This window comes from Mirounga angustirostris, unplaced genomic scaffold, assembly GCF_029215605.1.
Source record: "Mirounga angustirostris isolate CCGP_5_RB_7025 unplaced genomic scaffold, mMirAng1.0.hap1 SCAF_17, whole genome shotgun sequence".
Classification (NCBI taxonomy): Eukaryota; Metazoa; Chordata; class Mammalia; order Carnivora; family Phocidae; genus Mirounga; species Mirounga angustirostris.
Window position 1 is genome coordinate 56,703,830 of NW_026991725.1, and position 284,891 is coordinate 56,988,720.

The 284,891-nt window shown below is 50.6% G+C and overlaps 4 protein-coding genes and 1 long non-coding RNA gene across 12 annotated transcripts; 3 read left to right on the forward strand and 2 right to left on the reverse strand.

Moving 5' to 3' along the window:
- Nucleotides 1–1,714: 1,714 nt before the first annotated feature.
- Nucleotides 1,715–101,993, forward strand: PEMT (phosphatidylethanolamine N-methyltransferase). Of its 4 annotated transcripts, XM_064583258.1 has the most exons (8): nucleotides 1,715–1,956; nucleotides 22,183–22,256; nucleotides 36,726–36,833; nucleotides 84,731–84,846; nucleotides 95,832–95,977; nucleotides 98,597–98,708; nucleotides 101,361–101,435; nucleotides 101,692–101,993. In XM_064583258.1, the coding sequence occupies exons 3-8, from the start codon at nucleotides 36,741–36,743 to the stop codon at nucleotides 101,747–101,749; spliced, it is 600 nt and encodes a 199-aa protein (XP_064439328.1). In that variant the 5' UTR covers nucleotides 1,715–1,956; nucleotides 22,183–22,256; nucleotides 36,726–36,740; the 3' UTR covers nucleotides 101,750–101,993. The 4 variants fall into 4 exon arrangements, with proteins under 4 accessions (XP_064439328.1, XP_064439329.1, XP_045745668.2 ...); XM_064583259.1 differs by lacking the exons at nucleotides 1,715–1,956; nucleotides 22,183–22,256 and adding an exon at nucleotides 22,462–22,556; XM_045889712.3 differs by lacking the exons at nucleotides 1,715–1,956; nucleotides 22,183–22,256 and adding an exon at nucleotides 22,786–22,959.
- Nucleotides 101,994–106,654: 4,661 nt separating this feature from the next.
- RASD1 (ras related dexamethasone induced 1) lies at nucleotides 106,655–108,482 on the forward strand. 2 transcript variants are annotated; one of them, XM_045889708.3, is made up of 2 exons: nucleotides 106,655–106,951; nucleotides 107,210–108,482. In XM_045889708.3, the coding sequence occupies exons 1-2, from the start codon at nucleotides 106,666–106,668 to the stop codon at nucleotides 107,761–107,763; spliced, it is 840 nt and encodes a 279-aa protein (XP_045745664.1). In that variant the 5' UTR covers nucleotides 106,655–106,665; the 3' UTR covers nucleotides 107,764–108,482. The 2 variants fall into 2 exon arrangements, with proteins under 2 accessions (XP_045745664.1, XP_064439327.1); XM_064583257.1 differs by having other exon boundaries at nucleotides 107,284–108,482.
- A 767-nt stretch (nucleotides 108,483–109,249) lies between these two features.
- MED9 (mediator complex subunit 9) lies at nucleotides 109,250–122,766 on the reverse strand. The gene is made up of 2 exons (XM_045889709.3): nucleotides 122,448–122,766; nucleotides 109,250–111,033 (listed from the first exon to the last, which is right to left on the reverse strand). The coding sequence occupies exons 1-2, from the start codon at nucleotides 122,672–122,674 to the stop codon at nucleotides 110,817–110,819; spliced, it is 444 nt and encodes a 147-aa protein (XP_045745665.1). The 5' UTR covers nucleotides 122,675–122,766; the 3' UTR covers nucleotides 109,250–110,816.
- Nucleotides 122,767–155,329: 32,563 nt separating this feature from the next.
- Nucleotides 155,330–164,040, forward strand: LOC135362935 (uncharacterized). 2 transcript variants are annotated; one of them, XR_010408398.1, is made up of 4 exons: nucleotides 155,330–156,316; nucleotides 156,485–156,587; nucleotides 161,618–161,724; nucleotides 163,719–164,040. It is a non-coding gene; the product is annotated as an uncharacterized LOC135362935 (long non-coding RNA). The 2 variants fall into 2 exon arrangements; XR_010408399.1 differs by having other exon boundaries at nucleotides 155,330–156,241.
- Nucleotides 164,041–230,256: 66,216 nt separating this feature from the next.
- NT5M (5',3'-nucleotidase, mitochondrial) lies at nucleotides 230,257–271,399 on the reverse strand. 3 transcript variants are annotated; one of them, XM_045888149.2, is made up of 5 exons: nucleotides 270,927–271,386; nucleotides 267,655–267,755; nucleotides 255,302–255,362; nucleotides 232,461–232,575; nucleotides 230,257–231,084 (listed from the first exon to the last, which is right to left on the reverse strand). In XM_045888149.2, exons 1-5 carry the CDS (start codon nucleotides 271,194–271,196, stop codon nucleotides 230,942–230,944), a joined length of 690 nt encoding a protein of 229 aa, XP_045744105.1. In that variant the 5' UTR covers nucleotides 271,197–271,386; the 3' UTR covers nucleotides 230,257–230,941. The 3 variants fall into 3 exon arrangements, with proteins under 3 accessions (XP_045744105.1, XP_064438143.1, XP_064438144.1); XM_064582073.1 differs by having other exon boundaries at nucleotides 232,443–232,575; XM_064582074.1 differs by lacking the exons at nucleotides 230,257–231,084; nucleotides 232,461–232,575 and adding an exon at nucleotides 233,214–233,716 and having other exon boundaries at nucleotides 270,927–271,399.
- Nucleotides 271,400–284,891: the final 13,492 nt, after the last annotated feature.

A 284,891-nucleotide genomic window follows, 5' to 3' on the forward strand; every position in this document is an offset into this window, starting at 1 on the left:
AAGCTAAAACTATAAAATTCTTAGAGGAAAATATAGGAATAAATCTTCATGACCTTGGACTTGGCCAAGGATTCTTAGATATGACACCAAAAGCATAAGTAACAAAAGGAAAAACAGATAAATTTAATTTCATCAAAATTAAAATTTTGTGCATTGAAGAACAGTATCAAGAAAGTGAAAAGACAAAAAAAGAAAAGAAAATGAAAAGACAGCCGACATAATGGGAGAAAATATCTTCAAAGTATATTTCTGATAAGGGCCTAGAATCTGGAATACATACAGAACTCCCACACCGCACGAACAAAAAGACAATCCAATTTAACAATGGGCAAATGACTCCAGAGCAGATATACACATAGACAACAAGCACGTGAAAAGATGCTCAACATCATTATTCACTAAGGAAACACAAATCAGGGGCGCCTGGGTGGCTCAGTTGTTGGGCGTCTGCCTTCAGCTCAGGTCATGATCTCAGGGTCTTAGGATCGAGCCCCGCATTGGGCTTCCTGCTCAGCTTCCTGCTCAGCTTCCCTCTCCCACTCCCCCCTGCTTGTGTTCCCTCTTTAGCTCTCTCTCTCTCTCAAATAAATAAAATCTTTAAAAAAAAAAAAAAGGAAGCACAAATCAAAACTGCAATGAAATATCACATCACACCTCCTGGGATGTCTGTAATTTTAAAACATGGGAAACTGTGGGAATGCCTAGGGTGGCTTAGTTGGTTAAGTATCTGCTTTCGGCTCAGGTCATGATCCCAGGGTCTTGGGATAGAGCCCCTCGTGGGCTGCCTGCTCCCTGCCCTGCTTTTCCCTCTCCCTCTGCCCCTCCCCCCACTTGTGCGTGTGCTCTCTCTCTCTCAAATAAATAAATAAAATCTTAAAAAAAATAAGACATGGGAAATAGTAAGTGTTGGTGAGGATGTGGAAAACCTGGAGCCCTCATACACGGCTGGTGGCATTGTTGTAAAATGCTGTAGCCACTGGGGAAAAGGTTGGCCAATTGGTGAGAAAGTTAAACACAGAATTACTATGTGAATCAGCAATTCCACACCGAGATGTACCCTCCGATGAACTGACAACAAGTACTCAAACAAATCCTTGTCTGTGAATATTCATGGAGCACTATTCACAATAACCAAAAGGTGAAGACAACCCATATGCCCATCAGTGGAATAATGGAGGCAGGAAATGTGGTGTGTATAGACGATGAATATTATTCAACCATATAAAGGAATGAGCACTGACTCATGCTACAACACGAATAAACCTCAAAAATGTTGTGCTAAGTGAAAGAAGCCAGGCATGAAAGACCACACTTTCTGTGGTTCTATTTACGGAAAATATCCAGAAGAGGAGAATCCAGAGGGACAGAAAGCTGGTGGGTGGTTGCCAGGGGTCGGGGGAAGAAGGGAATGAGGACTGAAGTGAATGGGGTTTTCTTTTGTGGTGATGAAAATATTTTGGAAGTAGATACAGGTCGTAGTCCCACAGCTCTGCGAAGGTACTAACTGCCACTGACTTTTACACTTTCAAGTGGTTAATTTCATTGTACGTAGATTTCACAGCAAACCCTTCCAAAAACGAATCTGTATCCAGCACTTGCAAAGAACGCCTGCAAGCCAACAAGAAAAAAAGCTGGAAACCCAACAGAAAAATGGGCAAGGTTCATAGAAGAGAACTCAAACTGACCCATGAGGCTATGAGAAGGTGCTGGAGCTCATTAATAACCAGAGAAGGGCCAGCTAAGACAACAGTGGGGCCCTCCTTTCTCCCGCCAGACTGGAGCGAGCAGAAGTGGATGACAGCCGTTCTTTGTGGGGGTGGGGGAAACGGAAGTCACCTTCCACGCCAGGCCCTGACTTGTCTCCCTCCAGGCACTCCGCCGCTGCTCCTTGCCCCAAACAGAGCGAGCGAGAGAGAGAGAAGCAACAATGAACAAATGTAGAAGTTGTCACTTCAGGTTTGCTTTTTTTTTCTTCCATTTTTCTGTATTTTAGAAATTTCTAGAAGGAAGGAAGGAAGGAATGGGAGAAGGAAAGGAGGGAGGGAGGAAGGACATTCTGCTCTCCGATTTCTTTGGCCACAGTGGGGATGGGAAGAGGCCCCGGGCACAGGAGGGCTCAGAGTTTCCCGGGAGGGGCCTGGGCCGGGGTCGGGGGAGAACGAGGCAGTGGGGAGCCCAAGGGCACCACCCCGTTGGCAAAGACTGAGGCAGAGGCAGGAAGGCAGGGAACGTGAGGCTTTCCAGAGAACAGCAACAGCCACACTGTCGCCGGCTTCTCGTGAACCGTCGTGGGACAGCCGTGGGGTGTCATTCGAGTGTGAGAGAGGAGGGAACAGACACAACCAGGGAGGCCCCGGGGGTCAGCAGGGTGAGGAGCGAGGTGGGGCGGGAGGGCGCTGCCTCTGGCCAAGCTCATTCCCACCGTCCACGGATGCCTGCCGGGCAGGACTTCGCTGCAGGAAAGCAAAGGGCTGCTTATTATTCTCTCCACTGTTCTGTATGTTAGAGCTCTTTCTTAAAAAAGGAAGAACAAAAGAGTCAGTAAGACTTCCTGGCTTAGGATGAGTATTTGGAGGATTCTGAAACCTGGCTAGGATTCTGTGTGTGAATGTGTGAGTGTGCAAGGGGGTGTATGTTAGTGTCTCCCCTTGTCTCCCCAAGAATGGGTATAGGGATCATGACAGGGTTATCAGAGCCCAGACCCTAGGATTGGCCGGGGACCCTCCACACACCCCTCTGTCCCTTCCAGGAGCCCCAACAGGTCCCCACTTTGCAGAAGAAAAAAACTGAGGCTCAGGGAAGTGAAGTGACTTGCCTAAGGTTGCACAGCCAGCCAGGGGCAGAGCTGGGATTTGAGCCCCGGCCTGGGGGCTCTCCTGACCTGCACCATAAAGCTGCCAGAGGGCAGGTCCCGTCTGCACGGCTTCCCCTACAGATCCCCAATATGCAGCGCGCAGCCCGCATGGCCCAGCATGGCAGCCCAGCCCTGGGAGGTTCTGTCTGTTCGTCCCAAGACTGAACAAAGCAGGGGTTCTCCCTGACCTGAGAGGAGGCAGGTCCTACGTGCGCGACTTGGGGAGCTTCCCACTGCCCCAGAGATCAAGGTGACATAGCACAGCTCATCAGTGGCAGGCCTGTGTAAGCCAGCTGGGTCTACCTCAGAGTTGACATTTCCCTGGCCAAGCTTTTCCTCTTAGAAAGAAAACACAGGATCTAGGGCAACTCCAGCAGCTATGTTTAAATGCCAGAGTTCATTTGACCTTCAGAAGCAGAGAAAACTGTCATGTTTCTCACAAACATTCTCATCTCTTCTCAAGGGAGCCCCGTTATTTACAAACCCAGCAATTCCACAGTGATCATGACTGCCAGGCAGCACTGTGCAGGTTGTGCACTAACTCTAGGGAGAATGCCAGTCTGTGTAAAAGTACCCTTTTGGTGTTGCACAGTGCTCAACCTGTGCAACAGTGCATGGTGACCCTAAGCCTCCAAAAACATTTCCTCTAAGTAGACAGGTGAGTGGGTGCCCTGAAGCTTTGAGACAGGTAAGTGGGTGCTTACCTTCTTGTTGATATACATCCTATTGAGCAGGAGAAACTGACCAGTTCCACACAAGGGACCTGGAGGTGGATGGCTCACTGTCATTGATGAGCATTGTGCATGTCCTCAGCACAATATCTCACTTAGCTCCTCCTCCTCCCACTGCACTCTGATGTTCACATTCCAGACTTGGCTTGTGTTAAAAGTTTCCGCAGCAACCCTTCCCCTGTACGTGACTCTAAAATTCTTGAAGTGACTTTTGATTTACTCGGCTCCCGTGTCTTCCCGTCCCAGTCTCCGCTATCCCACTCTGCCACCACCATGGTCCCAGCTGCTCAGGCCCCGAACCCTGAGTCCTCCCTGAGTCCTCAGTGTCCCTCCCTGCCATGGTCCAGGTGCAGGAAGTCCTGTTGGCTCTGCCTCCAAGATGCACCTGGGTCCCCTCCTTTCTCACCAGCCTACCTCCTACCTCTCCGGGCCACCAGCATCCCTCACCTGATGGGGCCTCCAGCCTCCTTCTGGCCTCCCTGCCTCAACCATGCCCCACTACAGACCCTCCTTCTCCTGTGGCAACCAGAGGGGCCTCTAAGAAATTAAATCAAGAGACACCAGACACCAAAGGCCACCTACTGTGTGATTCTGCATATGTGAAATGTCCAGCAGAGGCAAGTCTGCAGAGACAGAGCAGGTTGCTGGTTGCCAGGGGCTGGGGCAAGGGAGGATGCGGAGGGACCGCCCAGTGGCTTCAGGGTTTCCTTTTGGGGGTGGTGACAGCGTCGTGGAACCAGACAGAGGTAGCGATTGTATGACACCGGAAGTACCAAATGCCACTGCACCTGTATATCGAAAACGTAGCCACAGTAAATTTTATGGTATGTGGATTCTACCACAGTAAAACCAAAATTAAATCAGCCCACTGATTAAAACCCTCACCGGCTCCCAGATGCCCTCACAATAACCCCGAATTCCTGAATCCAGCATCCCCTGCCCCCCAGCGGGCTCCTCCTTTGCATATTCCCTGACTCCCCCTCTGACCTGGGCGCTTGGCAGTTCCCTCCCCTCCTCTCAGACCTCCTGGGGCTGCATCTTCCCCACCTCTGAGCCTGCACCCCTGTCTCCTCCTCACACTTGGACTTCCTGGTCCACAGTCTACACTTCCCTTCGCCCCACTTCCCAGTCCTGGGCCCTGTTTTATTCTGAGCTTTCAACGTCACTTTGAAAGGATCGTGTTATTTATAGCTTGACTTGCCAATTCTCTCTCTCCTGCTAAGAGACTCATCCACGAGGGGCAGGGGCTTTCTTTGCATCTCTGGTGCTGACTCCTGAGTGCCGGGGACCGAGTCGTGGCCTTTGTGGGCCAGCTGATGGGAACATGCTAGCTGCGTGCGTGGCTCCCTCCCAGGGGCCTCCGGCCGGCGGGTCAGCCCTTGTCCTCCTGGGCGCCTGCCAGAGCCCCGCGGCTTCCTCTCTGCCCTTCCGAATCCTTTCTTCTTCAAATGATTCAGCCCTTTGGGGTGAGCAGTGCTGGTTTCGGCCTCGCTGCGTTCTGCTTCTGAAAATCCTCTGGGCTTCCTCGCCCCTCCCTGCCTATACCTGCGCCCTTGAACTTGTGGCTTCCTCCGGCTTTGGGGTGGGGCTGTCCAGAGCACTGGAACCGCACCCCCACTCGGCACAGGCCGAGGGCTAGGTGGTGGGGAATGGAATGAGCCCCGGGACTTGTTCTGAAATGTCCCTGCCTGCGTACCCAGGATGGTTCCCAAGTTGAAGGTCAGGAATGTCTGTACCGTGTCAGCTGCTATGTCCGCCTCTAGATGCCCTCAAGACTGGGCCCAAAGTCACCTTCTCAGTGATGGGACCTCCTTTCTTAGCACTGCACCCCCACATCCCCCTCGTGCCTCATTTTTTTCCAGAGCCCTCCTCACCATCTGGTGCCCCGATGTTTTGGCCATTCATCTCTTTGGGGCGTGCCAGTCCCACGAAAGCAGGGACTCGGTGCCCCCACAGCCTGGAGCCTGGGGCAGCGCCAGCTCAATCCATCCGTGAAGGGGGTGGAGGATTTCCCAGTCCGTCACTGCCTTGTCTGAATTGTTGGGGTGATGCTCAGAAACGGTCAGAGAACAGCCAGCCCGCCATCCACCGGCTCGTCCAGGGCACAGTCCTGGCTGGGCCTCGACTGCCTTGCCCCTTGCCCAGGTACCTGCTCTGGCTTCCCGCTTCCAGACCTCCCTCGGGAGGGGCTGCCCAAATGCAGAAGCTGGGTGCTCCCACTCCTCAGCTTAGCGCTGACCGGAGGCTTCTCAACCTCTGCACCATAGACACTTGGGGTGGGTAATCCTTTATTGTGGGGGCTGTTCTGAGCCTTGTAGGGTGTTCGGCAGCATCCCTGACCGCAGCCAGCAGCAACCCCCACCCCCCTTGTGACCACTAAAAATGTCTCCAGATGTTGCCAAACATCCCCTAGGGGGCAGAACCGCCCTTGCTCGAGGCATCACCTTTTCTCTCATGGATAATTTCAAGCAGATACAAAGCAGGGAGAACAGTGTGAAGAACCCCCCTCCCCAACCCCCCGGAACCTGGCAGCTGTATAGTTATCAACCCCTGGTCAATCTTGTTTCCTCCCGGAACCTACCCAAAGCAAACCTCAGACATCATATTATTTCATTTGTAATTATTATTATTATTTTTAAGATTTTATTTTAGTATTTGACAGAGAGAGACACAGCGAGAGCAGGAACACAAGCAGGGGGAGTGGGAGAGGGAGAAGCAGGCTTCCCCGCTGAGCAGGGAGCCCCATGCGGGGCTCGATCCCAGAACCCTGGGATCGTGACCTGAGCCGAAGGCAGACGCTTAACGGCTGAGCCACCCAGGCGCCCCCGGGTGTGTCTCTTCTCATCTATGGGCTCCTCATCCATCTCTTTTTGATCCATTGCAATTTATTTGTTGGAGAAATTGATTAGTGTGGAGAATTGATCAGTGATAGTGTCTGTCTGTTCTTCTGTCTCTAGTCTTTCCTGAAATCCGATGCTTGGGTCTAGCGCTTGGGCAGATTCAGGTTGGATTGTTTTGGGTGAGAATGGTTCAGAGGTGATGCTGTGCTCTCCCATCAGGAGATGGGCAGTGTCTGGTTTTCCCGTCTGATGTTGCCTGCCTAATTCCTGGCTGCCCCGCGCCTGCCTCGGCCTGCCCCTGGCTTGTTGCAGGACCATGACGCTGAGTTTGAGTTTGTGCTCCCTGCGTTGGTGGGAGGCAACACAAACACAAGGGTGATCTGGGTGCCGTGAGATCAGAGAAGATGGGAGAGCTCGTCTGGGCTGGGTGTCATCAGGGGGCACCTCTCAGAGCCAGTGACATCTTCCAGGACAGCCCTCTTCGGACACGTGGTCCATGGGCATGGGGGCCCACAACAGAGGTGTGTTTAAATGCTTTTGTCTCCCCAAGGCGGTCAGCCTAGAGCTGCCACTTACCATATGGGAATGGTTTGGGAAGGTCCAAGGGAAGAGGAAGCCCCTGTGGGAGTCGGTAACACCCACAGAGGTGGGTGGGAACCAGCAAGTGAGGGCTCATAACATCGGCGACTGCGTGTTATGCTAAGCACTTTACATTGGTTATCTTATCACAACCACCCTGTGAGGATGGAAATGTTACTGACATTTAACAGATAAGCAAACTGAGGCTTAGAGCGATCAGTGATTTACTCTAGTCACGTAGGAGGTAGAGGCGTAATTCAAACCCAGTTCTGGGTGATTCTGAAGGTGATGCTCGTTAAGGTAGAAAATGAAATTGGCAGTTAGTAAGAGATAACTGACTGTAGTCCCATAAACAGATTAGGGATTAATTTTCACATTATAGATGACTGGAGGTAGGGTTGAGGGCTGGCTTGGCAGTGCCACGAAATCATCAGAGACCCAGGGTCCACCATCCTCAGTTTATGGCTTCCATCTCCAAAGTCATCTCACAATCCAGTATGGCTGCTGGAGCTCCAGCCATCTCATCTGTTTATAGGCAAGAAGAAGAAGAAAGGAAAAGGAGCAAAAAGACCTGGCTCCTAGTTTAATTGGCTCTTTAAAGAGGGTCTTTCTTAGTCCCACTCCAAGGCTTCCAGATCATTGGCCACCCAACCACAAAGGAAGCTGGGAAATACAGTCTTTTAGTTGGGCCACATTGCGGTGCAAAGACCAGAGCTCCATGAGTGAGGAAGAGGAAGATTATGTTACAGACCACCCCCCCAACTCATTGCCCCCCAGAGGAGCCATTTTCCATGCCTTCCAGTCTCTCCAGAGACGCGTGTATTCCAGGCCCTCTGATGGGAGTAACTCGAGGCTTTGAAAGTCAGTCAACCACTCTCTTCTGGACTGCTCTGCTGGGGGACCCAGGCACAGACAGGCACACCCTGGGCCGTGTGCTGCAGAATGAAGTGTTACCGTCTTATTGCTCACCCTTGGCTGTGACTGTGGTCTCCTAAGGGGACCTGATGTGTGTAGGACCTGCTGTCTTGTTAATCATGCCAGTAGCTCACGCTCTTTGGCATCAGGCTGACTGGTGGGTGGTTTAGAGTGTGTGTGCTGGTGTTGGAGAAACCTGGCTTTGACCCTTGGCTCCACTTTTTAGTGGTTGCGTGACCATGGGCAAACGCATAATTGTTCATGAATTTCCATCCCCTCACCTGTCAAATGGGCATCACAACACTTACACACATGCATCCAGGGTTTCCTTTGTGCCTGCCCTTCTGAATGTTCTGCACGCACTAATATATCGAGCTTTCCCAGTGAGCCTGTGAGATAGGTACTACTATTATTCCCATTGTATAGATGCAGGAACTGAGGCACGAGGCGTTTAAGTACAGCTAGGGAATGACGCAGCTGGGAAAGAGAGCTGATCTGGCCGGAACTCACATTCTGGACAGTACTGCGGGCAACTCTGTGAGCCTTAGTTTCCCTACGTGTAGAATAAAATGGGGGTGATAACAGTACTTCCTTGGGTTCACCCGAAGACCCAATAAGAGACCGATGTCTGTGATGTGCTCCATTTAGTACCCAGTGCATAGTAGGTGCTGGGCACATGTTGGCTGATGCCACCTTGTTCCCAGTCCCCTGGACTCCTCTCCTGGATTCCCACATTTGGCTAAACATTGTCTGCCTGGCCCTTCATGGTTCCATTCCCTCCTCTGGCTATTTTTATTTCTATTTCCTTGGAATTCTAGATTCAATACGTGAGCCTCAGTGGTTCTTTGCGGCTTGCATGGAAAGACCAGGGCTTTGGGGAGATGAGACAGCTTCCCCGGTGGGAGGACCTGGGAATGCTGTGTTTATTCTGCGGAAAGCACAGACCCAACTGCCTTTTCTGGGAGAGTGACCCGTGTGGCCTCTCCTTCCATCTCCTGGGGACAGAGTCGAGCTTTGCAAGAGTGACCCAGCTGGTCTCCCGCTGGGAGAGGCCATCTGGACGGGCTGTGGCGTTTCTGCTGAAGGCTTCCTGGGAGGAAGCACCGGGACAGAGCTGCAGGCAGGTATGGGGCAATAGGCAAAGGAGCCACGAACCCTCCTGCCATCTTATCTTCACAGAGCCTCAGGCCTGGAGAAGCCACAAAGCCCCGTCTTTTGTTCTACTGTGTCCCAGTGCCTTCCACGCAGTAGCTGCTCGGGCAATTGCACGAATGAAGGAGTTGACTCGGGAAGGGTGTCCCATACCAGCCCGAGAGGATGGGATTCTGGTCTGTGCAGGAAGGAGCCATTGCAGGGTTTTGAGCAGGGGAGTCACCTGCTGTTGGGGTGGAGGCTGCCCTACAAAGGGTGGAGGCAGGGAGGCCAGCTGTGGTGACTGTCCTGCTGGGAGCCGATGAGGCTGGAGCAGAGCTCTTTCAGAGGAACAATTATGGTTGTTGATGACTGATTCCTTGCGGCAGGGAGGGAGAGCGGAGGGAGGCGTCTGGGTGGTGCAGGGAGGGCGGCCTCGGGTCATGGACTAGGAGTGGAGGGGGCTGGGGGCGAGGGGTCTGGAAGACCACCCCTCCCCTCCCGCCGTGAGGTGGGGAGGAGTTCAACAGGTGGAAGGAATCTGGAGCCTGAAAGGGAAGTTTAACTGAGAAATAGAAAATTAGGAGTCATTCATGTGTAGTGCCTGGAAGAAAAAAATCACATAATTCTATTTTGCAGAAGCCGGCTGTAGCTATTTATGCATACACACGAGGCGGGGACCGCACTGGTGCTTAGAGAAAGAGCAGCTTTTGTCTGGAAAAACACTCTAAAAAGCTCTTGATTGGGTGAAAGGTCTTGGGCTTGCCTGGAAGCAAGCTCGCAGGGGAAGGAGTGCTCCATTTTCCCCAGAGATGGGGATTGGGGGTGCGTGAAAACGCTGGAGGGCTGGGGCAGGACCTTTGGACAGGGACAGGGGTTTCCTCGGGGGGCAGGGCTGACACCCTTGAGAAGCAGAGATGGCCATCATTCCATTTTAAATGAGTGTGTCATGACCCTTTATCTTAGAACTCAACAATAGAAAGGCAAATAACCCAAATAAAAATGGGCAAAGGATCTGAACAGACATTTCTCCAAAGGAGACAGATGGCCAATCGCACAGGGAAAGATGCTCAATATCACTAGCCATCAGGGAAATGCAAATCAAAACCACCATGAGACACCGCTTCACACCTATGAGGACGGCTAGTATGAAAAAGACAGGAAAGAACAAGTGTTGTTGAGGCTGTGGAGAAGTTGGAGCGCCCATGAGCTCCTGGTGGGAGTGTAAAATGGCGCAGCCATTGTGGAAAACAGTCTGGAAGTTTCTCAAAAGGCTAAGTATAGAGTTATCTTATGACTCAACAATTTCACTGCTAGAGAACATCCAAGAGAAATGAAAAGTGAATCCGTTAAAAAACAAAAACAACAGCGACCTGGCGGGCGATTGGCTGGCTCAGTCGGTAGACCTTGTGACCTTTGATCGCAAGGTAGTGAGTTCAAGCCCCACATTGGGTGGGGAGCCTACTTAAAAAATATAAGTTTAGGGGCACCTGGGTAGCTCAGTCGTTAAGTGTCTGCCTTCGGCTCAGGTCATGATCCCAGGGTCCTGGGATCGAGCCCCGCATCGGGCTCCCTGCTCAGCGGAGAGTCTGCTTCTCCCTCTCCCACTCCCCCTGCTTGTGTTCCCTCTCTCGCTGTGTCTCTCTCTGCCAAATAAATAAATAAAATCTTTAAAAAAAAAAAAAATATATATATATATATAAGTTTAAAAAGAAAAGCCCAACCATTATGCAGCCATCAAAAGGAATGAGATCTTGCCATTTGCAATGACATGGATGGAACTGGAGGGTATTATGTTGAGCGAAATAAGTCCAACAGAGAAAGACATGTATCATATGACCTCACTGATATGAGGAATTCTTAATCGCAGGAAACAAACTGAGGGTTGCTGGAGTGGGGGGGTGGGGTGGGAGGGATGGGGTGACTGGGTGATAGACACTGGGGAGGGTATGTGCTCTGGTAAGCACTGTGAATTGTGCAAAACTGTTGAATCTCAGATCTGTACCTCTGAAACAAATAATGCAATATATGTTAAGAAAAAAAAAAAAGGAAGAAGGTAGCAGGAGGGGAAGAATGAAGGGGGGGAAATCGGAGGGGTAGACGAAACATGAGAGACGATGGACTCTGAAAAACAAACTGAGGGTTCTAGAGGGGAGGGGGGTGGGAGGTTGGGTTAGCCTGGTGATGGGTATTGAGGAGGGCACATTCTTTTTTTTTTTTTTTTTTTTAAAGATTTTATTTATTTATTTGACAGAGACAGACACAGCGAGAGAGGGAACACAAGCAGGGGGAGTGGGAGAGGGAGAAGCAGGCCTCCTGCGGAGCAGGGAGCCCGATGTGGGGCTCGATCCCAGGACCCTGAGATCATGACCCGAGCTGAAGGCAGACGCTTAACGACTGAGCCACCCAGGCGCCCCGAGGAGGGCACATTCTGCATGGAGCACTGGGTGTTATGCACAAACAATGAATCATGGAACACTACATCTAAAACTAATGATGTAATATATGGGGATTAACATAAGAATTAAAAAAATGACAAAAAAAAAAAAGAAAGAAAAGCCCAACCTGTACACAAAATGTCCACAGCAGCATTATTCACAACAGCCAAAATATGCAAACAATCCAAGTATCCATCAACAGACGAATGGATGGACCAAATGGGCTACGACCAGACGATGAAATATTACTCAGTCATAGAAAGGCACGAGGTACTGATACGTGCTACAATGTGGATGGACCCTGAAAACATTATGCTAAGTGAAAGAAGCCAGACACAAAAGGTCACACTAACTGCATGATTCTTCCAGAAGATGCAAATCCATAGAGACAGAAAGTAGGTTAGCAGTGGCCAGGGGCTGGGGTGGCATGGTGCAGAGCGACACCTAATGGGTACAGGGGTTCTCTGTGGGGTGATGGAGATGTCCTGGAATTAGATCATGATGATGGTCACACGACATTGTGAATGTGACTAAAAACCACTGAGCGGTACACTTTAAAATGGTTAAAATAGCTCTGTGGGGAAGACTCGGTGGCAGCTGTAGGGGAGGTAGGGTTGTCTTCTCCTGCTGCCCTGTTGAGGAACGAGGAACCAGTCGGTCAGGAGGCCACACCACTGCCATCACTTCTTAAGATACCTGAAGGATAGTCGTGGGACCCGAGGTGGTGGGTCACTGAATTAGAATGACTCTAAGCAGCCGCAAAGGAAAATCTCTGGAGAAGGTACGTGCTGACTTGATCAGAGGCTCCAAGGCAAAGAATCGCAACGTGAAGAGACCAGTTCGGATGCCTACTGAGACTGTGAGAATCACTGCAAGAAAAACTCCCAGTGCTGAAGGTTCTAAGACTTGAGATCTTTGCCGGAAGAGGACCCACAAGGGACTCATGGATTGGCACCGTCCTTCTGCGGTTGCTCAGCAGATGACCCCCCTCCATAGTGAGCCAGCGGTCAAGGTTGACATCATCATCACAGATGCTTCAAGCGACCTTTCTCATACATTGATTACTGAATGTTAAAAAATAAAAGAAGATAAGATGGTTAGAATAATGCAATTTATCTCAATACAATTTTTTTTTTTAAGTAGGCTCCATGTCCAACGGGGCTTAAGCTCATGACCCTGAGATCAAGAGTTGCATGCTCTACCGATTGAGCCAGCCAGGCGCCCCCCCCCCCCAATTTTCTTAAGTATCTGGGAACTCTGTGTACTCTCTGCTCACTTTACCTAGAAAGCTAAAGTACTCTAAAGTGTATTAATTAGCAAAACAAAACACGAAAAACATGGAGCGGCCATGAGGAGATGAAATCCATGACCCTGGGTCCCCTGGCGCCAACTGCAAGCTCCTCGGCGTTGGGACCCCTTCCTGTGATTTCACCACTGTCGCTGCTGGCCTGCACCTCCCTGGCCCGTCCACAGTTCATCTCTTCCTCTTTCTGAATGACTGAGCTTCCCGTAGGTCAGCAGACACCGCCCACAGAGAGCCGGTCAAAGGGCTTGTTGCCTTTGACCCTCATGACAAGCCCATGAGGAACTGGGGACTCAAGGAGGTCAGGACATTTGCCCAGGTTGCATTCGTGGGTAAGTGGCAGAGCCGGGATGGGACCTCAGGTGTGTCTGGTCCCAGTGCGCACAGGAGAGTGGTGTCGCTGTGGGGTCCCAGGCAACCTCTGTCAGCAATGCTCTGAGTCTGGAGACAACACACCCACGGCCCTGGAAACGCAGACGCACGCTCACACATACTGCAACATGGACATATACATCCCCCTACACAGATCACACATACACACACCCACGGGCGCCCAAACACAGGCAAACACACAGAGACACACTCCCCACTACACACTGAAACAGTCACACCCATTCACACGCACACACTGTAAACTAGACACACACACTCAGAAACACAGACCCAGACACTAACACTCACACTCCCATGAGGGACTGGGCTCTGTAGCTAGCCTGTAATTTCAAAGTGCTGGTTATTGAAGTCCTGGGCTGAAGGAGGGGGAAACAGGCTGGCTCTGAGTTTTCCATGGCCCGTGGGTCACTTTGACCTGGCCGGGCCTCACCAGCAGGCACTTAGCCATCTGGTCCCCGAGCAGCCTGCTCCAGATGCTCACTGGGGGAGTACGGGTCAGGGAGGGGGCAACTCGGGGACCAGGGCAGAGTGCTCCTGGGGGCTACTCCCCTTCACCTAGGGCCAACTCTCCTTCCAATTCATTAACCTCAGACTGTCCGAGCCCTTGAGGGTGGAGGTTAGGGCTCCCTACTGGATCCCGATGGTCACTGCTAAGGGTAACAGTAGCCGCAGTGGTGAGAGTATAATAATAACGAACACTGACTAAATAGTTTCTATGCCCTAGGCACTGTGCAGAGAGCATTATCACCTCTGATCCTCACAACAAGCCTATAAGATCAGTACCAGTACGGTACAATTATACTGATGAGGAAGCAAAGGCCTGCAGATGCCTCTAGGACCTGCCCACCCTGGTCCTCGAACCCGGATTGTATCAGTCAGCTCTCGCTATGATAATGCTGCATAACAAACCACCCCAGACTCGGGGGCTTATAGCAGGTGTTTATGCTCACGTACAGGTCTGTGGGGTGAGGGTAGGTTGGCCGGTCTAGTCTGAACTTGGCTGGTGGCTCTGCTTCAGTCTGCCGTCAGCGGGGCCGAACTGAGTTCAGGTCTCCCCCATGTGTGTTGGTTCTGGGGCCCAGGCTAAAGGGGCAGCAGTTACCCAGGATGTGTCCTTCTCAAGGTAGGTCACCAGAGCACAAGAAGTCGAAGCAAACCACACCAGCACATTTGGACATGTTTTGGGGGTGTTTCGGGTTGGGGATGTATTTCAAGGTGAGGGTCAGGGACACCCACACCACAAAACATGGTCCCACTCAAATGCTGAGCGTCCTTACCAGGAAAGGTAACAGGTTCTAGCCCTGGCAATTCCCGTTGCAGATGGAGAGGCCGAGGCCCGAGGAGGGATGGAAGCTAGACCAGGAGGTGGCCGTGGGGTCCTCTATAAACAGCTGGGATGCCAGGACACAAGGACTCGAGGACTGGGCAGCAGGGCCCACTGGCCAGGGGCTGGGAGGACAGCTCACCCTGCTGTCCCCTTGGGCACCGCGGAAGCCGGCTGTGCCTGAGCTGCCCTCCCAAGCTGGGCTATAAAGCCCCAGGTTTATGAAAGCAAGAGCAACCTGTCAGAAGGCAATGACAGACCAGTAATTCAGAAGAAAGAACACAGCTGAACCCCGCATACCTCTGAGGAGGAGAGATCTGACGCTCGCAGGGATCAAAGCTCCCGCACCAGGACCCACAGCAGGACCTCACATCATACTCCGGAGGAGGATGCAGCATTTTGATGATGTTCCGGCCCATTGAGGCACAGCCTGCAGGGGGTGGGAGGTGATCGTGGGTGACAAAACCTACTTGAGGGCAGGCTGCAAAATCCCCTGTGCTCTCCGCAAATGTCAATGCTGTGAAAGAGAGTAAGGAAAAACTTCCTGATTTAGGTCATTGTTTGAGGTTTTGGAGGAAAACATCTTAGTTCTTAGGAAATATCCCCTGAAGTATTTAGGGGCAAAGAGTCTGCAACTTACTTTCACATAGTCGATAAAAAAAAAAATTACAGGGGCGCCTGGGTGGCTCAGTTGGTTAAGCATCTGCCTTCGGCTCAGGTCATGATCCCGGGGTCCTGGGATCGAGCCCCGCATCGGGCTCTTTGCTCCGCCCCCTGCCCCTGCTCTCTCGCTCTCTCGCTCTCTCTCAAATAAAGAAATAAAATCTTAAAAAAAAAAATTACCTATAAACAGATAAAGCAAACACTGGGAAATGGTCATCGGTAAACCTAAGTGGAGGATATATGGGTTTATTGTACAATGCGTGCAAGTTTTTGGTGGGTTGGAAAATTCTGCAGGTAAAAAGAGTTTTTAATCACATAAAACTGACAACAGCCTGATTCATTTCATTAAGTAAGTTCAAGAGACGGCTGAGTCAGGCTCATGAGTCTTCTTGAAAGAAGGCACAGGAAGTGCCTTGGTAAATAGGGCAAATAAAACACTATTCCTACCAAAAAGGAAAGCACACAGGAAAATGTCCAACATCACAAATAACAGGGTGGGGGGGATGTCAAATTAAATAAAGTATAATTATTCAACTATTAAATTAATGTTAACCCTGTTTGGAATAATCATACTCCAGGTTGACGAGTCAGGGAAATGGAGACTTCACCCTTCTGCGGAGGCAAGAACCCTGTTGATTTATTTTTTATTGACGTGTAGCTGACACACAGTGTCACATTAATTTCGGAGATACAACACGGCGATTGGACAAGTGTGTACATTGTTCTATGCTCACCCCAAGTGTAGCTACGGTCGGTCACCCCATAGCGCTATGATAATAACCTTGAGTACATGCCCCGTGCTGTGCCTTTCATCCCCGTGACTTATTCACTCCAGGCCTGGAAGCCTGGTCCTCCTTCTCCGCTTCACCCCTTTTGGCTCATCACCCCCCCTTCTCCTCCCCCACTCTGGCAACTATCAATTTGCTCTCTGTCTTTATGAATCTGTTTCTGTTTCCGGTTTTTGTTGGTTTGTTCCTCTGTTTTGTTTTTTAGATTCCACCTGTGAGTGAAATCATATGGTACTTGCCTTTCTTTGTCTCACTCAGTTCACTTAGCACGATGCCTTCTAGGTCCATCCATGTCATTCTCCATAGTGCAGAGGCAGAAACCTTCAGGGAGCAGTGTGGCTGGCTGTCTGGATCCTTTGCCTCTGGGCTCTATCCTAAGGAGATGATCCTACACGAGACTCCACACATTAAGGTGACCCATGTTCCACAAGAGGCAGTGTCTTTGCTGGGAACTTCAATCCTTAGTTCTGCGTGGGGAGAGGCAGAGGGAGAAGCAGACTCCCTGCTGAGCAGGGAGCCCGACGCAGGACTCCATGCCGGGAGCCTGGGATCATGACCTGAGCTGAAGGCAGACACTTAACCAACTGAGCCACCCAGGTGTCCCCAGTCCTTAGTTCTGATTGCTTCCAGCCCTTGCTTCCCTGCCTCCTTCCTGGGCACAGCCCTGCTGCGCAGTTTTCACGGTATGGTAAAGAGCTGCTGAGACTCTGGTCACCTCTGAGCATCTGGGGCAGGGACTGCTTGGTACTGCTTGGCTGGCATCCCTGTTAGCCCCTGCAGCACTCAGCGGGCTCAAGGTGCTGCCCCCACCCCACCAGTGTGGGAAATGGGAAATGCCATATTCTCCTGGAGTCCGGACACGCGCCACTCCCCGGCCACTGTGGCTTGACCAGGGTTGGTCACCTGACCTAGTCTAGCCAGGTGTAGTGCTCACACCCTCAGCTGCCCTTTCTGGTCCGTGGTTAGACACCTGGCCCATGGGGAGCCAACTGGATCTCATCTCTGGGAGTTATTTATTATTATTATTATTATTATTTTAAGATTTTATTTTTAAGCAATCTCTACACCCACCATGGGGCTTGAATTTACAACCCGGAGATCAAGTCACATGCTCCACCGACTGACCCAGCCAGGCGCCCCTCATCTCTGGGTTTTCAAAAACAAATGTATTGTCTCATTTCCAAACATTGGGAGACGTTTTAGCCATCTTCTTGCTGGCTAGCTTAATCCCAGTGTTTAGAAGGATAAACTATGTGATCTCAATCCCTTGAAATCTCCTGAGATTTGCTTTATGCCCCAGCATATGGTCGATTTTGGCAAATATCGTCTGTGACCTTGGAAAGAATGTATGTTCTGCACTTTCTGGGAGGAGAGTTCTGAGAAGATCGCGGTAGAGATTTGGTTCATCATGTTGTTCAAATCTGTGGCCCTAGAGGGTTTTTCATACCTTTTCCCTCAGTTACCAAGATAAACATTTTAACCCCCACGAGATATTTTTATTCTTATAAACATCTAATACTCATTGGGATCTAACTTTTCCAGCGCTTTTCATTCCTTCCTGTGTTCCTGGGCTTCTGACTGGGGTCATTTTCCTCTTACCTGCTGGTGATGAATTCTCTCAGCCTTTTGTTTGTCTGAAATATTGTTACTTTGTTTCCAGTTTTGAGGGATAACTTCCCTGGGCTAAAATTCAGTCTTGGCCTCCCTTCCCTCATCGATTCCTTTGGTAAATTCGATGAGTGCTTGGCAGAGGCTCTGGGTTTGTGCCAGGCGCCAGAGATGCAATGGTGGCCAAAAGGAAATGCCCTTGCTCTTCAAGAAGAGAAGGGAAGAGTGTGTCGGACAAGGAACCGGAGGTGCAAAGGCCCTGTGGCTGGAAGCAATTGAGACGAGGTCAGTGTGGCTGGAGAACAGAGGGTAAGAGCTGGAATGGCGGGCTGCACCTGGGCCATACAGGACCACGTGGGGCCATGGTGAGGAAGAATGCTTTGCCTTCGTCCTTACAGGAGTAGTCAGGCTTCTTAGAAAAGATGAAGCTTACCTGGACCTTGAAGGATGGATGTGATGAAAAGAAGCAGAGAATGGAGCAGAAACGTGATGTGTTTTGAACATTGAATATTTGAATAAGTGCTGAGCCTGCGCTGGGCCACTTTTATATCATTTTCCCCATCCTAGGGAAGCAGGATTGCATAGTGGTAAAAGGCCATGTGTGACTTTGGGCTGGCCGGCTTGAAGCGCATCACATACTCAGCTGTCTGACTACGGGCCGGTCCCTTCCACACAAGTCAGTTCCCTCACCCGGGAAACCAGAATAACACTTCCCACCTCACAGGGCACTTTGAGGACTTATAAAGGGAACCGGTGCCGAGAGCTGAGCCTACAGCTTTGCAAGAGCCCAAATAGCTTAGCGCTTTGTTTCTATGGGTAGAATTTTCTCTTCTGCTGAGCGACAGAGAGGGTAAGTCACTTGCTCCAGACCCCCAGCCAGGGAGTGGTGGGGTGGAGACTTCACGGCTCACGGGTTGCTTTGATTTCCTGTTCAAGGGTCCTGTCCCCCTTCCCTTTCCTTAGGCAGGGTCACTGAGGCCCAGAGAGGTGGTTTGCCCATGGATACCCCAAATTTGGGAGTGGTAGAACAATTCATTCATTCATTCATTCATTCATTCATTCATTCATTCATTCATTCCTTATCGAGTGCCTGCTTTATGTCAGGCGTGATCCAGGTACCACAGAAAGAGTTGTGTATAAAGGGATAAAAAAAGCCCCATCCTCAAGCTCACATTCTACCCCGGGGAGACTGACACCACACTGCATGAATAAATAAGCTAAATCAATTTGTTAGATAACTCTAAGGGCTGTGGAGGGGAATAAAGGGGTGAGGGGATGGAGAGTGGGGTTGGGGGAGGTTGACATGTTCCACAGGGCAGAAAGCTGATACTGGACCCAAAGGAGGTGAGGGAGGGAGCTGTGAGGACTTTGGAGGGAAGCACATTCCAGGCAGAAGGCACAGCGTGCGCAAAGGCCCTGAGGTGAGGGTGTTCCGGGGACAGCAAAGAGGCCAGCAGGAAGGCAGCGGTTGGCTGCTCTGTGCACTGCGGAGGGGTCAGGGAGGTTGGCCAGTCCCCACTCCTTGCTGGAGTTGCTGGGGCCTTAAATGGCTGGATTCAGGTGAGTCTACTGCTGAGCCCTCTTCCCACCAATGGCGGGGGTGGGTGGGGGGGCGTGGGGGAGGCTCCTTCCTGAGTCTGGGGAGCAAGAGAGGGTTTACTCATGATCCACAGCACTGCCCTGCCCCAGCTCCCTCCCCGGCTCCTGCTGAACCTGCTTCTCTCCCATTCCTGGACCCTCCTTGGGCCAAGTGGGGGCAGTGGGGCCTGAATATAGGAGGGAGGCACTGGGCATTGGGCTGCAACCCCTCCTTACCCTCCTGGTTTTAAAAAACTCCTGATAATGGGTGTGACCTGCAGTGCAGGCTGCCCAGCCTCCCCCTGCACACCGCCGCCCCCCAAGCCCAAGCTGTCTCCTCATGCTGGCTTCTCACTCCCTCTCTTCCCAGGAACTCAGTGGACCCCTGAGCTGGACTGGCCCTAGACCCCAGCGTACCCATGAGTGTTATGAGTGTGATCGTAACTGCTGAGTCTCAATTATATACAAGAGAGGGAGACAAACATTGATTGGGAACCCACTGGGTGCTGGGCACATTTTGCATATCGCTAACTCTAATCCTTATTTCAGCCTTGCTCAAGAGCTATTATTACACCTATTTTATGAACAGTAAATGGATTCAGAGTAGGGAAAGGTTTAGGTTTTACCCAAAGGTACCCAATATGCAGATGCTAATTTTTGTAATAAAAGCCCATTTTAGTGATTGCTGGGAGCCAGGTAGCCAGATCCAATATCTGTGGAGGCTGCGGGAGAGGAGGCGGAAGGCAATGAAGGAATGGCTTTTAGTTTTGATCCCTTCGTGTCAAACTCCTGGCCAGAGAGGTCATTGGGAAATGTTTGCCCTGGAGCCACCTGGGAGATAGTCTGTGATAATGGCTTCCCATTATCTGAAGAATAATCAAGGGGAAAAGAGAGATAACCCCGAGGGTAGAAAGGAGCTCTATTTGTTAAAAGTTCAGGAAGGGTGGCTTTGGGTCTGTTTCATGAATAAAACACCCTGTCCAAGACTGGAACAGGCTACCTCCAGAAGTGGTGAGCCTCCCATCACTTGAGGCATGTAAACAGAAGTGACTTGTCTACTTGCGAGGGATGCTGCAAAAGGAATATCCTGGTGTGAGAGGTTGGCCTGGATGATTTCTGCAAGCTCTCAGACCTGGGAGTTTTCAAAAGGCCCTGGCAGAGAATTCTGCCCCAAACTATCTTGGGCAGGAGGCTTTTGATCCGAACCAGTCCCACCACACTGAAGCTGCAGTCTGGCTTCCCCACGCCTGGGTGTTTTCACAGAAAGGGGCAGGGGGTGGATTCGGGCTGGAGGAGTGGATTCCTCTAGTTGCATCAGCTCTGGTGTGACCTCTGACGTTTACCTTTCTTTGTTCCCAGATACACCAAACACACACAAACTCATTTTTCTGGCTTAAAAAACAATGGGAGCAGCCAGGTAGGTCAGGAGAAAACTGGGGCTTCGGGAAGGTAGACAGGGGGTTGGGGTAGGGGGGAGGGCCCTTTGGACCACTCTGCCTTGGCGGGTTCCCCAGCATTGACCCCGGGGGTCCGGCAGGCCTTGCCTGGACACCCTGAGGAGGGGAGCACGCCTGCCTCTTGGCGACTGTAGGCAAATCAGCTTTGAGCACCTATTGTGTACTAAGCCCTGTTGTGGCCAGCGGTAATGAACTTCCTGTGGGTCAGATCATGTGTACTGAGTTTTACCGATGTGTATTTCCCTTTTACTTCTTTTTTTAAGGTTTTATTTATTTATTTTTATTTTTTTATTTTTTTATTTTTTTTAAAAAATTTTATTTATTTATTTGAGAGAGAGAGAATGAGAGAGAACACATGAGAGGGGATAGGGTCAGAGGGCAAAGCAGACTCCCTGCTGAGCAGGGAGCCCGATGCGGGACTCGATCCCGGGACTCCAGGATCATGACCTGAGCCGAAGGCAGTCGCTTAACCAACTGAGCCACCCAGGTGCCCTTATTTATTTATTTTTTAAAGATTTTTTTTAAAATTTATTTATTCGAGAGAGAATGAGATAGAGAGCATGAGAGGAGGGAGGTTCAGAGAGAGAAGCAGACTCCCTGCCGAGCAGGGAGCCCGATGCGGGACTCGATCCTGGGACTCTGGGATCATGACCTGAGCCGAAGGCAGTCGCTTAACCAACTGAGCCACCCAGGCACCCTAAGGTTTTATTTATTTGACAGAGAGAGAGAGAGAGAGCACAAGCAGGGAGAGCAGCAGGGGAGAGGGAGAAGCAGACTCCCCACTGAGCGGGGAGATCAATGTGGGGCTCTGTCTGATCCCGGGACCTGAGCTGAAGGCAGATACTTAACCAACTGAGCCACCCAGGCGCCCCTTCCCTTTTACATTTGAGGACGCTGAAATTTGCCCGTAGTTATAGACCTAGTGCATGCTCCAAAGCCAGTGTCCTTCCTGCCCTCCCTGTCTGGTTGGTGGGCCTGCCCCACGCTAGGGATGTTGTAAAGGTTGGGGCCATCTGTAAAGGGGACAACCCAGGGACAGGCACACAGTGGCTGCTCAGCAGATGCTCAAGACCGTAGGTGCTCAGGGCTAAGCGTGACAGAATCGAGAAGCAGGCCACCTGAATCAGGAAGCAGCTGGCTTGGCAAAAGTCCCGCTTGGGCTCACAGCTAGCTGGGAGACTGCGAAAATCTGGGACTCTGTTTCCCTATATATTAACACCTGGCTGCAAAAGGGGCTCCCTTAGACCTGACCATCTAAAATCCCACCTGCTTTCCTAAACTCCTTCCCTCCCACTCTGCCTCCTCCGCCACGACTCCACAGATCATCAGCCTTTTCTGGATTCCTGAAGTACCCCTAATTCTGCCCTGTCTCCTGGCCTTTGCACACATGGTCTCTCTTCGGAATTGTCCTGCCCCTACACTTCACCTGTCTTGCACCTTCTCCTGTGTTCCGGCCTCCAGCAAGGGATCCTAAGGCACCTTGGCTTATTAGCATCGGCCGTCGCCCCCAGTTGCTTTCTTTCCATCACAGTACTTCTCCAGGTTATAATCCTTTATTCATGTTTTGTCTCTTCTGTTAGGAGACAGTGAGGGCAGGGACCTGTGTTGTTCCCCACTGTAACCCCAGCACACAGACGAGTTCAGCAAGTACCCGGTGAGTGAACCAGAGAATGAATGAACAAAGGAGTGGAGGAGGTGTCTCCGGCCGAGCCAAAGAATAGGGAGGCCGTGGGGGCGGGGGCCCAGGGTCCCGAGGAGTAGCCTCTGCAGGAGGCTACAGGGTGTGCTCGGCCTGCACCGCCTCTGGGCAAAAGCAAATCTCGGAGGGGGGCGGGGGACCCCGAGCCTGGGCCAAAGTCCAAGTCCGCAGGGGGCTGCGCAGGAAGCTACTTATACCTAGGACCCGCAGCCGCCGGCTCGGAGCCCCACCGCCAGCCAAGGACAGGGAGGCCAGGTCAGTTGGCGGGCCGGGTGCGGGAGCCGGGGACCGAAGGGTCTAGGGGAGGGCCGCCCCGTAACTGGCGGTCACCGCGGCGTACGACCCCGGGGCTACTAGGTCTCGGCTCCTCGAGATGCCGTCGCGAGCTCCAGGGCAGTGGCGCCTCGCGGGGACGGGGAACTACATTTCCCAGAAGGCTGAGAGAACTTGGGGGTCACAGGGAAAGCGCCCCGGGCGGCACAGCTTCCCGGTACGACAGGGGACTTTGGGGGGTGAGTGGGCGGCCGTGAGGTCCCGGCGGAGGCCCCCTAGAGGTGGCCTGGCTGAGGGGATGTGACGGCGGGGAGCAGAGCCGATGCGCAGCTCTGTGGCGGGGCCCGACTGCTGCGGAGGCCTCGGCAATGTTGACTTTAGGCAGGTACGGACCGGGCGGCGCGGCTGGGGAAGCAGAGAGACGGCTCTCGGGGCCGGGTGGGTCCCGCGGCCCGCAGTCGGGCCGCCGCCGCCGCCGCCGCCGCCGCCAACGCCCAGTGGGCGGGGCCCCTGTTGCCAGGCAACGGGGGCGGGGCGGGGCGGGGGCGGGGCTGCGCGTTCGAGGGCGTGGCGAGCGCGTGTGCGCGGGTGAGAGAGGGATTGTGTGTGTCGGAGAAGGAGTTCCTGAGTGTGTGTGTGTGTATGTGTGTGCGCCTCTGGGATTGTGTGGTCAGAGTTGCTCCGAGAGTGTGTGTTCTGAGTGGGAGTGTGTCCTACTGGAACGGGGCGTGGAGGCGTGTGAAGCGGGCCGAGCAGGTGTGTTCGGGAGTGTGCGTGGTGGCAGCATGTGGATGCGTGGGAACTGGGAGGCCCCCCTGCCGCAGTTCCGTCCCCCTCCCCGGGCTTGAGGTCAGCTCTGCGGAGGAGGCGAGACAAAGGTTTGCGCCCTCCTCCTGGCCTGAGCTGGCCGCAGAACATCACCTCCTTGCCGGGTGGATGGCTGGAAAGAGTTGACAACCTGTAAGCATTGTGCCAGGACGGGGTGGGACGGGCCTGCTGGCTGGAGAACCCGGCTGCCTGGGGCGGCAGCCCCTTTACAAAGTCATAGGCCAGAGAGTTTTGTCTTTTCCTGGTGTCTCTCCCCAGGCTCCTCCTTCCAATGGCTGTTCCTCTCTTGCATTCTCCCTTCTGTCAGAGCTTCCTTTTTTCCCACCTTTCCACCTTTTTCATCAGTCAGCCACTCTTTGTGGAGCCTGGGAGCTCCATCTCTGCCTGGGACAGCCTTTCTTTAATCTAGAGCATTTTCCCCCTTTATGCATTTACTAATAACAGCCAGTCTTTGAGACAATAAGCCTGGGAGCATAGAACATTCTCTCAAGGGGATAAAACTGGCCAATGTTTTAGAGGGTAGTTGGTGGAGAGGTGGTATTGAAATCCCTGTATCTGTGAGGAGGTAACCCGCGATCTGAGACCCAGTGATAAGCTCTGGTCAGCAGGGACAGGGCAAAGGCCTTAAATGGGGGAGTATTTGTCCAAGGAACAAAGAGAAGGCTAGCATCTGACCCTGGAGAGTGCAGGATGAGTTGACATTGGTAAGTGGGAAGCAGAAGAGAGGAAGAACAGCCTCCCTCATGAGGATGATGGTATCCCATGGAATCCTTAGAATCTTAAACTGCAAATGACCATTAGAGAATCTCTGGGCCCATGTGGTCAGTGGGACTTTTCCTGTTTTCTACCAGAGCAAATCTCAGATGAAAGGGCACTTGCAATGACAAGGGTGCCCTCGGCATTGCCTGGCTTAGAGGGTGGATGCTTTCTGGAGGAATGACTCCGTGGGGAAGGGTAGGTCACCATTAACTTGAGGTGGGACGTCTTTGAGCCAGAGGCCACAATGCAAGGGGGGCAGTGGGCCCAGCACAGGCCCAGTGGAGTGTTAGGGTGCAGCCGGGTCATCTGAGCAAGGCCCATTTTTCTAGACCTGGCAGCAGGAGTAAGAATCAGCCATGGGGAGGGGAAGGTTAACTGGGTGTGTGTGGGATGGGCTTTTCTGCTCTGTCCCTTACTCCAGAGTTTGATGGGGCTATGGAGTTGGAGACAACTGGGAGCACTTCTGGGGACAGGTCAGGGTGACCCTAGTTGACTAAGATTACGTTTTTTCCACTGCTGTTTTTATTGGCACAGCTAAGCTTCCTGTTGCCAAAAAATTATTTCTTAACAACAACAACAACAACAACAACACAACATTATTGCGTATTTGTCTTGTGGTCGTTCTCCTCCTTCTTCAATCAAAATCTCTGCTTTTAAAAGAAGCCCGTCAGGGGCGCCTGGGTGGCTCAGTCATTAAGCGTCTGCCTTCGGCTCAGGTCATGATCTCAGGGTCCTGGGATGGAGCCTCACATCGGGCTGCCTGCTCTGCGGGAAGCCTGCTTCTCCCTCTCCCGCTCCCCCTGCTTGTGTTCCCTCTCTCGCTGTGCCTCTCTCTGTCAAATAAATAAAATCTTAAAAAAAAAAATAAATAAATAAAAGAAGCCCATCACTCCCTGGCCCAAGTGAGCACCAAGGTTTCTTTTTACCCCACGGGCATCTGAGCTGCAGGATCTCAGCCTGCGAGTCCAGCACCATCCGATAGGAATGCAATGTGTCCCATTTATCATTTAAACTTCTCTAGTAGCCGCATTTTAAAAAGTAAAAAGAGGGGCGCCTGGGTGGCTCAGTTAGTTAAGCGACTGCCTGCAGCTCAGGTCATGATCCTGGAGTCCCAGGATCGAGTCCCACATCGGGCTCCCCACTCAGTGGGGAGTCTGCTTCTCCCTCTGACCCTCTCCCCTCTCATGCTCTCTCTCACTCTCTCTCTCTCAAATAAATAAAATCTTAAAAAAAAAAAAAGTAAAAAATCGGTGACATTACTTTTTTTTTTAAGATTTATTTATTTGTTCCAGAGAGCGAGCAAGCACAGGAGCAGGGGACAGGGGTAGAGGGAGAGAGAATCTCCAGCAGACTCCCCGCTGAGCGTGGAGCCCCACTCGGGCCTCGATGCCATGACCTTGAGATCAGGACCTGAGCTGAAACCAAGAGTCAGATGCTCAACTGACTGCCACCCAGGTGCCCTGGCATTACTTTAAAGACTGTATTCCGAACAATGCAGCCCTTTGGTACAATGCCCTTAACAGGCTATTTTCTGTGTCTGTTCCAGCTGATAGGGAATTTTGGTTTTGTCTTTAATTAAAAAAATCACCCTTTGGGTTGAGGAGTGTACCTGCTATGGCCTCGCTGACAATGGCCCTTTGTAGCCCTTTGCCCTCCGCACTGTGGGATTCCAGAGCTTTGCTCCTCGGCCTCCTAGCGGCATGAAGCAAGCTGGCTGGTGTGTGGATGCCTCCAGGACTCAGAAGATGGCTCCAGTGGGGCCTAGGCGTGCTGGCTTCTTGGAGAACCCAGTCTGCCAGGGCATAGTCATGCGGGCCCCTTTCATGCCCTTTTCATATGGACTCACCTGCTGTCATGGGGTTATGGGTGGTTTCACTTAGTGTAGGTGTCAAGAGGCGCCCTTCGGTTTCTCCATCTGTAAATTGGTAAATCGGGGAGAGTAAATGGGGCTTATAAGGAAGACCAGGATGAGATAAGGGTGTAGAGGAGCTTTACAAGTTGTCAAGGGTAGCTCACCAAAGCCTCTGTGTTCAGGAAGCTTCGAGGCCATGATGGGGGACAGGCCTCTTGAGTTTTTGTGCTGTGGGAGCCTGACTAAACCCTTGGAGGCAGAATCCCGGTGGCAGATGCAGGAGGTCTTGACTGCCTTGTGGGGGAAGATGTTTGCCTGCTATACAAATTGTTTTGAAAAATCTTTGGATGCTATTACTTTGTTAGAATAAGTATCAGTCCATTTGATTGGACAACTAATTTTGGGAAGTTCTCAAGGACCTAATTTTTATCATCAGTATTTTGCGTCAGAGTCAAGGCAGCAGGGTAGGGGCTTTCCTCTGCCCCTCATTGTAACCTTGGGCAAGTCACTGAACCTCCTAGAACCTCAGTTTCTTCTGCTTCTGTTGAGACGATCACGTGGCTTTTCCTTATTTGGCTGTTAATGTGGTGAATTACATTGATGTTTTGATTATTGAACCAGCCTTACATTCCTGGGACGACGCAGGATCCTGAGGTGGTATCCTTTGTATATGTTGCTAGATTTGCTTTGCTTTTGTTGCTGTTGAGGATTTGGGTGGCTGTGCTCATGAGGAATAGGGTTTGTAGTTTTCTTGTCATGTCTTTTTCTGGTTTTGGTATTAAGGTAATGCTGGCCTCTTTGTGTGAATTACAAAGCCGTCTCTCCTATTCTGTATTCTAGGAGAGACTGTGTGGAATTGGAGTCATTTCTTCCTTAAATGTTGGTAGAGTTCATCCAGTGAAATCTTCAGGGCCTGGGGCTTTCCGTTCTGGAAGATTTTTAACTGTGAATTCATTTTTTAAAAATAGATATAGGACTATATGTTGAAGGAATTTTGTTAGCTTATGTCTTTCCATGATTGGACCATTTCATCTGAGTTGTTGGCTTGGGTCATAAGCCCCTTTATTACCCCTGTAATGTTTGTGAGGTCAGTGGGGAGATATTGGCGATTTGTGTCTTCTTTTTCCCTTGGTCAGTATGACTAGAGGTTTATCTATTTTATTTTTTTCCCAAAGAACATGTTTTGGATTTGATTTTTCTCCCCGCTCTGTTGTTCTGTTTTCAGTTTGATTGATTTTTGTTTTTATTTTTTCCTTCTGCTTGCTTTGGTTTTAATTTACTTCTCTTTCCCTAATTTCTTTCTTTCTTTTTTTTTTTTTAAGATTTTATTTATTTATTTGACAGAGAGAAACACAGCGAGAGAGGGAACACAAGCAGGGGGAATGGGAGAGGGAGAAGCAGGCTCTCCGCCGAGCAGGGAGCCCGATGTGGGGCTCGATCCCAGGACCCTGGGATCATGACCTGAGCCAAAGGCAGATGCTTAACGACTGAGCCACCCAGATGCCTCTCTTTCCCTAATTTCTTAAGGGCAAAGCTTATATTACTGTTTTGAGCCTTTTCTTCTTCATTAATATAGCTCTTACCTCTTAGTCCTGCATCCCACAATGTCTGATATGTTGTATTTTCATTTTCATTCTGTTCAAGATATGTTAAAATTTCCCTTCAGACTTCCCCTTTGACCCATGGATCATTTGGAAGTATGTTCTTTAACAGGTATCTTTCTGTTACTGATGTCTAGTTTAATTCTCTTATGATTTGAGAACATACTTTCATGCTTTCTGATTCTTTTAAATTTAAGATTTGTATGGGGCACCTGGGTAGCTCAGCCGGTTGAGCGTCTGACTTTTGATCTCAGCTCAGGTCTGGATCTCAGGTCTTGGTCTCAGGGTTGTCAGTTCAGGCCCCCATTGGGCTGCACGCTGGGTGTGGAGCCTACTTAAAAAAAAAAAAAAAAAGGTTTGTTTTATGGTCCGGATTGTGGTCTGTCTTGGTGGATATGTGCGCCTGGGAAGAATGTGTCATTTGCTGTTATCGTGGGATGTTCTATAAACGTCAGTTAGGCCAAGTGGTTGGTGGTGGTGTTCAGGTCATCTCGGTTCTTACTGATTTTCTGCCTACCTACTCTGTCAGTTCTGAGAGACGAGTGTGGAGGTCCCCAGCTGTCGTCGTGGATTTGTCTGTTTCACCTTTTAGTTCTGCCGGGTTTTTCTTCATGTGTTGGCCTCAGCTTTTTATTTTTATTTATTTATTTATTTATTTATTGACAGAGAGAGAGGGAACACAAGCAGGGGGAGTGGGAGAGGGAGAAGCAGGCTCCCCGCCGAGCAGGGAGCCCGATGTGGGGCTCGATCCCAGGGCCCTGGGATCATGACCTGAGCCGAAGGCAGACGCTTAACAGCTGAGCCACCCAGGCGCCCTGGCCTCAGTTTTTTAAAATTAAAAAAATTTTTTTTATTGTTATGTTAATCCCCATACATTACATCATTAGATTTAGATGTAGTGTTCCATGATTCATTGTTTGTACATAACACCCAGTGCTTCATGCAGAATGTGCCCTCCTCAATACCCACCACCAGGCTAACCCATCCTCCCACCCCCCTCCCCTCTAGAGCCCTCAGTTTGTTTTTCAGAGTCCATCGTCTCTCATGGTTCGTCTACCCCTCCGATTTCCCCTGCTTCATTCTTCCCCTCCCGCTACCTTCTTCTTCTTTTTTTTTCTTAACATATATTGCATTATTTGTTTCAGAGGTACAGATCTGAGATTCAACAGTCTTGCACAATTCACAGCGCTTACCAGAGCACATACCCTCCCCAGTGTCTATCACCCAGTCACCCCATCCCTCCCACCCCACCCCCCACTCCAGCAACCCTCAGTTTGTTTCCTGGGATTAAGAATTCCTCATATCAGTGAGGTCATATGATACCTGTCTTTCTCTGATTGACTTACTTCGCTCAGCATAATACCCTCCAGTTCCATCCACATCGTTGCAAATGGCAAGATCTCATTCCTTTTGATGGCTGCATAATATTCCATTGTATATATATACCACATCTTCTTTATCCATTCATCTGTCGATGGGCATCTTGGCTCTCTCCACAGTTTGGCTATTGTTGGCCTCAGTTTTTTAATCTGAAAGATGGGCATGCCGCACGGCGTTGTTGTGTGGACTGAATAACACAGTAGTCCTAGCTAACATTTATCGAACGTTGCTAGGTGCCAGACACTGTGCTAAGTGCTTTCCTTGCATGATGTCATTTAGTCCACCTGACAATCCCGTGAAGGAGATGCCACTATCATTCTAAGCCTTGGGAGACTTGCCCAAGCTTGTACAGGGTTTGTCAAGCCTGACCAGGCTGGGGTGTGCCGTGTCTCAGGACTGCGTTCTGCCCTGCCTCATCAAAGCCAGGGCTTGATGTCCAGTAACTTCCCAGGGAAGGTCAGCTGGCTTATTGTTATTGCTTTTAATATATAACATGTAATTAAATAAATGTACGCAGTAACATCACCCTAGTGGGGTGTTCTCGAGGGTGAGTGTAAAGAAAAGGGGTCTGCAGCTCACCATCACACAGAGGAGGTGAGAGAGGGGACCCAAGGCGGAAGAGGTGAGGGCCTTGAGAAGCACGGGACCTGCCCGTGGATGCCCCTCCCAGGAAAGGGGCTTACTCCGGCCCCGCTGATTAGGATGCACAGGCTGCCAGAGGCTTTTTGCACCTGGTCCAGGACGTGCTAGTTGAGTGAAGAGTGAATGCACGTCTTCCGCTTTCCTGAAAGGAGTTCTAGATTTGGGGAATTAGAGCAGCTACTGGCCATTTCTTTTTATTGTGAGACGTAGGAATGCTTCAAAGCAATGTTTTTCCAGATTTGTCTGTGGCTGACCACCGTCGCGCTGTGACATTCCCACAACCCTCCCGTCTTGAGATGGTTTCAATGGCTTGCATGCCCTCAGGTTCCAGCATGGGGGCTACAGTCCTTGGATTAGTGTCCTCTGCCTTTCCCTTAGGATGCATGTATTCCCAGAGCCCCCCTCTAGAAAGAGGTGAGATGCCTGTTGGCTTTAAGCAAACAGAGGGAGGGGGCAGAAGAGCCTCAGGCCTGGAAGCAACCTGTGCACTTGTACCTTTATGCCTGTTCTCCCCTCAGTCCAGAATGTCACCTGGGGGGCGGGGGGGGCGGGCGGTGGTGGTGCAGTCTCATCAGCCCTGCTTCATCAAAAGGAAACCCTGGGCTGAGACTGGTCACGGAAGGCCTGCCTGTGGTCCTCCCGGGAAGGTGGGAATGATCCGACCCCAGCTCAGATTTTGAGCTGCCCAGAGACCTTCTTCTGAGCCAGATGCCCCCCCACCCCCACTCCCATGCAGAGTAGAAAAAATGAGGTTGGGGACCTGCCTTAGCCTAAAACTCTGAGGAAAAAGACTCTGGCACGTTCATTCTTGTGTCCATGTCCTGTGTCAGACAGCGAGTTCTACCTCAAAGTTGCTCAATCAATATTGCCTGAATCAGCTGAGAATGCCAAGGGCACTTGGGGATCCCCTGGGAAAGGCAGAAGAGGCTGTGGGTCCAAAGACATATTTTGCAGTGATAGAGGGTGGTGCCGGAGGACCCCAGCCCCTCTGGCCCCCACCTGGTTCCTCCTGCCCTTTGCCATATGTGATGTGTGGATCCCATTTGGCGATCGATGTGACTTTGACTCTCTGGGCCCCTACTGTTTGTTTGGATGTCACAATGTGACCCTGGGTGCTGTTGACCCGCAGCAAATCATCCCCTGAAGTGTCCTCAAAGCCTGCAGTAAAGTAAATTGCTATGAGCTGCTTCCTTACCAACCCATAGCGTTTCTGTAGCCGAGTCCATTCATCGGTGACCTGAGTGGAATTATTCCTGGTTTCGGTAGGTAGCGCCTGTCCTCTTTTTAAACACAGAACTCTGCCATCTGTGACCTTGGAGCGGGATTCCATTCTCAGAATGACCTGGGAGAGAAAGCCAGGACTTTTGCTGCTTTAATAAGGTTGAGGGTGGTTGGGGGTGGGGGAGGGGAGGCGGGGGAGGACGCTCCCCTTAGTCAAGGCAGCCCACTGGTGTGCAGGGGTGACCGAGGGACTCGGGATCCAGGACCCTCCTGATCTGCTCAAGGGGGACCCGGGTCTTTTGTTCTTTTCGGCTGATCCACTTTCAGAAGGGAGGTCCGCCCTTTCAGGTGAGTTTTGGGAGGTGACAACAATCAGGAAAGGACGGTCAGGTCTCTGGAGGAATACCACCGTGGACCATTAGTCATTCTTTCCTGCCAAGCAGGCCCTTCTCCAGGCAACGCAGATCCCCCACTCTCAAGGTGACCCGGGTACTCTCCTCCCACCTAGACAGTTTGACCCGAGGACACTGGGACCTGGTGGGGGCTGAGGTTCCACTTTTAACCAGCTCAGTCCTAATTGGGAGACTCTGCTGGATGAGCCTTGGCTGCGCGCTTTGGCAGCCCCAGTTTCTGGCAGGAATCGGGAAGGGCTGGGCTGGCTGTGGCCTGCCTCTGCCCCCCAGCCCTGCCTGTGATCTGGGGGCCTCTCTGAGCCTTTGGCTTTCTTACCTGCAGAGTAGGCATAGCCGTAGTGCTTGCCAAGATGGGGTATGTGAACCTGAAATAAAGGCTCTTTGATCTTGTGATCTGCACTGGGAAGTTTCCTGCAGGCGGGTCTTAGTCCTCAGACCCACCCCACTCCCCTAGAGTGTCACCTCCCTAGTGGATTGCTCAGAATGACATTGAGTTGAATCCTTAACAACACCTGCAGCATTTCCAGAAGATATTGCTTCCCCCCAAGGCCGGTGGGGAAATAGGGGACACAGTTCCCAGTTCCCAGCGCTGAGGCTCTGGGGAGGTGTCATTTACATACGGTGAAACTCATAGACCTTTGTGTCCAGTTGGAAGGTCTAACATGCAAGCTCCTGGCTAGCCAGGCTCCAGCTGAGATGGGGAATACTTTCATCGCCCCCGAAAATTCCCTGTGCTCCTCCCGGCCAGTGCCCCACCTTCCCATCCAGGTGCCTCTGCCTTCTTAGGCATGCCCTGAACCGTCCCCAGGCCTGGGTTTCCAGCCGCGACTCTCTGGCCATCACCTGCACCCTCTCTCACACTTTACCCTCTTTCCTCTGGTTTGGTCCCACCAGTGTAGGGTCAGCCTGTGAGATAGGAGGCATAAAATTGAGGGCATGCCAGTTTCGCCTGGGATTTGGGATTTCCTATCCTCGGGAAGGTGTGCATCCCCTCAGGCAAAAATGATGGAGAGCTGGGGATCCCGAGACAGGCAGGCTATGTGGGCACGGAGGGGGCCTTGAGAATCAGGCCCACAGATAACTCCGTTTGCCTATCGGTAAAATGAGGATGCCAATGACCATGGGAGGATAGGGTTGGTGGGAGGCTCTTGAGGGGTGAAGGGGGGAATATTCCATGTTCCAGGTGTACTGGCCCTATGCTCCACTATCTGATGATCCAGAGGGCAAGGCTGGGTCTCAGAGGGCCTTTTGTGGGCAGCTTCTGGTGGACGGTTGGTGAGGATGCCTGGTTTATGGAGTTGCTGAAGGGGGCAAGGAGGATCTGGAGGTGACAATGGGTAGTGGAATTTGGGGGGGGCAGGGTTTCAGGACTGCTAGTACCCCCCTGTTGCTCCACCTCCACTCCTTCCACCCAGCTGTACACCCTAGGGACTGACCTGCCTTGAAGAGATCCCAGCCCCGGGGTTTCTAAGAACCTGCGAGAGCCCTATCCCGTCCCTGGTCTGGCCATCCCGCCTCCCGCCAACGCTTGTGAACACTACTTGATTTCTCAGCCTAAAAGGTGCCATAAAAATATTGATGAAATACAGCGCCTGGACAGCTGGTGAATCTGTTGCCTCAGAAGCGGAGGGATCTGCTGGCCACACACTGCTGGCTGCCCACCTGCAGAATCTCCACGGCAGCCGCTTGGGCAATTTCCTGCCTCCAATGTGAAGCCAGAAGGGAGGGGATCAGAGTCCCAGGAGCACAGCCAGCTGAGCTGGAGGGCCCTTCAGAGGTGTACTTTTAGCCTCTGCTTTTTACTGATGATGAAACAGGGCCACCGTTCACTCAGCAAACATTTACTCTTTGTGCCAGGTGGAAGACACAAAGATGGAGGAAAAAATGGCCCCTAGCCCAGAGGGATGAGTATGAGATAGGGACAGAGAACCAAATAATTGTAATAGGGTGTGCACTAAGGACACAAAAGAGAGTGCAGTGGGTGATGGTAGAGGAGATGCTCCCATTGGGTCTTGAGGGGAAAGAGGAGTTCGTCTGGAGGTGTCAGAGGGATAGAGAGTATTTCAGACATGTGCAGAGCCATCGTAGAAGGGTCTAGAGTGTGATGTTTGGTGTGAGTGGTAGGGTGGGGCAGGAAGGATGGCAGGTAAGGTGGATGCAGGTGAATTCATCACCTGTCAGTGCTGGGATGGGTGAGCCCAGTGCAGGTGAGGAGGCCTGGGGTCCAGAGTGTGGCAGGAAGAGAGGCATGGGAAGCTGGCTGGGGCTAGAGTGCCCCATCCTGAGGGCAGTGGGAACAATGGGGTCAACAGACAGCTTGGACTCCTGGATGAGAAGGGCGAATGGTCAATGGCAGGCAAGCTTTGCCTGGGTGTTGAGGGTTGAGATGGGGACTGGGGAGCAGGGGCAGTGAGGCAGACATGGCTCTGGAAGTGGCCAAGCAGGACCAGAGCAGCAATATGGTGGCTTCCTAAGCTAGCTCTCCTTCCATCCCTCCCGGGGGCTCCTGTTCCACCAGTCAGCCCCATCGCAGCCTCTCAATGGGGCCTTGCAGTCGGGTGCTTAATAAATGTTTCTTTCTTTTTTTTTTTTTTTTAAAGGTTTTATTTATTTGACAGAGAGAGACACAGCAAGAGCAGGAGCACAAGAGGGGGAGTGGGAGAGGGACAAGCAGGCTTCCCGCCGAGCAGGGAGCCCGATGCGGGACCCGATCCCAGGACCCCGGGACCATGACCTGAGCCGAAGGCAGACGCTTAACGACTGAGCCACCCAGGCGCCCTTAATAAATGTTTCTTTTCAGAAAAGATGAATACCCAACTTTTACATCAACATGGATGGGACTGGAGGAGATTATGCTAAGTGAAATAAGTCAAGCAGAGAAAGTCAATTATCATATGGTTTCACTTATTTGTGGAACATAAGGAATAACATGGAGGACATTAGGAGAAGGAAGGGAAAAATGGGGGGGGGATTGGAGGGAGAGATGAACCATGAGAGATTATGGACCTGAGAAACAAACAGGGTTTTAGAGGAGAAGAGGGAGGGGGGATGGGTTAGCCCGGTGATGGGTATTAAGGAGGACACGTACTGCATGGAGCACTGGGTGTTATATGACAACAATGGATCGTGGATCACCACATCAAAAACTAATGATGTATTGTATGGTGACTAACATAACATAATAAAATTTAAAAAAAAAACAAAAAAACCCCCCAAAAACAACAACAACAAAAGAAATAGCCCTAAAAAAGAAAAAAGAAAAATAAACGTTTCTTTTCTTTTTTTTTTTTTTAAGATTTTATTTATTTATTTGAGAGAGAGAGAATGAGAGACAGAGAGCATGAGAGGGAGGAGGGTCAGAGGGAGAAGCAGACTCCCTGCCGAGCAGGGAGCCCGATGCAGGACTCGATCCTGGGACTCCAGGATCATGACCTGAGCCGAAGGCAGTCGCTTAACCAACTGAGCCACCCAGGCGCCCCAAACGTTTCTTTTCAAACAAGATAGAACGTCCTTTGGTTCAGTCACAGGCTCTAGAGGCTTTGGGGCTGAGGTGTGTGCCCGTCTCCCTCCAGGGTGGACAGCCTGTTTTGAGGCCTGTTCCAGCTGTTTGGTCCTTTGTGAGTGGCCTCGCTTCTCCATGTGTATTCTCCAGGGCAACTTGGAATTTCCCGTCTCGGCCCAAGGCTTTGTGGGGTGCCCGTCCCGAGAGCCGCTGAGCCTCCACTGCTCTGCCTGATGCGCGAGGGGCCTGGGGGGCGTGGTATCTGACCTGGGACCTGAAGACAAGGAGGCTGGAAGGCAGGGTGTGGGGTTGCCTGCCTGGTGGGTGCCCACAGGGTGCCCAGAGGCCGCGGTCAGCGTGGGGCAAAGCTGTGCTTTCAATGTCACTCTTCCCTGTTTGCTGAGTGGTTGGCCCCCTTTGTCATTCGTTTATTAATAATGCGCTCGGGGGCGCCTGGGTGGCTCGGATGGTTGGGCGTCTGCCTTCGGCTTGGGTCATGATCCCAGGGTCCTGGGATTGAGTCCCGCATCGGCTCTCTGCTCCTTGGGAGCCTGCTTCTCCCTCTGCCTCTCTCTCTCTGTCTCTCATGAATAAATAAATAAAATCTAAAAAAAAATTAAATAAATAATGCGCTCGGGGGTGCTCACGTGGCCACTCTGTCCCTCAGCCATTTCATCCACATGTTCACGTAGCAGTACCTTTGTTGACTCATTCGTTCTTAGCTCTGCCCTTGGCCCCTCAGAGGGGAAGGTTGCCCTTGACAGGGACAGGAGGCCCACACATGCGAAGGACACGCCGGGCCACATCTTGCGTGCTCCGTGACTTTCCAGTCTTCCCACCATCTCTACAGGCAGGGTGTCGCAATGCTGCCCCTGGGGGACATTGGGGCCATGTGTGGAGACATTTTTGGTGCCACTGGCCCCGAGTGGGTGGCGGCCAGGGGTTCAGGGGACAGTCCCGCCACAGGGAGCGCTCCAGCCCCCAGTGTGGATGGTGGAGGGCAGGAAACCGTGCCGCCGATGCGGCAAGGAGCATGAATCCAGTATGTCGCTCCCCAGTCTCTTTTTTAAACACACACACAGAAAGAACATTTAGTACAATGTGGCTATGTGTTATTTTCTAAAAATGTATATATGTGTATATGCTGCGGGAAGTCTGCAGCTTGCTCTGTTCTTTGACATTTTTTAAAGAATATCACAAGTTGACACATATGGCTAGTTTGTTTAAATTCTGTAGCTTAGCTGCTTTAGGAACGGGCCCCCTGCTATGTAGCCATTCTTCCATGCTCCTCTTTTTCTTTGCAAGCACAGGAGCTTTGCACACTCCGTGAGTTTCTCTGGTCCAGGCGCTTGGGAGTGAAATTGCTGACAAGTAGGAGTACGCCTTTCGGTTCACGCCCTCCCCAGCTCTCAAGACTGACCATCGTTAGGGTCGGCGAGGGGAGGCACAGAACTGCTGTTTTCGTTTGCATTTACCTGATTACTAGTGAGGTTGAGTGGGTCTCCCCACGAATGCCAGTCCCTTGCGTTTGCTCTGGGGCCTCTGGAGCCCTCTATATGCACGGTCCCAGTCACAGCACCTGGTGACCCAGACCTTGGTCCCGCTGGGGTCGCTTCCCGGTCAGGGTGCTGGCCGCCCGTGACTTCCTCACCCAGCGTCCCCACACGCCGTTCCTCTGCCACTAGCCCGGCCACCCTCGGACAGGGCACGATGAGGCCACCCTCGGACAGGGCACGACGCGGCTGATTGGGTTTTGGCTTTTTATCTTCAGTTTTATGGTTACACTGTAGTAACCTTTGCTGACTTGCTTCTGCCCGAGCCTCCCGGCCTGTTCCCAGAGGGTAACTTTGTTTCTGAGTTCTGGGGGCTCGGCACTCTATGTCCCCACGGCTTGCGGGGGCCGTCCGGGGGGACTGGGCGGGTCTCCCGCTGACGCTGGCTCTGTTCCTGCAGGCAGACCTCTGCGTTATGACCCGGCTGCTGGGCTACGTGGACCCCTCGGATCCCCGCTTCGTGGCTGCCATCCTCACCATCACTTTCAATCCGCTCTTCTGGAATGTGGTAAGTGCCCTAGCACGACCCTGTCTGGGTTGGACGGACAGACGGATGGCTCTTGCCTCCCCGTGTCGGTCTCTGGCCAGTGCGGAATCGTCCTTACTGTTTCCCCTGCGAGGTCAGAGCCCAGTTAGGGGATGCTGGCCAGGGAAGCCCCTCATTCTGGGGATCCCACCACGTGCTGGCCACGACAGTCCCGGACTGCCCTGTGATGTGACTGCACACGTGCGCCCGATGGTCTCAGTCTCCTAGAGGTGGAAGTAGATGGCCTCGGCTTAGGGGCCCCCTCCTTCTCTGCCACGGTGCACAGTCTGGTGGCTTCCTTGTGAACCCCCGCCCCCTGCCATGTGCTCTAGAAACATGGTGAGTTTTTCCTGAACGAGGCTCCCAGCGCAGCAGTTTGCACAGGGCTGGGCGAGTGTGCCGGGGAGCAAGAACGAGCTAGTAGGAAGGGAACACAGAAGCCGCCAGAACAGCACCCAGCTCTTCTGTGGGTGCAGGGGACACTCGGGACCGAGAGCTGGGGGGGCGGCCAGGCTGTGTGGGAAGGGGGCCCCAAGCCCTCTGGGGAAGGTGTGGGAATGGCCGATAGGCCCTCCTGCTACCGCGTCTCTCTGTGACCCCAGGCTGTTGGGGGAGCTCTTGGGGTTTCTGCAGGGATGGAAGGGGGTGGCAGTGGTGCCCCCAGGGCTGCTTCCCGAGGCTCCTGCCTGTGCCTGTGCTTGGGTTTGCTGATGCAGAGCCACGGACGTCTTGTGATCACCCTTGAGGGTAGCCTGAAGAAGGCCAGCCTCAGCTTTAGCAAAACACACTGTTCCAGACTGTTCTCATCTCGGGCGACCACTTGGTCCCAGGGGCGGAACACGACATGTTCTTCCTCCTGTTTATGAGTTAAGAGTCTTTTCTCTATCTGGGGAGATGGGTGGTGGGTGGGTGTGGGGGTGGGGGCGGGGCTGCGTATCCCAAAGAGGCCACATTCCGAATGTGCCGTCGCTCCTGTCCTGAACATGCAGGACCCACCCCGAGATGGTTGGTACCGGCCTCCGGCTGGAGGGGACCAGAGGGGAGGGAGGAGCTCTGAGGGACAGAGGTTAGAGCTTGCTTCTTTGTCTAGAACCCTTCTTGAGGGCGCCTGGGTGGCTGGCTCAGTGGGTTAAGCGACTGCCTTCGGCTCAGGTCATGATCCTGGAGTCCCTGGATCGAGTCCCGCATCCGGCTCCCTGCTCGGGCATCCGGCTCCCTGCTCGGCGGGGAGTCTGCTTCTCCCTCTGACCCTCCCCCCGTCATGTGCTCTCTCTCTCAAATAAATAAAATCTTAAAAAAAATAAAAATAAAACCCTTCTTGAGGCCTCCTGGGACCCCCACCTCAGTCCACACAGGAACCCCAACACCCCCACCCCCCTGTATGACCTGCCCCTGACCTGGCAGAAGCCTCCCTGCAAGAGCTGGTGTCCCGCAGGGCCTGCCTCTCCCTGTCCCTTTCTACTCTCCATTCCTTCTCCCCCGTCCCCGCTCCCCACCTTCCACCCTTCCTCCTGCAGCATGAGACCATGGTGGGTAAAACGGGTATGTGGCAGGCGGGGAAAATGGCCCTCAAAGACCTATGTCCACGTCCTAATCCTTGGAACCTGTGACAGCAAAAAAGGGGAGCTTTGCAGGCGTTAAGGATCTTAGGATGGGGAGATTGTCCTGGATTATTGAGGTGGGCCCTCAGTGCAGTCACATGTGTCCTTATAAGAGGGAGGCAGAGGGAGATGAGAAGACACTGGCTAGGAAGACTGCGGTGATGTGGCCACCGGCCAAGGAAGGCCGGGGTCACCAGAAGCTGGAAGAGGCGAGGGACGGATTCTCCCCTAGAGCCTGGGGGTGGGGGAGGGAAGGGGGGAAGCGGGGAAGCGTGGCCCTGCCAGCACCTTGATTTGGCCTAGAGACACTGATTTTGGACTTCAGGCCATTAGAACTGGGAGCAGAAATTCCATTGTTCTAAACCACCTAGTCTGTGGAAATTGGCTACAGCAGCCATAGGAACCGGGTGCAAGGTCTCCGAGAGGCTGTTAATCCATGCTAGAAGGGCTGGCCGTCTGCTGGGAGTGTGCAGTGCTCCCCGCTGTCCACGGTCCATGCCCTGCGGGCCTGGCTGGTCTCCCAGCGCTGGGGGCTCGGCTTGCCGAGTGCATGGCGGGTCCCGGGGACACTTCTTCGTGCACAAGCCCCTTCTGTTATTTCCTGCGGGTCCTTCCAGTGGTGTGTCCAAGTTCGTTTTGTTTGTTTTTGTTTTTGTTTTAAGGTTTTATTTATTTATTTGAGAGAGAGAGAGCATGCGCACACAAGCAGGGCGGCAGGCAGAGGGAGAGGGAGAGGCAGACGCCCCCCTGAGCAGGGAGCCTGATGCTTGATCCCAGGACCCTGGGATCATGACCTGAGCCGAAGGCAGACGCTTAACTGTCGGAGCCACCCAGGCGTCCCTGCAAGTTCATGTTGAAGTCGTGCCACGGCCCACAGCCACGGGGTCAAGGTGCTTAAGATTTGGGAGACGGGCAGCTCATAATCTGTGCATTTGTCGTGAGGTTTTTTTCTTTTGTTATAGTGTTTGATTTGCTTTGCTTTTGAAACAGTTATTCACTGGAACAGTCTGTGATCATCCGTGGGAGAGAGAGCTCTTCAGCGGGTTCAGAATGGGAGCCCTTAGGGCAACCCCTGTGGTTTAGGGGGCCCGCTGAGCCGGTGGGTGGTGGAACAGGAAAAACTGGTCTGGGTGGGCCTGCCCCCCTCCCCCCCCGTGCGTGGGGACAAGATCCCAGCCCGTGAGCAGTAAGGGAGGGGGCACCTGTGAAAGTGCTTATTGAGCATTGATTCAATGGTCGTGAGACCTGATACTTGGCAGGACATGCCACGCTTGGGCATTGTGCTGAGTGTTTCACACAGCATTTTATTTATTTATTTTTTTAAGATTTTATTTATTTATTTGAGAGAGAGAGAATGAGAGAGAGCACACGAGAGGGGGGAGGGTCAGAGGGAGAAGCAGACTCCCCGCCGAGCAGGGAGCCCGACGCGGGACTCGATCCCGGGACTCCAGGATCATGACCTGAGCCGAAGGCAGTCACTTAACCAACTGAGCCACCCAGGCGCCCCATTTTTTTTTTTTTTTTTTAAGATTTTATTTATTCGAGAGAAGAGAGCGCACATGAGCCAGGGGGGAGGGGTAGAGGAAGAGGGAGAAGCAGACTCCCCACTGATCAGGGAGCCCGATGCGGGACTCCATCCGAGGATCCTGGGATTATGATCTGACTCAAAGGCAGACACTTAAGCAACTGAGCCACCCAGGCGCCCCTCACACAGCATTTTAGTTGATGGGCGGGGCGAAGGCTGTTACTGACCCCTTTGGAAACGGGGTCCCCGAACAGGTTCGCTCATGATGGCCGACCACATGCCAGGTACCGGGGGCACAGTGCTCAGGTTCCAAAGGAGCTGACGTCCTAGGAGGGGGACGCTGTGAATAAACACACATTCCACCACCCCACGGGATGAGGTTGGGGGCGGTGAAGCCGGGAAGGGTGGGAGAGCAGCTGCTCAGGGCAGGGGTGACCTCTGAGCAGAAACCTGCCCCCACGTGGGAGGGAGCCCTCGGGTGTCTGGAGAAGAGGAAGCGACAAGTATAAAAGTCTGGGTAGTTTCAAGGAAGGGCCGTTGGCTGGAATTGGACGGAGCTGGAAGGGAGGGCGGCAGGTCAGAGAGGGGGCTGGCCTCACAGTAGGGCCCTTGTAGGCTGTGGGGAGCGTGGGGCGGTTCTGCGCGGGGAGCCGTGGGATGAGTGGCCTGATCTGACTCAGGTCCAGGCCGCCGTGGGCTGATGAGAGCAGACGAGGGGTGAGGGTGGGGCTGGAGGCTGTCACAGTGCTGGGGGCCCAGTGGTGGCTTGGACCAGAGTGGCACCAGAGGAAGTAGGAGACGTGGTCAGATTCTGGGCACAGTTCGAAAGCCAGAAGAGTCAACAGGATTTACCATAGTTCGGTGGGGAACTGCCGGAGAGAGGAGGCATGGCCAGCTCTAACTGGGACCTCAGTGACTTACAGGAAATATGGATTTGGGTGCCTGGGTGGCTCAGTCATTAAGCATGTGCCTTTGGCTCAGGTCATGGTCCCAGGGTCCTGGGACTGAGTCCTGCATCGGGCTCCCCGCTCCGCGGGAAGCCTGCTTCTCCCTCCTCCACTCCCCCTGCTTGTGTTCCCTCTCTCGCTGTCTCTCTCTGCTAAATAAATAAATAAAATCTTAAAAACAAACAAACAAACAGAATAATTTAAAAAAATTCCAGGGGCACCTGGGTGGCTCAGTCTTTAAGTGTCTGCCTTCAGCTCAGGTCATGGTCCCAGGGTCCTGGGATCGAGCCCCGCATCGGGCTCCCTGCTCGGTGGGAAGCCTGCTTCTCCCTCTCCCACTCCCCCTGCTTGTGTTCCCTCTCTCACTGTGTCTCTCTCTGTCAAATAAATAAATAAAATCTTAAAAAAAAAAAGGAATATGGATTTGGTCTTCAGTGTGGCACACAGCTCCTTCTTAGGAGTTGAGTGCCGGCAAGGTGTCTCTTGTTATGTTAATGAGGTGACTTTCGACCCCTTCTCCTTCTCCACCTAAGGGGGTGGGCAGGACCTGTTGCCAGAGGAACCCACCACGTGATGGGGAGGGGAGAGGAGCTGATCAGTAAGTTCAGTAGCCAAGGGCCAATGATTTAATCAGTCACCTCTGTAATGCAGCCTCCTTAAACCCCACAAGGATGGGGTTCAGAGATGGCGCACCTGGGTGGCTCAGTCGGTTGGGCGTCTGCCTTCGGCTCAGGTCATGATCTCAGGGTCCTGGGATCGAGCCCCACAGCGGGCTCCCTGCTCAGCAGGGAGTCTGCTTCTCCCTCTGCCCTTCCCCCTGCTTGGGCGCTCTCTCTCTCTCTCTCTCAATTGAAAATAAATAAATAAAATCTTCAAAAATAAAAAAAAGGATGGGGTTTGGAGAGCTTCTGGGTTGGTGGACACATGGAGATGTGGAGAGGGCGTGCCCAGAGAGCAAGGGAACTGTCACCCCTTCCCCGTCCCTCACCCTGTTCATCTTTTCAACTGGTTGATGATTCCTACCCTTTAATATCCTCTGTAATAAGCTGGTAATCAAGCAAATAAGCAGGTTCCCTGAGTTCTGTGAGTTGGGCAGATAGTGTCAGAATTGAGTTGAATTGTGGGACACCCAGCTGGTGTCAGAGAATTGGCTGGGTGTGTGACAAAACCCACATGTCAAAATTGGGTGCAGAATTGTAGAGGGCGTGGCCACGTGGGACAAAATAGGGGCTGAGGGAACAGAGCTCCGTTCTGTGAGCATCTGGGAGATTCCGGGTGGAGACCTTGCGAGTCTGGAATTGAGGGGGGCGCAATGGCTGGGGTTGGTGATGATGTGTGAGGCCATGGAGAGTGGCCCAGGCTGAGTCTGGCCTTGGACCAGCGCCTTCTGATTGCTCCAGGGCCCACGGTCTGCTTCCCCAGGGCTGCAGCTCTTTGAAGAGGCTACAACGTTGGCTGGAGGGGCCTGCCCGCCTGTCAGAGCCAACGTGTGGGTGCGTGTTACCCCCTCCCCATCAGCATCCGGGCCCCGTCTCTCTCTTCTTCCCGCCCCCTCTGTCCCCGAAGCCAGTTTTGATCTCCTCCATTCTGTTAGAATCCTGCTCCTGGAGCTTCAGAGAGCTTTGTTGCCTTCTGCTGCCCTCCTGTTGGATCTTTAGGGAAACTGACACTGGTGACCCTCACAGTTTCTTGTAACCCTGTTCTCCTTGGGCCTCACCCTGGTCTTCTGGCTTGGTTTGCTGCTCCTTGTGAACAGCTTTTCCTCATTCATTCACTCACTCACTCACTCACTCACTCACTCATTCATTCATTCATTCAACAAGTGTTCATCGAGGGCGCCTGGGTGATGCTGTCGGTTAAGCGTCCGACTCTCTCTCTCTCTCTTTTTTTAAGATTGTATTTATTTATTTGAGAGACAGGGTAAGTGAGAGAGGGAACACATGAGCAGGGGCAGAGGGAGAGGGAGAAGCAGATTCCCTGCTGATGCAGGGCTCGAAATCCCAGGACCCTGAGATCATGACCCGAGCCAAAGGCAGCCGCTTAACCCACCGAGCCACTCAGGCGCCCCTAAGCATCCGACTCTTGATTTTGGCTCAGGTCATGGGGTCCTGAGATCAAGCCCCATGTCGGGCTCCATGCTGAGTGTGGAGCCTGCTTAAGAGTCTCTCTCCTTCTCACTGTGCGCCCACACCTCTTCCCCTGTCGTTCACACTCTCTAAAAACAAAACAGGGCGCCTGGGTGGCTCAGTTGGTTAAGCGACTGCCTTTGGCTCAGGTCATGATCCTGGAGTCCCAGGATCGAGTCCCGCATCGGGCTCCCTGCTTGGCAGGGAGTCTGCTTCTCCCTCTGACCCTCCCCCCCTCATGCTCTCTCTCTCTCATTCTCTCTCTCAAATAAATAAATAAAATCTTAAAAAAAAATAAATAAAAACAAAACAAACAAAATAACGAATGCTTGTTGGTTGAGAACGCTCTGTGTGCCAGGCACTGTGTGAGCCCACAGGAGCCAGGGAATAGAGCTGTGTGGTCTCCGTGTTAGAGATCACAAATAGGTTTGTAATGAAAGTGGGGAAAAGCTCAGGCACTACCCCAAGGGACTAATTGGGGCTTTTCCCTTTGTCATCCTGTCTCAGTCTCAGGCCCAGAATCTTCTCGGGTCCAGGTGCTGTGGCCCCACCTGGGCATGTCCAGGCCCCCAAGGGAGCTTGCTGTTTGAAGCCTGGCCAAGACGGGGGTGTGGGCTGTGTGCTCCCCTTCCAGGGGCCCAGGGCAGAGATCCAGGGGCCAGCCCGCACTCCTCCCTCTCACCAACCCCCAGGCCCTGTCCTTACCAGTCCACCTGCTCAGTGGGAGCGGGGGGGCACCTGCTCACCTGGTCAGCACTGCAGCCTTCTAGCCAGGCTCCCAGCACTCCCTGCACCTGTCTACCCGTCCACACTGCGCACTCACTCCTTCACATGTGACCACAGGCCAGGGCCAGACCACCCAGTGTCCCAGCACACTCTCACTTGCTTAAAGGCGCCCAAGCCTTCCAGCAGAAGGTGTGAGCCCTTTCCCTGGCCCCTGAGGCCCCTGTGCCGGGCATCCTGTTGCCTGCAAGCTCCGTGGTCCTGGTCCCTGCCTTTCCCTCCCGCCTTGCCGAGGGTGTCCTACGTACCTGTGCCGCCTCTTCCAGGCAGTCACCCCTGCTTCTCACAAACCCCCTTCCCAGCCCACCATCCAGGCCCAGCTCGCCAACGTTGGCATTGTTGAGATTTTGGGCCATCCTGTTCACTGCGGGGTGTTTAACTATGTCAACTGCCTCTACCCATCGGGTGTCCAGTCTCAAAGGTCTCCAGATGTTGCCAGGACCCCTGAGGGGCACAGTTGCCCTGGTTGGTCTGAGTGAGGCAGCCCTTTGTGCCCACTGCATGTGTCCCGTGTTCCCTTTGGAGTCACTGCTTGCCCCTTGGCCTTCCGCTTAGCTCGGGCGTTCCAAGCGAGCCCCTGCCTTGCGCCCCTGTACCCCCAGCCCCGGCCCGTGCCGGGCACTGTGTGTTGTTATGAAGCGCAGAGCCTCTGCCTCACCCCTCCTTGGTCACACCCTGCGCTGAGTGTCTACTGAGTTCTCAACAGTTGGCCTCTTCCGCAGTTTTCTGGGGTGGCATCCGTGGAGGGGGCCCATCTCCATCTGTGCCATTGGCATGTGCATACTCTGACTCTGCAAAGGAAGGGAGCCGCGGGGAGGTAAAGCCCGTTGGGCCCAGCTATTCGTGGCATCCCAGTAAAGATAAGATAGATGCAGCCCTGTGCCATTCCAGCTCTGGGCACGCCCTCCAGTGTCAGAATCACAGCGAGCCCTCGCCAGGCTATTATGATGTAGCCTTGAGCTCTCCCGTTGTTTATGGAAGAAAATTGGCCTGCTTTGGTGTCTTAACTATTATCGAAGGCAAATTGCTTGTTAGGACGTCAAAGCTGATTGAGACTATGAGCGCGTTTGGACACCCTGCTAAGCTGGATGCGTTTATGGACAGTGACCATATTGTTAATCGTCACGTGGGAGAGCGAAGGGATGCTTCTCATGATCCAGCCGGGACGGCAGGTGTCCGCGGGGACAGTCCCGGCCATCAGGTTTCTTCTGCGTGGAGCGTGCTTCTGAGTTGTGCGTTCTTGCCCCAGCTCCCTGCTCCCTCCCAACAACCCCCCCCCCCCGCCCCCGCCTGGGTGCCTGCTCCCTCACACCCTTACCGGCTTGCTGGTGTCTTCTACCTGAGACTCACCCTTCCAGACTGTGTGTGCAGCACCCCCCACCGCCCCCAGCCCTCCACGACCTGCTGCCCCACGCTGTGTCCTGGCCTCAGACTCCTCTCTCCGAGGGTGGGATCTACAGCTGGTGTCCGGGCAGCCCACATCTGCAGCCGGATGGCCAACCTGCTTCTTGGCTGGGGCTTTCGGGGTTAGTCCTGCATCCCCAGAGCCGCTCATTCCTGGGTTGGTCACCCTATCGGTGGGGAGACGGCCTCCCAGAGCGTGAGCTGGGAGGAGGCAGCTCTTTCCATCCAGGAATCAGGGGCACTGGCCGCCTGGCTTGGGGGGGGTGGTCCCTCAGCAGAGGGATATTTCGCTGGCTGAGTGCCCGAGGGCCCTGGGCTTCGGTGGGAGCCAGGAAGGCAGGACAGCAGATGGCGCTGTGGGTAAGGCCAGGACCGCCAAGGGCAGGTGGGCTGACACCTTTCGTATGCACCTGTGGTGCGGCCCCATTTTCCGGTTTCAGATCCCCAGCCAGCAATCCATTGGCTAATTTCAGGTGCCCCAGAAGACCGCCCCCTCCCAGGTGCCAGGAAGCTGACCCTGCAGGTGTCATTGGGCTGAAGCAAGGGAACCAGCCTGGCACTTGGGAGGGAGTCCCAGGTCCCATTCCCTGTGTTCACACTCCCTCTGGGCCTTGGTTTCTCCGTCTGTGAGGTGAGGACACCCATCGAGCTGTGAAACACAGGGACCCACTCCCTTTGCCAAGCGCTGCCCTGGGATGGTGGCCCTTTGCTGGGCCCAGGGGCAGAGGATGTCCCTTGCCCTCCTGGCACTAGTGCTTGGCCACCAAGGTAAGGTTGGGTATCACGAGTGCAATCTGAAAGTCAGGGCTTGGCTAATAATAAAGCTTGCAAGTAGAGGACACATCCGGAAGACAGGAGACAAGAGAGGGGTTGTGAGTCTTCTAGGCTTGCAGGCTGCACAGGGCCTGCTGAGGTATGGCCGGGCTTTCTAGAGGAGCAGCAGGGGGGAGGATGGGGGGCAAGAGTCGAGAAGACCAAAGACAAGGGGAGGTGTGTGGAGAGAAGGTGGGCTGGTGGGCCCGAGGCCCCAGAGGGAGGGCCCTGAACATTGGCTTGCAAACCCGATCGTCCGCTACAAGCTGGTGGTGTGTGTGTGTGTGTGTGTGTGTGTGTGTGTCTCAGACAGGCTGGGGAATTGGGACTGGGCATGAACCCAAACTGTCTGAGACCCTGGCTCCCATCTGGCTGAAGAAATCTGGCTCCCAGGGCATGGCCATGGACCCACTGGGCTCCGAGGCGGTGTTTCTGGTTGAGAAAACATCCTCCTCTGCCGGGGGTGCATCTTGCCACTGCGGGAATGCTGAGCTGGGCTTGCTGGTGTAGCTTGGGGCGCAAGCAGGGTTTTTCACAGCGGGTGGGCTGGTGGGCTGGGCGTGACTGAGACCTTGGCTCCTAGAGCCAAGAGAGCACAGAACTCTAGCTGGCCAGCCACTTACTTGTCTCTAACGACTCATGTCACCTAGGACACCATAGTCCTCCCCCGGCCCAGGCTTCCTCCCTGTCCCGGCCCAAGCGGTGCTCAGAGCTGGATTCGACGGAACTAATGCCATGTCTGGTCCCAGCTTCCCGGCTGGGGACAGTCAGCTCCTTGTCACCAGGGACCCACGCTTGCTCCTCTGGTATGTCCACGTCGGCTCAAGGGCCAGATGCTCCGTGTGTGTGCGTGTTCTTTTCCGAGCCAGGGAGTAGTCGCGCGTTTTTAGCTGGAAGCAGCTCTGGTCATCCTGCAGCCCCATCCCTATCCGAATGGAGAGCTGTACTGGCCGGCGTGTCGCTCCGTGGGGCTGCGGCACTGGCCTGGCGGGGGGAGCATCGTGCCTTCAGCCAGGGCTAACTTTAGACTCTCCGTGTCTGAGCACCATGGTGATCGAGTGTCCACGGTGCCTCGAACTGGGTCAGCTCACAGTCTTTGCCAGGACCCCTCGGAGTGACACAGTTAAGAATAAAAGGGAGGGAGGCAGAAGGAGGCTGTCTCCCACCAGAAGCCCAGGCCGAACCATGACCTCATCCTTCCCCTCAGCGTCCTGACTCTCTGGAAATGCAATTTGAGTTTTCTTAGAAAGTCTGAGCTGCGTGGGTGAGGCATGGTGGTGGTGGTGGGAGGGTGTCCAAGCACTTCCTCCTGTGATGATTTATTTTTGGTTCTGGCCTCTGTGGCCTCGTGAGGACATCAGGTACCGTCAGCACGTGTGGGATTGAAATGCACACATTGGAAAGGGCTCCTGGCTGAGTGGTTTGGTGAAGGTGACCTCTTGGCATCCTTCCCGCATGGAGGGGGCCAGGGTGGAGCTTTATGACCCCAGGTTTTCATAGGGATTCTGAGCAGATCAGGTCCTCCTACGTCAACCTTTCCATAGACCCCGCTGGCCTTCGGGTTAGATGTGTGGCTTGGGGTTCATTCATCACCTGGACCCATCCACCTGCTTCCATAGGGTCTGTCTCCTTGTGACTCCCTCCCCTCTGCCATTCTGCAGAATGGATCTCGCCTCCTTGTGTCTTCTTGGTGTGTTCCCTCTTCCTGGAGGTGCCTCCCTTCCTCTCCTGTTTCCTCCACAAGCCTTTGCTTGTCCTTTAGCCAGCCTGCCCTGAGCCCTACGCCCAAGCGGACATGGCCCAGCATCCCCCGTGTGCCTCCCCGACCGCGCAACATTGCTAACCCACAGCTCCGTGGACCCTGTTCATGTTTCGCCTCCTCCTTCAGACTGAGTGCTCCCGGAAGCTAAGGATGGGACCTCGCCCAGTGTTCGAAGGGGTGGATGGAAAGGTGTCCTTCCTTCATCGGGGGCGAGCCCTGAGTAGCCTGGGGAGCGGTGGGCCAGGCAAGGTCGCCCCTTCCTTTCTCCGTCTGCGAGAACGAAGCCAGGTCCTCCCGCAGACCCCCAGTGCTGCTGTGAGGGTGCTGTCAGGGATTAACGAGTCGCCGCCAGGAGTGTTTAGCAGCCTGAGAGGCAGCCTGGTTGTGTTGTTGGCTTTGCCCCATTCCTGTGTCTGCTTCTGAGGCCAGCTGAGATTCCATGGACTGTTTCCAGGGCTTGAGGTTTTGTCTCACTTTACCTCTCACTTGCTCTGTGACCTGAGCCAGTCCCTTCCCTTCCCTAGCTCTCACTTGCCTCATCGGAGGTCTGCCGGTGCGCCTCTGCCCGATTTCCTCACCGTGTGGCAGCGAGACTGTTGGGGAGGGAATATGTGCAAAAGGGTTTGGAAGCGTGAGGCACCCAGTGTCATCTTTGGCTCAAGGGAGGAGCAGCTGCGGGAGCCGTCTGGTTGCAGGCACGTCCAGAAGAGCTCTTGCATCAGTGGAAACTCCTAGAGCCTTTATCCTCCCTGCCACCTCTCCAAGCTTTAGGCCAAGTGTTTTCACTTGTTCCAGAATCTTCTGCCCCTAAAATTTCCATGGCCTCCGGATACATCTTGGAGAGTAGTTGCTGTAGCTGGCGACCCCTCACTTGTCCCCAAGAGTCAGGAATGAGCCAGGGAGAGACTTTGACTCAGGAGATGATGGGCGTGCCTGGGGTCGGCCAGTGCCATGCTTGGGGGCACGCATCACCAAGCGGTATTTTCAGGCTCTCCAGTGTCATCGGGCCCCGCGCCAGGCTGTGGGTTCTAGTCCACCGGTTGCCCAAGAGGCAGCCCCCTTCTTGCCACCTTTGTCCCCGATTCCTGCCCTCCTCGTTCCCTGCCTTGGCGAAGTCAGACTCAGGAGGGCCAAGGTGGGGGATGGTCACCTGGAGGTCCTGGGTGGAGAGGAGTGGGGAATCCAGGTCACCTGACAGAAAATGGGGAATTGGGGGGAGTCTGCGGCAGGGTGGGGGGAGGTAGAGCCTATACAGATTCCCCAGGGTAGCTTCCAAAGTCAAGTGCTTACTGTCCAAGGCTCCGGCCCAGCCTCGGAGGCCAGCCCCTGTACTTGGGTATGAGGTTCTGCTAACACACCTTTGCTGCTTTCACTTTGTCCAATGCCCCTGCTCCTGGGTGGGCCCACTCGTGCTGGCTGGGTGTGCAGTGCAGTGAGGGATGGTGTGCAGAGAGGCCCCTGCCCCCGAGGAGCCCAGCCCGCCCTCCCTGCCGCTGCAGCGTGACATTTGAATTGACCCCAACTGGTCACGAGATGGCACACCTAGCAGGTGCAACGTTCTCCAGCCTTCCAGGGCTGAGCTCTCGGGCAGAGGGGCCTGCGCTGAGGACAGTGTGGATGCCAGCCCTTTGGCCTCGTGACTGCATGGGTTTATCCGTCTTCAGGGCTCTCCTGTGGCTTAGATGGGGATACGGCATGGACGGTGGGTGATGCGCCCCGGGCACATGACAGGCGGCAGTCCTTTGCCTTGAGCCCCCATCCGTCCACCCACATGGTGGGTGGCACTGGCAGGACATCGCAGGAATAGCAGGCATGAAGCGGATTTGTAAGCAATAAAGCCGAGCATGAGTGGAAGGAGTTGTGTGATTTATAATAAACATGTATTTTGTCTTCACTCTGTTCCTACCACAGGCTTCCTAAAACTCTTGGAATTTCCTGAGTGATGAGAGCCCGAAAAGTGTCTTTTGTTATGTTAACGAATGACTTTTGGGAAGCCTCTAGGACGCCTAAGTCTGGTACCAGGGGAGCCAACCACGTGTAGGCAGTTGGAACTTTCAGTCCCATCCCTGCACTGCCCCCCGCCGCCCCCCCCACCCCAGCCTGGGCAGCTCCGGACTTGTGACCAGCTGTGACTTGTGACCAGCCGCCGGTTCCCAAGGGCCCCTTCAGAGTTCTGTGTGTCTGGCACAGGCTAGGGGAGTGGGTGGGTGTCTTGGGAGGTGCAGTTCCAGGGTCTGATTTGTGCTGACGGCCCCAGGAGGCCCTCTAGGAAGTGCTGTCCCGGTAAAGGCAGCTCGGGCTCTGCGGCGGGTGGGCTAACCGCCGAGGAAGGGCTCGCGTCTGAGCCTGAGTTATGTTCCCCATGAGGGACCCTCTTGGTGCCTCGGCTAGCGGAGCGTGGAGCCCCCTCCCCACTTGTGCCCCATAGGAGGTGACCTTGACAAGCACCTGGGAGCCCTTCCGGGTGCACCCCAACTCCTGGCAGGATGGGAGACTGAGTCCACCCCTGGTCCTGCCTTCAGCTTCCCCCTGTTACTGCAAGAAACACCACTCAGCTCTCCTTTTACAAAGTGTCAGAGGCCTTGTTCAGTGAAGAACATTGGGGAAAAGGGGTGCTTAGGGAAGGGGTGATGGTGGCGCTGTCCCACGGAGATTCCTCTGTCGCCTGTTCTGTAGACTCCCTCTCTTGTGTAGGTAGGAATCTGGGACACGGTCACAGATGAAGTGGCTGGGTGGGGGCAGCCTGCCCCGGTCACCAGCTGGTTGGATGCGGAGGCATGGCTCCATATCTCCCCACCAGTCTTTGAGGGTAGGGACCAAGGGCTGGTGGCCTGCGGTGAAGGGGCAGAACAGCCCTAGGTAGGAGCAGTGCTGTCCGTGGAGGGCACCACCCCAGATTCTTCAGAAGCAGCTGCTGAGGACCAGAGAGGTTGCTTGACCTGCCCAGGTCACATAGCTGCGGGAGCAGAACTGGGCCTGGCGGCAGGGGCTTCTGCTCCTGAGCATTACCCCGCTCCCCCATCCCATTCCCTGGAGGGCCTGTGTGGTGCAAACACAGCCCTAAGTGGCAGCCTGGCCCGGATGAGGCAGAACGCTGGGGGCCCGCTGGTGGAAAGAGGCTCTTGGAACGCCCGCTGGGGGCCCGCTGGTGGAAAGAGGCTCTTGGAACGCCCGCTGGGGCTCTTGCCCTGGGGCCCCCTCCCCCTGGAGCTGGGGGTGCATGAGTGTGTCCTGCCCTGACTGCTCAGCAGCTTGGCTTCCTGGCTCGTGTGCATCCCGCCTGCGTCAGTATTATGACTGCACATGGACTTCCTGGGGGCTGGGCTGCAAGTAGGTGGTCACGAAAGCTGGTGACCTGGAAAGGATGCCTCTGCTGGGGTTGGGCAGGCACAGGTGTCCTCATGGCCCGTCCTCGGCCTGCTCGGCCTCAGGAGCCCTGTGTAGTCATGTGCCCCGGAGCCCCCAGGTCCTCCTGGCCCATCTTGCTGGGCCGGGCTTCTCAGCACATGAACCTGTCTCACTGATGATACCTCTCAGCCGAGGGCCCCGGGCAAGATTTTTGGCTTCTCTGAGCCTCAGTTTGGTCATCTGTAAAAAAGGCACGGTAGTCAGGGCCTGAAGGGTTGGACAAGGAGGTGGGTAGGACTGTCCCTGGACCCCCCTCAGCAGCTCACTCGTTCTTACGGTCCCCTTTGTCCCTGGCACTTCCTCGTGGGCTGGCTGCCCCAGGACCTCTGTTCTGGAACTGTCCTGTGGCCTTAGTCCCTCAGGATGGGCTCAGGCAGGCTAGCAGGGGCCTGACCACCCAGCCTAGGATCTGACTGCCGGGTCCAAGTTGTGGCCAGCTACTGACCGCATGACCTCAGGCAGGGTCCTCCACCTAAGCTCCGTTCCTCAGTGTCTTCGTTTGTGAAACAAGTTCAGTGTAGGTTCTATCCCGGGGTTGAGATTAGTAAAGTAACCACATGCCACATGCAGAGCAGTGCCAGCCGCTGAGGCAAGGTTTGGTAAGTATGAGCTCTTGTCATCGGGTCCCGTCTGACTGGTGCCCGGGAAAAATGTGGTCACTGGGCTGCATGCTGGTCCTGACACTCATGTGATATGACTGTGGGGGCTGGAGGAAGGGGTGGGGAAAGAGACGGGAAAGGTTGCACATGGGTGCACATGGCCTCACATGGCTCATGGCCGCTGGGTCATGCCCAGCGGGTGCCCAGCAGGACCCAGGGGTCAGGGCCCAGGGACGTGGCCGGTGACAGGGCCGTTCCACAGCGGGGGGAGGGAGCACAAGGATGGTTTCAGTGGAAAAGAGGTAGGAGGAGAGCGGGCCGTTCCTCATCAGAAGTTCAGGAAGGTCGGGGGTGGTAGTGGGAGTTGAGGCTGGGTGGGTGGTCTCGGGGGGCCTTCTGGGGAGTTTGTACCCGCTGCTGGGGTGGCAGGGAGCCAATGGATGCTGGCCCCGACTGGACCTGTGGGCACATCAGACAGCCCAGCCCAGCTCCTGTGTTGTTCCCCGGCTGCGTGTGGCTTTGTGCCAGGGTCCACGTGGTCACAGGCCTGCACCTGGGGGCTCTGCACTGCCGTCCTCCTCCCAGTGCTCAGACCTGCTTTGGGCAACTGCAGTGTGGTCGAGAGCAGGCCCGTGGGGCTGCATAGACCCGCCTCTGCTCCTCAGTTTCCTTGGCTTTTGTTTGGTGGTGAAAGTGGATCACATGTGCCAAGGGTAGGGTGCCAAGGGTAGGGCGAGGACCTGGTCCTCCCCTGGGAGTGGTGGGGTTAAGGGCTGTCACTCAGGGCTTGCCCCGCCCGAGCAGAGCCAGGCCATGTGATCAGGGTGGGATACTGGAACCTTTCCCTGCGGCACCCAGTGCCTGCTTGCTGGCCTCCGTCAGATACCTGCTGGTCACCGTTTGGACCTGGGGCGGTGGTGTGGGGGGCATTGCGCACGGATCCCACCCCAGCCCTGGCCACCTTGGAGCCTCTGGCCCGGTCCAGCCGTGAGGCCGGGTCTTGGCAGGCCTGGTGAGACCTCATGTGGGTCAGAGTGGCAGGTAGGGCTCAGAGGCTCTGATCATCCAGGAGGGCCCCTTGGGCCCCAGGAGAGCGTGGGTGATGGAGCCTTGCCGTGTGGCTCTAGTCCAGCCTGACCAACTGACAGCCGGGGCAGGCCATGTCATCCGCTCTGAGCCTCAGTTTCCCTATGCAGAAACTGGGGAAGGTGGAGTGTATAATGGTCTTTTCTCTTTCCGTGTATTTGAGGCTGTTCTGAGGCTCCAGCCTGTGCCCTGGGTTTCCTGAGAATCCTAGCCGTGACTTGCTGACAGCCCCGGATGTTCACCCCGATCCAGAGCTCCACATACGCTACCCTACTGCCTCCCCCGCACCAGGATGGCCCGCCCACCCTTCACACCCGTGAGACTGTAGGACTGTTGTGTGAAGGCTCTGGGAGGTATTAGAGATGAACAGGAAGCCAGCTCTAGGGCCTGATAATGAACCCGGGGTCTGCTGTACTCTGCTGGAGCATCTCTGTCACAGGACCGGAATGGGCCAGCCCCCGGCTCTCTTCCTTCAGGCCTGCCTGTGTGCACCTGCAAGCCTGGTCCAGGCGCCTCCGTCTGTCTGCTGCGTGCATTTTTGTAAGCGCTCCATGTCTTTTTCATAATGAAGGATGGGGTAAAGAGACAAAGGCCAGTGGAGCCCAGTGGAGGGCAGCTGGGCTTGGCGCTCGGTCCGAGGTGTGGGCTCCCGGGAGGGGAAGCCACGGGAGGACCATGTGTCCCCATGTGGGCTGGGCTGGGCAGGACGACAGGCCACGCAGAGGCCGGGGATCAGAGGGGGTTGGTAAGTGCCAAAGGCTCTGGGGGAAACCAGGGGTCCAGTGAGGTGGAGGACGGGATGAGGGGCCGCCATCTGACAAGGACCGAATCCTCTGGGGGGCCCAGTGGCAGCTTACCGATTCAAGAGAGATTCGAGGCAGAGAGACAAGTTCTAACTGCCATGGGGCCCTGGGGACCTGCTGGGACTGGGGGCTTCTTGGCATCTTTACAGCATCCTGCTTCCTGCTGCAGAGACAGAGCCTTGCTTTCCTTTTCCCTGTGAGAGGTGGCAGCCCACGGCCCCCGGGGACCGCAGTGGTCTACAGAGAGGCCCTGGCTGCCCCCATTAACAACAACACCAGGGGCCTTCCCTGCAAATGAAGGGCGTTTCGGCTCTCTTCTTCATTCTCGTGCTTTGAGTGCTCATGAGGCCTCTGGAAGGAAGGAGGAGGCTTCGGCCAGCCCGCAGGAAGGAGTCCAGAGGAATCCACTGGAACTGACCTGGAATGGTCCCGGCCATGGCTGGCACCCCCGGCCAGGCCGTGCTCTCGGAACTCTCCCGTCTGGGCGATGGGGCTGCTGTGGCTGGCCACTCCGAGGGCCGGATGCCTGTGTTGTTGACTTGAAACCCACGTGGCCCCGTGTCTGGGGGAGCCTCCCTACCCGCCTCTCACTCCTCTTGTCATTTCCCTGCCCCCCTGCCCGGGCAGCCTGTGTGATGTGATGCCCTGTGCCCTGTCTTCTCTCCGAGAAGGAACGTGTTGTTTGCTCGGGGTTGAGCCCCGGTTCCCCTGCAAAGTGGCTGGCACTTAGAGGCCTCATCTGTGAAATGAGTAAAGCGCCTGGCTGCTAGGTCTGCCACCAGACGGGGCTGCATTCCAGTTCCCTCTGGGTCGCTTATAGACACTCCACCCAGAGCATGTTTTCAGAGAGCCCAAGGCAGCAGAACACGCTTGCTTCAGCCACGGAGAACAAACTTTTCTGGAGGGCAGCTCAAGGTCCCGGGGTTGTCATGACAGGCACTGGTGGTCAGCATGGACAGGCCACCCTCAGGGCTGTCCTGTAAGCATCCATGGGCTTAAAAAAAGATGCATTATTAGGGGGACTCAGGAGAAGCCAGGAACGCGCTCTGAAATGAACCCCAGTAATGCTCCTGCAGGGGCCAAAGGAAAGGGGAGATTCACACACTCAGTTCTAAAAGAATGGCACCTCCTCCTAAGCAGGGAGACAGAGCCCCCACCCTCGTTTGTGATGCATGCCTAGACGATTGTGGTTCTGGAAAGTTCTTCCTCACTTGTCAGAAGAAGAAACTGTCCTGGGTGGAGGGTACTTGTCCAAGAGTGTGCCACCGGCCATTGACAAAAGGGTGCCTGGGCCTGGGTCAGGGCTGGGCTGTCCTGGAGCTGGACGAGGTGGGGCCTCACTGAGCTGCTGAATGGGCTTCCTCAAGCGAGCGTGCCACAACTCTGACCTCCAGCACGTGTCCGGCCCGTCTGCCTCTGCACTTCCCTGTTCTGCTTTCTCTTTCTAGATGTACCCTTTCATCTTGGGGGGGCTGGTGGGGGTGCACTCAGTATGGGTCCTAGCTCTACTACTTACCAGCTGGCCTCAGTTTCCTCCTCTGTGAAATGGGCATAATGCCTATGGGGTCCCTGTGAGAAGTCAGTGACTTGGTCCCCAGGCGGGGTTTGGAATGGTGCCCATTAGTACTCATGCAGACGTGTGCTGTGACCACTTTTAAGTCCCATCCCCAGAGGGCATAGAGGCCGTGCATGGTCTATAAATGCTGGTTGAATAAATGCATAGATACATGCCCCCCTTTTCACTGTGGGTTCTTTTAAAACATCTGCTGACACTGCCCTGGTCGATAGTGATACAGTCCTGCGGTGCCAGGGCTCCATGTGCTGGGGCCCAGCCAGAGGCTAGCTCCCCCCACCCTTGCTGGCAGAGCGCCCCACCTGCCAGGACGTGCCCCTGTGTGGGTGGCCATACTCAAGGTGCCATATTTATGCCTCTGAAGCCCATAACAGTTAGCTCAAAAGCAGGATGCGGGAGGAATGTAAATACCTGGGATGTTGACATCTGTTGGGGCCCTCATCAACCATTACGTACTTTGCCTGTTTTCTGGAGGACGGAGGCCTGATCTCGCCCCACAGCTGTGGCAGAGGTGGAGGGGTCCAGGTCTCCTGATGCTCTCTCCTTCTACCGAAAGCTGAACCTGAGCCGTGCCTTCGAGAGAAACAGACAGGAGAGAAGAGGGAGATGCTGAAGGCCTCTGGGCTTGCTGTGGCTGGCAGGATCCTGCTACGAGGCCCCTTGGCTCGGCCTCTCAGCTTGAAGGTTTTAACGGCCCCTCTGTGAGGAGCCTCCAACCATCCAGCCTGGAGTCTCCCCCACCCCCTGGTGGGGTGCGTGCTGTGTGAAAGGGACAGAGGGAGGAAGAACCCATTTTCCCAAATGGCAGCCCATCCCCTGCTGCGGCTAGCATATGACATCTTTCAAGACAGGCAAAAGAAATAAAGGGGAACCGATAGTTATGCACAGAAGAAGTATCTAGATTTTGCTAGACTTTCCAAATAGATGTACAGAGCTGGAGGGATTCATGGGGCCTCACTTTGCTGAGTAGCTGACGGTGACGGATGCTGTAGAGGGCCCAGGAGGAGGCCACACAAGATGAGCTGAGCAGGGGCAGGGCCCTTCCCGTATCTGGAAGCATCCATGGGCTTAAAAAAAGATGCATTATTAGGGGGACTCAGGAGGGTGCATGATTTCATCTGAGGCGTCCCTCTGACAGGAAGCCCAGATGGCAGCTGGTGATGATGGTATCCTGTGCTCATCAGCCTTCTCTCTCTCTCCCTCTGATCCTCATGGCCTCCAGGGATAATTACAGGGATAATTATGAGCGAGAAAATGGAAAGTGCAGGCGCCTCCTGCATTCCAGAAGCTGAGCACTGTCAGCCTCGCTGGAGACCTGGGGGGCCCCCCCACCCGGGCTGCCAGGTGGTGGACAGAAAGAATTGGCAGGGTCTCCCTCTGCGGGGGCTGCCGGGGCCCGGGCCCTTGTTCTCCAGCCGCAGATCTGAGCCGTGGCCTGTGTGGGGGCCGGCTGCTGGGTCCCTGAGAGCCTGGTCTGGGGGCCCTGGTGAGGGGACCTCCCAGACTTTCTAATCCCCAGCCCCCCATGCGCCTTCACATCTCGATGGAGCCCTGCACACTGGCTACTTTGAAGAACGGGTTGAGATTGGGGCTTCTGGAAGTGGTGGGTGGAGGAGCGGGACCCTGAAGCCTCCTAGGTGGGGGACCGTCGCGTTGCCCCAGGTGCGTGGCGGGCCCGGCAGTCCTCCAGGCTGGGCCTGGCCGGAGCAGTGTGTTCGGAAGACACTGTTCCCTGAGCGCGGATTTGACACCTTCCACGGTCGGCACTGACACAGGACCCCACCCTGGGGAGCTTGGAAAGTCAGGTGTGAGATCCAGTGGTCTAATTTTAGACCTTGGGTCTCCATGTCAAAACAGCAGCAGGATAATTAAAAAAAAAAACCAACCCGAAGGAAAAGAACAATGACTGGCCGGCTTAGACCCCTTGTTAATTATGAAGCAAGCGCATTTCCTTTAGGACGGGAGCCCTCAGCCAGCAGCCGTGCATCCCTCCTGCCTGGGGGGCCTCGGTGGCACCCAGACCCTTCAGCTGCGTGGGCGCGGGTGGCTTCACAGCTGAGCCGCAGATGAGGGGTATGCAGGCGGTGGCCCCCCCACCCCGGGGCGGAGCTCAGACGGGGGTGCGGGAAGGGACCCTGCCCTTCGTTGTTAGAGAGTGAGTGGTGGCCTTTCTCCAGTACCTCCTGGGAGCAGTAGGTTTGACATCAGTAAACTTTGCAGTGTTTCGTGAAACTTGAAATGCCCTAAGGTTTGTTGTTACCCCCCCCCTTTTTTTTTTAAAGATTTTATTTATTTATTTGAGAGAGAGAATGAGACAGAGAGAGAGAGCATGAGATGGGGGAGGGTGAGGGAGAAGCAGACCCCCCGCCGAGCAGGGAGCCCGATGCGGGACCCGATCCCGGGACTCCAGGATCATGACCTGAGCCGAAGGCAGTCGCTTAACCAACTGAGCCACCCAGGTGCCCCGTTACCCCCCTTTTTTAAAAAAAAAATCATGCATATGCTCTTTCTCAAGTCACCCATAGGTTCCCCTTCCCTGCTCACTAGCACAGATGGGCTCATGGAACTGTGGCATGAGGACGCGGGGCCCAGAGCTAGGATACGGGCCCCCTTGCCTCTGGTGGTGGCCCCAGATGCTACACTCTTCCAGTACTTCTGACCCCTGACCCCTTGTCAGCTGCCGTGTCTCATTGCCCGCCCCGTGCTTGTCCCTCTCCCGCGGGGATCTGCCACTTCCCCGCAGTCAGACTGGTTAGAATCTTGTGTAAAGTAAAAGCCTGTCAACCCGAAACGGGAGTAAACACTCCGCCCCACTCCCCCACCAAGCCCATGGTTTGGACCGGCGACAGCCCTGGGGGCAGACACCTGTGAAAAACTGTATAACCTTCATCACCTTGGTTGGCCTTGAAGATCAGCCATCTGGGGTCCCTACCTGGGGTCCCTGCCTTACTTGACGTAGCCATCTTCCCCTCACCCCTGGGGACGCGTGAGTTCGTTGTGTTTAGCATCTCTGCAGTTATGATATTTACAGTTTTGAGTGTAGGTGATTCAGGCACGAGATAGCAATTCCATCAGTGCCAAAAAGCATGGGGTAAAAATGTCTCCCTTGGACTCCTTTCCCCTGCACCCCCTCCTGAGGCGTTCTCCGCACGGAGGGGGTCTCTTTCCTACACGGATGGCCACCCCTGTATGTCCTACTTCTTGTCCTTCCTAAAAGCACAGCATGCTGATCTTAGAACAATAACGGGGACTAATGTGCATGAGTGTTTGCTCAGACTAGACCCTGTTCTAACTGACCCTTCAGGTAGCTCTTGGTGGGCTTTGGAGATGTTCCCTTTCCGGTCCATAGATCTACTTTATTCTTTTTTTTTTTTTTTTAAAGATTTTATTTATTTATTTGAGACAGAGAGAATGAGAGAGAGAGAGCACATGAGAGGGGGGAGGGTCAGAGGGAGAAGCAGACTCCCTGCCGAGCAGGGAGCCCGATGCGGGACTCGATCCCGGGACTCCAGGATCATGACCTGAGCCGAAGGCAGTCGCTTAACCAACTGAGCCACCCAGGCGCCCCTACCGGAAACATTCTTATCCTGCTTATTTGCTACACGTGGGCAAATCCGTGTCGGATCTGCTTCTGGATCTGGAATCACCGGGTCAGAGAATCAGTGTGGCCACGACTGTGCTGGAGATCCGCCCAAGACCTTGTGTCCTATAGCAGAACCGCTGCCCCCCCACCCCGGCCCCGCATCCCCGGGTGGCTGGTGCGCATGACCCTTGACCCCTGAGGGCCACAGGAGACCCTCAGCTCTGTCTCGGCTGTGCATCTGCAGAACCCTCTGGGGCTCCTGTTGAAGCTCAGTCTGATAAGCCGCACAGGAAAGCTGCACGAGATCATCCCCAGAGACACCATGCTGTGCACAGAGATTGTGCTGTTCTGTCTCGCCCTCCCTGCGGGTGACAGAGAGCCACAAATGTCCCCATCCTCGGAGGTCACGGGAAATGTTCTGGCGGGGTGGGTGATTAGCAGAGAACACAATATTTTGAACCCAGGCTGTACCCAGCGAGAAGAGAGAGTCCTCATGCTCAGTGCTCTGTCCCCTCAGCTGTCAAGAGACCGTTTCGGGGACAGTCACACCACTCTGCGAAGGGGATTGGGTTTCCTCAGGACGCTGCTTCTTTCTGTTCCTCCCTGCTGTCGGGTGGGGTTGGCTCACCCCTCTGAGCTCGCACTGTCCCCCACCCCACCCCGTTCACAGCCTCTGGGAGGGGGTGTGGGCATGGCTTGGGTGTGTGTGGGCTCCGGCGTGGCTGGGTGGCAGGGACAAGGACCTCCCTCCTTCCCAGTTGCTGGGAGGGAAAGCTGACCAGGGCTCGTATCCAGCAGACTAGAACTGCTTTTGCCCAAAAGAATGGACGAATTGTCTCAGCTGCGTCTGTGACAAACAGACCGTGGGTCTGGGAGGTGGCCACCTCAGAGGGGCTGGCCAGAGGTGCACAGGAGCTCCCTGTCCTGACTTTGTGACTTATCTAGGAATCTAAAAGGATGGAAGAATAAGATGCTATTTAAAAATGCCATGGCTGCTTGTCACTGCAAAGGGTCAGTCCCGCTCCTGGTCAGTAAGCCTTGGGGACAAATGTCGCTGAGTCCGGGCCTGTGTTTGGCATGTGCCACCTCTGCATTCCACTGCCTGACATGGACTCTGGGACACACCTGGACACAGACCATGGAGCCTCTGGCTCTCCGGAGGGTAGGGCTGAGATGATCCCCAGTCCTGCTCAATGCCTCTTGGAATCCCCCTCCTGCCCCTCCGACCCCAGCCCCCGGGGCTCCTCCGTCCCAGGCACCAGCGGCCCCTGCAGAAGCCCTGGTGTTTGTGCAGCTCGGCCAACTCCTGAGTCTTCTGACTGTGGACTGTGGGCCCTGATCTACCTCATAGGGTTCTTATGAGGACGGGGGAGGTCGGTGGCACCCTCTGTGCCCATCTCCCTTTGGGTTTCGTTGGTTAGGCTCATGCATTGGTGCTCCTGATCCCACAACACTCTGGATCAGCAAATATCCATCTTTCTCTTAGTGTCTTTGTTCTGCCTTCTCCACACCCCCAACCCTGCCCCCCTCCAGTTTCCCTGGTCACCGCGTTTGGAATTCTATCCTTCCGAGCTCGGTCACCGAGTAGCGTGATTGGAATTTGCCCTGTCCCGCCCTAGTACCTGTGGCTTCGACGGTGAGGACAGAGAGCACCATGCCATGTTTTCCTGCCCGGAGGAACCTTCTCTCTGTGTTCCGTGTGGGTCTCGGTTTTGTGTTTCAGGCCTTGGCACAGAGGTCGGCCTGCCGGAGAGCCTTCCTCGATACCCCCGCCCCAAGGTAGTCTTTCTGCCAGCCCCCATTCCTTGCTGATCGCATCTCTGGCATGTCCGCCCCACGCTGGAGGCCTCCCCAGGGTTGTTCGCCTTGGTGCCCAGTGCCTGGCACTGGGAGATGCTCTGGGGCTGCCCCAGGAACAGGCGCCCGCAGGCGTGAAGGTTAAGGCTGGCCTTTGCTTGCGGGTGAGTCTGGCCGGCTCTGTGAATACTTCCCTTGGCATCGGCAGGTGCGAGATAGCATAGCGATGCTCCTCGCCTGCTGAATTGTTTTCTGTTGACTTCATTATCCCGAGTCTCGGCAGACGCTGCTTCTGTCAACAGCGGAGCTGCTAATAGGGAACATTAGGTGCCGCCCGAGGAGGGGCCGTGCTTTGCTGTGAAGCCCGCTTGGGGCCAGAGAGCGGCGTCCAGCTTGGGCCCCTGAGAGAGGCACCTGCTTCCCGAGCCTCCTCACCCGATCACCCCGCCTCGCCCTGCAGGCCACCGAGACTCGTGCAGGCCCAGCCCCCTCGCCACCTCATTTCTGTCCTTTAAAAGGAGAACGAAGAAAAACTGAGCCCGGTGGACAGAGGCCCGGGTCAGTGTGCAGCGAATGAAGGAATCCTAACTTAGCTTTGATGCCATCTGTGAGGATGATGGGATGGCCTTCGTCGGCATAGAAGCTCGGCAATTACTGGGAGCTAATTGGGGTTTCGTGGCCTGCTTCCAGATTGTGCACACTCTCAGGCCACCAAGGGCCACCCTGCCCCTTTGATCAGAGGCCAGTTGAGCCTTCCCCCTCTGAACGGTTGTCACTCCTCCCTCTCATGCCCAGAAACCGCCCCCGCCCCCCGGTGGTACAACTGTAGCCGCTGACCCCTACCCCACCCCCCAGGAGGACAGTGACGTTCCTCTGGGACTGGATGCAGGTTGGCTTTAGAGCCTCTTTGTGCTGCGTGCATGAGCCTGGGGGGCTGGACAGTGTGTGTGTGTGTGTGTGTGTGTGTGTGCGTGTGACAAGGCCGCTTCTCGTTGTCTTTTTCTCTCTGCGCCTTTAGCAGATTTAGCGAACGTTAGAAGTGCTCTGGCTTGTTTAAATCCTATTATGCCCAGCACCCCCCGGCCTGGCCAAGTGAGGTGGCCACCAGCTCGCAGCCTGCTTCTGCAGATGTCTTGGAGAAGGTCTTGCTGTGCCTGGGAGGGAGCCCAGGCTGTTTGGAGGTGCACCTGCTGGGTTCAGGACTGCTGAGCCAGCGCCGGATGCTGGTGCTGGTGGTGGTGGTGTCCGGCTCGTTCTTGCCCCCACCTTGGCCGTGGCACACGCTTTTCTCCCCAGTGTTGTCATTTCCTTTCTTCCCCCACGACTGGGCCACCACAAATGCAGGAGTGGCACTAGGCCTGGGCACTTAGCATGTGGGGGATTCAGGCAGTGTCCATGCACAGGGCCCCTGGGAGGTTTGGACAGGAACAAGGCATGGCCCCCTTTGCCAGTGTTTAGAGGTTGCTTGAGGAGGGAAGGTGGGTAGAGATTTCAGGGCCCAGAAGATGCTACACTGTGAGCAAGGCGCAGGCCTTCGAGAAGGGACAGAGCAGAGTAGGCCAAAGGCATAGACCCCCTTAAGGAAGGGAGGCTTTATCAGGAAGAGACAGGCAGGAGAGGCATAGGGTTCTCAGGCAGAGGGGACCTGTTTTTTCAATCGGCAAATTTTAAATGCGTACAACAGCGGAGAGAATAAACCTCCCAACACTGTCACCTAGATTCTAGAACATCTTGCCATCTTTGCTGAAGTCCTGAATGCGGTCACATGTGCCCCCTCAACCCTTCGGGGTAGCATCTCTGAAACTAAGAACATTTCCTACCTCAGCACAACTTCATTATCACAAGAGAGAACATTTTGAGCAAGTTTGGAAGCAGGCAGGAGTGGGGTTTGCTCTGGAATGGAGTGAGTGAATGAGTCATTGGATGTGCCCGGCCCCTAGGCCTTGCTGTCAAGAGTCTGGTCAAGGATCTGAGACCAAGACCCAGGACGCAGGACAAATGGGGCTGCTTCCCAGGCTGCTGGGAATGGCTCCTGGGGACTGGACCCACCAGGGACGGGGTCACAAGAGGAGGGTCTTCAGCTTGGCCCACAGCACAGGTGTGATGCTGGCAGGCCAAGGGCAGGGACAGCGCTTCTGGGTGGCCAGAGTGGTATGAGAGAGTCACAGAATCCAGGTGGAATGCATGCACTGGGGACACGTGCAGGTGCATCGCTTCTCGGGGTGACCTGGGACACCAGGACTGTGCAAGGCTTTACAGGTGGCCTGCTTGCATCTGACCTTTTGAGGGTCACCCGTGTGGGCGGGTGAGGTCTCTCAAAATGTGGATTGAGCCGTAGCCTCATGGCCGGCACGCTGGCTGAGGTCCTGTCCGGCCTGCCCAGCATTCTCCGGGGGAGGTCAGGCTTTCCAGGGGTATGGGATGGGGGGGGATGTGCAGGCCAGATAGCCACCCCGTGCAAGCTGAGGACACCGAGTGGCCCTTCGGAGCGGGGCAGTGGGAAACTGCCTGTGGGGTTAACAAGGGCCTGGGGTCAGGAGGGAGTGGCTCAGCAGTGGCCACCGAGCCCCCTTGCTGCTAAGGCCGGAGATTGCAGCGTGGTAGCTCGAGCTGCCTGTTCGTGTCCCAGTGTCACGGGGGGTGGGGTGAAGTTCCGGGCCCGGCGGGAGAATGCTCTCGGCACCCGTGCCCACTGGCCAGAGTGAGGGAAGCAGCCCCATGCTGCCGTCGTTCGCGGACCTGCGGGATGTCGCAGATGGTGGGGATGTTAGGGTCTAACCCCCTGTCCCCTTTACATGCGGCGAAACTGAGGTCATGATGTGTCCCAGCAAATCAGGGGGAGCCAGCCAGAAGGAGAGCAGGCCTGGGAGCTTAGCGGTGGGAAACACGGTTCCGGGTTCAAGGCTGAGCTTTCCTACTTCTCAGCTGTGTGGCTTTGGGTGAGTCACTAAACCAGTCTGTTCCCTTATGGGTCAGATGAAGTGCTTTTCTCATAAATGGTGGTGAGGGCGCTCTGAGACAATCCATGCGCGGGGTTCTGCACACAGTAGGTGCTCTGCTTCTCCTGAGCCCTGTGCGGCCCTCTCCCCAGCCTCGCCAGCCTCCGGGCAGTTCCCAGAAGATGCATTAGGACTTTTTCTCCTAGCGAGGCTGGGTTGCTGAGGTCCTTAGGGTGGGGAGCTGGATCTTTGCGCGCTCTCCGGTGCTGTGGTGACAAAGCTTCACGTTGTTACGGGGACCTGACGGGCACTGGGGTCACCTCTAGCGAAACGTGTGCGTGGTCAGGCTCAGAGGTCAAAAGAAGGCATGAGCTTGACCTTGCCCTCTGCCCGGTGAACTGGCCTTGAGGCGGAGGCTTAGGGCGGCCGCAGCTGTGCTCTGAGCGGTGGGGCCTGGGCTGGAGGTGGTGGGCCGTGTCCTCAGCGACTGTTTCAAAGGACAGCCACTTGTCGGGGCTGGGTGTCGCAGTGCCAGGGGCCTGGTGGAGGGCCACCGCGCCGAGTTCAGGAGCGGGAAGTAATGCTCACACAGTGACGTGTGATTCCAAGGAAATCCAAGGAGGGATTATGACTTGTGGAGTTAATGACACTTGTAGAAAAACAAGAGCTGCCCTGGGTAGTTACGGGAGAGCTTTCTGGCAGGGAAAACAGTTTCAGGATTGAGTCAGTAAGCGAGTGGGTGTGGGAGGTCCCTCAGAATGTCATGCACAGCATAGCCCTTCTCGGCAGTGGCCGGGGAGACGGTTCAAACGCAGACTGACTCAGCCGGCCTGGGGCGGGCCTCAGAATCTGCATTTCTTTCTTTTCTTTTTTTTTTTAAGATTTTATTTATTTATTTGAGAGAAAGAGAGAGAGAGAGCAAGAGAGAGAAAGAATAGAAGTGGGGTGAGGGGCAGAGGGAGAAGCAGACTCCCCGCTGAGCAGGGAGCCTGATGCGGGACTTGATCCCGATCCCGATCCCGATCCCTATCCCAGGACCCTGGGATCATGACCTTAGCTGAAGGCAGATGCTTCACTGACTGAGCCACCCAGGCGCCCCGAGAGTCTACATTTCTAACAGGTTCCCAAGCGATGCCCTCACTGCTGGTCTGGGTTTGAGGGACTGGATCGGAGGTGGCGAGGCCAGCCTCCAAGGGAAGGCAGCTGGAGAGGAGCAGAAGTGCGTGTCCAAACCCCTTCTGGCCTCAGGATGCTCCAGACAGGGTGGCATCTCCGGGGAATGGAGGCAGCACTCCCCTGTCACCCTGCAGTGTGGTGCTGGCGGCCTCGGGCCCTGCCCCCCTTCCCTAATGGAGCCTAATGCACACGGGCTGGGCCTCGGCTCAGCCTTGGTTCCCACTCACGGGCCGGCCACCTCGCGGGCCCGCTGAGGGTCAGACAGACAGTGCTGGACCAGCCTCAGAAGCCCGAGAGATGCCACGCATGGCAGGATTGGGGTGTGTCCTGGCGAAAGGTTCAAACAGTGCCCTTGCCTTCCTTCTGTGAAAGACAATCCCACCAAAACATGAAGCCCCTGTCCTTGACCTGTTTGCATCCTTGCTGCAGTTCAGCCCGTTCTCCAGAAGGCTGACGATTGCCCTGCGGTAGGTAGGCCCTTGGCAGCTCTGGGTGCCCTGAGAGGCGGGTGGCGTTAGCCAGGTAAGTCACTGCAGGTGCGCTGGGGTGAGGCCCGGAGAGGTGATCTGGGACTGGGGTGAGGCGAGCGCCCTCAGCTGGGGTCACCTGAGCAGCCCAGGCTCTGCTGCCTGTGTCACGCCAGTCCACGGACACTGGGCCCCTGTTCCTGGATTAACTTCAAGGGAGCTCCATTAGGCAAACCACTTTCCTCAGCTCAGCGCTGGCCTTAAAGAATAACAAGATTAGCTGCACCTTTCTGGCTCAGACACTTATTCTAATATTCACTAATGCAGCTTCACTGGCCCTGGAGAACCTTCTTGAAGGCAGCGTGGGGCAGGGGGCTCCCTGGGTGCTGGGCGCCCGTCTGGGTGGTCTTAGAGCCGTGGCTCGCAGCCCACTCCTCTTTGGGCAGTGGGCTCCGAAGACGTCCTTCATGCTTGCAGACCAAGCCGGTGGCCTTGGGCACCATCCTTGCCCCGTCGCTGTGTGCTTTTGGGCAGGTCACGGCCCCTCTCTGAACCTGAGTCCTCACCTGGAAAACGGACACGTACACAGTTATGTCTGGAGGCCTTGAGAAACGTGTGCTGGAGGCTGCTTTTCCTGGGGCCGACTTTTCCAGACCAGTGAGGGGCCTCCTGCCTGATGCCACCTTTGTCCTGCTCACTGGAGCTGGGGGACCAGGCCCCCGGGGATGCAAGCCTGCCCGCACCCTGCTGCTGCAGGCTTTTGCTGTGTGGCTTTCAGGTCTCAGCTCAGATTCTCTTCCATGAAGGGCTCTCTGCCCCCTCAGCCCCCCAGGCCTTGGCTCCTCGCTCTCTTGTGCCCCTGCTCTGCATCCTGCCTACCGGCCCCCACGTTTATGGGCTTGTCCCCGTACCTGCTCCTGGGCCTTGGGCTGTGCGGTGTGGGAAGCGCTCTCCTGAGTGGCGGTGTGTGTGTGTGTGTGTGTGTGTGTGTTCCCTGTCATCCTGTGCCTGGTCGGTCGGTTTTTCCTGCTGCCCTTCTGGGGGCTCACGCCGCAGTGGTGGGGGGCACAGGCCCCGAGGGTCTCAGCTCCCCGGGCTCTGACCCCTGAACTTACCCTCCAGGCCAGCGGGCCACAGGAGCAATGAACACAAAGGCACGTGCCCGCCAAGCCCTCGAAACACCTGTCTACGGCAGCTTTATTTACAGTAGCACGGTCCCGTGACATCCAAGTGTCCCTTAGCTGGGGAGAGGATAAACCAACCGTGGTCCATCCACCTGGCAGTCCTGGAGAGGTGCCCCCCACTGATGCACATAGCCCCCCGGGGGCCGGTTGAAAAGGCTCCTGCTGAAGGAGGTGGGAGCCACAGACTGCAGGATGCCACGTGTAGGACAAGGGGGCAGAAAACAGGTCAGGGGTCGTTGGGGTGGGGGTGGGGGAGGAGCCTGGCTCGAAGGCCACCGGGAACTTTCCAGGGTGACCAAAGTGTCCTCTGTCTTCATTTGGCTGTGTCTGCCTGACCGGGTATGTTTGTCCTAACTCAGAACTCTGCCTTCAAAAGGGTACATTTCTATCGGATGTGAATTGTATGTTTTCCTCTATAAGTTGGACCTCAGAAACATCTCTCTTCTAAAATAAACTAGTAGTATTTCGGAAAAAAATTGGCTGACCGTAGCTGCTAATATTATAGCGATGGTGACAGTGATGGGGATATTGTGTCTCGCACCTGCCCCCCCGCCCCCTCGCCGAGATGCCCGGGGAAAGGCCCCAGCTGCTGATTGAAACCCTGTGTATCCAGACAACCACTCTGGCCTCGAACCAAATACTTTCGAATTTCCTTTCTGAGTCAGGCTGAAGTCCATGTAAATATTGACCAAAGAAGGCAGACTAGATTTTGCACTATATTTGGTTAATAGTTGAAGAGCCATTCACTCCTGGGCTATTTTTCCAATGGCTTTGTACAGGTGGGCCTTGTTTTATTTAAAATACATTTTTTAAAAAAGATCCTATAAAGCTCCATGTAAATCAAACATCGTAAGTGCGGTAGGAAAGCCCACGTATTCAGATGCATCTCGCAGCGAATCTTGTGATAAGGCAATTACCTCTACCTACCCTTTTAAGTGTATGTATTAAGTACAACTTAAAAATAGGTATTTAGTAGCTTAATGTGTATGTCTGTATTTTTCCAAGAATGCATTAAAAGTAGGTTACTTGCCTTCAAAAAAAAAAAAAATAGGTATTTAGTCTGCTTAAGCGAGGACTGTGTTATGGAGATATGAAGTGCCATCTTTGCCCTGGCCTGGGGCGACCCTCTTCTTATGACAGGCCACATGGTGTCTCAGGTGAGTAACAGGAGTTCCGGGGGCTGTCTCGTGGGGAACTGGGTGTCCTCCCTGCTTCCTGTCAGGGTGAGGACAGGTGGCACCCCTTTAACATCCTCTGTCAGGGACAGGGAGAGCAGATCAGACAGGATGGGCTTACCCTATGGGTCTCTACAGCCAAGCTGTCCCCTCCAGAAGGCATTTGTCCCCTGAGCGCTCCCTGGCTCTCTGCCTGGACCCCCTGCAGTTGCAGGTGGGACGCCAGGATGAGGTCCCACTCCCGTAGGGGCAGAGCCTCTGGGTCCTGGAGCCAACAGCGGTCCAGGCTTTCCTTCCCTCCTTCCCACTTGCCCCTTTTCCCAAGACGAATATCAGGGACAGGAGAGGTGGCCACGAGGCAGAAGGTGGTGCGTTGTACAAACCGTGATCTTACTGGGGGCCAGGGCAGGGGGAGGGCGCTGTAGCTCCTGGCACGTGGGGTGGCTTGTGGCTCCCACGTGGGGTTGGATGTGGGTGAGGGCAGGTGTGTCGGGTGGGCTGTGTCCCTCTCTGGCCAGATGACTTCTGCCTCTGGCCATGGTCACCCTGTGGGCATGGGGTCTGGAGACCTACAGGGATGGGGTCTGCCCTCCTGGGGGTGTCAGCAGCAGGGCTAGGGGAAGCAGAGGGTCCAGGGTCCAGGAAGAGGAAAAATATTTTTCCTACATATCTTTTTTTTCTCTCTCTCTCTTTATTTTTTTTTTAAGGGTGGGGAGGGGCAGAGGGAGAGGGGGAGAGAATCTCAAGCAGGCTCCATGCCCAGAGGAGAGTCTGACGTGGGGCTCGATCTCACGACCTGAGCCGAAATCAAGAGTTGGATGCTTAACCGACTGAGCCACCCAGGTGCCCCCTTTTCCCTTTTTTTTCCCTAGTGTTAAGATGCACATAACATAAAGCTTACCATTTTAGTCCCTTTTAAGTGTACGGTTCACGGTATTAAAAACATTCACGTTGTTGTGCAGTGAGCAGCACCGTCCATCCCCAGAGCTCTTCATCCTGTAACACTGAAACTCTGTCCCCGTTCAGCACTAACTCCCCATTCCCCTGCCCCCAGCCCTTGGCAACCACCCTTTTGCTGTCTCTGAATTTGATGACTCTAGGAATCTGAGATAAGTGGGATCATGTGGTATTTGTCTTTATGTGTCTGGCTTAGTCACCTAGCATAATGTCCTCAAGCATGTTCATCCACATGGTAGCATGGGTCGGAACTGCCTTCCTTGAGGATGAATCCTATTCCATTGTATGGATGTACCACATTTGCTTGCCTGCTCACCTGCTCATTGGTCACCATTGAGTTGCTTCCATGTGTTAGCTATTGTGAATAAGGTTACTATGAACATGGGTGACCAGATGGCTCTTCGAGACCCTGCTTTAGAATTCCATTGGGTGTATCCCTAGAAATGGAATTGCCGGGAATTCTGTTTTTAATTTGTAAAGGAAACACTCGAGTGTTTTCCGTAGCAACTGCGCCAATTTACATTCCAGCCAAAGGTGCACAAGGCTTCCGGTTTGTCCACGTCCTCGCCAATACTAGTTGTTCTCGGATTTTTGATAGTAGCCATCCTCATGGAGGAGGTGGTATCTCTTTGCGGTTTCGATTTCCTAATGATGAGGGATGTTGAGCATCTTTCCATGTGCTTTTGGGCCATTCTTTGGAGAAAGGTCTCTTCAAGTCCTTGCCCATTATGGAATCAAGTTGTTTGTTTGTTGTTGCTCTTTCCTTCTTTCAGGGGCGACATTGGCCCAACGTTCAGGATGTGGCCATCGTTGTAAATAGGCGCTTTGAGACCTTGATTTGGAACTTGGACAGACCCAGGAAAAGTAGCCAAATAGAGTGTCACTGTCCAGCCCCAAGCCACTCCCAGTTCTCCCTGTGGGCATCCCCGGCCTGCAAGGGCCTGGTTTTAGCGCTGTGAAGGGTGGATTGCCCACGGGTTTGAGGATGTGGACCTTGTGCTTCCCCCTCAGGGGCAGAGAGACCGTCAACACCGCGAATGAGAGCAGCCCCCAGGAGGAGCTGATCCTGCCCCACGTGCCCAGTACAGGGGCTGAGCTTTCCCCTCCGCTGCCCTCCACCCCCGGGATGCCCCGGGGATAGGCATCCATCTGTACACCCCTCATAGGACTGCTGTGCTGACTCGGTGGCAGGAGACAGGAAAGCAAGCCTCAGCCACCTTCACGAGCACTCGCCCCACAGAGGGAGACTGTGTCCTAGAGGCCATGGTCATCTGCGGAGAGAGGCTCCCAGGAACCACAGCCACTCACCGGGCCAGACCCGTACCAAGGTCCCACAGAGCTCCAGGGAAGGGTGGGGTGGCCCTTGCCCCAGGAACCTCACCCACGGGGTTCCGTGTAGCAACTTTTTTTCTTTTATGAATCACGCTTTTCATGTTGTATCTAAGAAATGATTGCATAACTCAAGGTCATAAAGATTTTCTATGTTTTCCTCTAAATGTGTTATAGCTTTGGGTTTTATGTTTGGATTTATAATCCATTTTGAGGTCATTTTTGTATATGGTCTGAGTTATGGGTTGAAGTCCACTCTCAAGTGTGACCTCCGGCGCCACTTGAAAAACTTCCGTTTTTCCACGGACTTGCCTTTGCATTTGGTCACAAATCAATTGATCTTCATTGCATGGGTTTATTTCTGGACTCTCTCTTCTGTTCCAGGGATCTATTTGTCTGTTTGTACCACTAGCACCAGGCTGTCTTGGTTACTGTTGCCTTAGAATACATCCGGAAATCTGATCGTGTTAGTCCAACTTTATCCTTTTTTAGAGTTGTCTTGGCTATTCTAGGCCCTTGCATTTCTATATGATTTAGAATCAGGCTGTCAATTTGCAACAAGAGGGTTGTTGGGATTTTGGGGCGGGGGGCGGGTAGCATTGAACCTATAGACCAATCGAGAGACTTGACATCTTAATAATACTGAGCCTCTGGACCTGGGGCCACGGTATCTCTCTTCATTTATTTATGCCCTAAATTCTCACAGCAACATCTTACCACGTTCAGTCTGCCAGCCTTGCAACTTTTGTAAAGCTATCAGATTTTCCACACGGGTGATCATGGGTCCGCCGGGAAGGATGTCTTACTCCTTCCTTTCTGATTTTGAAATTTCCTCTCCTGACCTGATTGAACGGGCTAGAACCGTCAGCACAGCGTTGAGTAGGTGATGAAAGCAGACCCCACCGTCTTATTCCTGATCTAAGGGGAATGCGTTCAGCGTGGGGTTAGCTGCAGGCTTTCCGCAGATGCTCGTTGTCAGGTCGAGGAAATCCTTGTGTCCCTGGTGTGCTGAGTTTTTGTCAGGAATGTATGTTGGATTTTTGTATCTGTTAAGATGGTCATTGTGTTTTTCTTATGTATTTTGTTTATATGGTGAATTCCATTGATTGGTTTTCTTTCTTTTTAAAAAAAAATATTTATTTGAGAGAGAGAGAGAGAAAGAGAGAGAGCACAAGCAGGGGGGAGGGTCAGAGGCAGAGGGAGAAGCAGACTCCCCGCTGAGCAGGGGGCCCGATGCAGGGACTCCATCCCAGGTCCCCAGGATCATGACCTGAGCTGAAGGCAGCCACTTAACAGACTGAGCCACCCAGGCGCCCCCTCATTGACTGGTTTTCAGCTGTTAAATCAACTTTTCATTCCTGGAATAAACCCCACTTGCTCACGGTGTATTATTCTTTCAATCTATCATGAGATTCCATTTGCTAATTTACTAACATTTTGTCTAGAATTTTTGCATCTCTATTCAGAAGGGATATTTGTCCCTAGTTTTCTAGTGATGTCTTTGATTTTGGTATCAGGTAAGGCTGGCCTCATTGAATGAATTGGGAAGTGTTCTCTCCCTTTCAATTTTGGGGAAGAGTCTTTACATAATTGGTCTTATTTCTTCCTTAAATATTTGGTAGAAGTCTCCAGGGAAGCCATTCGGACCTGGAGTTTTCTTCATGTGAAAGTTTTCAGCTATACTTTAAGATATTTTGAAGGATATGGGGCTAGTCAGGTTATATATTTTTTTCCCTTGAGTGAGCCTTGTAATTTGTGTTTTTCAAGGATATATCCGTTCTCTTCTAGGCTGTCAGACTTACTGGTGTAAAGCTGTTCCCATGTTCGCTTTTTTCCCTTTTAACATCTTATTTCTGCATACTCTGTAGTGATATCATCTGTCATTGTTGATATTGAGAATCTGTGTCTTTTTTTTTTTCTTGATCAGTCCGGAGTGACATTTTATCCCTCTTCGCAGGGAACCAGTGCTTGGGACTTGTCTCTAGTGTTTTTCTAATTTCGATTTCATTCATTTCCACTGCAAACTAATGCTGACATGGGGTCCCATTTTCTCTCTTGTATCTAGTTTCTTTTCTTTTTCTTTCTTTTTTTTTTTTAAAGATTTTATTTATTTACTTGACAGAGAGAGAGACAGCGAGAGAGGGAACGCAAGCAGGCAGAGTGGGAGAGGGAGAAGCAGGCATCTAGTTTCTTAAGGTGGTTGAGACCAGTGATTTCAGACTTTTCTTCTCTTCCTTTTTTTTTTTCTCTTTTAGATTTATTTATTTATTTATTAGAGAGAGACAGAGAGCGAGCGAGGGAGAGGGAGAGAATCTCAAGCAGACTCCCCTCTGAGCGGGGAGCCCAACGTGGGGCTTGATCTCACAACCTTGAGATCATGACCTCAACCGAAATCAAGAGTCAGGCACTTAATTGACTGAGCCACCCAGGCACCCTCCTCTCTTCTCTAATGGAGGTGTTCAGTGCTATAAATTTGCCCCACGTTCAGCTTTAGTGCTGTCCCACAGGTTTTGATATATTGGGTTTTCATTTTCATTCAGTTAAAAATCTTTCTAGTTTCCCTTTTGATTTCTTACTTTTGCCATGTTTTTTTTGTTTTTTTGTTTTTTGTTTTTTTTTGTTTTTTTAATGTGTTACTTAGTTTCCAAACGTTTGGGGATTTTTTTTTTCAGAGATTTTTGTGTAATTAATTTCTAATTAATTCCATTGTGGTCATAGAAGGTCATAGAACATACTTCGTGTAATTTGAATCCCCTTGAACTTACTGTGACTTGTTTTATTTTCCAGACTATGGTCTATTTTATGTGCACATTTTTTGTTGTCTGCTGCTGTTGGGTGAGGTATTTATAAAATAGGCTGAGTTGGTTGATAATATTCAAATCTCTGTCTTGACTTGTTCTATCAATATTGAGAGAGAGGTATTGAAATACCTGAGTGTAATTGAAGGCTTATCTATTTCTTCTTGCAGTTTTATCAGTTTTTAACTTCACGTGAGCTCTGATACTGGGTGCATGGATGTTTAGGATTGTTATGTCCTCTTGGTTCATTCTGAAGAAATCTTTTATCCTGGTGACAATGTTTGCCCAGAAACTTACTTTGTCTGATATTAATATAATATGCTGGCTTCCTTTTTAAAAAAATATTTATTTACTTATTTTTAAAATTCCAGTATAATTAACACATTGCTATGGGCATGGAGTAATGTACAGAACTGTTGAACCTCTGTATTATACACTTGAAACTATAACACTGCAGCTTTCTTTTGACCCCTTGTTAGCCTGTTGTCTCTTGTACCATCCTTTTACTTTTAACCTATCTGTATCCTATTAAGTAAAGTGTATTTCTTTGTAACCAGCATATGGTTAGATCTTGCCTTTTTTTTTTTTAACCCAATCCAACAATCTGTCTTTTAATTGTGATGTTTAGGCCATTAACATTTAGTGTGATTATTGACGTGGTTAAGTTTAAATCAGTGTCCTTCATTCCTTCATGTTCAGTGTCTGGAAAACTATTTGTCTGTTTTTGGTTGTTTCAGGTGAGAGGCTAAACTCCATCCATCTTGGCTGGAAATGGAAAGGACAGCCCATGTTTAATACTCAGTCCATTTTCATTTGTCCCTGATGGTCGCAAAAGTATCTTTTTACAATTGGTGTTTTGGAATCGGGATCCGGATAAGAGATACGTTGCATGTGGTTGCATTCTTAAGTCCGTTTTAATCAGAGTGGTGTCCCATCCCTTCATTCCATGTCATTTATTTATTCAAGAAACTGAGTCATTTGTCCAGTGGAATTTTCTGGGTTTGGGTGATTATATATTTGTGATACTTTTTAACATATTCCTCTGTTCTGCTATATTTCCTGTGAACTGATAGATACAGAGAATATTCGCAGAATGTGCTGCATGTTCAGTTGAAATACATGAAATTGCCAGTATTTGAGTATTTGCCCCAAGTGACAGTTCCCTGCTGTTGAACCTCGTGCTTCCTGTTGCATCATTTCAGGAAGCCCCACTTTGAGTGACAGAAATTGGCCAGTGGATTCCGGAGGTCAACCTGACCCTTCATTGTCAGGTTCCCCACCTGTTCCCTGATGGTTTTGGTCACTAATGCATGTGGCCTAGATCTGTATCTCATTTAGGAGTTGCAAAATGGTGATGTTTTCATTCTATCACTCTTCTTGCATATATCAGCTGTGATTCTTCTGTAAATAGGAACTTTTCCTCGTTAGTGATTTGGTAACTCTGAGATACAGTTCATTTAGCAATGGCAGGATGAATGCTTAATTTTTCCCCTTTTAAAAACCAATTTTCAGAATACTGTGTCAGTATCCTAGCAACCTCCAAAGAGATTGATGATTTGTGTGTGTATATGTATGCTGTTTGTGTGTATGTGCATATATTTGACATATTTCAATTTGTTGTCATTGCTTTTGTTGCTCAGCACCTGTTTTTAGCCAGCTGGGGACACTTGAAGTTTTCGTCACTATTCTGACATTTCCACATGCATCTTTGACAGCTTCTGTTCCCAGATTCAATGTATTGTATGTTTCCTATTCTAGACCTGGAATTGGCCTTTGAACCAAGTAGCTCTGGAGACTTTTAGTTGAAAGTGACACTTAAGAGATCACGATCTGGATGCTAGAAGTGCTCATTGCAACCGGAGAGGCCTCTTTTGTGGATCAGGCTAGGAAAAATGAATTTTTTAGAAAGAAATAAATCATAAGTTCATACTGATATTTCCATTCTGAAAGTTCTTCCTTCACTTTATTATATTTATTACATTTTTTTTAGAGGGGAGGCTAGGTGGGGAAGAGGGAGAGGGAGAGAGAGAATCTTAAGAAGACTCCACACCCAGCGCAGAGCCCAATGTGGGGCTTGATCTCACAACCCTGAGGTCATGATCTGAGCTGAGGTCAAGAGTCAGATGCTTAACTGACTGAGCCTCCCAGGCACTCCAGTTTTTGCTTAACTTTAAAGATTTTATTTTTGTATCTCTTCTCTTATATGGGAAGTGTGGCTCCTAAATACATTAACATACTTTATATATAGTCAAAATAATAATATCTGCATTATTACTAACAATATGCTTATGGGATGCAGTTTAGAATTTCTTTCTAGGTTTGCTTTTTTTTTTTTTTTATCCTTAGGCTATATTATTGCATGAGGGAGGATTGGTCAAAATACTATGTTTAAAATTACTTGAAAACAATTTCATATATGGTTAAGTTCCTTTATTTAAGGTTTTTGGGTTTTTAGTGATTTTTAGTGTTTTTATAAAACATTAAATGGTCTCACAGTCAACATTATCAAACAAAAGACATTCATAAATGTCTGGCATCTCTTCCCCCCTGCTGCTCCAACCCTCAGCTACAGGTACTAGTTTTTATTAGTTTTTGGTCTCTCCTTCTGTTATTTCTTTTGTTTTTGAAAACATAAGCAAGTGTTTGTACCCCCTTTTTTACATAATAGGTAGGGCGCGTGTTCTCCTGCACTTGCCTTTTTTCATTTAATGGCATATTCTGGATCTCACACCATAGCAGTGGGTAGAAATCTTCTTCCTTCCTTTCCCTCTGGGCCATTCTCCAGGGTGAGACTGTACCACAGTTTTTTCCCCCTGTCCCCTGCTGATGGACGCTGTGGTGGGTGCCCAGGTTAAAGGATATCATAGGTGATGCTGAAGCCACAGTGTGAACCCAGAGCCTGTGTTCCTGACATCTACTGGGACTCATTCCCTATAGCTCTTTCTCCTGCTCTGCATCTGGAAACAGTGAGAGCATGGCCTGCCTCCCATCTCCCCTTCCTGCTCTTTTGCAATTGACCATTGCAAATGGGGGGTGGGGGGTGGGCTCAAGGCAGGGGAAGAAGCAGGAATGCCAAGTGCAGGCAGGAGACTGTGCACCATGGCCCCCTCGGGTGTGACGTGAGGTCATGCTTCTGGGCTGGAATCTTGCAGGTTGCCTGGGGGTGGGCGGCTGGTGTCAGGTTAACAACAGGCTTTGTGCCCCAGCTTCCAAAGTATGACTTGGGGACCCTCTCCCAGGCAGTCAAGTCCAGGAGGTGAATTCACTGCAAGGGGGACATCTTGGATGTACCTTGAAATTGATTTATTCACTGGACAAGCTGGTAGGAAGTGTCCGGTGAGCAGGTAATGACGGAGTGAGGCTGTGGGCAGTACTGAAGGGGCATGGAGCTATGGAAGCCGTTGGACACGGCCCTGTGTGGCTGGGTCTGTGTCATGGAAGGGTGGCTGGCCCAGCCTCAGGGTGCCAAGGACTGAGAGGGCACTCTGGGCGGATCAGGGCAGGCCTCACAAAGGAGCCAGGGCCATATGCACCTGAAGGACAGGGCAGAGCTGGGTGTCAGGGAAGGGCAGGTGTGAGCCAGCCTGCCCACTCACTCGGTGGCCCAGGGCTCCCTGGGGGAGGCAGCCTGGCTGGCTGAGCAGAGACATACACCTTGCCTTCCTCCAGGGCCTTTGGACCCCTCCCTTCTTCATGGAGCTCCCCAACTCCCAGTCAGTGGCTTCCTGCTCCTCCTGGCTGTTCCAAGCCCTTACTCACTTCTCAGTGGAACCACCTGGGTGGGCCCCACTGAGTCTCCCTGTAGGGCGGGCAGAAGCAGAGGAGAGAAGTTCAGAGGAGCTACTCACTGGTTATGTTGAGTTGGAGGCCTCTGAGCTTTCGTCCATTCATCCGAACATTCATTCATTCATGAAGCCCAGTGTTCTCTGAGATCCTCTTTCTGTGCTGGACACAAAGCTAAGTACACATAGAGGGGAGATGCCATGTGAAGGGTGAAGCCAGGTCCAGAATCCGTCAATGAGTGTGTGACAGGAGTTCAGAGGAGTGAGAGGGTTCTGGTTGTGGCTGGGATGATCTAGGACATAGGGGGGTGAGTAGTGGGTAGAATCAGTGGGGGGTGCTGGTGGGGCCCAGTTGCAGGCAAGAGGAGCTTGAGGTACCGGCAAGAAGGCAGAGAGGTAACAGAGGCACCTGGGTGTGTCTGGGTGGGGAAGTGGACCATGTAATCTAAACGGAAGGAGAAGAGGGGCTATATTGGTGGCTCTCATTTTGGGGCCTGTGAACCCCTTGGAAAAACTCATGGAAACTCTGGCTCCTCCTCAGCAAGAGTTATAAAGGCATTTGCTGTACCATTTGCTTCAGCTTTGGGATGTTCCCTGAGCCCTGCAGTGTGCCCCTGATCCCCAGGTGGAGAGGCCTGGACTAGATGCTGGGGCCCGACTCTGGCTATCAGAGACCCCCGTGGCTGCAGTTGGGCTCTGATGGGCTTCGCCAGTGAAGCATGCAGAGAGCGAGACAGGGAGCCTCGGTGAGCGCTGACAGCTTGCCAGGGCAGAGAGGGACCACCAGGTGAGTGGGCCTGGTGCCCAGTGTGACACAGGGTCTGTACGCTGGTCCACAACAGACTTTCTCCATCTGCATCACCTTGGCCTTCTCTAATGCCTTTCAACTCCCACCCACTTGTCCACACCAAAACGAAAACAAACAGCATTGCTACCATCTGAAAGTTTGCCACACTCTAGACGTGAGCTCTGAGCATTTTGTGTGCATGAACTCACTTCATCCTTACAGCAATGCTATGAGATAGTGTTTATTAGCTCCATTTTACAGGCCAGGAAACTGAGGCAGAGAGAGGCACGGGAGCTCCCCTAGCTCGAGTTTGAACCCAGAACCCGATGCTCTTCACCAGCGTACTATCCTGCTGGCCACCAGGGTGGATGCCCAACAGTTAGTCATTTAGTGAACGTGAAAAAGCCTCTGTCTCATTTCAAATGGGGTATTTCAAAAATCCACCCTTGGTGACCCTCTTTCTGAGGACATGGAGGAAATTTGAGAGACAAAGAGGAGTATGTGTCCAGAAAAGGTCCTCATCAAGTTGGAGAGATGGCTCTTGAGGCCCCTGCATGGACTCTTGATAGTCTCCTCCCATGGCCTTTGCTTTTGTCTTGTGGGCACTGCTAGGGAGGGGCTGGTGCTGGTGCTTTCAGTGACTGAGGCATCCTTGGCTTTAGTTATTGTTATTAAATTACACATTTTACATGAAAACAAGCATCATTGTTATGAATGATTTTGTATGGTTTTCTCCCCATTTTCTTTTTAAAACATTCTCCTGTCTAACACAATATCTGGCCTATAGTAGGTACCCCAGGAAATGTTGGATGAATAGGTAGGTGGTTGGGTGAATGGGTGAATGAGTGGATAGATGGGGTGGAGAGGTGGGTGGATGGGTGGATGGGTGGGTGGGTGGATGGTGGGTAGGTGGATGGATGGATGGGTGGGTGGTGGATGGGTGGATGGTAGGTAGGTGGTTGGATGTGTGGATGGTGGGTGAATGGGTGGATGAGTGGGTGGGTGGATGATGGGTAGGTGGATGGATGGATGGGTGGATTGTGGGTAGGTGGATGGATGTGTGGATGGTGGGTGAATGGGTGGATGAATGGGTGGATGAGTGGATGGGTGGATAGATGTGTGGATGGATGGGTCGGTGGATGATGGATGGATGGGTGTATAGGTGGTTGGATGTGTGGATAGGTGAGATTGAGCGGAAGGATATTTCTCATAGCCTTCCAGAGCTGAAGATCTTCCCTGGTCTCTCTGAAAAGACATCCCAGATATCCATCTATCACTTATGGCCACAGCCACATGCCTCCCATCTTCTCAGTTGCTGTCACCCATACTCACTGTGTTTCTAGTGAGCTACTCAGACAGTCACTAGATGCTTGGCAAGTCCTGGCTCTCCCTGGTTCTAACAGGTGCCGCCGGCTTGCCAGCATCCCTGAGTAAGGATCTCCCAAGGGCACCCTTATTCTTCTCCGGCCCTGGGCTGAGCACATCACGTAGATATCATATAATCTCACAACTCTGTGCTAGGTGTTATTCGTATTTCAAGCAGAGGAAGTGGCTCAAGGGCATATAGTCTGTAAAGACCAGGGGCCAGGATTCAAGCCTGGGCCTGTGGAGCCCATGGCTGTCAAGCCTGCTGAGCCTGGCAACGACCTTGATGGTTTCCACACAGGCGTTCCAGGTCGAGAGTCACCGACGTTACTAGTTACACACTCGCGCCTCTGGTCCCTGGGCCTTAAACCCAGCAGGCCTTGGGTCTGAGTGGCAGGGACATGCTGCTATGTGATGCTGTGGCTGTTTTGGGGACTTGCTGAAGGCACATTTCTCCTTCCCTGTGGATGCCGATGAGGGTTCCCTTTGCAGCTAGTGGGGCCGCCCAGCTCAGGTGCCCACGCGTGCGGGGCTTACATGCTGGAGGCCTGGAGTTTGAAGTGCTATGGTGTGTTGCTGGAGGCTATGAGAGCAGTCCTGATTTGCCCCTGGTTTAACTCTGCTCACACACACGCCCTGGCTGTCAGGAGCCCTCAGCTCACATGCATGCAGCCTGCTATGATGGGGACCCCTGCCACTGCCCCTTCTGCCAGGAGGTGGGCTCTGTAGCCGTGGGCTGCCATGCAGGGTGGCGGGCCCACCATGGCCTCGTTGTCCAGATGTCCCCCCTCAAACTGGATGCCAGGGTTTTAATGTGAAAACTCTCAGTGTTGAATTGTTGGGTCAAATATTTTTCAAGTGCCGTGAGTTTGACCAAAGCACTGCTTGGGCTCCCAGTTATGACCTCTGTCTGAGCAAAAGGGTTCATTCCCAAGGAGTACCGAGAACAGAGCTCTGGAAAATGCCAGAGAGAAGCGTACACCCTGTTGGGAGCTGTGGGTGCTTCCCTGTGGGGACAGACTGTGGAGCCACCTCCTTTAGGGTCAGACCCGGCACCCTCAACATGATCAAGCGGGACCCAGAAGTAAAGAAGATGCAGAGCCTGTTCTGGGCACCAGGGACCCAAGGGAGAGACATTTTCCTCCACCCACACAAGGCTGTAGGGCCGGCACGTTTTCGTCCCTATCAGCCCTGGTCATTCCCTATCATTCCCCGGGATGTGGAAGAGGGATTTACTGCCTTAGTTTTTGGATTTTACAGCTGAGTCGGCTGAGGTGGAACACAACGAAGTCACATGCTTCCAGACGTACAGCTGGCTGCTGGTGGGTCAGGGACTGTGAATTGTGTCCCCGGGTCCCTGGATGCCCATCCCAATCTAGTCCTGCTCCACCAGCCAACAGCCTGTCTCTTCTGCCCCCGCACAGAGCCTATGGGAGAGATTTGCAAAAAAAAAAAGAAAAAGAAAAAAGAGAAGAAAAAGAAAGAAAGAGAAGAAAATGAATCAGCCTTACGGAAGAAGAGGCCTCCCCATTACCGAGCTGATCTGGGTGACCCTTTCTTGGCCACGGGTATGGGAGAGGCATGGTTGCCGAACGTGGCAAACACAAATCCGGAGCCCCGGTTCAGTGTGGGTTTGATGCAGGTTGCGACAACTGGGGCCACTTATACTAAAATGTATTTGTTGTTGATGTGAAATTCAGGTTTACCTGGGTGGAGGGCCCTGGATTTATGGGGCGACCTCGGGGAGAGTGGAAGTCGGGCACGCGGTAGGGGAGGGTTGGGAATGCCCATCTCCATCTTGGGGATTCTGGGAATCCAGAAGGCGAGCAAAGCCAGGAGCGGCGACAGTGCGCTGTTTGGTCATTCTGCCTCCCACGCCTATGCCCATGCAGCCCGCGGGACAGTGACCTGCGTCATCCCACGGCTCGGCCCCTGGCATCCAGCCCCCTGCGGGCGAGCTCTGCGGCCTGCTTCCGGCCCCTTAATTGGATGAAGTGTGCAGCTGGGCGCCTGAGGAAGGGGAGGTGGGGCTGCCAGGCAGGGAGGAAAATTAACCTTGGACTCAGCAAGGCCACTGGCTGCTGATTTATTGATTGCCTTGAAATAACAGCCCAATCTAATACAGGCTGACCGAAAGTCAGATAGATAGCAGTTATTCACAGGATTCCTCGTTACCTCTTTCCCACATGGCCCATTCTCGGGCACTGCCACCTTTTGTTACGAGATTACTCAGAAAGTACATTTATCACCGCCCCCCCCCACCCCCCGCCCCACTCTTCTCCAGGTGCAGGGACAGGGGTGTGGGGGGCCAGCTGGGAAGTCGGGGGTGGCAGAGTGGTCCCCAAAGGGCTGGGGCATGGGCCCCCTTCCCGGCCACCCAGGAGTGCACTGTGGTTAAGGAAGTGGCATGTGGGCTCTGGGCTGGGGTCTGCTGTGTATCCTTGGACACATCAGTCAGCTCCACGGACACAGGGGAAAGGCCCCTCCTTTAGAGGATGGGCCCAGGACTCCGGGGTGTCGCGTGGGGAGAGTTGGCTAGGGTACATGGCATTGGCAGCCATTCTGGTCCTAGAGCTCAGGTACAACAAGGGTTGGATTTAAAAATCAGCTCTCTTGAGGTATAGTATACATACACTATAATGCACACATTTCAAGTGTACAGTTTGAGTGACGACCGAGGTATCTGCCCATGTAGCCACCACACTGATCAAGGTATAGAGCATCTCCTTCCCACAACGTCCTCCCTTGCTCCCCTCCTGTTCAGCGCCCCTCCCTGCCACAGCCCCCAGCCCCCGCCTCGGCAGCCGATGTGCCGACCACTGTCATTCTGGTGGGTTCTGCCCCGGCTAGAACTTCATGTAAATGGAATGAGGCGGAGGGCACTCTTTTGCATTGGGCTCCTTTTGCTCAGCATATGGTTGATGACCATTGGTCTTCTGCAGAGTGGGACACATTTTGTCTCCGCGTCCCGGACGGTGGGGGGCGGGCTTCTGAGAGGCAGAGCCGTCCTCAGGAGCACCGAATGCTACCTGCTCCCACAACCGCCTCATTTGACAGCTGGACAAACAGCTCCAGAGAGAGAGAAACGGGCCTCCTCAAGTGTGGAGCATACACCGGGCAGGCCCGGGTCCAGCATCCCCCCTCCCAGTGATCCCCCCTCTATGCTTTCCAGACTGAGCCTGCTGGGACGGTCCCAAGCCCCTCGGGTGGAAGTAGGTGACACCTTATGTCCTTTCTAACCGATTTCAGTGTCCTTTTGAAAGCATTATCCCATCAGCTGGGAGGGAAAAAAAATCAATAGTCTTTAGAGCTGTATCTTAAAATCACCTACAAGGAACCAGGTGTGCTAAAGAGAGCTTATTTGAAAAACAACTGGCTCATTGGAAGGGTGGAGAGAGGGGCCTTCCCTGGACAGGGAGCACTGGATCTGGAGCCCAAAGTTCATTCTTAGCTCCTCTTTCTGGCTGTGTGACCCCACCAGTCATTCTGAAAGGACTTCTGTTTACCCCTTCATCTGGACCCCTTGGTCGACTGCTTTGGAGGGTGACCGTAGCTTCCCTGGGGACCTTTGGAAAGAACCCTGTGCAGGCCACACAATCTGACCACCCCAGACACCCTCCTGATTTAGGGTCAGGCACACAGATGGAAAATATACTCCATGTCTTATCTTGGTAGACTCTGAGGTCCCCGAGGGCAGGCCTGCTGGTTTACTGACTTTTTGAGCCTCCTACACACGTTAGTTGGTGGAGTTGGGTTGGTTGAATCCTACAAGCAAACAACGTGGTTCAGCTACATAAAAAGTTTTTGTGCAGGAAGGGACATTAGAAAGAAAGTGAAGGCTATCCACAGAATGGGAGAAAATATTTGTGAATCAGATATCTGATAAAGATCTAGCATCTAGAATATGTAAAGAACTCGTACAGCTCATTAACAAAAAGATAATCAACCTAATAAAAAGAATGGCAAAGGATTCGAACAGACTCTTCTCCAAAGAAGACATACAAATGGCCAGTAGGTGCGTGAAAAGATGTTTCATGTCATCCATTAGTTTGTGGGGACTCCAAATGAGGTGACTTGCCACATGTCATCCACTAGAATGGCTACAGTTTTGTTTTGTTTTGTTTTTTAATGGAAAATACCAAGTGTTGGCGAACATGTGGAGAAATCGGAACACTTACACACTGCTGGCTGGCGTGAAAAACGGTGCAGCCACCGTGGAGAACAGCTCTGGAAGTTCCTCAGTAAGTTAAACATGGATTTACCCTGTGAGCCAGTAATTCCACTCCTGGATATACACGGAAGAGAAGTGAAAACCCATGTCCACACAGACTTAGACACGGGTGTTCATAGCAGCGTGATCCATAGTAGCCCAAGGACAGAAATAACCCGAATGTCTATCACCTGCCAAATGGGTAAATAAAATGTGGTCTCTGCACACAATGGGATATCATTCGGTCATAAAGTCACATGCAACAACGTGGATGAACCTCAAAAATATTATGCTAGGTGAAAGAAGCCAGCCACAGAAGGTCACAAGGTTCTGTTTATACCTCTTCTGGAAGAGGGCAATCTATAGACACGGAAACTGGATTAGAGGTTGCCAGGGGCTGGAGAGGGGAAGGCAGAGTGACAGTTAATGGGTACAGGGTTCCGGTGGGGGGTGATGGAAGTGTTCTGGAATTAGACCCTGGTGATGGTTGCGCAACGGAAAAACACTCTGAATTTTATTCCTAAACGTTTTTCGAAAACCTCGAATTGGCCTGGCCATGAGAAGCGTGCAGTCTGTGGCCCTGCCTCCCACTGGGCCACCTGCAGGCCCCCGGGTGGGGCATTCGGAGCCCCTTGAATGCTCAACCCTCCTTTTCTGAGTGAGGCCTGAGCTTCCCATGGGGTCAGCAGAGGCCGCCTGCCTGGAGCCGGACAAAGGGCTTGTTTACCTTCCGGGAGAATTGAGCAGTGGGCGGTATCAACCACAGATCTGCAATTGTGGGGAAGACTCAGGAACCACCGCACTCCCCTCCTTCCTGTAAACTCCAGCCTGTATCCTCTACCACCCAGGGAATCTGAGGACAGGCCCGGGAGCCGCCTCCCCCAGGGAGAGAGTCAGAGAGTCGGTGGCCTTGGGCCGAATCACAGGTGGACCCGGAGCTGCCAGTCACCTGACACTGCTGAAGTGCTGGGGAAGGGCAGGTTCGCTGGGCAAGTGGAGATGGGCAGCAGGCAGACTAATGGCTGGGGCCGCAGTGGAGATACCGGCCCCAGTGGCCCCCGGGACCTCGTCGTCCTGCCATAATTCCAGGACCAAAGAGGGCCGGCTGGGGCCTTGGAGACCCTCCGTATATTACACACAGACACATATGTTCATGTTCAGGGCCCAGGTGGGCGTCCTGCTCCCATGACCAGAGGGCGGCCACTTTGACTCCCAGCCGCCTCCCCTCCAGCACCCCCGGCTGTGTATTTGCCTTTTTGCACCCCCCCACCCCGCTCCCCAGCCTCCGCCAGCAGGTGCAGCGGGAGCCCAGCATGGCCGTTGCGCGCGTCAGGAAGCTGGGCCGGTGGAGACAAACAGAGCCTTCTGTTCACTATGCTCCGCTGTGAGCTGTTGACGGTTGAAAGTCTAGATATGATTAGGGTGAAAGATGGAAATAAGGATTCTGTGGCTGAAATTAAAAACTTGGAAGTCTGTGCCTGGGTGGCAGGGGCGCGCTGGGGAAGCAGGGGTGAGGGTGCGGGTTGCCCCTTCTTGGCCTCCCCCTCCCCCGGGGGTGAGAGCACCCCGCAGGAGGGATGTAGGTCCTGGGTCTGTGCTCTCCCCTTGGCAGCCCCTGTCTTCTCCAGCAGCTTCTCCTCCTCTGCATCCTCGGGGTCCGCTGTGGCCATTGGGGCTAGTGTCCGGCGGGACGTGCTTCCAGAAGGACCTCTTGGTCCACCCGGACAGGACTAGAGGTGCGGAAATCCCTGCGGGGCCGGACCGAGATCCACATACAGCTGCTCCGTCTGACTCTCCCTGCCTGGAATGGGGACCTGCCCCACCCCCACTTCCACGTCGCCCCTGCATTCTCCCCAGCGAACATCTTATGTTGCCTTATTCTCTCTTCCGCGCTGTTTAGGTGGCGAGATGGGAACAGAAAACCCGCAAGCTGAGCAGGGCCTTCCGATCCCCCTACCTGGCCTGCTACTCCCTGGGCGCTGTCATTTTGCTCCTGAACATTCTGCGCTCCCACTGGTAAGCACCCCCAGGCCGCCTGGCCGGATAAAGTCTGTGTTCATTGTAGGCATCCGCGGTGTCCGGAGGGGCGGCCGCTGCTGCCGGTATTAGGCGGTCCAGTGAGATGCGGGGACCCTGGGTCTGCACCCGGGGAAGTCTGCTCTCCGTGGCTTCATGCCATGGCGAGTAACCCTTCCCTCTCTGGGCCATCAGATCCCTGTTGGTAGAGGAGTCCTTGTGGCCCCAGGAGGGGGACCTGGCCTTCCCTCCCGCTGTGCTCTCCCTCGGGGCGGTGGCTGCCCCGGATGCTGGGGGAGAGAGGGGCTGGCCCACACAGGCCTGTGCCTGTCCTGCCCACCGAGGCCCGCCGGGCCCGCTGGGTCTTCCCAGCCTCAGGGTCCTCAGCTGCCCGGCAGAAAAAGCCCCTCCTGGCAGGGCCGGCACAGGGGGGCTCTCGGCGCCGCCCTCCCCTCCCTGGGCCTGGTCTGCCCCCACCCCTGGGACCTCGGTTACCCGTTTCTTGGTGTCCTCTGGGAGGCTATCTGCACTTTTTTTTTTTTTAAGATTTTATTTATTTATTTAACAGAGAGAGACATAGCGAGAGCAGGAACACAAGCAGGGGGAGTGGGAGAGGGAGAAGCAGGCTTCCCGCTCTGCAGAGCGGGAAGCCCGATGTGGGACTCGATCCCAGGACCCTGGGATCATGACCTGAGCCGAAGGCAGACGCTTAACGACTGAGCCACCCAGGCGCCCGAGGCTATCTGCACTTAAGCCCTGTACACACTTCCATCCCTTTTGTGAGCGGGGCACAGGGTGGGGCTCGCTTAGCAGAATTGGGCAGAGGCTGTCTCTGAGCAGGGGACCTGGGTCCATCCCGATCTTGTCACCGTGTGGAGACTCACGTGTGCATGCACCACTCTCTTATCCTTTTGTTTCTGGACCCTGCCACTCTTGGCCCTGACCAAAGGGCTCCTATGAAGGGGGGGGGGGTGACCTCCTTCCCTCGCTCATGCACCCCTGTGATCCTCCGGTTTCCCCGGCCTGGAGGGGCACGGGTTGGGCGGGGGTGGCCTGTGGGGTCAGGCCACACCTGGCATATGGTAGGAAAGAAGGCGCCACGAGGCTCTCAAAGCCAGGACAGTGAATGCATGTACCAGGTGAGGTTTTCAACTTGCAGGGAGCTACTCTGCCCTCCTGAGCTAACTTCCCTCACCGTGCTGCTGAGAGAAATCATCACTTCGGGTTCCCGCTTGGAGGGGTGCCAAAGCTGAGGGAAGGGACAGGGAGGCACAGGGGTGTGGAGGAAGGGGCCCTCCTAGCAGCCAGGCCCTTCGTGTCTGCGCTGGCTAAGAGGCCCACATTCCGGCTTGGCTGCTGGGCACCTTTGGGCCCCCTGTGCTGAGCGCTAGCCTTCCTCTCCCACCCCGTGGGGTCCCTCCCTCAATGACTCTGAAAACTCAGCTGGCCGGCAGACCCCACCGGCCTCCTTCCTTCTTCCCCAGCCCCCGCCTGGCCTGCAGCCCAGCCCTGTTAGCTCCTTTCCGGCTCAGGGGATTCTTTTCCCTTTGTTTTCTTCCCTAAGGAGCCTTTGCCCACAGGGCCTGCAGACATTCTGCCCCTCTGGAATGAATGAATGAATGAATCCCTTACCGTCTCTGTTCTGTCTCCCAGCTGGGTGTTGAACTCCTCGGGGGCTGGCAAACTGTACCCCCAAGGCCCAACCCTGCTAGCCACCTGCCTTTTTATGTCTCATGAGCTACGCTAGAACCTCGTATAAGTGGAATTACACGGTGTTCGTTCTTTTGCGTCTGGCTTATTTCATTTAGCGTAATGTCGTCAGGGCTCATCCCTGTTGGAGCGCATGTCAGAACTTGCTTCATAATGCTTAGTGAAGTAAGCTAGACACAAGGACTAATCCTGTATGATGCCACTTGTATGTGGGATCTAAAAAAAGTCCAACTAAAAAAAATAAATAAATAAAAATAAAATAAAAAAAGCCCAACTAATAGAAACAGAGAGTAGATCTGTGGTTGCCAGGGCCTGCGGGGGGTGGGGGGGCGGGGAGGGTGGTGCGGGAAACAGGGAGATGCTGGTCAGAGGGCACAAACTTCCAGTTAGAAGGCGAATAAGTTCTGGGGAATCTAATGCACAGCTTGGAGACTATAGTTAATCCCGTCTTGTATACTTGAAAGTCGCCGAGAGAGGAGATCTTAGAATTTCTCACCACACACACGTTGAATGTGTGAGGTGATGCACGCTAGTCAACCTTATTGTAATCATTTTATAATATATACGTACATCAAGTCATCACATCGTATGCCTTAAACTCACCCAAAGTTCTATGTCAATTATATCTCTATAAAATGGGTAAAAAATAAAAGCACTTTGAATTCTTTTGGTAAAGAATGTCCTTCTGTAATTCTGCATGTAACTGTTTGGGGAAATGCCGTACTGTTTCCCGCAGCCGCTGTACCATTTTACCTTCCCACCTGGTGCCCGCAGCCTCCTGTTTCTCTACATCCTTGCCAGGGCTTGCTGTTACTTTTTTTTTTGGAGGGCGGGGGAGGGGCAGAGGGAGAAGGAGAGAGAGAATCCCAAGCCGGCTCCACGCTCAGCACGGAGCTCGATGAGGGGCTCGACAAGGGGCTCCATCCCACGGCCCTGAGTTCATGACCTGAGCCGAAATCAAGAGTCAGATCCTCAACCAACTGAGCCACCCAGGCTCATGTTATTATTTTTTGATAATGGCCGTCCTCAAGGGTGTGAACTGTTTTGATTTGCGTTCCCCTGAGCACTTCTTCTCATGTGCTTATTGGCCATCTGTCTATCTTCCTTTGAGAAATGTCTGTTCAAGTCCTTTGCTCATTTTTCATCAGGTTGTTTGTTTGTCATCATTGAGTTGTACAAATGGTTACGTTTTAAATGGTTCTGTGAGCCTCTACATGATATCCCAGGTTTTGCCTCTCAGCCTTCAAAGCTGAAAATATTTATTTTCTGGCCTTTGGAGAAATAGTTTGTCAACCCCTGGGCTAGTTGGTGACTGAGGTCCCTCCTAGCTCATCTAGATGCATAATTTTATGATCTTCCATATCGGGTCAGTAAAACCTTTTCTGTCAGTAAACCTTTTCTGTAAGGGCCGGATAGTAAGTATTTTTGACTCTGAGGGCCACATAATCTCTGTTGTGGCTCCCAGAGACAGCATGTCAGCGCGTAAAGAAATGCACGTGCCTCAATTCCAATAAAACGGAATTTACTAGAACAGTCGGCAGGGCCAGATTTGGCCACAGGCTGTGGTTTGCTGGCCCCTAGTCTCCATGAAAGGAAAGTCCCATTGCTGCCTTCGGATATCCAGGTCCCCCTGGTGGATGCCGTCCAGGACCCTGGGAGGGAGTGTGAGTCAGAGCAGCCTGGGGAAGGGGCAGGTGCCCTGGGCAGCCTCAGCTCTGCTCCCGATGGGCGGGCCTGGAGCAGGTCACTTGGGCTCTCTTGGTCTCCTGCCTGAAATGGAGCAGGGGTCCCTGGTCCTCTCCCAGGAGGGGTCGTCCATCCTCACTGACCAGCTCCTCACCAAGCGTGTGGCCATGCAGGGGATCCCGGGCTGAGCAGACGCGGCCCTGCCTCGGGCGACATTTTATAGCAACCTGGATGGGGCGGTGACATGGTCAGACCTCCATGCTCCCCTCGGGGGCCAGTAGCAAGTGGGTAAAGGAGGGGCCCCTCTGCCTGGATTAGGCACTTCTCCTGCACAGGATGCCGGCAGGAGGCAAAACGCCAGAGGGCCCCGGGTCCCTGGTCCCCTGACGGGGGAGTTCCCTGGCTCATTCTTGCATCCGGGGCCTGGGGAGAGCTGGGAAGAAGACCCCCATGTCCAGCCTCTTATAGCTGGTAGCTCCTCTGCTCTTCCTCCTCCCCGGCTTGCTGCTGTTGGTGTTGACCTGGCCTGGTGTCTGCCTTCCGGCCCATGACTTTTCTCCGGGTTGGACCAGCCACCCCAGGAAGTTTCTGGGGCCAGAGGGAAGATTGCTCGCAGGCAGGACTGTTTTCTCTGCTCACCTTCCTGATCAGCAGGCACTTTCCCTCCGCCCCCGGCCTTCTCCCACTTGTCCTTCCCTCTGCTGCGGGAAGACAGAGGGTGTCTCTGTCTTCCCGCAGCAGTGAGGGTGGGTGGGTGCGGCTTCTAGAAGGGCTTGTGAGAATCCTGGCAAGACCAGTCTTGCCAGACCAACTGGCAAGACCTACTGCCTGTAGTCTTCTGCCTCCTCCCCCCGCCTCATATTTCCCCCGAGCAGCCTTTCTCATACATGCCTTCATTTGATTCCTAGAGGTGTGTTTTCTTTTTCTTTTGTGGTAAAATATACATAACAGGAAATTCACCATTTAGCCATTTCTCTAAAATGGGTCAGTGACATTTAGAACATTTGTAATGTTGTGCAGCCCCTTGTGTCTAATTCCAGAACTTTTTTACCCCAGACGAAAACCCTGTATCCATTAAGCACATGCTGCCCCCGTCCCCATCCCTGGGCACTGGAAAATCCGAATTTGCTTTCTGTCCCTATGGATTTGCCTGTTCTGGACATTCCCAGTGTGTCTGTTCTCTCTCTGTAAGCCACAACTTCCGTGGTGGGTGGGGGGCAGCAGTTGGGGTGGTGGGCCGTGCAGACAACTGAATGGAGCGCAGATCATGTGCCTGTTCAAGCCCTGGGCAGGGGTGTCAGGAGAGCGCTGGGCAGCGGGGCTGCCAGGCATGAAGACAGGGGCCTGCGGTCGCGGCCGGTAAAAAGGGGAAGGGACAGGGACAGGCGTCCGTGTCAGCTCGTCTGCACCAGCCAGGCAACCAGAGGTGGTCGGGGGGCCGCCAACAGGATGCGTAGGCTCCTTATCCGGAGGCCGTCAGCACATACGTGTTTGCTCTGGCTGTGGAGCACGGAGAGGGAGGCCTGAGGGGCCCCCGGGGAGGGGAGAGCATCTGTTGAAACCCCCTCCCTGATCGCTGCATCCGCTGCAGAGCCAGGCTCCCGGGGTGGGTGGGGGGAGCCTGGTGGCCTGGAGCCAGCATGGCACAGCGTGGACAGCCAGGCAGAGCCCCGCCCCCCATCTTCCTGTCGGGGGGACAGCGGCCTCAGGACAGATGTACAGAGATGCACAGGGCACTGGGGAGCCTCTGCTGCATCGGTCCGTCACTCGGTGGAGCTGTGTTCCAGCTCACTGCGGCAGTGCCCGGGGTCGTGTGGAAACGGGGGGCATGCAGGTATGGGGGCGGGCACACAGGAGCAGGCGGCCTCCGCGCTCAGGCTGGGGTACACCTTCAGCAGAAACGGGGCTGTGGCCGCAGCGAGGGGGGCAAACCTTCTGCCCCTCCGGGTACTAGTTGCCTGGGCGCAGGCGCCCTCCGTGCGTGGACCCGCCACATGGCTGGGGCGTCCGCACGTGTGGCTCTCTGTCGCGGTGTCATCTGTGTGCCAGTCATTGCTGCATCCAGGGCCCCGCGGGGACTGTCACAGGGTGAGGTCAGGACAGGCCTTGATGGGCCAGTGGCCGCACCAAGGAGCCAGCAAACTGGGCGGATCACTGCCGAGGAGGGCTGTCGGAAGGGGCGGTGAGAGCCCGGCCGGAAAACGGGGTGGGGGTGGGCTCCCCCAGGCTCGAGGAATGTGGGAGGACTCTGATCCTCGTCGCTGTACGCCCTTCGCTCCCAGTGTCTGCAGCCCTCCGAGGCATGTGGTCCTCCCCGCAGCGTGGGGCTCGGCTTCTAGGCCAGCGGGAGAAAGGCTCTCTGACTTCTCTCTGGCCCCCAGACCCTCTTTGAAAGGTTCCTCCAGTCCATCCCCACCTGACCACCGTAAATCTCCTTTTCGATGAGCTGTAATTACATCTGGAAATGCCCTCACCTGTGTTTGCAGGGCAGCCCACACCCAGGGGGAGGGATTCTGCGGGCCTGGGCTCTGGAGCCCCACAGAGGTCTGCCTGCCCCACAGTGGGAGGGAGATCCAGGCGGAGGGAGCAGGAAGCACGGGTGGGGTCAGCCTTAACTCTGCAGGTCCTGCGGGCATCAGGGCTTTGCCTTGGGGAAGGGACGGACCCTCTCTTGGCTGTGATGGGTTTTGGAAACACTTTGAAAAGGTGATGCGTTCATTCAATGTACAGCATCCTAGCCCTAAATTCTCACTGGGTGACGATTTTGTAGGAGGTTACATAGGTGAATATTTTTGTTTTGTTCCGTTTTAGGACATATAGGTCTATTTTAATATGGATTAGGAAAAAATAAGTCAGCCCACTGGAGGCCCATGTTCATGGATAGTTTTGCCTAGTTGGGTTGAACCATGAGGCGTGAGCTAACCTAAGCCTGAGAGGTAGAATCTCAAGTGAATTGCTGCTCAGTTTCGCCTGGATGACCTGGTGAGGACGCCTTTGAAGGACTGAGGTTTATCAGTGCCGGTCCGTTGCAGACAGACACGGGAACAGGCCTGTCGTGGGGCTGTGGGTGCCACGTGGGGCTGTGGGCACCACGCGTGGCTGAGCCGGGTGCCTGGCTCAGGTGTGGCTGTAACATCCTCTCCTCCCCTCCACCCTGGGTTCCCGGATTTCAGGGGAGCAGAGCGCAGACAGCCTCAAGTCACACTGGTGACCGGAAGCTCAATCCCAGTTTTAAAAATAGAACTCGAGACAAATGGATGAGTCTCTCCACGCCCACCCCCAGTGCGGAATCTTTCCAAAGGAAATTGCCTCCTATTACTTCATTCTATTATGGGGAGCGTGGCTCACAGAGCCACTCATCCCTCCATTAATTTTCCGTGGGGAATGGACTGTGCCTTCCTGGCTTAATGGAGGAGCTAGAACACCACAGATCACCTGATTGGGGCCGGGCCCTGCCATTCCAGGAACCCTGACGCCTGTGGGGCCAGGCGGTGCACAGGGCGTCGGAACAGAACCCCCGGGAAGGGCCTGGCCTGCCTTCTCTGCTGACCCCAGACAGCAGCCCCATCGGGCTTTGTGGCCGGTGGGAAAGTGCTTCCCCTCGGCCTCTCCCTTCCTCTCTTCCCATTGGCGAAGGCATAGAAAAGGAGCCACAGGTGGATGGAGGCCCGGGTCGAGTCTGGGGCCGTCCCCCACACTTCAGGGCCTTCTCCTCGCCATCACTGTCCCTAGATCCACCCTTTCTAAGGAATCTCCATCTGCTTCCCACCAGATGGCTTTCACTGCAAGCCTGTCCCCCTGGGAAGCTGCTTCCTGCACGCCAGAGGTCAGAGCGAGACCTTTCCCATTTTCATCTGCCGCCATGCTGTGCGCACTCAGGGTCGGGCGACTTGCGTGCTTCTTGGGTGATGGGAGAGAATTCTGGCAGAGGAGCGTGCCACCGAGGCCGGCTGCTCTCTGACCCCGGATCTGGTCCCGTGGGGGCTGTGGCTGGGCTCAGCGCCCCAGCCCCGGGCGCTGGACGCTCTCCCGCTCTGCGCCCCCGCAGCAGTGACTTCCCACCCAGTGTGCATGCACGTGTGCACACACGCACACATGCACACGTACACGCACGGGGCCAAACGGCCCCAGGGTGAGGGCTCTGCCGCAGGCTGCTTGCGCCCCGGGCTCCTGTGCTGGGCTCTGTCCCCAGCCTCTGCCGGGGCTCTTCCTCTTTCTGGAATGCTCTCCCTGCCCAGCCCCTTCTCCTGGGGAATGTCTTCATCAGATCCCAGCTTAAGCCTGGCGGTGGCCTTCTGGGCCCCCGCCCTGTGTGGCCGTCGTGTTGTGCCCGGTGCTCCACCACACGGTGTCACCCTGCCTGCACACCTCTGTCCTTCCCGCTATGCGCAGGCCCCACAGGCAGAGCCTGACGTGTTCCGTGCTTACCGGAGTGGGCACAGCCATTGGCCACGGCTCCGCACAGGGCCACGTGGGCTACCGTCCCTGTCACACAGAGGCAGAAACCAAGGCTCCGGGCACCCATGTCTGTTTGAACATCCATGCTGCTCTTCTGCCAGGAGCCCTTTCAGTGGGCCAACCTGAGGGGCCCCCCAGAGCACTCGAGGCAGGTGGGTATGCTGTGCTGGCCAGAGGGTGCCCACCGTGCCTCATTTCCCTAGATTTGGGGGCCAGGGGTCGGCCCAGGCAGGGAGGAGCAGGTCCCAGAGCTATGTGGAGGGAGGTAGAGCCCAAGAGCCAGGCAGGGGGTGGGTTCCCCAGTGCACAAGAGCACGGAGGCCCGAGCATCACCCCCGCCCACCCCCTATACACGTTCTCTCTCTGCTGGGTGGTCCCTTGTGCCGCGGTTGCCAAGGAGCCAGGGGCCTGCAGGTGAGCCCCGCTCTGGGTGGGGCAGCCGGCCTTGCCAGGGCCTGCACCCTACTACAGACAGTAGGGGCGGGGAGGGTGCCCCGGCCGAGTGCTGAAGCCGCCTGCTCTGGGGCCTGAGCTGCTGGGTCTGCAGGGTTGAAGGTGTGCCTGGGTCACGGGGCTGCCCCGTGCGTGAGGGCCGGTGGTTTACCAGAAAGTCAGGTGAGGGCATAGAGGGGTGGGGCATGGGTGTGGGTGTGGGCAGGTACAACGGCAGGGTGTGCATGACCCTGAGCCCATCCCAGCAGCTCAGCCTGGATCTGCAGGGTGGCCCTGAGCCCGGGCCGCAGGAAGGCTGAAGGAGGTCAGTGGTGGGCGGAGAGCTGGGGGCGTGGGCAGCCTGACCGGGGGCTGGGTGTACCTTGACATGTGCTACTGCTGGACAGGTCACCGTGCTGGCCTCTGCCCACAGGCCGAGGGTAAGGCAGTGGATGGGGGGGGCGCTGCTTTTCCTCCAGTTGATGAATATGTACTATAACCCATCCTGTCTGGTGTGTGCCAGATGCCGGGGAGATACTTGAGGGAAGGAGAAGCAGCCTCTGTTGTCCCAGAGCTAAAAGTAGTTGGAGAAGAACGTTCCGGGGAGGTGGTTTTTAGCTCAATATTAGGATAGCTTTACAACAATTTGAATTTGCCAATGGAATGAATGAGTGAGGATGGTGAATTTGTTCTGCTTGAAAGAGCCTTGCAAATAGAGGTACTTTGTGATGGATGGATGGATATAGGACAGCTGATGGATGGATACATGAGTGGATGGATGCATGGATGGACGGGTAGGTGGATAGACTGATAGGTTGATGGATGGAATAATGAGTGGAAGGATGGATACATAGGGGATAGACTAATGGGTGGGTAGGTGTATGGAGGGATGGATAGATGGACAGAGGATAGATGGATGGGTGGATGGATGCATGGGTAGGTGGGTAGATTGATAGGTTGATGGATGGAATGATGAGTGATGGATACATAGGGGATAGACTAATGGGTGGGTAGGTGGATGGATGGATAGATGGACAGAGGATAGATGGATGGGTGGATGGATGGATGCATGGATAGATAGAGGATAGACTGATGGATGGATGGATGATGGAAGGATGGGTGGATGGATGGATGGATGGAAGGATGGATGGAGGATAGACTCATGGATGGGGAGGGGGGAGATGGTGGAGGGATGGGTGGATGGGTGGACAGAAGATAGGCTAATGGATGGGTGATAGATGGATAAAGGATAGACTCATGGATGGGTAGGCGGATGGATGGAAGAGTGGATGGATAGAGGCTAGACAGGCAGATGGCTGTGCGGGTGGGTAGGTAGACAGTGAGCTGCCCTGCTAAGATGAACCTGGTACAGAGTGAGTGCAAGCAGTTGTCCTGTGCGAGACAAAAGAGCTCCATGTCTCTTCTGAGTGTTACGATCGTGGGGAAATGGCAAGCGTGTTTGTGGTACACGCATACACTTGCTCCCACACACATCCTCTCCTTTGAGCGTGTCCCTCCCAGCAGTACCAGCTCCCCACTAGCGAGGCAGAGCCCGACCATGCTCCTGTGCGTTACCACGAGCCCAGCCGCTTTGCCCCCCCCCCCCGCCAGCAGCATGCCTTCCCATCTTCGGTAGCCACTCGGAGAACCTGAACCTCCAAACCCACGAGCATGCTCACCCTGCTTTTGTCACTTGCTGGTTAACAAGGCCTTCGATGGCTTGGCCCCAAAAGGAGCTTGCTGGGGCCATTTTGGAGGTTGGGGAAGACATAGGGAGCCTCTGAGGGGCCACCTAGGATGTGGCCAGCCCAGCGCAGGGACCATGGAGGCCGTGGAAGGGGTGGGCATGCCCCAGGCTTCCGGGGGGCACTGCATCCGCCAGGGGCCTGGGATGCCACCAGCACGTGCAGCATATGCCAAGTGCAGGGGCGCACGGGCGCAGCCAGGGGCATGCATCTGTTCCTTTTGGTTCCCCCATTTTCCTGTGAAGTCCCGGTTGCTAACTGGACAGGAATCTGAGTTTGCAAACTGGTGGCCCCTGGGCTGGATCTGGCCCACGGCCACGCGAGGTCTAACGTGGTTGTCCTTCTTGCCTGTTTCTAATCATTAGGGGATTTTATTTATTTATTTATTTTTATTTATTTATTTATTTTTTTAAGATTTATTTATTTATTTGAGAGAGCGAGAAAGAGAGAGAGAGGGTACATGAGAGTGGGGAGGGCCAGAGGGAGAAGCAGGCTCCTCGCCGAGCAGGGAGCCCGATGCGGGACTCGATCCCGGGACTCCGGGATCATGACCTGAGCCGAAGGCAGTCGCTCAACCAACTGAGCCACCCAGGCACCCCATTAGGGAATTTTAAATACAAGTCCTGATGTCTGGCTTCTCGAAAACCAAAAGCGTTAGCAGGGCCCAGGCCCCTCATTGCGGTCACTTCCCTGGTGGCACTGGGGGGCTGGCACTGCAGGGCAGCTCCCCTCAGGCAGGGCCGTGGCCTCCTGGTCCCCTGCACCCCACCGGCAGCCAACTTCGCTCGTTGGCACCGCAGGCCCGGCCCCAGCTGACACTGAGTTTGAGACCCCTGGACGGGCTGTTCTGGGGGTCCCCCGGGGGACAGAGGGTGGGAAGGGGGAGGGTAGGGCAGCCCCTGTCCCTGGCAATGATCGTCTGACACCCCCCCCCCCCCCCCCCCCCGCCGCCAGCTTCACACAGGCCATGCTGAGCCAGCCCAAGATGGAGAGCCTGGATAACCCCACGGCCTACCGCATGGGCCTCGTGCTCCTGGGAGTGGGCAGCACGTTTGTGCTCTCCAGCTTCTTCGCCCTGGGCTTCACTGGGACCTTCCTAGGTAAGACCCCAAGGGCTGGGGGGCCACGAGCAGATGCACTCTGGGTCCAGGCGGGAGCAGGGGCTGCCTGCCTGCCCTGCCATCTGTGACATCTTCGTGGGGAGCAGTGGGGGACCCGGCTGGTTCGTTGCTCTGCCCCTAAGTCTGAGGCTCCGGGCACTTTTGTCCTCCAGGCCTCTGCCTGTCCGTGGTTAGCCTGGGAAGCCGGGCTCGCCTGTGTCTCATCCAGCCGGTTGGCTGCCAGCACTTGGGCCACAAGGCAGGGCTGGTGCGGGTCCGGTGCGGGTCTGGATCGGGTTGTGGGGGGGAAGACGCTGTCCCTGCTCTGCATTCCCCACTGCCTATGGCTCAGGTCCTCATGACATCAGCAACTTCTAGCAACTTGGAAGCCCAAGAAGGAGCGCAGCTGGGGGAGGCTACAAAAGCAAGGCAGTCTTGGGGACAGGGACAGAAAGGAGGAGGCAGCCCACAGAAGGAGCCCAGCAGGCAGGTTACGTGGGAGGTGCCCACGCCTCTGATGGGCTGGATCAGGGGCTCCTGGGTCCTCCCCGCTCTCAGCCCCCAGCCAGCTTCGCAGACCTGGCCTCGGTTTCCTCCAGCGCCCAGGGCAGTCCCCGGAGCCCTGCCTGTCTGCCTGGGGGCCTCTCTGTCCACAGTCGCTTGGGGCCTGGGGTACTGCAGGCTGCAGAGGGAGCCGGGAGCTCGGAAGGCGCCGTGTTCACAGGCAGAGGAGACACGCGGGAGCGGCGTGTGCGGGGGCCTGAGCTGGGCCTGTCACCCACCTGCAGCAGCGGGGCCCCCAGGCGGCTTACGCCTCGTGCTCAGGCCGGAGCTTTAGGATGCCCGAGGCTCAGAGAGGGGCAGCGGGTGGGAAGGTGGGAAGAGACGTTGGGAGCTCCTGGGTCTGCCAGGTGGGAACAGGGCATGGGGTGGGCCCGGGAGCAAACAGCAAGCTCCAGGGCAGGATGGCGGGCAGGTGGGCCGGTCTGGCCAGGGCTGGAGGTCAGGTGGGGGCCACATCACACATGTCCCTGAAGGCCATGCAGGGGCCTGAGGCCTCACTCCTGGGGAGGTGGGGGCCATAGGAGGGCTTGGAAAGATGTCCCAGCAATGAGGAGGTTGCACTGGTGGGGTCGTGAGGGAGGGGCGGGGATGAGGGCGGATCAGGTGTCTGTCGCGCAGAGCCGGGGGCCCAGGGCCACGGAGGGAAGAGGGGCACTGTCCTGTCCTCTTCGGGTCCTCTGAAGACCAGGGAGAGTAGCCCAGCAGCCCGCAGGTGTGGCATAGATGTGGGCAGAAAGCTGGGAAGGGGCCGCTGTGGGGGGTCAGGGCTGTGGCGGGGAGCCAGTCAGGGTGGGCGGCTGGTGGGAAGAAACCAGAAAAATCCCAGGCACCACAGCCTAGCACCCCGCAGGAGAAGTGGCCGACAAAGGCCGTGGGGCTCTGGATGTAGGGCACGGCGGCCGCGCCCCTCCTGTGAGTCAGCCCCAAAGCGGGTTTCTGTGCCATCCGCCTCCAGGCCCACAGCCCCTTTCCTGCCTCCTGGGAAGAAAGCCTTCCGCAGCCCCCCACCCCCGGCGGCTCCTGTGGCCCCCGCTCGCTTTGTCTCCAGACAACGGACTCCTCCCTCCCGTGGCTGCCCTACTTCTGCCTCGGATGAAGCTCTGAGGCATTTCTGGGGAGAGGAGGCTGGCAGGATGCGCCGGCGCCCTTCAGTGAGCAGCATGGAGTCCGTGGCCATGCGGGCTGCCTGGGGGCCCATGCCACGTTTTGGAGGGCTGGATGACGGGCCTGTCTGGGGTCGGCCGTCTGACGGTCACACTGTCCACTGTGACCAGCTGCTCGGGGCTGGTCGCGGGGCCAGGGCCGTAATCCCAGGGCTGACCTCCTGGGTTGGGTGGTCCAGGGCGGAGGAGCAGAACAGGCCCCCTCGTTTCCCCCCGGGGGTTGGCAGGGGGAGGCACTCACCCAGGCCACATGTTGGGTGAGAAGGAAGGATCTGGGGGCAGAAATAGTGGGGAGCAGGCAGGCCTGCTTTCTTTCTTTTTTTTTTTTTTAAAAGATTTTATGTATTTGACAGAGACAGCGAGAGAGGGAACACAGCCGGGGGGGCAGGGGCGGTGGGAGAGGGAGAAGCAGGCTTCCCGCCGAGCAGGGAGCCCGATGCGGGGCTCGATCCCAGGACCCTGGGACCATGACCTGAGCCGAAGGCAGATGCTTAACGACTGAGCCACCCAGGCGTCCCAACAGGCCTGCTTTCAATAGTGGAAGGGTCTCTTGCAGGAGGTGACGTGAGCTAAGGGAGAAATGCCAAAGGAGGAAAGCTGCTGGCTGGACGGAGAGCAGGGACAAACATCCCAAGCAGAGGGAACAGCATGTGCAAAGGCAGAGGAAAGGAGCACATGGTGGGTGGGAAGGCCCTCTGAGGCGTCTGCATGCCTGTGGCTTGAGTGGGCCCAGCGCCCGGCGTGTCCCTTGATGTGGTAAAACCAGCTCCCTGGCTGGCCTGGAGCCTCCTGGAGGGCAGATCTCGTGGTGTCCCCCCCCCACCGGGGAGCCTCCCTCAGGAACTGTGTGGCCAGGCTGTGAGCCTCCAGTCCTCCCTCTCCTCGTCCACAGGCGATTACTTCGGGATCCTCAAGGAGGCAAGGGTGACCACGTTCCCATTCAACGTCCTGGACAACCCCATGTATTGGGGCAGCACGGCCAATTACCTGGGCTGGGCTGTCATGTGAGTATCGGGCCTGCCCCTCGGAATGCCGCCTGGGGAGGCGGGGGCAGCCTTCTGTCACCTGTGGGGCCGAGGCGTTCCTGGGGACTTTGTTCTCCCGGGAAACGAGGCACATCTAGAGCAGGGCGTTAGCGAACTTCCTCTCGAAGGGTCAGACAGGCGAGGCTCACAGGCTGCAGGCGGAGGTCTGCAGCTCCCGAGCAGCCGTGACATGGTGGGTAAAGGAGAGGCTGTGGCCGGAGCCGGCAATGCATCATTCATGGATGCGGAAATTTGAATTTCATATACTTTGCATGTGTCATGTCATACTCTATTCATTTTTTTTTTTTAAACCACTTAAAAATGTAAAAACCATTCCGGGCCTACAGACCGTAAGCTGCCCATCGTGTACTAGAACAGGAGGGCTCGTAGGCCCCCAGTGCCTCTAGGGCTCACGCTGTCCAGAGACCTCGGGCGAGGAGCCGGCCTAGGGAGCGCTGTGGGCTCTGGGGTTCAAGCCATGCGCCCCTCCAGAGCGCTTCCTGTTTGTCCATTTTGCATGTTAGGGCTCCTTCCATTGGAAGTTTTTCTGTAGGAAGTGTTTGCTTTTATTGAAGGTGCTCCCAGACTCCAGGAAGGTTATAGGACATAAAGGAATGAATCTCTAATGGTGGAATGTCACGAGTGAGCTGTTTCCTGGAAACTCCCACCTTTCGGGGCAGCCCAGATCAGAGCACTGGGCTTTGAGTGCAAGGAGCTAGAGGGGGATCTGTGGGTCTGGCCGGGATCTCTCCCCCTGCCCCAGTCCCACTTGGAGACCAGACAGTCCCCTCGCCTGGACTTGGGCAGTGTGATCCCAGGGGGAAGGTTCCATGCCCCTAGATTGATCCACCCCACAGAGCATCTCCCCAGGGTCCACCCTGCACCTTCTTGATTCTTCCTGCTGACCTCCTTTCCCCACCCCTGCCAGCACACCCATTGTTCTCTGCCATTCCCACCCCAATTTGGTCTTTCCAAACCCAACTGGAGTGTCCCCTCCTCCAGGAAGCCCTCCCTGACCCTTGGCTCCCCATCCCCCATATACAGGTGCCTCCTCTGTGCTCAGAGTGAGATGTGACCTCCGCCTCGGAGCTGTCAGGCCATGGCTCTCAGAAACATGAGACCCTAGGGAGGCCTGGGCTCCCAGAGGCCCCCTCAGGAGGCCATCAGCCACACGGCGATGAGAGAGGGCCTCCTCTGTGGCTCAGGACGCGGCCCGGCGCTGAGAGCTTGTCAGAGATGGGCCGTTACCTGGGCTGCAAAACGCTGTCTTCCACCAGGGGCCCCGCGGATGCGGCTTCCCGGAGCAACCGGGTGTGCTGGAGCCCTGGTGGGCCCGGGCAGCAGGATTCCTGGGGGCACGAGGCACCGGGGCCTCCTGCTCCATCCAGGTCCCACCTTCCCAGCTCCCTAGCCTCAGTGGGACACCCCGTCCCCCAGGGTGCACAGCCGGTTCCCTAGGACCAGCCCTGATGCCACCTCGGGCTCAGGGCCAGGCATGTGGGTCTCCCCATCTGCAGAAGGAGATGATCCTTTCCACACCGGGTTGTTAGCGTGTCAAGGGCTAGGGTGGGATAGCACTTGGAAAGGGCGGAGGTTTCATGTGCATGGAATGGAGAGGGGGTACCAGCTTGCCTCCCGGGCCAGGGCCCGGTGTGGGGGCATCCCAGGGGTCAGTCTTAGCAACACTGGCTACAGAGCCCTGGCCCCATCCTCCTGAGCAGGCTGCCGCCAGATGTGGTGGTCCAGCCTGCTGCCTGCCTCCTCCCCAGCTCCTGGGTGCCTGACTCGTGAGTGGGGACGCTCTGCTCACTCTAGAAAACCAAACCAGGGTCAGTGAATAAAGCTCTAGGAGGGCAGATTTCATTTCAGCCCCAGAAGGGTCTCTGTTTGGTGTTGGCATCTCCTACCTGGCCGTGGCGAGGGGCAGACAGCCCACGCTGCCCCCAGAGGATGATTCCGAACAGGGTCCACAGAATAGGGGAGGGGCCTTCACTCTCCCTGCTGGGGTGCCCAAACAAAGGGACAGTGTGAGGTCCTGGGCCAAGGAGCGTGGACAGGGCAGAGGGTCCCCTCATGGTGCACACATGTCCTGGGGCCCCCAGCCTGAGGCTCCTGGATGCTGTGTGTCCCCATGAACCAGTTTCTGTCTCTTCTCCCGGCCATCCAGATGCCGCAGCCCAGCCCCTGTGGAGCCTCGGGGATCCGAGGGGACTAGAAAACATGGGACCAGCTGGACAGCAGGTGCCCCCAGGCTCTTCCAGCAGGGAGCCCACGAAGGGCCCACTGGACACTCCACATGCCTTTCGGGGCACTGGACCCATTTCTAGAAAACAGCCTGAGGACACTGTCGGTGGAGGGCAGGTCCACTGGAACATCCTCCTTGTGCAGAAAACAATCTGCTTGGCCACTCGGGTGGTTCTGAGAGGCCATCCTTTCCTTCCCGATTCATCCGCACGGTGTCCTGAACCGGGGAGCTGGGGACATGGGAAAGGGAGTGTGGGCCCCCCTTTGAGGACTGAGCCAGCCCGGATAGGCGGTCAGCGAGCGGCCAGAGGGTCAGGACCCGGACGGCGGGGGCCCTGGTCCGAGAGAGAAGGCCGGGCTCGGGACCTGAGAGCATCTTCCCCACAGGCACGCCAGCCCCACCGGCCTGCTGCTGACCGCGGTTGTGGCCCTCGTCTACATGGTCGCCATCCTGTACGAGGAGTGAGTAGACATCTGTCACACATGAGGAGCGCGCCCGCCGAGCGGGGCCCGACTGCCCATCACCGCCCGAGCGGCCCGCGGGAAGCTTCGAGCAGGCCCAGTGGGGCCTGGGGGGCCGGGCAGCTGGTGCTGAGGGAGCCCGGGCCTCCTGCCCCCCTGCGGACACCCCCTCCGACCATGCTCTGGCGGGGTCAGGCCTGGGGTGGTGGCATCACTCCCGAGCCCTGCTGACCGGAGCCTCTCTCCCTGTCCGCAGGCCCTTCACCACGCAGATCTACCAGCAGAAAGCCTCCCCGTCCCACAAGAGGAGCTGACCGGGCCTTCGGCCACGTCGCGGAGCGTCTGTCGCCTCCGGCCTGCCCCGAGTGCCAAGCCCTGCAGCGGGGAGACGGGCCCCGGCCGCCGCTCGGTGTTGGCGCCCGGCGAGGGCCACTCCAGTGCCTTGGAAATCTCTGCCTTGGGGGCCCTGGACATGCTGTCATCTGGCCACTGAGCCCCCCTGCCCTGCAGCCCCCAGTACGTCCTAACTCACCAATAAAGGCACCCTGACAACTGGCATCCCCTCCAGCTCTCTGTCTGGCCGGGGGGAGGGGGCAAGGGGAGGGAGTTTGGGGCTGCGGGGAGTAGGGCATTCCCCTGAGGGCTCCAGGCCAGGCTGGTATGGGCCCTCCTTCTCGCTGAAGCCTGTCAGCCCTGAGCTGGGCACCACCATCCACACACGGCAGGGAAGGGACTTGCCCGGATGTTTGGGCTTCCTGTGCTGCCGGCCTCACCCCTGCCCCAGTACCCCTTCTTCTGTCCCTTTCCTTTGGGGAGCCAGCCCAGGCTCAGGGTGGGGGTATCATCATACAACCCAGCGGCCCAACACCCCCACATGCCAAGGAGCTCCCAGCCTCTGTGAGCTGCCACCCGGGTAAATGATCAGAGAGTGAAAAATATGCCGAAAATTTAAAAGCCACATGAAAGTACCTGGTAGGGCTGGGAGCCGCATTAGCCGTGGTGATCGGGGACCCTCTGAGGAGGTGCTATTTGAGCTGAGACCCAAATGAGATCTCAGAGGGAGCAAACTGGAGGATTCCAGGCAGTTGGAATGGCAAATGCAAAGGCCCTGTGGTCAGAACAAGCATGGGCGCCCAAAGCAGCGGGCTCTGAGGGACCGAGTGAGGGAGGAGCATCACCGGCTGGTGCCCCCTGGGGCATGACCGCATTCGCAGAAAGCTGGGCCATGACACTCATGATCTCTGAACCCCAGGCCACCAGGTCCAGCCTAGAGAAGCTGGCCTTGGAGACAGATCGTCTTTGTGGAGTGATCTGTTATCAGAAAAGTCCAAATGTGGTCACACCGCAACCCCCTTGGGCCTGTGACGGGCCTGCGTCTGGATGGGAACGTGCACGGCCCTGAAGGCTGCCATGAGGTGGGCTTGGGAAGGCGCTGTGGCTGAGGAAAGAGGGAGGGCTTGTGGGCTTCCCCAGATTTGCTAGCAATGCTTGACCTGCAGAGGGAGGGAAGGGCCAGGCCCGGCGGGACCGCGGACTTGTGGCGTGCACCTGCTCTGGGGCCCTGCCTAGCACTGGTGTCTCAAGACCACATGGGCCGGGGTCACCCCCGTTCGCCGGCTGAGGCTGGGGGACTTGTCCTGGAGGCACAGGTCTGCCCCACCCCAAGCTCATGCTCCCTCTCTCCCGCTGAGCGGGGAGGAATTGCAGAGAACTGGGGGCTCCCGGGGCCATGTGGTAGGGCTTCCTGGGTGGGACCAGAGGACCTGGGCCCTGCACCCAAGTCTCCCCCCACACCCTGGGGCTGAACTTGGCATCTCTGGTTAACGCTGACATTTCTCTCCTAATTCTTCGCGGGCCTCAAGTCGCCAGGAGGAATAGGCCCCGTAATCATCTGGGGCCTGTTGGTCCAGCCTGACCGCGGAGCTGAGTGCACAGGGCCTGGCCCTCCTCCAGGCCCCAGCCTTGTCTGCAGGCCGCCAGCCCTCCAAGGACACAGGCTAGGCCTTCCCCTCGCGACACTGGGAGAGCGGCGTGAGCCCAGACTCCACCCGTGCACGCAGCTCTCAGAGCCCCCGTCCCCCGCCCTGTAAAAGGGCCGTGATATTGACGCCTGCCTAATGTTTGCAGCAGGTGACCAGGCGGTGCAGGCTGGGCCTCCCTCGTCGCTCAGGGAGCTCCTCGAGCCCTCTTCTTGGATTTCTGGAATTCAGAGCCTATCTCCGGCCTTGACGGGCCACAGGAGGCATCTAGTCTGATCTTACCCAGTGCTTCAATCCCTGCGTCTGCTTGCACACCCCTAGGAACAGGGAGCTCGCTCCTCCACAAGGACCTCTGCACACACAGCGTTTGAGGCTACGCTGCCGTCCTGAAGGCTTTGTCAGGGCAGGACGGACGAGCTCCAGGCAGCCCGACCCACGGGTCCACGTGGCGGTTTGGGGAATGAATGACACATACACTCAGGACTTAACTCGGCTGACTTGGGAGGACATGTCTTATCAATGGACATGCCCAGAAGCTACCAGGAATTGTGGTTGAGAATGCAGGCTGGGCTCAGGACCAGCCACGGGCGCTCACCAGCTAGAAGGGGCCGGGGCCATGATGTCAGCGCCAACCTTGACATCTGACCTGGGGTGGGGGAGGGAGCCTCTGATTCCAGGCTGGGTCCCAGTCCCCTGGATCTCCCGAGGGAGAGCTGGGTTCAAATTCTTGACCCGGCCACCCTTGAGCCTCTGCTCATCACAGTGGCCCTCCTGGGACCGGAGGCCACCTTCTCTGGCTCTTTAGCATGGGCCATCAGGAAGGAGCCAGAAGCCATCCTATTTCAGAGCCCAGCTGCCCATACTGTGCCTTCATGGGAGGCAGAGAGAGGGCCCCTCATCCGGGGATGATGCAGGCCCAGGCCGTGACCAGCCCCTGCTCGCATCCTTGTCTGGTCCATTTCTGCAATGAACGCCCTGCACCACTGTCCACAGCGGCCCCGTCTGCAGGGCACCCGGCTCGGTTCTTTCTCATCTCAGACGGGGAGCGCAGGGGAGAGCAGCCTCAGCAGGGTCAAGAGGGGTGGGGGGGACCCAGCCCAGCTGGCCTGTCACACAATGACACCCAGAATCAGAGCCGAGTGGTGAGCCTTGGGTGCTCATCAAGTGATGTGTGTCTCTGAAACCTCATCGACAGTAGACACGAGGCTTGGGGACAGATGTGGAGGGGCAGGGAGATCTGAGGGGTGCGCTCTGAGAAACGGGGCACGGATGTCCCACAGTGGGGGCCAGAGCTTTAGGAAGGTCACAGTAGGTGGGTAGGAGCCAGGACTGCCGGCCCCCTGGGTTCAAGCCCCAGCCCCGCCGCTACTACCTGTGGACCCTGGCCAAGTCATGTCCCCTGCCTCAGTTTCTCCATCTGTAAAATACCAAGAGAAGTCGTTCCTACCCCTCAAGGTTGCCAGAAGGAAGGACCTAGAACAGTGCCTGGCACAAATAAAGCCTCCCCGGGTGTCCCCTGCAGAGGGTGTGCGATTCTGCGGGAATCCCTGTTGTTGAGGGGCTGGATAAGATGGCCTCTGAGAGCCCCAGGTGCTGTGCCAGCACCCGGGGGCTGCAGGCTGGTGCCCCTGACACTGCCCTGAGCACCCAGGCCTGTGCAGCTGCGTGCCCGGGTGGAGCTAGGGAGCTACCGGCTCCCTGGCTTTCTCCCAAACCGGACTTGCTGCCGTGGGCAGCGCCGGCTTTCCCCTGGCTCCAGGCCCTTGAGCCCATCAGCCCCATCCGGGGTACTGATCAGCCTGCTGCCTCCTCTCTTGGCTCCGGAACCCCCCAGCCCCACCCCCGGGGCTGCGAGCCCAGGGGTCATTTACTATTGCTATTGTGACCACGTCCTGCCCCTTAACACTGCTTGTACTTTCTCCTCCGCGATCAGAACCAGAACCGCTATTTTCCAGAAGAGGCACCCGAGACCCAGGGAAGGCAAGAGACTGCTTTAACCCCGGGGCTTTGAGGCCCAGCGCCCCCTCCCCCGCCCCCAGTTGCAAAATGGGAATGTTGGCCCAAGCGACTCTCAAGGCACAAAACTCTGTGGGGGAGGGAGGAGGGCACGCTGGCCCAGGCTTGAGCAAGGAAGGGCAGGTCTCTGGTCCCTCGGGTGCCACACAGGAAAAGGATGGGGACAGCCCCTGCCGGCTTCAGAGCATCCCTGGCTGGGCGAAAGGGGACGCCGAGGCCTGCCGTAGAGCGCGGGGCGGGGGACGGCTCCTGCTGGGTCTCGGCCTGGAGCCCCAAGGCCCGCGCCCCGCACCTCGCCAGACCCCCACCTGGAGGCTCGCCCCGCACTCCAGCCCCAAAAGCGGTGCCCGCGGCCTCCCCGCGCCGCCGGCGGGGCCTCTGCTGCCCTCTGGCGGCCGGAGCGCGCGGCACCGCCCTCGGCGCTAACACGGTCGCCGGGCACCGGGCACGCGCCCGCGGACGGCAAAGGGGGCTGCCGCGGGGGCTCGCTCTCGGGACCGAGGAGAGAAGGGACGTACGCCAGGCTCGGTGCGCGGTGCCGAGCACTGGTAAGCAGCTGCGATTACGCTGCTGCTGGGCCGGGATTGCTCTTCTTATTCTCTGGGTAAACTGAGGCCCAAAGGAAGTGAGTGTGAGCGTGAGAGTGCGTGTGTGTGTGTGTGTTTGTGTGAGTGTTGCGGGGGGGGTCCTTGCCCCAGGGCACAGAGGGTCAGAGGCACAGGCGGGACTACAACCCCGACGCCCTTGCGGCCGCCGAGCCCCGTGCCGTGGAGAACGAGGTCCGCGCGCCGCCAGCCCCAGCGGGACCCGGGACTCAGTTGCTCCCCGCGCGCGGCGGGCGGAGGTCGCGGGAGGGGGCGGCGGGGGCCCGCGGGGCGTGACGCACGGAGGCTGGGAGGGCGCGGGGCGGGGCGGCCGCGCAGGCTGTATATAAGGGCGGCCTCGGGGCGCGCAGAACAGGCGCGAGCGACTTTGTCCGAGAGCCGGAGCGGAGCTCGAGCCGGAGCCCTGCCCCAGCCGCAGCCGCAGCCGCAGCCGCAGCCCGAGCGAGCGGAGCCGCCTAGCCGCGCAGCCCCGCGCCAGCCCCGCGCAGCCCCGCGCAGCCCCGCGCCAGCCCCGCGCAGCCCCGCGCCAGCCCCGCGCCAGCCCCGCGCAGCCCCGCGCCAGCCCCGCGCCCCCCGCCGCCCTCCGCGCTTCTCTCGGCCCCGCGCCCGCCCCTGCGGCCCCTCCGCCCAATGAAACTGGCCGCGATGATCAAGAAGATGTGCCCGAGCGACTCGGAGCTGAGTATCCCGGCCAAGAACTGCTACCGCATGGTCATCCTCGGCTCGTCCAAGGTGGGCAAGACGGCCATCGTGTCGCGCTTCCTCACGGGCCGCTTCGAGGACGCCTACACGCCCACCATCGAGGACTTCCACCGCAAGTTCTACTCCATCCGCGGCGAGGTCTACCAGCTCGACATCCTCGACACGTCCGGCAACCACCCGTTCCCCGCCATGCGGCGCCTCTCCATCCTCACCGGTGAGCGGCGGGCCGGGCCCGGCGGCGGGCGGGGGGCGGGGGGCGGGGAGGGAGCTGCGCCACCGGGAGGGCGGCGACCCCCGGTCCCAACGCCGCGCGCCGCGGGGCGCGGGGAGAGTTCGGGGCGTCCCCCGCGCGCGGCGGCTGGAGCCCCGACGCCTGGCGGCGGGGCGCCCACTCCCCCGTCGGCCCCGCTTCGGCTGTCCCCTTGGCCGCCGCCCGCCCCGGCTCCTTTAACGCCCCCTCTGTGCCCTGTAGGAGACGTTTTCATCCTGGTGTTCAGCCTGGACAACCGCGACTCCTTCGAGGAGGTGCAGAGGCTCAAGCAGCAGATCCTGGACACCAAGTCTTGCCTCAAGAACAAAACCAAGGAGAACGTGGACGTGCCGCTGGTCATCTGCGGCAACAAGGGGGACCGGGACTTCTACCGCGAGGTGGAGCCGCGCGAGATCGAGCAGCTGGTGGGCGACGACCCCCAGCGCTGCGCCTACTTCGAGATCTCGGCCAAGAAGAACAGCAGCCTGGACCAGATGTTCCGGGCGCTCTTCGCCATGGCCAAGCTGCCCAGCGAGATGAGCCCGGACCTGCACCGCAAGGTGTCCGTGCAGGACTGCGACGTGCTGCACAAGAAGGCGCTGCGGAACAAGAAGCTGCTGCGAGCCGGCAGCGGCGGCGGGGACCCCGGCGACGCCTTCGGCATCGTGGCGCCCTTCGCGCGCCGGCCCAGCGTGCACAGCGACCTCATGTACATCCGCGAGAAGGCCAGCGGCGGCGGCCAGGCCAAGGACAAGGAGCGCTGCGTCATCAGCTAGGAGCCCCCCCCCCCCCCCGCCCGCCAATCCCCCCCGCGCCGGCGACAGAACCTAAGGAGGACCCTTTTTTGAAAAGTCACGTCTGACGTCCGGGCCGGCCCCGGGCCGCTTGCGCGCGGACTGGCGTCTTCCTTCCCCGCGACCCGCGCGCACCGGGGAGGCGCAAACGACGAAGGGACGGTCATCTGCTCTGGAAGGAAAGAGAACTGGCTCAGACCGGGACTCCCCCCTCCACCCCCTCCTCCCGTCCCCCACGGGCCCTGCCACCCCCGCGGGTTGGGGGCACAGGCCCCGGCAGAGGGGGAATTTGTCTTGTTTCTCACAAAGACAAGAATGGGGGTGGGGGGTGGTATAAGTTAATCGGCCTCCGTTAGGCTTTGGGAAACCTGTCCTGCTCCCTGGAGGGTCAAGACGGGACAAATGGGGCATTAACTTGTCTGTGATTCTGGGTTGCCATGACAGCAAACGAAAGCCTCTGCCCTCCCGAGACTAAGGGGGTGTGGGTCAGATCATAGCCAAGTGACTTGTTTACATGTGTGTGTGAAATTGCACAAAGGAAAACAAAACACACAACTTGCACTTTAATAGTAGTTCTGAGGTCATCATGGACATGAACAAACTCTTACCCAGCTGTTCGTACTGTGTGTGTGAGACAGTCTTTATAAAGTTATTGCTATTGTTTTTTTTATAATACAAAATAAAATAATTTAAAACAGAAAGTCATACGCTTGCTTTGCTTTTAGAAATGGCTCGAAGGGCGAAGGGTCAGAAGGGAAGGGTGGGGCTTACTTCTGGGGTATTAGACGCACCCTCCCCAGACTGGCAGATGACCCTGGCATTCTGAGAATAGCTTCAGCCCCCACCTGGGAGAAAAGGCTCCAAAAAAGCTGCAGATTTTTGGACCACGGCCCTTCTTCTATTTGGGGATGGCTCCTCAGGAAGCCAGGACTAGAAAGGGGTCCTGGTCTTTCCTGGAGCTGCATCTTTCCAGCCACAAAGGGCTTCCGGGCTGCGCCCAGACTCACTCCAGGCGGAGGGCAGCGAAAGGGCCCCAACCCTGCGACTCACAGTCCGCTCGAGGTGTCACTAGGACCCTGCTCTCACAAGGGAAATGGAGCCTTGACAGACCAATCTGGTGTCAGTTCAAAATCACCTGGCCTCCCGTGCCCTCCAGCCTCGGGAAGCACTTGCTGCCCTGGGCCCAGGGGGCCAGTCGCAGGTGAGCAGGATGACCCACCAGGCCAACTGGGTCCTTGGGGACGGATGTCGCTCCTTAGGGCAGTTATTCTGTTTTTTTTTTACGCTGGCTTTGCTCTGTGTGTGTGTGTGTGTGTGTGTGTACGCGCGTGCGCTGAGGGGGAGGAGGTGCACGGTGGAGGCTCTCACAATTCGTTCTGTCTCCTCTAAGCAAAATGAACATCTTCCTCTCAACTATGCAAGGGAGACCTCCTATGATGGATTTCTCAGCACAAAACCCAAGATGTCCTGAGAGCAGAGTACAAGTTCTTTTAATTATACTCTTAAAAAACGTCACAAGTCCAAACCCTGGAATACAGGGAGGGTTCTGTCTCCCTCTGCCCCGGGAAGAGGTCCTGTGCGTTTCAGCCTTGCAGAAGGGCCCCGCTGGTCTTGGATCTCTATGTGCTTCGTGTTTCGCGCAGTTTGGTCAGAGCCTTAAAACTGGCCCCCACACGACTCTGAAATGTCAAGGACGTAACTGATTCAGTTTATTAACAGTCCCAGGGTGGCCTGGCCTACCAGGCGACTGCCCACTTCAGCTCAGAGCCCGCTCTTTCGTCCAAAGCCACTGGAACCGGATACCCCCCTTCACACGTCCCCAGCTCCCCCTCTGCGCCAGTCCTCTTCTGACTGCAGGTCAGCACACATGGAACCCCCGCGAAAAACACCTTCGGCCAGTCTTGCTGCCAACGAGGTCAATCAGCGGGCATCTGTTAAGCCGCTGACTTGGTCAGCACAGGCTATGTGCCCATTTCTAGATCTAAACAACACGTGGTTACTTGTCAGCTCCTCGTGAAGAGGCGAGGGAAAGAGCTCACCTCCATCTGCTGCGCAGCGAGTGTTCCGCGGCTGGCTCTTTAGTGAGAAGGCCAGGGGGAAAACTCATTTTTTAAAGCAGGACAACACGTGGAGCCAATGTTGCCCTCCAGCCCCGAGCCCCGTGGGAAGGGTGCAGGGTGCGAGGGCTCTGGTCATCCTCCAGCACCAGACGGCTGGCCGAGCGGACGGGAGGAGGCAGGAGGCAAAGGGAGCGAGAAGTAGAAGCAACAAGCACACGTAGGAGGCAGAGAACATGGAGACGGGCGCCGCCTGCGGGGTTCTGGGTTGACACCCCAAAGCCACGGTTACATTCACTGGCTCAAACATAAAAACGAAACAAAGTATTGCGGGGGGCGGGGGCGGGCAGGGAGGAAGCCACCCTGCCGTCTTTCAAAACAATATTCGGCTTTCAAAACAATATGGGTCCTCCCGGTTTTCTTTTACCATTTGAAATCCACGCCACAGGAGTGCAGCCCCGGGTGGTCCAGTGAATTCTATGCAAATGCTTCATGACACTGCGGTCAACAGAAGAGTGTGTACCTGGTAGCCCTGAGCGTGCCCAGGGGTGGGAGCGGACGGAGAGGCGGAGGGCAGGAAAGCCAAGAGCGGCCGCCCCCTCTCCTCCGGGGCTCTGCGCAAGGAGCCTGAATACACAGCAGATGGCCCCCTCCCCAGAAGCAGGGGCAGCCTCGCCTGCCCGCTCCCCAGCCTCCAGGAACATTCTTCCTCCCACCGGCAGGCACCGCGATTACTCTGCACCTAGACGTATGGTTACATCCTCTACAAGGAGGCCCCAACCAAGCCAAGCCTCCGCGCTGGCTCCCCACACAGTCAATGCCAAGTTCGGCCACCAAAGCAGCTTCAGCAGCCGCCCCCCCTCCCCTTCAGTTACAGAGTTCGCAGCTGGAGTCTGAGATGGTGGCGGGGTGGGGGGAGTCCGGGAGGCCGTGTGCGCTCCCCGTTCGGTCTCGGGCATCCCTGGAAGCCGGCCTCCACTACTCCTTGGGGATCTCAAACATGCAGAGGCTCTTGTACTTTTGCAGAAGCTCGTTCTTGGTCCTGACTTGCTCCCGGAGGCTGTGCAGCTGTCGCTCCTGCTGCTCAGGGCTCAGGTGGGTGCCCGGCATGGTGCTGACGACCTTCCGCAGCTCCTGGAACTTGGTTTTGAGGGCATTCAGGTCCTGGTGGATGTCTGGGCTGTCCTTGTCCATACTGCAGGGGCAGAGGGCGCTCGTTAGCGGTCACGGCTTCCCTCGTCTGTACCCCCACAGAACTTGCTCTCTTCTGACCTTACCTTTCAGCATGTCCCCTTACGAGGCCGGGCACCCCCAGGGCACCCCCGCCCAGCACTGCCACTGCACCCCCCCCCCCCCCGGCCTGCCCGCGCCATTTGAGGCCGAAACCCCACTCGCTCAGAGGCCAGGGACTGCGTCTGCCTTGCTCGGAGACGTAGCCCCGGGCCCTGGGCGCCGTGGGGACTCAAGTCGCCTTTGCTGCCGGAACAAATGCTTGGCGAAGAAGTTCGTAAATGTTTGCTGAATGAACAAACACACCATTACCACCGTGAGGTGACGAATGGCCGGTGAAACTGGCCCAAATCCTACATTTCTTCTAATTGGAGATATTTCCAGGCCCATCAGGAAACTTCATCGGCTAGCAAGAGCTAAGTTTAGCTGATGTTTTGATGCTTGAGCTTGTTAATGCAAGCACTAATTTCCACAGACCTAATCATAAATTTTACATTAGTTACAAGCTACTGGAAATTTTTCAGCAGGTACGAAGTCTCCCCTACCAGTCCTGTAAATTCCTTGCCTTCAGGTCAGGCTCCTCTTAAAGGCAGGATCATTCACTTCATCACACTGCTGGCTATTATTAGCTGCCCAGAGATCCATGCTCCCTTGGCATGGCTCAGTTAGAAACAACAAGAACAAAACCTTCACCTAAGATCAAAGAAACAGCTTGCCAGTTGCTCCTATACGTTTTTTAAAAGTTAGCAAGTGGATGAGCTTTTGAAAACAAACAGTTGGGACTAAAACTAAAAGCCAATTCAGTAGGCTGTTCTAAAAGGCACCCATTGAGGTGTAGGGCGGGGAGAACTGTCAATGATCATTTATTTTTTTTAAATAAACGTCCATTCCTGACGGGAAATTTCAACCCAGATGGTGCTAATTCATGTTTATTGTTCATCATTTCTCTGCTTACGCAGACAGAATATCCATCTTCCCTGGCAATCCATTGGTTATGCTCACACCTGGCAAATGAGATGCGCCCTGTTCCGTATTTATCAATAGCGCTAACTCAGAGGCAAGATCTGGAGAATCATTCATTCTAGGGAATGTTAACCAGCCAAACATTTCTTGTTGTTATTTGATGCCCTCACTTTAAATATACAATCAATGGTATACCTTATCCTGGTTTCTAGAGAGGAGTAATTGGTATTTATGAGAACTGTAAATTCTTTAGAAGGAAGCAAATAGGGGCCATCTTTTATTTTAATGATTTTAGATCTCAGCTCAAATCTACAACTCTGGATAGAAACCATCTGGATTTCTGAAATCATTATACTTGGATGGCATATGTGTTAACACATTGTACAAATAGAAGTCCCTGGGGAGTTCTGAAATTAAAATATAGTTTTAAGAACACTGATTCACATCACCAATCTGAAAGGACACAGTAAAAGCAAACGAAAATACATGAGATAAGAATTTGGAAGGCAGGTATGATCATCCAGTTCTGGAAGCAAACATGACCTGGCCCCAAAGAAGATTGAATTCTGAAGGAAAAAGTGGGCCATGCTTAGGATGCTCACTTCTAAAAGCCCCCAAATCTCAAGGGTTGTCCATTCTTCCCTGGTGAACTTTCGGTAAAGGGGCCACATAAAAGCTTGCCTGGAGGGAAGCTACGGGGAAAGGGGGCCACGTCCCCCACAGCAAAGGCCGCCGTGGCAAGCCGCTCAGCCTGCCCTAGTTGGTGAAGGTAAATAACTGGAACTCCCGGAGCGAGGAAAACACTGTATTCAGGAACTGGCTTGAACCAGGCGGGAACCTGCTAGGCTGGGATGACTGTGAAATACTCAAGCCAAAAGAAACGAGCCAGGCGCAAATACTGAGTGAATAACAGCAGAAAGCTCCAAACGGGCCTGGCTTTGTGTTCAATGTTAGTCATCAGCCAACTTTAGAAGAAGAAAAAAAAAAAAGAGAGACTAGGCCAAGGTCGAGAGGCACGAAAATCGTACAAACAAGGGCCAGGTTAGGGCACTTTGGTCCTGCTTATAGTAGTTTCTAAAAGATGGACAAAAATATTACTGCTCTGGCTTGACTGACAGGCCACTTCTTCTCCAACTTCTGTGCACATCCTGGCTGATACTCAGCATTCCGTGGACACAGACATTTGGTGTTACTGTTACCAGACCCGGGGCAAACATCACAGGCTTATTAGGTGGGCAGGTTTAAGAGTGATGCCTCGTTCAGGTGCTAAATAAGGCACAGCTTCAGTTTTTACTACAGGTGCCTTGGGACTTGAAGATGCCAACTGGCCTCAACTGGGCAAGTGTGTCCTCTGGTAACTTAGAAGCAAAAGGAATCCAGCAGATTCCTGAAGCCAACTTCCCCCCAAGCCTGGGACCACGCAGTAGCGGGACTGTTTCCCATTTCTTCCTCCTCAGAATTTCCATGACCCTCAGTCCCACGCCCCCACTGTCCTAGCTGACCCACGCTGGGACCAGTCCTTCCCCCACTCTCCTCCTTCCATGCTAACTTCAGTGGCCGGCATCTTTCTAAATTAGTGGTGGGGGTGAGGTGGGGGGTTGTTGCTTTTCCCGTCACCGTAATAGGTGCTTGAGGGAAAGACATTTAAAAATAACAGACACCAAGGCTTAGAAAAGGAAGGTCCCTCTAATCCACGTCCCAGAGACACCTCTGTTAACATGTGGTATGTATTGCTTCAGACCACTTTGAAATACACGGTTACAAACACACAGGTACTTTTTTGTTATTTGCTTCGACAAAAATGTGACCATTCTTGCTTTTTTCACTTACATTGCACCTTGGATGTCTTTCCATGTGAACACACATACAGTGATACAGCTAAATTGTTTGGCTATTGATGGGTATTTGGAGATTTGCAACCTACCACTTGTAATCGGAATGGCAAAGAACATTTGTACCTATATCCGTAAGTACTCGAGCAAGTATTTTGGTAAGATGATTTCTCAGAAGTGAATATCTAGGTTGAAGGTTATGTACATTCAAATCTTTGACGGCCTGCCAAAATGCCCTCCAAAAGCCTGTACCGGGGCCGCGGACGCGCTTGTCCCTCCCGCCCTCTACAGCTCGGGCCGCTCGGGCACCTGGTAGAGAGCTAGCAGCCTTGTGCCTTTCTCCGCTCCAGTTCCGCCAGCATCTGAGACGCCCTCCGGAGAGGGGCCTTGAGCCTCGGACCCTTGCTTTTATCTGCTCACAGGGTTACAAGTGAAAGACATTCTTTTAGGGAGGGGCAACCAAAGGTTCTTCTGCTAAAAGAAGTTTGAAAAAAGTACCGCTCTACAGGACAGCTTGGAACGTGTTCATCCACTTCCACCTCTTCAGAGGTCAACAACCCCCCAGCCTGCCCTCCTTCCTGACGTTCAGGACCCAAGTGCCAACCGTTCCCACGTATCTCCTCCCTGGAGCCTGGGGAGACCTGCCGACGTCCACAGTGGACTGCCTGCCTCCACAGCATGCCGGAGTTTGGACGGAGGGCACTCCCATCCTCATGACTGAGCTAAGCTGGAACCCTGCGCCCCCACAGATGCGTCCGTGTGTCCCGTTCCCTTGTGCCTGATGAGCACCCAGCCGCTGGTCCTGCCTCCTCCTCCCACCGGCCCCGATTTCCAGAGCCTTCCAGAGCCTGGTCCTCTCCTCCTCCTGACACCCTCTGCCCCGCCTACCTTTACAAAACCCAAGTCTGAGCTCCCAAACTCCCAGACAACACCTGCCAGGCCAACTCGCACTTGAAGGGGGCCCCTCAGGGCCAGCCACCAGCAGCCTGTGACCCTTCTAGGGTCCACTTCCCACTCTTGCCCAGACTCCACGTAAATGCTGCACTGTGGCACTTCTCATGCTGCACTAAGTAACCGCTGAGCCGTGTGCCTGCTTTCGGGGAGCCTGTGTTCCAGCAGGTGCTCGATAAGTTCTGCCGAATGAGCAGAGATGAAGTGGCAGAGGAGGGAACAGGCTTGTAAGCTGGCCCAGAAATAATGCTTCCAACCAGTCTATAAATATTCCCTATCTGGGCGCTCATCCTTTTCACTGGGATGCGGTTGAAGGAGGAGCCAAGGGCAGAGAGGACTACAGTCAAACGAGGGCAGACAAGCCCCACGGAGCCAGGCGGGTTCTTTCACAGACTTCTCCTCTGATGTGGGGGCCGCTGCCGGCTCCACCCGAGGGCAGGCCTCAGCTGCCATGGAGGGCTGGTCAGATTAAAATAGATGTGGTGTAGGAAGAAGCAGGTCAGTAACACCCTGTTCCCACGCAAGTGGTCTTGCCTGGGCTCTCAGGTCTTGCTGACCTGCCTGGACAGCAAAGGGACTTGCTGTCAGTGTTACGGCCCTGGCTCGAGAGGTAAAGGACGCCACCGTGTACTCATCACTTGAACAACCTCTGCAGTGTCACAGACGGCTTCCCTTTACCTACCCAGCAACCTAGAACCTTCGAAGGAACTAAAGAAACGAACCAAAAACAAAAACAAAAAACCAAAAACACATTGAAGTACCCACGATGACAGAATCTTTTTACTGAGGGAGCCATAAGCAGCAGGGAAAGCAGTGACAATGGCAACTCAGAACTCCTAGGCTGGGACACCTAGTTCCAGACTCAGATTAGATTTGGCAACTTTGAGGGGGAAAAAAACAACTGAACTCTCTCTGGTCCAACAGGCCTCATTTCTTCCCTCCTTTGTTCTGCACGTTCTTCTCTAATGTGATTTCTATTCATAACAGGAGAGGCCTCGAAGAGTTGGGAACTCTTAACATTTCTTACATGCATAAAAATGACATTTTTCTTTCCCCTTTTCCTCATTCTTTACATTAACACAAATATGTCGTTTGGATCCTTCCTTCAACTAAGGGCCAGACAGGAGGAGGGAAGTGCGGTGGAGCTTCTCTCCAGCGCCAGGCAAGTTGCACCCCAGCCAGGATGACAAGAACCAGGAGCTCTCCTGGTGCGGGAGGTGGCCTCTGAGCAGGCCCACAAGTGTATGTGGCATTTCCTTGGGCCAAGACAGGGCGGGAGGATGCATGCGCCCTGGAGGACTCCTTGCACCCAAAGGGCACTGGCATCCAAATGACTCGCTCCGGGCTTTCTGTTGTGTGGTCCAGGCAGGCCTTTGAAGGTGGTCTGCACAGATCCCAGAATGGAGGGCTACCAGTGGGGAAGGACGGAATGGGAAGAATAGGGAGCCCTAGAGATTTTTGAGCAGAGAAAAATGCAACTGCTAACATGCACAGGATGAATTAGAGAGACGAGAGGATAAAGGCAAAGAAGCTATTTAAGAAGTGACTATAAGATTCCAAAAGGAGGCTAGAAGGCCTGGACCATGAGTGTTACCAACAGGCTTGGAAGTAAACGGGCAGATTAAAGCCTAAATGTTCCACTAACCCAATCTCAGCATCTCTGCACCTCCTAGCATCTCAGCCAGGTTACAGAAAACAGGCTGGGAGAGGTCAAGGTGCTACGGATAAATGTTGCCAAGAAAGAAGGAAGAGGGAAGACCAGCCTGGACAGATCATGAACTGTGCCAGGAAGACTGCACAGTTTGGTGCTGGAGAAGAACAGAATGTCCAGAAGTAGATGAGAAAACATATGGGAACTCCATGTATATGGTGAAGGCGGTGGCTCCAGCAGAGAAAACAATGAATGAAGTAAGAGTGGGATGATACGGCTCATGGAGGAAAAGTGGAGGTGCCCCCTTCCTCCTTCCATCAAAATACATTCCAGAAGCATCACAGAATTGAAAGTGAAAGGGGCACCTGGGTGGCTTAGTCAGTTAAGCATCGGACTCCTGATTTCGGCCCAGGTCATCATTTCAGGGTCCTGGGATCGAGCCCTGAGTCAGACTCCACACTCAGCGTGGAGCCTGCTTGGGATACTCTCTCTCCCTCTGTCCCTCCCCCTTCACGTGCTCTCTCTCAAATAAATAGATAAATCTTTAAAAAAAAAAAAAAAAAGAATTGAAAGTGAAAAATGAAACTATAAAAGTCCTAGGAAAAAGAGGTTGATGTTTGTCATTTTATTAGGGTGGGAAGGCCTTGCTAACTAGGACCAAAATCCAGAAGCCATTAAGGAAAAGCAAAACAAATCTGCCTGCATAAAATGATATGCTTCCGAATGACAAAAACAAACAAAAGAACCCAGGAACAACGTCGACAGAAAAGCCACAACTTGGGGGAAATATTTATAATACACTAACCCGGCAAAGGCACGCTTTCCTTACTGTACAAGGGGTTCATTAAAAGAGGGACGACCTTATAGAAAATGGGCAGTTTACAGGGGAAAAATACAAATGACAAAAGAAGATGCATATGAAAAGATGCTTCCCCTGATAAAATGAGACACAGATCAATACAACCCATCATTTCTGACCTATCAGATTAGCCTCAGTTACAAAGGTGAAAGGTGATGGCAGGGATATGGGCAAACAGACGCAAACACGCTGTTGCTAACACACACTAGCGCATTCTTACTGATTTGCTAAGTGATCGAAATTTTAAATTCACATGTCTCTTTGCTAGAAATTTACTCAGAGTTCACCCGATGCCATTTACAAACAGGGTCACTGCAGCACTGACTGCCGTGGCAAAATGCCAGGAACACTGCAAGTGTCCTTGAGCAGGGAAGTGTTGAAAGATACGATGGCATCATCATGAAATGGAGTATGACGCAGTTTGGGGACAAGGAGGGAGCTGAGAGGAGTGAAGGGAGAGGCTCACTTGCCACTGGGTATCTTTGGGGGCTCTTTGAATATATCTACAACTGAAATTTTTCATTTTATTTATATATTTTTTTACAACGGCAATTATTATTATTTTTTTTAAGATTTTATGTATTTATTTGACAGAGAGAGACACAGCGAGAGAGGGAACACAAGCAGGGGGGAGTAGGAGAGGGAGAAGCAGGCTTCCCGCCGAGCAGGGAGCCCGATGCGGGGCTCGATCCCAGGACCCTGGGATCATGACCTGAGCCGAAGGCAGACGCTTAACGACTGAGCCACCCAGGTGCCCCAACAATTTTTTAAAAATATTTTCTGGATGGCAGATTTCTGGGTCATTTTGGGTTAATCAAAGCAGTCCAGGCCACAGGACTGTGTCCTGGAGAAAGCTAAAACGATACAGCACTCTACATTTAGCAACAGCTATGAAAATGAAAAATGCCTGTACCCTCCACTCCAGCAATTCCACTGCTGAGAAGTCACCTCATCATAAATGTACTCAAATACAAGGATGCTTATCCCAGCACTGCTGGCAAGAGCAAAAATTAGAACACGTAAACGTCCACAAACACAAGACTGGTTATGTAACTCATGGTGCAGCCACCTTACTGAGGAAGATCTTCGTGTGTGAGAATGGGAAGGGGTCCAAAACAGACTCGTAAGTGAGAACAAAAAAAACAAAGTACAGTATGATCTCAAATTCTATAAATTTTTTAAAAGACATGCTTACATAGCTCCTGGAAGGATACTTAAAATCGTAATAGCAGTTGGGATTGGTGAGGGAACTTCTGAATTTTACAGGATTCTGAATTTACAACTGTTACCTTTTTTTTTTTTTTTAATAAAAATTTTCTACAAACCTAATGATGCAGTAGTCTGAATTCTTTATGAGAACAAGAAAGGCTAAACTCACTTCAGCTTCTTTCTTATTCATCCCCTGGGCAAGGAGTAAACAGATAATAAAAGGGCGCCTGGGGAAGCTACAGGAGAGGAAGAGATCAAGGGCCTGCATGAGCCAGCAGGTCCCTCGGGCCAGGCCGGCCTGCCGGGACAGCATCCTCACTGGTTTCCCCACCTGTGGGCAGAGATGCTACCACCATCTCGAGCACGAATCTGACTGAGGCCCAGTGGCTGGAAGGTCTCACTAGCTCCCCACTCCTCAGAAGCCAAAATCTCCCTCCCTGTGGGGGATGTGCCGTCCTCTGCATGCTGGCTCTCTCGCCAGTTCTCCCTTACTACCTTGCATTTATGCCCAGCCCCACCAGCCTGCGAGCTGGCTGCAAGTTTGATGCTGTTTCTTGGCATCATGTCCTTGCCCATGCTCTTCCTACACCACTCCTCCTACCTGCCATTTGGCATCAACCCTTAACAAGCCTTCTGACTCCTCCAGGCTTCCCCGGGGCCCCCTCTCTCATCGCCATTCCTACCAGTCTGTCTCCTTCCCTCGGTAGCCTATAAACCCCAATACATACCTACACGTATTTGAAAATCACATCCTAGCTTTTTTTCATGGTGATTGCATCTTTCCTTCTCTTGGTGACAGATTCCTCCGAGTGGAGTTCTGCTCTTCTGTTTTGTTCTATCTTTTGCTAGGGTTTTTCTTCACATGCTTAGTGACCCTGGCTGCCCAGTCATATAGTTAAGAGTAAAATACTATTTGGATTATGTGCATAATTCACTGCTTTCATCATACTAAATGAAAGAAGAAAAAGATGTGATCCTATGATAAAGAAAATGTTCCATTATTTTGACTTGGATCAGATGTGGAGGAGGAAGCTGAATGCCAATAGAAAACGTAAATACTTTATATTCTGTTAGTAAAAAGCAAGGTATAAATAAAGGATGGAGAATATTAAAAAAACAACTGTAAAACACTAAAAGGACTTAGTGGAACTTTTTTTTGTTGAAGATTTTATTATTTGAGAGAGAAAGGAGGAGGAATGGCAGAGGGAGAGGGGGAGAGAATCCCAAGCAGACCCTGCTCTCAGTGTGGAGCCCAACCTCATGACCCTGAGATCATGACCTGAGCTGAAACCAAGAGTCGCATGCTTAACTGACTGAGCCACCCAGGTGCCCCAAACCCCCTTAACGGAAACCCTTAACGATGCTTCTTTCTTTCTTAGGATGAACTAAGTTCTCTCTTGGGGAGCCCCAACGTCTTCTCTTTTGAGCTCATCACACACCCCAGAGAAGGTATCTCTGTCTCTTTGGCTGCCAGTCTAGAAGCCAGGTTGGGGAAGAAGGCTAGGGTTGGGTCTCAGCATTCGGTTTGTGAAGTTTCTCTTAATCCCTCTTTTCAGTATGGCTCCCTTTCTCCAACTCCTGCCATGTGCCTGGTGTTCTCCAGTCCAGAAACTCTCTGGCTTATCTTTAAAAATAAATCTTGGGAGAATAATCCTTTAATTGTCTGCCAAGATGGAAGGATAGTCACCCATCTGCTTGGAGTGGGGAAGAGGACTATGGGATCTGATTCTTACACAGACTTGAAGTGATCCTCTTATTCTAGTCCCACTTCACCTCTATTTCCAGAAGTCCCTGGCACTGTCAATTCCTGAGATTCAGGGGGAAGCCATGGTCAAAGGCAGCTGCTTCTGGATGCTTCTTCGGGCTGAGAGATGGATTCGCCTTTGGCCATCTGCTTTGTGACAATTATCTCCTCTCCTGTTCTTTCCGGTTTTATGCTTTAAAAAAACACTCTTCACTGTCCTTTCAGAGGGTACAGAAATAAACACATGTGATCAACCCACCATCTTTCACAGAAGGCTGCTCTTGAGCGTACCTTACAGCAATCTTATGATTTAAGTACTGTTATTCCATTTCACAACTGAAAAGAGACTCAGAGAAGCTGGGTTGTTCGACCAAGATCACTTAGCCCATACACTATGAAGCTGTAATCTGAACCCACTCTTTGAGGTCCACGGGGCTATTATTCACGTATTAGAGATAAGAAATTAAGGCCTAGAAAGGTTACATAAGTTACTAAGATTACAAGGCAAGCAAATATCAGTACGTGGATTTGAATCCAGGACTACCTGACTTCAAAGCTCATGTTCTTTCTAGTGTACCTTACTGCTCCATGTTTAAGGCCAGCCCAACCCAGCTGCTCTACTGGGGTGCAAGAATATACTCTCAGGGGTCCAGGAACTGTCTCTGAGACTGTGTACATTTTATGTTTTCATTTTTCTGTATTTTTCTTAAAACCCGTATATTTGGGTTAATTTGGATAACCCATTTATAATCCAGCACTGCCCTGGGATTTTGGGGTCTGCATTTGTGTTTGTTTGCTATCTCACTGCTGCCTAGAAGTGTTACTTGATGATCACAGGCTAATGAGAACAGAACAGAGTCTGCCTTACCCTATAAACAGTATGTTCACACCAAGTGAAGCCAAATGAAGGCAGGGTCTAATGTGAGAACAAAGGCTTCGCAGTTGTTTAAAAAGTGGTGGAAGCATGAGGTCATCCCACAGCAAGTCAGTCTAGTCTGGCTAAACTCAAAAGAAGCTGGGCCATTAACAAAGACCTTCATGTTGTGGGTAGCAAGTTCATTTCAGCAAAACACCCAAGAGCACATTTGAATGCTCAGTTGAATGTTACTGTGAGTTTAATTTACTTTGTTTTGGTTTTTAACGGTTGAATAAGTTATGAGCCTAGTTTACCCCTGTAAATGTGGATATAAATAACACAACAGCACAAATAATTGAGGCAAACATGGGGATCAAGGAGACTTTTGGTTGTACTATTTTTTTTTTTCTTTTACAGGGTCAGTTTGAAAACTAAGGCTAGTCAGAAGATTGGCCAAAAGAATGACAAATCCAGCCGCCTGGGTGCCTCAGTGTGTTGAGTGCATGGGACTCTTGATTTCGGCTCAGGTCGTGATCTCAGGGTCATGGGATCCAGCCCCGCCACAGGCTCTGTGCTCAGCAGGGAGTCTGCTTGAGACTCTCTCTCCCTCTGCCCCTCCCTCCTGCTCCCACGCACCACGCTCTCTCTCAAATGAATACACAAATCTTTTTCAAAAGAATGACAAATCACCCTCTTTGGTCCTGCCCAAGAACATGCTAGTACAGGGCAACTTGTATCTTTGTTTCTTTTACTGTTTCCTATCATCAATCCTCCAACCTCTTTGAATTATGGGTAATTCCCAAACCTGTCTTTTTCCCCTTCAAACTGGTGAGCGATGTGGGGTTGAGAAGCTGGCCCTTTTTACTGTGTACATCCCACAGCACTTAGCAGTGCGCCACACAGGGAAGATGATCCGTATCTGTGGGATACGCTGAAAAGACAGGATCCAAGTGTTACTCCTCTATGACCGGTGAGAAAACTGAGGCTCAGAGACGCTTGACTTGCTCCAGATCACTAAGATGCAAACTTGAGTAGCCTGACTGCAGAGCCTGTGAGGTCGGTCTCTACTCTGCCTTCATTTTTAAGAATACGGCCTGGCCATCGTGAGGTCTGGCAATGCTCTCAGGGCTCAAGCGTTTGCTGAACTCACGGTGCGACTAGGTGTGGTCTTGGGCAAGGCCTCCTCCCCCTTGGGTCTGTTTCCCCATCGGTAAAATGGGGGTGTACCCGACAGCACTTAGGCCTTTGCAGCTCTGAAACAGGAGACGAGAAGCGGGAGGGCGTGTCGTGGCTGGTCCTCTCCTGGGCTCTTACCATTTGATGATGTTGTGAACCAAAGGTAAAAAGGAGTAATTTTCCTCCTCCTTCACGCCGGCGGGGGACTGAGGCCTCGGCGCCGGCGCCGGCTGCGGCTGAGGCGCGGCGACCGGAGGCGGCGGCTGCGAAGGCGGCAGCGGCTTCGTCTCAGGCAGCGGCGGCTCGGCCGGCGGCGGTAACGCATCCTCGGCCTGTCGCCCGGCGGCCACCCCGCCGGAGGCCATGGCGCTCGGGAACGTGCCGGTCAGTCAGCGGGACCCCAGCGCTCAGCTTCTCAAAAGCGTCGCGGACCCCAGACGTCACCACCGTGCGCCGGCGGCGGGCGAGCCCTGGAGAAAGGTTGTGCGCGTGCGTACTAGGGTAGGGGGCGGGGCAATGACACAGGGGCGTGGTTGCTGTTACTAGGCAACGGGCCATTGACGGATTTGGTCGTAAATCGCGGCAGCTACGTTATTAAATAGTCAGAAATAGATTCATTGCAGAAACAACATTTTATTCTTATTCACACGACGAAGAGGGTCCAAAAGTAACTAATACAGGAAGGCTGAGATACATAAGGTTCCGCATGGCCCCGCCCCCGGAAAAGGCTCCCCAAAGCACCCCCTTGAACCACATACAGAGTAAACAACTTACCCAGTACCTGTTATGTGTAAGGCACTGGGCTCCACGGGCATTAAGAATCCAGAGATGGAGGACCTACAGCTCCTCCACCGTGCAGCTGCCTCCAGGAGGATAGGGTGCAAACCCTGAGCCAGTGTTAGTGTGAGACCCTGTTAGCCCAGCGAGTGCAGAGACAAAGAAATGGAGTCTCTGAAAAGCCCCGCATGTAGATGGGAGGGACTAATAATCCGACATTTAATACGCATCTTCTGGATGACAGGTGCAGTGTTAAATGTGGGGGTAGGGGGTGGGAAGGCTGTCCTGACTTCAGTACTAGGCAGAAGGGGATTGACTAGTGCGAGGAATAAATACATCCTACAGAAAAGTCAGCGGTCAGGTACTCTCCATACCTGCCGGCCAGTTCCTTGAGCACCTTGGTCTCAGTTTCCTTAACTGTAAAATCTTTAGTCCAAGGTCATGGCAGAGCCCAAGCTGCTTTCTAACTTAAGATATATGACTGACCTCCAAAGGTCTGGTTTGCCCCTAGGATCCTAGGCCGAAAACCTGGTGGTCTTGTAATTATATTTCTCAAAACAAGTGTGATATGGGAGCTGTATAATAAACTTCTGGGCAATGCGACACCCATCCTAAGCTTAGTTAGTGAGTGGGAGAGGGCATGAGCTAGGAATGTCCCAGCCTTCCAAAGTCTACCATCAAGGGTCTTAAAGAGAGGCAAGGAGGCCCGTGTTCAGGTAGCAAGATGAGCTGGAGCACTTAAGAGCAAGGTGGCTGATCGCAAGGAAAGCATTGATGCTACTATTTTCAGATGCATCAGGAGAGGGTTATGGAGGCAGACCCTAGGGAAGCCAGACTGTAAATGAGGTAGGAAGTTGGAGACTATGCTGGTAAAGGCTCTTATTGATGGGCCTTAACACAGCTTTCTTGAGCAGGAACTGCCCAGAGCACCCCCCGGGGTGGGGGAGTGCAAGGGGAGGGAGAGGCTGCAGGGTTTTCTTCTTGTTACCCACGGACCTCTCCACTTCAGGGAAGAGTTTTAAGGGTCCTGGTAGAGAGCAGAGGAGAAAGGCCTGTTGGGATCAGACCAGGTATGCTTGAATCAGACCAGGTATGCTTGAAGAGGTTATCCCCTTGGGGCCATCTGGGGAAATACTGATGGTGCAAGAATTAATAGTAATTACCACAACCGCTGTGGAATAAAAGTAGGTACAAGGAAGAGTCACAATCGTTACCACATTTAATCCACAAAAGAGCTCTAGAAGGCAGATGCTGGTATCTTCATTTCTTGGATGAGGAAACCGAGGCTGATGCTGGTTAGGGTACTGGCCCCAGGGTCACACAGCTTGCCTGACACCAAATCTACGGTCTTGACCAACACCTAGGAGACCTCGGGTCTCTGCTGGTTCTGTAACTTTATGATTCAAAATGTTAAAGGGAGGTTTTTATTCAGAATTCGAAAAGCAATCTGACACTCATCAATAATATCCCCATGGCAATTGCCGATCATCTTTTCCCTGCTGGCATGTTTTATAACTTAATTACAAGTCTCAGCGTTATCGTTGGCCGAATAATGAGGACATCTCTTTTTAAAAAATGAAAAAGCACTTCAGGTATAAAGAGCTGTGGCTTAAGAAAACAAATCGGAAGTGTAGGAAGCATGAACAAGTAGGTGCGTTGACAGTTGGCCCTAAAAGTAGTTAATACGTTTAGTGGCACAGAGTGAAGCTGACTTCATAACATTGCAGGCAGATGTCAGAAAAATCTGCGTGTGCTGGCTTCATTCAAGCTGAAATTGCCCCAACAAGAGTGTGCCTGGTTGTAACTGCTCTGTTCAGAGTCCAAAAAGGCAGATGCTTCACTGATAGGTAAGGACTGTATTTTGTAAGGGACGTCACCAAGTTAAGCCACTGGGTCATTGCTTTCTTGGGCAGATTTACACTGTTTCTCGAAGTTCAGACAGCCCACCTGCCTCCAGGCCCAGCTCGACCTCACTTTGTGCAGCCATGCAACCTCCTAGGAAGACTGAACGGTTATGCTATTTTCAATTTTGTCATAGCCACGTTAAAAAACAAAACAAAACAAAAACAAAATCAAAAAGAAGCAGGTGAAATGAATTTCAGTAATATATTTTATTTCACTCAATATCTCCAGAATATGATCATTTCAACTTGTGATCAATATTAAAAATTATTAGAGGTGTTTTACTGTTTTCCATCCTGACTTTGAAATCCACTATGCATTTTACACTGAGAATGGCCACATTTCAAGTGCTTATGGCCATCTGTGGCCAGCAGCTGCAGAACTGGATGGTGCAGACCAAGAGATCAATACGTATCAACATAGATGGCTCATGATCATAATGGTGGGAGGAAAACAGCAACTTGTCCAAAGGAAACAGAGTATATTACTCTTTATAAATGTTTGAAATGTGAAAACGAACACTATGTATTGTCCATAGATACCAGACACATATGTAAAAGTGGTTTTAAAAATTTTTTTTAAAGATTTTATTTAATTAATGGATTAATTAATTAATTTGAGAGAGAGAGCCCACAAGCAGGGGGAGCTACAGAAGCAGAGGGAGAAGCAGGCTCCCTGCTCGACGTGGGGCTCCATCCCAGGACCCCGGGATCATGACCTGAGCCGAAGGTCATAACAGACTGAGCCACCCAGGTACCCCTGTAAAAGTATTTTAAAAGGAGCTAAAGACTATACATCACGTGCATGGGATGGGGGATAGGCAGGTAACAGCAACTTTCTCTGTAGTGTTATATTTCTTTTATATAAGAGGATTTAAAGCAAATAGAAGTATGAACAATTGCCAAATATAGGAGCGGGCACATGGGAGTTGGGTATATTAGAATCCCAGCTCTGCTTCTGTCTGGACAAATCATGTCACCTCCCCGTGCCTCAGTTTCCTTATCTGCAAAAAGGAATCATAACAGGACCTACTTATTAGGGCTAGTATAAAGGTTACGGGAATGAATGAATGTAAAGAGCTGTTTGAAGTGGCACATAGTAAGTACTATTAAGTTTTAGCTAGAACAGCTACTGCTTTTTAAATTTTTCAAAAAAAAAAAAAAACCCTTATCATTATTTCTTATAATAATCACCACAAACTGTTACCACGAGAAAAAATACAAAAACCAGGCTGCATCCAAGAAGGGCACTTTGAGATGCTCTAAGTGGACCTACGCCACAAATACCTATGAATGTCCTTGTGATACGTTCCTTCTACATGAAGTCCAAAAATAGTCATTCCTTTGTCAGACAGACATCATGGGGATTGTTAAACCGATCATGCCATTGAATGATTGAGGGCTTTTTCATCAAAGCTATATTCTTACATATGATTCATCCTATTCTCTCATTGCCTGGAGCCTCGGGCAGATTGGAAAAGCTACATGATACTTTGAATTTGTGAGTTAAAAAAAAAAAAACAGGCAGCAAAATCATTGCTCAGGCCAAATGTAGTGCAGCATATAGAGGGAAGAGGCTCCTTCAAGCCACAATTCACTGCTTAAAAGGCAGGACAAAAGCCTTTTCCTCGGGTCCATCCTGCAGATGGCCTTTCTTCTCTCTCTGAACGGAATGTGATTCTTTTCTTTGTATTCCTTCCAACCACGCTGTCCTTACTCTGAGACACTCCGTGATGCCCAGTTTCTCAAATCCCTTATGGTAGTGGTTTAATTTTTGGAAGCACTCATTTGGGGGCATTTCCGCACACCAACCTGACTGTATTTCGTTCAGACTCAGAATTTTCTCTGTAAAACATTCCTTTTAGTCCTTATTCCTTCTTCTTAGTTTTCGTCAGACTGCCACCAGCTTCTGACAGAATAAAAATGAGAGGCAATCCGTTCCCAGAGCCCATTTCTGTTTAAAATGGTCATTGCTGGGGCGCCTGGGTGGCTCAGTCGTTAAGCGTCTGCCTTCGGCTCAGGTCGTGATCCCAGAGTCCTGGGATCGAGCCCCGCATCAGGCTCCCTGCTTGGCCAGAGGCCTGCTTCTCCCTCTCCCACTCCCCCTGCTTGTGTTCCCTCTCTCGCTGTGTCTCTGTCAAATAAATAAATAAAATCTTTAAATAAATAAATAAAATAAATAAAATGGTCATTACTCTTCTGATACCTTATTCTTTCCAACCTCTTTACTAAGTCATTCTCTAATTATTTGTTAGCCAAGGGGGGTTTTATTTGTTTTTTTTGGTTTGTTTTTTTCCCCTATCAGCCAACTGCTTCTGCATGGCCTCAACTTTAACCCCGTCTGTTAATCCTTTTTTTTAAAAAATGTCCTTTTTCTCATGATGGCCTTTCTGGGTTTTCCTCACTCTTCCTTCTTTCTTTTTTCTTCTTTTTTTCTAGAAGTTACTTTGTTTCCCTCGTTGGATTTGCTTAGTCTTTTGCCTCTTGGTTACTAACCCCAGTTGCAAAAGTATAGTTAAAAATTATCCTGCAGCTGGAATGCTGAGGAGGATAAGATGTGTGGCTGGTCTTCACAGTCTGGTCCTGTGGCTGGGCTTCCAGACCTCCTGGCAGGGAAGGAGATAGTCTGTAACTACAGACATTTGGAACACCCTCAAACGACAGACTGCAACAAGTTCCAAGCTGAAAAACGCTTCGAAGAAGCATTGAGAGGGAACAGGATTCGTCCCCTTGTCCTTCATCCTCTACTTACAATGTGACTTTGAAAATGTGGTTCTGTGAGCCATGGACATTTCCTGCCAGGTCTTTGGCTCAAACAAACTGTGCGATCCTGGGAGTAGTCAGGAAACAGCCGTGGCCTGTCCATGCGCTATGTTTTGGGCACCAGCTTTGTGCCGAGGGCCGTGCCAGGATGCATGAGACAGACGGGAGGCAAGAGAAGGCTCCAGGCCAAACCACAGGGGAACAGTCGTATCAGCTCAGAGCTAGAAGGGTCCTGGTGCTTGTCTCCTGTGATCCCCTCGTTTTGCAGATGAGGAAGCAGGAGCCTGGGGAGACAGGATGACTCGCTTCAGGCCGTGCAGCCAGTTGGTGGAAGAACCGGGACACAGACATGGGAATAAGTATGTGATACTGACATTAGGAAGAAACCAGGAAGCAGAGGACAGATGTAACGTTGGAATTTCCAGCCTATTTATGCTAGAAACTCCCCAGCATCTTACCTGGCATTAAGTCTGCAGAAAATACACATAGTTGTTGTTGTTCCAGCTTTGGACAAATCCGGGGCTGGTAGTAAGAAGAGGGCTTGATCGTAGCTCCCGAGCAGCCAGGAACAAGCACACGAGGGTGTCGCACCTCTGGCAAACCATTGCTGGTTTGCGTAAGTCTTGATTTTCCAGGTGGCCTTGGTGACAGTTGGCAAGGGGGACTGCTTATGTAACCGCCTGACTAGGGATTGCAGCAACCGCAGGGAGAGAAGCAAGTGTGGGAAGAGCCAGCCCCAATCCAGGGAGCCAAGGAGCCTCCTATAGGTGAAGTTCGCTGGTGGCTTATGAAAGCTTCTCGGCCACCAAGCGTGTGAGCAAGCCAGCAGTGGTCTGAGTGCTCCCGGGAGGCAGCAATATCCTCCAGGTCAGCCCTGGGACCGTGTGCTGGAGCCACGCTAGCTTCCTGGCTCAAAGCTCGGTTTTCTTGTAGCGTGATTCAGTGCAGAAGGCATAAAGGTGCAAAATTAATTTATGGAGCAGCAAGAGGAGCCAGGAGCCACGCAGCGATCATCAGTAACAGGGAAGCCCCTCGTCTTGTAGTCTCAGGCTGCTCACGAGGGCAGATCTGCGGAAGAGGCCAAAACCCACCTCTGCCAAGTTCAAGCTCCGTGACCTCGGGCGAGTAATTCACCCACCTTGTCCTTGGGCGTCTCCGTGGTAACATATCCCCCGCCTGGGCATCCAGGGATGAGAGACCATCCTTGTCTGGTGTCAGGTACTGTGCCTGGAGCTCAGGGGGCTCCGGGGAACTGAATCCAAGGTGTGATTCCTGTCCATTTCTTCAGGAGGCTTCCTGGTCTTTCCTCTATGTCTGTGGTTTCCACATCTCGGGAGTTGTCTACGCACAGCTCCGAATCAGCCAGGAGTACAGGAAAAGAAAATTGGAAATCAGAGCAGATCGAAGTCATGTTGGCATGTCTTTTTTCCCACCCCGCACCTTCGAATTTTAGTCTTTGTTTTGATGACCCACCAGGCTCACAGCATCATCATCGGTCTAACACTGCCCTGATGATGAGGTTAGGTGTTCCTCAATATTGACTGATGCCCTGCCCCGTGCCAGGACATCGATTAAGTGCTATGAGGAGGTGAGGGCTGCAAGGAGCGGGGTGGGAAGCTTTTAATCATGTGGGAGAAACAATACTGCACAAGCGACAAGCTCTCTGGCATTAGCCAAGAATGCATTTCCCGACGGAGATGTTTGCTTACCTTCTATCAGCTTCTCTGATGGGCAGATGCCACCGAGCCTCTTCTGAATGATGTGCTCCAGGGTTGGGGAAGACAAAGGTGCCCAGAAAACACTCTTAAAATGGCCTTTATGGGAAGATAGACAGGAAGACAACTGCAGATTGTTTTCTAAGGAAAAGGGAGGCCACACCAGATGGCAGGATGCAGCTCAAGCAGATTTGGGGATTGGCACAGCTCATTCTGAGAAGCTAAAAGCACATGGATGACAAAAGGAAATCTTCCAAAAGCTAAAGTTGAAATCCCAACTGGTTCAGCCCGCCCGCCCCCCCACCCCAGAGCTAAACTTCTAAAAAGCAAATCAAATTGGAATGAGAAAGCCTGTAAGTGAAGGAAGCTATCTCAGAGTGGTAAAGAAATCTCTCAGAAAAACTAGTAAAACCAGAGAGAGGAGCACATCCTTCAAGATGCTGCTTCTTCCCTCCCCCAAATTCCTGCTGGGCACTCGGCACTCAAGGGCTCTCTCCCTTTTCAAAACTGCCATTTGTCTGCAACTGTATTCGGCCCTTGAGCCAACCAGTAACACACCCGCCCGTCCTTCATGCACCCAACTATCATTCCCGAAGAATCTGCCTCATGCGGTGTTCATGACTGAGACATGCCTGCTGCTCCTGGAGATCTTGCAGTGGGCAGGGGCAGGGGGCAGGGGGCAGGGACGGAGGCGTAAGCAGGTGGAGAAGAGAGATTTGAAATAATCTACAGTGCAAGGTGAACATTTCTTGCAAAAACACTTTTTTTTTGGTCAAATATTATCCATTGCCTACACATGCTCTACCCGGCCTTCAGTCCAGCCCTGGGAGATAAAACGTGATGGAGCTGAACTAGTCTAGGGAAATGATCATCTCATTCCCCTTGGCCAGTGACTGGTCTGGAACTGGCCATGTGACCTCGTTCTGACTATTGATATATCAGCAGAAATCTGTTGAGTGGGGTTTCCAGAAAAACTTGCATTCTTGTGGAAGAGGGGATAAAGAAACGTGACTGGGGCTGCTAGTTTCTCCCTTCTTTCTTGATGGAATGTGGATGCAATGCCTGGAGATGTGCAGTCATTTTGAGATCATGAGGCCACAACATGCAAGAGTGGCAGAACGCATATAGAGAAAGAGTTTGGGTCTCTGACAGCATTGTTGTGGTGTTGCAAAGGCCAAACTCCAGACTTCTTAGGTGTGAAAAAGAGACCATTCTGTTACTAGCCCCTAAATTCATCCTTAATGATAATTTCCTTAAGTAGTTTTTTAACTTATAAAAATATCTATTATTTTATAATCTATTAACAAAAAGTATATTCAATGGAGGAACTTTTGAAAAGTGCAAAAAACGCACAGAAAACAAAAACTTTCTTCAAACGCCTAAAGATATCCACAATGAATATTCTGTTGTCTCTCTTTTCCTACAATATAAATGTGTATGTGTGCTTTTTTTTTTTTAAAGATTTTTTTTATTTGTTTATTCATGAGAGAGAGAGAGAGAGAGAGAGAGAGAGAGGCAGAGGGAGAAGCAGGCTCCCAAGGAGCAGGAAGCCCGATGCGGGACTCGATCCCAGGATCCTGAGATCATGACCTGAGCCGAAGGCAGACAGACGCTTAACCATCTGAGCCACCCAGGCGCCCCTGTATGTGTGCTTTTAAAACAAATTTGGGGTCATATTGTTCTATAATATGTTTTTTTCCTCTTAATAATTTGCCATGAATGGCTTCCCATATCAGCTAATATTTATTTACAACATGGTTTTCAATAAAAGGATTTATGAGAAAAAAAAAAAAACCTAAACCAAAGAGAAAAAAAAAAACAGCAAATTCCTACAAAAAGCCAATACTACTCAGAGTCGTTTGTGGGACCAGGCATCTGGAGCAGACTTACAGAATTTGGGGAATCAGAGCGATGCAGGTGACCTTGGGGACCATTTTTATTGAAATGAATCAATTTTCAGTTCCTCTGAGAGTCCTCTTTTTTAAGTTGTCCTGAAATCACATTTTAGTCTCTTAAAATTTTTAAAAAGGGAAATTGTTTATTATTGGTTCCTTATTATCTCTTTCTGCCAAAGGGCAAATGTATTAGATCTTCAAAATTAAATATATTTCTATACACATGCTTGCATGCAAACCAAAGTGTTGTGCATGGTTCTCTCTCAGAGATACGGCTGGGTTACAGACCTCGAGCAGACTCTGAGCAGGTACTACCCTTTGGCAGCCTGGCCTCATGGCCTCCTTCTGACTGGTGGTGTTTCCATCGAGTATGGACCTGGCCAGTCCTTGCTTTCACCCCTTCCTCTACCATGGCTTCATCCAAGTTCAAACAGTAGGCAACGGAGTATTACCTTGAAAAGGCGTTGGAAAGGGATTTGGCTCCTCCCTCTGCCCTCTGCCTGGCTCCAATACCCTATGAAGCCTTGTGCAAGCAGCGAAACACAAGCCTTTCTTTAGGGGAGGGAGGACTTTGAAGGGCGTCTTTGTCACACCTCCATCCACCCCACAAAACAGAACTGTAAACACAGCTCCTACCAGGTGAGTTTGTAATCTAAATACACACCCACATACGACAAGGGGGAGATTAGAAATTACAGTCAAGGGCAGGATTTATGTTTTTTTTTTTTTTTTCCTGGAATTAAAAAAACAAGGCATTAGAATTCCCAACTAGGCTTCCAAGAGGTCAGTTGCCAGGGTTACCAGATAAAACTCTACGTTTTGAAATGTGAAAATGAGGTCCAGCAGAGGGGAGGGAGGGAAGAAGGGAGGGGAAAGAAGAGAGAGAGAGAGAGGGACGGAGGGAGGGAGACAGGGAGAAAGAGGGGGCAGAGAGAGAGGAGGGAGAGAAAGAGGGAGGGAAGGAGAGAAGAAGAGAGGGAGGGAGAGAGAGAGGAAGAGAAGAAGAGAGGAAAACAGGGAAAAAGGGTGGGAGAAAAGAAAAGAGGGAGGGAGAGAGAGGAAGAGAGGGAGAAAGGGAGGGAGAGAAGAAGAGAGGAGGGAGAGGAGCAGAGAGGGAAGGAGAGGAAGGGGGCGAGGGGGGAGGGATGGGAGATTTAGCACAGCCGAAGAATGCTAACTGGTGTATCCATTCCATGAATTTGACGAACAGCTCCTGAGTGTCGCCGGATGCCAGGACACAGCAGTAAACAGGACAAAGCCCCCGCACTCATGCAACATTTGTGCTAGGCCAAAGACACATTCTATTTGGCTCCCACAATTAAAAAAAAAAAAAAAATCACCACTTAAAAATCAACAGGTTTTACGGAAAAACTTCCATATTTCCAGCTTCTCTGGAAAAGTCTCAAGGTGTCACCACCAGCCTCATATTGCACGTGGCCAGAGCAGCCTGGAAGGGGACGCGGTTCCTTGTTTAGAGGGGCGAGGGCTGCCCGCATCTCAGGCCCCCAGTGCATGCCCTGTGTGTGTGTGTGTGTGTGTGTGTGTTTGCTTGGCCTGCTACTCCCTTCAGGGACCCCGAGGACATGGGATTTGATGCCCCCTGCACGAGCACATCAGAGCAGTGTGAAGGCGCGCATCCCATCCTGGCCACTAGATGGGAAGAACTTCGGCAGAAGGGCAACGTCCCCGTGTCCGCAGCAGGCTCCGCGTGGGACCTCTCAGCCCCACCCGACTGCAGCGCCCAGCTGGGCACCAGCTCACCCGTCCAGCCCGCTCTTGCCGGCCGCTCCGGTCCCACCAACATCTCAGTGCAGGGCGTGCGGGAGTCCACTCTGCACTCACACGTGTGCCGCCCGAAGTGCAAGCCAGCGAACATGAGTGGGGATGCACCTGGCCACCTACTTCTCTTAGAGAAAGAGTCCCGAGGTGCAGGTCATAAGGGTCCACCGCAGTCCGGTGGGTAGGGCCCCCAGTCCCCGGTAGAATGGCCAGCTTGATCATGTGTCCTTGCATCCTGCTCTGCCTCCTTCCCGGTCCTCCCCTTCCCCATCACCCACTCACCCCTGCCCAAATGAATCCTCAGGCTCTCCTCTTTGGGGAACCCAGGCTAAGAAAGAGGACCCCAAGCTTGGCCCTGGAAAGTAGGCCCTCAGGACGGGCGACCACTACTGACTGCGAGTGGAGAGGTGACAGCTGTGAGGGGCAGGGACAGAACAGTTAAGAAGACCCCACCTCTTGCTGGTGGGAGCCAAGTTCTTGCAAAGTGTTGAGGAGGCTGCAGTCATGGCGCTGGAATGGTCTGGAGGCAGCGATACTGGCCACGATTATAGCATTGAGTCATTGCCGTTAGCTGCTTTGGAGACCCTAGAAAGGCACGGTTGGCCCAGGTCAGCCGCTCATCAAGGAAAGTGTGCCATCGTGGGGGCTGTGAGCCTCCAGGGGCGGGCGCAAGGAGGCCTGGTTTCCCACCGCTGGGGCCAGGACTTGATGGTGGGGTGACAGGAGCTGCAGAGGAGACAGACTGCCAGCCTCAGGGGGTCTCCCGTGAGCAAGGCAGGGCTCTGGCGGGAACAGGGCGCACCCCTGAATCCTGGAGGGGAGACGTTGCGGGCAAGCCTGGGAATTTTGGGACTCTCCCGTATGTCTCTGAACCCTCCCACAGCAGCAGCCCCTGTCTTGTCGGGAGGGAGCGGCCAGGCTCCCACGGTGCCGAGGCCCTGCACGGACGCCACCCGAGGCAGGTGTCTCACAGGACGGACGTGTCCTCCTCGACACTCAGGGCTGCTACCCTTTATTGGGTCCCTGCTCGTAGCCGGCCGGGGCCAGGGGAATACCCTGGGTGGGCTCAGGATTATGGCCTACATGATACTATGTAGACTCAGAGGCTGTCATAAATGTGAGACAGCCCCAGAAATAAGTCCTCATGTATATGTTCACATGGTCTTGGATAGGGTGACAAGACCATTCAAATGGAAAAGGAGAGTCTCTTCAGCACATGGTATTAGGAAAATGGGATATTCACATGCAAAAGAATGAAGTTGAACCCTCTTCTTAATCATCTACAAAAAATAACTCCAAATGGAGTAAAGACCTACAAATAAGACCTACAACTATGGAAGGAATTTGGAAGAAAACATATAGGAAAATTTCACGACATTGGATTTGGCATAATTTCTTGAATATGACACTAAATGCACAAGCAACAAACACAAAAATAGACAAATAGGACTATACCAAACTTAAATTTTTGTGCATTGATTTTGTGCATTTGTGCAAAGGACACAATCAACAAATGAAAAATCTATAGAAAAGGAAAAAATATTTGCATAACATATGTCTGATTAAGGTTTAATATCTAGAATATATAAAGAGCTTGTACAATTCAACAAGTGATAAAAAAATGGACAAAGGGCTCAAATACACATTTCTCCAAAGATGACATGCAAATGGCCAACAAGCATATGAAATAGTGCTCAACATCTCTATTCATCAGAGAAGTGCAATATAAAATACCCACTAGGATGACTACTGTTTTTTAAAAAACTTGAGGGACACCTGGGTGGCTCAGTTGGTTAAGTGTCTGCCTTTGGCTCAGGTCATGATCTTGGGGTCCTGGGATCGAGCCCCGTGTCAGCCTCCCAGCTCAGTGGAGAGCCTGCTTCTCTCTCTGCCTCTGCCCCTGCCCCCCTGCTTATGCCCCCCTAAATGAATAACTAAGTCTTTTAAAATAACTTGAAAATAAGTGCTGGCAAGGATGTGGAGAAATTGGAACCCCTGTGCACTGTTGGTGGGATTGTAAAATGCTGCAGCCGCTATGAAAAACAGTACCACGTGAGGCTCCCTGAAAAAAAAATTAGAAATTGAACTACCATATGATCCATCAATTCCACTTCTGGATGTATATCTAAAATAATTGAAAATGGAGTCTTGAAGAAGTATCTGCCCACCTCTGTTCATTAGTATTATTATTGCGGCATTATTGAAAATAGTCAAAAGGCAGAAGCAGCCCAAATGTCCATCTACAGATGAATGGATAAATAAAACTATGTAAACAATGAAATACTATTCAGCCTTAAAAAGGAAAGAAATCACATGGAGGAACTTGAAATGCACGTTACTAAGTGAAAGAAACAGTCTGAAAACACTACATACTGTATGATTCCAACTATATGACATTCACTATCGAGACAGTAATAGGACCAGTAGTTGGCAGGGGTGGGAGGGGAGAGGGAGAGGGATGATTGAGTGGAGCACGGAGGATCTTTAGGGCAGTGAAAATACTCCATATGATACCGTAATGATGGCTGCATGTTACTATACATTTGTCCAAACCCAAAGAATATACAAAACCAAGAGTGAACTGTAATATAAACTCTGTATTTGGGGAGATTACGATGGGTCAATGTAGGGTCATCAATTGTAAGAATTGTACCACTCTACTGGGGGATGTTAATAATTGGGGGCGCTGTGAATGTATGAGGGGATAGGGGGTATTTGGGAAATCCCTGTACCTTCCCCTCAATGTTGCTTTGAGCCTAAAATGGCTCCCCCTAAAAACCTTGATAAAACAAAAGAAATAAATTCTGTCACATGCTACAACACGTATGAACTTGAAGACATTATGCTAAGTAAAATAAACTAGTCACAAAAGGCACATGCTATGTGGTTCCACTTATTCACAGGAGTATCTAGAGAAGTCAAAGTCATAGAGACAGGAAATAGAATGGTAGTCACCAGGGGCTGCAGGGAGGGGAGAAAGGGAAGCTGTTGTTCAATGGGTATAGAGTTTCAGATTTGCAAGATATAGAACTGCTGGAGATCTATTTCACATCAATGTGAAGATCCTTAACACTAGTGAACAGAGCACTTAAAAATGGTTAAAATAGGCAATTTTATGTTATGTGGTTTTTTGTTTTTTGTTTTTTGTTTTTACCACAATTTAAAAAGGTGATACAGCTTCTGTCTTGTTCTCTCCCCAGATGTGGGTTCCAGCCCTCAGCCCTGCTGAGGTCCCAGCCACTGACCAGTGTCAACCCCCAGACTGTGAGTTAAGGCAACAGTAAGTCAGCCCTGACTTCGGGGCTCCCCATCCGAGGCCCCAACATGGTGGAGCAGAGATGAGCCAATCCTCTATACGCTAACTCAGCACCTGACCCACAGACTCCAGGAGCACAACAAAAGGATTATTTCATGCCATTAAACTTGGTGGTGGTTTGTTTCTAGCAACAGTAGCTGGAACAGGTGTCTTAGAAATAACTTTTTCCTAGGAGGTTCTTCCCTAATTCTGTTCCGGGTTTTCTGAAAGGGAATTTGGAAGACCAAGCCTCATTCCCTTCTGCTTCTTTACAGTCAGTTGCTGAAGACAAGTCCTGGGTCATATTCCCTCCCAGTCCAGACAGTCCTCTGAGGCTTTTCCTGCTGGTGACATTGATTTTGTCCCAGGGTATTTCGAGTTCTCTAGGTCAGGAGGAGCTCAACAGCACAATAACCTGCTCGTGCTATGGTGACCCTGAGTGTGTCTGATGGATCTTAGCATTTTCTTTCAACCCTTCCAAGGACAGAGGAGACGGAGGAGGCTCTCTGGGTTTCCTTGTTTGGAGGGAGCAGGTGCAGGAGGGAAGGAGAGAGGCCAGGGGTAGCTGCTAAAGGAGGTAACACAGCTGATATCCAGATCTCAAACATCACAGGGACTGGGAGGAAAGGAGGCCCAGTACCAGCTCATTCATTCAGCAAATGCTTGAATGCTCACCAAGCTCTGCAGCCCTGCAAGGCTTAGCCTTGAAGACAGACACACCAACCAATAAGAACCAAGTACTCAGATGTCTACGCCTGCCACTTAATCACTGATCTTTCCCCTTACACTTTTAAAATTGGTTATTGCCAGTAAGTTTTTGTAAATGTTTCCTTTGAAGTCTGATTTTCTATGAATCTGTAGTTGATTCTTTTGAATATTCTAGATAGTCAACCATATTACTAACAAAGATGATCACTGTTTGGCCTCTTGTTTTCTAATCTTTTTAATGCTTACTTCCTTTTCTTATTCTGTGGTTGGCTGGGACCCCCTGCACAATGGTGGGTGATAGCTTCCTTAGCTGTTGTCTGGTTCTTGACGCATTGGGAATGTGGCAAGTGTTTTGTTGTTAAATGTGATATTTGCTGTAGGTTTTGGGTAAAAACTGTAAGCAAAGGACATTTCCATCTATTTCAGTGATTATCTTGTTCATGGTTTTCCTAATAAACTTCATTCACTGGTAAGTTTAACTTCAGTCCGATAGACAGACTTTAAGACTGAAAATGACCAAAATTCTATCTGCTGGTGACTGGGTAAAGAAAGAACGGTGTGCCCAGGCAACACATTCTCCCTGAGACTAGGGTATGCCTGGCGAGTGTGAGCAGCAGCTAGAGGCCCATCAGGGAAACTCTGCTGAGGGCATCACCCCTATTCCCTCAGTATAAAATCCTATCACAGAACTCTGGGAACATCACTCCATTAGTAAAGGGAGAGAGGTAGGTTAGATTTCTGGCCATAAGTTCCTATGGCTGTGAGTCTCTGAGGCTTTAAAAGGGATAGTAGACTAGAAGGTAATAGATATTTAAACCCCAAAGTAATTATTCGGTGGTGGGATTATAGGTACTCTTTATTTTTCAAAGTTCTTAGTGTTGTCTTGTGGTCTTTTTCATAAAGAAGGGTGTGGGGGGGTGTTTGCACTACAAAAGGTACAATACGGCATTCTGGGTTCTGGCTGCAGCAAAAAGAAGTGAGAAAACTGGATTTAACAGTATGAGTCTGAGGATTCCTGAGGGGTGAGTATCCATGGCTGAGCTCAGGTTGACTTTCCATCTTGTTTCTGGGATGTAAGCGAGCTGCCCTTTGACAGAAAAACGGAAGCTGTGGGCATGGAACTGTTGCAGAACTGGACCAAACTGAGTGGAAAAGTCTGTTCCCCGTCTGATTTACCAAAGTCTTTCATCCCGACCCAGCAGCTGACAAATGGCAGCCTCCATCCTTCCCTGCCCTGACTTCTTTAAGCCATGCTACATGAGACCAAGTGCGGGACAGCAGAAAATCATTCTGAAAACTCAGTCAAGAAATATTTCCTCCAATCCTCCGGCTGCCTCTATTGCAAGATCTTGGCCAAATGCTCACAGTTCCTGAAGCTGGAGAGACTGGGTTCAAATTCCAGCTGCACCACTTACTAGCTCTGTGCCCTGGGTATGTACGTAACCTCCATTTCCTCATGATTAAACCCGGGATAATAATAAATGTATCTAGGCTTGTGAAGATTAACTGAATTAATCCCTGGGAAGGGCTTAGCACTGTGCCCAGTGCATATAAGTGCCCAGTAAGTGTTAGCAGTGGTGATGGTCATGAAAAGGATGGTGATGGTAGCGATGGCGATGGGGATGGGGTTGTTGGTGGTGATCGTGTTGACAACAATAATGATGTTGATGGTGATGATGTTGATGATGATGATAGTGATGATGGTGTTAGTGATAACAGTGATGATGATGGTGGTGGTGGTGTTATTAGTGATAAGTGATGATGATGATGTGATGATGGGGTTGGTGATGATGGACTTAGTGATGATGATGGTGATGGTAGTGATGATGGTGATGATGGCAGTGATAATGATCGTGATGATAATGATGGTGTTAGTGATGATGGTGATGATGATGTGATGATGGGGTTGGTGATGATAGACTTAGTGATGATGGTGATGATGATGGTGGTGATGATGCTATTAGTGATGATGAGGGTGACGGTGATTGATAATGATGATGGTGATGGTAGTGATGATGGTGATGATGGCAGTGATAATGATCGTGATGATAATGATGGTGTTAGTGATGATGGTGATGATGATGATGGTGATGATGCTGTTAGTGATGATGGTGGTGATGATGCTGTTAGTGATGATGGTGGTGATGATGCTGTTAGTGATGATGGTGGTGATGGTGTTAGTGATGATGGTGATGGTGATGATGGTGATGATGCTGTTAGTGATGATAGTGGTGATGGTGTTAGTGATGATGGTGATGATGATGATGGTGATGATGCTGTTAGTGATGATGGTGGTGATGATGCTGTTTTTGATGATGGTGGTGATGATGCTGTTTTTGATGATGGTGGTGATGGTGTTAGTGATGATGGTGATGGTGATGATGGTGATGATGCTGTTAGTGATGATAGTGGTGATGATGATGTGATGATGGGGTTGGTGATGATAGACTTAGTGATGATGGTGATGATGATGATGTGATGATGGGGTTGGTGATGATAGACTTAGTGATGATGGTGATGGTGATGATGATGATGGTGATGATGCTGTTAGTGATGATGAGGGTGACGGTGATTGATAATGATGATGGTGATGGTAGTGATGATGGTGATGATGGCAGTGATAATGATCGTGATGATAATGATGGTGTTAGTGATGATGGTGATGATGATGATGGTGATGATGCTGTTAGTGATGATGGTGGTGATGATGCTGTTAGTGATGATGGTGGTGATGATGCTGTTTTTGATGATGGTGGTGGTGTTGTTAGTGATGATGAGGGTGATGGTGATTGATAATGATGGTTGTTCTGTGTTAGTCTTAGCCTATCAATAGTGGTGCTATCGGCTAGGACTGTCTGGGGTTTTCCCCTGGGCCTGTATTACTTGTGGTGAGCCCCCACAGGTATTTCCCTGACCAGAGCCAATGCTGTGGCTGGACCAGCCCTTGTGGTTGTTTTTTTTTTTTTTTTTAAAGATTTTATTTATTTGAGAGACAGAGAATGAGAGACAGAGAGCATGAGAGAGAGGAGGGTCAGAGGGAGAAGCAGACTCCTTGCTGAGCAGGAAGCCCAATGTGGGACTTGATCCCGGGACTCCAGGATCATGACCTGAGCCGAAGGCAGTCGCTTAACCAACTGAGCCACCCAGGCGCCCTCCAGCCCTTGTGGTTCTTATGATAGCAAGACACACCTTAGCAATAACCATCCAGGAACTTTGAAACAACAAGGTTTATTACTCACAAGTCCTGGAAGATACACCACACACCCAGGACCACACAGCAAGGTCAGAGAGAGAGAGAGAAGACTGAGAGCAGACCTAGGAGCTCTGCCCTTTTGGGGGTTGAGTGTGGGGAGCCTAGGGTTTTTCAGGTTCCATGTTTATTGACAAATTTAAAATATGGGAGCAGGAATTAGGCTGCCGAAAGGGAAAAGCAGAGTGACTCAAGTGGTTTGTGATCTAGGTCACCCAGGGCTTTCTGAAAGAGGAACTTCATGGGTAGGACAGCCTGGCTCTTTATCCAGTTGTGTGGCTGGTGACAATGTCACACAGCTGGCAATGTGTTGATCTGACATGGATGTCTATGAAAGAGATGCCTCAGCCATCAAAAGCTTAGTCAGGCACTTATGTTATAATCCAAACAGTGTCTTGTCAGGCACTTAGGCCACAGTGATGGTGATGATTATTAGTAACACCTGTCAGCCTATTGGTTGGAGGGAGGGGGTTGACTAATCGCTCTCTAAGGCCCATTCCAGGTGGTCTTCTACGGAATATTCTATTATCCATAGAATCAATCCAAAGGGATTAGCAGCCAGACCCTATGTCAGCAGGGCACTGGGGTCCCGTCTTCAGCCTGAGTTTAGCCTTTGCGGCTCACTTACACCATAGAACAGGCAATCCAGGGCTGATTTCTACAATGATGTGCAGTCCTACAGAGATTGAACTGTGTTGCTTTGTATCATCTGGCCTGTCCATCTACATTTCTGGGCTAGGGATTTAGGGCACAGTGACCCATGAGCCCTTCTATCTCTCTAGAGAAAGAATAGATAGCCCGTACCTTCGTGGGCGAAACTCTGCCTCCCCACGTGCACCTGGTGAATCAGCAGGTTGAGTCCCAGAAGGCCTGAACCCCGTCTGTTTTAGAGTCAGTGGATTTTACAGGTTTGCAGTCACATAGCAGAACTTCTAGTTCCTCACTCCTCACCAACAAGACCGGAACCACCTGCTGGTTCTCTTGCACGGGTGTATAACTTTATCCCTGTGATTGTCATGGTGATGCTGCAAACCTGGGGATGGTTTTATTACCTGAGCGGCAATGACCCACTATAGCCCCATGATGGGTAATGTTTGCTGAGCACCACCCTCGCCCAACCCAATTGTGGGAGCAGGATGGGAATAGCACTGCTCTGTCCTCATTTTTTATTTCTGGCCATGTTGATGACTGCATGTCCCTGAAGACCGAAGAGAGGCACAGCAGGGCTGAGCCACACTCATGGCCACGTACACCCTGGTGGCGCTGGGGAGGGAAGGCCACTGGAAGCCGCTCTTCTGGCTTTGGATGCCCTGGCCTGGATCCCACCAAGCACAGCCTTGCAGAAAGGGGTATGGGACCAGCTGATGGAGCAGCCAAGGACTGAGATCGGGAGAGCATACCTGGGGTGAAAAGGCCGGGGCAAACCTGAGAATCATTGACCCCCAATTCTCAGCGGGGTCCTTCCTTACGCTGTAACATCCTCACTTCTTTAGGGGGTAATTACTATTTGCTGTCTTTAGAAAGTTCTTTTCTTCTCTTGTCTGCTCCTCACACAGGACCTTCAGAATGGATGTGCCTGGAATTAGGCCTGAGTTGATTACATGAGAAGAGCATAGTTTCTGCTTTTGGAGGGAGTTAAAAAAAAAAAAAACGCACCCCAAAGCATCCCGATTCCTGTTTGGCCCCTCCTCAGACTGAGTACAATCCTGCCCGCTGGGTATAAGCAGCCTATCCAGGCAGATTGATTGTAAAACTAAATACACTTGACACCCTCTCTGTGCAAGAAGTCTTCTTCACCCTCCAAATCCATTTTTTTTCTAATACTGGAGCTTAGAAAAAAATAGGTCTCAACCCTAAATACATTTTAATGAGCTCCTCCTTGGGCATGACCTGGCAGATCTTTCCCATGTGCTGTTCAGTTTCCTTTGAACGTGTGGGTCAAGGCATCCCTGGAATGCTCAAGGTTTTATTAGCCAGACCGTCATCCCTGGAGCCAGTCTCCTGGAGGGCTGCAATGAGGATTCTATTAGTGAGAATGAGATGAGAACGCACAAAGAAAAAAGTATCAGAGGGTTGTAGAACTCCTAAAAGGAAGGCGCAGACCAAGTGCCACCTCCGGAGCGAGCGCCAGGAGCACTCCCATCCCAGCCAGACCTTGTGGAGCACTTGGCAGAGCCCTTGGCCTTGCAGTCGCCGGCTGGGGGTGGGGGTGGGGAGGCCAGGGGCAAGGAGCTTGGGGGCCAGGCGCCAGGCTGTGACTGACGCTGCTGCTGGGCCCTCAGGCGCCCCGGCAGGTCCGGGAGTGGACTTGTTGGACTGGAATGACAGAGCAGAGCTGTGGGCACCCGGAGGTGACAGGAAGCTGCTGAACAGGGACGGTCCACCCTGAGCCCTGCCCCCGAGGAGAATCATCGCTATCTTGACACCCTGCCCATTGGAAGCAGTTACTTGACGCGGGCAAATTAGTCTTCCTCAAAATAATCTGTAAGCTCCCTGAGCGCCGAAGACTCACACAACTCTTCTCCGGGTACTTAGATGCTCCAGGCCCTTTTCCATAACACCTGCTCCGGGGGCAGAGCACACGAATCAACTTGTTAGCCAATCAGTTTCTACCCCGCTTGCTGCCCGAACCAAACTCCCCAGTAGCCCCTCAACCGACATATATTTATCTCTACTAAGGACCTGCCACTGTTCTAGACACCAAGGATGCGCTGGGAACAAGACAGACAGGTCCCATCCTCCCGAAGCTGATGCTCCTTGTGGGGAATAGAAACAGGAAGCAAAGAAATGCATGGGATGCTTTCAGCAAGGAGTGGGAGCCAAGAAGAAAGGCGAGGTCAGCACTGGGACCCATTCATTGGACCCCCTTCCCCAAGGAGGTGACTTTTGAGCTTCCGCCTGAATGTTGAGAAGGCGACAGGGGCAAGGGAGCCACGGGGCAGTGGGAGGAGCGGAGCAGGGCGGGGGGCTCTGTGAGTTCTTGGGGCGCCCCCAGGGGCGCAGCTGCAAGGCGCACAGTATGGAATGCACGGGAACACTGTGTACCGCAAAGGTCTCCTGCAAACACCTCGTCTTCACTGGCTCCTCACAATAGCTCCGGGAGGCAAGGAGTTCCAGCAAACGCGATTCAAAAATTGACAAGGTTCTCATTATCAATAAATAAAATGAGCCCTCCTCTCCTTCCCTCTCTGTAGAGGAAAAAAAAAAAAACGAGGACAAGTCTTTCTAAAGATCTGCTTCACTCTGAAATATTCCATGAAATTAGTGGGCTTTGGTAATTAGGACAGTTACAACCAAACAACACAAGACGGGCTATTGTCTGCTCCCGTGCAGCTTGGCAAGATTGTTCGCCTTTGAATAAGGCCCATTTGCCTTGGTGCAAAGGTCAAGATGTATGTTAAATTGGATTTTTGAGGGAAAGCAGCCCGCACACACACCCTCCTGCGCTGCATCCAGCCTGACCCATTTAGGCAAAATCAGGGTATTGCAAACCCGAACATGGGACCAGAGGGCAGGCGCCCAGGGTGCGGTAAGCAGGGTCACCAGCGTTCCTGGGACCCACACCAACAAAGAAAAAGCCCAAAGGAGAGAAGGGAGAGGCTGAAACATGCTCGAGACCCAGGTGAGGACACACGTCCCACCAACTGCAGCTTGGACCTGGCTTGGTTTTTTAAGGTTTCAGGTTTGGACAGGGAATGGTGATGTGAATTTTCTACGATCCAGCTGCTCACCCAGGCTGTGGCTGGGTGGAGAGTTCTCCAGACCCTCTCAAATAGCGCCGATGACCTTGAAAGCCCAAGGATGGGCCCAGGTCAGGAAGTGGCACCTGCTGCATGCAGGTAGGGGACGGCAGGGGGAATTAAAGTCGGAGAGAGAAACCCCGATGTGGACCAGCTGAGCTCGACTGGGAAGCGGTCTTAAATGGCAGCAGCTACATTCTGAGGACCTACTGCGTGCCAGATCTCTAATGAGTTTATTTCCATATGACCTCTAATTTAATCTATTTAAAATTTACATTTGATGATAAATATTGATCTCCTCCATTATATGCCACCCATTGTTCTAGGCGCCAGGGGCTGGGGAGCAGCGGGGAGCAGGAGGACTTTCAAGAAGGCTTGGTCTTTGTGGGATTTCTAAAAGGGGAAGACAAAGACGACATAGAAACAAAAACATATCATAACTTCAGATGGTGGCACTATCAGTTCCAGCTTCGATTCTCAGCTGCACTTTGGGGTGGAAACTGCCTAGTTGGCCCCAGTGTCTCCGTTTTTCCACAGCAGTAGAGCCCCCACATTTTACCTGCATGTGTGGTCACTCAGGACAGAGATTTTATTCTCCCAGTCCCTCTTTCTGCTAGGTGAAGCAATTGACTAAGTTGGGGTCAATAGGATGTAAGCGGAAGTCATGTATAAAATTTTAGGAAGTATCCTTAAAGGCACAGGGCATGACCTTCTTCCCTTTCCTCCTTTATGCTGCCTGGAATGTGGACATAACCACCGGAGCTCCAGCAGCTATCTTGGACCATGAAGGAAAAATAAACTATTTTGCTTAGCCTTGGTTCTTTAGGGGTTTTATTTCTGTTACTTGCAGCTGAATCTAATCTTTACGAACATAGTCCCTCTTACTAACTCTGTAACTTTGGACAACTGGCTCAAACCTTCTGAGTCTCCCTATTTCACATGGTTGCCTGTCAGTGACTTTCAAATTAGAGTGTGCATCAGAATTTCCTGGAGGTTATTAAAGCAGTGCTGTGCCTCACCTGCAGAGCTTCTGATTCACTAGGAACTCAAAATTTTGCATTTCTAGCAAATGTTCAGATGCTCCTGCTGGTGGCCAGACACCACACTTTGTAACCGCAGACCCCTATGTGTACCCCCACCCCTGCTGTGCAGCCCCCCAGGAAGGGACCTAAGGGAGGTCTAGACTGCACATCCCAGGGCAACACATCTGATCTTAGTGTCCTGTCAGATATGCCACCAGTGACCTCACACCTCTGTGCTTGCTCCTGAGCCGCTGGGGCCCTGACCCCTGATTGCTGGATTCAAATGCTGTTTACAGAGGGCTGCTGTGGAGGGCCTGGGACCTGTCCCCAGGAAGGACCTCTGTGAGAGCCCAGCCTCTGGCATCCTCCTCCACCTGCAAGGAAGTGATCCCCGCTCCAATGAGTCAGAGGGTGGCTCCTCTCTTGGGCCATTGGGCTGCAAGCACTACCTTCTAGGCCCTCTCTTCTGCCACCATATGTTGTCCTGCTATTTGCAGTGGTGAGTGGGTGGGGACAGCTCCCTGCCCCAGAGCCGCCAGATGGTGAGCAGGACTGGGACACGATCCAGACATGTGCACCTGCCATGGAAATGTGATTCCCATACTTAGGAGTCGAGTGAGAGGTAGAGGGTGAATCTCGAGGCTGGGATGCCCTTTCTCCCCAGGCCACCATAGCGCTGCTCTGCCAGGCAGAGGTGACTTGCCCTCTTGTCCTCCCCGACGCGCCTCTCCAGGAGAAGACCTATCCTCTCCTCAGGAAGCTGCGGCACCAGCCGACATCACAACCATGCCTGGGACAGTGGGGCTCAGCGGCTGTCTGCCCACTCCCTCCATGCTCTGCCAGCTTCATCAAAGGAGTGGGTGCTAATGATTAAATTGGGGATAGTACCGAGAGGACTGGAGGTGCCCACGCGTCCCTGTGGCTTGGAGGGCAGGCGCTGGTCCGAACCCCGACTCTGCTGCTTGTTAGTCGTGTGACCTCGGGCGAGGGGCTGAACCTCTCTGAGCCTCAGTTTCCTCCTCTGTAAAAGGGGCTAATAACAGTGTCTATACGTTGCATCAGCCAAGGTGCTTACTGTAAGTAACATAAACCCACTCTGCTAATATAAGCAGGAAAGGTAATCCTTAAGAGGATATTGATACCCGCCTCGGTGCCAAAGGACAGGCACAGGATATTGTTAGCAGCACCGTTTGTCTGTCACAGTCCTCAACTGGAAACACCAAGTGCCCGCCCACAGTAGCCTGGGTAAACCCGTTGCGGTCCGCTCACGCCATACAGCGAGGAGGATGCAGAAATCCCGGCTATGTACAACAGCATGAAGGAATCTCACCAACATGATGTTGAGTGGAAGAAATCAGACACAAAAGAGCATTAACCCCTAGTTTCCAGAAATCCCACGGTGACTGCATTTGGGAGGAGGGGTACCGAGGAGCCTCCAGGGCACTGGCCATGTTCTGTTTCTTAATTTGGGTTCTGGCTCTCAGAGGTGTTCATTTTTTTTTAAATTTTTTATTGTTATGTTAATTCCCATACATTACATCATTAGATTTAGATGTAGTGTTCCATGATTCATTGTTTGTATATAACACCCAGTGCTCCATGCAGAATGTGCCCTCCTCAATACCCATCACCTGGCTAACCCAACCTCCCACCCCCCTCCCCTCTAGAACCCTCAGTTTGTTTTTCAGACTCCATCGTCTCTCATGGCTCGTCTACCCCTCCGATTTCCCTCAGGGGTGTTCATTTTGTCTGAATACACTGAGTTGCATCTTTAGGATCTATGAACTTCTGGAGCCAGGCAGGCTGGGTTCAAATCCTTCTAGTCTTTGTTCTGGGACCCTGGGCAAGTCACTGGACCTCTCTGAGCCTGCATCCCTAGCTGGTACCACCATCATCGTCAACACTGAACGATGTCCTGGGAGCCTGGGCCACTCATAGCTGAATGGATCCTGGGTGGTCCCACTCCTTGGCATCACGGCCCCCAACTCCAGGCCAGGGTCACGTGTCTACTTGGCCAGCTGTGGGCATGTGTCCATGCCCAGGCTGCGCAGGGAGGCTGGGAACAGGGCCTGGCACAGGGGACTTCTGCAGAGCCCCCAAAAGTGGGCTCTACCCAACAAGGTGGGTGATTCCCCAGATGCCGCCCCTGAGATTCTAATTAACTGATCTGGGGAGAGGCTGAAACACAGCCATTATTATTTCTAAGCTTACCCCAATGATTCCAATGTGAGTCAGAGTTCAGAATGACCATCCTGAATCTTTATCTTTGAATTCCGAAATTTTTTTTTTTTTTTTAGAGAGAGAGCTTGATAGCGGGGGTGGGGGGAGGAGCAGAGGGAGAGGGAGAGAGAATCTCAAGCAGACTCCCCACTGAGCACAGAGCCCACCATGGGGCTCGATCTCACGATCCTGAGATCATGACCTGAGCCCAAATCAAGAGTCAGATGCTTAATTGACTGAGCCACCCAGACAACCCTGAATTCTGAAAACTTTTTAAAAAGATAATGTTTATTTGTGAGATAGAGAGCATGAGTGGGGGGGGGAGCAGAGGGGAAAGGAGAGGGACAAGCAGATTCTGTGTTGAGCATGGAGCCCCATGCGGGACGTGATCCCAGGACCCTGAGATCATGACCTGAGCCGAAATCAAGAGTTGGACGCTTAAGCCTAACTGACTGAGCCACCCAGGCACCCCCCCTCCCCAAAAGCTTTTTAGAGGGAAATGAAGAAATTATCTAATAGCCCCAGAGCCTTCAGAGTTTCTGTCTACTCAAATCGCATACTAGTATACCTTGCTTTAAATTCACTTCATAGGGCGCCTGGGTGGCTCAGTTGGTTGGGCGACTGCCCTCAGCTCAGGTCATGATCCTGGAGTCCCGCATCGGGCTCCCTGCTCAGCGGGGAGTCTGCTTCTCCCTCTCCCACTCCCCCCTCTCGTGCTCACTCTCTCTCTCTCTCTCAAATAAATAAATAAAATCTTTAAAAAAAAATAAATAAATAAATAAATAAATTCACTTCATATATGGTCATTGGAAGCATAGCAAACTCAGCCCTGGGGGATCATCTGCCGAAGGGCTTGTTAGATAAAGTCTGTTTTCTAAGTGGTACTTAGGTAGTTAAAATATGACTCCATTTTGCTGTGTCAAAACTGCTTTAGATAATTTCCAAACAAGGTGGAGTTAGGAACAAATAAAATTGCCGTGTTTGGGAGCATGAAGGAGCTATTCCAGTGACTTTGATGGTCTGGTGATCAGTCAACCACACAAGACCAGGTGCCCTGGGTCTCAACTGTATTTGGGTTTCATGGAGCGTTAAAAAGAAATAAGGAAATGAGGAGGAAAGTCAGCTAATTCTGGGAACAAAGCTAAGATTGCTGTACCTGGGGATTGACCAGGTCATTGCTACTTTCTTGAGCCATTTTTGGCTATTTTCTTCCTTTCCACAGTCAGAAAATGCCGTCCGTATTAATTTCCCAAGGCGACCATAATCAGTGACATAAACCGGTTGGCTCACAATGACACAAAATTATTCTCTCACCATTCTGGAGGCCGGAAGTCTGAAATCAAAATGTCTGCATGACTGCATTGGCTCTGGAAGCTCTAGGAAAGGATACTTCCTTGCCTCTTCCAGCTGCAGATGGCTCTGGACAGGCTTGGCATGTGGCTGAACCCCTCTAGTCTCTGCCTTCAGAGTGCCTCTCCTCTTCTGCCTCTCATAAGGGTACCGCCATTGAATTAGGGGCCCACTTGGGTGATCCATGATGCCCCAAGGTCCCTCATTACCCCTGCAAAAACCCTGTTTCCAAATACGGTCACCTTCACAAGTCTGGGTAGTAACATATCTCTGGGGGGCCCACCACACCTCCTTCGTTCAAAGTTCATTTCTACATTGAACCTAGATTGGCTCAGCGTTCTGACTCCGAAAATATGCTTTGACCCAGCTCCGGATTCCAGATTTGGGCAAAATACCTGCTTCTGAATGGCCATTCTTAGAGATGGCCTCCACTGACCCAGGGCCAGGTTCTGCTTCTGGAAAGTTAAAATAAAAGGATGGAGGGAAGTGTCATTTAAAGTCATTGGACATGCAGATTCCAGTTGAGTAGGTCTGGGGTGGTGCCCGACTGTGCTCATTTCTACAAGCTCCCAGGTGATGCCCAGGGCCCACACTGAGTGGCCACCCCCAGCAGTCCTGATACTGGAAACCATTCTCCCCAGGTGACAGTGATACAGGCAGCCTTATGATCCTGTTCAGGGAATCTGGTCCGGCATCCTGCCCTCCATGCTCAGGACCAAGGCCCAGACGGAGCCCAGCCACCAGTCCCCTCCTCCCAAGAGGCCTTCAGAATCCTGGAGGGGCTCTCCTGCCTTGGTTAGGAATTCCAACAGAGCCAGTGGCCTTTCAGGAAAAATCTGCACTCTCCCGCCCCCTCCCTCTGACCCCCTGCCCTCCAACCCCTCTCTCTTCTACCCTGTGAGTAAGGGCACTCAGACAAGCCCGTGGCCCCACCCTCTGCCCCCTCACACACACAGTGGGGACGTCTAGGGGACCGTACGTCTGGCCTCTCTCCCTCCGGCCAGCCGGGGGTGCAATAGGGGGACAAGCACAGGGACAGTGAGAATAGCAGGAGGACTGGGAAGAGATCATTGGGTATTTTAAGGAGCTCCCAGAACGTCATGTCATTTGCTTAGCTGAGGAAGCAAGCGGAGAGCCCTCCACAGCACACTGTGAGCTGTCCTTCCTTCTGGGCAGAGAATCGCTCATGCGACCGGAAGAGGGAGAGTTAATTATCTCGAAAGAGCCGTGCACCTCACTTAATATGACCCCGACAGTGTCCAGCTGTCCATCACCTTAACCTGATGCGAAATGCAAAGGTGGACATGGATATTATCTGCAAACAATGACAAACTTCTTTAGAAGAAAGTCATACTCCACAGAGGATACATTCATTCATGACACTTATTTGTGGTTCAGGCCCCGTGTTTTGACTTTCCTCACCATTCTGTTTACCCTGCATTAATGGCCAGCCGGAAGTGCCTTGCCTGATGTGTTTGGCTGATGTGGAACTTGACCTTTCCAGGAATGTTTGCAAACCAGGCATGTCTGGATGGCTTACCACGTCCCTTTCTCCGCTCCCCACCACCCTGCATCTCCCAATAAGGAAGTGGCTATTTTAAGCTAAGGGAAAATGAAATGACAGGATTTTCCCCAGAGGCAGCTGTGCCTGCTTCAGGGTGAAGAAACTCTGCACCATGCAAGGAGGACAGACAACAGCATCTCCCCTGGACAGTGCCCCTGTATCCAGTCCATCTGCTGGTGACTTATGCGCAAAGGGAAAGAAGGGAAGGAGGAGGAAACATGGTGATTGGTGATTAATGTTTTTTCATATTAGGCAAACTGACCCAGTGGGTGGCAGTCACGGAGAGGAGACAAATTCCATAAAGGGAATTACTTCTGGAAGTGATGAGCTCCCTGTCACAGAAAGTATGCAAGCAGAGACAGGAAGAAGGGTTCCTTTTTAGTTACTCTCTACTATGAGGAGCAGAAGAAACAGAGCCTGATCTTGAGGAGCCAAAGCATCCCCCAGGACAGGCAGAATGAGACCTGACATGGGGGTGAATATCAAGGGTGTGCTGAGTTAGTGGACTTGCTGGTTTTCAAATGAGTTCCCAGCAGCTCTATGTCCTTTGGGAAAGTGCCTCTCATCGCCCACGTGGCCCTGGGGGACAGTCCTGCCTCAAAGGGCTGCTGGGGGACACTCCGAGGAAACCAGAGCCAAAGGAGTTGCTTGAGCCCAGAGCCAGGGGGTCGCGTGAGCCTGTGTGAGTTGGTGTTCCTTTGACTTGTAGAGTTCTAGTTTGTACTCTAGTGAAACACTAAATTGTGTGGCATTTCTCAGTTACTGGGGTTCAGCGATGGGGGAGAGGGAAATGGAGGCTTTTGGAAAGTTTCCCAGAAGAGCCCATGATGAATGGTAATGTCTGGATCACCAGGGGGAGCAAATGGGCACACAAGTGACTGGACAGGATCAGAAATGAACCCCATGCAAGGTTCTCTGTGGGTGGGGCCCGGGCGTTGGCACCTAAGTGATTGAGGGCTTGTAGGACAGTGGGGGAAACTCCTTTGGAAAGCAGGGCAAGTGACCAGGCTTGGAGAGCCACGCTGAGCGACTGGGTGCAGGGTCCGGAGATACTTAAGTCATCATGGTGGAGTGGGTCATTTGAGGAGCCTGCTCAGGATCTACCTTTTGATCCACCTCCCTTGATTCTACTCCCTTGATTCAAACAGCCCACAATCAGGCTTCCTTGAATTCTATCTTGCCTGCCAGGACAGGTGATGCTGCAGCCAGAAGCCCCCTGGGAGGACTCCGTTGGGGTTCCAAATCCAGGGACTCTTGCAGAATTGCGCAATTGCTCTGTGATCACCAGGGCATGTGCCACGACTGTTCTTAACAACGCGGAAGGCAACTGGTAAATCTTTGAAGTCATCCTTCCTGTTCAGATCTCGACTCCTTCCCTATCTAGTTACAGGAGGGGGGAGCACAAGTGTAAACCTGATTTTTTAAATCCACAAATGCACAGTGTTGAGACAGAGAAGCCCTGTAATATCAGCACAGTTCCACTTGTGAAATTTCAATTTTGTAGCAATCGCTAATAGGGTCATTGAGAAGTGCTTTGAAAGTGATATAAGGAAACTGTCTAAATGACTCTGTCCCTGTGAAGTGAGGATATCTTAACATGCCTGTATCAGTTATGCTCTGCTGTGTAACAAATTACCCCAAAACTTAGTGGTTCAAGACAGCAATGAACAGTTATCATCTCATGGAGTCTCTATGGGTCAGGAATTCAGGAGAGGCTCAGCTGGGTGGTTCTGGCTCGGGGTCTCTCATGAGGCTGCAGTCAGGGTGTCAGCCAGGGCTACATCATCTGAAGGCTCGACTGGGGCTGGAGGAGCCACTTCCACGGTGGCTCACCCAACTGTCTGGCTAGTTGGTGTTGGCTGCTGGTGAGCGTCCTCAGTTTCTTGCCATGTGGACTCATCCATAGAGCTGACTTCTCTAGAGAGCGATCCAAGGGAATCAGGGCCAAAGCAGCCATGTCTTTTATGATCTAGCCTTGGACTCATTTCCACAATATCTTACTGGTTCCCAGGTCAGTTCTACTCGATGGGAGGGGACTCCACCAGGATTTAAAATCAGTCAAGGGACAAGGCTCAGTGGATACTGCCTTGGAAAAGCTGCCACAGTGCTCTATGTTTGGCCCTACTTGGGAACACAGTCCTCACTCACCTAGTTTGACTCAAGAATAGTTAGAAACCTCTCAACTTTTGAATGCAAGGAAGTGGGCTGATTCTTCAGAAGCACGCCAGACCAGCCATTTTAAACACAATCGGGTGAAAGGCCAATGTAAAGTCTACATCAGCTGCTCTTCCCGAGTGCTTGGAGTCTATTCACACTTCCTACCCACAGAGTGTCACTGATGTAGGCAGTTTTGTCTGCCGCACATCCTTATCTGTCCCAGGTGCGTTCTGTGGGGCTGCTGGCCACACCATCATCCTCTGGCTGCAAGAGTGAGCATGGGACCTGGTCTGGCTAACTGTGGTGCCCCATTTCTCTGCCCAGGGGTTATTGGTCCAATGACAGGGCAAGTGACCAAGCAAGACCACCAGAATCGCCCCCAAAAATTCAGTATGTGGATTCTGGGAGAGAGAGAGAAGCTCTCTCTTAATCTGAGTCATGAGCTAAGGGCTTACCAGAAAAGGAAGAAGAAAAGGAGAGAGGAGACTTTTTTGAGCACCTGGATCCAGCTATGACTGAAACTGGTGAGACCCATCTTTGTTCTCTCCAATTACGTGACACGCTAAATTTGCTTAAGTTCATGTGACGTGGGATTCCATCATCACAACTAGAAAAGAGTGGGCTTTGAAGAGATAACAAGCAAACGCAGCAGGTTTCACTTCTTTATTACAGCCTTAAATGAACCAACGACCCATCCCCTGCTGTCTCTAGCCCTCAAAAACAGCCAGCCCATCCTCCACCACCTAAGGAAAGAAAGGAGCAAAAATTAGAAGGAGCATAAACACGGGCAAGTGAGCCACAGCTGCCACCTGGTTTGTACCAAACACTCCAGCATCAGACCGACCTGGCCCAGAATGGTTCTCTCGGCATCCTAGCTGTTCTCAAGCGCTTCGAGGGCAAAGACTGTGCTTTGCGGGTTCACAGTCAGCTCCTGCATGGGCATTGACAAACACACACTTGAAAATTGTTTCTTAAATAGACTAAAACACATAAAGCGTGTTCTTTTAATAATAGTCAATGTTGAATGAGTCCTAACTAGGCTCCAGGCATGGGGCCAAGTGCTTTACCTGCAATATCTCATTTAATCACCACGTCAGAGGGAGGGAGGTTTCTATTATTGTCCTCATTTTACAGGTGCCAAGACTGAGGTTCAAGGAGTTGGTAACTTTCCCAATGTCACAGGCTGCTTGGAGGTGGGACCTTGATCTTAACACAAATGTGTTTTACTCCGGTGTCTTCCCTCTGAAACAGCAACACACACTCACAGGCTCACTCTTCTCTTGCTGCCATGGTGGTCTGGTATTGGCCAAGGACTTGAGAGCAAAACACAATGTTCTCTCTGTGTTATTAGCCATTATCACCCCTAACGAGCCCAAGCAATGTTTTCCCGAGAAAGCCCGGGGTGGAATTCTCAGAGAGCTCAAGTGCCCAGTGCCCGGCCTGGTATTTCAGAGGCCACTTGTGCATGTCTAATTGTATTTTCTGTGTCGAAAGGGCGGGCTGTGCTCGTCAGAAGCTCATTAGGACCCCAGCCAAGGGGCTGTTTGTGAGTTCAGGGTCGGTGAGGAAAGTGCAGGGTGACGATTTTGTCTCCAAATGGGCCTCTTGCCGAGAAGCAAATCAGTGTTCAAGTCAGCACCCACCTCCTTCCCGCTTTTTATGTTTATTTTCTCCAAGCTTCTATTTATTTTGCTCCTGTAGACAGACGCGAATGAGAATATATAACTCTCAGTGGGTGCAGGGAGCAGATTTTTCTGGTCCTTGTAGAAGCAGAGGAAGCAGGGCTAGTCCCTTTCTAGGAGGAGTGGGGGGTGGGAATTGAGCTGAGCCAAAGCAAAGAATCCCTTCACTTCACAGAATCCACGGAAGCCGACCAACAAGTGGCAGCCCTGTGTCATGCACCTGCCATGAGATACTTGTGCATTCTTTCACAACCCGTATAATTAGGCCCACCAAATTCCCACCCAGGGCTGCCTATGGCTTTACAAGAAATCCTAGCATTTTGCTTGCAATTAGCACATCTGGCCAGCAGGGGGACAGAGGCACTTTGGACAAGACCAAAATGGCAAGGCTTCTACCTTAAGCATGATTGAATGTCCGCAAGATACATCTTCTTTTCCAGGCATGTTTTATGTATATTGAGCACTGCATAAAGCTGCACCAAACCAGCGTGGCATTTAGAAACACCTGGCTAATTTTTAAAAGAGAGTAGACCAGCTGCTTAACCTAACCCCTGGTTATCCACACTTCAGGTCTCCACTCTCCAATTACCAGAGCCCCCGGAAGCTTGTGCCGCCCTGGCTGCTGGGGACTCATCATGATGAGCCTCAGGACCAACCCCCCCACACACAAAAAAACCTCCAGATGTGCCCTCTGCAATACCAAGAAAAAATAAAATTACCTCCAGTTTGGTTTCAGTGCTTATCGTATTTTATGTTTAATTTATGAATTTTGGCATCCCATAATGTGGCATGTAAGCTGATACTTCACTCCCCCAGATGTGTCTTCACCACAGTGCCCACATCTCCTGAATCCTATGAACGAAGGAGGGCAGCATGGGGGACAGAACCTAAGGAGTTAAGAGAATTGCAGCCAGAGAGGAAATGAGCCACAGCCCAGTGTGGGTCCCATCCATATCTTCCTTTCATCGTTCTATGGACCCTGTTATTGGCAGCTCAGACACAGACACTGAGTCTGGGCTGCCTCACTGACCACCTCACAGGGGAAAAGCGCTATTTGATGTGGTAAAGACTTGGAAACCAGCTTGGCTTTGGAGGCTCAGGCCGTGACTTGGCCACCAGCTCACAGCGCTCTTGTGGGGACAGGGCATGGGCTTGTCCTCAGCCTGGATCAGCCCACAAGAAGTGACTCACGCACACGCAGATTGGTGACTCCATTCCTCCCAGAAGCAATAAACAGCCTGGCCTCTCCCATCCTCAGGCAGAATGCTTATGATACTGTCAGCCCTATGCAGGCAAAATTTCCTTTTCTCCAAGTTTGTCAGACAGGGTGACTCATTCTTCACGACCCAGGTTAACCCAAATACACACAGGAGAAGAGTGATAAAATCCTATGGGTCTGGAGGAGAGTGTGAGGGAAGAGCATAAGAAAGTGGAATGTTCTTGAGTCAGGGAGGTTCTTGACCCAGCCACGGATGGTGACTGAGCCCTTACTGCACTCAGGTGTTGTGCTCACCGCTGCAGAGGATATGAAGGGGCTTGGCAATGAATTCTCCTTCAGCGAGCCCACTGTCTAGTGAGAGAGATAAAACCAGACTAAAGGAGGAAAATGATCTTGTCTAAAGAGAGGTGCCTACTAAGTGTGGCAGGCACTATGGTTACCTCCCCAGCATTCTTCCCTTCCTACTCATAGAACCCTGATCTTATTTAGGGATGGAGTAGAAATATCTGGATTTCAGAGAAGGTGGCCTCTGTCTGGAGGTGGGCACGTGACCCAGTTCTGCAGGATGGAAATGTGCCCGAGGGCTTCTGGGAAAGACTTACTGTGGCCATCCTAGCCTCCTGGCTTGGAAGGGGGCATGAAGGCTGAAGGCGCAGCAATCTTGCAACCGAGAGATAACTTGAAGACTAATAGGCACCACGACAGGGATGATGCATGAGAAAGAAGAAAAGATTTGCCTGGATCTTTAATGACCCATGGAGTAGCTGCCCACCTCCCAACTTCTCAAGGTGTGGGAAAAATAACCTCCAGATATTTTGTAAGGCAACCGTTGGATGTGTGTCCTGTTCTTGGCAGCTGCAGGCCTTCCTGACTGGTACATTTGGATACTGGGCAAGTACGGAAGAAAGAGAAATTAATCTCCAGTTGAATGGATTAGGGAAAAATGTTGAAAGGCGTGTAACTTCAGGAGGTGGGTGGGGGAAGATATTTGTGGCCGAGGGGGCATGGGGCAAGAGAAAGGGGGAGAGGGGGCATGGGGCAGGAGAAAACACTGGAACTGATGTACACATGTGCTTGTTCGATGCGGGGCTATGAACAAAAGCAGGAGATTGGCTATAACCCACCTGTCCCTCAACAGCACACAGGCTAAGTAGGGTGCGTCACACAATGGGATGTCATGGGGCTGTGTTGAAGAATGAAGATGTCACAGTGTACTGATCAGAAAGCCTCTCCAGAATGGGGTAAGTGAAAAGACGAAGCACAGAGCAGCATGTTATTGTTGCTACTTTTCGTGTAAAAAAGCAGATGGGGAGTGAGTGTCTGTTTCTGCTTACTGTATATGCATAAAAGTTCTGGAAGGAGAAACGGGAAACTGAAACTGTGATTGCCTATATGCATGGCGCCAGGCAAGCGAGGGCAAGCCGTTGCCGTGTGGCACAGTGTTCTTGACCATGGGAATGTCACCTATCAGAAAAATATATATAAAAAAAAGGGGGGCGCCTGGGTGGCTCAGTTGGTTAAGCGACTGCCTTCGGCTCAGGTCATGATCCTGGAGTCCCGGGATCTGACCCTCCTCCCTCTCATGCTCTCTGTCTCTCATTCTCTCTCTCGCAAATAAATAAAATCTTTTTTTTTTTAAGATTTTATTTATTTATTTGACAGAGCGAGAGATTGCGAGAGCAGGAATACAAGCAGGGGGAGTGGGAGAGGGAGAAGCAAGCTTCCTGCCGAGCAGGGAGCCCGATGTGGGACTCGATCCCAGGACCCTGGGATCATGACCTGAGCCGACGGCAGACGCTTAACGACTGAGCCACCCAGGCGCCCAATAAATAAAATCTTAAAAAAAAAAAATTAAGATATGTTTTTTAAAAAAAAAGGGAAGAGAGAGAAAGTACAGGCAGTTGGGGGACCTGCCCTAAAGTCGGTCAGTGAAATTGGGAAGGAGGAAGTTGGGGGTGGGGAGCACAGACCATGAGGTGGGATTTGCCTTAGAGACCCCAGTGCCGAGATGAAGAGTATGGGGGTGTGTGTGTGTGGCCAGGATGCCTTTTTTCTTTTTTTACTTTTTATTAAGGAAAATTGTACATGCACAAAAATAAAAAGAGTAGTATAATGAATGTCCGTGTGGCCTTCACTGAGTTTCAACAGTTACCTGCAAACGGTCAGTACCCCAAACCATCATCACATCTAAAAGGATCCCAGTAATCCCTTAATATTGCCAAGTTTCCAGCCAGCATTTAAATGTCTGGGATCACCTCATAAATGAATGTTTTCCGGCTGGTTTGTTCCATTCAGGCCAATTCAGGATCCGAACAGGTTTGCGAGTTGTGCTTGGTCAGCCCGACTCGGAAGCCACTGTGGTCGTCGGTTCTCTCTCCTCTCTCTCTGCCTCACTCTGCTGGAGAAGCCAGGTGGTTTGACCTGCGTCTGGCCAAGCATTTCACACGTCCTCCTGTCTGTCCTTGTGCTCTCTCTACGCTGGGAGCTCCAGAATCTGACTAAATCCAGATCTACTTTTTTCTTTTTTCCCCTCCCGTTTTTCACTTTTGCAAGACTACTTCCGAGATGGTGCTGGGCACAGCCCCGGGTCCCGGCTGGGGTGCATGGTTTGTGGTTGTCTCTTCACAGTGCTGAGACCGGTCAGCACTTTCCCAAGGTGCCAACAGCAGGGCTCTTGGCAGAGGAGAACCACGGGCAGATCTGGACTTTGAAGGTCCCCTATGGCTGCACTCTGGAGAACTCACACTTGACCTTGTCCTCAGGATTTGGGGGAGGAGGCGGGGGAGACCCCTCTGGGTCTGGCCTGAGCTAGTGGCTGTGGGGCGGAGAGAAGAGGACGTCTTTGCGAGGACATTAAGGAGAGAGGTCACATCATGGGCCAGTGATGGGCTGAGCAGCCAAGGGAGGGCTGCAGGTGGAGGGGCAGATCTGGAGGCATCAACGCCAGCCCCCGACTGAAACTGCAAGAGAGAGTGGCATCTCTCGGGGGGGGGGGGCACAGAGGCAAAAAGAGAAGGGCCACGTTTATGAAGCACCCTGATGACCATGAGCCACGTGCAGGGGAATCCGCCCACAAAGGGCTGATCGCAGTCTACGGAGGGTGACCTCGGCGGGGCGGGGGGGGGGGGGGGGCAGAGCAGACAAGGCGTGTGCAGGGGGCTGAAAAATAAAGCAAAGGCACCTGCTTGCCAAACTGCAGATCTGATTAGAACCCTCCCGTGGGACCGGTACAACCCCTCGGGAAGCGGGCAGGATGGACTGCAGTGGAGCATGACTGCAGATGGACACAGCGCTGACTGGCTGGCAGGCTCCTACACACCCTGCGGGACCCTCCCGGGCTTAACCCCAGGGGAGGAAGGTCCAGACTTGTGTCGTAGCTGACTCAACTTTCAGGGACTGTGACGGCAAAGACAGACCCCTCCCGATCCTGCCACCTCCCCCGGGCCCCCCCTCCTCAGCCCTTGAGCAGAGACACCTGCTTCCGTTTTCACCGTGGAAATGTTTGTCATGCTTTGACCCCACGTCAGGCTAAACCATGTGGAAAGAGCTGGGGCCTGGGAATTTCTAGAAGATTGTGATCTCTAGAGGGTCAGGGACAGTGAGCAGCCTAGCCCATGCCTCCGGGTCCTTCAGCTCTCAGTGTGAACTTCACCTTCTCAGAGCCTCCCTGATTCACTAGAACAGGCTACTTGGCTCCACTGTGATGAGCAGGACACTGGGGGTCCCGCTCAGGTCCCGCTCTGCCACTCTCTGTCGTTAGTAAGCCTTGGGCAAGCCATGTCACCTCTCTGAGCCTGTTTCCCCATCTGATAAATGTGCCTTCCTATGGGGCTGTTGTGAGGATCACAGGACCTCAAACAGGTCACCCAAATATTCTTGGCTCTATCTTTAACGCAGACTCAGAATCTGGGCATGCCTCCCCCTCCCCACCCTGGTGCAAGCCACCACCATCCCTCCCTGGACCATCACTGGTTTCCCTGCTTCCTCCTTTGCCCCCACAGGCCACACTGCATATGGCAGCCAGGGGGATCAGATCATGCCCCTCCTCATGGAGTTCAGAGCCCCCACCCCAGTGAGGTCCAGGGTCCTCTGGAGTAAAGCGAAGTTCCCTGCCTGGTCTAAAAGACCCTGCCTGGACCAGTTTCCTGCCACCCCTCCACCTCCTCCCACTATCCCTCTCCCTCGCTCTACCTTAGCCACACTGGCCTCCTTGCTGTTTTTCCAACAAGCCTGGCACACTCCTGCCGCAGGGCCTTTGCACTTGTGGTTCCCTCTGCTCAGAACATTGTTCCTCTAGCTATCTGGTGGCTCTGCTCTCTCCATCTCTTAGCTTAAATGTCACCTTCTCTGTGAACTTTTCAAGGTGCAACCACCATCATCCCAGTACTCACTGTCCCCTTCCCCAGCTTTGCCTTCCTCGCTAGCTCTCACCGCCATCTGCCACAGCAGCTATTCTATTTACTTAGCTGCTTTTTGTCTGCTCCTTCCCACTAGAGCGTGGCAAGGATTTGGACTTTTGTTCACTGGTATACGAGCAGCATGTTGAACAGGGCTTGGCATACAGCAAGTGCTCAAGAAGGGCCCAGTGGGAATCCATTCTGATCGATCAAGGCTTGCGCCACACCAGTTATTAAGTGTTTGAGCATCACTCCTGGCTGGGAAACCTCCGGCTGGACCCAGACAGCCTCGGGTTTGTGAAGCAGAGCAGAGACGAGCCAGCACAACAATGGGGAATTTGGGGGTTGGAGGCAGAGAGGAGCCCCTTGCCCCTAAATTATCTCCTTATTCAGTTGCCACAAGGCTTCGAATTCCACCGAAGCTCCCTTTCTTGGGATTTAACTCATTCTCCGTGTTTCTCCTTCCAAATGGACCTAGGCTGCTGGTGCGGGCTGGGCTCACACACATCGGGCCTGATTCCTCCATGAGAGTCCTCCCCCATCCCCTAGCCTGGGGATGACCTCGTGGCTGTCTCAGGGGTCCCAGAGCCAGGGGACGCTGCGAGGCCTCTAGAGGACAAGCTGGGAATTAATACCCTGCGTCTATAAGACAAACTGAGTCAGAAGGTAGGTGGATTCCATCCTTTAATGGGAGGAATTGCAAAGTCACCATTGAAGGACGTGGATATGGGGAGGGTGGAGAATTACGGCCAATTTTTGGCATCAATCTTTTGCACTGTTTCCAATCTACCACTTAAACAGAGGATAAGGCAGGTGCCTGGGTGGCTCAGTTGGTTAAGCAACTGCTTTCGGCTCAGGTCATGATCCCAGAGTCCAGGGATCGAGTCCTGGACATTGGGCTCGCCTGCTTCTCCCTCTGACCCTACCCTCTCTTGGGCTCTCTCTCTCTCTCTCACTCTCTCTCTCTCAAATAAATAAACAAAATCTTTAAAAAAAAAATAAACCGAGGATAAGGCAGAGGAAACAAATAATAAGTAAATAAATACAGAGATAAATCCCCTAAGAGTCCGTTTCTGGCGTCCATGTCCTCTCTTGGAGCTCTGAGCTGTTGGGAAGGAAGATGGCTCTCCAAAGGAAGCTTTGCGACAGCCACATCTTTGAGAAATGAGAACGTCCACGGCAGTGCCGGCCCTGACCTTGAGGGCCTGTCACAGGGCCCAGGGCCCCCGCCCTCTTCCCCCTCCTCTGGGTGCACACCTGAGCTTTCCTGTCCACGTGTCTGGCACCAGGCATCGATGGCAGAGGGCAAGCATTGCGGGGACACCACCTGCCACCTTTCACGGTGGTGCGTTTCCTTCACCCAGCTCAGATCTGCCCGCAGAGCAGATGGTGGTAAAGCTCTGTGGGTCTCCTGCCTACCAGAAAATGCAGTTTTCTGCCCAAGGCTTGTTATCCAAGCCTTCCCTGGAAATGTCCTTAATGGCACAAATAGCTCCTGCAGAACCAAAGTCAAGGTAAGGAGGTGGCACGGTCATGGCTGCAGTGACTAATTACTGGCTTTTGTCCTTGTTCCTTCATGTCCAAATTGTGTCCCACAGTTATAACTCATTTGCTTTATGTTCAAAGAAAATGTAAACACGGAACGCAACAGGAAATGTGCCATGACTCAGGTTGCCTCTTCTCCAGGAGCATTTGCCCAACAGCCTGATGTGGGGAGGCTTCGTGCAGGACCCAGAGCTTTTGTCTGAAGCTCTGAGGTGGTAGAGCCCGATGGGGACCCCCTCCGTGTGGTTGGTGCTCCCCAGGTTTGCAAAGCATTTGTATGTTCTCTCTCTTCACTGCCTCCCCGTGACTCAGCACTGTCCTTATTGTAGCTAATGCTGTTTTGAAGCCAAAAACACCTAAAAAGCTGCCTTGGACAAGATTTCCCGCTAGGATTCCCAATGAGGGTGCAGCCACCAGCCGTGGGTCTAACCCACAGGTATGTTCAGTTTGTTTCTGTCAGGTGGTTTTTGTTTTTGTTTTTTTTTAGAAAATGAGTCACCATTGAAAAATTAGGATTTCACTTAAAAATGGCGGCAGACACTAATGGTTACCTACCCAGTATCTGTTTTCCCTATTTCTTTGGTTATAGATCCTGATTTTAGGCAGGGCAGCAATGTGCCCAGATGAAAGACTACATTTCCCAACTTCCCTTGTGGCAAAGTAAGATCATGTGACTGTTTTTTTTTCATGTGACTTAGTTTTAACCAATAAGATGGAAGTGGTGGGCCCCTTTTGTACTTCCCTCCTTTCTCCCTGCTGTCTGGAAGAAGGATGAGTGGCTGGGACGCCCGCAGCCATCTTGAACTATGAATTGACCTTGAGAATAGAAACCACATGCTGGAATAGTGCTGGAGGAAGAGAGAAAGGGCCTGAGTCTCCTTCGTGACTCTCAGAAGCTAGGAAAAGTGCCCTAAGCTACCCGCCTCCTGACTTTTTGTTCATGAGTAAAAACGAAAAGCCAAGCAAAACAAAAACTTTCTTATATAAGCCACTGTAATTGTGGGTTTTCTATTATAGATAGCCAACCTAATCCTGGGACAGTGCTTCTCTTGAAAAATCAAAATACCTAGTAATCTGGGTATATACTCTTTCTTTATAACAGCGTCACTGAGATGTAATTCACACACCAAACAATTCACCCATTTATAGTGTACGATTCACTGGTTCGTAGGATGTTCACAGAGTTGTGCACCATTTACTTTTTATCACCCCAAAACATTTTGATCACCCCAAAACAAAATCTATACATACTAGCAGTCATGCCTCATTCCCCCACCCCAGTCCCACACCATCAATCTACCTTCTGTCTCTGTGGATTTGTCTATCTGGACATTTCATATAAATGGAATCATACGATATATGGGCTGTAGGACTTCTTTCACTGAGCATGGTGTTTTCAAGGCTCGTCAGTGTTGTAGCATGTACAAGGACTTTATTCCTTTTAATGGTTGGATAACATTCCATCTCATGGGTACGAGACAGTGTAGGGGGAAGCAGGAGGGACTTAACTCCTATAAAGCCACTGGTTTGAGGCAGGGGTTAAAAGTTTCCAGAAGCCTAGAGACAGATACCTCCTTCCGGGAAAGCGAACTAGTGAGAGATAACAGCCATCGGGGAATAATGGTTGCCTGAGCAAAATTAGAAAGAACAATTTAAAGCCCGCTCACACAAGTATTTCTATTTTTCCGGAGCCCTAAAAATGTTGACCAGGAAGAAGGGCATTCTTTGCTTGTCTTGTGTCCACTAAAAAGTAAGGACCAAAAGATAATGACCGGGGGACTGAATGATACTTCCCCACTCCCGGCCCCTCACTCTTTAGAAAAGTGCCTTTAGGGGCACCTGGGTGGCTCAGTCATTAAGCATCTGCCTTCGGCTCAGGTCCTGATCCCAGAGTCCTGGGATGGAGCCCGCATCGGGCTCCCTGCTCAGTGGGGAGCCTGCTTCTCCCTTTCCCTCTGCCATTCCCCCCCCCCCAACTTGTGCCCTCTGGCTCTCTCTCTCTGTCAAATAAATTAATTAAAAAAAAAAGAAAAGAAAAGTGCCTTTAGAAGTCTTACATGCTACCCCTTTGGAGAGCGACGTTCGTTTTTCTTGTTGGCTCCCTCCCTTGTATATAAGTTATCTCTGATAAACTCTGCCTGCTTTCTTTCTCTCAAGTTCAATGTTCATTCCGATGGCATTGAGACTCAAGAACCTGGTCCTGGGGGTCCAGTAACAGGTATACCACACTTTGTTGATCCATTCATCAAGTGATGGAAACTCCTGATGGACAGCCGCTCACTGGGTGGGAGTGGAGTCAGGGCTCCCCCAACAGATAGGGTGCAGCTTTCCATCCTCCCAGCTGTGTCCCCTCACCGAGACTGTGGGTGGGCGTTTATCAATGCTCTCACACATCTGTTGTCTTATGGAAGAATATTTCTTGGTTTCCAGGTCTCTAATAAAAGCAGAACAAAAGGTCAACAGAGACAGTCACGTACTTCTCTTCCATCCAGCCATCTGCACCCATGAAGTTCCCACCCGGACCCTGTGGGCATTTGGAATTGCGACTCCTGGTCTGGTTAAGCTCATCATTTAAAAAATAACATTAGGGGCGCCTGGGTGACACAGTTGGTTAAGCATCCAACTCCTGGTTTTGGCTCAGTCGTGATCTCAGGGTCGTGAGATCGAGCCCTGCATCATGCTCCGCTCTCAGCATGGAGTCTACTTGGGTTTCTCTTTCCTGCTCCATCTGCTCCTCCCCACTCTGTTTCTCTCTCCCTCTCTCAAATAAAAAAATAAATCTAAAAAAAAAAAAAAAGACGGGGGGGGGGGGGCATGTCTGGTTCCCTCTCTGAGGACTCCCTAGCTGGTTGATGTTCCTCTTAAAGAGCAGGAGGGAAGGAAGGGATTCAGGGAAGGAGACAGTGCCAGGTTGAGGGGGCCCAGTGCCCATGAGAGAAGAGGACACATTCCAAGCTCTCCCCAGGAAGGAGGCAATGAGGCCACAGTTTCCACACTTCCCTTCCCTCTCCATCAGCTGGGAGTGAGAAGGGCCCAGACCCCCACTCTGGATGTAGCATGTGCCCAGAACTCCACTCGGCTCTTGCAGGCAGCCCCCAGGTGTGGAATGCCAGGGGCTACAGAGAATCCCTTTCATGGAGGGGAGCACAGTGGGCTAGGACTCCGGTCTAGTTCTTCCTGCCTGTAGCTTGTTCCCAATCCAAAGGATTCCCAAAGACTTGTCCCTGATGAGGGCTCACTGGGATTCCCAGTTAAGGGCAACATGACCTGCACTGTGCATAGTTATTTATCTATGTCATTATGGCATCAGACTATATCCTACAGTTGGGGCTTTTCTGGGAGTGGGGTTGTTTAAAAATAGCCTTTTCTCCCAGACTATACCGATAGCCGTGATAGGTAGTAATTTGATTTTTAATCACCTTAATGGATGATGCAAAAAACTGGCAGCCTTAAGGCAGTCCCCAAAATATTTTTTCTTTGTGTCTTCATTTTTAAGATCCCAGAAACCCCTAAACTGGGAATCACCCCATACCACAGAGTGCTTTAAGCCTGTCTCATTTTGATCTGCAGAAGAAAACTGTAAAATGCAGAGGCTGGGTGTCTATCTACCTCTCCACTTGACAAATGACAGACACCACTCGATTGGATAATCTGCCTGAAGTCCCTGGTAGGTCCTCAGCACCCCCCACCTCCCCACCCTGCTGCCTCTGAGATCTCATTGGAGATCACCATTTCATCAACATCTTCAAGGTCTAGGGACTTGTAGATCAGTGACGAAGTGGCAAGTAAGGGGACTTCATTTTAGTCTTCTGTTACTGGCGAGGCAGCTGAGCCCTGCCTTTCCCTCCGCCGTCCCATGATGGGGACACAGTCAGGGCAAAGGGAGACGAGTGCTGACGAGCACGCTGGAGGTAACACACTATGCTCTGGTTCATGCTGGTCCCTTTGGGAGCCATGCCAAGAACTCTGTTCTTGCTTTGTAGCTCATGGGGGGAACAAAACGAAACTCTTGGTTCCGTCTGAGGTTTGCAAATGAGCATGCATTATTCCCGGGCGTTGGGTTCCATTGAAACCTCTGGAACAAGGAAGTGGGTAACCCTGCAGGCCCCCAGGGACTGCTGTGCCTTCTGGTGCAATTGTCTTTAATTGGCAGAAGGACAGCATTCTCTGCCTTTTCCTAACTCCTGGTTTTTCACGGGCAGATAAACAGCTGCGCTGAGTCAGAGCTAAACGATCGCCCACTCCTACGGCCTTTGGTGGGCGAGGGTTGAGGTGGAGAGAAGCAGGCATGAAAGCTGAGCTAGTCCTCCTACTGGGATGTTCCCGGGACAAACCGATGGGATGTGCATTTCCATCCTTCCTTACAACCAGCCCAGACTGCCGCTTTGTCCTTTCTTGTGGAAGTGCTGAAAAGCCCCAGCTGAGGATTTCCCTGGCAGGTCACTGTCAGGGTGGTGGGGGGCCATGGATTCCTACTGATAGCTTAATCCATACTTGTTCCCTGTCTTCTTACCACTGGCATGGCACAAACCCCAAGTGGGAGACAGGAGAAAAGAACCCATTTTGAACCTATTCTGTGAGACGCCTCTTCCTGGTCCACAAGGCAGGGGTGGGAAGGAGAGAGAGAAAAGACGGTGAGGACTTGGTTCCCCAGTGGTCTTGCAGTGCCTGATGCTGGGAAATTTGGCTCCCTGGGAGGACCAGAGTGTGAAGGGTGGCTGAGGAGGCGGCATTGTCCCTTACAGGGGAATGAGAGAAGGCTTCCTGGAGGAGGTGCCATCCCCACGTATTCTGGAAGGTTTCCAGGCAGAAGGAAGAGCTTAAACGAGAGCAGGTAGCTAACTTCCACTTAAGAAATGGCAGTGGGAGAGAAATCAGGAGAAATAACTGCTTGGAAAACATGAGTGGTGAATAAACACATGAATCAGAGAGATGCAAATGAAGACCAGAGGACACTCTCTTCTTACACCCACTAAATTGGCAAACACAGAAATCTACCGTGCTTTGGCGAAGATTTGGGACAACAGGAATGCTCACCCACAGTCGGTGGGTGTAAATTGTTAGGGGCACCTTGGAGAACAACATAGCATTGTGTTGTCAGGTGGAATGTTTACATTCCCCGTGATCCAGCGATTCCTCTCCCAGGTGTTCACCCACTTCGGGCATCGCCGATCACCGATCACCGATCACCGATCACCGTAGTAAAGACTAGGTTCACTGGCGGGAGGGATGCTCACACCTGGAATCCGATGCAGCAAGGAAATAAAGGAAATGAGCCTGGTCTTCTCTCCCCAAACAGATCCTGGGCCCAATCCTAAATCAATCATTTTGGCGGAGGGGGCGGGGCATAGTATATGCTAATTGCTGAAGCCAGGCAGGACTCCCTTCTGAGGCCCCACCCGAAACTAAAGGGCTGGGCTGAGGGTGGGGGGGCAGTGGGTCCCCGGAGGAAAGCAGGACTGGGGGGGTACATTAGAGGACACTTGTCCCTCCCAGGGCCCTCCACAGGTTGCCAGGGTGCCTCTGTCGCAGATGCTGTGTGTTCTAGGGCTCCCACTTGGGCTTCTGGAGCGCTTCCTGTCCCAGGGGAGAGCTGTCCCTGCGCCCCTTCCCAGGGCAGCCTGTGGCCAGTGACCAACCTGTGAGGGGAGGAGGTCAGGCAGGACAAACTGGGGGGTGCGATTTGCACCTGAGGGCTGCCACAGGGTCAGGCCGAGGCAGGGACCCCCGCAAAATCTCGCCCTTGGTTTCCTGCCCTTCCTTCACTCACTCCCTGGCCAGGTTTCTCCTAGAAGCCTTTGACTGTTTCACTCAGCCTCTGTGTCTAGGGGAGTCCAGGTGCTGTTTTATCAGAAGAGAAATGAACAGAGACTGAGCTACCAACTCGACAGACGGCAGGAGCAACAGCGGCGAGAACTCAATTTTATCAACTTGGAGGAACTGCCAACCTCTCTGGACTTCAGCCTCGTCATTTAAAACCAAAAGACACAGCCAGGCAGTTTACAGAAGAAACCACTGTCCGTGGCCAGGAAACACGGACATCACACAGCGCTGCAATCAGAGAACCCAAAATATTTCTCATCTGTCAGAAGGCAGGGGTCAGAATGAACATTCTTCCCAGTTTAGGCAGGGTGTGCGGAGGGAGGCCCTATCCTACTTTACTGATGGAAGTATAAATTGGTGTAATCTTTTGGGAGGGTAATTGCACAGTATCTATAAAAATGCTAAGTGTTGGGGGGGCACCTGGGTGGCTCAGTCAGGTAAGCATCCGACTCTTGACCTCAGGTCAGGTCTTGATCTCGGGGTTGTGAGTTCAAGCCTGGCATCCAGCTCCACCCGAGTGTGGTGCCTACTTAAAAAAAAAATGTTAAATGGGAAAACCCTTTGACTTAGCGATTCCAATTCTATGAACGTATGATGCAGCAATATCTGCACAAGAATGCAAAGACATGTGTATAAGTATATAAATTCAGCACTGTTTTCGATACCAACCACTTGTGAACAACCTAAATGTCCTTCAGTTGGGGGTTTGGTTGAAAATGGCAGAACAGGGGCACCTGGTGGCTCAGTTCATTGAGCGGCTGACTCTTGATTTCGGCTCAGGTCATGATCTCAGGGTTGTGAGATCCAGCACCATGTCGGGCTCTGCAATGGGCGTGGAGCCTCCTTAAGATTCTCTCTCTCCATCTCCCTGTGTCCCTTCCACCACCTTGCTTTTGCACACTCTCTCGCCCCGCCAAAAAAAAATCATTAAAAATAAATAAATAAATAAAACTGGCAGAACATTCCTGAGATGGAACATTAGACGGCCATTAGGAAGATTGTGGTCAGGCTCTGGGTCCTGGTGGATGAAACTCACCCACGACATACAACCAAGTAAAAAAAGCCAATTGCAAAGCAGGGTAGACAGTGCAATTCCATGTTTGTAAAAAATATTTCTAAACATAAATATTATAAGTAGCAAATGCATGGAGCACAATCTGGAAGAATATATATGAAGCTGTTTTAACTGTAGTTCCTCTTGGGAATAAGGCTGTTAATCTTCTAGACAGTTTTTGGATACTTTTGTAGTATTTCTTTGAATTTTTTTAGGCACATGGGTCCCTTTTGCCATTTTTTGAATTTAGAAATTTAAAATAGGAGTGCGTGACTGCTGAGAGCTTTACTACAGATATCACTCTCTAGTCTTCACAAAAGCCTTACTGAAGTAGGAATCACTGCTGCCCCATTTTACAGAAGAGGAAACTGAAAGCCAGAAAGTCCCAGAAGTCACAAGTTGCAGAGCCAAGACCCAACCCCACCGGCCTGACCCCAGGCCTCAGACTCTTAACCATGATACTCCCTTGCCTCAGCAAAGAAAAGTGAGAGGTTACCCCACTTTGGTTATTAGCCCCAGAACCCCTTTCTTCAAATAAAATCCTGCTTGGAAGCCCAGTTTGTCAAACAGATGAGAGGGAACTGCTCCGGTAAAGAAGTGAGCCTGAGAGAAGCCATTCTGCTCTCTCTGGCCCCTTCCTTCACCGCACATGCCCTCCCCAGGCCCGGAGGGGATTCCTAGGACCCCAGTTTGAAAACTGCTAAGCTAGGTGACTGGGAAGGCCCCTTCTCTCTCTCTCTCTCTCTCTCTCTTTTTTTTTTTTTTTTTTTTGACACACTGCCGGGATTCTAGTAATACTGCTCATTGAAAGGGATTGAAAGGGAAGATGAAAATGTGTTACCAGGTCATTCAAAATCAAGTGAAGGGTCATCGTGCTTTAAATAATGAAGTGTCAAGTTGCCCGTGATTTAGCCTCAACAAATAGATGGAAACATTACCCTCTGCAGAAAGCTTTTGTGTGGGCGACACTCTTAGCTTGGTGAATGCTGTTTTGATAAAAAAGAAAAATCTAGACCCTCACCATCACCAGCCTTAAATAGCACCTCCCCGCACCACCCCCCATCCCCTCCACCCACGCCACCCACACTTTATTTTTTGTCTTTTCTCAGAATGGGGGGCAACTTCTGTCTTGTTATGTTCATGGCCATGTGCTAGATGCACAGTAAATGCCTGTTGAATGAATGAATGAACAAATGAACACAGGTTTGATTGATTTTCATGCAAACGGCACCAATAGACAGTCCTTAACCACACTGGCCTTGAGACTTGAGCAACAAATCAATAGGAGTTTTAGATTTTAACTCATGAATAAAATAAATATCCGCGACTCCAAGCTGATATAAATGGATGATTGCATAAAGAAATGGGGAGGAAGGGACATTTCTTCCTTTCTGAAGAGGCCCATTTAATAAATGTGGAAGGAATAAGGGAAACAGCAAGTCACCATGAGAATATTGCAGTATTAATGGTCGAGGACGAGATTTCACTCATGGATCTAAAACTAGTGGAAGAATGGTTAAGGAGAAACAAGACTTGCACAGCTGTAAAGTATGTCCCTCCCAAATATTTACTAATTACAAAGGAAAACAATAATAACTTTACAATGGGAGAGACCTGGCAGACACCACTTTAACCAAGTGGTCAAGGTGAACATCCTCAGCAATGGGACACCCTGATACCACATAACTCCGGATATGAGGCACCGAGAAGAAGATACATCATCACGTCTGTGACACTTTTTCCAAAAATGCATGGCCTCAATCTAATCGTGAGAAAACATTAGACAACATGAGCAACATTTTACAAAATCCCTGACCGGTGCTCTTCAAAAATGTCAGGGTCGTGAAAGACAAGGAAAGACTGAAGAACTTTTACCAAGACCGAGGAGACCTGACAACTAAAGGCAGTGTGAGATCTGGAACAGAAAAAGAACATGGTATATAGGGGTCAGCAAACCACAGTCTATGGGCCAAATGTGGCCCTCTGCCTGCTCTGTGTAAATAAAATTTTATTGGCACACATCCAGTCCCATCCATCTCTGTATGGCTTATGACCACTTCTATTCTACAACAGTAGCGTTGAGTGATTGCAACAAAGATCACATGGCTCACAAAGCTGAAAAAACTACGTAATCCTTACAGAAAGCGTTTGCTCACTCTTGCATTAGAGGAAAAGCTGATGAAATCCAAGTCACATCTATGGTTAATAGTATTTTAACAATGTTTATTTCTGAGTTTTGAGAATTGTACATTAGCCAAACTGGATCAAGGTTATATGGAAACTCTACTATCTTGGAAACTCTTCTATAAATCTAAAATTATTTCAAGGACCTTGGTGGCTCAGTCGGTTAAGCATTTGCCTTCAGCTCAGCTCGTGATCTCGGGGTCCTGGGATCGAGCCCCACATGGGTCTCCCTGCTCAGCGGGGAGCCTGCTTCTCCCTTTCTCCCTTTCTCCCTTTCCTCCCCGCTTGTGCTCTCTCTCCCTCGCTCTCAAATAAATAAATAAAAATCTTTAAAAAATAAAATAGAATAATTTCAAAATTTTAAAAATTGTTATGAAAAACAAATAGCCCAGATGCTTGGGCAAAGGAGGCTAGGCTCAAAGCCGGCCCTGGGGAGTCACTGTGGGTGTTGGAAGAGGGACTTATCTCACTTGCTTCGGTTGCAAGACACAGAAACCCACCCCAGACTCCTCGGGGCACAGGAGGGTGTCATTCCCAGCTAAAGGTGCAGGTGTAGCTACGCCAGGAACCAGGACCTTGAAACCAGGACAGCCCCTGTGTGTGAGTGTGTGTGTGTGTGTCCATACTTCTGAGTGTCTTTCTCTGTCTCTCTGTATCCTGAGGTCTCTCAGTTCTCTGTGTGTCTCTTTTGCTCTTACCTCTCCTGGTTGTCTGGGCCTCTCCTTGTCTCTTTCTGCTCTTTCCCACTTCTCTGGTCTCTTTGTGTCTCTCAGTGTCTCTCTCCTGGCCTTCCCTTGTGTCCCAGTTTCTCCATGTCTCTCCCTATGCCTCAGTCTCTCCCTGTTCTCTCTGTCTGCCCGCACATCTTCTTGTGCGTCTGTGTTTCTTCCCACTGTTGTTCCATTCCTCCCCAGTCTGTGTCTTCCCATGTCTGCTGTGTCTCTCTTGTCTCATGAGGCTCCTTGCCTCTCTGCCTCTCTCTGGACATCCCGGCATCCCTCTCTCCACACACTGCGCATGGCACCCCGGGGGGCAGAGCCACAGAGATGCTGCCCCAGTGGAACATTGGGCTCAACTCAACATTTCCCAGAGATGAGATCTAGCTGCCCATCCCAGACCAGAGTTCATCCCTGGCCCAGTCAGTGGTGACCGGGGGCAGAGTCATGGGGCACAGCCTGACCACTGGGGCCTGCACCTGGAAGGGGGATTATTAAAGCAGAGAATACCCCAACACTGTGGTGGGGGAATGATCAATCCAGCAACAGGTAAAGGATCCATCAGAAGGAGGGGGAGAAGAAAATAGATGTTTAATGATCACATTAATCTCTGTAACAAACGACCACACGTTTAGTGGCTTACGACCTTTATTCTATTATATTCTGAAGGTCAGAGCCCAAACAAGTAGGCAAGTTTATGTTCCTTCTGGAGGCTCTAAATGGAATCCATCTCCTACCTTTTTTCAGCTTCTAGACGCTGCCTGCATTCCTTGGCTCAGGGCCAGCAATGGTGCACCTTCCAATCTCTCTCTCAGAACTCTGCTCCCATCCTCACCGCTCCTCTCTCTCTCTCTCTGACCTCCTGCCTCTGTCTTTTAAGGACCTCTGTGATGATTTTGGGCCCACCTGGATAATCCAGGATATTCTCCTCATCCCAAGATCCTTAACTTAATCACACCTGCAAAATCCCCATGTAAGGCAACATATTCCCAGGCTCCAGGGATTAGGATGTGGACATCTTTCAGGAAGGGAGACCATGGTACAGCGCCCCACACTGATCATCCACTAAGGCCAGACATTTTGCATACAGGATGCCTACCCTACCTCTGGCCTCATGTGCCCGTTCCAGGAAGGAAGATGAAAGAAGAAGGAAGGAGAAGCAGCTCTGTTAGATAAGGAAAACCTTTCCCGCAAATCATTAGCAGGTTTCCACTTGGTCTGACTGGCCAGAAATCTGTCCATTGGCACTGAATTTTGTCAATGCTTTTTCTGTATCAGTTGAGATGAATATGTGATTCCCCTACCCTAAACTTCATTCTACTAATATGTATTACATTGATTGATTTTCACATGCTGAGCTGTCCCTTGCATTCTGGGAATAAATCCCACTTGGTCATGGTGTATAATCCATTTTTTTTTTAAGATTTATTTATTTATTTGAGAGATGGGGGAGGGACAGAGTGAGAGGGAGAGAGAGAACCTCAAGCAGACTCCCCGCTGAGCACAGAGGCCAACGTGGGGCTCCTTCTCACGACCCTGAGATCACGACCTGAGCTAAAATCAAGAGCCAGATGCTTAACCAACTGAGCCACCCAGGGGCCTTTATAATCCTTTTACTATGGTGGAAAATTGGTTTGGTAGTGGATTTTGTTGAGGGTTTTTGCATCAAAGTTCACAGGAGCTATTGATCTGTAGCTTTCTTTTCCCATGGTGTCTTGGCCTGGCTTTGGTATCGGAATAAGACGGGCCTCTTAGAATAAGTAAGGAAATCTTCTCTCCTCTTAAATTTTTTGGAAGAGTTTGAGAAGGATTGGTGTTCTTTGAGTGTTTGGTAGAATTCACCAGTAAAGTCATCTGATCCGGGCTTGTTGTGGTTGTTGTTGGGCGATTTTTGATTGCTGATTCAATCTCCTTACTAAAGATGTATCAGAATTTGAACCCGGTTTTATACACTTTCACAGTCTTTGGTTTTATGACTATGCTTACTCTGTGTATGTGTGTGTGAGTGTGTGTGCGCATGCAGGTCATGCGTGCAGCCGCGGATAACAAGGTGAAGAGGAGTTTTTTTCTAAAGCAGAAAAAAACTCCATTAGGACTGTGTGTGATTTGAGGGTAGAGACTGTCTTATTCATTGTTTTATCCCCAGTAATTAGCGCTCAGTAACTGTTTGCCCAGAAACAAACCATTTTCCCCAACACCTTATGCGAAATGACACATCATCCTCCAATATTTATGGGCCCTCCTTCACCGCATCTTCGGTTTCACCGAAAGCAGAGCCTGCAACCGGGCCCTGGATGCAAGGAGTTTATCTGAAAGAAAGGTGACCCCAGGAAGGGAATGGGGAGGTGGGAGAAGCCATTAAGAGCTGTGTTCATGAGGGGTCAGCAGCTGTGAACACTGGGGTGCATTCCTGCTAAGGACACCCTGGGACCTGTCTCTGCACAGTGTGGAGGCCGGGACACTGGTTCATCGACTCCTGATTCCTGATGGTGAGGGTGGCCCCCAGGGGAATTAACTGTCCTGATTTTCAGAATTGTGCCTATTGGGGGTGGGGGTGGGGGTGGGGGAGAGGTTGCTGAAATAAAGAAAAGAGACTCAAGCACTTGACTTAGGGTTCCAGCTCTCTACTGCTGCCAACAAAGTACCCCCAAAATAGTGCCTAAAATGGCAAGAGTCGTTTTGCTATCATCTCTTAGAACTCTGGAGGTTGGCTGGGCTCAGCTGGGCGGTTCTCACTCAGGAGCTCTCCTGCGGTGACAGTCAGGTGGAGGCTGGGGCTGGGAGCGTCTTGAAGGCTTCCTTCCTAACAGGTCTGGTGGCTGGTACAGGCTGGTAGCTGAGACATCAGTGGAGGCTGTCAGCGAGAACACCTGTGGTCTCTCCGAGTGGCTTGGGTTCCAACAGCGAGTATCCCAGGAGAGCCAGACAGAGCTGCCTCATGACCTGGCCCCAGAAGTCACATTGCATCACTTCTGCTCAGGTCCCAGAGCACGCAGATTCAAGGGAGGAAACAGAGCCGCCTCTTTGTGGTGTGAGTGGTGAGTGAGTCTCCTTGTGAGGAGAGCATGTCAAGTGGGAAATCGTGTGCGACCATTTTGGAAGTCTCGAGCGCCACAGGCAAGCGGCTGACCACATGCTGGGTACTGGAGCAGCGAGTGCGCTCAGACAAACTGAAGGACACAGGGGAGGGGGCAGCAAGCATCTCTTCTACTGCCCCTCATGTGCAGTCTCATGTGTTTGAGTCCCCGAGCAGCTCCACTGTCCTCTGATGCAGTGTATCTTTGTGTCACTGATAGTTGCCGAACGTGCGGATGAATGTGCGTGCCGAACGTGTGGCTGAGTCACCCCTTTAACTGGCACGGCGAGGACAGCAGGGGCAGCTGAATGGGGGTGGTTGTTATATTCTGGACATTTCTCCGGAACATGGCAGATGGGTGCAAATGAGGAGTTAGAAGATTTGGATTCAAGGCGACACAAGGGAAGGACCCAGTGAGCAGGAGACCTGAGCTCTAGCTCCAGTTCTGACCATGGGCATGGCCTTGACCATTCTGCACCTCCCAGCCAGACTTGAGGCTTAAAGCCCTTTCTAAGCTCTAATGCGCTCGATGCTTCATTAGCGACTAAGAGCTACTTGGTCCCAGAAACTCTGATGAGCTCACAGTGGGGTCGTGTTAATTTGGGGGGACCTTGCTGGCCACAGAGCTTGCATCGCTAATTACAGATGAGGAAACTGAGGCTCACCGAGCCCCTTGCTTGTGATATCACCAACAGGAGGGAGAAAGGAGATGTTCAGGCATTCCTCCATGCGTCAGACACCGTGCTTGGAGAGTGACAACTGTTCAGTCCTCATTGGAACCCTGTGAGTCAGATCATGTGTCCATTTTACAGATGAAGAAACCGAGTCTTGGCAAGTTGAAGTGATAGTGCCCAAAGTCGGGCAGGGAGTAAGGGGTGGAACTGATGTCCACTGCCCTTCAGACTTTTCTCATGATGGTGCGTCCAGGTTGGCTAACTCCCTCGAACTTTCCTCTGTACGCAAGTCCCTCCCAATTCCCAGAGGAGCAGGGGACCCAATGCCAAATTGGTTATTTCCCCATGTGCCCGCAGAGATCTGGGGTGGGGGTGGGAGGCAGGGAGGGCATTTTCTCCTTGGGAGACCCGTAAGTGTGTCCCCGTCACACGTTGGGGATTTTCCACCGGAACCGATGATCCAGCTATTTCAGGAAAGGCTTCTACATCAGAGCAGTGGGGAGTGAATGCAGCTCTGTTTGTTTTGCTTTTTGTCTCCTTTTTCCCAAGATGTGTTTGGCAATAGCATATGAGCCCCATAATCCTCCCTCTGGCCCTGCCTCAGCACAGCGTGTCCCTAAGGACGCCAAAGGTCGCCAGACAAACGTGGGGTGGGGTTAGCTCTGAGCTGGCTAGACACAAAACCTCCCATGACACCGTCAGGAGTTACACCACTGGGACAGGCAGGTGCCCCAGACGGCACCAGGCCTGGGAGGGACTCAGGAAATCCACCTCTGCTGGCGCTTGGCTACACCCCGGGGAGCCCCAGATGCCCCAGAGAGGAGGCCATGCCTCTGCACACCCTATCTCTGCCTCCAACAGGCCTCTCTGCCTTCCCCACTCCCTTTTTTTTTTTTAAGATTTATTTATTTATTTATTGGACAGAGAGAGACACAGCGAGAGAGGGAACACAAGCAGGGGGAGTGGGAGAGGGAGAAGCAGGCCTCCCGCCGAGCAGGGAGCCCGATGCGGGGCTCGATCCCAGGACCCCGGGATCATGACCTGAGCCGAAGGCAGACGCTTAACGACTGAGCCACCCAGGCGCCCTGTGCCTTCCTGGCTCTTATGAGCATCTGTGTAGGTTCTGTTTGGAGAGACAAGTCTAAGGGGGGAGGGGGCGCAACCCATCCAGTCTTCATCGCTCCCCTGGACGGGATAGGAAGCAGCCCAGAGAGGGGACAGGGTTGCCCAAGGTCACGGGGAAGTGGGCTCTGCCCACCATGCGCATTCTCCACCCACCAGGAGCAGACCCACGTGGGGATGGCCCCCCGAGCTCATCTTGCTGCTGGCTGACCTGTCAGAACTGACTCTGGTTTAAAGCAATTCGTGCTTTGTGCACCATCTCTCATCGAGAACCGAAACTAGGTCACGGGGAGGGCCAGACGGACACGCCTCGTGCCTGTGGGAGCCCAGTAGTGCTTCTTGGGGCCACCTCTGCAGGAGACCTGGCTTCCTCTTCCCCCACATCGCGCGGTCTCCTGGTTCCTAGTTCTGCAGAAACGTCCAGAACGGAACAAGCCCCCTCACTTCTGCTGCCTGAGCTGTCCCCGCCACGTGGGTAAGAGGGGTCGCACAGCCGCACCCGCGGGCCTTCCAGTGTTGAGCCTTAATCTCCCGCCGTCTTGGAGTCGGGGACTCGGAGACGCAGTCGGTACAATGCTTCCCATTTCCCGGATGCTGCCAGCTGAGTCCTGGAGACCTTTCCCGGTCCGCAGTGCCTTGGATCCTCAAAACAAGCATGAGGCGGGAGGGAGGTGGGGGAGGGGGATGGAAACCACCCTTTACTGAATGCTCACTTCGTCCCCGACACTCAACTCTGTACCAGCTACCTCCTTTTTTTTTTTTTTTTATTCTTATATTATCCCCATACATTGCATCATTAGTTTTAGATGTAGTGTTCCATGATTCATTGTTTGTGCATAACACCCAGTGCTCCATGCAGAATGTGCCCTCCTCAATACCCACCACCAGGCTAACCCATCCTCCCACCCCCCTCCCCTCTAGAACCCTCAGTTTGTTTTTCAGAGTCCATCGTCTCTCATGGTTCGTCTACCCCTCCGATTTCCCCCCTTCATTCTTCCCCTCCTGCTACCTTCTTCTTCTTCTTTTTTTTTTTCTTAACATATATTGCATTATTTGTTTCAGAGGCACAGATCTGAGATTCAACAGTCTTGCACAATTCACAGTGCTTACCAGAGCACATACCCTCCCCAGTGTCTATCACCCAGTCACCCCCTCCCTCCCACCCCACCCCCCACTCCAGCAACCCTCAGTTTGTTTCCTGCGATTAAGAATTCCTCATATCAGTGAGGTCATATGATACATGTCTTTCTCTGTTTGACTTATTTCGCTCAGCATAATACCCTCCAGTTCCATCCACGTCGTTGCAAATGGCAAGATCTCATTCCTTTTGATGGCTGCATAATATTCCATTGTATATATATATACCACATCTTCTTTTTTTTTTTTTTAAAGATTTTATTTATTTATTTGACAGAGAGAGAGAGACAGCGAGAGAGGGAACACAAGCAGGGGAGAGTGGGAGAGGGAGAAGCAGGCTTCCTGCGGAGCAGGGAACTGAGCCACCCAGGCGCCCCTATACCACATCTTCTTTATCCATTCATCTGTCGATGGACATCTTGGCTCTTTCCACAGTTTGGCTATTGTGGACACTGCTGCTATAAACATCGGGGTGCACGTACCCTTTCGGATCCCTACTATTGTATCTTTGGGGTAAATACCCAGTAGTGCAATTGCTGGATCATATGGTAGCTCTATTTTCAACTTTCTGAGGAACCTCCATACTGTTTTCCAGAGTGGCTGCACCAGCTTGCATTCCCACCAACAGTGTAGGAGGGTTCCCCTTTCTCCGCATCCCCGCCAACATCTGTCGTTTCCTGACTTGTTAATTTTAGCCATTCTGACTGGTGTGAGGTGGTATCTCATTGAGGTTCTGATTTGGATTTCCCTGATGCCACAGGTACCTCTGTTTGCCCTCATAACAACCCCTACGGGGCTCTACACGCCCTGTTTTCTGGCTGGGGAACTGAGGCCCACATTGGCGACACAGTCGCCATGCTGCCTCGGGCTTGCGGGTCAGAGCTTTGTGGGATGCCAACACCAGCAAATCCGCCTCATTGCCCCGACTCTGGATTTCCTCAGGGGCGGCCGGAAGGACAACCAGAGGGGTTTGGGGTTAGGAGATGGGGATGTGCCTTCAAGCCCAGCTGACACCGCCTACCTTCCAGACCTTGGGCCAGTTCTACAGCCTCTCGGACCCTCAGTCTCTTCTTCTAGAAAATGGGAATGACAGTGCCCGTTTCTCAGGTAGTCGGGCAAATTAAGCCCAAATGCGTAAGGTGTTACGTGGACAGACCTCAGCCCTGGCCCTTGTTGTTGCATAGGTTAGAGTCATTGGTCACTGGTCACCGTCCAGAAAGATTGCCTGCTGAGGGGCTGGCTAGGCACAGCCCGGCAGACCCTTGGCAATAGGGCCCCAAGGTAGCCACTCTCCTTCGGGGGCCAATCCTTACCCACCCTGGCACTCACGGGGCCAGCAGGCAGGGTCCTGGCCGGAAACAGGGAGCTCACACTTGCAATGGGTGACGGCAGAATGTCTAATAGGGCTGTACCAGTAAGCACCACCAGAGGAAACCAGTGCGCCCTAGGGCCGGCAAAAGTGGGGGCTGCCACCATCCCTAGGCCTGAAGGGTAAGAAGAAGGAGCCCATACCGGCCCCCAGGAAGAGCAGCAGTCTTCGGCAGACAACAGAGCCCCCACTGGCCCTCGGCCTGGCAGCGAGAGGGTGGATAAGCACCCCAAACTCTGTGCATCCTGCATCATTCCTTCCCCTGGCCAGACCCCATGGGCAGCCAGAGTGCAGGGGGCTCTGGGCAGGCCAGCCTCCTGGGGCAGGGATGGGCGGCAGTGCATGGATGGGCGCAGGGGGTGAGGTGGGGACAGGGAGGATGTGCCCCCACCCTACCCCTGGCCCTGGGGTCCTTTGGTTTCACTGCCCCAGTGAAGCAGGTGGCTTCCCCAGGCTGCCAATGTGCAGCTTGGTTTTCTTCTTTCTCCCCCCGCCTCTTTCCCCCAAACCCTTATTTCGAATCTGCAGTGTTAATTGAGAGGCAGGGGCTGCCAAATTGCCCTCAGAGTGCAGAGAGAGGGAGGAAATTTGCGTGCTGGGGGGGGGGGGGGGCGAGGGAGGGGGAGCATGGGAGCCTCGGAGAGGTGCTCACCGCCACTTAGCTCAGAGTGGGCGGGAGACTGGGGCTCTGGGGTGGTGCCCTCTACAAACATCCTCCAGGCCCACTGGCCTAGGCTTCTGATGTTTCCCTGTGACTACACCTGAGGCTGAGTGTGGACACAAGGAAGTTGATTTTTCCCGGGCATATTTTTAAAACCTCTGTTTGGATGGCCCGTTGCTATTCTGGGCACTGGAGCCTCTTTTCCGGCTGCTTCTGATAAATAATCCGAGGCAGGCCGACTAGCTAGACACCTGCCCTCCGCGACCTGCCTCTCGGGGCCCAGGTTCTTCGTGGTTTTCTCATTTCACCCTCTGCTGGGTGGGAAGCCTTGGCTCCCTTTGGCCACTGGGGAAGTAGAGGTTCAGGAACCTTGCAAGACCCGTCCACTCGGCCAGCAGGTGAAAGGGCTGAACTTAAATCCCCTGCCTGGTTGGAACCAGGGCTCACCATGAGTCCACTCCACCTTGCTTGCTGGTTTGACCTGCAGAATCCTGGAGCCCCTCAGTCCTTCCTCCTGCCCAGAGCCCCTCCAGGAGCCTGCCTCGACTGACCCACAGGGCCTGACCCAGGGCTGATGCTCAGCAGGGAGTAAACACTGGAAAACGTTCCTACTTAGAAATTCATAGCCCAAACCTGAAACCTGAGCCACAGGGTATCCCACTAGCCATCAGGGAAGGATCGGCTTGTTCGGTGCTCTCGCAGTAGCCGCTGGTAAATCGTTTGAACCCTGCCCTAGTCTGTGACTAGCTCTGTAGATTGCTGGGGTCACTGCTCATTTGCTTTCTTTCTCTCTCTCTTTTTTTTAGAAGATTGTATTTATTTATTTGACAGAGAGAGAGACACAGTGAGAGAGGGAACACAAGCAGGGGGAGGGGCAGAAGGAGAAGCAGGCTTCCCGCGGAGCAGGGAGCCTGATGTGGGGCTCGATCCCAGGACCCCGGAATCATGACCTGAGCCGAAGGCAGATGCTTAACGACTAAGCCACCCAGGCGCCCCCATTTGCTTTCTTGATCAGTTTTTTAAAATTGAGATAAAATTCACACAATATGAAATCAGCCATTTGAAAGTGCACAACCCAGTGACATTTCACGCATTTGCAGTGTTGGGCGACCAGCACCTCTGTGTAGGTCGATGGATTTCCCTGTTAGGAACATCTCGCGGAAACACTATCACACAATATTTGTTCTTGTGTGACTTTGTTCTTGTCTCTCACTTAGCATGACGTCTTCAAGGTTTGTCTTTTTACGGCCGCTAACATTCCATGGTGTGGAGACGCCGCTTTCCCAGCTCAGGGTGCAGACCCGAGGCTCCCGAGCTGTGCTGGCCCCACAGGAGTGAGTGGGTGGACCTCAGCCCCAGGTGTGGGGCTGTCGCTCTGGAGCCTTGCCGGGCACGTGCGACCGCTGTGATGAACCAGACTGCATGTCTCCAGGCCTTCCCAAGACGCCGCCAGGGGCCCCCAACTCCCACATTCACACCACAGCTGATCTTGGTCCGTGTGTCTCCAGGAGCCCTGCCACCCCCAGGGCTGCCATGACCAGCTGTGCAGGTGCCCGGTCCAACGCCATCCTTCCAAGGTGGCAGTGGTAGTGGGAATCGAGCTCACGCTGTCTTCCAAGCCCTGCACCCTTGGGACGGCATCTACCTTCAGGGGATGCATTTTATAGTTCACATATGGGCATCTTGTGGGCACTGGCGGGGTACTGCCCCCCCCCCAGTACAAAGGCAGCTCTGCCATTCTTCTACATTCACCTGTGACCTTCCTTCTCCCCTGTGGATCTTCACCCGCTGGACCTAGGCTCCAAAAGTTATGAACACCGCCCGTGGCCATGGGTCACCCCCCAGCCTGCCGGTGCACCTGCTGGTGTAAATGACTCTCCAGCCCCCACCCCCACCTCGCAGCTTCTGGCCTTATCCACCCTGCCCCCCGCCCTCAGGAGTTCTAGCCTCCTATGCTCAAGCTTTTCTGGAACATCAGCACCTTCCAGTGGCTCCTGAGAACTCCCTTCTGCCCTCCAGACCCAGGATTTGGAGTTCAGATGCCCGATCAGGCCCCTACCGGCTCCCAGCCCTGCTCCTCCCAGGGTGCTGTTCACCTGGGATGGGCCCCTGCGGCCTCTCGAGCACGCTCAGTACACGCACGTGTGCCCTGTCACGGAGCGGAGGCTCCTGGGTAAACACTCTCCATCTGGACCTCACACACCCACACCCACGTGCTCGCAATGCACAGGTTATGCAGTCTTTCCTTCCTACCTAGTCTTTCCTTCCCTTCACACCTGCCTGGGGTGTCTGAGATTAAATCTGACCACGAGACAGACCCCACAGGCATACTTACACCTCTTAACCGAGCTGGGAGGCCCAGCCATACAGGTGCATCTGCGTCGTGGACACCGCGCTCTGGAAATTGTGAACCTCTTAAAGGCCCCTCGAGGATGACAGGTTGGGGCCAGGAGCTTAGCAACTCTGGGTCCCCTTGGGTGGTTTTCCCACCCCAGGGTGACTCAGGAGACCGGGAAGGCAAGAAAAACTTGGGGAAAGAGGCCCCTGGAAGCTCCTCTGGGCTGATTTCATGGGAAAGGCATGCCCACCTCTGGGTGCTATGGTGTTCATGGTCTCCTGTGAGCATCTTATCCTGGCTGATCTCCCAGGGGCTGCAGGCCCTTCGGGGAATGTCCTGACCATGCACATGGTGGTGGGAGGATGAAAACAGGGCAAGGCCACATCACAGGGCTCCTGATGGCGGTCCCCAAGCTAGCTGCCTCTCTTCCTACGGGAGGTGAGGGCCAAGGTCTGTGGATATCTGATGGAAAAGCATAGCAGAGTAAGGAACAGCCAATATAACAGCCCCAAGGCAAGACCGTGAGCTCTCAGGCCACGGCATTATCAGCAGGCAGAACACGCATGCAACCAGACCAGAAGGAAAACGGTGGCCCGGGCACCTCAACCTGTCTGGCCGGTGTGAAGACTCTGGCTATCCTGAGGGAGGTGGGAACTCTGGGAGGGCTTTGTGCAGGGGAGGAAGGACTCTGCTTTTAACTGGACCCTTTCCTCTTCTGGCATGGGGGCAGGCTGCAGGGACAGGGCAGGGGTGCGAGCAGAGAGACCACGCAGGAGTGCGAGGAGAGGGACCTCATCAGCTTTAAGAACCAGAGCCCACAGGTTCAGGACCCAGAGTCAGGCTCCCGGGAGAGTGTGAGCAGGGTGCAGAGGGGGAGCTGGGAGGGCAGGGTAAAACAGTGGTGAGGGACACGGGTTCCAGCGCCAGGCCACCTGGGTTCAAGGGCCCCAGAGTCCCCTAGCCAGCTGTGCGACCTGTAGGCAAGCTTGTGTGTCTTTCTGCACCTCCATCTTCCCATCCCCCCAAAAATAAGTAGTGGTAGCTAAGACATGGTATCAGCCCCCCAGGAGCTGGTGGGCAGATGTCTGGGGATCTGATTCTGATTTTGTCTCCAGCTTTATTGAGGTATAAATGACAAAATTGTAAGATATTGAAAGTATACATCAGGAGGATTTCAGATGCATAGGTTTGATTCTAATTTCAGGTTAACATGCTACAGGTGAGGGGGGTCAGGGCCAGACCTGGGGGGACAAGGAGGTGCTCGCTCTCAGGGTTGTGCAGGTCCAGGTTGGGCAGAGGCTCTGGTTTTCTCTGCTCCTCATCACAAACTTTTGACCTCTTAACAATTCCTCTTCCTTCAAGTGCTCAGCCATTTTCATTGTTCTTCTGATGAGCCCCCTCTCCTGCAGCTGTGGGGGAATATAATAAGAATAGCTTTGTTTGTCCCCAAACATTATGTTCCCAACTGGAGCCCTGCCTACTTGTTTTTCTTAAAGGCAGCATTATCTGGCTGACTTGAATTTATCTTGTGGTCCACTGTGACACTCAGATTTTTTTCCACTTCTAGCTGCAGCCTGGATTTACAACTTCTAATGCGTTTTTTGGAAAATGTGTCTCATGTTCCCATTTCGATGGGCTGCTCAGTCCTGCAGCAGGTGAGCTGTGCCTGGCAGCCTCCCCAGAACCATGTGGAGGGACAGGGGAGACATTCCCTGGGAGAAGGGAGTCGATAGGTGGTGCTGATGCCAGAGCCTGGGCAGAGAGGAACAACACCGGCCCACACAACGGTTAAATGGAACTCACCCCCTACTGGAAGCCCACCTCACACCCTGTGGAGTGGGCGATGAGAGTGGGGGGTAAGGGAGGCCTCCATCTCTGAGGCGCACTGGATGCCCTCCCTGCGTCCCCCACAGAAGTCCAGTGTGACCTTGGGGGAGGATGGAGGATTCGTTTATCCTCCTTGAAACTCCGATCCTTCTAGAAAATTCGTAAGTGGAATGCCAACCCCCTGCCTCTCTGAACAGCTTCATCCCAACATGGGCCTGTCAAGTGTCCAAGCAGTTCGGAGAACAGCAGAACACTAAATACCAACCTGTGGCAGCACAATTATTGTTATTATTATTGTTATTTCCCCTAAAAGGGGGATAATCACTGTGGCCTACTTAGGGGAGTTATTGTAACTAATGGCTTTGGAGGGCTGCCGAAATAGCAAGCGTTGAGTGGGAGGCAGTAGACTCTGGGCAGAGCGAACGCCTGTGTGCGTGGAAGTCTCTCGTCTCCCTTCCTGTGCCTTGGTCAAAGGCCGGGGGTGCCTTTCTGGGACAAGTGGCTCAAATGCATCAGGCCCCTCCTGGGTACTGCTCTGCGCTCGGCCAGGGGGTTAGCCACTCACTGTGGCTGAAGCGAAACGGGACATTTGCAGATACAAGAGGTCTTGTGGTTCTGAACACAAGGGCAGGAATGAAGTCAGGCCTCCCTCTGGAAGTCCCCAAAACCAGGGCCTCAAATGGCATCAGAACACCCCAGTCCCCTCTGCATGTTACATTCATCGTTTATCTATTACTTATTTTTTAGGATCTAACCTTATGTTTATTTTTATTTTTTAATTACTATATAATGTATTATTTGTTTCAGGGGTACAGGTCTATGATTCATCAGTCTTACACAATTCACAGCACTCATTTTTTTTTATTCTTATGTTAATCCCCATACATTACATCATTAGTTTTAGATGTGGTGTTCCATGATTCATTGTTTGTGTATAACACCCAGTGCTCCATGCAGAATGGGCCCTCCTCAATACCCACCACCAGGCTAACCCATCCTCCCACCCCCCTCCCCTCTAGAACCCTCAGTTTGTTGTTCAGAGTCCATCGTCTCTCATGGTTCGTCTCCCCCTCCGATTTCCCCCCCTTCATTCTTCCCCTCCTGCTACCTTCTTCTTCTTTTTTTTTTTCTTAACATATATTGCATTATTTGTTTCAGAGGTACAGATCTGAGATTCAACAGTCTTGCACAATTCACAGCACTTACCAGAGCACATACCCTCCCCAGTGTCTATCACCCAGTCACCCCATCCCTCCCACCCCACCCCCCACTCCAGCAACCCTCAGTTTGTTTCCTGTGATTAAGAATTCCTCATATCAGTGAGGTCATATGATACATGTCTTTCTCTGTTTGACTTATTTCGCTCAACATAATACCCTCCAGTTCCATCCACGTTGTTGCAAATGGCAAGATCTCATTCCTTTTGATGGCTGCATAATATTCCATTGTATATATATACCACATCTTCTTTATCCATTCATCTGTCGATGGACATCTTGGCTCTTTCCACAGTTTGGCTATTGTGGACATTGCTGCTATAAACGTTGGGGTGCACGTACCCTTTCTCAATCCCTACTTTTGTATCTTTGGGGTAAATACCCAGTAGTGCAATTCACAGCACTCATTTTTATCGTTACATACAACAAACAGCTCAGAGCAGAAAATAACATGACGAACACCCGCATACTCACCAACGAGTTTTATCTTCTTCATACTTGCTTCAATTTTTCCTTTTTTTTCTTTTTTAAGATTTTATTTATTTATTTGAGAGACAGAGCTAGCGAGAGAGAGCATGAGCGGGGAGGAGAGGGAGAAGCAGGCTCCCCGCTGAGCAGGATGCCCTAAGACGTGGGGCTTGATCCCAGGACCCTGGGATCATGACCTGAGCCAAAGGCAGACGCTTAACCGACTGAGCCACCCAGGCGCCCCATTGCTTCAATTTTACATAAAGAAATTAAATCCAGTGGCAGCCCCTCTGTGCCCCTCCCAGCCCCACCCCTCCTCCCTCTGAACCTGGACGTGACCACTGCTGGGATTCTGGGATTTGTTATTCTCGTGAGTGCTTTCATGCTTCTACGTTCCGTGCATATATGTCCATAAACGTTACCTCTTACCACTCTGTGCTTACATACATCTTCTAAAGAGCATCCCACTGGATTTATCCTCCTGTAGCTTTTTTCCATGTCACATTATGTGCGAGGGATCCCTCCAAGCTAGTGGAGGTGGCGGTAGTTCTTCAAGTTTGCGGCAATATTGGATTTGGTGGAATGACCGTGCCACCATGTTGCCAGTCCTCTGGGGAGGGACATCAGGTCATCCCTAAGTTCTCGCTGACCAACCTGTCTTGGCTGGAGCTTCCTCCGAAGGCGGAGAGGAGGCGAGGGCTTGGGTGCAGGCTGCTGACTTGGGAGGTGCTGACGGAAGGATGTGGGGAGAGTGAAATACTCAGTCCCACGATGATCTCCTGCTGTGCAACAAATTACCTCCAACTTGGTGGCTTAAAACAATCATCAGCAGATTAGAGAGCCCAGAAATAGACCCATGAAAATAATGAGTAATTCCAGATTGATGGGTTAAATGTTACATTCATGGTCTAGGCTGAAACTACATTTAAGTTAGATATTAAGTCATGTTTTTCTGATGTGGGGCTTAGCACAAGTAGCTCCATTTTGAGTCTGTTGCTTCTTTGTTAATAATATGTGCATAGTTATTCCGTTATTCCCATATCTACCGATGTATACTGAAAACCATGAGTTTACATGGAAGCCTTCATTTCCAAGTGCAGGGAAGGAAAATTTAACGTTTTTTCCCCCCTCTACCCTCCTAGGTTTTCCAGCTGGGGCCCTGTAAATTAGACTGACAAAAGACAGGTTAACAAGAAAACAAAAAACAAAAAACAAAAAAACCAGGAGTTTATTAGCAGGTACATCCAGCATACACATCTGGAGATGAGTAACAAAAAGGGGTGGAACTCGTGCTCACGTGGCATGTTAACAAAAGGACAGTAAATTTACAGATAAGTGACAAGACAAAGGAAAAGGACTTTGAACTTCTAGGGCAGCGAATTGTGGGAAGGTAAATATATGGGGAAACAGATAGAAGATAAAGCCCAGTTAGTGAGGTTTATTATGTGGATTCCTCTGGTGCCTTCTCTGGATTGATAAGGATCTGGAGTTGTCTCTGGTGATTAACTTCTGTCCTTCCTCATAGAGAGGGGAGAGGGGCACCTTAACAAATTTGTGTATTATTTTTAAGCAAGTAGGGGGATGGCAGAGTGCTTTTTGGTATCTGCTTCTCTCAATTGCCTTCAGCTCAAAATAATCCTTCTGCCAAAGTGGCATATTTGGGGTGGCATGTTGTGTTACCCCTCACGAGCCAGCATCTCAGGGTTCATCTGGGTTTCTCCCTTTCCATATTCCTAACTCTGTCCTCCAACAACAAGGCATCCGGCTCCCAAGACCCTCCCACGCTACTTATCATTGAGTCCCCTGAGTGGAACCAGGTCCCAGCTCAGCCCCTGCCCTCCTCATCCTGCTGAGGCTTAGACACCTGTGCGGCCGTCCCTCCACCTGCCGCCCCATCCTTGGGATAGAAACTGCCTCTGTGTCCAGGACACCATGAGGCACTTGGCCAAGATCCCCGAGGAGCAGGCAATGTTCCTTTTCTCCACCTGCCATGAGCTCCGGGAACAAAAGATCCCTTGGGGAGGTTAGTTTGGGGCAGTGAGTTTAGTCTCTGAGGCAGACCAACAGAGGATCTGAATACATTCTCCCCACCTTCCTGACCAAACAAGAGTGTTCATTGGCGAGAAGTGTGTTTAGGCAACTGTTTGTGGGCTTGCAACGCACAGCCTGTGCGAGACAGCCAGCTAGTCAGATTCTAAAACTCTACCCTTAGAGAACCCTTTTGGTTCCCTATTAAAATGCAAATGGCCCTAAAGAGAGGTGATTCTTGAACTGAGTGGAGGCAATGGAGGAGAGTGCCAACGCTACTCGGCCCCCCACTATTAGCTCCCCAGAAAGTGGTTGGTAATTAACTCGAACTGAATCCTGCTCAGAGCTGGAGCGGAGATGTGGGGGTGTGGAGGGAGGTGGGAGGCGGTCTGGAGCCCCCTGAGGCTGTCTACTTCTGGGATCAAGAGGCCCCCCTTGCCCAGCTCAGCTACCACCTACAGGGTGGCTGTGGGCACTGCACCACTTGGCCTTTTCCATCTGCAAAATGGGGATGGTAGACCCCTTTGAGCTCTCATGGAGTTCTGCTTGTATTGTCTGGGACACAAACCTCAGGGTGAAAGTTCTTTCTCGGAACCAGCCAGGCCACAGGGCAGGGCTCTTGGGACACTGCCCCCCAGGCCTGTGGGAAGTCACCCTATGCCACATGTGGTGGGTGGCGGGTGGCCCGGATGCAGTACCCTTGCAAGGGCACGGTGCTTAGCGGGGAATCTCTCAACCACGGATCCGGCATATGAGAAGGTCTGTGTGGAGCAAATAAGCGAAGCGGGGGATTGAGGGAGGAAAAGGGATGGCTGTAAACTACCCCACTGTCAAGGATAAAGAGGGTGGGGGGGCGGAGTCGTTAGCAAGTCTTTGATTTATTTTCTAAACAGTAGTGTTGGGGCGCCCGGGTGGCTCAGTCGTCAAGCGTCTGCCTTCGGCTCAGGTCATGATCCCGGGGTCCTGGGATCGAGCACCGCATCGGGCTCCTTCCTCAGTGGGAGCCTGCTTCTCCCTCTCCCACTCCCCCTGCTTGTGTTCCCTCTCTCACTGTGTCTCTCTCTGTCAAATACATAAATAAAATCTAAAACAAATAAACAAAAACTTTATGGGCACCTGGGTAGCTCAGTCGGTTAGGCGACTGCCTTTGGTCCAGGTCATGATCCCCAGGGTCCTGGGATTTTGAGCCCTGCGTCAGCAGGGAACCTGCTTTTCCCTCTCCCTTTGCCCCTCCCCCTGCTGGTACTCTCTTGCTCTCTCTCTCTCTCTCTCTCTCTCGCGTGCGCGCGCGCGCACTCTCTCTCAAATAAATTCTTAAAAAAAAAAACCCTTTGGGAATTTCTTTTTTTTTTTTTTTTAAGATTTTATTTATTTATTTGAGAGAGAGAATGAGAGACAGAGAGCATGAGAGGGAGGAGGGTCAGAGGGAGAAGCAGACTCCCTGCCGAACAGGGAGTGCGATGCGGGACTCGATTCCAGGACTCCAGGATCATGACCTGAGCCGAAGGCAGTCGCTTAACCAACTGAGCCACCCAGGCGCCCGGGAATTTCATATAATTTTTGGAACAGTTACAGCATTTACGCACATAATGTAATCTAAGAAGGCTTATCACTATTTGTTTGACAGTGCTTCCCATGTAACTTAACATACCAAATAGACTAGATTAATTAGTCAAGAGACTCTATTTAGGATTTGATTTTCTGGGCATCTGTTGAAAATAAATGAATGAAGGAATGAACAGCCGGCCAGCCAGCCAGCCAGCCAGCCAGCCAGCCAGCCAAACCAACCAACCGACCGACCGACCGACCAACCAACCAACCAACCAACCAAGAAACATCTCAGAAGGTTTCAAGGCACGTGCCTACATAGGATCACAGATCATTACAAAACTTAAAACTTTATTATCTGTTTCACCAAGGTGGCCACAGGAGATTCTACAGAAGGTTATACAGTTAGCAAAATTTAGCTCCTTTAATATTGAGAAGTTTTCGTTTTCTTACATAATTAAAGACCTGATAAAAATGAATATAGAGGGGCGCTTGGGTGGCTCAGTCATTAAGCGTCTGCCTTTGGCTCAGGTCATGATCCCAGGGTCTTGGGATCGAGCCCTGCATCGGGCTCCCTGCTCTGCGGGAAGCCTGCTTCTCCCTCTCCCACTCCCCCTGCTTGTGTTCCCTCTCTCGCTGTCTCTCTGTCAAATAAATAAATCAAAATCTTTAAAAAAAATAAACAGTAATATCAAGATATAATTCGCATACCATACAATTCACCCACCTAAGGCATACGATTTGATAATTTGTAAGATATCCACAGAGTTGTGCAACCATCACCAGTTTTATAACATTTTCTTCACCCCAAAAAGAAACCCTGCTCACAGTAGCTATCCGATGGCAATGGCTCATCGACTTTCAGTCTCTATGCATTTGCTGATTCTGCACCTTTCGTATGAATGGAATCATATAGTACTTGGGTTTCTACAGCTGACTTCCTTCACTGGGCATAACGATTTCATGTTAGCATGTGGCAGAAGTTCCTTCCTTTCTAAGGATGTTCCATTGTATGGATAGACCACATTTTGTTTATCCATTCACGCTGGTGGACATTTGGGTTCTTTCCACATTTTTGGCTCTTTTATGGTGAATAATGCTGCTATGAACATTCGTGTATGGGTTTCTGTGTGGTCTTTCTTTCTGAAAAATAGTTCATTGTTGAGTAGATCCTACATGCAGCTTGTACAGAATCCAAGGTATCTGTGCGTGGGAGGTCCCGGCCCAGGATGACGGAGCCCCGGCCTCACCCCATTCCCTCCCTCCTCTTCAGGAGCCAGATCCTGAGTCTCTCTCAGGCTCATGTCCTCAGATAGGCCTCACGTCACAGTGGATGCCAGTACCTGACTGCACCTCAAGTAGGGGCATCCCACATGGGCTCCTCCTCCCTGAGGGACTAATGGCTTCATCTGTCCACTCCGTGAGGACAGGGCCTTGATCTGAGCAGGGACGGAGGCCCTTGTATTCTGGGATGATGACGCCCATCGGGACAGGACGTCCCTCGGCTCACAAAGCATCCTCACATCTCTCAGAGCCTTGGGCCCCGCGAGGACCTGAGAAGCACCAAGGGGAGGATTCTTGGCCCCGTTTTGTAGACAAAGAAGCTGGCCTGGCTTTGCATGTTCATCCCAGCCTCTTACCCCCCTGGAGTTCTGAAGAGGGGACAGCGTCTTGGGGGGCGGGCTTCAGAGGGGGCAGACCTGGATTTGCGTGCCCCGCCCCCGGCTCTCCGAGGCCTGGCCCTCTCCCCTTGTGACATGTGCCTGCCATCGCGTGAGGATGAAACGAGACAGTGTGGGTGGAAATGCTCAGTGCACGTTGGAGGTACAGTTGCTCGACACATGGAAGCCAGGGTCACTGGAAACCCAGCCAGATATGGAAGGGCCCCGTGTGTACAAAGTATCCAAAACAGGCAGATCCATGGGGACAGGGGCTGGGGGACGAGGATGGGGAGGCTGCTAATGGGGACGGAGCTTGCTTTTGGGGAGGCGAGAACATTTGAGAGCGAGGCAGATGTGCGCTGAGTGCCAGTGAATGGTTCACCATACAATGGTCGAAACGGTACATTTCATATCAGGTGCATTTTACCTCCATTTTTAAGAAAGAAATCCAAACCAGAGACAGAACTGCGTGGTCCCAAGGAATCCATCTTTGTGTGCTTGGAAGCTGCAGACAGATCCGAGTGTCGGTCCTGAAAGCTGTTTTGAAGCAAGTGAAGCAAATCGTGCGGCTGCTGTTGGACCCCTGGGGACGTGTGTCACCTGTTCCTCATTTTACTGGCAGGACCGACCAGTCTTGCTGGTTTCTTCACAGCATATATCCATTCAGGCACAGAGAATCACACTGGGCCCCATTCACACCCCCTCCCAGGAGCCTCCTGCAAGAAGTCACAGCCCCGCACAGCCCCCCGGGGCAGGTTTCGGGCCCCCTCTGTCCACCACCATCTCTCCATCTCTCAAGTGGGGACAGGACCTAGTCTTCCAAGTCCCTTCTTGCCCCACATTCTTGCTGCCATTTCCACGGGCAGCCCTCACGCCCCTGCTCCCCGCACACTGGGTAGGGATGGGGTTCTAGAAGTGCACGCGCTGGGGGGCAGGGACCAGCACCAGCTTCAAGGGTCTCTGTCTGTGTACAGTCAGAAGGGCCTCTGCTGCCCTCATCTCGAGCAAGGGGCCCTGCGGGTACATTTCGCACTGAGCCTCAAAGATGACGCGGGGACTGAGCCTGTTTTGCCCAACACTGTCTCCCTGACATACCTGTGGGATGCTTGCCTGCAGTAAACATGCCCCGTTGCTTGAGTGAATGACTGAACTTGCAGGCACCTCCCCAGCCTTCTTTCCTCCCGTTCTGCTGAGTGCGGTCAGGTCCGCAGGCCTTCGGCTGCATTCCCAGGTCTGACAGTGGAAGGCGGGTGGGATGGGCGTGGACCTGTGGGGGGAGCCCTGACACCCTCGGCGTGGGAGGGCACAGTAATGCCCCTTGCCCGCTTCCAAACAGCCCGGCCCTGCTGGGTGTGGGGTAGGGGTACTGCCACCCTCACCCCATCTCTGGCGGGACCCCCCCGCAGGGCCAGAGGACGGTCCTGCTGGGAGGAAGATGTGCCGTGGGGCTCAGGGGTAGAAGTGGGGGGAGGCTTGGTTTCCCAAGATGACTCGGCCAAGATGCCCAGCGTGGGAAGGGACTTGGCAGGAAACAGAGATGATGGTGAAAGTTCGGTGACGCTGTTTTACTGTGTCCCATTCAGTAAGATGCCCCGGGCACTGGGAAGCCCTCCTCTACTCCATCACCTGTGTCTTCGGCTACAACCCAAGAGCGCCCAACAACAGCTCCCAGTTTGGCAGCTCCTCAAAAAGCTAGACACCGAATTACCGCATGACCAGCAATTCCACTCCTAGGGATACACCCAGAAGAATTCAAACCAGGTGTTCAGAGAAAAGTGTGTACACAGATCTTCACAGTGGCATTGATTGCCAGAGCCAGAAGGTGGCACCGAGCCAGATGTGCATTGGTAGATGCACGGACAGACAGAATGGGGTCCATCCATCCATGCAACAGACGCTTACCCACCCATGAGAAGGGAGAAGTAGACACACAGACACTGCCACGTGGATGGACCTAGAAAGCGTTATGTGGAAGAGAAGCCAGACACAAAAGGCCACATATTGTGTGAGTCCATTTATATGGAAATATCCAGAATCTGCAAACCCATAGAGATCTACTGCCCTGGGTTCACCATTTACTTTTGCCCTGTGACTTTGGGCAAATCACTGAATCTCTCTGTGCCTACAGAATGGGTGTGATGCTAAACTGTGTGATGGTGGGATCGAGAAAACGAAATGTCCTACTATTTGCAAAGCATATAGAATCACGCGGTTCATGCATAGTATTCTGTTGAGTGTCCGCGCTCTTCAGTTTATACAGACTTTCAGGAAAAGCTTCAATGAGAAGACACTGGATCTTGAAAGACAAATGGAATTAAATAGGTGGGGAGAGTGGGGCGCTTGGGTGGCTCAGTGGGTTAAGTGGCTCAGTGGGTTAAGTGGGACTCTTGATTTCGGCTCAGGTTTTGATCTCAGGGTTATGAGATCGAGCCCCTTATCGGGCTCCATCTGTGCTGGGCATGGAGCCTGCTTAGGATTCTCTCTCTCCCACTTCCCTCTGCCCCTCCCACACGCGCTCTCCCTCTCTCTCTAAAAAAAAGAAAGAAAAACAAACAAATAAATAGGTGGGGAGAAGAGACTCATGGTAGCCATCACACATGGTGGGGCCAAGTCCTGGGCTGGGCATTTTACAGCTCTTCTCTTGGGGATGTAGGATTCCCCAAAATCCATCCGGCGACTGCTATCATTGCACCCAGTTTGCAGAGGTAGAACTAAGGTTAAAAACTCGCCCTCGCCTTATTAAGGTAAAAAATTTGCCTAAGGTCACAGAGTGATCATGTGGTAGAGCAAGGCTTAGAACCTGGTCTGTCTCAATGCCAAGAGATCCTCGGCAGCTCACAGAGGACTGTCCTGCAGGGGAGGGGCGGGGAGGGCAGCTTTTTGACAAGGGGATGGTGATCAAGTGAAGTTTCTGCAATTAGGTTACCCACACTCTTTCTTTCTTTTTTATTGGATTGTGTGAAAGACAGAAGACCAGTAATTCTACTCATATTTCCTCAAGAGAAATGCAAACATATGTCCACACGAAGACTCACGCACAAATGTTCGAGGTAGGTTTATTCAGAATCGCCCCAAACTGAGAACATCTCAAAGGAACAACAGATGAATGGGTAAGCAAATGGAGGATATCACACAGTGGCGTACTATTTAGCAGTAAAAAGAATGACCCATGAATCCACACGGCGACCTGCATGGATCTCAAAATAAATATGCTCAGCAGAAGCCAGCTCCCTCCCCGACAACAACAACAAAAAAGACACATGCTGCATGACTCACAGACATGAAGTTCTAGAACAGGCAAAACCAGGCAATGGTGGGAAAGACCGGAACAGGGGCTGTTTTCTAAGCGGGAGGTAAGAGGGAAGGAAGGAGGGCAAACTTTCCCGGCAATGGTAATGCCCTATGTCTTGAAGGAGCTCAAGCTATACGAGAGTGTGCATTTGTCAAGACTCAGTGATTGCTAGCTACCCTTTCAGGGTCAATTTTAACATTGTCCATTTCACTGTATGTAAATGTTGCCTTTTTTTTTTTTTTTTAAAGATTCTATTTATTTATTTGAGACAGAGAGAATGAGAGAGAGCATGAGAGGGAAGAGGGTCAGAGGGAGAAGCAGACTCCCCGCCGAGCAGGGAGCCCGATGCGGGACTCGATCCAGGGACTCCAGGATCATGACCTGAGCCGAAGGCAGTCGCTTAACCAACTGAGCCACCCAGGCGTCCCTGTAAATGTTGCCTTTTAAAAAAGAACAGTTGGGGGTGCCTGGGTGGCTCGGTGGGCTGAGCAGTTGAGCATCTGCCTTCAGCTCAGGTCGGGGTCCCGGGGTCCTGGGATCGAGACCGGCATACTCTCCGCGGAGAGTCTGCTTCTCCCTCTGCCCCCGCCCCGCCGCTCATGCTCTCTCTCGCGTTCTCTCAAATAAATAAATAAAATCTTTAAAAAAAAATACAAAAGAACTGTTAACAAATACTGACCTCCAGTTAATGACAGGCATGTGAAGTGTTGGGGGGGTAAAGTACCCTGACGTCTGTAGCTTCCTTTGAAATATATCAAAAAATAAGATGGGCGGCTGGAGAGATGGAAAGACGCACAGATGTATAATTAAACGAGGGCAGTAGAGTATCAATGATGGTAGCTGGTGGGGATATGGCTGTCCTCTGAAATTCTTCCAGCTTTTTATATGTTTGAAATATAATACAGAGTTGGGAGAAGGAAGGGTGGGTGACCGGTGTCTGGTTTCCTCCCTGGGGTCGCCAACCCTTTTCTCACACCCACATGTAGAACCCCCTCCGTGTTCCTGGGAATCATCAGCCCTACAGCCCCTGGTGGGACTGACTTCACCTCCCTGATCAGGGCAGAGGCGCTGAGGAAGGGACCCCACAACTTTTCTGGTTGGAGGAAAACACCGCTGGCCCATCCATCCCCGTCCCCATCTCCCTCTTCCTCTCCGTCTGTCTCTCCCCCGTCTTTCCAAACGTGACCCTCTGGGCCTGGCCCCAGCTATGCTGGTACCACCGTGCCTACAAACAGGCCTGACACCTGCTCCGAGCAGCGCACGTCTGGTGTCACCTGCGACAGTGAGCCGCAGACCGCAGTGGACAAGGTCCCCCACCTCTGCATCTCGACCCCCCGGGCTGCCAGTGTGGGGTAAGAGCTTCACACTCCAGTCTGGCTTCCCCGCTTGCCATGTGCCTTCCTTCCCAGTTTTCCCCCCATCACCGAGGATGGTGCCCCAGCTGGGAGCCCAGACACCTGGCTTCCTCCATCCGCCGCCATCACGCAGGATGGGTTCCAAGCGGCAAGCATGTCAGCTGACTTTGGAAAAAGCTTTCCTTCAACCTTGCTCCTGATGCCTCCCGCAGCCCTGCTTGATGCCCAGCATTTCTGCCCCCATCCTCAGGACAATCAGAGACTGTGGGGCCTCACAGCACCAGCGGAGGTCTCCTCTTCTTGCCCAAAGTCCACGTTCTGCAGATGGGAAACTGAGGCCCACGATGGGGCCTCATCTATCTGTCCTCTTCTGATACACAAATATAAGAGAAGGGTCTCCCTCATGATGTTGCTGGGTGGATAAAATAGGGCCTGGCCGTGGCAAACGCCCACAGACACTTGGTTGAGAATGTGTTGCTGTTGTGCCCATTTTGCAGATGAGGCTCAGAGAGGTTAAGGCACACACTTGCCCAAGGGCATATACAAAGCAATAGAAGCAGGGTGAACCCCGTGCTGAAGGTACCCGAAGGGCAGAGGGGGTGGTGGATAAGGTATGGGGTGTGCAGTAGCCCAAGCAGCTCCCAGGGCCTGGTCCAGCCTGGCCCCAAAATGGGGAGAAGGGGTGGGACCGGCCGGCAGCTAGGAGCAGCTGACATTTACAACTGTGCTTAATGTTCCTGCTTGACCGGAGGAAGCCTCTCACTCCCTAATCCGCCTAGCATTACCCAGCCTTGAAATGGTGGCAATTACCCCCAGGGCTGGGTAAATGGCTGTGGGAGGAGGTGAAAAGCTTCATTGTTCTGAATCAGGCAGCCCGCCCCGCCCCACCCCGCCCCACCAGACGCCCCCGCTGCCTGCCTCTACGTGTCTCTCTCTCTCTCCGTCTCTCTCTCCCTGGATCCTACATGACAGGCTTCAGCAAGGGGCATTACAGGCCTCTCTGGTCCCTGATCTAGGAACTCCACCCAGGCCAACACTGCAGAGTGCCTCATCCAGACCAAGAATGCTTTTCCCATCTTCATCCCCTCCTCCATTCAAGCTTCATAGCAGACTCATCATTTGTCTCCTGGGGAGACTGAGGCTTAGACTTAAACAAGTTGCCCAAGGTTCCCCAGGAAGGACTCAAGCCAAGACTCAGATCCAGGATCTGAGTGGGAGGAAAACACCACTGGCCCATCCATCCCCGTCCCCATATCCCGCTTCCTCTCCGTCTGTCTCTCCCCTGTCTTTTCAAACGTGACCCTCTTGGGCTTGGCCCAAGCCCCCCACTCCTTCTCCAGAAACAAACACTCCCCACCCCCACCCCCGCCCCGTCACCTCGAGCAGTGCTACCCCCTGGGCCTCTGAGACAGGTGGCAAGGAGGCAGAGAGCGCCCCCCTGAACGGTCAGTGACCTTGCCCGGGTTTCGTGGCTCTCAGCCTCAGTGTCTTCATCTGTAAAATGGAACTGTTTGTGTATCAGTGTCCACAGCAGCACAAACCATGATCCCCCCCAATGCAAACAACCCAAGTGTCCATCAACAATTAAATCGATCTGCAAAATGTGATCTACCCAACAATGGAAGATATTCAGCCAGAGAAAGGCGTGAAGTACTGACATATACTATAACATGGATCAACCTTGAAAACAGGATGCTAACTGAAAGGAGCCAGTCACGAAAGGCTACATGTTGGATGAATCCTTTTAAATGAAATGTCCAAGATGTTGGTGAGGATGCAGAGAAAGGGGAACCTTCTACACTGTTGGTGGGAATGCAAGCTGGTGCAGCCGCTCTGGAAAACAGTATGGAAGTTCCTCAAAAAGTTGAAAATAGAGTTACCCTATGACCCAACAATTGCACTACTGGGTATTTACCCCAAAGATACAAAAGTAGGGATCCGAAGGGGTATGTGCACCCCGATGTTTATAGCAGCAATGTCCACAATAGCCAGACTGTGGAAAGAGCCCAGATGTCCATCGACAGATGAATGGATAAAGAAGATGTGGGGGATAGATAGATAGATAGATAGATAGATAGATAGATAGATAGATAGATATAGATACAAATAGATACAGATATCTATCGATAGATATAGATATTTCTATATCTATATAGATATAAGTATTTCTATCTCTATCTATTATCATGGAACACTACTCAGCCATCAAAAAAATGAAATCTTACCATTTGCCACAACATGGAAGGAACTAGGGGTATTATGCTGAGTGAAATAAGTCAATCAGAGAAAGACAATTTTCATATGATCTCTCTGATATGTGGAATTTAAGAAACAAAACAGAGGAACATAGGGGAAGTGGGGGGAAATAAAACAAGATGAATTCAGAGAGGGAGACAAACCATAAGAGACTCTTAATCATAGGAAACAAACTGAGGTTGCTGGAGGGGAGGGGTGTGGGGGGATGGGGTAACTGGGTGTTGGACATTAAGGAGGGCGCATGATGGAATGAGCACTGGGTGTTATATAAGGCTGATGAATCACTGACCTCTACCTCTGAAACTAATAATACTGTATATGTTAATTAATTGAATTTAATAAAAAAATTAGATGAAATGTCCAGAAGAGGTAAATCTATAGAGAAGGTAGGTTGCCTAGGCTAAGAGGAGCTGTGTCTCCTTTGAGAAGGATGAGAATGTTCTAAAATTGATCGTGGTGATGGGGGCGCAAAGCCTTTGTATACTTTGAGTGGATGAATTCTATGGAATGTGAATTATCTTTCAATAAAGCTGTTCAGAAATAATAATTAATGTCTACCTCTTAGTGCTTCTGGGAAGATGAAATAAGATGACACAAATATGGGGCATAGTGCAGTGCCTGGCACACAGCGAGCTCTCAGTCAACATACCTACACCCTAGCTGCTCGGTGTGGTCTGCAGACCTGTGGCAGCACCTGGGACCGTGTCTGAAAGGCAGAACCTTGGCCATCCCCCAGCTGCATCAGAATTCACATTTTAATTTGAGTCCTGTGCACGGTAAAGTTTGAAGAGCACTGAAATGCAAGGATAATTCTTTCATTATTCTACGGCAGGGATTCTCAAATTTGAGAACACATCAGAATCCCCTGGAGGGCTTGTTAAAACATGTGTTGCTGGGTCCCACCAGGAGTTTCTGATTCCAGAGCTCTAGGGCTGGGCCTGAGAAAATGAATTTCTACGACATCGCCAAGTGATGCCGAGGCTGCTGGTCCAGGGGACCCACTCTGAACGCTGCAGTTCTGTGGTGTCTCCCAGCCCCATATGGGTGGTTAACCACGCAAGAGAGCGGGTATAGGACAGGCCTTGGGGACCAGTGGGTCTCAAACCTGTCTGCATATGGAAGCACCTGGGGAATGCTTACAGTGCCCACACTAGGGGACCACTCCAGACAAGCTGAGCAGAATCTCAAGGTATGGCCTGGGCATCAGCATTTGGAAAACTGGTCTGGTGATTCCTGAGTGCGGTCAAAGGTGAGCTGCTCGGGTGCTACCTAGAGGGGAGGCCTTATTACCAGTACTCTCTCCTCGCTGGGGAGGGGGAGCAAAGGGAAAGGGACCCATGGCACAGGGGTGTGATCAGGGTCTCACACTCATGCTCCATCCAGGCCTAGACCCTGGGCGGCCCGCTTCCGGTGATGCGGGATGACCAGGTCTGACTCCCTGTGCAGAGGCAGAGATGCTGCTCAGCGCACAGTGTAGCCTTTCCGGTTCCGAATATGAAAAAGACCGGGGGCCAGGCAGAGGCCCCGGCACAGAAGGAAACAGAACAGGCTGAACTGAAAGCTGACGGCCTCCACTGCTTTACCCGCAGAGCTTTTCAATGGCCTGGCTGCCTCTCCAACTCACTTATCAGAAACTCCCACTAAGAACTATTCTTTTGCCTGGATCGGTGGGATTTTTTTCCCCTCTCTATGGAACAATTTATATTAAGCTGCCTCTAAATAGAGCTCTTTAAGATAGGATTTGGTTAAAGTCATCCTGTGTTTAATGGGCTGGGGGCTGGACAGGGCCCCTCTGGCGCTAATTGCCTATTAGTCCACTTGGAGTCCAGGGCCATTATTTCTGCAGCTGCCCACAACTGGTTTCTCCTGGGCCTGACCACTCGCTTGTTGTTGTCTGCCCCCATCTATCAGGAAGATCAGTGGCTCTGGTGCTCAGGCTTACCGGAAACTTTCTTGGAAGCCCTGTCCCCGCTGGTTTCTGCAGGCCTCTCTTAAGCTAGGGGGCTTCCTTGGGAAGCTGCTGGCTTCCTGGAAGGCAGAGAGGACTAATGAAAAGGGAGGTAGGTACTCAGGGGGCTGGGAGGCAGGACATAGGCAGGAACATGGAGTCTCCTGTGTAAATGAATAAAAACTAGGTTTAGGGGTAGAGACCCAAGGAACCACTAATTCATGCAGCCCCTTTGAGCAAATTAGGAAAACACCTCTCTCTGTTGGAGCAAGCAAGGTGGGAAGAGCACAGCTGATCTGAGCCTTGTTTCCTGAGCCAGGCAACTTTTGCACTGCACAACCTAAACAACTGCACAAGGGAACCTATGGATTCTCCTGCCTCTTCTCCTCCTGGCAGCAAGACAGTACTGCACAGAAGCAAATGGGACCATTAACTCATCAAATGTGCTGAGCTCTGTGCTAAGCTCTGGGGATACAGCTGAGAAACGTCTTTGCATTTCAGATCCAGTCTGTTGACAGAAACAGACTCAAAAATCATCCCTTGCAAAACAAGGTCATGGTGCAATGCTTGGGAAAAGTAATGAGTTAAAATGAGGCCAGCCAGGCGCAGTGCTAAGGGCATTATCATGAGTGCTCTCATTTAGTTCTCTCAGCAGCTCTGGGCTGTAGAAACAGAATTCACCCATGGCTACAAAGAGACATATTAACAAAGTGACTACAGTGCCTTAGACAGAGTTAAGGGAAAATCAAGAGGCCCCCAAAGGACAACCACAGTGAGAAGCTTTTACCACCCATAGAACTGCCCCTCTGTGAGACACATGGCCCAAGGCAAGGAAAGGGAAGAAGCCAAGAAGCCAGTCCCTGACTGCTCCCTCCCTCTGATCTCTGATGGCACCTCCCACTGAAGCCAGAGGACACAGAAATGCAGCCTGAAGTGTGGGCATCCAGGGCCACAGACAGAGCAAAGAAGGGTAGAAGCTGAACCTGGAGCAGTAAACATCATTAACCTTATTTAGGAGATGAAGAAACAGAGAAACTAAGGCCCAGATAGATTTAGTAACTTGCCTGGGGTCACACAGCTCATAAGTGGCAAAGACTGAATAGATAAGCACCATGCTGAGCTTCCAGAAGCACAGGGGGCTGTAAAGGTCCAAGAGAGAGAGGGTCTTCCCTGAGAGGAAAGGTCAAAAATGAATTCCCCAGGAGCTGAGAGCTAAAGGCAAAGTAGGGGTGGGGGAAAGAAGAGGGTGGAATAAAGCTACAGGCAGAAGAAGTGCATGTGCAAGAACCCTGGGGCAGGAGAAATGATCGTTGTTTAGAGAAGGAAAGGGGCGGGGCCAGCACAGGGGTGGGAGAGCTCAGGGAGGCCACACAGGAAAGGCTTCCCCAGTAAAATTCATCAAATAGGGGGATGGGCACTAGAGAGCTTCAATGAGGGGCGACCTGAAGTAGTCTGCATTCCAGAAAGATCACTCTGGGGTGAGGGTGGGAACTTAAGGAATAGTCTACAGGTGAGGAGGCTGGTGGCCTGGGCTTGAAGGCTGACCACAGAAATGGTGGACTGGACAGACTCAAGCTGTGCAGGGAGAGGAATTATCAGTAAGGCCCAGGCCCTGGGATGGAGGGGGTGGGAGACCAGGGTGGCTACTGGATTCAAGGCATAGATAAGTGGAGAGAACTTGCTGCCTTCTACTGAAAAGGGGTGGGGGTGGGGAGCAAGCTTGGAGAGGGGTGCATACCAGGCAAGATTCTTAGTTGCAAACAATAAAATCCATGCCAGGCAGTTTATTAAAGATTATAAAGGGATGGATTGATTAAAGTGTAAAGCCAGTTAGCAGGCTCTTCAGGAGGGGCCAGAAGCTCTGTCTAGATTGTGGGCCCAGAAGAACACAGCACCAGTGCCCAGGGCCAGACCCTGCAGCTTGCACTGGACATTACAGCTGGTACAACTAGACCCTGGGCGTCCTGGTGGCCACCCTCACCAGAGTGGCTCCTGGAGCTTCTGCAGCACATCACACAGGGTTGTGTGACTGGCCAAACCCAGATCACGTGTAGATGCCTATTTGCAAGGAACTCTGGGAAGCACATTTCTCTCTTACCACACGGAAATTCCCCCAACCTAGGAAGGATGTCAAAGGTGCTAGCCAGCCAAAAAGTATGATCGGTGTTGACCAGACACAGGCATTACGAGTTCTCTTTGGGTCATGTGAGACATACAGTGGAGGTATCAGTAGTTCTGGGTACAAATACTGGCTAGAGCTCATGGGGAAGTCTGGGCCATGTCATTTAAACCACTTTCCCCTCAGAGATTTTAAGCAAACTTGAAGTGTTGTTTACAAATTGTGTGATGAGTTTTAACCCTCACTCAGGTTATGGTTAAAAAATATGTTGATACGGGCACCTGGGTGGCTCAGTTGGTTAAGCGACTGCCTTCGGCTCAGGTCATGATCCTGGAGTCCTGGGATCGAGTCCCACGTCGGGCTCCCTGCTCAGCAGGGAGTCTGCTTCTCTCTCTGATCCTCCCCCCTCTCATGCTCTCTCTCTCTCTATCTCATTCTCTCTCTCAAATAAATAAATAAAATCTTTTAAAAAAAATATGTTGATACTCAAGTTCTATGGATTTCAGAAATTGTGTTTTCAGTGTGGCCTAATTGATATATTGATTTGTTTACTTTAAAAAAATGTCAAGATTCACTAATATTTGCATTTAGGGTGGGTTGGACAAATTTGAATCTTGAATTTGAACTTGGGAGTCATAGAATTTCTCATCTGGAAAGAACCTCAGAGGGTTGCACCCATAGGCACAGGTTTGCCCACATCAGGTCTGGATCAGTGCAGAAGGGGGCACCATTCAGTCCTCAGTCAGGCCCCGCCTCAGACCTGGCTCCACCGCCGAGGTTCAGTGTAAAATGGGGATAAGAGTCCTGTGTCCAAGGGCTGCTGAGGAGTAAATGAGAAAATACAGACAGTACTTGGCTCAGGGCCTACCTGCACATACCAGGCAAAAATCAGTGACCAGCCCTCTGTTCCACATAAAAAACCCTTCAGGTATTTGAAGGGAAGTATCCAAATGAAAAAAAATTAACTATATCACTTATAATAGCATCAAAAAAAAAACCAAAACCCTGTATGAATAAATTTAATGAAAGACATGCAAGGCCTCTACACTAAAAATTATGAAACATTATGAAAGAAATTTTTTAAATCAATAGGGGAACATACTATGTTCTTGGAATGGAAGATTCAATGCTGTAAAGATGTCAGATCTACTCAAATTGATCTGTAAACTCAACATAAACCCAACCAAAACCTCAACACGTCTTTTTTCTCTTTTAGAAACTGAAAGGCAATTATAAATTTTTATAAAAACACAAAGAGCCTAGAACAATCAAGGCAATATTTTTAAAAAAGAACAGAACGGGAGGACTTGGATAAGCTGATATCAATCAAGACTTGCTGTAGAGCCTGAGTTTAAGATGGCGGAGGAGTAGGAGACCTTAATTTCACCTGATCCCAGGAACTCAGCTAGATAGCTACCAAATTATTCTGAACACCAGCAAACTCAACCAGAGAGCTAAGTGGGACTTTAACACCCCACTCACTGCAATGGACAGATCATCTAAGCAGAAGATCAACAAGGAAACAAGGGCTTTGAATGACACACTGGACCAGATGGACTTCAGAGATATATTCAGAACATTCCATCCTGAAGCAACATAATACACATTCTTCTTGAGAATAGCTACAACTCTACAAATAGGAAAATGACCACTTTCTGCAAGAACAACAAGGCAGAAAAACTCACCTCAAAAAAGAGAATAAGAGGCAGTACTGACTGCCAGGGACCTAATCAGTATGGACATAAGTAAGATGTTGGAACTAGAGTTCAGAATAACAATTATAAAGATACTAGCTGGGCTTGAAAAAAACATAGAAGACACTAAAGAATCCCTTTCTGGAGAATAAAAGAACTAAAATCTAATCAAGTCAAAATAAAAAAGGCAATAAAAAAATGGAGGCTCTAACTGCTAGGATAAATGAGTCAGACGAGAGAATTAGTGATATAGAGGACAAAATGATGGAGAATAAAGAAGCAGTGAAAAAGAGAGATAAACAACTACTGGATCACGAGGGGAGAATTCGAGAGAGAGGTGATACCATAAAGTGAAACAATATTAGAATAATTGGGATCACAGAAGAGGAAAGAGAGAGAGGGCAGAAGGTATATTGGAGCAAATTATAGTGGAGAACTTCCCTAATCTGGGGAAGGAAACAGGCATTCAAGTCCAGGAGGCACATAGAACCCCCCTCAAAATCCATAAAAATAGGTCAACACCCTGATATGTAATAGTGAAACTTACAAATCTCAGAGACAAAGAGAAAATCCTGAAAGCAGCTCAGGACAAGAGGTCTGTAACCTACAGGGTAGAAACATTAGACTGGCAGAAGACCTATCCACAGAAACCTGACAGGCCAGAAAGGACTGGCATGATATATTCAGGGTGCTAAATGAGAAAAATATGCTGCCAAGAATACTTTATCCAGCTAAGCTGTCATTCAAAATAGGAGAGATAAAAAGCTTTCAGGACAAACAGAAATGAAACGAATTTGGCTATTGGATTCAAGGCATGGACAAGTGGAGAGAACTTGCTGCCTCTACTGAAAAGGGGTGGGGGTGGGGAGCAAGCTTGGAGAGGGGTGCATACCAGGCAAGATTCTTAGTTGCAAACAATAAAATCCATGCCAGGCAGTTTATTAAAGATCAAAGATTAAAACCCTGCAAGAAATATTAAAAGAGATCCTTTAAGCAAAGAGAGAGCCCAAAAGTAACATAAACCAGAAAGGAACAGAGTCAATATACAGAAACAGTGACTTTACAGGTAATACAATGGCACTAAATTCATATCTTTCAATAGTTACTCTGAATGTAAATGGGCTAAATGCCCCAATCAAAAGACATAGGGTATCAGATTGGATAAGGCAAAACCCATCGATATGCTGTCTGCAAGAGACATATTCGACCCAAAGACACCTCCAGATTGAAAGTGAAGGGATGAAAAACCATTTATCATGCTAATGGACGTCAAAAGAAAGCTGGGGTGGCAATCGTTATATTAGACAAATTAGATTTTATTTTATTTTTTTCAAAGATTTTATTTATTTATTTATTTGACAGAGAGAGACACAGCGAGAGAGGGAACACAAGCAGGGGGGGATGGGAGATGGAGAAGCAGGACTTCCGCCGAGCAGGGTGTCTGATGTGGGGCTCAATCCCAGGACCCTGGGATCATGATCTGAGCCAAAGGCAGACGCCCAATGACTTAGCCACTCAGGCGCCCCTAGACAAATTAAATTTTAAACCTAAATCTGTAATAAGAGAGGAGGAAGGACACTATATCATAATTAAAGGGTCTATTCAACAAGAAGATCTAACAATTGTAAATCTTTACGCCCTTAACATGGGAGCAACCAATTATATAAACCAATTAATAACAAAATTAAAGAAACACATTGATAATTATACATTAATCGTAGGGGACTTTAACACCCACTCACTGCAATGGACAGATCATCTAAGCAGAAGATCAACAAGGAAACAAGGGCTTTGAATGACATACTGGACCAGATGACTTCACAGATATATTCAGAACATTCCATCCAAAAGCAACATAATACACATTCTTATTTTTTAAGATTTTATTTATTTATTTGACAGAGAGAGAGAGACAATGAGAGAGGGAACACAAGCAAGGGGAGTGGGAGAGGGAGAAGCAGGCTTCCCGCCGAGCAGGGAGCCTGCTGCGGGGCTCGATCCCAGGACCCTGGGATCATGACCTGAGCAGAAGGCAGATGCTTAATGACTGAGCCACCCAGGCACCCTAATACACATTCTTCTTGAGTGTACATGGAACGTTCTCCAGATTAGATCACATACTTGGTCACAAATCAGGTCTCAACCAGTACCAAAAGACTGGGATCATTCCCTGCATATTTTCAGACCACAGTGCTTTGAAACTTGAACTCAAACACAAGACGAAATTTGGAAAGAACTCAAATACATGGAGGCTAAAGAGCATCCTACTAAAGAATGAATAAGTCAACCAGGAAATTAAAGAAGAATTTTAAAAATTCATGGAAACAAATGAAAATGAAAACACAACTGTTCAAAACCTTTGAAATGCAACAAAGGCAGTCCTAAGAGGGAAGTATATAGCAACACAAGCCTTTCTTAAGAAACAAGAAAGGTGGGGTGCCTGTGTGGCTCAGCCGTTAAGCCTCTGCCTTCAGCTCAGGTCATGATCCCGGAGTCTTGGGATCGAGCCCCGCATTGGGCTCCCTGCTCGGCGGGAAGTCTGCTTCTCCCTCTCCCACTCCCCCTGCTTGTATTCCCTCTCTTGCTGTGTCTCTCTCTGTTAAATAAATAAAATCTTAAAAAAAGAAAAAAGAAAGGTCTCAAATACACAACCTAACATTGCACCTAAAGGAGCTGGAGAAAGAACAGCAAATAAAGCCTAAACCCAGCAGGAGAAGAGAATTAATAAAGATTAGAGCAGAAATCAATGAAATAGAAACCAAAAGAACAGTAGAATAGATCAGCGAAACTAGGAGCTGGTTCTTTGAAAGAATTAATAAGCTTGATAAACCCCTGGCCAGACTTATTAAAAAGAAAAGAGAAAGGACCCAAATAAATAAAATCATGAATGAAAGAGGAGAGATCACAACCAACATTGAAGAAATACAAACAATTATAAGAACATATTATGAGCAACTATATGCCACCAAATTAGGCAATCTGGAAGAAATGGATGCATTCTTAGAGACATATAAACTACCAAAACTGAAACAGGAAGAAATAAAAACCTGAACAGACCCATAACCAGCAAGGAAATTGAAGCAGTAATAAAAATCTCCCAACAAACAAGAATCCAGGGCCAGATGGCTTCCCAGGGGAATTCTACCAAACATTTCTTTTCTTTTTTTTTTTAAAGATTTTATTTATTTATTTGAGAGAGAGAGAGCAAGCACATGAGAGGGGGGAGGGTCAGAGGGAGAAGCAGACTTCCTGCCGAGCAGGGAGCCCGATGCGGGACTCGATCCAGGGACTCCAGGATCATGACCTGAGCCGAAGGCAGTCGCTTAACCAACTGAGCCACCCAGGCGCCCTCTACCAAACATTTCAAGAAGAATTAATACCTATTTTTCTGAAACTATTTCAAAAAACAGAAATGGAAGGAAAACTTCCAAACTCATTCTATGAGGCCAGCATTACCTTGATCCCAAAACCAGACAAAGACCCCACCAAAAAGGAGAATTACAGATCAATATCCCTGATGAACATGGATGCAAAAATTCTCACCAAGATACTAGCCAATAGGATCCAACAATACATTGAAAGGATTATTCACCACAACTAAATGGGCTGCAAGGGTGGTTCAACATCCAAAAATCAATCAATGTGATACACTACAAAAATAAAATAAAGGACAAGAACAATATGATACTCTCAATAGATGCAGAAAAAGCATTTGACAAAGTACAGCATCCTTTCTTGATCAAAACTCTTCAGAGTATAGGGATAGAGGCAACATACCTCAATATCATAAAATCCATATATGAAAAGCCCATAGCAGATATCATTCTCAATGGGGAAAAACTGAGAGCTTTCCCCCTAAGGTCAGGAACACAGCAGGGATGTCCACTATCACCACTGTTGTTCAACATAGTACTAGAAGTCCTAGCCTCAGCAATCAGACAACAAAAAGAAATAAAATGCACCCAAATCAGCAAAGATGAAGTCAAAATGAAGTCACAGATGACATAATACTCTATGTGGAAAACCCAAAAGACTCCACCCCAAAATTGCTGGAACTCATACAGGAATTCAGGAAAGTGGCAGGATAGAAAATCAATGCACAGAAATCAGTTGCATTTCTATACACTAACAACGAGACAGAAGAAAGAGAAATTAAGGAGTCAATCCCATTTAAAATTGCACCAAAAACCATAAGATACCTAGGAATAAACCTAACCAAAGAGGCAATGGAACTATACTCAGGAAACTATAGAACACTCATGAAAGAAATTGAGGAAGACACAAAGAAATGGGAAAACATTCCATGCTCTTGGATTAGAAGAACAAATATTGTTAAAACGTCTATGCTACTTTGAACAGTCTATACATTCAATGCAATCCCTATCAAAATACTATCAACTTTTTTCACAGAGCAGGAACAAATAATCCTAAAATTTGTATGGAACCAGAAAAGACCCTGAATAGCCAAAGGACTGCTGAAAACAACAACAACAACAACAACAAAGTTGGTGGCATCACAATTCTGGACTTCAAGCTCTATCACAAAGTTGTAATCATCAAGACAGTAGATACTGGCACATAAACAGATGCATAGAATGGAACAGAAATGGACCCTCAACTCTATGGTCAACTAATCTTTGACAAAGCAGGAAAGAAAGGGCACCTGGGTGGCTCAGTCGGTTAAATGTCCAATTCTTGATCTCAGGGTCATGAGCTCAAGGCCTCGGTTGGGCTCCACGCTGGGCATTGAGCCTACTTTAAAAAAAAAAAAAAAGCAGGAAAGAATAGCCAATGGAAAAAAGTCTCTTCAACAAATGGTGTTGGGAAAATTGGACAGCCACATGCAGAAGAATGAAACTGACTATTTCCCTACACCATACACAAAAATAGACTCAAATGGATGAAAGACCTAAATGGGAGACAGGAATCCATCCAAATCCTAGAGGAGAACACAGGCAGCAATCTCTGTGAGCTTGGCCACAGCAACTTCTTGCTAGACACATCTCCAAAGCAAGGGAAGCAAGGGCAAAAATGAACTATTAGGACTTCATTAAGATAAAAAGCTTTTGCACAGCAAAGGAAATAGTCGACAAAACCAAAAGACATGGGATGCCTGGGTGGCTCAGTCGGTTAAGCATCTGCCTTTGGCTCAGGTCATGATCCCAGGGTCCTGGAATCGAGTCCTGCATTGGGCTCCTTACTCAGCGGGAAGCCTGCTTCTCCCTCTGCCTCTGCCTGCTGCTCTCCTGCTTGTGCTCTCTCTCTCTGACAAATAAATAAAATTTTATTTAAAAAAAAGACAACGGACAGAATGGGAGAAGATATTGCAAATGACAAATCAGATAAAGCATTAGTATCCAAAATCTATAAAGAATTTATCAAACTCAACACACAAAGAACAAATGATCCAATCAAGAAATGGGCAGAAGACATGAACAGACATTTTTCCTAAGAAGACATCCAAATGGCCAACAGACACATGGCATAGCCATGCAATGGAATATTATTTGGCAATAAAAATGAATAAAATTCTGACTCATGCTACCACATGGGTGAACCTTGAAAACATTATACAAAGTGAAAGAAGCCAGATACAAAATTCCATTTATATGAAACATGCAAAATAGGGAAATCTATTGAGACAGAAAGTAGAATGGTTGCTTAGGCCTGAGAGCGAGGGAGGGATGAGGATAAGGGTGTGATAGCTAAAGGATATAGGATTTCTTTTTGAGGTGATGCAAATGTTTTTGAGGTGAGGCAAGTCTTAAATTGACTGTGATGATGGTGCTTGAATATCTTACAAGCCACTGAACTGTACACTTTAGATGGATGGATTGTATGGTATGTGAACTATTTCTCAATAAAGCCATCTTTTTTCGGGGTGTCTGGGTGGCTCAGTTGCTTAAGTGTCTGCCTTTGGCTCAGGTCATGATCTCAGGATCCTGGGATCGAGCTCCACATCGGGCTCCTTGCTCAACAGGGAGTCTGCTTCTCCCTCTCATTCTCCCTCTGTGCTCTCCCCACCCTCTCTCCCTCGCTCAAGTAAATAAGTAGAATCTTTAAAAAAATAAAAATTAAAAAAAAATTTTAAATGAGAGTGTTCTCATGATCTTGGAGAAGGTAGTGGTTTCTTAGGACACTAAAAGTGCTAACTATAAAGAGAAAAGTGATAAACTGAACTATGCTAAATTAAGAATGTTTGTTCATCAAAGACACTATTCCGAGAGTAAAATGGTGACCCATAGACTGGGAGAATATACTGCAACACATATCCAGAATATATAACATCTCCTAATTTTTAGGCTAATTTTTAAGTCCCTTTGCCTATTCTGGATATGTCTTGATTTTGAATCCCTTCACCAGCCTGGTTGTGTAGACACTGCTAATGGCTGTGCTAAAACCCACCAATAGCCCCTCCTTCTCTGTAACTCCCTACAATAGAGCCTGGGAAGCCCCAAATTCACTTCCCCAGTCTTCCTTCCAGTTAGTGTGACCATCTTATCTGGTTTGCCCAGGACTTGTCCAGTTTTAGCACCAAAAGTCCCTGGCAAACCGAGATGGCTGGTCAACCTACCTACAAGTACGAGTGCCCAGTTCTGGACCAAGACCTAAATGAAAATCCCTTCAGAAGCATCTGGAAAGGCTCCTGCATCCCAATAAGAGGGATGACGTGGGAAGTGAGCTTGTAGGTTTGATCTGTTCCCCACCTCCCTGCCTTGAACGTGGGTATTATTCCTGGGGCTATGGCAGTTATCAAGCAACAAAAGAATAAAAGTGAGCACACCGAGGGGAGAAGCAAGAGTACAGATGGAGCCTGGCTCCTTAGGGGAACATTGCTGGACAGTTTAATCATGCCAGCCACTGGGGGACCCCAGATTTCTATTTGTTTTATTCACCATTGGTTGCATTTTCTCTTACTTGCAGCCAAAAGCATTTCTAACATTTTTTTTTTCATTTGTGATATCTCTTAAAATTCGCACTCAGAATTGATCTCAACATCCATTTCCCTCCCCTTCCTCCCCAATAATCCCTGATTCCAATTGGGATCCATATGGTCCTGGTTCCACACCTGGATCCTAGGGCAAAACTAATTACAGGGCTCAGTCTATGCTAATTAGAACATTCCATCCCTGGCCAGTGTCAAGTTGGTCCACTTGGAGTCACTCCATCTTGGGAACACTCCTTCTGAACCTGAGCATGGGGCACATATCCCTGGGAACTCCAACACCCATCATAGGGCCAGGAGGAGCTCCTCCTCCTCCATAGGACAAGTATCCTCTGCAGAAGGGAGGGCAGAGAGACAGGGAGCAGGACCTGAGAGACCTCACTGAGCTTGGAGCAAGCCCTGCATGAAACAACACTGTTTGGGATTTTCTTTTCAGATACTTGAGCCCATGAATTCCCTTTCTTGTTACTTGAAAGTAACATAACAGACACAGCAGTTCCACCAACCTCTTTGATATGGATAAAATACCTATAATACCTAGCTATGGTCACATTAGAGTTTTAGCAGTTATGTGTCCTTATTGAATTATCTCCCAGCACTTCACCACACTCCGGATTCCCATTTCCTCCCATGTGAAATAAGAAGCCTGGATTAATCCTTCCCTTCCAGCAAGCTGCTCAGGGAGGGTCACCAGGGCCCCAAGCCCCACGAGTGAGCAGGCAAGCCTGAGGACTGGAGCAGGTGAGACCTGCCTTCCCCTAGATTGCCCCTCTCCTGGGTCCTGCTACCAGTTACAGCAGATCACCCCAGGACAGCCCTCACTCCCCTCCAGGCTTTGCCTATGCAGTGTCACTGCCTGTAAACCCCTCTCCGCCCTGCCCTCCTGGGAGGTCCAGCTCAAAAGCAGCTTTTAGTCCTTCTGTGCACAAGCATTTACTCCCCACTCTGGCTTCCCATGGCATTTTGTTCAACCTTTCCTAAGACCACATGCATCAATACCTTATATTATAAACTTGTCACAGGTATAAGTTTTTCCACAACACCATGAGCTCATACATCACCTCATTATTTTTGTTTTGTGAACTTTACATTTTTACTATGGTAAAATACACATAATAAAAATTTTACCATTTTAACCATTTTTTTACCTGCTCCATTTCTGACCTCGGCAGGTTCAGCCCTTCTTGCACAACCTGTTGCTTCTGGCCTCAAGTGATCCTCCTGCCCCAGCCTTCTGGATTGCTGGGACTACAGGTGTGCAGCACTGTGTCTGCCTCAACCATTTTTAAGTGCACAGTTCAGCAGAATTAAGCATATTCACATTTTTTGTGCAACCATCTTTATCATCCATCCACAGAACTTTTTCATCTTCCCAATCTGAAACTCTGTCCCAATTAAATGCTAACTCTTCATCCCCTTTCCTCTAGCCCCTGGCAACCACCATTTTACTTTTTATCTCTATAAATTTGACTACTGTAGGTGTCTCATGTAAGTGGAATCACACAGTATTTGGCTTTTTTTCACTTGGCATAATGTCTTCAAGTTTCAGTTATGTTGTAGCAGGTGTCAGAATTCCTTCTCTTTTTAAGACTGAATAATATTCTATTGGATGTGTAGACCATATTTTATTTAACCATTTCTCCATCAATGGACACTTGCATCATTCCCACCTTTTGGCTATTGTGAATAATGCCTCTGTGAACATGGGTGTATAAAAACCTGTCTGAGTACCTGTATGCAATTCTTGTGGGGGTTTTTTCCTTTGTTCTGTGAATGTGGTATATCATATTAATAGATTTTTGTATATTGAACCATCCTTGCATTCCTGGTATAAATCCCATTTGGTCATGGTGTATAATCCTTTCAATATGCTGCTGAATTCGGTTTGCTGGTATTTTTCTGAGCATTCTTGCACCAATATTCATAAAGGATATTGGTCTGTAGCTTCCTTGTAGTTTCTTTGGCTTTGGTTTCAGGGTAATGCTGGCCTCATTGAATGAGTTAGAAAGTGTTTCTTTCTCTTCAAATTTTTTGAAACATTCAAGGAAGATTGATGTTTGTTCTTCTGTAAATGTTTGGTAGAATTCAACAGTGAGGCCTTCAGGTTTAGGGTTTTTCTTTGTCAGGAGGTTTTTGATTACTGATCTGATCACCTATTCAGATTTTCTATCTCTTTGTGATTCGGTATTAATAGGTTGCATGTTTCTAGAAATTTGTCCATTTCATCTGGGTTATCCAATTCATTGGAGTAAAGTCATTCATGGTTCATAGTACTCTCTTACAATTAGTTTTATTTCCCTAGAATCAGTAGTAATGTCCTCACTTTCATTTCTGATTTTAATAACTTGAGGTCCCCCCCCACCCCAGTCTCTCTCAGTCCCTCTAGCTAATGGCTTGTCAATTTTTAAAAAATTTTCTTATGTTTTGAAGAACCAAATTTGGTTTCATTGATTTTTCTCCCTTGTTTCCTATTTTCTATTTTATTGATCTCTTCTCTAATTGTATTTCCTTCTTTCTGCTAGCTTTGGGCTTAGTTTATTCTTCTTTTTCTAGTTCCTTAAGTTGTGACGTTCGGTTGATTTGAGATCTTCCTTCTTTTTTAATGTAGTCATTCACAGCTATAAACTTCCCAATTAGTGCTGCTTTTGCTGCATCCCACAAGTTCTGGTTCGTTGTGATTTTGTTTACATTCATACCTCTTTAAAGTCATTTTAAATCCCATTTGAGCAGCCACTTACCCATAGATGAGGAGAAGTCAGAACCAATTAATTTTGGGATCTCTTCCCTCCCAGACCCACAGAACAGATGAGAACTTGGCTACTCCGGGACTACATGGGCAGGTCCTGACTCTCAGGTGAAGGGATCCTCAGTTGGCATCACCCCTTACTCAGACCACACTGAATGTCTGGTGGCCTCCAGTTCTCCCAGTCTCCAAGTGCCCAATGGCCTGGTCGGGTTCAGTCTTGGAGACCCCAGCCCTCCATTCCTGCTCCTTCTCAAATTTTTGGTGATGTCTCCAAGTGCCTGGCAGCCTTACCTGCTCTTTTCGCACCCTAGAATCCAAAAATCTTTTCCCACACCTGGGAGTCAGAAGGGTATGGACTCTCGTCCCAGGTGAGGCAGGGGCCCTTCTGGACAGGAGACCTGCCCTCTCTTCCTTATAAGGCTTTCACAGCATCACACAGTGAAGAAGCAATTTCTCAGTGTGACAGTTTACTCCAAAATTTAAATAGACCTCCAGGTTTTGAGTTATTTGTTTATATACTTTTCACTCCAAATCAATTATATGTACCTTTGTCTTGAATCCTCTTCCCCCAAAGGCCTGTAAGTTACTAAATAAGTGTGTCCAGAGGATGAATGAATAAATGATGGATGCTTGGAGTTGATTTTTTTTTTTTTTTAATCAGAGATAGGGTTAGGAGTGGTGAAGAGTAAGTGTCTCCAGGGATGGAGGACAAATGAAAAAGTGTGCCCCGCACACTGGGATGGGGTCTATACTGTCCACCTCAGCTTCTCCTTATGGATTGGAATGCTCACCGCTGAACCCTGTTCTTTCCTCATTGGCCCTAATCCGTCATATCATACCCACCGCCTCATCTGTCCGTGCAAATATCTGGGCAAAGCAGGGTCAGATATTATAACCAGAGAGGTCCCCTGTGTTTCTCTGGGTCATACAGCAAGGGTGGAAGAGCCAAGACCTTCCCAGTCATCCCTGACACTGAGAATACTGGGTGATGCAAGTAGCAGGCCCCACACTGGGTCCTTCAGCATGCATGATCTCTCCTCATGACAGAAAAGGAAACTGGGCTGGTAGAGAGGATGTCTCCTGGCCAAGATCAGGCAGTCAGCAAGCAGCGGCAGCAGCGGGAGCATTTGAACCCAGATCTGGCTGACTCCTATGCCAGCCCCTAACACAATACTCCCCTACCTCAGTGCAGCCCAAGCCTCTCCTCTCCTTTAGAGAAGAGAACTTGAGAGGTAAACCACAGCGGTCAAGTGTCCTGCCCAAGGTCACACAGCTAAAGAAGGCACAGCCAGGGTTAGAAGTTGCCGGATGCCTAATTCAAAGCCTTTTCTGGGCACCCATGCTCCCCCAAAGTCCATGGTGAGCAGCGTCAGTCTCTTCTCACGTTTGTTGAAGAGCCTAAAGGGGACCTCAAAGTGTGGGGTGGGCTTGGGAACCGGCTCTTCCACCAGCCACGTGAGTGTCGCGGTCTCTCCGAGGCCACCCTGCTCCCGGGTGCCGCGGGCGGCGGGCAGCACAGGGGCGGCGAGACAAAGGTGCTGTGGGTGCGGGCGCGGGGCAGGAGCGAGGCTCGGCGGCTGGGGCCCGGCCGGTGCTCACGCGGCTCACTCGCAGTCCGCACGGTCACGGTCACTCCGGCAGGTGCACGCCAGATAGTCCCTTCCTGTCCCGCGCTCGTTGTTGGACCCCAGGGCCCATCCCAGTGTGCACTTCTCCCACCTGGAGCGTGGGCGATCCAGGCCAGCCGGGAAGTCAGGGGGCCCGGGTCGAGCTGGGGTCTGCGCGCACCCACCCGGGGAGTCCCACCTCCTGGCTGCGAAAGCAGATGCCTCCCCGGCACCATGTCCTGCTTCTCCACTCTAGCCCCTGGGCCCTATGCCCCAGGGAGCAGCCCTCAGCTAATGACCCCAGCTCTCTGCTCCTCAGGTTTGGAACAACCTGATGCACGCTGAGAAGTCTCCCAGAGGTCCTGGGAAGAACTGAACCCCAACTGCACACAGTAGTAACCAGCTAGTCCCTACACACTATAACTGAACCCCCTTTTCTTCCCCATCTCATTTCCACTTCCCTATCCATGCTCCTTGGAATCACTTTCCAGATACACTTCTTGCATTCACATCTTTGTCTCAGCATGTGCTTTGGGGAAATCCACCTAAGATAGGGAACTGGTATTGTAGTAAGAGCTAGCACTAAATTGATTGCTGACCCAGACTCTCAACAATACCATGAGAAATCTTTGTTATTATTAGTTTTTATCGTTGCATCAGTCAAAATAGTTATTTCATGCTGCAGTAACAAACCACCCCCAAATCTCAATGGCTTCATACTACAAAGGTTAGGCTTAGCGGGAAGGGTCTTTCTCTTCACAGAACTTCAGAACACAGAGTAAGAGGTAAACACCTCCATTGTGACACCACCATTTTGACATGAGGCCAAGTCGGAGGCCATGGAGAACGACACATAGGTTTTTTCCTCCAGGATGTGTCAGCTATCACTTTTGCTTTGGTTTCCCTGGTCAAGTCACGTGGCCACACCTCCTGGGGAGCGAGCGGGGAGGGATGGAAGTTCTGGTGAGCACTAGTTAAAATGATCCGAGCCATCATCTTGCCATCACTCACTTGATAGAAGAGGCTCCCAGAGCCCCAGAGAAGCCAGCTCAGCAAAAGGTCCACAGCTACCCAATGTCAAAGCCGCCAAGAAAGTGGAAACCTCATTGCCTTTTCTGTCCTAAGCTTCAGGTTGCTTTGCACATTCGATTGCTCCAAAGTGAGTTCACATTCACCCAGATTCAAGGGGGAAGGTGAGGTGACATTGCAGAGAACATGTGGGAGAGAGAGATTGGGGTGGCCACCACATCCTGCAAAGGGAGAGGTCATGGGGGTGAACCCTGGCCACATCCGGGAGACTCTGCCCCCACAAAGGGAACTGAGAGGCACCACTGCTCTTCACCAGGACTACCTCAGAAATCACCTTGTACAGGTGGCTTCCCCCACCCTACGTGTCAAGTCTCATGAGTTTTCCGGTACCTGAAGTGCTCAGTTAATATCTGGACTAGAGTACATGAAACTTGGTGGCATTGAAGGGACCCTGAGTCTCATCAACTACATACATTTTTTGTGACTTTGGAGTCCCACTACTGCTGTCTAAGGTGAGCTGGGTGAGCATTGTTACCCACCCCCCACACACACACCTTTTGACAGATATGGAAACAGACCCAAAAGTTTGCAAGGTCAAGACTAGGACTCAGGGATGCTGATCCCTGTCCCCACAGCCTCCCAACCCACTGCAAGGACCCTGGCAGGACCCCTCCTCCAGGTTAAAAGTGGAGCTTTTTTAGGGGAATTAGTCAAAAGATGGAGAAGGACAGGATGTTGAAACAGAGAAAGGAAGCTGCTTCCCCGTCACACCTGTCTCCTGCAGGGAAAAAGTTCTTGAATCACCCAAATTTAAACAAGAATCAACTTGTCCAAACTTCTCTTTATCACATAGTGGAAACTGAGGCACAGGACAAGAAGGGGCTTGGCTAAGGTCACAAAGAGGGTGAGTGGCAAAGTGGGGGCTTGAGCCAGGTTTCTAAAGCCCCTGGGCCCTCAGGGTGGGAGGTGGGGGCGGAGATAGCATGCATTTCCATGAGACAGAACACAGATGTCATCCTGCTTTCCAAACAGAACAGCTGGGAACCCGACTCTTAAATTTTTTAATTTTTGTGTCTTTTTAAATGTTTTCGTCAGCCATCCCCAGGGCTGTAAAAATAGAGCTGCACAGACGCAGGCAGGGCTAAGCCAGGAGCCAGCCTGAATATTCAACTGAGGGGTGCAGAGCTTCGGAAAGCAGCAAAACCCGATGAATTAACCAGTGTCTCTGAGCAAGGTGGCTGCCTTGTTCCCACTTCCTGTTGCTCCCTCCCAGGCCCTCAAACCAGAGGAGACGAGCCCCTGTCAGAAAGGGAATGGGCTGGGTCTCTGGGTTCAAGGGAGAGTGGGTCAGAAGCCCAGTGGGGCTAGAGGAGACAGCTACCTTGGGATCACCTCTTCCAGGGAGCCTTCCAAGTTTTCAAGAAGGTGCTTCACTTTCCAGAAGAGCTGTGGAGATCTGATTTCTCTTTCTCCCTGTCTGGCTCCTTTAAAAACACACTCTTTGGCATCTGGAAGCCCCACCCATGGGGCTGCCCTACCCATCCCAGGAATTCAGGGATATAGCAGGGACACAGGTCTCTCAACTCAACCTCACCTAACCCTGGTTTTTATCTCTCTGTGAGATTGGATGGTTAATTCGAACATCTATTCATTTATGGGTCCTGTGGACAATCACCAGGCGCCAACCGGTCCCTGTGTCAGGTACAGATAAGGCTAAGAAGGACAGTCTGACCTGGAGAACACTTATAGTCACCCAGGGAGATAGGGTGTGGGCAGGTCACTGTAATAAGCTGGCTGATAGCTAAGGGTGCCATAACAAGCTAGGGCCACCAGGTAGAGACAGGGTAGAGGTTCTGCCTACCTCTGCCTCTTCCCTCACCTGCTTCCTGTCCCCATCTACACTAGCCACCATATGGGCCTTGTTTCAGTGCCCGCCCCCCATCAAGGCCATGTTCCTCCTGCCCCGGGGTCTTCACACATTATCCCTTTCCCATCACCCCTACCACCTCCTCTGCCTAGCTAACTCCTGCTCCTCCTTCTTGTCCCAGTTTATACGTCTGTCCCTCCCTCCCTTCTACCCTCACTCCCTGTCATGGAATCCACAAAGCAATGGGTAATCATCAAGGTCTCCACCATCAGGGACCTGATCTTCAGCTACCTGGATCCAGAAACTGTTTTCCAGAGGCTCCAGTGGGGAGGAGTTTTTGGGGGCTGGAACCTGGGAGACCTCCGTATCCACAGGAGAGCCAAGGTCTCCCAGTCAGTTGGATTGCTCAGGTGCAAGGTCCTGGTGTCCATTCAGTGCTGGCATATATGCCTTGGGGCTCCCGGGGCCTCCTCAGCATCCTTGGTGGCTACCCCTACTCGGAATCCATACAGGGGAGAGAGTGGGGTTCCTCATGGCCCACCACCACCTTCTCCTTTGCTTGTGTGGCCTATGCTCAGGAAGGCAGGGATGGGGTCTGCCTTCCCCAGCACAATCCTGCACCTAGGACAGGGCCCAGCATGCTGCAGGCCTCCTTTTTGCCTTCTGCCCTCGGGGATCAGCTGGAACCTGAGCCAGAGCCCATGCTGAGAAGACAGCATGAGGCCTGGCTCAAGTCTAATGCAGCCACAGATGAACACCCAGCCTTCCTGACAAAGAGGAGAAGGAGGCCCACCAAGAGGCCAGTCACTGCCCCTGGAGGCTGGTTCTTCATCTAGAGGAAGGGCTTGTGGAATGGCCACCAGCCAGGTGTTTGTGTTATGTTCAGCCTCCAGCACATTGACACGTGGGCACGTGGACACGTGGGCACCCTCCCCCACCTCTGTGCGCCGCCTGGGTCCTTGATGGGGCTGAGGATTATACTCACTGTTGGGGTGTACCCCTTCACTCGCAGCCTGCAAATGGGGATACAAACCATCTCACCAAGAAATCGCATGTTGTGTTCCAGTCACACTGGAGCAAAATCATAATCTCTCAGCTATCTGTCAACTCCCCCAGGCTCAGCAGGCCCTTAAGGGCCACAGTAGCCAGGAAATATGGGATCTGATGACAGCCAGCCCTGAGGGGACCCTCATTCTGACCTTACCCCCCTGAGAGAGGCACTTCTCTCAAGAGCCACCATCTCTCCTACATCTGTCTCTTCTGGAGCCCAGGTCCTAATCTCTAACCTTCTTTTTTGAAAGTCAGAGGGGTTTTCTGTTGTTCCCAGGAGCCCAGCGATCTGTCTTAACCCCTGAGGAGACAGACTAACTGTTTCAAGCTTATACTCCACCCCTTTACTAGCTGTGTGGTCCTGGGCAAGTGGCTGAACCTCTCTGAGCCTTGGTTTCCACATCCACAAATGGGGACAATACTAGTACCTGTCTCAGGCCTTGCTGTGAGGATGAAGTGGGACAATATGCATAGTTAGACCAGCAGCACACAGTAGGTGTACCATCCTTACCCTCATGACCTGTGGTCCAGGTGCCAGCCTGAGGTGGAGGTTTGTCACCTGTTGGGACCCATGCTGCAGGGACACTGGATGTCAAAGAAAAGAGGCAAGCACAGCTGGAGCAGACTTGAGAAAGAAAATGCACTGGGAGGTCCGAGGGGTCATGCAGGCCCTGGGGACGTGGGTCTGGAGCCCAGGAGAGCAGATGCCGCTGCTGGGGGGCGGGGACAGGGAGCTGTCCAGGAATGGGGTGCTGAACGTAGAGAGGAAGGGCCAGGAAAAATCCAGTCTGTTGTGGACTTCAGTTTGGTGGTTCCTCAACAAGTCAAGCATAGAATTACCATATGACTCAGGAATTTTGCTCCCAAGTACACACCCAAAAGAACTGAGAGCAGGTGTTCAAACAAAAACTTGTACATCAGTGTTCATAATAGCACTAGTCACAATCACCAAAAGATGGAAACAATCCAGGTGTCTTCAACAGACGAATCGTAAACATTAAAATGTAATCTATCCACACAATGGAATATTATTAGGTCATAAAACAGAATGAAGTCCTGATGCATGTTATAGCATGGATGAACCTTGGAAATATGCTAAGTGAAAGAAGCTGCACACAGAAAGCCACTGTTGGATTCTGTTCACATGAAATCTCCAGAATAGACAAATGCACAGACGGAAAGTAGACTGGTAGTTTCCAGGGGCTGAGGGAGGGGAGCATGAAGAGTGACGGCAAATGGGTTTGGGGTGATGAGAAAGTTCTGGAACTAGATGGTGGTGCCGGTCGTGGCAGCATGGCAAATGTACTTAATGCTACTGAATTGTGCATTTTTTAATGGTTAAAATGATAAATTTTATGTTATATGTATTTTACCACAATTTAAAAAAATCAATCCATTTGGCCACAGGCTGACGTCTTCTTCTGGTCCCTTTGCTGCCCACAGGTTCCCTGGAGAACTGAGCTCTTCCTTCATTCCTGGACATCACACCATGGGAGGAGAGGCTGGGCCATCGAGTTCAGGACAGTGAGATGGGAGGGTGCTGACCATTCCCTGGCTGCAACCACCAGCCACCAACCAGCTGTAGGACCATGGGTGACCAGGGCAACCTCTCTGGGCCTCAGAGGCCCTATCTGTGATGGCAGGGTTGGACTAGAGAGGTGTTCTTGGATAGTCTGTCTCTCCTCTCTCTGAGAGCCTAGATGGAACCACATGTCCTGTCCTGACTTGTGGGAGAATCAGAATGGCAAGCACAGTCTATCCCAGGACCTCCTGCCCAGGTTTCCGATGGCCCCAGAGGCTGTGAGGCCAGCACCCTCCCCACTGCCAGGCTCTCAGAGTCCCTCCTTTCTAATTCAGGAAAGTAGCCCAATATGGGAGTCAGGGATTCTTAAAATTTCCTGGATCATAGACTTCCTTAAAGTCAGATAAAACCAACAGACTCTCTCCCTGGAAGGGTACCCAGAGCAGGGTTAAGAGCACCTGTTTATGGTGATTTATGTTCTTCATATGGTTTAAAGATTGAGAGCAGTGTTGGCATCAGATGGACCCAAGTCCAAACCCCAACCCTGCTATGATTCACTATCCCTATGTACATCCTGGGTTTTCCATCTGCAAAATGGGTGTATTCAGAGCACCCACCTCAAGGATTAGATAATTCATATATACCACTTGGGAGACGCATGGCACTCACTAACCATTGGCAAGTCCAGACTCATCTGCTCTGCGCCTTCCCCTACACTTGGGAGACAATCCCTCCCAGCTCTCACCTCCTCAGCCAGAAGAGGCCTCCCATTATTATCTTGTCCTTGCTCTCCCAGCCCCCTTGCCCTGCCTTCCAAATGTCATCTCTCATAATTGTCTTGCTCTTTCCCATTCCCACTGCCAGGGAAGCAATGGTTCTTGCATGTGGTCTTACAATCCAACAACTCTGCCATTGGCTCTTTCTCCCTTTTCTAAGGAGATGATCATATTGTCTACAAAATAATTTGCTTTACATTTTCTTTTTCAAGACTTCAATTTCATGCCCAGTCAGTCCCTGTATATTTGAAAATAGTGTAATTTCTTTTTTGAACTGTATATATAAATATATGTATAAAATACATATTTATACACACATATATGTTCCTTATTTTTCCTCTTTGATCTGTCAGTTTCTGAGAAAAAATATATTCAAGTTTCCTGCTCTAATTGTGAAATTTCCCATTTCTCTTTATAGTTCTATCAGTCTTTGTTGTAAACATTTTGAAGCAATTTTGTTACGGGCATACAATTTCATAACTTTTATTTTGCTGGTAGATTGTCTCTTTTAGCAACATGAACCCAACTTTGTCCCCTTTTAATGTTCTTCTTTGGATTTTGTCTCGTCTGATATTGATGTACACTCACCAATATTCCTTTGTTAGGATTCATGTGGTATGTCTCTTTCTATTCTATGTAGACCCTTCCTGAGTCGTTACCATTTATATGTGTCTCTTGAAGGCAGGATTGTATTTTTTTTATCTGTGGAAATTTTTCTTTAGATTTTAACCCATTCACATTTACTGCAATTTTTAGAATGTTTGAACTTATTCCTGATATTATGTTTTCTATTTCTTATGCTGTTTTGTTTTTTCCTCTGTTGATAATATCTGTGATCTTAGCTCCAGATTGTAATGAATTCTTACACAATCAACACTTACTTAAATTTAATCAATTTTATTGGTTCTTGGCTAATCATTGTTTCATGTATTTCATTTCTTGGATTAATTTTTCTTCTTGCTAGAGCACATCAATTCGTATTATTTTTAAAAGGGAGTTTTTTTCAATGCTAAACATTCTAAAAAATCACATGTCTTCAGGATGTGGTTTTCTTCTTACATTTAGCTGGGTAGAGAATTCTGAGTTTGGAATTATTTTCCCTTAGATTTTGAAGATAATCACTTTCTTCTTGCTTCTAGCATTATGTCATTTGCAAGTAGCCTGGTTTTTGTCCGGAAATATTTAGAACTTATTATCCCCAGTGTTCTAAAATTTCAATGCTCTGTCCAGTAGTGAATCTCTTTCATTCATCCTGCCTGGCACTGGTGATCTTTTTTATTTTTTTAATTTAATTTATTTGACAGAGAGAGAGAGCACAAGCAGGGGGAGAGGGAGAGGGAGAAGCAGACTCCACTGAGCAGGGAGCCCGATGCAGGGATGCAGGACTTGATCCCAGGACCCTAGGATCATGACCTGAGCTGAAGGCAGATGCTTAACTGACTGAGTCACCCAGGCGCCCTGGCGACCTATTTTAATCAGAGTTCTGGGACACTGTCAACCTCAACCCTGGACAATTTCTCCCCCACATTCTTGTCTCCTTTTGGACTAGGAAACAAAATTTCGTTCTTTGGATCTCTTTGTCCTTTTAGTGTTGCATTCTAGGAGTCCTCGACTTAATCTTCCAACCCACTATTGGCTATTTAGCTATGTCCATTCTGCTATTCAGCCTATTTATTGTTTTTTTTTTTTCCATGACTAGATTTTAATTTTCCAAATTCTTTAATTGATCTTTTGGAGGGTCCAATATTCTACTACATCTAAGGATATTGACCATACCTGTTCTAAATTGTTGTTCTGGCTACATAACTCCCTTTCCTTGGGTATCAATTCCCTTGTTTAGGACTCTGATGACATCATTCATGGGCTCATCCTTGTATCTGAGTTTCACTCTAGGTGCAGACACCAAATCGATTTCCCACAGCCTGCCTTCACTCATTCGGGGGGGCGGGGGGGGGAGAGAATGTATCACTATGCGATCCCTAATGTTCTGTGCTTGGGGGTCTCCATTCTCCCTGGATGTTACCAGTTTTCTGGGACACTGCCTATCTCTTCAGCTATAGCATCCACACTTGCTTCTCCCCACTTCCCCAAAACACAGATACCAGAGTTCTCTGCTTGGCCCAGGTGTGTGTGTGTGTGTGTGTGTGTGTGTGTGTGTGTGTGTATGACATGCATGTGGGTGGTAGGGAAGAGGGTTCAACTCACCTGGTGGCTCCCTAAACAGTTAGTTGTTCTGCCAGGAGCCCAGGGCTCTCTTGAGTCCCCAGATCCCCCCTCCAGGGCCACCCCTCTCCCATGGCTCCCTCCTTCCATCAGCCCCAGTTGTCTTCCACCTTTAAGGTGTTAGGCAGTTTTAGGTTCACCAGCGGCACCATTCCTGTTTGTCATGTTGTTGGGATTTGGGACCATGCGGGGAGGCTTCAGTGTGAGTCAGCAGGCACTTGACCTCTCCACTTGTGCATGCCTGGGGGTGTTTTCCTTTCCACTCAGAGCAGCAGCTCTGGATGGCGGGACTGGCACGGCCTTCGGAGTTGGGTGGAACCCAGGCTCCACTTTCTCAGCTTCAGTTTTCACAAAATTAAAACCAGATTATCCTGGTCTGACTTCATACTCGTGTGGGAAGATTAATGAAGTGATAACATGTCTGGGGTACACTCAATAAATGTTGGATCCTTTCCCTCTTCCTCCTGACTCTTTCATCCACTACACAGGAAACGCCTCCCTAGAGCTTAAGTTTGAAGCTAGTGGTTCAGGCAGTTAGTGCTGAGCAGGTCAGAAGAGTGAGATGTCCCAGGGGGCTAGGGCAGTCTGCGAGAACTTTCTGGGGGGTGGCAGAGGCAAGCAGGGGTGAACTGAGTGGAGAGGAAAAGGGGGGAATTGCAGGCTGTGGGGGTGGGGCAGGATGGGAGAACAGGACAGGGTCAAGAGTGGGAATGTTGAGCAAACAATGGTAAGCCTTGTTTCCAGTCAGAGGCCAGGGGCTCAACTGCCACCAGGGGCCAGGAGATAACTCAAACGTGTGGACAGGCCTGGGTCATGGGGGGAGTGGAGACAAATCCTCCAGCGCACACAGGAGTGAGCACATTCATCCCGAAGCTCTGCTCAGCACTGCCCAACCAGGACAGCCACCAGCTGTCCCCGGCCAGACTGGGGGCACTTGAGTGGGAGGATGTAAAAGATCCCCTGAAAAAATGTTGTTAGCCAATAGCCCATGCCTCAGCTGGTGCCTCTGGTTTGTGTGGGGTGCCTTGTGAAGGAGGGAAGGCAGCAAGCTTGGATGGGACCCCGCAACAGTGCCATCTCCATGAGAACAGGGACCCATAAGGTCTCTCAGCATTCTCCCCTAGCCAGGCCCGCCCCACCTGCTCTCTCCCTGGAGCCTGAACTGCTCTCTTAGGTGAGGGTTAGAGCTGACGCCGTTCATCCATCTGCTCAGGAATCAGTAGCTGATGTTCCCTCTGTGCACAGCCCAGGCTCAGCCCACAGGGGTTTCCAGAGCATACAGGGGGTCAGAAAGAGATGCTGGTGGTTGGGAACACCAGGATGGGACCAGAAGACCGGGCAGGTCTGGTCCAGGAGGCGGACTACACTCTGGGGACCCCAGAGAGGCACGGAGCAGCCAGAGCTGGTCCTCTGGCCCCATCCTGTGGCCATCGTGTGAACTGCAGATCCCGCGCTCCAGCCTGCATCACCTGTCTGCACAAAAGAGGATCCCCACCAGGGAGGATGCTGCAGAATCTGGGAGAACACTGTTAACATCACAGGCTGCGTCTCCTAAGCCCCACTTCTCCCCTGACCTCTAAATTTTAAGTACCCTGATTTCTGTCCCCTGCCCCAGTCTATGCTTCTGAACCAGCTTTGTGGAATCTAACCCAGGATTTTAAAAATTTTATCCAAATTGCCAACAGGGCTGAGGTGTTCACTGGACAGGCGATTTGGTTCCTATTTCTATGCGTTTCTATCCTTAAGAGTCATTTTGTCACAGCCCCAACATTATCTGTGGAGGGCTGCCACTCTGGGACTTGTGCGGACGTGTTCATCTCCGAGGCCCGGCCTCCAGGCCTGGTCAGCTCTGGATAAAAACCTGCAAATGCGGGGCACCTGGGCAGCTCAGTCAGTTAAGCATCTGACTCTTGATTTTGGCTCAGGTCATGATCTCAGGGTCGTGAGATCGAATCCCGCTTTGGGCTCCGCAGTGAGCACGGAGCCTGCTTAAAATTCTCTCTCCCTTTCCCTCTGCCCCCCGCCCGCACTCCTCTCTCGCTCTCTCTCTCACACACACACCCCTGCAACCGCAGCCACCAACCTGAACCAGCCCTTCCTTCCCGCAGATGGTGCAGGGCTGGGAGGGACGGCAGCCTGCCTCCCCACCAGGAGGTCGGAGATCAGGTTTGGCACAGAAACCCTCTGGCAAAGGGCAGCAAACAGCACGTGTGAAGACACGGGTAAGGTGCATTCCAGGGGCCGCAGAGGTCCAGGGTATCTGAGAGACGTGGGCAGGGCCAGGTCAGGAAGGGCCTTCCTGGAGTGCTGAGGAGTCTCCCCTTTACCCTCAGGGAGCCAAAGCTGGCTTGGGACCTGCACAAGCTCCTGACTCGGAAGCAGGATGTCTTTTCTCTTCAGGCCCCCTGAAGTCCTTGAGGGTGGCTGGTGTTTGAGGTTTGTGGCTGGAGCCAGGCAGGCTGGACAAGGGTCCTCGGCCTGACACCCAGGGCCCCCCATCTTGTCCACAACAGCTCGGGAGGAAGAGGCAAGAAGAGCTGGTCCAGGAGGGCCAGCACGGAGCTTAGGGAATTTGGCCCTTCCTTCTTCTTCCCCAGCAATTGCCTCTGTACTCACTAATCACTAGTGTCCCCGTCCCCACCCCCCCAACCCCCCCCCACACACAATTTCAAGAGTGGATTGTGCTGCCACCTGGTGGCCAAAGCCAGGATAAGCGCCCCTAAATTTTAAGTACCCAGCATCTCTTTCTGACCCCCAAGCCAGGATAAGCGCCCCATCTGAGCCTTCAGAGCCCACACAAATCAGAGCCCACACAAATCTGACCCCACGGAGGCGGGGGGGGGGGGGGCTCCCCACCACCGATTTCACCATCTTGTTTCACAGAGCAAGTCTGTTTTCTCCAGGGAGGAATAAACGTCCTTATTGCCTGCAACCCCTTCTCATGCCACCATGGAAGCTGACCAGCTCTGGACCAGGCTGAGAGAGAAGTGGCTTTGCAGAGAGTTCCCAGCAAGCTGGTGGCAAACCCAGTCTCCAGACTCCCTGTTCCCAGACCCTCCCACTGTCAGGCTGCCCTCTGGCTCTTCCCCGCAGGCTCTGGGAGCTGACTTCAGAGCCCATCTCTGCCCACTGGGCGGCCCAGGGCTTGTCAATTAACCTCTCTGAGCCCTGCTTCCTGGGCAGGTTGTGGGAGAAACCAAATATACATAAGCTAAAACTCTATGGATAATATCAAGCAGATACATGCTTGATATTAACTATGACTGATAACTGTTTTTTTAATTGCCAACTAAAACTAACTCAGCCTCTTTCCACCTAAAATGGTCTTCTTTGATCTCTAACTCAGGCTCTTTCCAGAGGCGTTCAACTCTAAATCCTCACTCCTGGAGGGGCTGAGATCCCCTCTTGCTCTTCAGAGGGTCTCCCTCGTTTCTGTCCCAGCCAAGAGGACATCTGGATCCAGGAGCTGGCTTCCGCTTAGAGCCCAGGTCAGGGCTCATGTCTCCTGGCTTTAGGCTGTGAGCCTCACCCTACCTGCTTGCACTACCGAGTCCCTGCTTCAGGGCTAATGAGGGTCTGCTCTTGGCCCAGCCAGATTGGGTGGGCCCCCGACAGCCCTCAGCCACAGGGCCACTTGGGCCCTCCTCGGCGGCCACCTAATGAGCTCCCAGCCAGGGTCCTCCTCCATCTGCATCCCCCACACAGGCATGCAGGGACCCTGAATTCATTCCCTTCTGGGCCAGAGGGAGAGCTGGGATCTTGGGCCACCTCAGCCTCACCTGCTCAGTGGCTCCCCTGCCTGTGAAACTGGCCTCCTCAAGCAGCTGGGTTGGCTGCTGGAATTTCTAACATCCCTCTCACACCCCTGATGCACACACTTGCGAGAGGGTGGGGGGTCCCTTCCCAGGACCCTTCCTGCTCATCCTTGCTCTAGCTGTGGTCACTCATCCCAGAACCAGCAGGCCACGTTCTCTCTAGTGAGGACTGACCCAGGCCATCTCCTCCTTCTTGCTCACCCCATGGACTTCCTGTTCTAGACAATACGTGCCTGCTGTTCTGTGGGGCAGTGGAACTCCTGGCTTTGCCTGAATGGCAGGAGTGCAGGGGAGGACCACTGGCAAATCAGGGGCCACAGGTCATGTACCAAGTGTCATGCATGCTCTGTTATATTCGTCCTTCTGCCTGGCCTGCAGAGGAATCAGTGAGCTTCCCCCCCAACCCTGCCCCCCTCTTCTCTTCCACCTCTTTCTCTCCCCCCCCTCCCCATACCCCCTTCCTCGGGCTTGTGACTGAGGGCCAACTCAGCCAACTCTCCTGACTTCTAGGCAATGCACAGGTCTGGCCTGAACCTTTCCCACCTGCCCTCAGGTCTGCTGCAGGCTGAGTGCCTGAATACTCACCTTCAGATGGAGGCCCATCCCTTGAGCACTGACACAGCTTTCACCACGAACACCTGAGCATTTGGGCATTCCAGATTGGAGGACAGTGTCATGTAGAGGTCACAAGCCCCAGAGCACAGTCGCCTGGGCTACAATCCTGCTGGCACCACTGACCCGGGACGGCCTCGGTGGGGACCCTTGACTCTGCTGAGACCACAGCCCCGTCAGTTAAGTGGGAGTGACCGCAAGAGGGTGGTTATGAGGCCATAGAACATGCTCGTCAGGCTCTGGAACACCGTAAGTGCTAAGGAAATGATCATTGCTAAGGTTATGATTTTGGAATGGGTCCCAGTGGGGACACCGTGACCCAGAAGACTGAAGAAACTACACTGAGTCTTTCTGCCTAAAACCCCTAGCTGACCTGGAGGCCGTCGCTCCTTCCAGGAGCCCTGGCCCTAGGACCCAGAACATTTCCAATGTTTTCAAAGGGGCAACTCTCCACTTCTGACCAGGGCCACCTCATCTCAGGGCAGGACAAGCTGGCTTTCCTACCGGGAGGGCGGACTTCCTTCGCTGCAGTCCATTCAACGGTTCTAAAGCAAAACATATGCCTCTCAGGCTTTGAAGAAAGTCACCTTCATTCCAATTGTGTGTATCCCATTTGACAAGAACAAAATCATACAGCCTCGCAGTCCTGGCCTCTGTCATCGGCTGTTGCGGGTGCCCCCCCTCACCGGCACAAAGAGGGTGGTGACGGGCCCCACGGCAGAGTGAGTGCCATGGGGTGGGCAGCCGTCCATGCTGGTTACCTGCCCAGGTTCTATCTCCTACCTCCCCTTTCTCTTCTCTGGCTTCCAGTCCTCCCTCCTACACTCCCTTCTGCTCCTCGGCAACACCCTCCAGCCCCAGGGCCTCTGCACCGCCTTCCCTCAGCCAAGAGGGCTCTACCCTCTTCTACCCAGCCCTCAGGTGATGCCCCCTGCTGGAAGAGGCCTCTCCGGGACCTCAGGCAGCCCAGGGCCCCACTCCACTTGCCCCCCCCCCCCCAGCCCCCAGACCTCTCCTGGAGCGCTGGGTATAATTACAGTGAGTTCTGGATGGCCTGTCCGGCGGGGCCACATTCCCAAGCACTGACTAAAGCATCCTTGCCCTGCAATTATTTTTTCTCCTTTAAACGAATCAGGCAGCTGAAGAGGTGAGTGCTACCTCAGGGTGAGTGAGCTTCGATGAGCAAAGAATGAATTCAGCGATTTGTAGCTTTGGAGTTTTTAAACTGGCCTTTAAAAGTCCTGGTGGCCATCAGTTGAAAAGGAAAGGTTTGGGGAGACTCAGAGCACAGCACCCTTGCCAGAGCTCCGAGAGGAGCAGATCTAGAATCAGGCCCTGCCACGGGCTAGGGGTAGACAGCTGGCAGATGCGAGGGAGGGAGTCCCCAAGAGGGGGCTCTGTGCCCTGGCCTCCTGCCCCACCCCTCCTCATGCCTGGGGCCCTAGAGCACCCTGCAGTTCCCCAGGGGCCAGGAGCAGGGGAAGAAAAGGCTGCAGGAGGTGAGCAGGCAAAGGGGTCTCACTGCCCCCAGCAGGGCACAGGCGGGAGCAACTGTCTCCGTCTGACGGAGGTGGCCTGTCCCCCAGACGGGGGGCTCTAAGGCTGACCTCGGGGGGACAGGCTAGGTCAGCAGCGCCAGCACCCATGGGTCCAGTGACCCCAGCACGAGGATGAGGAGGGAATTCCCTTCACCACTGCCATTACTACACGAAATAAAGTGCCCCCACATCCACACACCCCGCATCCCCACCACACATCCCAGCATGCCTCCCACCCTACGCTTGGGACACTCCCTGCGGAGGAACCAGATGTGGCCGAGAAAAGCCTGATGAGATTAAGTTTCTGTCCTCAGCACAATGAGGCCCCAAGACAAAAATGAACTAAGTGGCTTTTTTGTTTTGAGGGCATCAGGCTGGCTGGGTCTGGTTCACTGCTGCGGCCTTGAGCTAGCACCAGCCCCTCGAGCAGCAGGTGCTCTGTGGGTCCTCCTCCCAGCCAGAAGGTCAAGTCCGGGCAGAGCGTGGTTCTCACCAAGCCAGAGGCTGCGATGCCCTGCCGGTCCCGGGCGATGGGATCCCGGGGGGTCTCCGCATGACCACCAAGCAGGGGAGGCTCTTAGGAGAGGGTGTGACGGCTGGGTGGGCAGGCCTCTGCTGGCGACTGGGGCGTGGAGGCCACAAGACACAGGCCCAGGAAGAAAGTACGTCATGCAGGTGGCACGGTCTCCTGGCCCTTAGACAGTGGCCTTGTCCTCAGAGGGTCCGGGGAGCAGCTGGGGAGCCAGCCCTCCAGGGTCTAACTCCTCCCAGAGCTACAGGCTGGGGTGGCCAAGACTCCCCAGGACGCTGCCCTGCTTGGTCAGGTGACGCAACCCCAAATACACTCCTCGTAGGACGGGACCCGCAGAGCCCCCACCCCACCCCCCGAGGGCTACGGCCCCCGAGGCGGGACAGCGCCGTGGAAGACCGCCTTTGATCAAGCCGACAGTCCTTCCTTCCTCATCTGGATGACCAAGCTGGCCTGAGAGCCACAAAGCCCCGAAGCTCAGCCAGCCCGAGCTTCGGACACTTTTCCCTCACCTTTTCTCCCACTTGACGCCTCCCCGTGGGGCAGCCCGAGTGTGCCTGTCACGGGGGCCTCCCAGGAGGCCCCCAGAGATGGGACAACTAGGGGTTCTCTGCAGGGCGGCGATGGCGAGGACGGCAAGTGGAGGGGCGAAGGTCTTCAAGAAAGCCTGGGGAGGTGATGGTAGGTTCGAGTTGCCACTTCCCGGTGGGCGGAAGAGCACAGAAGCCGAAAGCACAAAAGGAAGAGGGTGACCGCCCCCGGCCCCTTCCCCACCTGGGCTCTCATTAGGAATATTGTGTGGGAGAGGAGCAGAGGGTGGGGTGCTCTGAACTGGGCAGGGCAGGAGGGGCTGGAGGCCGGGGCTGGGGGGCATGCATGGCAAGGAGGCACGTGAGAGGGGGACCAGTCAGCGTGGTGGGCGGCCTACCCAGGGGACCACCATGGCCACCAGCTCCTCCCTCAGCCCATTCCTCCTTGGTCCCACGCAGCATCTGTGGTGAAGTGGGCGGTGAGGCCGCGCCCTCCTCAGCGCCCTCAGCAGTGCAGGCGGCCCCCCAGGTACTTACAAGGTGTGCAGCTGGGTGCCCAGGGGCCAGACGGCGGACGATCTCGGGGCAGGGGCTAGAGGGGGGCCACATCCTCGGGCGACACGTGAACCGCATTTATTTGGCCGGCCTTCAACAAATGTTCAAGGCTGCTGACTGCTGGGCCCTGAGCGGGGCCCCAGGGACAGGGGTGCGTGAGACCTCTCGGCCGGTCCAAGGCAGGGCGGCGTGCGGAGCCCCCAGCACAGAGCCTGGCGTACCCTGGCACTCGGGGAGTGTTTGCTGAATCCACGGTGGGCCCCCGGGCGGGGGTGGGGGGAGCGGGGCCCCTGCGGAAGGGGAGGGGAGGGAGGGGCTGCGGCCCAGACTGTGAGGGCTCGTCCCACCTGCTCCTGCTCGTAGCCCTCTCACCCCGCCAACACCTCACTGCCAGCACCATGGCCGAGGGGCTGCGGACACGATCTGGGGGGGGACTTCCCTGAGGGATGGGGGCAGGACTGCTGGCCCTCGGCTCCTCTGGTCTGGAGCCCCTTTAGCCCCGTGCAGCCTGGCCCTGGCCCGAGGTCGGCCTGCACCGCCTGGCCGGACGTGTCTTGTCCAGGGCCCTTGGGCCAGCCCTGCCCCAAGATCAGTTTAAGGCCTGGCAGGGCTGGGGAGAGCGGGGAGACATGCAGTGGGCCCGGGCCATGTGAGAGGGACCCCCACCCCGCCCCAGGGGGGCGCTGAGCTGGGAGCCCTGAGGTCAGGGGCCCCGCGGCGGAGCCCAGAGCACAGTCCAGCTCAGTGGGGCCGCTTGCTGTCCAGGATGGCCTTCCAGTCGTCCGCCCACGAGTGCAGCCTGCGGCCGGGGGGCTGCAGCTGCACGTGCCGATTGTGACAGGCCGTGAAGAGGATGTGCTCCCAGCTGGGGTTTGGCTCGGCCCCTGTGGGCGGGAAAGCAGCGCCTCAGTCCCCGGAGGCCCCCGAGCGTCCTCAGGCAGGCTTCCCAGGCCCGTCCGTCAAGTGGTGACCACACTAGGGCCTGTCCCAATGCAGGTGGCCAGGATCACGTGAGCCTGGCCCACGGGAAGCACGGGGGTGGGGGGGTGGGGAAGGGGGGGTGGCACCCGGCGGATGCACCGCACACGGGGACTTCTGTGCCGGCCATCGCGGCGGCCACCACCGGAGGCTGAGCCCTGCTGATGCCCGCCCCTGCCCTCCTGCGGGCTCAGCCTTCCCGCAGCTTCCCGGCTCTTGGCCGTGGGCCCCACGAGCCCCCCCAAGCTCCCATCCCTCACGTCCACCTCTGTGCACTGACTGACTCCCTGGCTCCTTCTTGCACAGGCCTCTCCCCTGCTCCCCCCTGGCTGGACACGGAAGCTGAGCGGGGCGCTGGGGCCCCCCTCTGTGTGCCCTGACTCTCCTTGGTTCACCGCGTGGTCTGGGAGGTCCGGGGTGGGCACACCCACGAATTCTACCCTCTGGACACTGTGACTAGTGCAGAGATGCACATGCCTCCTGAGGCACCTCCAAAAGCCATCAGGGAAGCAATCTTCTGTATTCCCCCACTGAGGTGTCCAAAAGACTAGGATTTAACCCTCAAACTGCTGACGGCTTCCGAGAGGAGAGAGCATGCCTGCGTACAAAGACAAACCAGAGCAGAGCCGGGAGACAAAGAAACTGAATTTGGACTCATGTTGTTCGAGCTCCTTGTTTCACTGTGCCTGAAGCCTCCCTACCTCACCTTTCCAAGTAGGTGTGCTAATAAATCTCCCCTCTCCTTTCTAAGCCAGTTTAAGGTTGGTTTGTGTGTGTGTGTGTTTGTTTGTTTGTTGGGAAGGAGTCACCTAGAAGCAAAAGGGGTAAATACAGTTCCAAAACCAGCTTCAACTAAAGAAATGATGCTTTGCTCTTCTGTTTTACATAGTAGCTTCACTCCAAATTGCTCTTGGGGAAAAAATGGCTTTGGTGCTCAAACCAAACTTTTGGAAGCCAGTCTGGCCCTCATCTTACATAAGAAAGGCAAGGTCTCAAGGTATAAAGGGACTCATCCGAGGCCACCCCATGAGTTACCCCAGGAGCTAGGACCTGCTTCGCCTGACTCCCAGTGGCACCCCTTCCAAGGCTGGATGCTGAGAATAACCTCGTCTTCCTGGTAGGGAAGGGGCTCGGCAGTGGGCCTGAGGCTAGAGGCCTAATACACCGCTGGTGATCAAGTGGGGACCACTCAGGACAGGGGCCCTGAGGCCAGCCCCGCATGCTGTTTGTCCCGGCAGCTCTCAGCTCCACACTCGCTCCTCACCTGCCGTAGGCCACTTGCCTGTGATGTCTGGCCTGTCGTCTATGAGAAGGTCGGCAGAGACCACGGTCTTGTCTGTGGCCAGCACAATGTGATCCAGAAAGTCAGAGCCAAAGTGCTTCTCCACCCAGGCATACTGGAACACAAACAGGTAGGGGGAGAAGAGAGTGCCATCAGACCTGGGCACAGACGGAGCTGGGGCCCGGCCAGGCTTTCTCCAGGAAGAAGGGCCGCCATCAAGGAGATGAGATGATCCCACGGGCAGCAGAGAAAACGGATACTCCGGAGATGGTGTGACTTGTCCATGTCCCCACAGCTCCAATCCTGCCCATGCCTGGTCTATGCAATCCAACACTCATGCCATGATTGCCTTCTCTGATCCCCGTGTGCATGCACTCTGTTGGGCGCTAGGGACAGAGGCGAAGGGGGACAGAGCTCAAGACACACTGAAGCAATTCATTAGATGCCTCCAGGGAAACTGCCCCCAAACAGCAGTCTGCAGGGCCCCTGACCTGCGTGGGGTGCAGTGCAATGCGGAGGCAGGAATGGCCCAGGGCTAATGTTTCCAGCATACCTACTCTGCAAACACTCACCACCCATCATCTTATCTAAGCCTCAAACAGCTGATGCAGCAGGCAGCATTCTCTTCATTCAGTCCCTTATGCACCCAGGGTCTACTGAGCATCCACTAGGACCTGGAAGCCCCCGGTGTGTAGGAGAGATGCTCTCATGCAGTCCACATTCTACAATGCAGGAGACACAGCACACAGACAAGCAAATTCAGGTGGAACAGGCCTCCCAAGTAATACAGCAAGGAGCTCTGACAGAGGGCAGGGAGAGAAGGCCTCTCTGAGAAGAGACATCTGCAACTGGCCACGTAGGACGTGGCAGAGCCTGGGTATTAAAGGTCTAGAAAGTTCCACACAGAATAACAAATGCAAATGGTGCAGGGCAGGAACACACTTTGGAGTTTATCTGAGTGGCTGGAGTGCAGAAGAGAAGCAGGAGGAAAGAGAGAGGCAGGGGGCAGGCCAGGTCCCATGGGGCCTTGCTGGCCTTGGTGGAGAGGGACTCCTTGTTCTCAGTCCGCCAGGCATCTATTAGAGCTTGGTTTCACAAACTGTCGATGGAGAAGGACTGGTTGTTTTCTAAATTCCCAATTTATTGTGGACCCCTCTGTCTGTAAGAGATGAAATCCATGTTTTCTGCCCATTTCTTGACTGGATTTTTTGGGTTTTGGGTGCTGAGTTTGACAAGTTCTTTTCTTCAAAGAAGACCTACAAATGGCCAACAAACACATGAAAAAATGCTCAACATCACTAGGCATCAGGGAAATGCAAATGAAAACCACAATGAGATACCACCTCACACTGGTCAGAATGGCTAAAATTAACAAGTCAGGAAACGACAGATGTTGGCGAGGATTTGGAGAAAGGGGAACCCTCCTACACTGTTGGTGGGAATGCAAGCTGGTGCAGCCACTCTGGAAAACAGTATGGAGGTTCCTCAAAAAGTTGAAAATAGAGCTACCATATGATCCACAATTGCACTACTGGGTATTTACCCCAAAGATACAAAAGTAGGGATCTGAAGGGGTACATGCAACCCGATGTTTATAGCAGCAGTGTCCACAATAGCCAAACTGTGGAAAGAGCCAAGATGTCCATTGACAGATGAATGGAAAAAGAAGATGTAGTATTATATATATACAATGGAATATTACTCAGCCATCAAAAAACCCGAATGCTTGCCATTTGCAATGACGTGGATAGAACTAGAGGGTAATTCACTGATATGAGGAATTCTTAATCGCAGGAAACTGAGGGTTGCTGGAGTGGGGGGTGGGGTGGGAGGGATGGGGTGACTGGGTGATAGACACTGGGGAGGGTATGTGCTCTGGTAAGCGCTGTGAATTGTGCAAGACTACTGAATCTCAGATCTGTACCTCTGAAACAAATAATGCAATATATGTTAAGAAAAAAAAGAAGAAGAAGAAGAAGGTAGCGGGAGGGGAAGAATGAAGGGGGGGGAAATCGGAGGGGTAGACGAACCATGAGAGACGATGGACTCTGAAAAACAAACTGAGGGTTCTAGAGGGGAGGGGGGTGGGAAGATGGGTTAGCCTGGTGATGGGTATTGAGGAGGGCACGTTCTGCATGGAGCACTGGGTGTTATGCACAAACAATGAATCATGGAACACTACATCTAAAACTAATGATGTAATGTATGGGCATTAACATAAGAATAAAAAAAAGTAAAAAAAAAAAAGAACTAGAGGGTATTATGCTAAGTAAAATAAGTCAGTCAGAGAATGACAAATACCAGATGATCTCACTCATATGTGGAATTTAAGAAACAAAACAGATGAACATAGGGGAAGGGATGGAAAAATGAAATAAGACAAAAACAGAGATGGCGGCAAATCATAAGAGACTCTTAACTCTAGAAAACAAACCAAGGGTTGCTGGAGGGGAATTAGGTGGGCAGATGGGGTAACTGGGTGATGGGCAGTAAGATGTAAGTGATGTGATGTGATGTAATGTAAGTGATGTAATGAGCACTGGGTGTTATATGCAACCGGTGAATCACTAAACTCTACCTCTGAAACTAATGATATACTATATGTTAATTAAACTGAATTGAAATAAAATTTTTTTAAAAAAAGATACGAAATCCAATCATGTGTTTGGATGCTGCATCCATGTCAAATGGCCATGAAAGTTTCCACCGACATCCAAGTTCTGGGTTTCGTTTAGGAAAAAGACTCTAGATGTACATTTTTAAAGGGTCACGGTGGCGAATCAATGCCGTACAAACCAACTGAAGCTCAGAGAGGTTCAGCGAGTGGCAGAGCCCCGTTCAACACTGGGTCTGCACCTCCAGAGCCCACACGCTGGTCATGAAGAGTCCCCAGCGAGTTGACCAGGCCACCCACGGTAAAACAGGGATAATGACAGTATTGCCTCATGGGACTCCTTTGGGGATTAAATGGGAAAATGTACATAAAAGTCTTAGCCCAGTGCCTGGCACACAGAAAGCGCTCAGTACTAGGCAGCTGGACAAAGGCTTCTAGCTTTGGGTCTTATCTCTCCTCTCCTGTGGTTCTGATGTGTCTGAGCTCCGGGGCCTCAAACCAACCACCCAACCTTCTAAGACTCAGTGTCTTCACAGTGGTGTTGATGTGATTACATCAGATCTATGTCGGACGCAGAGTAATGCCTGACACATAGTACTTACTCAATAAATGTCATTATAGTTAAATTTTAATAGCCCCAAATTATATGTAAAAAAGCTACTAGAACAAATACGTTTTTCAAAATAGCAGGATACGGGGCGCCTGGGTGGCTCAGTCGTTAGGTGTCTGCCTTCAGCTCAGGTCGTGATCCCAGGGTCCTGGGATCGAGCCCCACATCGGGCTCCCTGCTCAGTGGGAAGCCTGCTTCTCCTTCTCCCGCTCCCCCTGCTTGTGTTCCCTCTCTCACTGTCTCTCTCTCTCTGTCAAAAAATAAATAAATTCTTTAAAAAAAAATAGCAGGATACAAGGTCAATACACAAAAATCACTTGTATTTATATACACTTGGATATTGAAATGAAAGAAATAATACCTTTTACAATAGCACCAAAAATATGAAATAGGCTGACTACACACTTAGAAATAGTTCAGATGGTGGGCGCCTGGGTGGCTCAGTTGGTTAAGCGACTGCCTTCAGCTCAGGTCATGATCCCAGGGTCCTGGGATCGAGTCCCGCATCGGGCTCCCTGCTCGGCGGGAAGCCTGCTTCTCCCTCTCCCACTCCCCCTGCTTGTGTTCCCTCTCTCGCTGTGTCTCTCTCTGTCAAATAAATAAATAAAATCTTAAAAAAAAAAAATAAATAGTTCAGATGGTAAATCCTATGTTACGTGTACTTTACCACAATCGTCAAACATTTATTTTTTTTAAAGATTTTATTTATTTATTTTAGAGAGAAAGAGGTGTGAGCAGGGGGGAGGAGCAGAGGGAGAGGGAGATAATTTCCAGCAGGCTCTGCGCTGAGCACAGAGCCCGATGCGGAGCTGGATCCCACGACCCTGAGATCATGACCTGAGCCAAAACCAAGAGTTGGATGCTTACCCTACTGAGCCACTCAGGTGCCCCGACAATTTTTTAAATGAAGAATAAAGCTGGAGAGTTCACACTGTTTTCAAGAGTCACTATAAATGGGCACCTGGGTGGTTCAGTCAGTTAAGTGTCTGCCTTTGGCTCAGGTCATGGCCCTAGAGTCCCAGGATCAATCCCGCATCGGGCTCCTTGCTCAGTGGGGAGTATGTTTCTCCTTCTCCCTCTGCTCCTCCCCCCACTTGTGTTGTCTCTTTCTCTCTCTCTCAAATAAATAAATAATATCTTAAAAAAAAAAAAAGTAGAGATGCCTGGGTGGCTCAGTCAGTTAAGTGTCTGCCTTAGGCTCAGGTCATGATCCCAGGGTCCTGGGATGGAGTCCCACATCAGGCTCCTTGCTCAGCAGGGAGCCTGCTTCTCCCTCTGCCCCTCTCCCTGCTCGTACTCACTCTCTCTCTGTCAAAATAAATAAATTCTTTTTTTAAAAAAGTCACTATAAAACTACAGTAACTGAGATAGAGTGGTATTCACATAAGGATAGATATTTAGATCAAAGGTACAGAATATATTTAAGAAACAGACCCAAAGGTACCAAGGTAATTCAACAGAGAAAGGCGGGGCTTTCCAACAGAGGAACAGCTGGGTACCCATAGACCAAAAAAAGAAAAAAAAAACAAGACATAAAACCACACACATAAAAACCTCTATTTTTAACTCCTACCATATATAAAAATTAACTCAAAATGGACCAAAACCCAAATATAAAACCCAAAATTATAAATGCTCCTCTTCAAAAGCCACAGTTAAGAAAATGAAAAGACAAGCCACAGACTGAGAGAAAATATTTGTTAAAAAACCCATTATCTGATAAAGGACTTGTTTCTAGAATAAAGATTTTTCCCAACTCAAACTAAGACAAACAGCCCAGTGAAAAATCAGTCAAAAAATGTGAGCGCTTTATCAAACAGGACAAATAAGCACATAAGAGATGCTCAACATCGTTCATCATTAGGCAAACACAAATCAAAACCACAATGAGATATCATGAGGAACCTACTAAAACAGCTGAAATTAAAAAGATGGACAGGGTGCCTGGGTGGCTCAGATGGTTAAGCATCTGCCTTCGGCTCAGGTCATGATCCCAGGGTCCTGGGATCGAGTCCCGCATCGGGCTCCCTGCTCAGCGGGGAGCCTGCCTCTCTCTCTCTCTGTCTCTTATGAATAAATAAATAAAATCTTTAAAAAAAAAAAAAAGATGGACAATACTAAGCGCACACAAGAATGTGAAGCAACCAGACAACCCATACACTGCTGGTAGGAATGCAAGACGGGACAGCCGCTTTTAAAAACAGCTTGACAGTTACTTTAAAAGTTAAACACACACCTATCATACAAACCAGCCAATCCCACCCTGGCTATCTGCCCTAGAGAAATGAAAGCACACGTCCACCCAAAGATGTGGACATGAATGTTTATAGGAACTTTATTCATAGAAGCCAAAAGCTGGGAACTCCCCCAAAGTCCATCAACTGGCAAATGGATAAACAAACGATGATTACAGTCATACGGTAGAATTAGATTCAGCAATAAAAAGGAATACGCTCTTGATACATGCAACAACATGGATGAATCTCAAAAGTATTATGCCTTCAAATGAAAGCCAGACACAAACTGTATGAGTCCCTACTATATGACACTGTGTAAGAGGCAAAAGTTTAGCCATGGAGAACGCATTAGTAGTTCACTCTTAACCAACAATACCAGAGAGGGAAGACGCAGAGAAAAGGGCTGACTGAAAGGGACACAAAGGCACACTATTTTTTTTTTTTTAATTTATTTTTTAAGAGCAGTTTTAGGTTCACAGAAAAATTGATCACAAAGTACAGAGAGTTCCCATATAATTCCTGTCCCCAAATATGCACAACTTCCCCCATTACTGACATCCAACAACGGGTTGGGGCGTTTGTTACACTCAAGGAACCTACATTGACACATCATTATCATCCAAAGTCCATAATTTACATGAGGGTTCACTCTTGGTGTCGTACATTCTATGGGTTTGGACAGAGGTATAAGGACGTGCATCCACCATGAATAATTTCATTAATCTGAAAATCCTCTGCTCTCCATTTATTCATCCCTCCTTCCTCACTAATCTCTGGCAACCACTGATCTTTTTACTGCTTCCATAGTTTTGCCTTTACAGAATGTCATATAATTGGAATCATACAGTATTGTAGCTTCTTCAGATGGGCTTCTTTTCACTTAGTAATATACATTTAGGTTCCTCTACGTCTTTTAATAGCTTGTTGGTTCATTTCCTTTTAGTGCTGAAAATATTTCTCTACCTGGGGTATACCACAGTTTCTTTATCCATGTAGGATTATCTTGGTTGCTTCCAAGTCTTGGCCATCATGGATAAAGCTTCTATACACATCTTTTTACAGGGTTTTGAGTGGACATATGTTTTCAACTCATCTGGATAAATACCAAGGAGTGTGATTAGCAGATTATACAGTTAAGAGTAGGTGTAGTTTTGTAAGGATGTGCCAAACTATCTTCCCAAGTGGCTCTACCATTTTGTACTTCCACCAGCAATGAACGAGAGTTCCTGTTGTTCCACATCCTCTCCAGCATTTGGTGGTGTCAGTGTCCTGGATTTTGGCCATTTTAATAAGTGCATAGTAATATCTCACTGTTGTTTTAATTTGCAATTCCCTAATGACATAGGATATTGAGCACCCTTTTATGTGCTTATTTGCCATCTGTAAATCCTCTTTGATGAGGTGACTGTTCAGGTTTCAAGACCATTTTTTCAATAGGCTGTCCATTGTCTTATTGTTGAGTTTTCAGAATGCTTTGTATATCTTAGATAACAGTCCCCATCAGTTGTCTTTTGCAAATATTTTCTCCCAGTCTGTGACCTGTCTTCTCATTCTCTTGACATCATATTTTGCAAAGCAGAAGTTTTTCATTCTAATGAAGCTCAGCTTATCAATTCTTTCTTTCATGAATTTTTCCTTTGGTGTTGTATCTAAAAAGTCATCATCATGATGTCCAAGGTCATCTAGACCTTGCTATAAATTGTCCACTAAGCACTGCTTTCACTGCATCCCACAAATTTTGATAAGTTGTGCTTTCATTCTCACTTCTAGATATTTTTTTTAAATTTCTATTGAGCTCCTTCTTTGAACCATGTGTTATGTAGAAGTGTGTTGTTTAATTTCCAGGAATTTTCGGATTTTCCAGCTATCTTTCTATTACTGGTGTCTGGTTTGAGAACATATATTGTATGATTTCTATTATTTTAAATTTCTAAGGTGTGTTTTGTGGTTCAGACTGTGGTCAGCCTTGATGAATGTCCCATGGGAGCTTGAGAAAAATATGTATTCTTCTGTTGTTAAAGTAGTCCATAAATGTCAATTGTATCTAGCTGATTGATGGTATTATTGAATGCAACCATATCTTCACTGATTTTCTGCCAACTGGATCTGTCCATTTCTGATAAAGGGATGCTGAACTCTACCATTGTAATAGTGGATTCACTGAATTCTCCTCGAAGTTCTATCAGTTTTTGCCTCACATATTTTGACACTGTTGTTAAATGGATACACTTTAAGGATTAGCATGTCTTCTTGGAAAACTAACCCTTTTATCATTATATAATGCCTTTATTTATCCATGATAATTTTCTTTGGCCTGAAGTCTGCTCTGTCTCAAGTTAAAATAGCTATTCTCACTTTCCTTTGACAGTGTTAGCACGATATATCTTTCTCTATCTCTTTACTTTCAATCTGTCTATGTCTTTATATTTAAACTGTGTTTCTTGTAGACAGCATAAATGTGGGTCTTTTTTTTTTTTTTGACCCACTATAATAATCTGTCTTTTAATTTAGACCATTTAGACCATCGATTTTTAAAATGATTATTGATATAGTTAGATGAATATCTGCTGTATTGGTTACCATTTTTGAGAGAAAAAACATTTTCTTTCTGCCTTTATTCTCTATTTCTGTTGTCTTCCACTCTTTTCTACTTTTCATGATTTTAATTGAGCATTTTATATAATTCCACTTTCTACCCTTTCTTAGCATATCAAGAAGCATGTACTTTTTTTTTTTTTTTACTTTTCTAAGTGGTTGGCCCAGAGTTTGAAATTTACAACTAACCCAAGTCCACTTTGAAAAACATGCTACTTCACAAATAGTGAAAGTACATTATAATAGCAATATATTCCTAATTTCTCCCTCCCATCCCATGTATATATCATTGTTGTAATTCATTTCACTTGCACAGAAGTTATAATCATCAAATACATTGTTGCTAAAGCTATTCTGAAAACAGTTAGATGAATTAAAAATGAAAATTTTGATTCTACCTTCATTTATTCTCTAATGCACTTTCCTCCTTCATGTAGATTTGAGTTTCTGACATATAATTTCCCTTCTCTCTGAAGAATTTCTTTTAACATTTCGTGCAAGGCAGGTCTGCGGACAACAAATTCCCTCCATTTTTGTATGCTCAAGAACATCTTTATTTCTCCTTCACTTTTTTTTTAAGATTTTATTTATTTATTTGACAGAGAGAGACACAGCGAGAGAGGGAACACAAGCAGGGGGAGTGGGAGAGGGAGAAGCAGGCTTCCCGCGGAGCAGGGAGCCCGATGTGGGGCTCGATCGCAGGACCCTGGGATCATGACCCGAGTCGAAGGAAGACACTTAACGACTGAGTCACCCAGGCACCCCTCTCCTTCACTTTTGAAAGAGAATTTTGCTGGAGAAAGAACTGTAGGTTGGTGGGTTTGGTTTTTTTTTTCCTCAATACTTTAAATATTTCACTCTACTCCCTTCTTGTTTGCATGATTTCTGAGAAGTCAGATATAATTCTTTTTTTTTTTAAAGATTTTATTTATTTATCTGAGAGAGAGAATGAGAGAGAGCACATGAGAGGGGGGAGGGTCAGAGGGAGAAGTAGACTCCCTGCTGAGCAGGGAGCCCGATGCGGGACTCGATCCAGGGACTCCAGGATCATGACCTGAGCCGAAGGCAGTCGCTTAACCAACTGAGCCACCCAGGTGCCCAAGAAGTCAGATATAATTCTTATGTTTGTTCCTCTACAGCTAAGGTTTTTTATTCCTCTGACTTCTTTCAAGGTTTTGCCCTCATCTTTGATTTTCTGTAGTATAAATATATGCCTAGGTATGGGTTGTTTTGTTTTTGTTTTTGTTTTTCCTATTTATCCTGCTGGGTGTTCTCTGAGTTTCCTGGATCTGTGGTTTGGTGTCGGATATTCATTTGGTGAAAAATTCTCAGTCATTTTTGCTTCAAGTATTCTGTTCCTGTCTCTCTTTCTTCTCCTTCCGGTATTCCTATTACATGTATGTTATACCTTTTCTAGTTGTCCCATGGTTCTTGGATACCCTGGAGGTTTAGTTTTTGGTTTTTATCCTCCTTTCACCTTTGCTTTTCAGTTTCAAAGTTTCTACTGAGATATCCTCCAGCTCAGAGATTCTTTCCTCAGATGTGTCCAGTCTACTTAACAAGCCCATTAAAGGCATTCTTCATTTCTGTTACAGTGTTTTGTCCTCCAGCACTCATTTTTTATTCTTTCTTAGAATTATTTGCTCTCTCTTCAAACTGTGTTCTTTGCCTTTTAGTATGCCCTGTAACTTTTTGCTGAAAGCCATACAGATGTACTGGGTAGAAGGAACTGCAGTAAACTGGCCTTTAGCAATGTGATGGTGAGGTGTGGGGAAAGGGACAGCGTTCTCTAGTCCTGTGATGAGCCCGTGTCCCTGGACTGTGCGCCTCGCCAGCGTTTCACAGTGCTTCCCTCTTAAGTGGAATAGGATAGCTAAACGGGCAGGAGGAAAGGTCAGGTAAGTTCTGATAAAACTTCAGCAATTTAGGGGCGCCTGGGTGGCTCAGTCGTTAAGCGTCTGCCTTCGGCTCAGGTCATGATCCCAGGGTCCTGGGATCGAGCCCCGCATCGGGCTCCCTGCTCAGTGGGAAGCCTGCTTCTCCCTCTCCCACTCCCCCTGCTTGTGTTCCCTCTCTCGCTGTGTCTCTCTCTGTCAAATAAATAAATAAAATCTTAAAAAAAAAAAAAAAACTTCAGCAATTTAGGCTTTTGTAAAATAGTTTTTGTTGAGGGTAGGCCTTGTTAAAAAGAATAGAATATTCTGGCACATTTCAAAATAGTTACTTTTTCCTCCCCCTACCAGAAGTGCAAGGGAATTTTTTTTTCCTGAGCTTCACTATGAGAACCTGGTAAAGCTCCTAAAAGCAAAACTCACAACAGTGTGGGGGCCCCCGATGACTGGGGCCCCAGAGGAAGCATTTTGACTGTCGTGGTGATTATCCTTTAAGAAAGTAAACTTGTTGAGTTTCAATTATATCCTAATAAACAATGCAAAAAATATATATAGCAATAAGGCAAATGTTAAGGAATTTGAGATTTCTGCTAAATTGCCACCCAAAAAGGTTTTATGTTTATTTCCATCAACCCTATCTGAAAACGCAAACAAGTTGTTATAATTTTTAAACAATTATCCCTAATAGGAAAAAAAATCACTTCAAGTGTCATTTCTTTCCTAATAAAGTTAAGTGCTCTGCGCGTAAGTTCACTGTAGGTTTTTGCTTTCAGGGAGCTTTCTATTCACATCCATAGCCCATTTATCTCTAGGGTGTTCACTGTTTCCCATGGGTGTAAGAAGTCTTTCAAGTCATCCCCACAGCAACAGTTAAGTCCATTTGGGTCTTTGTCACTGTCTTGGTTCAGGTCCCCCTTATAGCCCATCTGGATCACCGCAGCAGGCTCTATGTGGCCTCCACCGATGAACCCCCTACACTGCTACAACGAGTGTTCAAAAACACCAATGGGATGCATGACAGCTTTGTTTAAAAATCCTTCAAAAGCGTCTCAGTGGCTGTAGCCTCAAGTACAAACTCCTGATTACCAAAGGCTCCCTGCCTGCCTATTCAGTCTCATCTCTAGCTTCTCCCCTCTCATCCCAACCGCCCCCCCCAGGACCATCTCCCTCCCATGCCTCTCTGTCCTTACCCCCTACACCCCACACACCCCCAAGATCCCCGGAATTCCTCTTTGCCTTTGTACATGCTGTTCCAACCACTCAGAGCTCACTCTCCCACTTCTTTGTCTTCTCATCTCCATGATTCAACTCAATTCTTCCTTTCCCCAAGAAGCCAACCTGGCTTCCTCCTCTTGTGTGACCACAGAGCCTGTGACACAGAGTGATAACCACCTATCTTCCTAAAGCAGAGACGGGGCATTTTTAAGCATTGTAGCAGAGTGCTCAGTAAATGTTTGCTGAATGAATGCCAACCAAAAAAAATTTACATTTTTATTGTGAAAGTAATGGCTTATCAAATAAAATTTGGAAAATCGAGAACGTTAGAGAAAGAAACATCTATAGTTGGCTGTATTTCCTTCCCCTTTTCAATTTACTATTTTAAGAAACAGTTCTAGTCAGGGCGCCTGGGTGGCTCAGATGGTCGAGCGTCTGCCTTCAGCTCAGGTCATGATCCCAGGGTCCTGGGATCGAGCCCCGCATTGGGCTCCTGGCTCGGCGGGGAGCCTGCTTCTCCCTCTCTCTGCCCCTCCCTCCCTTCATGCTCTCTCTCTCTCTCTCTCTAATAAAATAAATTTAAAAAATTAAAAAGGGGGGCGCCTGAGTGGCTCAGTTGGTTAAGCGACAGCCTTCGGCTCAGGTCATGATCCTAGAGTCCCGGGATCGAGTCCCACATCGGGCTCCCTGCTCGGCAGGGAGTCTGCTTCTCCCTCTGACCCTCCTCCCTCTCATGCTCTCTGTCTCTCAAATAAATAAATAAATAAATAAATAAAATCTTTAAAAAAATAAAAAAATAAAAAAGGGGCGCCTGGGTGGCTCAGTCGTTAAGCGTCTGCCTTCAGCTCAGGTCATGATCTCAGGGTCCTGGGATCGAGCCCCACATCAGGCTCCCTGCTTGGCAGGGAGCCTGCTTCTCCCTCTCCCTCTACTCTTCCCCCTGCTTGTGCTCTCTTGCTCTGTCAAATAAGTAAATAAAATCTTTATAAATAAATAAATAAAGCCCATGCTCAATATTCATTTTAAGGCACATATCAGATTTTACTAACTGGAGCTCCCCTGACATGTTCACCACTGATGTAGGTCACAAATCTATTATCCATAAACACCAATGACCTGCCACATACCCTAGCCATGAACAATTCTTGAACTAATTGGTGCTTCCTAAATAAGAATGAACATAGGGGCGCCTGGGTGGCTCAGTCATTAAGCATCTGCCTTCGGCTCGGGTCATGATCCCAGGATCCTGGGATCGAGCCCCGCATCGGGCTCCTGGCTCGGTGGGGAGCCTGCTTCTCCCTCTGCCTCTCTCCCTGCTCGTGCTTTCTCTCTCTCTCTCTGTATCTCTGTGCCTCAAATGAATAAATAAAATCTTTAAAAAAAAAAAAAGAAAGAAACAGTTCTAGTCAAACTGTGTAGGCAACAGGCAACTTTATACAAAAGTTATTTTTCTGGGATCCAAGAATGCAGAAAAACTAATCAACCATAGAACTGTCCAGGGTTTCTGGTTTGAGAAATGTGTGTTGAAGTTCATTCTTTCTTTACTGCTGGACAGGAGAATGTGGGGACAGATAGAAACAAGGGGGTGACACTTACTGCTATAGCAAGTGTAGTGTCAGGTGATTTATGTAAATTTCTTCTCCAACGTGTTTTTTTAATTTACATTTATTGAGTTATAATTGACATATAACATCGTATAAGTTTAAGGTGTATAGTGTGTTGACTTGATACATTTATATAACGCAATTTGATTACCGGTCAATTTTAATTATGCCCATGGAAGGTGTTCCTACAACTGTACTGACGAAGAAGCCAAGTCCCAGAGAGGTGAGCTGAGAAGCTCACAGGTGGGGCCACAGATCCAGAGGTGACAGTGTGACTCTCAGGTTCAGCCAGGGCTCAGAGAGGTCAGGTGTCCGAGGGACACCTCTAGGGATAAGTCAGGGCTTGGACAAGCATCATGCATTACGTTTATTAGCTGCTGTTTTGAAAGAGAGGCATTGCTCATTATTCACCTGATTACAATTTCAGTTCCTAAAAATACTTGGGCATAAAATGAATGCAGAGCTATCCAAGTGTAAAATGGTGATGCCACTCCTAAACCAGAATCTGTCAAAATGACTGAAACTGAATCCAAACTACATGTTAGCAAAAGAATCACAAGAAGGACTTTCAAGGGAGGTGATCTCTCAAGACCTACGGTATGAGCAGCAAGCTCACAAAACCAGTCACTGTAGGAGTGAAGAATTCACGGTGAGGGTGATGAATGGGGGGAGGCGGGTGCTGATGAGGATGGTGCTGAGAAAAGACAGGAGGCAGAACACCCAGGGTAGTGACAGGGCCTGGAGCAGCTCACTGACACCTCCTCACAGCCCTCTCAGAGCCATGTAGGTCCACAAGCAAAGACGCAGCTCAGAAATGAAGATCTGTGAGTCAGACACGGTCCTTGCTCATCAAATATTGGGTGGAACGCCCCCAAAAGTCTTGCTCTGCTCCGATGAGCAGATCCCAGGACAAGCCTCAAATCAGGGAGGGGATGCAAGGCCTGGGAGATGCTGGGGACATGCCATGACCCAACAACAGGTGTCTTCATTACTGGCCTACTTCATTTAGTGAGAGATGTGAAAAGTGGTGGCATTAAGCCCAAGATTTTCAGGGAAAGTGGCTTGACCCAGGACCCTGTATAGGTATCATGCACTTCTGTCCACAAACCCAATTAAGATGATAAAATAACCACATCTAAGCAGAAGAATAGAGTTAGTTCTGGAACTATCAGCCATCTGAACAGCCAAATTTTTTTAGCTATAATTCACATACCATAAAATCTACCAATTTAAAGTATACAATCCAGTGGCTTTTAGTATATCCGCTATACCAAAACACGGCTTATCTTGCTAAATGTTCTGTGTGCACTGGACTAGAACAGATATCTACTGTTGTTGTGCGAGGTGCTATATAAATGTCAACTTGGTCAAGCTGGTTGTCAATGCTTGTTCAAGGGCTTCTACATCTTGACTGATTGGGGGGGGGTCTACTTATTTTTCAGCTATTAAAACAGGGATATTAAAGCCTTGGAGAAGAATTGTGAATTTGTCTATTTCCCCTTGCAGTTCCATTAGTTTTTTTAAATTTGATTTATTTAACTAAAACAAACAAATTGTTCACCCGTTTCTCCCAACCCTCACCTCTTATAACCACCAATCTGTTCTCTGCATTTGTAAGCTTGGATTTGGGGGTTTCGTTTGGTTTGCTTGTTTTTATTGTTTTTTAATTTTTTTTTAAAGATTTTATTTATTCATTTGAGAGAGAGACAGAGGGAGCACAACCAGGGGGAGAGGCAGAGGGAGTGGGAGAAGCAGACTCCCTGCTGAGCTGGGAGCCCGACATGAGGCTTGATCCCAGGACCTGGAGATCATGACCTGAGCCTAAGGCAGACGCTTAACCATCTGAGCCACCCAGGCATCCCTGTTTGCTTGTTTTTAGATTCCACATATAAGACATCATACAGTATTTGTCTTTGTCTGACATTTCACTCAGCATAATACCCTTGAGGTCCATCCATGTTGTCACAAATGGCAAGATTCCATTATTTTTTATGGCTGAAGTCATATTCCATTGCATATAATAACAAAATTTCTTTATCCATTCACCCATCAATGGACACTTAGGTTGTTTCCATATCTTGGCTATTGTAAATAATGCTTCAATACACATAGAGGTACATATATCTTTTCAAATTAGTGTTTTTGTTCTCTTGGAATAAATACCCAGAAGTAAACTTGCAGCATCATATGGTAGTTTTATTTTTAATCATTTGAGGAACCTTCATTCTGTTTTCTACAGTGGCTGCATCATTTTACATTCCCACCAACAGCGCACAACAGTTCCCTTTTCTCCTTATCCTCACCAACACTTGTTATTGTTTGCCTTTTTGATAAAAGCCAATCTAACAGGTGCGAGATGACATCTCATTGTGGTTTTGATTTGCATTCCCCTGATAATTAGTGATGTTGAGCTTCTTTTCATGTACCTGTTGTATATCTTCTTTGGAAAATGTCTATTCAGATCCTTTGCCCAGTTTTTACTCAGACTGTTTGGTCTGGGGGTTGTTTGGTTTTTGCTCTTGAGTTGTATGAGTTCTTTATGCATTTTGGATATTAGCCCCTTATCAGATATATGATATGTATTTATTTTCTCTCATTCAGGCAGTTGTCTTTTCGTTTTGTTGATGGGTTTCCTTTGCTGTACAGAAGCTTTTTGGTTTGATGTAGTCCCACACGTTTGTTTTTGCTTCTGTTGCTTTTGTTTTGGTGTCAGATTCAAACCATTGCCAAGAGCTATGCCAAGGAGCTTATCACCTATTTTTCTTCTAGGAGTTTTATGGTTTCAGGTCTTACATTCAAGTCTTTAATCCATTTTGAGTTAATTTTTGTGCATGATATAAGATAGAGGTCCAGTTTCATTCTTTTGCATGTGGCTGTCCAATTTTCCCACCACCATTTCTTGAAGAGACTGTCCTTTCTCCATTGTATATTCTTGGCTCCTTTGTCATAAATTGACCATATATGCATGGGTTTATTTCTGGGCTATTAGTTCCATTGATCTATGTGTCTGTTTTATGCCAATACTATACTGTTTTGATTACTGTAGCTTTGTAATATAGTTTGAAATGAGGGAGTGCGACACCTCCAGCTTTGTTCTTCTTTCTCAAAATTGCTTTGGCTATTGGGGTCTTTTGTGGTTCCAAATTTTAGGTTTGTTCTAGGACTGTGAAAGTTACTATTGGAATTTTTATAGTGATTGCACTGAATCTGTGGATTGTTTTGGGGTACTATGACTATTTTAACAATATGAATTCTTTCAATCCATGAGTACAGAATATCTTTACATTTATTTCTGTCTTCTTCAATTTCTTTCATTAATGTCTTATAGTTTTTAATATACAGGTCTTTCACCTCCTTGGATAAATTTATTCCTCAGTATTTTATTCTTTTTGATGCAATTGTGAATGGAGCTATTTTCTTAGTTTCTCTCACAGTTCATTATTAGTGTAAAGAAATGCAACAGATTTTTGTGTATGATTTTGTATCCTGTAACTTTACTGAATTTATTAGTTCTAACAGTTTTTTGATGGAGTCAGTAGGTTTTTCTATATATAATATCATGTCATCTACAAATAGTGATAGTTTTACTTCTTCCTTTCCAATTTGGATGATTTTTTTTTCTTGCCTAACTGCTGTGGCTAGGACATCCAATATTCTATTGAATAAAAGTGTCAAGAGTGGACATCCTTGTCTTGTTCCTGATCTTAAAGGAAAAGCTTTCAGCTGTTCACCATTAAGTATAACATTAGCTGTGCATTTATCATATATGACCTTTATTAAGTTGAGGTACGTTCCCTCTATATATGCTTTGTTGAGAGGTTTTGTTTTTGTTTTATTAAAATGGATGTTCAGGGGCACCTGGGTGGCTCAGTTGGTTGAGTGACTGACTCTTGGTTTTGGCTCAGGTCATGATCTCAGAATCGTGGGATTGATCCCCATGTCAGAATCTGCACTCAATCTGGAGCCTGCTTGAGGTTCTCTCTCCCTCTCCCTTTGCCTCTCCCCTTGCTCACACTCTCTCTCTCAAAATAAAGAAATAAAATCTTTTAAAATAAATAAATAAATAAATGGATGTTGAATTTTGTCAAATGCTTTTTCTGCATCTATTGAAATGATCATATCATTTTTTCTGTTTTGTTAATGTATTATATCACATTAATTGATTTGCAGATGTTGAACCATCCTTGCATTCCTGGAATAAATCCCACTTGATCATGGTGTATGATCCTTTTACTGTATTGTTGAATTCAGTTTGCTAATATCTTGTTCAGGAATTTTGCATCTATATTCATCAGGGATATTGTCCTTGAATTTTCTTTTTTGTGGCATTCTTGTCTGGTTTGGGTATCAGGGTAATGCTGGCCTCATAAATGTGTCTGGAAGAGTCCCTCCAGCCCCCTTCTATTTTTCGGAAGAGTTTGAGGAGGGTTGGGATTAATTCTTCTTTGAATGTTTGGCAGGATTCACCAGTGAAGTCATCTGGTCATGGACTTTTGTTCTTTGGGAAGTTCTTGATTACTGACTCCATCTCCTTGGTAGTAACTGGTCTGTTCAGATCTTCTATTTCACCATGATTCGGTCCTAGAAGGTTGTGTTTCTAGGAAAGTATCCATTTCTTCTACACTGTCCAATTTGTTGGCATATAATTATTCTTAGTAGTCTCTTATGATCCTTCATATTTCTGTCGTATCAACCACAGTTGTATCAACTCTTTCATTTCTGGTTTTATTTGAGACCTCTCCTTTTCTATACTATAAAAGGCTTTTTCCTTTTATTTCACTTGATAGTCATTTTTAATATATAATTTACATAGTATAAAATTCAGCAATTTAGAGTGTACGTTTCAGTGTTTTTTTAAAGTAATCCTCTATGTTGTACAACCATTGCCCATCTAATCCCCAGAAGTTTCCATCATCCTCCCAAAAAACCCTATGCCAATTACCATGAACAGCCAATTATTTTATAAAAAGGAGTTTGGGCCAAAACATACCATGAGCCCCAGTTTTAGACTACTGGGTAGCACACTAAGTGGGAAGTATCACCAGAGAAAGTTCCTGAATTGCTGGAGTGTGGCTCCACCTGATCCCAAAAGAACCTGTGGTTTCTGCTGGTGGCAAGAGAAAGTGATGCACCTTTTAGTGTAAGTCTTATAAGAGGCTCAAGTTCTGGGAGCAGTTGGACAATTTGGTGTGAAATGTGTGAAGAAATTTAATTCATTATCTACATTTTTTTACTTGAGTTTAAGTGGAGAGGCTCGATGATGGGGTGGAAATGTTTAACATTTATTCTTAAAATCAACCACAGCATCTGAAAGACATATGATCAGGAGACCCGACTTCAGATGAAAAGAACATGTCCCACTGTTACAACCAAGCATCTCACTTAATCCCACTTGTGATCACTCACCTTGTGGAATGAGGGAAAGTAACAGTAAACTGTCATGCTCAAGTGTGAAGAATTTAACATGGTTTTTTTTTTAATCTCCTTGGGGGAAAACAACTAGTAAACCATGCTGAGTTCTGAGTCAGGTGGAATTAGAGAAGGGGGTGAGCATAGCACAGAGGTACAGAGTACAGACTCTGGAGCCAGACTGCCCAACCCTGACTCACCATGTCTTGCCGCCAACCTTGGGCAAGTGACTTAACCTCTCTGTACCTCAGTTCCCTCATCTTTAGAATGGGGATAATAATAGTACCTACTGCAAAGGGCTATTATGAAGGCTAATGGATCATTACAGGAGAAGCCCTTGCCTGCATTACTACCAACTCATGAGTCAGCTACTACTGAGCCAGTTTGGGTTTAAAATGTCAGCAAGCTCCAGCCAGAAAGAAGGTTCTGATAAACTAAATGGCACCTAAGTCTGACTCCTTAGGTATGATAAAGAAGTTGACCTCTTAGCAATTAGGCTTCCCTCCTTTGACTGGGTCTCGAGAGGAATCAACTAAGGAGAAAAACTTCCACTTCGGCTGCCCAAGGCTGATGCTGCTCTGGGGGGCAGGAGCAGAGGGAAGAACTCTGTGAGAGTTCTGGGTCTTGAGCCCCCACTGGGACCACCATGAGGGCAAAACATCCATCCTCAGTTGATGTCCTGAGACTAGCCCCTGCACTCCCCCACCACAGGCACCAGGCAGAAGAATCATCAGCACCCGTCTGCCCCCAGCCTCAACTAGCCAAGGATGCAAGGTCCATCTACTAGGGATGGGAGGGATCATGGATAGCGGGAGAGGAGGTGGCTGGGGCTATTTTCATCTCTTCACAAGATACCATTGTCTGCCTTCCCCACTGACTTAGTTCTGGGGCGGGGGCAGGGGGTTGGAGGTGACAACATGGCTGGGAGATAAGCCTGTACCCCAGTCTGATCCCAACCCCACAGGCTCTAGGGCTACCAGCCAACACAATTCACCCAAAGTTCCTCAAACATACTCCGCATTTTGCTGGCTTCATGTCTTTGTTCAGTGTCCCACTTCCCCCACTGACCAACCGTACGTGGCCCGGCCTGGCCGCTGGGTGGGAAGGGTGTTCTGCCGGACGCCAGCATAGCGGTGACAACATGCCCCTCCCTGCAGTGCATGTCACAATGTGCCCTTCTTGTGGGAGCCAGGAATTCTACCTCCTGGAATCTATCCTATGGACATAATCACACGAAGATGTAGGTACGAGATGACTTCGGCTCTTAGCAATCATGCTTTTGAAGAATATTTGGTGACAGAAAAAAGGCTAAAACTCCATTAAGGAGAAAAAGGATACTAAACCACATGAGATTCAAGTTTTGTTAAAATATATGTATTGTATTTAATATGCATCAAAGAAAAACTAGAAACAAACACCTCAAAATGTTAACAGGGTTTCTATCACTAGGTAGTAAGTTGGTAGCCGGGGTTTTGTTGCTTTTTTCCCTTTGTTTGGTCAGGGCATCCACTATCCACTATCACGGCACCCCTTCCTCTGATATCAGCACCTTGATTTTTCTCTGCAAAGACCCCTGTCCTTAATGGGACATCAGTCAGGATGCCTATGCTCCCCTGGCCAAGTGCCAGAACTGTGACCTGAGCTCAGCTGGGAAGCCTCTCTCCTGGGAACGGGAATCCTGGGCAGAGACACCCACAGAGGGAGAATGAACGGGGCTTTGGTCTTCTGCGAGCACGTATGCTTGGGGAGACCGCCCGCCAGCTTTGGCTCCCAGCCTGCTTGTCAAGGGGCTGCTCCTTCAGATTCTCCTGTGATTCTCTGAGCAAACCAATAGTGTCCTAATAAACTTTACTTTCGTTCAAGTTAGCCGGACACCATTCACATTGCTGCAACTGAGGGTCCCAAGTGATATCTCTCTGTCAAATAAATAAATAATCTAAAAAAAATAAGAAAATTATTCTCCTTGACTCTTGTCCAAGGAAAAAGATAATCATATTTTTAAAAAAATGATAAAACTAAAATTAAGTCCTCTCATATGTTTGGAAATTTTAATGTACAAATGTAAATTTTAAAATACACTTCCATCCTCTGCTCACGTGTTCACTGGACTCCAAACCCTCGGCAGGGAGCATGCGCTGCTCGTGGGAGCAGCTCGGGGCACGGGCTCTGGGACGCACGGCTCTGGACCGAGCCCCGCTGCCTGTATGATCACGAGACCCAGGAGACAAGCCACCTTGCCCCTCTCAGCCTCCTTCTTCATCTGTCAGACCAGAGGAGTCCTCTGTTTCACAGGGAGTTGCTGTACTGATTATAAAAGTATAGAGCTTGGCACATTGGGGGCATCGGATAAATGGCAAACATTATTACAAAGATATGTTTGATAAGCTTCTGTTGAACAAATGAATCTATTCATCCGACAACAAATCCTGGGTGTTTACAGCGCGCCGGGCACGGGGACCCACAGTCAACAAGACAGACATGGTCGTTGCCCTCATGGGGCTTGCAGTCCGCTGGGGAGACAGACAGGTAACAGGACATAGACAAAGACGCGAACCCATTTCAAGTGTTTCTACAGGAAACAAGGGCTGAGGGATGGAACAGCAAGGCAGAGAAAGGATAAGCTTTAAGATACAGTCAGGAAATGGGGGGGCAGCTAAGTGAGACCTAAGGGATGAGGAGGAACGAGGCACACAGGGAGTCTCTGCATGTTTAGGGGCATGAAGCGTGTCCAAGAAATAGGAACATGGGAGCATCGTGAATGCAGAATCAGGAACTTATGATGATAGAGAGGTGGCTGGGAGGGGCTTGGCAGGTTTTGACGAGGAGTTCGTGTGTGTGTGTATGTATATATTTTAAAATTCTATTTTAAGTGCAGTGGGAAACTGTTAAAAGGTTTTCTAGTAGGGGGCTGACATGATCTACTTTATGAAAGACCTCCACTGGCTCTGGGTGGAAATGAACAGGCAGTGTAGAAGGCTCTCGGAGTGTTTCTAGGAAGAAATGCTAAGGTGGTGCGATGGAGAGAAAGTAGGAGGACGCCAGGTACCCTGAACAGGTACCCTGAACAGGACACCAGGTACCCTGAACAGGACACACAACTTGCTGATGCACTCGGTGTGAGGGGTAAAAAGGGTGTCACCAGGATGGTTCCCTGGCTTTCAGCCTCAGAGGCTGGTGGACGATGCCAGTCTACCGAGAGGGGAGGGACAGACATGGGACGGGGATGTCAGGAGCCCAGGGACAGACACATCAGGTTTGAGTTGTCCGGAGCTCAGTGCAGTCCCGGGCTGAAGCTGTGCAGGTGCGATGGTGGGCAGAAAGATGGAACCTGGATCCACAGGAATGCATGGATGACAGCCATCGCATCCCTCTTCCTCCAAGAAGCCCTGGACGATCGCCCTGATGGCCCGCTACAACCACAGCTGAAGCAGGTGCTCCAGCTTGATAGTTACTCACACTTAAGGGTGCACCTGCAGGACTTGTTAAAACACACTGGGCAGGGGCGCCTGGGTGGCTCAGTTGGTTAAGCGACTGCCTTCGGCTCAGGTCATGATCCTGGAGTCCCAGGATCGAGTCCCGCGTCGGGCTCCCTGCTCAGTGGGGAGTCTGCTTCTCCCTCTGACCCTCCCCTCTCTCATGCTCTCTCTCTCTCTCATTCTCTCTCTCAAATAAATAAATAAATAAAATCTAAAAAACAAAACAAAACAAAAAAAAAACCACACACACACTGGGCAGCTCAGAAGGTCCCAGGAGGGGCTGGAGAACGTCCACTTCTATCAAGTTAACTTCCCTGAGTTTAGCTAAACTCCCGTAAAAAGTCACAGGGATAACCAGGGAATGGGGCGCGGGAGCACGTGATGACTCGGTGGCTGCCAAGCACCTCCCGTAACACCGCTGTTAACTACTCAGTAAGGGTGAGTCCCCGTTCCATTTAACACACACCAAAGGCATTTAATGTTGGCGGACTGTGTGCATTTTGTTTCTAATACGGAGTTGAAGAGGGAGAGATCATGTGAACACACTTGAGAGAACTCTTGCCTAAAGGTCTGTGCCAAGCAAGCACCCCACCCCACCCCGGGAGCAGGGGGGTACTGGGGCCCCCAATCCCACCTTCCTGGACTGGGGAGGCTGCTCCCACTTCCCCTGAACCCACCTCCTGTGCAAATGCCCACCTCCTGGGCAACACACCTTTCCCATGGGTTTAGCCACCACAGGTTCCCAATTTCCAGAAAAACCTCAGTTTTAAGTAATTCTATTTTCAATGAAGATGAGGACACGAGTGTGTGGCGAAGCGCAATGTAACCATTTCGCTTTTGTAAGACTTTTGCATAAATACATTCACGCACCCTAATGTTTGGGTTTGGGTTGCCTCCAGCGCCTCACCCTTCACAAATGATGTCTCACTACCATGGGGGTGGTCACCTTCCAGAGAACCTGGCCTTCTCACCAGGCTCCCTGCAGAGAATGTGCTGGAATGTCAGACTGGTGCTAGCAAAGGTCTTTGGGAGGGAGGGACGGGAGAAGGGGCAGCAACGAGGCCACCCCAGCTGCCGAAGGCCTCACTGTGAGGGTCTGCACCCCTCCCCCGGGGTGTGCTGAGCTCTAGTTACCTGTGACACGTGGGGTCAAGATGAGAGGAGGCTGCAAGCAGGCTGCACATCTTACCTTCTCGTAGGGACAGTACTTGTACATCTTTGTGGGGCTCGTGCAGATGAAGACATCAGTGCTATGAGAAAGAGGAAGGCCAGTCAGCCTGAGCCCCCACGTCCGCGCGGCCTTCATCACTCTTGCCCCCCTGCTCTGCGGGTGTCAGGCCCTCCCAGGTCTGCCCCCATCACCTGGGAATGGGAAAACCCACCGCCCCGCACTGCTCTCCCAGCCAGACACATCCCGTCCCCCAGCCCTGAGCAGCCACGTGTGACCTCTCCTCTGGCCCAGTGACCCGCTCAGGGATGGGTGTCCATGGATGGCAATTCTGCATGGCCGGAGCCCAGAGCTTGGCTGGGCGAAGCACCTGCCCTCTCTGGAATCTGAACAGGGAAATACTGAGAGAAAGAAGCATTAGCAATGAGAGAGGCATTAAAGGGGTACAGGGCAAGTCACTTGAGGGAGAATCAGGGCCTCACACAATGCAAAGCAAAGAACCCCATGAGGGAGAGTCTTCTGGCAAAGTGTGTCCGCCAAGCCCTCTGGCAGAAGGGGGAGGGGGAGGAGTCCCCTCCTCTCAGCCAGGCTAAGCTCCCTCAAAACAGACAAGGGCTCTGCTGAGGATCGCCCACTCCCACAGTCTGGTTCTTCTGCACTGGTGAGAGCAGGGGAGCTGACCTCAAGGGCCTTTTCCCCATAGCCCAGGGGCCCCAGACCCTCCCCAACAGAGCCATCTGGTCCCGAACATCTGCAGAAAGCCACCATCTACCGCTCTGCGGACTGAGCCTATGGAAGACTAGATTTTCCGGGCTCCTTTGCTCTTTGGCAAATTAGTCCCCAGAGTCCTGCCAACGTCAGACTGCCAGGTCCCTCGGAAGAGAGCTCGTGCCTTCTCGTTACCTCTCGGCACTGCCTCTCCAACCTCACTGTCCCCTCCCACGGGCAGGGCCTTCCCTAGGTCCTCAGCCTCTCCTCCATGTTCTCTCGCCTCCTGCCCGCACTGAAAGCTGGCCTCACGCGGGGAAGCCGCCTCCCCTGTGTGTTTACCCCACCTGCTTCAGAGACACAGGCGAGGAGGGTCTTCCTCGCCCTCCCTTGTCACTTCCAGACCATTCCTCCTGTTAGAGTGGGTGGTTAGTTAGGTCCTTTTCATCTTAAATTCATAACTCCAACCCCAAGGCAGTGGTGCAGTTACGAGGCAGCCTGTCCCCAGGGCCCTGGTGGGTACTAGTCTCCAGGACAGTCGCCACACATCACCCCTGTGTCCTCCAACTTCTTGGCTCTGAGTCTCCCTGGCTTCTCATCATGGAATCTAGAACCACGCCTGTGTCTGAACTTCTTCTCCCTTTCAGTTCCACGGGAGGAATGGGCATCCCTCCTCACTCTCAAGGTGAGCCCTTCATGTGTGCGCAGGATTCCATCCCCTGATCTTCACAAGGAGGAAATGGGCTGCCACATTCCCTTTTCCGGGATTGAGCTTCCCAACAACTCAAACTTGTGCTCTCTCTCATCTTAAAACATATATATACACACACACGACCTTGACCTCACACCCGCTCCTGTGCTGTCCCTTCTCTCTGCTCCCAAGACATCCCAAGCGGCCTGTCCCTGTTGACCCCACAGCCTCACCTCCTGTGTGTGCTTCGATCCACCCCGATCTGGAGTCCGTGCCATCCACTACCCAGAAAGTGCCTGTTGTCACCAAGGACCCTCATGTCACCATAGCTAATGCACACGCCCCCTCTTTCTTTGGCTCACCAGCACCCAGGTAGCCCTGCCCTCCTCTGTGAGAGCTCCTGGTCCTGGCACACCTGCCCGTCGTCGGCCACCCCAGGCATAATCTCCCAGCCGCCCTGGTGATTCTGACCCTCAGGGGCTCTTCGTCTACACTCCCTGCTCAGCGATGTCATCAAGGGCTTTATGCACCATCTTCATGCTGGTGCCCCCAACTTTACCTTCACCATCCAGCTCCGTCCCCCGAGTGCCAGGCTCACATCCTTAACAGCCTACTGAATATCTCTGCGTGGACATCTCACCAACACTCGTTTTTTCCAAAATGGCACACCTGCTTCTCCCCACTCGCCAAACCTGTTCCTTCCCCAGTTGATGACACTATTATATAGATCTAGCTGCTCAAGCAAAAAACCTAAAGATCACCCCTTTTCCTACCCTTTCCCCTTCCCCAAGATCCATCCCCCATGGGTTCTTCCTCCAAGGTGTGTTTCATTCCATCAACTTTCTTCCGGGGTCGCCACCCCGATTTCAAGCATTGCCACCTCTCATGGTTCTTCAACTTCCAATTCTGCCCCCCACCGAGGCTTTCTCCACCCAGCAACCAGACTGATTTTTCTTTTTGAGATTTTATTTTTATTTATTTGAAGGAGAGAGAGACCACACGAGCGGGGAGAGGGGCAGAGGGAAAGGCAGAGGGAGGGAGAATCTGAAGCCGACTCAGCGCTGAGCACCGAGTCCGATGCAGGGCTCGATCTCACAACCCTGACACCATGACCTGAGCCGAAACCAAGAATCAGATGCTCAACCGACTGCACCACCCAGATGCCCCAGACTGATTATTTTTAAACAGCTTCATTGAGGTATGACTGACACACAATAAACTACACAGGTATATGATAAGTTACATGTGAAACACAGATCTCCACAATCAAGATAATAAATAACCCCCTAAAGTTTCCTGGCACCCTCCTGTCATCTCTCCACCTGCCCCTCCTTGTCCCTACCCCACCCCTGGGCCCCAGGCAACCACTGATCTGCCTTCTGTCACCACAGATCAGACTGTATTTTCTAGAATTTTATATAAATAGAAACAGAATATGTACTCTTTTTTGTCTGGCTTCTTCCATCCAGTAAAGTTATTTCTGGTACTGTCATGTTATTAAATGTAACCATAGTTGGTTGTTTTTGTTTTGTTTTGTTTTTGAGCGGGCTGATTTTTTAAAAACAACTTCATGGAGATATAATTCCTAAACCATCACAGCTGCCCATTTTCAGTTTGTAATCCAATGAATGTTGCTACATTTACAGACTTTGACAACAATCACCAGAACATTTTCATGCCCCCAAAAGGAACCTTGTGTCCATTAGCAATTACTCTGCATTCTGCCCTTGGCCTTAGGAAACCACCAACCTACTCCCTATCTCTGTGGATTTGCCTGTTCTGGATATTTCACATAGATGGAATCCTATAATACACGGTCTTTTGTTACTGGCCTCCTTCATTTAGGAAAACGTTTCCAAGGGTCACCTGCATTGTAGAATGTACCCGGGCTTCACGCCTTTGAATTGCTGAGTATTATTCCATTGGATGCGGATGGATGGACCTCATTTGTTCATGCATGTATCAGCTGACGGACATGTGGGCTGTTTTCACCTTTTGGCTATTATGAACAACGCTGCTAGGAACATTCATGCACAAGTTTTTGTGTGGATGTGTGTTTTCATATCTCTCAAGTATACTTCCAGGAGTGCTACTGCTGGGTCATATGGTAACTCCATATTTACTATTTGGAGGAAATGTTTTCCCAAGTGCTTTCCACAGCAGCCGCATCATTTTCCAGTCCCACCAGCAGTGATAAGGGGTCCAAATGCTCTCCATCCTCAGTAACATGATTGTCCTTTTTTTTTTTTATTATTATTATAGTCATTCTAGTGGGTGTGAAGTGGTATCTCATTGTGGTTTTGATTTGCATTTCATTATGGACTACTGACGTTGGGGCAAAATTTCATGCATTCATTGGCCATTTGCATATCTTTTTTGGAGAAATCCCTGTCCAAACTTATCACTCCAAGCCCATGTTTTTAAAACTTAAGTTAAATCACATCATTCAGTCTTCAATCATCCAGTGGACCATCCCTCCTGTCCCCGCCACGTTCACTGAATTCTAGCCATACTGGTCTCCTTCAAAATGTCACTCAAATAAGCAAATCCTTGCCCATATCAGGACCTCTGCCCTCTGTCTTCTTACTAACTAGTTCATTCTTTTTTTTTTTTTTAAAGATTTTTTATTTATTTATTTGAGAGACAGAATGAGATAGAGAGAGAGCATGAGAGGGGGGAGGGTCAGAAGGAGAAGCAGACTCCCTGCTGAGCAGGGAGCCCGATGCGGGACCCGATCCCGGGACTCCAGGATCATGACCTGAGCCGAAGGCAGTCGCTTAACCAACTGAGGCACCCAGGCGCCCTAACTAGTTCATTCTTAACATTAAGCTCTGAAGTCACATGTCATCTCCTCCCCATCTGAAGTAGCCCTTTCCCCATTTAGTCTCAAACACATCGGCTATTTCCTTCACCAAGCTTACTGCAAGCTAAAATTAGTTTTCTTCCTACTTGTCATTCTCCCCACCATAACGAAAACCCCTCAAGACCCCAGACCTTAGGCTAGGTGTCTTATTTACAAATATATCCCCAGTGCTAACACAGTGCCAGGCACATATTAAGTGACACAAAATATATCTGTCTAGTGGGTGAATGAATACATCGCCTCCTATGCCAGGCTCCTCAACTGTAGGTAGGTTGACAACACTGACTCCATCTTGTTCACGTCCACGCAATGACCTCCCTTGGGGGTACGTTGTTCCAGGCCCCTGGGGGATTAATGTATGCCCGGCCCGGAATGCGGGAGGGCTTGTTCTGATCTCCCCTAAAGTTGCTTAGGTAACTAGTAGAGATAACATAGTTTCTTTCCCCCTCTTTCGGCACACAGGTGGCACCATGAGGTCTGTTAAGTGTTAGACCCTTTGACCTCACCATAGTGCCCTCTGTACATCCCCTTGACCTATAAAATCTATGGCTTAAGATTGGAACTTTGCACAGAATAGCTGGGCAGCTCTGGATCCTCACCCGTCTGAGCCCCCTGTCAGTGTTACCCTGAGTAAAACTGAGTAAACTGTATAGAGTCCCCAGTCTCAAAGTACTTTCTCAGGGCGCCTGGGTGGCTCAGTCAGTTAAGTGTATACCTTCGGCTCTAGTCATGATCCCAGGGTCCTGGGATCGAGTTCCGAGTCAGGTTCCCTGCTCCACGGGTAGTCTGCTTCTCCCTCTGCCCCTCCTCCTACTCGTTCTCCCAATTTCTCTCTCTCAAATAAATAAAATCCTTTTTTTAAAAAAAAGTACCTTCTCAGTTTGGAGGATGCTGTATTATCCCCCCTTCAACTTCTAACAATAGGTATTGAAAGTCATGTTTATTAAACATAGCTGTAAGCACATCTAAACTTATCCTTCTAGATGAGTGGTGTTAAGTCGTCCCCCTAGGATGTCAAATACTTGTTTTGGCAAATACCGCTACTTCTTAATAATTGCTTAAGAGCGATACATAAAATAACAACTATGGGGAAAAGATCTATATGAGCTAAAAGTCAAGCAAAAACACCAAAATGTAAGAAAGCGTTGGTTTCAAACGATGAGATTAAAAATGATTTTTTTAGCCTATATTTTAATTTTCCAAAGTTAACCATAAGCTCTATTTTTTTTAAAGATTTTATTTATTTGACAGAGAGAGACACAGTGAGAGAGGGAACACAAGCAGGGGGAGTGGGAGAGGGAGAAGCAGGGAGCCCGATGCGGGGCTCGATCCCAGGACCCTGGTACCATGACCTGAGCCAAGGCAGACACTTAACGACTGAGCCACCCAGGCGCCCCCATAATGTCTTTTTTAAAAAGAGATTTATTTGAGAGAGAGAGAGAAAGTGAGCGCACGAATGGGGGAGGGAGAGACTCCCTGCTGAACATGGAGCCCCATGGACTGAGGGCTCCATCTCATGACCCCGAGACCATGACCCAAGCTGAAACCAAGAGTCGGACTCTTTTGTTTGTTTGTTTGTTTGAATAGGATCTAATAAGGTCCAGAATTACATTAGTTGATATGTGTCTTTTTTTTTTTTTTAAAGATTTTATTTATTCACCTGAGAGAGAGAGAATGAGAGACAGAGAGCATGAGAGGGAGGAGGGTCAGAGGGAGAAGCAGACTCCCTGCCGAGCAGGGAGCCCGATGCGGGGCTCGATCCCAGGACCCTGGGACCATGACCTGAGCCAAGGCAGACGCTTAACGACTGAGCCACCAGGCACCCCCTCATAAGCTCTATTTTCTTTAAAAGCAAACATTTTTCTCCCTTAGGGAAGCCAATTACAGTCCCATCAGAAAGTACTCATTGCTTTAGACATCATGAGTTCCTTTTATTCAACATATATTAAAATCCATCATATTCTAAGCATTAGGGAGATTCAGATAGGACTCATTTATTTGCTGACATTGGCTCCAAATCAGTTTTGGCTTTTTTTTTTTTTAACACCAAATGCCCCTTTCAAGGACAAATCAGGTTGATGGAGGGCATTTTATATGAAATATACTATGCTACTTATTATGGGGTAACGTCTGCATAAAGGATAGTATCTAAGTATCTATCACTAAGTATCTATCGAGTTTAAATGCAAAGAACAGACTGGAGGTTGCCAGAGAAGTTGGGGGGGGGGAGAATGGGTGAAATAGACAAAGAGGATTAAGAGTACAATTATTGTGGGGCACCTGGGTGGCTCAGACGGTTAAGCATCTGACTCGGTTTCCGCTCAGGTTATGATCTCAGGGTCATGAGATCGAGCCCCTGCATCAGACTCTGCGCTCAGTGGGGAGTCTGCTTGGGAATTCTCTCCCTCTGCCCCTTCCCCTACTTGTGCGCACGCACTTTCTCTTTCTCCCCCAAATAAATAAATAATCTTTAAAATAAAAGAGTACACTTATCGTAATGAGCCTGAGTAATGTATACAATCCTTGAATCATTAAATGGCCCACCTGAAACGAACATAACACATATGTTAATTATACCTCAATAAAAACTATTTTTCAATGCACACGGCTTTGACTCAGCTAGTCCACTATTATACAGAAATACTTGGCACATGTACATCCACACTCACTGCAGCCCTGATATACAGGAAGAAATGAGAACCACTTAAATGTCTCTGTGGAAGTCGTTACATACATGATGGTATATGGCGTACAATAAAATACTATGTGGCAGTTAAAAGAATAAGATAGTTCGATAGTGTTGTTATGGAAAGATAGCGTACACATATTATATTGCTGAGTAAAAAAGAAAAAGCAGTAGGGCGCCTGGGTGGCTCAGTTGGTTAAGCGACTGCCTTCGGCTCAGGTCATGATCCTAGAGTCCCGGGATCGAGTCCCACGTCGGGCTCCCTGCTCGGCAGGGAGTCTGCTTCTCCCTCTGACCCTCCCCCCTCTCATGTGCTCTCTCTCATTCTCTCTCTCTCAAATAAATAAATAAATAAAATCTTTAAAAAAAAAAAAAGAAAAAGCAGTAGCATAATATAGAGGACTACAATCCTACTTTATAAGCAACAACTATGATGTGAATGTTTCTTCAGCAGATGGCTGAGCGCGTACCATGCACCGGGCAGCACGCTAGGGACCAGGACAATCCCTGAACTCAGGGAGCTGACATTTGACAGAGGAAGGGACAAACACAGACACACAACTTCAGCTTAGCCGGGGGAATGTGGCAGAATGACTAGCTGGGGACAGTGGCCTCTACTGCAACAGCAAGATGGCCTCTTTGAGAAGGTGACACGCAAAGTGCTTGGAGTTGAAGGATTAAAAACAATGTGGCCAGGGGTGCCTGGGTGGCTCAGTCGGTTAAGCGTCTGCCTTCGGCTCAGGTCATGATCCCAGCGCCCTGGGATCGAGCCCCACATCGGGCTCCCTGCTCAGCGGAGAGCCTGCTTCTCCCTCTCCCTCTGCCTGCCGCTCTGCCTACTTGTGCTCTCTCTCTCTGTCAAATAAATAAATAAAATCTTAAAAAACAACAACAACAACAATGTGTCCACGCCAAGTACTCGAGGAGAAACACTACAAGAGGATTTGCTAGGAACAAAGGCTGTAAGATCAGAAACAAGCTTGGCCTGGAACAGGGGAAAAGAGGTCAGAGGGTAGCACGGCCGGGTCGCAGACCACCTCACAAGCCTGGCTGAGTTAGGGTTTTATCTGAGTGCAAAAAGAAGCCAAGAGAGAGTTGTTTTGTTTTGTTTTTTAATTTTTTATTTATTTGCGAGAGAGAGAATGAGAGACAGAGAGCATGAGAGGGAGGAGGGTCAGAGGGAGAAGCAGACTCCCTGCCGAGCAGGGAGCCCGATGCGGGACTCGATCCTGGGACTCCAGGATCATGACCTGAGCCGAAGGCAGTCGCTTAACCAACTGAGCCACCCAGGCGCCCGCCAAGAGAGAGTTTTAAGAGGGGACCCACATCAGCAGAATTTGGTTTAGAGATACCGCTCTGGCTGCCGGGTAGAACAGATACGTTGCAAACCTATAGACAAACATGTATGCAAGTGCATTTGAGAAGGTCTGGAGGTGCGCACCCCAAATTGTTCACTAGGACAGGAAGAGTGGGATTGAGGGAGATGTACACGGGGAGAGAGGGACAAAATGGGCAAGTCACATTTTTTTCACATGTGTTCCCACCGTTTGAGTGTTTCGTAAGAATACACTCAGGTATTACTGAATAAAGGGCAGTCGCCCCTGAAGATATTCCAAGGAGGCTCTTTGGGCCGTGATGTGAGGCCCAGGACGGTACAGCCGCCTGCCCAGTGCTCCTGGAGCCAGGACACAGCCTGCCAGGGAGGCGGTTTTAGGACAGCGGGCAGATAAGGTGTTGGCTCACTCTTCCCCTCCTACCGGAAACCCCTTTGCCTTCTCCGCCCGGCAGATTCCTTTTCACGTCTCAGCATAACAGCTCCTGTGTCGCTGCCTGCCCTGGGGAGTAGCCCTGCCCGACTCTATCCGTACATCTACCACATCACTTCCAGAACTCTGTTCTAGTCATTTGTCTCCTGGTGAACTTCTCCAAGGCCAGAACCGTCTTGTATCTACTTCTGTATCTGCAGCATCTGGTGTCAGGGCCTTGCCCATAGCAGGTGCCTGACAAATATTCCTTCAGTAACATTTTAAATCTTGGCTGCTGTCTACTTCAGGACCACACACACAGCTAGCCACTTCGCTACGGACTAGACCCCGTCTCTGTCCACACTTTGGGCATTGACTGACCTTGGGAATCTACCCCGTTAAGAGCCAAAATGGAGGTGACAGACCTGTGGTATGGTCTAGACTTGCATTTTCACAGAAGTGTTCACAGGGAAGCTGTGGGAAAGAGTGCTCTGGACTAGAATACATATGAAGAAAAGCGGCATCCTCTGCTACCCCAGTGAAGAGGCACGATGCATATTAGCAAACCTGAAGCCCTTCGAAGTCTTATGGTAAAGAAACCTCCTTAATCCAATGTCCCCCACACTGTTTTGGTTAAAGAACGCTTTTTTTGTTGCATACCTATTAAATCTTGCAGAATAATAACAACTGCGGCTAACGGTTACTGAGCACCTACTATGTGCCAGGCGCTATAGTGAGGCCTCTCTCATTCCCCTCATTTTACAGTTGAAGAAACTGAGACCCAGAAAGCTTAATAACTTGCCCAATGTTTGAGGATTAGATTCTGGAAAAGCCCGGGCTTGAGCCTGGGCAGTCTTATTCCACTTAGGACATAACCTTAGCCACTATGCCATCTAGCACCCCAGGATACAGTTGGCTGAATGTGGTCCCGGAAACGCTGATCCAGACACAAATAGAGCTTTGAAAAGCTGCAATGCAAATACACATATGCTTTGCCTCTCTAGGCTCTTCCTGCAGATGCAAGAAGTTATACAACAGTACTCCAGTATCAATCAAGTTCAAATCATAAACCAGAATGAAATATACTACTCTGCACAACCTGAGTCAAGTCTAAAAATAAATTACCAAACGAGTCTATGATTCAACTCGAACTCTAAGCATTTTGTGTTCCTCTGATGCCCATTTACCAAGTCAGAACTTTGAACGCTGATGATTTTTGGAGGCCTTTATATGGCACAATAAAGACCGAATCGGACCTTATGTTTCATTGGTCTCTCAGGTTGGTAAATTCAATCAAAACTGTGACCAATAAAAGTATATACAGGCCTAGAAATATATCCTAATATTGTTGGTCAGTTGATGTTTGCCAAGAAAGCCAAGACAATTCAATGGACGGGGGGAGGGAGTCTTTTCAACAAATGGTACTGAGAAGTGGATTTCTGCATGCAAAAGAATGAGGTGGGACACCTTCCTCACACCATATTCAAAAATTAACTCAAAATGGATCAAGGACCTAAATGTAAGAGCAGAAACTATAAAACTCGTAGAAGAAAACATAGGAGCAAGTCTTTGTGACCTTGGATTAGGCAAACAACCCTTAGATACACACCAAAAACACAAATGACAAAAGGAAAAAAAACAGGGGTGCCTGGGTGGCTCAGTGAGTTAAGGGTCTGCTTTCGGTTCAGGTCATGATCCCGGGGTCCTGGGATGGAGCCCCGTGTCGGGCTCCCTGCTCAGTGGGGAGTCTGCTTCTCCCTCTCCCTCTACCTCTGCCTCTGCTCATGCTCTCTCTCAAATAAATAAATAAAATCTTAAAAAAAAAAAAGAAAAGAAAAAAGAAAAAAACAGATAAATTGAACTATATCCACATAAAAATTTTGGGTTTCAAAGGATACCATGAAGAGACTAAAACAACAATCCACAGAATGAGAGAATATATTTGCAAATCATATATCTGATAAGGGACTTATCATCTAAAATACGTAAAGAACTCTTTGTGTGCCTGGGGGGCTCATTTGGTTAAGTACCTGCCTTCAGCTCAGGTCATTACCCCAGGGTCCTGGGATCCAGTCCCTCAACAGGCTCCCTGCTCCGCAGAGTCAGCTTCTCCCTCTGCCCCTCCCCCACTCATTCTCTCTCTCTCTCTCTCTCTCTCTCTCTCAAATAAACAAAATCTTTTTTAAAAAATAAAATGAATAAAGAACTCTTAAAAACAGCAATAAAAAGATAAATAACCCAATTGAAAAAAATTAGCAAAAAAAGATAATTCTCCAAAAAACATTAAAAAATGGCTAAAAACACACAAGAAGATGCTCAAATCATTAGCCATCAGAGAAATGCAAATCAAAACCATGATGAGATACCCCTTCACACCCACTAGGATGGCTAGAATAAAAAAGACCACAAGTGTTGGCAAGGGTGTGAAGTTGGAACCCTCATACATTGCTAATGAGAATGTCAGATGGTACTGTCGCTTTGGAAAACAGCTTGGCAGTCCCCAAAATGTTAAACATGGATTTACCACACGACCCAGTGATTCTGCTCCTAGGTATAGACAACCTATATGAAAACATACAACCACAAAAAAACTACATGAGTGTTCACAGCAGTATTACTCTTAAAAAGCAGAAACAATCCAAGTGTCTACCAACTGATGAACAGATAAACAAAATGTGTCATATCCATACAGAGGAATATTACTCAGCAATGAAAGGGAATGAAGTACTGACTTGTGCTACAAAGGAGATGACCCTGAAAACACAATGTTGCATAAAAGAAGCCAATCACAAAAGACCACATAGTGTACTGTGTGAAATGCACATGAGATATACATGAAATGTCCAGCACAGGCAAATCTACAGAGCCCTAAAGTAGACAGTGGCTGCCTAAGGCTGCAGGGGAAGGAGAGAGAAGGGGTAGTGACTGGTAAGGGGTATAGGGTTTCTTTTGGGGCTGATGAAAGTCTTCAGAAATTGACTACGGTCATGAATGCACAACTCTGCTGTCCACATACTAAAAACCACTGAATTTTACACTTTAATGGGTGTAGGGTATGTGAATCATATCTCAATGCGGCTGTTGTTGTTTTTTAAGTCCTCAGGGAAGCACGTCATCTGTAACTGCTAATGGATTTTAGTGAATGGTTATGGAACTGGGGCTTCAGCTCCCAGAAGCAGCCACTTCACTAGAACAAAAGAGAAATAGCTCACACTGCTTCCACACCGAGTTTTCTTGTTAGGTCTCCTTTAGACCTCTTCGTACTCCTTCCTCGGTTCCTTTCCAGCGCTTACCACAATCTGTGATTATCTCTGCTTGTGAGATTCTTTGTTTAATGTCTACTCTGTGAGCTCCATGAGGGCAGGACCGTGTTTGTTCATCTCTGTATCACTGTTGTCCAGCAGCATCTAACAGTCGGTTCTCAGCTATTTGCTGATTAAATGCACATCCAGCACCCAGTTAACCAGGTCCAATTAGACTCAATATTTTCTCCTGTTACCAGATCAAAGCACCACACTGGTTTACAAGCTGAGACTGTTTCACTCAGGGTGTCACCAGGTTGAGTACCAAAGAAACAAGCATGGGCCTGTGCAGGGGTGAGGAGAGGCAGAGGGCGGGGAAGAGTAGGGGAGGCACTGGCAGGGGGAAGGCACAGATGCTCAGGCGAGAAGACAAACTTACTTTTCTAGGTTGGCCATCTGCTTCACAGCTTCCACAGCCCCCGGCAGAGGCTCCAGGTCAAGAAAGAAATTTTCTGATTCCCATATGCTAATGGCCTTCTCCTAAGAAGACAAGAGAGAAGTGGGTGACTTCAGGGGACTCAGCACATTGCCTCATCACAGGGACGATGGCACAGCTGGGAAGAGCTGTTGACAAGAAGAGTGTGAGCCTTCCACGTTCCTCCCCCAATACACACACACATACCCAAGGTCATATCCTGGGGGGACTGGGGAATCACATGGAGCATGTGTGTGTTCCAGCCCCTCTCCAGGAGCTCTGACGTCTGCAAAGATCCAGTAGAGACCAGCTAAGGGGTCAGGAGCTATGGATCCCGAAGCCTGCTCTCCTTGAGGCATGGCTAGAGCCGTCTGGGACCAAAGGCAAGTCATCATGAATCACGCGCTTGCTTGATTCTAACGGCCGGAGGCATCTCAGAGGCTCTGTGGGTGGACCTGGTCTTGCCATGGCACTAGAGTCCTTAAATTCAAGAGCTGGAGGAACTCAGAGATTCTTAAGAGCACTGCTGTGCCATGTGGGGTAAGGGGGGCCAGGGAGGGCGGGTGGAAGGCCAAATGAGCAGAACTCCAGGTTCCTCACCCGTATCAACTGGAACAGCTCTGGTATCTGTCTTATGCATTGGTATGTCATTAAGTACTTTGTTTAAAAAGTATTCTGCAGCTTTTAAAGTCTGAAAACCAAAAATCCAGACCCTCATTGTTCATATGAGAAAATCAAGGCTCTGAATGGGGAAGGGATTTACTCAATGCCACACAGCAAAAGAGTGGCATTACTGAGAGCTGAACACCATCTCCTGACTCTGAGGCTACAAGGTTCTACCTTTTGTCACCGGCCTAAAATCAGTTTGCAGAATGCCACACTCTTCCAGGCCCAGGACAAGGGGAGGGGGGACAGACCCTGGCCTCCGAGGAACAGGAACCTGAATCCCACGTCTGCAGCAGGAGGTGTCTCTCCCAGGTCAGAACCCGCACACTCTAGAACAAGCACCACCACCATGTCCCACTTAGAGGTGGAGCACCCCGAGATTACACTGGCATTATTCTTGTGAACTATGTGGGCTGAAGCAAATGAGTACTGATAGCTAATATATGGTCTCTGTTGTTTCACCCTCACCTCCCACAAGGGGCAAGAATCGCTATCCCCAGTTTACTGATAAGGAAAGAGGCTTACAGAGGACTGTTTTCAAGGCCACTTATGGGTGATACTGTCAGAACTTGACTCAGGGCTTCTGACTCACCCAGAGGCAGTGGGGACGGGGGGAAAATGTACTTGACGGACGAGTAAGGGGTCCTGGCCCTGGCTGTGTGATCTTGGCCTCACCACCTTGCCTCAATAATCAGCATCCCGGCATCCCCTCCCTCCTTCCATCACTAACTTGGCTCTGAAACCCTGGTCAAGGCACTTCCCCTCTCTGGGCTGAGTTCTTCAACTGTCCTAACAGTGTAGGATTCTAAGTCAGTTAAAATGAGCTTTGCCTTCCACCTCTGCCCTGATTACTTCTGCAAGCCCTGTGAAGATCAAAGGGGTTACCAAGAGAGTGATATTTTGTAAAGCAGAAATGCTTACATAATCAAGGTGGGTTGGTTCCTTGGTTGTTTTTACCTGTAGGTGCCGGGCCACCTCAGCCAAGGGGAGACCCAGGGATGTCCTGCTGTGGGCTATGCTGGGGACATAGGACATGTGTTCATCTATTAAAATCCTATTTCCTGCAATGCTCCCAGAAGCAGAACTCAGCAGGTCACTCCCAGAACACTGCATCCTTAGCGTCCCAAGAGCTCCATTTCTTTGCCTAGTCCTTAGAAAATGGTAAAATGATCTCTTTAAATGTGGAGTCTGCACATCTGTACAAAGGAGTTCAAAAGCCACTGTCCTTTTCAGAGTTGGGGGTGGGCTTTATTTCCTCACCCCAATACACTCCTGGGAGGAAATAAGGTGTCCAGACTGCCAATACTGTGCACTGTCTATATGAACAGCCACATAGAGCAGGGGCGTCTGTTACTAAGACCGCAAAAATCACTAGGATATTCTCTCCAGCCTGAAGTTGGTAATCAGGTATTAGAGCTCGGAGAAGTGAACACACAGAACTCTGGGAAAGTCACCTTCTGAAGTGCACGGTGTTGACGAAGAGCCGTGGTGCTTGGTTTTCTTTCTAACACCTGCCTCTCAACAAACCAATTATTGTCAAGTTACTTTTTTAAGTCAAAAGAAATGTCACTTGTTAGAGCAGGACAGAGAAGAGGATTTGGGGGTGGGGAAAGCTAAATGTGCTTGGGAAGGCAGACAGACTTGGGTTGGAATCCTAGCTGAGCCCCTTACTAGCTATAGGACTTGGGACAAGCTTCCTCATCTGCATCATGAAGATAATAATGTCTACCTCACATGGAAGACAATGCAGTCAACCTGTGGATACAAAATAGCCTCGAATATCATCATCATCACACTTCTGGTGGTGACCTTGGGTGGCCAATCAAGAGATGCCAGAAAACATCAGCCTCTTTAAGTTTGTGCAAGGCAAAATCCCGTTCCTTTCCCGAAATAGTTTAAACTCACAAACTAAGCCATCTGTCTATAAACATGCCTGGATATTTCCCCTCCATCCATCCTGGACGCAGACAGCAAAGTGGTGGGCTCAGGTTCAGCAGGGCCACCAAAGCAAGGGGATAAACCAAGGAGTTGAACCCACCCCATCTTGACCACTGACTCATTTTGTGATGTCCAGAAAGTCACTCAACTTCTCTGGGCCTCAAATACTGGGAGCTATGCATTCACGGGAAAGGACAAAAAAGAACGGTAAAGACACTCATCAAATTCGTGAGGATGAAGAAATGGGCATGTGACTGTGGCAGGGGTCAAAGAGGACTTTACTTGTAACGTTTATTTCATTTAAAAAAATTTCAAGACTTGCGGCCAAATGCACCAAAAATTAAAAAGTCAGCTAAAGATAGAGTTCCTATTTTACGCTTCATACTCTCCCGACTTTTGAGAAGCCTCGATGACAGCCAACAGTTCCTTGGCGCCGGGCTGCGCGGGGCGCGGCGCCCCCGGTCCTCCCCAGCATCCGCCCCCCCCCCCCGTTTTACGAGAGGACCACCCCGGGGCTCGGGGAGGTGACCCCCACCCAAGGTCACGCGGGCTCCCGGCCCAGGGCTGGGAAGGAGGGCCGCAGTCCCGCCAGGCTCCGGTGGGCTCGGGGCCCCGGGGCGGGGGATGCTCACGCTCAGGCCGGGCTGCAGGAGGCCGTACTGCTCGGACAGCCAGAAGCCGCGCCGGTCCTCCAGCGCGATGAATGGCTGGTCGGGGAAGCGCGCGCGGAACTTCCTGAGGAAGCCGCCCTCGAAGTCGGCCAGCACGCCGTCCATGTCCACCAGCACCCGCAGGGCGCCGCCGCACGCCCGGCCCGCCGGCCAGCCCGCCCCCCAGCGCCGCCCCGCCGGGAACGCCGCGCCGCGGGGCCGCCGCGCACACCAGCCGCCGAGCCGGATCATGGCCCCTGGCGGTCGCTCGCCGCGGGCGCCGGGGCCTGGGCCGCGCCCCCCCGCCGGGCCGGGCCCGGAGACATGACAGCGGGGCGCGGAGGGCGCGTTGGGGGAAAGAAACCCCCGCCGGCCGGGGCGCGCGAAGGGCGCGGGGAGCGCGGGGAGCGCGGGGCGCGCGGGGCGCGAGCGCGCAGGCTCTGGCCCCAGAGCGAGGCTGCGGCACGCGCCCCGGCGGAGGCGGGGCTCGGGGGGCGTGGCTTTGGGGACCGTCCGCAGGCCCAGGCTCTCCGCTCGCATCTTCTCCCAGGACCGCGCGGGTCTGGGCTCCCTCCTCCCAGTGCAGCAGCGAGACTGCAGGAGCCGTGCACGCTGATGGAGCGAGGCCGCGTCGCTGAGCACTGACCGTATGGGGCCGTGGGCAAACCTCGCAAGGTTCCTGCCATCCTGGAGTTTACCTTTAAGAAGAGGAGACAGACAAGCGTACAAAACAGGGAAAAAAATTTTTCAGAGGGTGACAATAGTATGAAGGAACCAAAACAGGATGAGGTGCACTCGGAGAGCCTTCCTGCTTTATAGTGAACATCTGGGGAGAAGCTGATACTAGTAGGACAAATAAATACGTTGCAAACATCACAAACCCTTAATAAAACTGGTGATTTTCAAATAAATCTATAAACATGTATTGTTTTGTACGTTGGTATTGATTGCTTTTTTTTTTTTTTAACAGAAGAGGGAAATAGGCAGGATGACGTGATGATGGAGAGGTGGGGAGACTCGCAAGGTGGTCAGGGAAGGCCTCTTGCAGGAGGGGATGCTGGAGCAGAGACAGAAATGACGAGAATAGAGGGTGCAAGAACCAAAGAGACCTAGTGGTCCAGACAGCACGAGCAGCAAGCTCAAAAGCCTCAGAGTGGAGAGGCCAACGGAACCACAATTTTCATTCTTATATTTCTTTGGTTCAGGCTTGTTGAACATCTCCTATGTGCTCGGTGGTGGATATCAAGCGGTGAACAAAGTCCCCACCCTCACGGGACGGACATTTTTGGATCTGCCCAAAATTAAGGTGAAGGAAGGGTAGGGTAGTCAAGCCAGAGAGATAGTCAGGGCCACAAGGAACCAGTGTGGCACAGTTCAAAAAGTATTTGGGCTGTGGTGTCCCACAGACCCATGCTCCAGCCCAGGCACACAGTAGGTCCTCAGCACCCTTGCACAATGGGTTACTCTCATGGCACCTCCTGGATTCAAGAGAGGAGACCAGGTCTGATTCATCCCTGTGTCCTGAATGAATGAATGAATGAATGTGATCCCTGAAGGAACCTTTTCTGGTTATTCTCTGACCCCCTAGCTAAGACGCCCCACTGTGTTTCTCCATCTTGATAATCATTCTTTAATTATGTCATAATTAAAGATACCGTATATGATACTAGTAGGACAAATAAATACATTGCAAACATCACAAAGCCTTAATAAAACTGGTGATCCTTCATAATTTTATTACAAAAGTGTTCACACAGAAAAGTTGAAAGACTTGTCTGAGGAAGATACATATACCCACCTGGATCCTGCAGTTAACAGTTTGCTATATTTGCTTTACCGTACATCGGTGTGTCTCCCGATCCCTCCAACAGTCCATCTTATTCTTGGATGCATTTCAAAGTAAGCTGTAGACAGCAGTATACTTCACCCTCAACACATCAGCCTCCGTAGCTTTAAGCGAGTTCAATGTATTTAAACATAAGTCTTACAAATGAAATGCACAAATCTTAACTTCACCATTCTGGGCTTTTTGACAACTCATCCCTGGGGATGCATTCCTAGGAAGACATGGAATAATGCTATCCAGATACAGTAGCCACTGGCCACATGTGGCTGTTGAGTAAATAAAATGTGCCTACTGCTTCTGTGGGACCAAATTTTCCATTTTACTTTACTTTAAATAATTTAATTGAAATAATCCACAAGTCTGGTGGCCAGCGTGTCAAACAGTGCAGCTATAGAACATCTCCATCTTCCCAGAAAGTTCCTTCCTGCTTCTTCTCCATCAGCCCCATCTCCCACTGTTCTAATTTTTTTCACCGTAGATGAGTTTTGCCTGTTCTAGAGCTATAAATGGAATCTTATGCTGTGTACTTTTTTGTGACTGACTTCTTTCACTCAGCATGTTTTTGAGTCATTCGTGTTGTTGCATCAGAAGTTTCTTTTATTGCTGAATATTCAATTGCATGAATATATGTCAGTTTGTCCATTCTCCTATTGATGGACATTGAGCTGTTTCTAGTTTGGGACTACTATCAATAAAGTGGCTATGAACTCATACAAGTCTTTGTGTGGATTTTTTTCTCTTGAGTAAATACCTGAAAGTGGGATCATCAAGTTCTAGGAAAAGATATGTGTTTAGTTTTATAAGAAACTGCCAGAGGGGCATCTGTTGACTCAGTCAGCGGAGGATGCGACTCTTGATCTCAGGATTGTGAGGTCGAGCCCCACGTTGGGTATAGAGATTACTTAAAAATAAAATCTTAAAAAAAAAAAAAAACCCTGCCAGATATTTCTCAAACTGATTGTGCCATTTTACACACCCATAAGCAATGCATGAGAGTTCTGTTTGTCCCACATACTCACCAATATTTGATGTTGTCAGTCTTTTTAGCCATTCTGGTGGGTGTGTTGGTCGTATCTCATTGCGTTCTATCTTGCATACATCGCCATGTTTTGTTTTTTATTTCTAAAATGATTTGCTTTAGGGGTGCCTGGGTGGCTCAGATGGTTAAGTGTCTGCCTTCAGCTCAGGTTATGATCTCCGGATCCTGGAATCGAGCCCCACATCCGGCTCCTGGCTCAGCGGGGAGTCTGCTTCTCCCTCTCTCCCTGCTCATGCTCTCTCTCTCTCTCCCTCTCAAATGAATAAATAAAATCTTTTAAAAAATAAAATGATTCACTTTGTTGTTTACTTGTGGGGTTTTATTTTTTGTCTTCCCCCTTTAGAATGTATATTGCATAGGGGTAAAACCTTTTCTGGTGTGTTTAGTTATATGTCCCTAGTGCTTAGAACAGGGCCTGGCATATAGTATGTGTTCAATAAATTCATTCGTGCATGTATTCAACAAATAGTTTTTGTGTGGCTTGAACACAGCAAATATCACTAATCCCATTTGACAGGGTGAGAAGACTGGGACTAAGGGACAAGAGGCACAGCCATGTTCAACATAGCTGATAATAAATAATAATCAGAGCTGACATATATGGATGCTTACCTACTCTGTCGGTCAGGCACCATCTAGGCTCTTGGTGTGAATCATCTCACTTAACCCCACAAAGTTGCCGTGAAGAATATTAATAATAACCCATTTTAAAGGATAAAAGCACTGAGAGATTAATAACTTGCCCCTTGGTGTTGGTCATTTGAAACAAATGATTTTGATATTTCTCCCTTCAGGAGATGGACCTGAATTCCTGTGCCCTTGGATACGGACTGGATTTACTTCTGCACTTCTGATCAATACTGTCGTGATGGTTTGGGACTTCCAAGAATAGGTCATAAAAGACATTGTGGCTTCTCTCTCTCTCTCTCTCTATTTCTCATTTCTCTCCCTGCCATGTCTGTGGACACTCAAGCAGCCCCATGGAGAGGTCCCCATGTTAAGAAACTCAGGCTCCTACCAATATCCAGAGAAGAACGGAAGTTCCCCTGACGATAGTCATGTGAGTGAGCCATCTTAGCAACAGACCCTTCCACCCCAGTCAAGCTTTCAGATGGTGCAGCTTCAACTGATATCTTGACTATAATCTCCTGAGAGACCCTGGCTCAGAACCACCCACCTCAGCTGCTCTCAGATTTGTAACTCAGAAATTGTGAGATAGTAAATGTTTGTTGTTTCAAGCCTCTAAGTTTGGGGGTAATTTTTACAAATCAATAGCTCACAAATACACTAGGTCACTAGTAAGCGTTAGAACTGGGATTTAGTTCAGTCCAGTCAGACTCCAATTGACACAATGTACATAATGACATCTATCCTTAAATGAGTGTCTCTCATGCATCGGGCTCTGTGAAATGGTTTCCATGCATTAGTGACTTTGATTGGAGCCCAGTGCCTAATCTTTGCACTGCAATGCAGTGACTGGGGGTGCAGGCTCTGGAGTTCAACCGCCTGGGTTTTAATCCTGACTCTGGCACTTATCAATTGTGACTGTCTTTAAGATTTTATTTATTTATTTGAGAGAGAGAGACTGAGAGAGAACACATGAGAGGGGGGAGGGTCAGAGGGAGAAGCAGACTCCCTGCCGAGCAGGGAGCCCGATGTGGGACTCGATCCAGGGACTCCAGGATCATAACCTGAACTGAAGGCAGTCGCTTAACCAACTGAGCCACCCAGGCGCCCGTGACTGTCTTTAAATATCACTTTGACATATCTTTAAATATCACTTAGATTCCCTCATTTGCAAAATGGATATAATAGTAGCACCTGCCTCCTAGGGTTCTTGTGGAATCACAGGACTATTTATGCTTACAGCATTCAGAACTGAGTCCTGCACATAGCAGACACTCAGTGTATATCTCAGTTGTATTATCTTGAGAGTCATTGACATTGTGTTACCTGATAGTTGTTTTCTATCAAACGCGGGCAAGCACTTTATCTTGTTGTGTCTTCACAATGACCCTGTGAGGTAGGCATCATCATTTCACAGGGTAGACATAGCCCCAGAGAGGAGAAGTAACTTTTCCCAGGTCACACAGCTAGTAACTAACACAGTTGGCCTGTGACTCAACCCCGTATGACTTCAAACCAATCCTTCCCATCATATGATCTTCCAATCTCTGCATTAAGCTAGATTTTCTGCTAACTGGTTAGGGTGGAACAGAGAACTGCCAAGGGCGCCTGGGTGGCTCAGTCGGCTAAACCTCTGACCTGATTTCAGCTCAGGTCATGATCTCAGGGTCATGGGATCGAGCCCAAAGTGGGGATCTACGCTCAGCAGGGAATCTGCTTGAGATTCTCTCTCTCACTCTCCCTCAGCCCCTCCCCGCTCTCTCTTTCTAAAATAAATAAACCTTTCAAAAAAAAAAAAAAGAACTCACATTTATTGGGGGTTTGCTATGTGCCAGGCACTGTGCCAAAGGCTTTCCATATGTTTTCTCATTCACTCACAGGCCAAAGCAGTGATTCACCACATATTCCCCCAGGTTCCTCCCTACGCTTGGCACACAAAAGGCATGCAAAGAGTTCTTGCTGAATTAAAAATAGCCCAAAGTGTACAAGAGTTGATTTTTATGATAAAAAAGATTATTTTGCCCTATTGGTTGAGGACCTCACTTGCCAAAAATACTGTCTTTGGATAAAATAGATGAGGATCTCCTGACTGGCACCCCCACCCTTGAGCCTGTATCTTCTTCCACTGTCCAGGCTAACGTTTACTGGGGATCCCTCCCTCCCAACATGGTGCCTGCAAGAAGAAAGCTTAACATCTCCATGGTGGTAGGGGATAGAAGCTTGGATCCGCTCACTGTTCTTGCTTTCTCTACAGGGTATAGCTGCTTGTACTTGTCCCGACCCCTATGCTGGTCCACACTGAGGTGCTTGTGACCCCCTGAGCCTTTTGTGGTGGCCTGCTTGCCCCAGCTGTTGAAGACTGTGGTCCTGGCCTTTTGCCTCTTCACAAAGTCCCCACACTGCAGCCTCCATGTTCTGACCACTCTGCTTGCAGCGCTGGGTATGCGTGAGTCACAGCATAGCCTGTGCAAGACACTACCTCAGGTCCACTTAATGCTAGACACCTCCCTCAGATATTGCAGACCTGCCAGTGAGGGGCTGCATTGACCCAGCACTGAGTTAACATGACCCGTCTCAGAGAGGGCTTAACCTCTTCCCTGTTGATGCCAGGGGAGCTCTAGGAACACTGTGGTTTCTAACTGACCTACCCCTTGAGACTTCCAACTCAGGGTGAGAAGAAGCCAGGGCCAGCATCTGACTCCTTCCCTATTTAATTTTCCTCTTAAGCTCCCAGTTCCAGAAGCTTTTCCCATATCATTCTGTGGGTTATCTTTTTACTTTCTTGGTAGAATCCTTTGAAGCACAAAAATTATAAAATTTGATGAAGTCCTTTATTTTTGGGGGGGCGGAGCATATTTGAAATACATTGTGACAGGCCTTCCCTTATCAGTCAGCTGGCTTCTTCCTAGGTATCTAGAAACTCCCTTTGTATAGAGTTCTCTCCAAAGCATAGAACACCATGCTTTTCATTTGATATATAGAGAGAATCTTTAGAATTTAAAAACCTTAACCAAGGGATAAAGAGGAAGAAGCCAAGAAAGTAAAAAGATAACCCACAGAATGAGAGAAAATATTTGCAAATCATATATCTGGAGTAGGACTTTTACTCAGAATACATGACAAGCTTTTACAACTTCACAGTAAAAAGACAAATAATCATAAAATGAGCAACATGCATGAATAGACATTTCTCCAAAGAAGATATGGCCAAGAAGCACAAATGGCCAAGAATCACAGAAAAGACACTTCACATCATTGCTCATTAAGGAAATGCCAGTCCAAACCACAGTTAGATACCACTACACACCTACTAGAGCAGCTAAAATTGAAAAGACTGGAAATTCTGAATGCAGCAAGAAGGTAGAGCAACAAGAAATCTCACACATTACTGGTAGGCTTATAAAATGCGCAACAGCTTTGAAAAATAGTTTGGCATTTCCTGGAAAAGTTAAACTTAGTGACCATATGACCCAGAACTTCCACTCCTTGGTATAAACCCAAGAACATTGAAAAACTATATCAACACCAAAACTTACACACGAATATCCATAAGAGCATTATTCACAATAACCAAAAGGTGGTAACAACCCAAATGCCTATCAACTGATGAACAGATAAACAAAATGCGGCATATCCATGCAATGGAATAGTATTCAGCCTTGAAAAGGAAGGAAATTGTGACACATGCTACAACATGGGTGAACCATGAAGACACGCTAAGTAAAAGAAGCCAGACATAAAATGTCACATATTGCATAATTTCATTTATATGCAATGTCCAGATTAGGCAAATCTATAGAGATAGAAAATAAATTGTTGGTTGCCAGGGGATTGGAAGAGGTAGGAGGGAATGGGGAGTGAGTGCTAATGGGAATGCAATGTCTTTTAGTGTGAAGAAAATATTCCAGAATTAAGTAGTGGTGGATGGTTGCACAACCTTGTAATATCCAAAAAAGCCCAGCTGAATTATACAACTAAATTGTAAAAGGGTGAAAGATTATGGCATGTGAGTTACATGTCAAAAACTGAGAAGAAAAGATATACTATGCCCTGAGTATATATGTTTCATAGTTCCTTAGATATGAAATAGATAGAAGATACCATGACATTTATAGTCCAGTTGGTTCTTATGTAAAAATTAAAGGCTCAAAGATTTTAAATACTAAGATCTTTGAGTGTTGATTAGCTGTTTTTAGTTTTTGTTTTAGGATTTTAAAAATTATCTTTGCCTTTTTCCTCATCTTGGGGAAAGAATTCATTTTTTTCACCATTAAGAATCATGTTAGCTGTGAGCTTTTTGCAGACACTTTTTTTTTTTTATCCAATTAAGCAGTTCCTTTCTATGCCTAGTTTTCTGAGAGTTTTTTAAAATCACAAATGCATGTTGAATATTGACAAATGTCTTCTCTGCATGCATCGGTTTATATGATCATATAGTTTCTCTTCTTCAGGCTGTTAATATGATGGATTACATTGATTTTCAAACAATGAACAACTCATGCATTCCTGAGATAAACCCAGCTTAGTCACAGTATGACTTTTTTTCTATTGCTGAATTAAATTTGCTAATATTCTGTTGAGTTTTTTTGTGCCTATGTTCATGAAGGATATTAGTCTGTAGTTTTCGTGGAAGTTTAGATTGTTGATTTAAGAACTTCTTTTATAATATAATATAATATAATATTTTCTCTAAGCACTGCTTTAGCTGCATCTCACAAATTTTGATTTATTATATTTTAATTTTCATCCAGTTCAAAATATTTTCTAGTTTCCCTTGAGACTTCTTCTTCAACCAATAAACTGTTTAGAAGTGTGTTCTTCCATGTCCAGGTATTTAGAAAGTTTCCAGTTATCTTTTTGTTCTTGATTTCTTCTTTAATTCCATTATTTAGAGAACATGCTTTGTATGATTCCAATTCTTTTAAATTTGTTAAGGCCTGTATTATGACCCACTATATGGTATGTCTTGGGGAATGTTCCATGTGCATTTGAAAAGAATGTGTATTGTGTTGTTATCGGATGAAGTGTTGTATTAAATATCAGTTAGATACAGTTGTTTGATGGTGTTGTTCAGTTTTTCTAGTTCCTTGCTGATTTTCTGTCCACTTGTTCTATCAATTACTTACAGAGCAATGTCAAAATCTCCAACTATAATTATGGATTTGTCCATTTCAGTTTTTTCTCATCAATTTTGGTTCATATATTTTGAGGTTAAGTTTATACACATTTAAGATTGTTATATCCTTTTGATGAATTGACTCTTTCAGCATTATCTTTATCTCTGTTAATTTTCCTTGTAGGATATATCACTACAGAATCTACAAATATTGTAAAGATAATAAGAGAAGACTATGAACAACTCTCTGTACATAATTTTACTATGTTTGATATTAATATAGCCACTTCCAACTTTCTTTTGACTAGTGTTTCAAGGCATATCTTTTCCCATCCTTTTACTTTTTATCTTTGCATTAACTTTTAGGTGAGTTTCTTATAGATAAAATATACTTGGATCAACTTTTTGATCCATTCTGACAATCTCAATTCTGTAATTGGTGCATTTAAACCATTTATATTTAATGTAATTGTGCATGTGATTGGATTTAAGCCTACCATTTCATTATTTGTTTTCTGTTTGTTTCCTCTGTTTTTCAATTCTGTTTTTTTTTATTTCCTGCCTTGTTTTGATTATTTGACTTTTTTTTAGTGTTTTTCAAGTTTCTATTGAGTTTTTTTTCTAACTTTTTAGTGGTTACAATGTATACTTAAGGATTACAATACATATTTAACTTTTCATATACTACTAGGAATAAATATTTTACCACTTCAAGTAGAATATACAAACCTTACCACTATTAGGTCCATTTACCCTCCCCTTTTCTGTTGTAGTTGTCATATTTTACATCTACAAACACTGGAAATCCCATCAGACCTTATTGTACATTTTTTTCATCATGATAAGTACACTATTTAGTCCCCATCACCTATTTCCCCTATCCCTCACCTACCTCCCCTCAGTTAAGAGTCTATTTCTTGGTTTTTTTTCTCTCTCTTTTTCCTCTGCTCATTTGTTTCTTAAATTCCACATATGAATGAGATGATATGGCATTTGTCTTTCTCTGACTGACTTATGTAACTTAGCATTATACTGTCTAGCTATATCCATGTTGTTGAAAATGGCAAGATTTCATTCTTTTTTATGGCCAAGTAATATTCCATTGTATAAATATACCACAACTTCTTTATCCAGTCATCTATCAGTGGATACCTGGGCTGCTTCCATTGTTTGGCTATTGTAAATAATGCTTCAATAAGCATAGGGCTGCATGTAACCCTTTGAATTAGTGCTTCTGCATTTTGGGGGTAAATACTGTGAGATTACTTGATTGTAGGTTAGTTTTATTTATTTTTTTTTTTGAGGACCATCCATACTCTTTTCCACAGTGGCTTCACCAGTTTGCATTCCAACCAACTGCGCAAGAGGGTTTCTTTTCCTCCACATCCTTGCCAACACTTGTTGTTCCTTGTGTTGTTGATTTTAGCCATTCTGACAGGTGTGCAATGATATCTCATTGGAGTTTCGATTTGCATTTCCCTGATGATGAGCGATGTTGAGCATCTTTTCATGTGTCTGTTGGCCATTTGGATGTCTTCTTTGGAGAAATGTCTGTTCGTGTCTTCTTTTGTTGTTGTTGTTGTTGTTGTTTTATTTTTTTACATGTTTCTTTTTTCTTTTTTTAATTTTATTTTATTATGTTATGTTAGTCACCATAGAATACATCATTAGTTGTTGTTTTTTTTTAAGATTTTATTTATTTGACAGAGACATAGCGAGAGAGGGAACACAAGCAGGGGGAGTGGGAGAGGGAGAAGCAGGCTTCCGGCCGAGCAAAGAGCCCAATGTGGGGCTTGATCCCAGGACCCTGGGATCATAACCTGAGCTGAAGGCAGACGCTTAATGACTGAGCCACCCAGGCACCCCCCTCATTAGTTTTTGATGTAGCAATCCACGCTTCATTGTTTTCATATAACATCCAGTGCTCCATGCAACACGTGCCCTCCTTAATACCCAGACTGGAGGAGATTATGCTAAGTGAAATAAGTCAAGCAGAGAAAGTCAATTATCATATGGTTTCACTTATTTGTGGAACATAAGGAATAGCACAGAGGACATTAGGAGAAGGAAGGGAAAAATGAAGGGGGGGAGAATCGGAGGGAGAGATGAACCATGAGAGACTATGGACTCTGAGAAACAAACTGAGGATGTTAGAGGGGAGGGGGGTGGGGGGATGTGTTAGCCTGTTCATGTCTTCTGCCCATTTTTTAATTGGAGTATTTGGTTTTGGGGTGTTGAGTTGTATCAGTTCTTTATATTTTTTGGATACTAGCTCCTTATCAGATATGTCATTTGTAAATGTCTTCTCCCATTCAGTAAATTGCCTTTTAGTTGGTTGATTTTTTTTAAAGATTTTATTTATTTATTTGACAGAGAGAGACACAGCAAGAGAGGAAACACAAGCAGGGAGAGTGGGAGAGGGAGAAGCAGGCTTCCCGGCAAGCAGGGAGCCTGATGTGCGGCTCAATCCCAGGACCCCAGGATCACGACCCGAGCCGAAGGTAGACACCCAACAACTGAGCCACCTAGGTGCCCCTAGTTGGTTGATTGAAGAGATTGTCTTTTTCCCATTGTATATTCATCCCCCCTTTGTTGAAGATTAACTGACCACATAGTTGTGCATTTATTTCTGGATTTTCCATTCTATTCCATTTATATATGTGTCTATTTTTATGCCAATACCATACTGTTTTAATTACTACTGCTTTGTAACTTGAACTCTGGAATTGTGATACTTCCAGTGTTTTTCTTTTTCAAATTTGCTTTGGCTATTCACAGACCATATTATAAATTTGGCTTTCAAGCATTATATATATTTTAAAGAATTTGAGAAGAAAAAAAGCCTAAAAATTGGCTTTACATAGATAGTCACCATTTCTGTTACTCTTCCTTCATTCCTGAAGTTCCAGGTTTCCCTCTGGTATCCCTGCCCTTCCATCTAAAGAACTCTCTTTGGATTTCTTTTAGATCAGGTCTACATGTGATAAATTCTTAGTTTTCTTTCTTCTGAGAATGTCTTTATTCTGTCTTCATTCTTGAAGGGTATTTTTGTGGGATGTAGAATTAGGTGTTGGCAGTTCTTTTCTTTCAGCACTTGGAAAATGTCCCACCATCTTCCAACCTCCATGTTTTCTGATGAGAAATTTGAAATCATTCTAATCATTCTTTCCCTATATGTATTGCTTCATTACTCTTTGGCTGGTTAGAATATTTATTTTTGCCTTTTATTTTCAGTTGTTTAATTGTGATGTGTCTGGGGATGGATCTGTTTGAGTTCATCCTGTTTGGATTTTGATGACTTTCTTCAAATTGTAAATTTAAATATGTTGCCAAATTTGGAAAGTTTTAGACCATTATTTCTTCAAATATTTTTTCCACATTGTACTCTTTGTACTCTCTTTCTGGAATTCTAATGATATAAACGTTAGACCTTCTGGGTATTGTACAGGTCCTTGTGGCTCTGTTTATGTTTTTGTTTTGTTTTGTTTTCTCTCTGTTCAGCTTAAACTATCTTCATGTTCACCAACTCTTTCCCCTCTCATCTCCATTCTATTATTCATCCCATCCAGCATTTTTTTTCTTTCAGTTATTGTGTTCCTCAGCTCTACAGTTTCTTTTTGGTTCTTTTTCAAATCTTCTATTTCTCTGACAAAACTATCTTTCCATTTGTTTCAAGTCTGCTCATCCTTTCTTTTGGAACATGGTTATAATGAACTTAAAGTCTGTCTGATAATCCCAACGTCTGTGTCATCTCTGAGTTGACATGATGACTGTCTCTTCTCTTGTTAGAATTTGACATTTTCAGGGTGCCTGGGTGTCTCAGTCAGTTAAGCGTCTGCCTTCAGCTCAGGTCATAATCTCTAGGTCCTGGGATCAAGTCCTGCATCAGGCTCCCTGCTCAACGGGGAGCCTGCTTCTCCCTCTTGCTCTACCCCTCTCTCCCACTCATGATCTCTCTCTTTCAAATAAGTAAATAAAATCTCTTCAAGAAAAGAATTTTACATTTTCATGGTTCTTAATATGTCAAGCAATTTCGGAATTTATCCTGAACATTTTGAATATTGTGTTATGAGACCCCTGGTCTTATTTAAGTCCTGTGGAAAATGTTGATTTTTGTTTTGTTTTGTTTTGTTTTAGCACGCCATTAACCATGTTAGCTCCAATTCACCATTTTCTACCAACCTTCTGTGCACTACAACTTCATTAGTTCAGTTTTCAAAGCTGTTGCAGTGCTACTCAGATCTGTCCTGTGTGCACCACCTACTTGTCAGTCTCAGATCTGGGAAGTGGCCTACCCCACAGTTCAGTTTCCAAAGACTTTGTTGTACAGTTTAGGGTCCAATTCATACATGTGTTACTTGGAGGTGAGATCATGAATTCATACACAGCTTTAGGGATCACTTTTTTGGTGTGTATGATTTCCTTAATACCTTCCAGTCTCAGGGTGATATGCCTTGCCATAGTTTGCTTCATCTTTTTTGTGTTTGGGGTTTGTTGAGCTTCTTGAATCTGTAGGATTATAGTTTTCATCAAATTTAGAAGGTTTTCAGCCATTATTTCTTCAAATATTTTTCTGTTTCCTGACCACAAGGACCCCAACCCTATGCTGTAAATTCTATTATTGCCTCTATGTTATGCATAATTGGAGTTCCTATGGTTGTGGAAACAAAGACATATCATAACCAAATTGCTCAAAACCAGTAATGAAGAGAAAATATATTTTTTAAGATTTTATTTATTTATTTGACAGAGAGAGACACAGCCAGAGATGAAACATAAGCAGGAGGAGTGGGAGAGGGAGAAGCAGGCTTCCTGCTGAGCAGAGAGCCCGATGCAGGGCTCGATCCCAGGACCCTGGGATCATGACCTGAGCCAAAGGCAGATGCTTAACGACTGAGCCAGCCAGGTGCCCCAATAAAGAGAAAATATTAAAAGCCTCCAGAAAAATAAAGACACATTATCTACAGAGGAACAAAGATAAGGATGACAGCAGACTTTGTGTCAGAAACAATGCAAGTGACATTTAAAAATGGGAAAATGACTTGAATAGACATTTCTCCAAAGAAAATATATTGATAGCCAATAAGAATATGAAAAGATACTCAATATTACTGATAGATAATGCAAATCAAAACCACAATGAGATACCATGTGACACCCATTAGGATGGCTATCATAAAATTTATTTTTTTTAAATAGAAAATAACAAATGTTGGTGATGATATGAAGAAATCAAAATTCTGTTCACCGTTAGTGGGAAATGGTATGGCAGTACCTCAAAAAATTAAAAATAGAATTACTATATAATCCAGCAATTCC

Bases quoted from the DNA above. Each gene is read 5' to 3' on its own strand.
- PEMT (XM_045889710.3), top strand. From the start codon at position 23,217: ATGTGTGTGCGCCTCTGGGATTGTGTGGTCAGAGTTGCTCCGAGAGTG. The intron at 23,331-36,725 runs GTGTGTTCGGGA...CTGTTCCTGCAG, and splicing joins GTGTGAAGCGGGCCGAGCAG to GCAGACCTCTGCGTTATGAC. The intron at 95,978-98,596 runs GTAAGACCCCAA...CCTCGTCCACAG, and splicing joins CTTCACTGGGACCTTCCTAG to GCGATTACTTCGGGATCCTC.
- RASD1 (XM_064583257.1), top strand. From the start codon at position 106,666: ATGAAACTGGCCGCGATGATCAAGAAGATGTGCCCGAGCGACTCGGAG. The intron at 106,952-107,283 runs GTGAGCGGCGGG...CTCAAGCAGCAG, and splicing joins GCGCCTCTCCATCCTCACCG to ATCCTGGACACCAAGTCTTG.
- MED9 (XM_045889709.3), bottom strand. From the start codon at position 122,674: ATGGCCTCCGGCGGGGTGGCCGCCGGGCGACAGGCCGAGGATGCGTTA. The intron at 111,034-122,447 runs GTAAGAGCCCAG...CTGCCCCTGCAG, and splicing joins GTTCACAACATCATCAAATG to TATGGACAAGGACAGCCCAG.
- NT5M (XM_064582073.1), bottom strand. From the start codon at position 271,196: ATGATCCGGCTCGGCGGCTGGTGTGCGCGGCGGCCCCGCGGCGCGGCG. The intron at 267,756-270,926 runs GTGAGCATCCCC...TTGTCTTCTTAG, and splicing joins TCCTGCAGCCCGGCCTGAGC to GAGAAGGCCATTAGCATATG. The intron at 232,576-255,301 runs GTAAGATGTGCA...TTTGTGTTCCAG, and splicing joins AGTACTGTCCCTACGAGAAG to TATGCCTGGGTGGAGAAGCA.